Source organism: Eubalaena glacialis, chromosome 18 (assembly GCF_028564815.1).
Source record: "Eubalaena glacialis isolate mEubGla1 chromosome 18, mEubGla1.1.hap2.+ XY, whole genome shotgun sequence".
Lineage (NCBI taxonomy): Eukaryota > Metazoa > Chordata > Mammalia > Artiodactyla > Balaenidae > Eubalaena > Eubalaena glacialis.
The window spans coordinates 50,441,801-50,730,158 of record NC_083733.1 but is presented as its reverse complement, the minus strand read 5'-3'; the positions used below and the strand labels follow the sequence as shown (position 1 = coordinate 50,730,158).

Below are 288,358 nucleotides of genomic sequence, written 5' to 3'. Positions count from 1 at the left end.
TGGACCATTTGTATATTTTCTTCAATGAAGTGTCTGTTCAAGTCTCTGCACGTTTTTAAAAAGTGAGTTCTGAAAACCACCCAGATGTTCACCAACTGATGAATGGATAAGTAAAATGTGATATAGCCATACAATGGAATATTATCTGGTAACAAAAGGAACAAAGTACTAATACATGCTACAAAGTGGATGATGCTTGAAAACATGCTAAGTGAAAGAAGCCAGATGGAAAAGGCCACATATTGTATGATGCTATGTACATGAAATATCCAGAAAATGTAAATCTATAGGGATAGTAAGTAGATTAGTGGTTGCCTAGGCCTAGAGAGGGTGTGTGTCGGGGGGTGTAGGTGGTGGTGGGGTGGACAGCTAAGACGAGCAGTATTTCGTTTTGGAATAATAAACATGCTCGAGAATTGATTGTGAGGATGGATGCACAGCTTTGTGAATATACTAAAAGCCATTGAATTGTACATTTTAAATGGGTGAATTGTATGGCATGTGAACTGCATCTCAATGAAGCTGTTAGAAATGTGGGTTGTTTGTGTTTTTATTAGTGATTTGTGGAAGTTCTTTATACATTCTGGATACAAGTAATTTGTCAGTGTTTTTTTTTGAAGAGCAGACGCTTTTAATTTTGATAAAGTCCAATTTATTCATTTTTTCTTTTACATTTAGTGCTTTTAGTTTTGTGTCTAAGAAATCTTCTTTGCCCACTCCAGGTCAGAAAGATTTTTCCTATACTCTCTTCTAGGAATTTTATAGCTTCAGCTTTTACATTTAGATCTCAGATGTATTTCAAGTTAATTTTTACGTATAGTGTGAGGTAAGGATTGAGGTTCATTTTTCTCCATACAGATAATCCAGTTTTACCAGCGCCATTTGTTGAAAAGATTATCCTTTTGTCTTTAGAATTACCTTTGTGCCTTTGTAAAAACTCAGTTAACCATGTGTGTGTGGATCTAATTTGTGGACCTCTGTAAAGTTCCGTTAATCTATATACTCATCTTTTTCCAATAATGTAGCTTATAGTAAGTCTTAAAATCAGGATTGTGCATCCTCCAACTTTGTTCTTTTTTGAAATTATTTTGGCTATTCTAAATCCTTTGAATTTCCACATAAATTTTAGAATCAGCTTGTAAATTTCTACATAAAAGCCTGTTGGGATTTTGGCTTGGATTGCATTGAGTCTATAAATCAATTTGGGCAGAATGGCCATCTTAACAAGTATTGAGTCTTCCAATCCATTTACATTTCTCCATTTCTTTAGATCTTCTTAAATTTCTCTCAGGAAAGTTTTGTAGTTTTCAATATAGGTGTATAGCACAAATTTCATTAAACATATTCCCAAGTATTTCATGTTTACCTGATTTCTATCACTATAGATTATCATTGATGCTATTTAAACTGGTGTTTCAAAATTTTGTTTTCCATTTATTTGTTGCTACATTCTAGAATGAGACATTGGTGACCATAAGAAAACTGAGAGTCAGTTTCACCTTTGTGTATTTTCATTAAGCACAACATCTTAGTTTATGGCAATAATGTTTGTAAAACATCGTGTTAAATTCTGTTTGTGTGTGTGCATTCATGCATAAGACCTATTCCCTGATTTCAAGAAATTTGTTTGCTAAGACTGATTAAAAAGAGCTGACTTTCTAGAAAAATGGGTTCTCTCTTTTCTCATCCCCCTCTTCTCTGAAGGCAGGAAGTTCTTGGATGGAATCCAATTCTTTTGTCCCTTTATCTGTTTCTGAGCAAAATAAATGTAAGTGGAGTATTACAAAGAAAAACCAGAATATTCTCAGATGAACCAGGGCACTGAGAATATGCACAGGCTTTTCTTTCTTTATCCTATATTTTTCTGATAGGCTCAGAGTCTTATTCTAGAAACTCAGCCCAGTAGGAGAGCCAGCTCTCAGATGGCCTGAGGTCATTGGATGTCCAACCATTTGAACATGCTGTCTGATAAGGATCTTCTGGGAGAGATACTTCCCATATATCACCTGGAGCCCTTTCTGTCTGCCACAGTAGAAGCTCCAGAATGTACACACCCTTTGATACTGTTTCCAACATGCAGTAAGTTAGTGCCCAGGATGCTTGGCTGATGTTCTCAAAAAACCCATGTGGAAGATATTGGAGAGAGGCATCCCAGGATAAGAACTAGATTAAGGGATGGGATAGCCAGGTGGCTTCCCTGGACACCAGTCTAGAGGGAATGCTAAGATATCACTGAAACACATCAGAAATGTGGTGCCAGTTAACTCAGGTTTCTATACTCAACTCTTCACATAACTGGCAACATGTAAATTGCTCCTGTAGTGGTGGGAATTTACTTGATGCAATGGTAGCCTCTTATACTATCAGGAAGGCTACCCCAGAGGCGACAGAACCAAAAGGCTCACAGGCCAAATTAAGATGCTTGTTATATCCAGTTTATTGAGTCAATTTAAAACATACAGTGAGAAACAAGGGAAAACAGAAAAGGGGCCCAATATATGGAAGGTCCCTGGGGTCAACCCATACTTGCCCTATTGGAAGAAGGCAGTGGTGTGGCCATAGCTCTCCCTCACAGGTGACCTGCTGAGCAGCCATGACTTTTACCTGCATGTCCCAGGTAGGGGACTCATGGGACCAGAATGGGTGGCATCAGTGGCTGTCATCAGTCGGGCTGACAAAGCTCAATGAGCTGACATGAGCTGTGCATCCTGAATAAGTGAGATTCCCTTGGCCCTTCCATGCTTTGCTATCTAAAGATAACATTGATTTGTTCCATCCTTTCCTTCTATGCTCACCAGATATAGGTTCTGTTCTTCTCTCCCATATCTCACACGTTCCTAATCTACAGACACATTTTAGGAGTTTTCCTACTGCTCTACTCATTTGTGTCTTTCATTCTATACACCAGAACTGAGTATTCTTGGGAATTCCCTGGAAGACCAGTGGTTAGGACTCCACGCTGTCACTGCCGAGGGTGTGGGTTCAATCCCTGGCTGGGGAACTAAGGTCCCACAAGTCATGCAGCGTGGCCAAAAAAAAAAAGAAAAAAAAGATTAAAAAAAATAATAAAAAAATAAAATTAGTTAATAGAAAAAAACCCCTGAGTATTCTCAATAATATAGCAACATCCCTTACAATCCACTCCTACTTATTCAATTCTTTGACTCAAATGCATCTTCCAGTTAGTTCAGTTACAGCCCACAGCAGAAACCTGGCATCTTTAAATAATCCACCCGACTTCCCTGGTGGTGCAGTGGTTAAGAATCCTCCTGCCAATGCAGGGGACACGGGTTTGATCCCTGGCCCGGGAAGATCCCACATGCCGCAGAGCAACTAAGCCCGTGTACCACAACTACTGAGCCTGTGCTCTAGAGCCCTCGAGCCACAACTACTGAGCCCGTGTGCCACAACTACTGAAGCCCGTGCGCCTAGAGCCCATGCTCTGCAACAAAGGGAAGCCACTGCAATGAGAAGCCCGCACACTGCAACGAAGACCCTGCTTGCTGCTGCTAGAGAAAAGCCCATGCACATCAATGAAGACCCAATGTAGCCAAAAATAAATAAATTAAAAAAAAAAGTTTTAAACAATCCACCCACAAAACACAGGGTTCATTCAGTCCCAGAGTGAGACCTGGATCCAGACAATGTGGTTCCAGGCATTGTGGTTCTTTTCCATGCACTCGAATTGTCTTTTGAAGGGCAAAGTCCCTCTTTGGTGTCAGGCAACACGTGTTCAATTATCTTCTGTGCTTTGTGTTGCAAGCATCATCCTTCTTTATCCGTGACATTCATTCCAGCACCGCGAGTCCCCTGCCCAAGATGTGCAGGTAAAAGGCACGGTGCTCAGAGGGTTGTCGGCCAGCTATGTATGGTCTAGGCCAGGCGTCCTTGCCCCTGTAGCTCTTGATAGAGCAAGTGTGTGCACGCCCCAGGCACCTACCGTCTACCGGGTTGCTCATCCTCAACTCTGGTCCTCACAGTGGGGAAGGCTGATGCCACTGAGTGAAGCGGGACATGTAAGCATTGCCTAATCCAGGACTCAGGCAGCGAGGTCCTTCCAACCACCTCTGCACCCTATTCCAAGTGTGCTGAGCTGACCCATCTCATTCCCTTTGCTCCAAGCCCTCTGTTCTGTTGTTTCAACACACACGGTGTGATTCCAGCATCTTAATTTGGTCGTCACCTCTGGGATAGGCTGCCTGGAAGGGACCTGCAAGGCTGCCATTACATCAGGGCGAGTTACCCAAGAGAGTTGCTCCTGCCGAGGTGGACGGTAGCGGGGGTAGAAATGGAAAGCCCTCTTCTTGCCGACTGATCTAAGGGGTGTCTTTGACATTCAGTACAAGCAGCACAGACACCTACAGGTGCACAGCTGTAGGCGAGGCCAGCTTGCACTCAGCTGGGATTCTGGGCCTGCTTCACTGGAAACAAATGAGTTACTCTATTTTTTTTTTTTCTTTTTTCTTTTTTGGCTGTGCCAAACGGCTTATGGGATGTCAGTCCCCAGACCAGGGATTGAACTTGGGCCATGGTAGTGAAAGTGCCAAATCCTTATCACTAGACCACCAGGGAACTACTGAGTTACTGTGTTTATAACCTATATTTTAATGGGTATAATAAGCCTCCAAAGAAGTTGTATAGTTTGGAAATGTGTATAAACTTATTTCTATATATTTTTTTGAAAATCAAGGACTATCAGTTTGGAAGGGTGCCTACTTATAGACCATGCCCAGGTGCTCAAGAACCTGGTCTGACCCTGCAGTGGTGACCTCTGGTGCGGTTCCCCTTCCCCCTGCCCTTCTCTCCAGGGCCCCAAGGTGGGGAGGAGGTGGGCTAGGCAGCCAAGGCTTGGGAGGGGGTGGGGTGCGAGGGTTACAGCCTCCTGCACCCGCCGTCTTTCCCACTGCCTGCCTCTGCCTGGAGACCCCTCTCTGGTCTTCCCTTTTCCTCCCAGCCCCTTCGGGCAAGGAAGCAAGGGCAGGATGAGAGGAGAGATCTCAGATCCTTAGCGCTCCTGCCTTTCGGGCACTGGACAGAAGAGCCCAGAACGTGCCAGGCTACAGATCCCGCTGGGGGTCACCGTTCCCGTCTGTGGCGAGGGTCCCCGGCCGCGGCAGTCACATGGCAGCTGCGCTGGTCAGGCAAGGCCAGGGCCTGGTCTTGCCTGGACCCTGCCCAGCGCATTTGGGCAGTCTCCTTGCCACAGTCTAGGACCCTGGCAAGCTCTGGAAGAGGGGAGGGGCTGAGACCGCTGGCCAGGTGTCGGAGGCGGTGGGGATGGGCTGCAGCGCGGGGACTGGGAGTGAGAGGGCGCCCCCTCGTTGCGCGGTCACCGCACGCGCCGGCGCCACTTACCTGGGAAACGTGCCCTTTACCAGCCACTTACGGGATTAATTTTGCAACAGAGACGCTGGCGCAGTAGAAACCACATTGGGTTTTCGGCAACACCTTCCACTCTCCGGAGTGGTTAAACCAGAAGTGTTCAGTGGTTAACCGAGGCCGCGGAAAAGAGCCACAGCTAACGCCCTCTCTGTGGATGGAATCAAAACACTGCTGGTGGCGCGCTGTTTTCGACCATGGGTCCTCCCCCCACGCCGAGTGGGGAGTCAGGGGGTTCTGCCAATGTCCCTCCCCGCAGCGGCAGCCCCAGCTCACCAAGCTCGGGGGTCGGGCTCTGAGGGCGCCACCCCGATTCGGTCCTGGGTGCGTCAGCCACGGTTCTCCGCGGTGATGGGGAGGAGAGGCTGGGGACCGCTACGCACAGAAACGTCGAAGGGTCTCTCTGTAACATTGGAGTTAACCTTCCTCTGGCCAAACCCTTGTTTCTGGGTTGCCCTCAGAGGCAGGCCTCCCTCCGGTCTTCTCGAGGCTTCTCCTGCGGTGGTCGGGCAAGCAGAGACTGGGCGGGAGAGTCAGAGCAGAGCCGGCCCCCTCGAACCCTGGTCGCCCTACCCCAAGCAGGGAGCATCTGGCATCTTCTTGCTCTAGGAAGCTGCAGAGCTCTTGAAGGGTCCCCAGGCATCTGGGGTGCAGGCTTGTCTGTAAGGAGATCCCGGCAGGGAGAAAGCCTGGAGGGAGACAGTATTATTTGGCTGCTTGACAGCGACATAAACATACTTGCAAAAGAAAAATATTTCTTTGCTGCTTGCTCTAAATTCAGGGCACATACTCTTACCACCACGAGGGGGTGGGGGAAGATGGGTTAAACCAAAAAAAAAAAAAAAAAATCTGCTAAAATAAATAAAATCATTATTTTAGCAGGAATGATGACCCCCCCCAACCCCCCACTCCACACCTTTTGGCATAAGTCTTGTGTCCCAGTCCCCAGAGGGGGTGAAAGTCAGGGACAAGTTGAAGAGTGCCTCTTTGTTTCCTAGAAAACCAGCAATGTATTTTCCAGGTAATAATAACAATATAGATAATAATACTTGTTGAGTACTGAGCACATTTCATGTGCTAAGAACTCCACTCCCAACTCCAGGGGCACAGAGGGTTCAGGGTTGAGCAAATCAGCAGGTCTTAATCTCCTGGCCACAGGGACCCACCTGGAGCCAAGGAGGAAAGGTGAGACTTATGCCAAAGGAGAGGCTGGTTCTCTGTGATGAACTTTGGAAGGCTGGACCTGCTGCAGCCTTCTTGCCCCCAGGTAGAGCCAAGTGCCAGGGGAGTGTCCAGAAAAGTGCTGGGATTCACTGATTGGACCAACTTGGGTTACTGGCCAAAACAGCAGCAGTCCACTAGAATTGCTTCGTTTATTTATGATGAGTTCAAAATTCCATGATTTGTGATAAAAAAACAGTAAGTTATCATCTGCTAACTACTGCTGCATAACAAATCACCCTAAAATTTATGGCTCAAAATGTCAACACTTTATTGTATCTTATGATTTTTTTATGTTGTTTGGGTGGTTCCTCTGCTGATTTCACTTGGCATCAGTTATGGGGGCAGGTCAGCTGGGCTGGAAGGTCCAGGAGGCGCCACTTAGGTGTCTGGCAGTTAGTGCTGACCCCTTGGTTCTCCTGCACATGGTCTCTCATCCTCAGTGGGCTAGAAGTTTCCTTAAGTGGCAGTATGGAGGCAGCATTCCAAGAGAGAAAAAATTGAAATTGCCACGCTTAGGAATTCACACAAAATCACTCTCACACATTCTACTACCGGAAGTAAGTCAGAGGATAACCCAGGTCCAAGGGCTGTGTAAACAAACTCTACCTCGTAATGGAAGGAGGTATAAAATATTGTGGCTTTGTTTTTCAGTGTAGACAACAATTTTTTCTGAGTATAACTATGTCCCCATCTGATAAATTTTGACATATGTTGCTCTTACTGTCCTTTATTTATAAGATGGTGACTTTTGTTTATTTTCAATTTGACCAGGAGAATGACTTTCAGTTTACAAGTCATTAGATTTTATTTATTCATTTTTTGGTTTAAGCCATCTTTTTTTTTTTTTTTTTTTTTGGTGGTGGTAAGAGTATGTGCCCTGTTATTTGGGGGGATTGATTTAGGTTTTATTTGTAGCTTGGTATATAATTACTATTTTATATGTACCATGGACATTTGAAATGATAGTGTTTTTTTCTGTTTAAAAAAATACAGAAATTAATAGATTTATTGGTTTATATTTTTCAAATGTCCTATATCCACTCTATTGTTTTCTCTATTTGTCTAGTGTATCATGGCACTTTCCTACAGGATTCTTATGGCAGGCAGAGTCAGGGGGCATTCTGTTGGGTGGGTGAGGAGGAACTGAAATAAAGAAATGATGGTTTTCATTGTAACTATAGTTGACTTCAGGGGGGAAAAACCCTAGAGTTTTTTTTCCCTAGGTCCATGCAAAACCCAAACACAAGCTTTCTGTATTTCACACCCTTAACAATGATCACAACCACAGAAACAAGAGTGCTTATTTTCAGAGAATGCCATAGAGATATTGAAGACAGTATTATGTGCTTCTTTGTTGGTGACGGACTACATAATTGACTTGGGGAGACAAAAGTAATATAGCAAAAATATAAGGCAAAACACAGGAAGTGGCAAACAGTTGTGAACCAAAGAGAGTGCCAGACATAAAGAGAGCTGTGGGGAGGGGTTGGGGTAGGGGGAGCCTCTGGACTGGGGTGGGGGTCTGGGCTTACAGAGCTGACTTGAAGCCTGGGCATAGTTTCCTTTAACCTGAGGGAAGGGTTGCTCCTGAAATGCTTAAGGCACATAAGCAGTTTAAGTCGTAGTCACCGTTAGGCTTCCCAGTGAACCAGCAGTTTCCCATTTTTGGTGGAGACTTGCTTTGCGTTTTTGGTGGCTGCCCATATATCTTATGAATGTTGATATACAGCACAACAAAGGTGGACCTTGAAGAGAGGTGTTGGGGTGGCCAGTTGGTTTTCACAGGCCAGGGACCTCATGGCTTGTCCTTGGTCTTGTAGAATCATGTGGTGATTTCTGTGGTGTCCTCAGAGAACTCATGTTCTTCATGTATAAAAATATTTTTATTAAAACATTAGGGTACAGCTACAGTCATTGCAAACTGTAACTTACTTTTTTGTCTTCTGGAAATGTTTGCTAGTTGGTGGTTAAATTTGACCCTTTTACCTGCCAGGGTGATGCAAATCTTAGGCCACTTAAGAATTCAGGAACAGACTCCCTGTGGGATGTCTTTCTGTGGCCAAGGTAATGACCAGTTCAGCAAAGAGCCAAGCATAATCATGATATGGAATAAAATGCATTATGCAGGGTGGTTCAAACCCTGAGGAGGTCTTGAACTACGGTGCACATCTTGATTGCTAATTAGAAAAAGGTGTTTCAACCCAGAAACCACTGAAATACGTGAACTGAGAAGCATTGGTTATGGAAATGAAAATCAAAGGCATCAAGCTTTGCATTTTTGATTACATATTCAAATCACACAATTACAGTATATAAAATCAATTTTTACCGTAGTCATAAGTAGAAATTAGACATAGACTTTTAAAATTCAAATCATATTTGTATTAGATGAAACTCCTCCTAAAGATGAGTTCTTTACCCTCAAGCAGAAAAAGATCTGAATGGAAAACTGCTGCCTGCTTCCTTTCCTCATAGATAATCCTTAACATAGTTCAGTTATAACCTGTTTCAGCTTGAGGGGACACGCTGGGAAAGAAATGAAGATGTCGTGTCCCTTCAAATGTTGTACCATCTAGGTCCACATTTTCTAATCTTCAGAGCTTCCAACATTTTGCCAAGGATTTGATGCCAAAGAAGGGGGAAAAGAAAATGAGGGTGGGGTAGAGAAATGAATGAGAGCTGATTAAACAACAAAGACCAGCTCTTTACCAGAGTGAGTAGGTAAAAAAAGACCAGGAGCAGTGAAAACCCCTGGCATCCAGACTGTGGTCTCTAAATACCACTCCCTACTAAAAGGAAACAAAGCTTCTTGGAAAATAGTGAATTTCAGGTCTGGAGCAGAAAATGTGCAAACTGAGGCTGGAATATCTTGTTCCCAAATGCAAGGACATGCTCCAAAATTGATGGGAACGTGGCAAAAGGACACAGGAGCGAACTTGGAGGTATCAGCACTGGGCAAACCTGAGACAATTTGAGCATAGCGAATGATGACAGTAATGGATTATAACACATTTAATAAAAAATAGTTTGAGGCAAATAATACTGCCCCTCATACCCTACCCTGTAAAAAAGAGTGGCACTTAATAAATGTAGAAGAAATGGTAAAACTAGAAAATCACTTTTTGCAACAAACTTTATAATTGATTCAGATAAAACTTATCAATGGATGCTAAACCATTGAGTAATATGTTGTTGCAACAGGATAGTCACACAATCTCAAAGTATCACCCCTGAAGGCTTGTAATTAATATTACAAAGGGGAAAAAGGGTGATTACAACAGAGAAATCTGGTAGATGCCACCTTAACTAAGTGATCAAACTTTATCACCAATGATGGGACCAGCTGATACCATAAGTCTTCTGATGAAGGGCATAACATCACTTGTGATAATCGTTGCCAAAGATGTTTAACTGAGTCTAGTCGTGAGGAATCCAAATCCAAATTTAAAGACTTCCTGCAAAACAACAGGCCTGGATTCTTCAAAAATGTCGGTGTCAAGAAAGGCCAAGAGAGATTTGGAGAACTGTTCTGGATTAAAAGAGAGTAAAGAGACAAAACAACTACATGCAATGTGTGATCGTTGGCTGGATCTCGGATAAGAAAAAATGAGTATAAACGGCACAATTGGGACAATCTGGGAAATTTAAACATGGGCTATTTATTAGTTAATAGTAAATTTCTTGATGGCCATAACTTGTGTTTTTGTGTCTTTGTTCTAGGAGCTACATGTTGAAATACATAAGGATTAAAGTGTCATGATGTCTACAACTAACTCTCAGATAATTTAGCCAAAAAAAAAAAAAGTGTGAATTGCTTGTGTACATGTGTATAGAGAGACTGATAAAGCAAATGTGGCAAAATATTAACAAGTAGTGAATCTAGAAGAAGGCCATATGGCTGTTTAACATGCTATTATTTCAAATTTTCTGCAGTTTTGAAAATGGCTGAAATTAAAGTTTGAGGGACGAGAGCTGGCCAACTCAGTGTGGCTCTTTTTCTCCATAAGTTAAATGAATTTTAAGTAAAAAGAATAAATTTAGATGCAACTACATCTTTAAACTAATGTCATTATCATTGTAATAATACTTGCTTTTCTTAAAACAATGCATAATTAATTTTTGTGCATGTTGAATTTTTAAATAGTATGTTCACATGATTTTTTAAAAAAGTATATAAAGAAATTTCTTTCCCTCCTTACTCCCATCTGCTCTGTTTCTGCCTCAATACCCCTCTACCATTGGTTTCTTCTATACCCTTCTAGAGAATATTTATGCATACATAAAAATATAAAATATATATTTTATTTTTCTTCCTTGCTATATAAGAGACCATATTCTACCTATGGTTCTGTATCTTGCCCTTTTTACCTATCAATGTCTTAGATATCTTTCCATATAAATACACACAGAGTTTTGTCATTTTCATTCTTTATTACAGCTGCATAGTACTCTACTATATGAACTTACCATATCTTATTTAACTTTTGACAAACTTTAGATTGTTTCTTGTCCCTTGCTACTGCAATCAATGCTACAATGAACACCCTTGAAGAGATACATTTTCACATATGTACACTGGTGTGAATACCTGTAGAATAAAATGCCAAAGTGGGATCACCGTGTCATAAGGGGTATACTTTTGTAATTTTGGTGGCTATTGCTGATGGAGAAATAGAGGTCGCCAAGTTGAAAAAAATCTAACACACTCCACCTTTGTCATCCTGGCATCCATACTCACTTTGTTTACCCGTTCTTAAATTCCAGATAAAAACAGTAGCAGAATCATAATTTCACTTAACAGGATGCAACTATCCCTCATAGAATCAAAGCACATACTCCCTGGTCCTCAAAAACGGGTTCACAATCCTGTTTGTCACTTTATCCATCTTTAGGTGATGTTTATTCCTCTTCTACCTGAGTCACAATCCATCTTTGATACCCTGTAACTTAAAAACTGAGATACAGGGTTAACTACTGTTGTAGTCAGTTCGGGCTGCTATAACGGAATACCACAGACAGGGTGGCTTAAACAATGGACATTTATTTCTCACAATTGTGGAGGCCGGAAGTCCAAGATCAAGGTGCTGGCAGATTCAGTGTCTGGTGAGGACCCTCTTCCTTGTTTGCAGATGACTGCTTTCTTGCTGTGTCCTTACATAGTAGAGAGAGGGGGGTGGAGAGAGAGAGAGAGAGAGAGAGAGAGAGAAAATGAGTGAGGACACAAGTTCTCTCCTGTCTCTTCTTATAATCCCATTCATGAGGGCTCCACCCTCATGACCTAGTTACTCCCCCAAAGGCCCCACCTCCAAATACCATTACATTGGGGATCAGGCTTCAGCATATGAATTTTGGTGAGACACAAACATAGTTACCTATTGCTGTATAACAAACCACCCCAAAACATAGTGCCTTATAGCAACCACCCTTTTGTTTGTTCATGATTCTGTGGATCAGTCATTTGGGCTGGCCTCAGCTGGGTGGTTCTTCTGCTGGTCTCATCTGGGCTCACTCAAGTGGTTGTAGTTACCTGTGGTCCAATGGGGCTGAATGGTCTAAGATGACTTCACTCACACATCTGGTAGGTACTTACTGAATTCTTATTGGATTCTTATATTTTTTCAATTCATTCCCTTGAATTTTCCAATCACATCATCTCCAAATAATGATAGTATATCTCCTCCTTTCTAATTTTTATGCTTCTTTTTTAAAAAAAATTTTATTGGAGTATAGTTGATTTACAATGTTTTGTTAGTTTCAGGTGTACAGCAAAGTGAATCAGTTACACATATACATATATCTACTCTTTTTTAGATTCTTTTCCCATATAGGTCATTACAGAGTATTGAGTAGAGTTCCCTGTGCTATACAGTAGGTCCTTATTAGTTATCTATTTTATATATAGCAGTGTGTATATGTCAGTCACAATCTTCCAGTTTATCCTTCCCCCCCTTACCCCCTGGTAACCATAAGTTTGTTTTCTACATCTGTGACTCTATTTCTGTTTTATAAATAAGTTCATTTGTACCCTTTTTTTAAGATTCCACATATAAGCAGTATCATATGATATTCATCTTTCTCTGTCTGACTTACTTCACTCAGTATGACAATCTCTAGGTCTATCCATGTTGCTGCAAATGGCATTATCTTGTTCTTTTTTATGGCTGAGTAATATTCCATTGTATATATGTACCACATCTTTTTGTGTGTGTAAGTTTGTTTATTTTGTAGCTTTACTGGGGTATAATTGATATGCAAAAATTTACAGACATTTAAAGTATACCTCTTGGTGAGTTTGGACATATGTGTTCACCCGTGATGCCATCAAGGCAATAGACACATCCACTACCTTAAAAAATTTCCACTTTTTTTTTTTTAGTTTTTTGTTTATTTTGTTACATGAGCTCTATCCCCCTAATGTATTTTTTTCTTCCAGTTTTATTGAGAAATAATTGGCATGCAGCACTCTATAAGAGTAAGGTGTACAACCTGAAACTAACACAACATTGTAAATCAACTATACTCCAATAAAATTTAAAAAAGAAAAACATTAACCACACCACAGAATTTCCCTTCCAATCACTATTACTATTCCCTTCAGGGTTATACTGATTTGGAACATTGTAAATTAACTTAGCTTATTTTTGAACTTTAATCAAATGTATTGAATTATACTACTGTTTATACACACACACACACACACACACACACAAAGATTAAGGTGTACAGCATGTCTTGACATATGTATATATTGTAAAATTATTTTTTTCTTGATTCCCAAATTTTATTTCACTTATCTTCCCATTTTACCACAAACTCTTTACAGTGAGAGCATTGCAAGTTAATAGGATATATTGGGGTTAAAAGCTTATTGCCTTGGAAGAGTTTAGGAAATTTTAGAATGTTTCTTAAAAACTCTGTACCACATCTTCTTTATCCATTCCTCTGCTGACAGACATTTAGGTTGCTTCCATGTCTTGGCTACCGTAAATAGTGCTGCAATGAACATTGGGGTGCATGTATCTTTTCGAATTATATTTTTCCCTGGATATATGCCCAGGAGTGGGACTGATGGATCATACGGGGGCTCTATTTTTAGTTTAATTTTTATGCTTCTAATTTCTATCAACTAACTGCTTGGCTAGTGCTACCAAGACAATGGTATGTAATAGGGGTGATGGGGCACCCTTGTTTTCTTTTTTTTTTTTGGTTCACTTTTGTGATTTTTTTTTTAAATTTTATTTATTTATTTATTTATTTATGGCTGTGCTGGGTCTTCGTTTCTGTGCGAGGGCTTTCTCTAGTTGCGTCAAGTGGGGGCCAGTCTTCATTGCGGTGCGCGGGCCTCTCATTATCGCGGCCTCTTGTTGAGGAGCACAGGCTCCAGACGCGCAGGCTCAGTAGCTGTGGCTCACGGGCCTAGTTGCTCTGCGGCATGTGGGATCTTCCCAGACCAGGGCTCGAACCCGTGTCCCCTGCATTGGCAGGCAGATTCTCAACCACTGCGCCACCAGGGAAGCCCCCTTGTTTTCTTTATGACTCTAGTGGGAATGTCCCTAGTGTATCCCCACCATGCTGATGCTGGTTTATTTGTCATATTAGAAATAGATGGAAATTTCCTTATTTCAGTGTCTCCTTAGTTTCACGGATATGAAAACAAACAACATGGAAGTCTATTCACAGAATTCAAACCAATGTCCCATTTAATATTGGTGATAGACGTTCTTATAGAGAGCTAAGTCCAGGCTGGAAATGATAGCTGTCCAGGATCAGGGTCATGATGGTGGTAAAAGGAGAAGTAGATGAATCTGAGTTACATTTTGGGAGTAAAACCATTGATGAGTTCAATGTGGAGTGTACAGGATAAAGAGGAATTAAGGATAATTTCTAGGTTTGATCTGACACATGGCTCAGACAGAGCCAATAACTCTTGATTGCCAAATGCAATGGGATTTTTCTCACTTTACCCAACACCTGAGCTCTGAGAACCTGCTGACCACTCTCTTCACCTTCTGTTCTGCAGCACTAGGGCTACCTCCTTCACTGCCCTCACTGTTTCTTCTCAGTCTCTTGCTGGGTTCTTCTCCACCTGCTGGATGCCCAGGTTGAGACCCCCACGCCCAGCTCTGTCCTTAGCCATCTTCTCTCCCTGAGCATCTTTGGATTTTCTCATTTCTCCCCAGGGTTTCATGTACCACCTGTGATGCTGATAGCTCCAAAAACTGTGTCTCTATCCCCATCTTGCTCCTGAACTCCCAGGAGAAGATCCATTTGTCTATAGGATTTCTCTCTACATGGGTCTTCCGTAGGTGTCTCAAATCCTTCAAGTTTGAAACCAGACTCCTTATCTACTCCAATTCTGACACCAATTCCTATGTGTTTTTCACACAATTTCAAGCAATTCCCCAACACAAGGTGGGTGTCCTACAATTCAACTGAATTCTGACGCTATCTACTTGGAGACAGCAACAGATCCCACAGGTTAAGGACTCAGTCCTACAAGACTACCCCCCGCCCCCACCCTTCAGATGCCAACTGAAAGTTTGTCACTGGTGATTCTGACTGACTGGCTGTAGATGGGAGGTTCCAATGACCCCTTCCTTGGGTTTGATTAACTTGCTAGAGTGGTTCACAGAATGCAGAAAAATATTTTACTTTCTAGATTACTAGTTTATTATAAAAGGATATAACTCAGGAACAGCCAGATGGAAGAGATGTGGAGAGCAAGGTCTGGGAAAGGAAAGGGCTTGGAGTTTCCATGCTCTCTTAGGGTACCATTCTCCCCTTATCTCCACATGTTCACCAATCCAGAAGCTCTCCAAACCCCGTCTTTTTAGAGTCTTTACGGAGGCTTCATTACATAGGCTTGATTGATTCAATCATTGGCCATTGGTGATTGATTCAGCCTCCAGCCCCTCTCTCCTCCCCAGAGGTCAGGGGGGTGGGACTGAAACTTCCAACCCTTTAATCACTTGGTTGGTTCCCTTGGCAACCAGCCCCCATCTTTAGGTGCTTCCTCCAAGTCATCTCGTTAACATAACAAAAGACACTTTCTATCACTCTCATCACTTAGGAAATTCCAATGGTTTTAGGAACTCTGTGCCAGGAACTGGATGAAGACCAAATATACATTTCTTATTGTAAATGACAATATCACGTCTACCTTCTCCCAGACATGATGGGGGTGGGGCTTATCATAGGTTCCATTCTCTCTGTCACCCTTTTTCCCCCCGATCAATCAGTCACTAAGTCCTAAAGATTCTACCATCTCAAATCAGTTCCTTCCAGCCTCTTTCTTAGTCTTGGTCATCTCTATTGGGACTTACATGACCACATCCTCAATGCTGTCTCCACTTCCTTCCTGCATTGCTCCCTTGCATCCACCATTTCTGAACTTCTTTGTTTTCTTAGAGTGTTTTAAAAAAATCTATTGAGAAAAGTTTTGTGTTATAAGAGACACTTCCCTAAGAATGGATTTTTGCTGGAAAAACGATGAGCTCAAGGACAGAATGCTGTGTCCTTCCTGGCTCTTTATTCTGACCATGGGAAATTGGGATACCAAGATTCCTTAACCTTGTGACTGGTACTTTCTGGAACTTCTTGTATTTTCAAGAGTATTTAGTTGACCAGGTCCATTACAAATCGCGTGCAGACTTCTAGCTTGAATCTGTCTTGGGCATCTGAAGTACACTCTCTCATTGATGAGGCTGAAATGCCTTGCCATTCCATAAACTGCTTTCCTAATCCCATCACTTGACTTTCAAGGTTAACATTTAGGAATTTGTATGAGAAAATTTTATCCAGAAATAGTTTTTTTTGGCCGCACTGCACGGCTTGCAGAATCTTAGTTCCCCGACCAGGGATCGAATTCAGGCCCCCGGCGGTGGAAGCGCAGAGCCCTAACCACTGGACCGCCAGGGAAGTCCCCAGAAATAGTTTTAACTAATCACAGATACCAAGAACCACAGTCTTCTGCCACTGGCATTTTGAAAGGCAGAGGGAGAGGTGTGTGTCCTGAAGGCCCAGCTGTGGCAGTGGCTGCCAGCCTGTGGGGCTGCGTGGCTTCTAGAGCAGGATTTGGCAGCCTGGCCGGTGTAGGACTGGGGCAGGTGGGCTGTGAGACTGAGGCAGGGCATTGAGAATGCCAGAGGGAGACCAACCAACCCTGGGATTCAGTGTGAGAGTCAGATAGGGAAGAGAGCATGGCCAGGAAGTTTGGGAGGATCTAGGGAAGGACGGCGTGGAGGGGTGGGGGGAGAGAGAGGCTGATATTCTCAGGGAGGGGGGGAGGAACCTCAGTTTATGGGAGTTCCTGGAGAGAAAGGGAGAGGGAGAGACAGAGACCCAGATAGGCACAGATAGACACAGATAGATTCCATCAAGTGAGGGAAAAACAGCCAGAATCAACAAGAATGCTCACTAGGCAGAGAACATAATTGAAGTGTCCCTACCTGTGGAATCATTCTAAAGTGGTAAAAGAAAAAGAAAAGGAAAAAGAAAAAAACATATACTATATATCATATTATATATTATTATATATATTTATATATACTATCATAATATATATACTATTATTACATAATATATATTTTACCACTTGAGAATGACTCAATATGTAGTTTTTCTTTTTCTATATTCATAAAAAACAAATAATGTTTATTGAAGGCTCTGTGGGCCAGACACTGTGTTGTGTGCTTCAGGGCATTATCTCTTTTAATCCTACAGCAGTCCCACTTTACAGATGAGAAAGTGGAGTCCAGAGAGGTTAAGCAGCTGGTAATCAGAGGAGCTGGTGTTGCAGCCCTGGAGCCTGAACTGTTTTGTTTTTGTTTTTGTTTTTTTAAAATTTTTTCCCTTTCTTCCTTTCTTTCTTTCTTGCTTTCTTGCTTGCTTGCTTGCTTGCTTGCTGTGTTGGGTCTTCGTTTCTGTGCGAGGGCTTTCTCTAGTTGTGGCAAGCGGGGGCCACTCTTCATCGCGGTGCGCGGGCCTCTCACTATCGCGGCCTCTCTTGTTGCGGAGCACAGGCTCCAGACGCGCAGGCTCAGTAATTGTGGCTCACGGGCCCAGCTGCTCCGCGGCATGTGGGATCTTCCCAGACCAGGGCTCGAACCCGTGTCCCCTGCATTGGCAGACAGATTCTCAACCACTGCGCCACCAGGGAAGCCCCCGGGAAGCCCCCTGAACTGTTAACGGCTGCTCTGGACAAAGAGAGCCGTGACTAATGTTTCACCACTTGGGTAGGTTATTTGGAGGTACCTTGGACAGTTCTATTTCTGATGGTGATGAGTTTGAAAGAATAAATGACGAACTTAGGTGGCCAACTGATCCAGTTCTTGTTGCTGCCTTTGTCCGATTTGGGGCTGTGAAGGTGAGAACTGTTGAGCAGGTGTGAAGACAGTAAATAGGTTACGGGCATTTAAAAATAAGGTGCCAGGGACTTCCCTGGTGGCCCAGTGGTTAAGAGTCCGCCTGCCAACACAGGAGACACGGGTTCGAGCCCTGGTCCGGGAAGATCCCACATGCCGCGGAGAAACTAAGCCCGTGCGCCACAACTACTGAAGCCCGCACGCCACAACTACTGAAGCCCGTGCGCCTAGAGCCTGTGCTTTGCAGCAAGAGAAGCCACCGCAATGAGAAGCCTGCGCACTGCAACGAAGAGTAGCCCCCACTCACTGCAACTAGAGAAAGCCCCGCGCAGCAACGAATACCCAATGCAGCCAAAAAATAAATAAATAATAAATTTATAAAAATAAATAAATAAAAATAGGTGCCGAATTGGATATGAAACATGACATCCCCGCCCCCAAGAAGCTTCTTATTAAAGTCACTTGAGGAAGCAGCTCTTGATAGGAAGCCGATAGCCACATCTTTTTCTCTCTATTAGGGCACCCCAGTTAAGAAACTGGACTTAAAATCACTTGAGAACTTTATAAGATTTTAATGTCTAAGAATCCAAATTAACATGTCTCTGTCCAAAGGGTATGAAAAACTAATCTGAGTATAATTATCATATAATGTGATACCGGGGCAGGGACCTGGAGCCTGCTGCCTGTGGACCTAAGTTACTAATGAGGGGGTGGGCTGTAGACCACTAACAGCTCCATCAGGGTCCCACTCGGAGCAGCTCAGGAGAGCAGCTGGGATGGTGACCCCTGGAAGGTCCGAGAGGGGTCAGCTGTGGCTGAATATTGGCGGCCTTACAGCCAGGCCATGCAGAGGGATTGCTTGGAGCCCTGGAAGAAAAGCCACATTTAAAATTCAGGTTTGAGATGCTCTCAGGGGGAAAATGCTTGTTCAGTGAGAGGTGTGACCAGGACAGCAGGAGCGGAGGGGGTCTGCGAACTGTTGATTGAAAGCTCCCTGCCTCAACCCATCAGATCTGCCTTCAGGCCGCTCCAGGGAGCTGACCTGTGTCTTTTATTTGATTCTAAGGGATGGAGCCCATTTCTAATAGGGCATCAATAAAGCTTCAGGATAATTAAGTGCCTAATTGAGTGTCTAAATTCAGCTGAAGCAATTTACATGCAATCTTGCCATGTCTGGGATGTCTTTTTCACTTATGTCTAAGAAGTCATATTTTTGACTTTTTATTTTGTTTCTTAAGTTCCTTTGGTACGACTGTGGCTGCCTTTGCATATTTATGACATTGGATAGGTTGCTGTGGCCACACTATATGCAAATCAACCAATAAATGCAGTAGAAAAATAATATGGAAATCTAAAAAGGTAAATAAATGGGGGTTAGAAAAGAGTTTAGACAAGAATCGCAGAAACTCCCTTAGTGAGAATGACCCTCAATGGAGCACTGGAATATTTGGAATATTGGCACTTATCCCTGCCAGGGAGCTCTTGGCTTTTTGTTGGAGATTATGTACATTTTTATTATAGTCTTTATCAACAGACCTCTTCTCTTACCTCTGGGAAAAAGTTACTGCCTTTCTTCAGTATCTGTGCTTTGGTTCTCATCCATCCAGTCAAACATTTATTAAGTGCTTACTGTATGCACTGTTCCAGCTGACAGTCTGGTTCTCGCTCTCAAATCTTGCCCCACACTCTCTCCTCCTGCTTCATTCTCCCCCCCACCCAGCCCTCCCACCACCAATGAAAGTGGCATCCTGGCCAGGCACAGCAAACCAGCCCGACAAGTGAATCATGGGTTGGACTTGGTGAGGGGTGTGTGGGGCTCGGGGCTATTTCACAAGGGTCCTTGGAGCTTTGGGGAGCACAAGAATTGTTCCCTTTTGTGCATTGCTTGTCTCTGTTCTACACCACCCAAGAGCCGGAGATTGCCAGTGGAGTCCACACTTCAACTCTTCAGAAATTTATGTTCAAATCCCTTAGAAGGAGGAGAATCTGCCCCCATTAAGGCTTTATCTTAAAACTGAACATTACATTTTAAATAAAAAATATAAGATGTCAAAATGTGTGCTGTTGCCACTTAGTGTATACATCCCTATTCTGTGTCTGGCTTTAATATGGACAATTTCAAACATACATACAAGTTGGGAAAATCATATGACCCCCACATTTCAGTAATTATCAACTTATAGTCAGTTTGCTTTCATCAGTACCCTCTTCCCACTGGATGATTCTGAAGCAATCCCAGACGCCATATAATTTCATCTGTAAATATTTCAACATGTATTTCTAAAAAAAGAAAACATAAAAAAATCCACAATAACCCTTCTGCAATTCCTTAAAATCGAATACCTAATCAGCAAATGCTCAAATGATTCAACTGCTTTTTTAGTTTGTTCTAATGGGTTTTCAGAGAAGGTTTGTGATTGGCTGAGATGCCTGTTAAGTCTCAATCTGTATCACCTCCTTTCCCTTGTGTTGATCAAGGCTTTTTTAAAATGGTAAAACCACCTGTTGAATATTATCGAAGATGTGTTTTGATGTCACGAAATGATCATCAGTGAAAATTTAAAATTGTTTTTATCAATTTTCACATGGTGGAAAACATACAAGAGACTTGCTTACAATGGAAAGCGTTCCCCATCTCATCACCTTCCCCTCTGAGTCACTCCTCAATTTTCTATTTAGTTTCTCTAGTGTTTACATCCGAGACTGTAATTAACGTATGTGGATCTCTGTTCCATGGATGTTACACACTGGCTCCCGTTGTGAAAGATGGGGACTTGGTGCTCTTACCCTGCAAATACTGTTCACTGGAAGACCTCATTTGTAGTTAAGTGCATCCACATGTAACTTTCTCAGAATGAGTGCTTGGCAGGTCCATTTTCTAAATCTTTGCATATTTGAAAACACTTGATTGATAGTTGGCCTGGGTTAGGAGTTCTAGGGTCAAAATTGTTTTCCCTAAAAACTTTGAAGTCCTTTTTCCATTAAAAAAAGGTAATTTGCAAGGTTAATTTCCTTAGCTATTATTACTACGTGCTCACATTTGAGTACTTATGATTTGAACAGTGCCAGCCACTGTTCCAAGTGTTTTAATCAGTATCAAGTTTAAACCTTAGCCCTATGAAATTTGCAGTATTATTAGCCACATGTATAGATGAGGTAACCAAGGCATGTAGCTTGTCCAGGCAGGATTTAAACCCCAGAACCTGCATTCTGAACCTGGCAGCCTTCTTCTACCTAAGGCCATACCTCCTGTCGCGGACCCCCTCGCACAGCCCCAGTGCTCACAGGGTTCCTCTTCTGACCTCTTCAGGCCCGGGAGTAACAGCTTCCCAGGGTTGCTGGTCTCCATACCCCAGCCCACCCCTCTGAAGTCTGTTTGTTGCCAAAACTCGGCTTCTGTTCACCGGTGCCAAATAGAAACGTGGAGACAGGGTTTTGGGTAAAGTAGAATAGTTTTATTGCTTTGCCAGGCAAAGGGGGCCACAGAGGGCTTATGCCCTCAGAACTGTGTGTCCCACCCTGGAGGGGGTTGTGAGGAGTCTTATAGTGTTCAGGGAGCAGGGCGTGGTCAGCTAGTGGACATACTTCTGATTGGTTGGAGGTGAGGTAATCGGGAGTCAGCATCACCAACCTTCTGGTTCCAGCAGGTCTGGGGTCTACATGCTTGTGGGCAGCATACAGTTAACTTCTTCCACCTGGTAGGGGTTTCAGTATCTGCAAAACAGCTCAAAGGACCTGGCTCAGAATATCATTTATAGTCCTTGAGGAAGAACTAAAGGTTCTTGACTTTGTTTAATGGCTAGAGTATTATTTTGTCTTTCTTGACTGTTTTCCTTTCTTTCTGCATTTTTTCACTTCTCTAGTTAAATTTATTCTTTGACTACAGATTTTTACGACAAAAGGCAGGTGGAGGACATGGGTGGGGGTCTATTCTGGGAAGGTCTCAGAGGGTCCTGCTCAGTTACATGTTCATTAAACAGCTTTTCTTAAAACTTCTGAGCACCCAGCAGAGACCATGACCAATGCAGTCACATGTCTGGGAAGTACCAGGGCTCAGATTCAGCCTGGTTCTGTCCAGCTCTGGGTGCCTGTTACCCAGAAATAGGTTTAAGACTTAAGAAGACAATAGTTTAGAAGCTGTAGAAGATGAAAATGGAGAAAGTTTAGGTTAGTGTATTTTAATTTAGTATTGAAAATCCCCTTATTTTAAAAAAGCAAACCCATTCTAATATTATTATAATTATCACACTTTCATTTTGTCATTTTTATTTATTACTACTTCATATCTGTGTAGTAAAATAGTTGATCTAAGCAACTTCTCTTTTTACAAGTGTCATATAACTTCAAGTTCTTGTTTTACCATTTTTGAAGTGTTTTGAATACCAGTGAGGGTCTCCCTGTGGTACACCCCGGGACTGCCAGGTTCCCCCTCCCCAGTGGGTTTTTATTGTCATCACAGAGTGGAATGGCTATTCTCCAGAGTTTAGACAACTGGTCCACAGGGAAGACATTGTTTCTGAAAGAGTTACCATGACAACCTCCTTCTTCAAGGTAAGCATTTGAGTTTTAACAAAACAAAGGACTTGGCTTTGTATTAAATTGGTCCCCATGGCAGTGTTCATCACACCATGCATGCTGTATTAGCCACCTTCACTCCTGGTATGTTTTTTCCTGAGATTTAGAGGTCAGCTCATGACCGGGTGGCCACCTCCTTGCATCTTGGACTCAGACCAGAAGCCTGACCTCTTCTGTGAAAAAAGACCCATCTTCCTTAAATAAAGAAAGGCTATTGGCTGGATATGGCTCCTTATCATGTAGTTACTGTTTCCTCTTTGAATACAGGCTCTTAGATTTGGAAAGAAAATTTTTTGCACTGGAACAGATGCTGGCATCTCTCTCCTCTCCACCTTTCTCTGATAAAGTATTTCACTTCTCTTGGTAGATTGGTCCATTGATTAGTTAGTAAATATAGCCTTGGACAACTGGTTATCCATTTGGGAGAAGTTACTTCTCTGCTTTCATGTTATTCACAGAAACCTTGATGGATTAAAAATAAAAGAATTTCTAGAGTAGCAGAAGAAAATATAGGAGCCTATTTTCATAATCTGAGAGATGGAAAGAAAAGAAACCTAGAAGTAATAGAAGAAAAAAAGAGGGGACCCCTCACATTTAAAACTTATATACACAGCCACGTCATAAATAAAGTTAAACAATAAATAACAAAATTGAAAACATATTTGTGACATATGGCAAAGCATTAATATCCATAATATGTAAAGGGCTTCTAAAAATAGATAAGACATATGGTAAAAGGTACTCAAGTTTATGAATCAAAGAGATATAAATAAACTAGCAAAAAAACCCACAACACTGTTGGACCAACCTAAATGTAAAAATTCAGAAAAAAATTTAGTGTTTGTAGGGGTGTTGGGGAGAAGTATTCCTGCTCTGTTGATGGGAGTGTGAAATTGTTACCAAACCAGGTCAGGCTGCTCACTGCTCAAAAATCAATACGCAAGAGAGAGAGAAAAATGTTGGTAGAAAGGAAAGTTGCTTTTAATCAGAATGCTGGCATTCTGGGGAGATGGTGGACTCAGTGTCCTCCAAAAACCACCTCCAAAGTTTCTGCTTGGCCATGAAAGTTTTTAAAGGGAAAAAGGGAAGTAATCTCAGTTAATCATTGAAATGGGGGTCAGTCATCGCCATCCCCTACTGTGTGCAGGCTTGTGTGCAGGCTTGCTGACTTCTTGTGGTTTTTCTTTAGATGCTCTCTTGTTCACACAGTTTGTTCGAGAGATTACTGAAAGGGAAGCTAAGGAAGAGATCTGGTCATCTATTAATTACTTATTCTTCATTTCTACTTCTTTGATCTATGGAAAGAACCAACAGATTAGGCAAGGTATTGTGTGGTCAAAAGATTTGAAAGGTGTGCTAGGGCTGGAGATGAGTACAGCATGGGGGTGCCTTGTGTCAGGTTAGTGACAAGACAAGGGGGCCTCCTGCAGAGAGCTTTCTTCTGCAAAGAGCTCTTTCCTTCCAAAAGCTGCTTGCAAAATTACGCCCTCTTTGGAATGGGTAAATGTGACAGTTTTTGTCCATTTAAAATGCCCATGACTTTCAACCCCCAAATTCCCTTCCTAGAAATCTATTCTATAGGAATACTGATACAGATTCAAGATGAGAATGTGCAAGGATGTGTGTGAGAGTGTGTCTGTGTACGACAGCGTGTGAATGTGGGAGTGTGTGGGTATGTGCGAATGGGAGTCTAACATCCTTGGTAAATTTGCTCACCGTCTCTCTCCTTCACTAGAAGCTCCCTGAGGGCAGGGTTCTTGTTGGTTCCGTTCACCCCTTTGTCCCCAGCACCAGGGATGCAGCCCCCGCACACGGCTGATGATCAAATATTTGAAGGAATGAATGAACGAATGAGTGTCAGGCAGCTGCAAGAAAAAAAAAACTGGGGTTATATCATTAATATGTGATATGGATTTGGGTCAATGTATTAATGATACAGAGGGCATGATTCACAATGAAGATGTTCATATCACCCACACAGATGTAGTAAACTACTGAAGTTGAAATATACAAAGCAAAAAAAATAAAAAAAGAAAGAAAGAATAAACTGTCATTAAGGAAAATCAGAGTGAGACACTTGAACACACGGTTCTCAACCTCTGACAGGTCAAACAGGAAAAACAGAAGGGTTAGAGGCTTTGTATAATGTTGACTGACAGATCCATGGAATTTTGTGCCCTGTGCATAATCACCTTCTTGTCTCAGGGTGTTTGAAACTCTCCAGTTCCACACGGCAGGAGTACATTTTCTTTCTTTCTTTTTTAAAACTTATTTATTTAAATTTATTTATTTTTGGCTGCGTTGGGTCTTCGTTGCTGCCCACGGGCTTTCTCTAGTTGCTGCAAACGGGGGCTACTCTTTGCTGCGGTGCGCGGGCTTCTCATTGTCATGGCTTCTCTTGTTGCAGAGCACGGGCTCTAGGCGCGTGGGTTTCAGTAGTTGTGGCATGCGGGCTCAGTAGTTGTGGCTCCCGGGCTCTAGAGCGCAGGCTCAGTAGTTGTGGCGCACGGGCTTAGTTGCTCTGCAGCATGTGGGATCTTCCCAGACCAGGGATCGAACCTGTGTCCCCTGCATTGGCAGGTGGATTCTTAACCACTGCGTCACCAGGGAAGTCCCAGGAGTACATTTTCTGACAAAAATGTCATAAAACTAAAAACCGATTACAAAAAGTTTATTTTAAAAATTAAAGGCCTGGAAGTTAAGTAAATAAGTCTTTTCAGTAATCCTCTGTCGAGGGTTAACTTCTTCCAAAAAGCAATTGTTGACTGAAAAACGCACACAACGTAAAAGTTGAGAATTATGTTTTATTTGACCACCAAAACTGAGGACTTACGCCCAGGATGTAGCCTCTCATCTAGCTCTGAGGGACTGCTCTGAAGAGGTAAGTGTCCTCCAGGATATATATAGGAGTTTCTGGCAACAAAGACCAGCTAGTCAGAACATCAAAAGATTACTGCTAATTCAAGAAAATCAGACATCTCAAGTTAAGGAATTTAGTGCTTTTCTATGTATGGGAAATGCAAGAGTCTAGGCTCACTGAAACCATTCCTTTGATATGCACCTCAGCTCTCTGGGGTCAGCATTCTGTGCTTGCTCATCCTGAGTCTCCTCAGGGTGCATCGTAGGGAGTGGCTGCAGTGGCTGACTGCTTGAGGGCGGGCATCCTGTTTCTAACCTGAGTTTCCTCAGGGCTCACCATTGGGGCAGCTGTAATGTGATGGCTTGATGGCTACAGCATCCTTTGTTTACTGATATGGCAGGCAGCATTTTTTCATTGACACAATTTTGGACTCCTTAAAAGTTAGGACTGTGGAGAGCACCAGGCACCGAAGCTCATGAGAGATGCAGGCAAACGTTGCTCAGAGCAAGAGAAGTGTTTTCATTATTAGGCAAGAGAGGATGAAAATAAATGAACTAGGGATTCAATAAAAAGCTGGAAAACCAATAAAACAAAGCCAAGAAAAATAAAAATGGAACTACTGGAGACAAAATTAGAGAACAACAAATTAGAGAAAAGAACTAAAATAGGATTTTTAATATGAGGAATGGTTCTCTGGAAAAAGTTAAAAATGACTTAGATTTTAGCAATGCTAATCAAGAAAAAAAAAAGAAAACATTAGTAAATGGTAAAGGGCGTGTAAGCACAGAGATGGGAGGGGGAGATGGATGCCATTGTAACACGTTTCCCCCCACCCACCCCCTTCTCTCCACAGGCCCAGGCATCAGGAGGTAGTGAGGGCCCTCAGGGCAGCCACCACTAGTCCCTGAAGTAGTATATGGTATTTCAAATGCCGAAATGTCACAGCCTGTCCTTATCTTTCAGTGGTCAAGGGGCAGATGCTGGAGTCATACTGGTCGGTCCCTCTCCTGGAAATGTATTTAAGATCCGTGGACTCTGGTCAATGGGGCATTCCTCTAAATCAAGAACATGCAAACTTGAGAGCCATTTTCCCTAAGGGTGTGGAAAGAGCCATTCTGAGATGGGTGGGGACCTGGGACCCTTTGCTGCAGGACTTGCACCTGGACAAACATCTCCTCCAGCAACAGAGTACAACGAAACTATAAGGGACTAAAAATAACCACATGCATGCCCAGTTGGGGCAAATTATGAACAAATAGATAAAAAAGGCCAAAACCCACCGCCACTTCTTTTTTTTTTTAACGTCTTTATTGGAGTATAATTGCTTTACAATGTTGTGTTAGTTTCTGCTGTATAACAAAGTGAATCAGCTATACATATACACATACCCCCATATCCCCTCCCTCTTGCGTCTCCCTCCCACCCTCCCTATCCCACCCCTCTAGGTGGTCACAAAGCACCGAGCTGATCTCCCTGTGCTATGCGGCTGCTTCCCACTAGTTATCTATTTTACATTAGGTAGTGTATATATGTCCATGCCACTCTCTCACTTCTTCCCAACTTACCCTTCCCCCTCCCGGTGTCCTCAAGTCCATTCTCTACATCTGCGTCTTTATTCCTGTCCTGCCCCTAGGTTCTTCAGAACCAATTTTTTTTTTTTTTTTTTTTTAAGATTCCATATATACGTGTTAGCCTACGGTATTTGTTTTTCTCTTTCTGACCAACTGCCACTTCTAAGGTGCTGGGAGCAAAGACTGAGTACTGCGCATGATCCCTGCCCACAGCGCCACCAAGCGGTGGGCAGGCCACTTAAGCCACCCTTCTGGCCCGACACACTGGTCCTGCCCCTACCCTCGTCCCATTTAGGGGACCAGCCTGCCCTCCTCGGAGAGGAGAAAGAGCAAGGTCACCTGTTACTTGCTTTGCACACGAGGGGTGCTGCAGCCTGAGTCCCATGAAGCCTTGCCTGAATTCCTCCTCTGGCCTCTTATGAATTTCTAATAATTAAAGGGTCCGAGGACCTAAGTCAGTAACAACTCTGCCAAGAGGAGAGTGGGGACCAATGGAGGGAGAAAGAGAGAGAGAGAGAGAGAGAGACGCCAAGACCCTGTGGCCCAGAGCCACCCCAAGGCAGTGGCTGCTTCAGGACCTTGGGTTCTCTGATACCTTTTTTTTTTTGCCTTATGCAAAGTGTAATTTATAAAAGATTAAATAACAAGACTCAACAATAATATGAACAAGTGTCCAAGATTTTCTTTAACTCAATTAATGTGGGAACCAGGAAAATGTTGAAACTGGTTCAAAGTGCATTAGAGGAACTGGGTATTTTAGGCAACTTTAACAAAGGAGTGTTAGGGTAGGATTGCCGGTTTAGATAGAAAACTGGTTCATCTCCTACAGGACTATACCCGTAGCATCTGGGATTATTTTTTTTCACCGTTCAGAGATGATTTGCCTATCTAACTGAAGAAATCTAAATTCAGGTCTGCCGGTACAGAGCTGTAAAAATAGCCCAATCCATAGAAAAGCAATCACAGGTGCAAGCCCGGCACTGCAATGAATGCACACCCAGCAAATCTCATTGGTCTACTTTCAAGTTGTGGATAGCTTTTATGATACTGAAAAATAAATCCCTCCTTAACTTAGTCTGAGAGGAGTTTTGGTACTCAGAGCCTAAAGGTCTGGTGGGAAGGAAGGGAATAGAACAGTCAGGAGGAGACAGGTATTTCCTCAGCTGATTGGAGGACCAGCCCCGAGCACACGTACTCCCATACAAGCGTCCCTTCCCACACTTCTAAATTGAGCTCTGTAAAAGAGCAGCATTCGGACAAATATCAGTGGATTTTAGTTCATTATAAATTAACCAATCAAACTCAATCCACTTGTGTATTTGAGAGTCCACTATGTGACCACGATCAGGTCGGTGTCCGCGGGTTCCGCATCCATGGATTCAACAATTGATCAGATCCATGATTGGTTGAATCCATGGATGTGAAACCTGGGGATAAGGAGGGACCCACTATGCCTTTTCACATAAGGGACTTGAGCATCCACGGAGTTTGGTATCTGCGGGGGTCCTGGAAGCAATCCCCCGTGGATACTGAGGGATGACTGTATACAGATGCGGAAGTACTCTAAGACCACCCTGCAAGACTTCATCGTTGAGGGACTTCCCTGGTGGCACAGTAGTTAAGAATCCGCTTGCCCAATCTCCCAATTGGGATTGACATATATACACTAATATGTATAAAATGGATAACTAACAAGAACCTGCTGTATAAAAAAATAAATAAAATAAAATTCAAAACTTCAAAAAAAGAAAGTTAAAAAAAAAAGAAAGAAATATGTCTGGGAGGAGGGTATTCCCTCCAAACACATAGCTGTAAAAATGGACATAAGGTGCTACATTATGTGGTTAAGAGCGGAGGCTTTCAATTTCTTTTTACAAATGGCAAGAAAAAAAGAGAGGAGAAACCTAGAGATAAAAAAAGAGACTTAAGAGATGTGTTAACCAAATGCCAGTTTCTGACATAGACCTTGTTTGGATCATGATTCAAATAACGTACTGTGGGGAAAAAATTATGAGACAATTGGGGAAATATGAACATGGACAGGACATTTGATGATGCTAAGAAATGATTGTTATAAGTGTTGTTGTTTTTCTAAAGAGAGTCCATTTCTTTTGAAGATATATATTGAAATATTTACAAATGAAAAGATGAAATTCTGTGTGTGTGTTGGATAGGGGCTGGGTAGGGTATGGATGAAACAAGATTGGCTATGAGTTGGTAATTGTTGAGGCTGGGTGATGAACACATGGTGATTCATTACACTATATTATCTACTTTTTTATGTCTGAACATTTTTATTAGTAATAAAGGCTAGGGCTTCCCTGGTGGCACAGTGGTTAAGACTCCGCCTGCCAATGCAGCGGACACGGGTTTGAGCCCTGGTCCGGGAAGATCCCGCATGCCGTGGAGCAACTAAGCCCGTGTGCCACAACTACTGAGCCTGCCGTGTACAGCCCATGAGCCACAACTACTGAAGCCCGTGTGCCACAACTACTGAAGTCCACGCGCCTAGAGCCCGTGCTCTGCAACAAGAGAAGCCGCCGCAATAAGCCCGCGCACTGCAACAAAGAGTAGCCCCCGCTCACCGCAACTAGAGAAAACTCGCGTGCAGCAGCAAAGACCCAATGCAGCCAAAAATTAAATAAATGAATAAATAAATAAAAAATAATAAAGGCAAAAAAATCCCACAATAATTATTATTTCTCTCGATTCCATGTGTTGGCTGGGCTCAGCTGGGGGATCCTTCTGTTGGTCTCACCTGGCGTTTCTCACATGACTACAGTTATATGGCAGCTGGAGGGTCCAAGACAGTCTCCTCACAGGTCTGGGGCCTTGATGCTGGCTGTCAGTGGGACCTCTCCCTCCACTTGGCCCCGCATCACTTGGGAGTCTAGTGCAGACTTGCTCACATAGCATCTGGAACATTCCAAGAACTGGAAGAGGAAGCTGCAAGGTTTCTTCTTGCCTAACTGCACGTCTACTGTGGTCTATCAGCCAAACTTGCAAAGCCTAGATCCAAGTGCTGGGGAACCAGACCATACCTCCTGAAGGGAGGAGCTACAAAGTCACATGGAAAAAGGGTGTGGCCTCAGGGAGGCATGACAGATTTGGAGTCTTACTTATCTCTTCTACCACAAAACCATAAAGTAGCTGCTATTTACAATGTTCAGCATGAAACAGGCATTTGGCACCTATGATACCCGCTTAATTCAGACAGGGCCAGGCAAATAGGAGGATTTTAATAAACACTTACTGTATTGAACCAGACTGAATGAATTTAGACCCAGAATGTTTCCTCTCCTTGTTTTGTAACCTTTATAACCTTACTTGGTACAGTCAATGGACCAAAAGCCCTGATAAAGATAGTTAAAGGATTGAGTAAAACCCTCTTCCGAATTTTTCCTTCTACTTAATTTTAGCAAATAGTGTATATATCAGCTAATGAATATTTCAGTCTTTCATGTATGAACCAAAAATGTAATTATGGATTTGATTTTACCAACGTTTGCTGCTTGCAGTAGTCTGTGATCACAAATCGCATTAAATGAAAGGTGAACCCCATTATGGTATCTGGAAAATGGAACTTAATAAGTTATGTAATTATGGGGAAAATCTGTGCAAATTGCAATTTTTATTAGGCAATTTTCCATCTTCATCTAGGCTCTAATAGTCTATTAGGCTTGTGGCAGTTCAGTGCTTTTATTAAGGAAGTTCTTTAACTTCTTTTCTGTTTGGTTCCTTATAATGAAGAAATTGTATTTTGGGGTAAAATGATCACAGGCCTGCTTTAACTTACCTTTTTCAATCTTATTACAATAGGAAGCTGAATTCTAAGTTAATTATTCAGCTAAAACTCTATGATCCAATTTATGCTCATCTTATATAAAGACAGAGAGCTTAAGAGAATTTTATGCCAAGAAAAAAGAAATATTACAATCCAGTTCTTTTCTATTTACTGCACCATGTTGAAATGTTGGCCGAAAGAAAAGAATTTAATTTTAAAATCTTACCAGGTCAGTTTTTCATCCTAAAAATGTTGTTTCACCTGTTTGGTGATTACGAAGCTACAAATCATTATATAGGATAGGAATTCAAAGTTGACACATGAAATTACCCATCACACTATCTTTTTCTACTTTGTGGTTGTTTGTGGTAAGATTTTATGATATGTAAGATCCAGTAATGCTATGTTTAGCAAATTCTCAGGTTTTATTGTCATTTAAAAATTTTTGTAGTATGTTTTTATTTTATTTATTTATTTTTGGCTGCGTTGGGTCTTCGTTGCTGTGTGCGGGCTTTCTCTAGTTGCGTCGAGCAGGGGCTACTCTTCGTTGTAGTGCATGGGCTTCTCGTTGCGGTGGCTTCTCTTGTTGTGGAGCACGGGCTCTAGGCGCGCGGGCTTCAGTAGTTGTGGCGCGTGGGCTTAGTTGCTCTGCGGCATGTGGGATCCTCCCAGACTAGTGATCAAACCCGTGTCCCCTGCATTGGCAGGCGGATTCTTAACCACTGCGCCACCAGGGAATTCCTGTAATATGTTTTTAAATTATGATTTGATAAGAAGAAAATGACCCTGTGTCACTAAGTATTAGGAAAAAGCCTTGTGGAAGGCTTTTCCAGGTTGCACGGGTATTTCTATATGCAGTATTGGAGGTGGCTCAGGTAGCACAGGGCTGGATTCTGCTCCAAGCTCAGTTAGAGATTTAAAGCATGGGCTTGGCCTGGAAACAGAGGGCGTGACAAATAATGGTAGATGTGAATAACTCCCAGTGCAACAAAACTCGCCTGACTAGGCCCAGGGATTTGCACTCTTTTGGTTTAGCTTTGTTTTTTTTAAAATTAATTTTTATTGAAGTATGGTTGATTTGCTGTGTTGTGTTAGTTTCTGCTGCACGGCAAAGTGGTTTAGCTTTAAGAACGTTTTTTTCCAGGTGCTCATGTCTCCATAACAGTTTAGGTTTTCGAGGATGTGAAAAACACATCTGTCTCTTCCAACAAACTCCTTTACATCTTCTATATGTCACCCTTGCAGATGGTGCAAACAACCTCTCACTTGCTGGGGTGGGGCTTCCCAAGAAAATAATGATGGGTTTCCTTGGGAATCAATGATCCAACAGGTTATTAAATTCGATCAAGATTTTGACTTCCAGGTTGTAAGACCCTTGCTCCTTCCTCTCCTGTTAAGGTCATAGGTAACACTCATCTGATAACTGAGATTTAACTATACATGTATTAGTATCTTTCTTCACTAATCTGGGACATTTCATGGCTCCTCAGAGTCTGTGTTTGTCATCTGGCTCTTAATTTTGAAAGATAATCAGGCTGGGAATGGTATTCGAGGTGCAGAATAATTGTCCCTCAAAACCTTGAAGAAATTGCTCTGTTGTCCTATAATTAGAATTGTCATTGAGAAGTTTACTGATTCTTGTCCATTGTAGGAAATATTGATTTGGAAACTTCTAAGAGTTTCTCTTTCTCTCTCTCGCTGCTGTTCTGAATTTCACACACTGTGTCTTGGGTAGGTCTCCTTTCCACTGATGCTCAGAGGGCACTTTAATCTGCGGACTCCGGTGTCTTCAGCTACGGTTACTCTTCCTTCATTTTTTTTCTTCTCCTCCCTTTTCCTCCTGGATCTTCAGCTGAATTGCTGTTGAAATTCCTGGATCTCTCTCTGGCTCTCAGCCTTCAGGCTTTCCATCTTGGTCTCATGTGCATCCAGATCCACAAGGAGCTCTCTCACTGGCTCCTCAGCACCGTCCATTCTGTTGCTTGGCCCACCCCTTCATTTCCAAGATTATTACATGCTCTTTTTCATACAGCCCTTTCTTACTTTGTGGATTCCCAGGAACTCACTCTCTTTGCTCTTGCCCACTGTTTGGCATGGTCTGGGGAGAAGACTGGGTGGACCTGCCTGGGGGTTACTGCTGCAGTGTGACCAGCACCTGTTTGGACACCTCCTGGAATGTGCAGCCCCTTCCTTTCCCAGCACCCTGACTGCTCCCCCAGTCTGCAGAAGTCCACTCTTGTGCATGTTTTGGCCGGGCGAGTTCTCCTCCAATTCAGGCCCATCTGCCTTCTGAATGTCAGGGATTCTTCATAATTGCTGGTTTATTGAAGACATTTCTTCTTTTTTTGAGGACTCTGTCATAGATTAAAAAATACACGTATACGTGTGAGTATGCGTGCATGCCATTTTTAGGCATTTGCCATTAAAGGAAGCTGGATACACTATCTTCAGTCTCTCTGCGTTGTTCTGAAAATATTTTTCCATTAAATGATATATTTTTCAGTATCCTAAAATAGTCTTTGAGAACAAGATTCTTAGTGGTTGCATGACATTTTGTTGTATGTCTCTACCATTGTTTATTTAATTATTAGAATATGAATTTTGCTATCATATAAAGCTATATAAGTATCATATACATTGTAACTGAGAACTTCTCGCCTGTTATTACCTTTTCTTTTGTATCTTCTTGTGTTGTTATTCATATATCCCATCTCCTGTTTTTGGGGTTATTGCCTTTTTGTTTCTTTTGGAAATTATAAATCACATTTCTTTTTAACTGAAATACAGTTGATTTACAATGTTGTGTTAATTTCTGCTGTACAGAAAAGTAATTTGGTTGTACATATATATCCATTCTTTTTTATAAATCATATTTCTAATGAGTAATTTTCCGTATGTCTCTTGGGGCATATGTGCAGGATTTCCTTTAGTTGGGGAATTACTGGATCACAGACGACGTGTGTGTTCAACTTTATAAAGTTGCCGTGGTCTTTTCTAGAGTGGTTTGGCAGTTCACACTCTGATCAGCAGTGGGGCAAGTTCCTGCTGGCCCGTGTGCTCATCAAGCAACACGCGTCAGGCTTCTTTTTTGGCCAATCAGTTGGGTGGAAAATTGTATCTGTTATGGTCTGAACTGTGTTCCCCCCAAATTCACATGTTGAAGTCCTAACCAGCAGAACCTCAGAATGTGACCGCATCTGGAGGTAAGGTCTTTGAAGAGGTGATGAAGTTAGAATGAGGTCACTAGAGTGGGCCCTACTTCAGTACGCCCGGGGTCCTCATTGAAGAGGAATTAGGACACAGATAATGAGCAGAGAAAAAAATGATGTGAAGATGCAGGAAGAAGACAGCCATCTGCAAGCCAAGGAGAGAGACTTCAGGAGAAACCCAACCTGCTGACACCTTGATCTCAGCCTTCCAGCTCCCAGAACTTTAAGAAAATACATTTCTGTCGTTTAAGCCCTCCAGTTTGTGGTACTTTGTTATGGCAGCCTGAGCAAACTAAATATAATATCTAACTGTGGGGTTTTGGAAAACCTTTTATTATGGACATTTTCTAGTGTTTATAAGTAGAGAGAATAGTAGTATAACTGGCCTCATTTCCCCATCACCCAGCTGCATGTATTTACTGAAGTAGTTTAAGGCAGGTCACAGACATCGTATTCACTGTGGTCTTCAGTTGCATTTCCTGGATGTCTAATGAGGTTGAGTCAAGATTATGTTTATCGGTCATTCTTGTGTGAAATGACTGTTCCATGTTTTTGTTTTATTTTTGTTCTTAGTATTTTGTGTGTGTGTATGTACTTTTTTTCTATTGGGTTATTTGTATTTTCTTTTCTTATTGACTTGTAACAGTTCTTCACATAGTCAGGACATTAATCCTTTGGCTGCTTATACGTGTTGCAAGTATTTTATGGCTTGTCAATTCACTTTCTCTATACTTGATTTTAAACTTTTAATTTTGAGATAATTGAGACTAATAGAAAGGTTGCAACATAATACAGAAAGTTCTTGTTTACCCTTTATCTACCTTCCTTGCTGCTAACATCTTATACAACCTGCATAATATTTTTAGATGAACAAAAGTTCTTAATTTTAATGTTCACATTAATATTAATATAAGAATATAATTTATATAATGTATAAGATAAAATAAAAAATAAAACAAAATATACTTATATATAAACATATGTAGTATATAATCTATATTATTAAAATATATAAGTATACTAAAATAACTATAAATTAATATAAATGTTATATATAAATGTACAATATATTAATATTAATATTTTCTTTTACAATTGGTGCTTTCTGTATCTCATTTAAGGAATTCTTCTCTACTCAAGGTCATATGTTATCCTGTGCTAGCTCCTAGGCATTTTTAAAGTTTTGCCTTTCATACTTAAACCTTTATAACCCATGAAGAGTTTCACCCATCAGGTAAAAGGTAGGGCTTCTTTTCTATACGGATCATCCCGATACTATTATTGAATGTTCCATCCTATAATGCCACCTCTGTCACATAGGGTTTCCATATTTGCTAATGTGACAGGTGAGAAGGCATACCTAAGTGCAGGTTTAACGCACATGTCTCTTATGCATTTGGCGGTGTCTCTTAAATAATATTTTCCAGACATGGGGTGAGAAGTGGTGGGCAGGGGAGGAATTAACAACTGCTGAGAACCTGTGATGTGCTGGCCCTGTATGAGGCCCAGATGCATCGCTTCATTGAATTCTCATGATGGCCTGATGAGATGAAGACTCGTTACCTTCCCCATTCTCAGTGAGGATGTTATGCTCACAGAGCCAGCAAGTGGCTGAGTGATGGCTCTGGCCAAGCCTGTCTGGCTCCACAGTTCTGTCCCCTGCAACACCTTCAGGGATGGTGTATATGTCCCAGGACCGGTCTGGTGTCAGAGGTGGGGTGCTGCCTCTCTTATTGCTGAAATAACAGTGGTGGAGGGCTGGTTAGCCATATAGGACCTTGGTCAATGCGGAATGTCAGCTTTCTCCTTGCCTGACTCCTTTTCTACCTTCTCCCCATCATCAGGACACAAAGCTTTATTAAAAGAAATAATGTTGCTTTAAACACACAAAACTTTATGATCTTTCTAAAGAATTAAATCTATCGATCATGGAGATATTGTGATTTATAGGAAATATATATTTGGTCATTCAGATGACCCAAATGCATTTCTCGTATATATTTGGTCTTCATGCACAGTCCCTGGCTCACAGCTCCCAAAACCCTTGGAATTTCCTACATGTTGAGAATGATAAAAGTTTCTTTTATTATGTGAACGAGGTGACGTTTAGAAGCACCTAAGGAAGGTGGCTGGTTGCCTGGAGAACCAACCGTGTGATTAGAGGGTGGGAATTTTCAGTCCTACCCTCTGATTTCTCGGGAGGCGAGAGGGGCTGGGGGTTGAATAAATCATCATTGGCTCATGATTTAGTCAATCATGACTGCGTAATGAAGCCACCATAAAGACCCAGAAGGACAGCTTTTCGGCCCCTTTTCACATCAGGGAAACAGAATGCTTCTGAGTGCCACCTTGTCATGCCCCGGGCTCCACGAGGACAGAGCTTCTTTGTTTGGAACCTTGCCCTGTGTATCGCTTCATCTGGCTGTTGATTCATTTCCTTTAACATCCTCTTCTAATAAATTGGTAATCGAGTGAGTAAATGGGTTTTCCTGAGTTCTGTGAGTTGTTCCAGAAAATTAATCGAACCCAAGGAGGGGGTCATGGGAACCTCTGGCTTATAGTGGGTTGGTCGGAAGCACAGATAACAACCTGAGTTTGCTCCTGGTGTCTGAAGTAGAGGGCGGTCTTGTGGGACTGAGCCTTTTACCTGTGGCGTCTGATTCTGTCTCTGGGTTGATCGTGTCAGAACTGAGTTGAATTGTAGGACACCCTCCTGGCATCCGAGAATCGCCTATTGTTGGTGTGGGGAAGTCTCCACACAAACAAGTTGGAATTGGGTGCAGGAACCCTTTCCAATCACTGACGGTAGGAAGAAGTTGCAGAGACAATCTCTTGACTTAGGCAAAATATATTTTTTTAACTGATAGTTTTGTTTCAACAGAGTTAAACTTGAGTTTTTGTGACTTTAGGATAAAAAAGTTATGACTCTAAATTGTCCGGTGACATTTGGCAACAATTATTTACATGTATGTCTGTTTCAACAAATTGGATGTGACACTCATTTGATACCCTAGAGCTTTTGAGTAATGTGCTTTTGGCATGTAAATGGTCTAGAGCCTTAAGGGCCTATTTCTGTGTTGCCTACCCATTTCATCTTCATTTATGTGCAGGGAGACAGCCTAAGGAATCCCAATTGACAGAAGGGTCTTAGAGGGGTGCTTTAATCTCTTGCTTCTTGCCTCTGTAGACAGTGTGCATGAGCACATTTTTATCAATGACATGAATGATAAAAACAGTCTTGGGACTTCTGGTTTCAGCCCCAACATCTAAAGAACTTAGAAGAAATAGATAAATCCACTATTTGGAGATTTTAAACTCTTCTGTCAGTAACTGATAGCTCAAGCAGGCAGAAAATCAGTAAAGATATAAGTGACCTGAGCATTATCAATCAAATTCATCTAATTGACATTTATGGAATACTCCATCCAACCGCAGCAGATCACCAAGATAGACCATATTCTGGACCATAGAACACCCCTTAACAAATTTAAAAGCATATAAATCATACAAAGTATGTTCTCAGAACAAAATGTAATGAAAGTAGAAATCTGTAACAGAAAGCTGGAAAGTAACAGAATGCAATAAAGGTCGCTGGAAAATTCCCAAATACTTAGAAATGGAACAACATATTTCTAAACAACACATGGGTTGAAGAAGTCTCAAGACATACAGGTGGCCAACAGGTACAGGAAAAGATGCTCAACATCACTAATCATCAGGGAAATGAAAATCAAAACCACAATGTGATATCACCTCACACATGTTAGAACGGCTGGTATCAAAAAGACAAAAAGTAACCAGTGTTGGCGAGGGTGTGGAGAAAAGGGAACCCTTGTGCACTGTTGGTGGGAATGTAAATTGGTGCCGCTAGTGTGGAAAGCAGTAATTTCAAAAAGTTAAAAATAAAACTTCTAGAAGAAAACATAAAAGAAAGTCTTCTTGACTGAGAGTTGGTGATGAGTTTTTAGGTACGACACTAAAAGCACAACCCATGAATGAAAACACTGATAAGCTGGACTTTATTAAAATGAAAGCCTTCTTTGTGCAAGATACTCACTCTTAAGAGAATGAAAAGACAAACCATAGTATGGGAGAAATATTAACACATATTTGATAAAGGACTTGTTTCTAAAATATACAAAGAACTCTTAAAATTCAACAATAAGAAAGCAAACAACTCAATTTAAAAATGGGCAAAAGATCTGAACAGAAACTTTATCAAAGAAGATATAGAGATGCAAATAAACATATGAAAAGATACTCAACATCATTTGCATTAAGGAAATAGAAATGAAAACAATAAAATACCACTACAAATTTATTAGAATGGCTGAAATCCAAAAAACGGAATGCCAATTGTTGGCAAGGATGCAGAGCAAGAGGAACTCTTATTCACTGCTGGTGAGAATGCAAAATGGAACAACCACTTTGGAAGACTGGTGGTTTATTTTGAGCCTAAACCTAGTCTTACCATATGATCCAGCAATCATCTACCTAAGTATTTACCCAACTGATTTGAAAGCTTATGTCCACACAAACACTTGCACACTAATATTTATAGCAGTTGTAATCATGATCACTAAGAACTGAAAGCAGCCCAAAATGGAATATTTTCCATTCATCAAGACAAGAGGCATGTAATATCAAGGCACACAAAGATACGGATGAATCTTAAATACATATTGCTAAATGAAAGAAGCCAGTCTGAAAGGCTACTTACTGTATGATCCTGATTACATGACATTCTGGAAAAAGCAAAACTGTAAAAATGGTAAACGGATCAGTGGTTGCCAGGGGTTTGAATAGGTGAAGCACAGGGGATTTTTTTAGAGCAGTGAAGCTATTCTGTATGACACTGTAATGTTAATTGTGGATACACAACCCTATGCATTTATCAAAAACCACCAAGGGATTTCTGTGTGCTTTAAAGTTTGAGAAGCACAGGTTTACCATGACCCACATACTCAAGAGCTCTCCGCTCCTCTCTTGCAGCCCTAAGACAGAGGGAGAGTGGTTCTGTCCCAGCAGTCAGCTGTGGCATCCCTCCAATTTCTGCCATTTCAGTTCAGGTCACATGCATGCCAAAGCTCTCCAGTCGCTTCGTCTAAAACCTGACTTGCACAGGGGTAGCTGGTTGCCACGTAAGAAGTCCAACTACACTGACACCACCATCATGTGAGAATGCCCAAATTAGCTGGATGGAAAGGCCACTTGGAGGGAGAGATGCCCCACCAGCTCCTAGCTATTCTATCCATCCTGGCCCAGGTGCCAGACATGTTAGTGAAGAAAACCTCAGATGACTCCAGCCCTAGACCTCATCTGAATGAAACAGCATGAGACAAAAGAACCACCCAGCTGAGCCCACTCAACCCACAGAATTGTAAAGAGATAATAATAAATTGCTGTTCTTTACTGTTAAGTACTGGACTTGTTTGTAAGGCCACAGTAGATAACCAATCCAGAGCTGTAAGGCTTTACCTTGATCTGGGGACTCCTGCCATGTTGCCTTGCTTACCCCAAAGCGAGAAATGCCTGAAATATCAGAGGAAACAATGGAAAAGATTTGCAGGCAACATTCCCAAGTCAAGACACACAGTTACTCTAGCTCACTCCTCGCCCTTCTCACTCATTCTCCAGCAGCTGAAAGAATGAGCAGATTTAACGCACAGAGTACAGACATGTGGACACAGCCGGGGGGAAGGGGTGGGTGAGATGAGTTGAGAGGTTAGGTTTGACATAAATACACTATCGTGTGTAAAATAGATAGCTAGTGGGAACCTGCTGTATAGCACAGGGAGCTCAGCTCAGTGCTCTGTGATGGCCTAGATGGGGGGGATGGCGGGGGAGGAAGTCCAAGACGCAGGGGATATATGTATACATATAGCTGATGCACTTCATTGTACAGCAGAAACTAACACAATATTGTAAAGCAGTTATACTCCAATGAAAAAAAATAGTCAATAGTTAGGTCTTCACTTCTCTTTCTAAGGGAAGAATTAAAACAACGCTCAGGTTATCAGGAAAAAAAGAGTGATGGCATCATGCAGTTCTGAGGCAGGCTTAAAGAGCTACCCCCACTCAGTGATGACCAGAAAGGAACCAACGTGGGACTTAGGCATAGATGTTACAAAAATGGGGGTGGAGAGGGCAGATACACACTTTAACAAGAATTAGATCACACAACTAAAGAAACATCTTTTTGGGACTTCCCTCATGGTCCAGTGGTAAAGAATCCACCTTACAGTGCAGGGGATGCAGGTTTGATCCCTGGTCGGGGAACTAAGATCCCACATGACACGGGGCAGCTAAGCCCGCACGCCACAACTACTGAGCTCCCGCACCTCAACTAGAGAGCCCGCGAGCCACAAATACAGAGCCCACGCGCCCTGGAGCCTGTGCACCACAACTAGAGAAGAGAAAACACGCATGCCACAACTAGAGAGAAACCCGTGCACAACAACGAAAGATCCCGCATGCCTCAACAAAGATCCCACATGCCGCAACTAAGACCCGACGCAGCCAAAAATAAATAAAATAAATAAATAAAAACTAAATAAATCTTTTGAAAAAAGGAAACATCTTTTTTTTTTTTTTTCTCTTTTTGGCTGTGCCAAGCGGCTTACAAGATCTTAGTTCCCTGACCAGGGATTGAACCCGGGCCCTGGCAGTGAAATCGCCAAGTCCTAACCACTGGACTACCAGGGAATTCCCTGAAGAAATATTTATTTAAAACTTCTCCAAAGTCTCAAAGAAATTATCATTAATCTTAATCATAGGGCATGCCTATGAAGCAAGAGGTCAAGCAAAACATCAAAGACAAGAGCATCAAACAACAGAAAGAGAAGGAAAGTGGCTCTTGGAGACTGAGTGGAGGGGAAAGCTTTTTAAAATGAAAACCACCTCAGAAGCACCTTAGAATCAAATCTGTCCTGCTGTCATGGAGATGAGATCTGAGGGAAAACCCATCAAGTGCAAGGGGCAAAGGCAGAGGCGAAACATGATTAGATGCTGGGTATGAAAGCTGACAATAATGATGCAGCACACAGTGGGTTTTCCCGAAGAGAACAGAACAAGTGTAACAAAACCAAATTTGTAGATAAAACAGAAAGACCACTGTAATTTTTACACTAAAAGGATTCTCTTACTATGATAAGACAAATCAGTATAAAGCCATCAGGACCAATACAAATCCTATAGAACTGATGCCTATAGGCATCAGGGTAGGATAAAGTCATCTTATCATGGGAAATTTTAGGTTGGCTTCAGACTTTCCTCCAAAACTCAAGATGCCAAAAGATAATGGAACAATTGTTTGCAGAGTGTGGTGAGGGAAAGCCTTTGAGCTAAGAACTCACAAATGCTTCTTAAATTATATGCTTTAGTTGATGGAAGACATATTAAAAGAAGAATCAAAATAAAGAACTTATGAATATGAAGAATGAAGTCTGTGGTGAGCCTTGAATCTAAATAAACAAAATTATTAGGTTAAAATGACTGGCAATTGTGGCCATAAACCAGAGTTTACTCATTAAAATGTTATTATTTTTGCATTATGCTGCTTATTCAAGAAATGTAGGAGATGGTAGAAATCTCAGCTAGGGCCAGCAGAAGTAATGGAAGTAGAGAGAATTGGAAAGGATCTCTGTCTTCTTCATTTTTTCTACAAGGGGAATGTCTTAGTCTATTTGGGCTGCTATAACAAAATACCACAGACTGAGAAGCTTTTAAACAACAGATACTAATTTCTCACAGTTCTGGAGACTGAAATTCGTAGATTAAAGTGCCAGTGTTGTCAGGTGAAGGCTCTCTTCTGGGTTGCAGACTTCTTGTTATGTCCTCACATGGGGGAAGGAACTTGGGAGTAGGGTGGGAGAGCCTTCATCCCATTCATGAGGGTTCAACCCTCATGACCTAATCACCTCCCAAAGGTCTCATCTACTAATACCATCATCTTTGGGGTTTAGGATTTTAACATATGAACTTAGTGGGGGAGGGCGTGGAACACCTTCATTAACTTTTTATTTTTAAAGCTAATAAACATATTTTGACTTTTTCATACCACCCCCTAATTTTAGATAATCACAAACTTCAAGACATTCCTTCTAAATATACATGTGACATGTCTAAATCACTTCTCTATTGGCATACTCATTTATGTACTTGACCTGACTGGTTTTGAGAGTTTTATGTTGTCTCCTCCTGCTACTCTGCTTATCTCTCTCAACATGTATCTCCTATAGTTTTTCTTCATATATTCCAATGCTATGTTATTTGGTGCATAAAAGCATTAGCTCATCTCCATCATTGTAAAGTCATCCTCTGACTTATTTAAGGCTTTTTGCCCATGATTTATATATTTGATGATAGTATTGCTACCCATACTTTCTTTTGTTTACATTTGCCTCGTATATTTTTATACATCCTTTTGTTTTCAATTTTGTAGTGTTCTTTGTTTCAGGTATGTCTCATATAAACAACATAGAGTTGAACTTAGTTCTTAGACCCTATTTTAGAATCTATCTCATTTAATAGGTTATTTCATTAACACTTTCATTTATCATAAGAATCAATAAGACCAGAGGGACAAATGAATGGTATAGACCAGAGAGTTCATGATTATGCCCAAGTATATAGGGAATTAATTTTATGATAAAGGTAACTTTTCAGAGAAGTGTAGTGTTGAAAAGCCACTATATGTTTAAAAAATAGTTGGAATCCTCATCTTTTTCCTTACACCAAAATAAATCCCAGGTAGATAAAAAAAAAAAAGTAAAAGCAGTGATGAATGGTCAATGAAATACAAAAGGATGTTTCATCACACAAATTAAGTAAATTCAAATTAAATCAATGGGGGCTTCCCTGATGGCACAGCGGTTAAGAATCCACCCGCCAATGCAGGGGACATGGGTTCGAGCCCTGGCCTGGGAAGATCCCACATGCCGCGGAGCAACTAAGCCCATGTGCCACAACTACTGAACCTGCGCTCTAGAGCTTGTGTGTCACAACTACTGAGCCCGCGTGCCACAACTACTGAAGCCCGCGCTCTTAGAGCCTGTGCTCCACAACAAGAGAAGCCACTGCAATGAGAAGCCCGCACACCGCAACAAAGAGTAGCCCCTGCTCGCCGCAACCAGAGAAAGCCTGCGCACAGCAGCAAAGACCCAATGCAGCCAAAAATAAAATAAAGTAAAAAAAAAATTAAAAAATAAATGAAATCACTTATTTGCACCCAATGATTAAAAAATAAAAAGACTGATTATAGCAAGTACTGGTGAGGACGTGAGGAATTAGGTCCCTCATGTACTACTGGAGAGTCTGTGCATTGACACTGTGCTTTAGGACTAGCAATATCAATAAAACGTTTAAAGTATTGGTAAATTTAAAAGCATCGGTAATTTTTTAAAAGTAGAAAGCGGTTCTACTTTTAGGATCATCCTCTTGACACACTTAAAGAACAAGAAAAATTTTCAAGCATTTTTTGCATTAGCAAAAATATTAGAAAAATTCAAAGGCATCAGTAGGACACTGGTTAAATAAATTGTGGTATATCTACCATTTTGATTGCAAGAGATGTCATTCTAACTTGAACAAATTTTAGAAGGAAAGGGTCTACCACCCCGTGGGGGTCCTAGGAGGGACTGGAACCTGGGACCCGAATGTTGCTAGGATTCTCTCGGTCCACCACCACCCCTCTCTGCATGCTGGCTCACTCTTCCTGCCCTTGGAGGAGAACATGGGCTCAGGCAGCACTTGGGCTCATGCCTTCACAGCCAGCAATCAGGAGCTGCATATGAGGCAGTCTTCAAAAATACTTCCTGGTTTGGATCCAGAAGCTCCATTTCCATCGCCACTCACAGCAGCGTGGAAGTGTTCGCTGGCGTTTTCCTCTGCTGGCAGTACAACAAGGCAGCAGTGCTTTCTACGTGGAGGCTTTCTGACGGCAAAGAGGAGGAGGTGTTCCATCTGTGTTCCATCTTATAGGGAGACCCATCTGTGAGAGGTGTGAATGTCCCACCGACTCATCCTGGGTGAAGACAACAGCATGAGGGTGGAGTAGGCACTGGTGATTCCAGTAACAAATCTGTTCCCTCCAAGACTAAACTCTACTTCTCTTAATAAGCATTTTCCCACTTTTAGGTTGCAAGTTTAATTTAGAATTTTACTTGCAAATGAATCTCTAGAGATGGAGAGACCCTGAAAAGATAGCATAGTGTAATGGTTAGGAGCAGGCTCTGGAGCCAGGCTGCTGGGTCGGCTCCAGCACGTACTAGCTGTGGGACCTGGAACAAATGCATTGGTTGAATTTTCTCATCTGAAAATGGGGTTTGTGATCATACCTTTTTCATGGGGTTGTAGTGAGGATTAAGTCAATTGATGTGTGTATGGCGCCTAGAGGGATTCCTGGCAGAGAAACGATGCTATGGAAATGTGAAATGCAATAAATACAATAGAGAAAAGGAAAGAGAGTGAGTGTCTGAGTGCCTTTTATTCTTCCCCTTGCTGAAGGGTGTGTTGATTGCTGTTAGCCCACGAGTATTCTATCTTTGTTAAATTGGGACTGGGGCAACAGTTTTGGAGGTGGAATAGAGAACTTGGCATCTGGTTCTTAATTCTCTGGAGAGAGCGCCTCCCTCAACCCAATTTAGAAATTCCTGTGCAACACCCATAGGTCCTGGACTTTAAGCCTGATGCCATGATTGGATGGAACTTTTGGTTATCACCCTTGTGGGTGTAAGTATATATTGCTTGTAGGGAAGAAGGGTGGTCTAAATATTTAGTGACAAGAAACACAGGGTGCACTTTGGGGCCCGCTGGTGGTTGACTGAATCATGAGCAGAAGAGACATGAATCACTTCCAGGCCAGACTTCTTTTTTTTTTTTTAAACATCCTTATTGGGGTATAATTGCTTTACAATGTTGTGTTAGTTTCTGCTGTATAACAAAGTGAATCAGCTATACATAAACATATATCCCCATATCCCCTCCCTCTTGCATCTCCCTCCCACCCTCCCTATCCCACCCCTCTAGGTGGACACAAAGTACCAAGCTGATCTCCCTGTGCTATGCGCCTGCTTCCCACTAGCTATCTATTTTACATTTGGTAGTGTATATATGTCCATGCCACTCTCTCACTTCATCCCAGCTTACCCTTCCCCCTCCCCGTGTCCTCGAGTCCATTCTCTACATCTGCATCTTTACTCCTGTCCTGCCCCTAGGTTCTTCAGAACATTTTTTTAAAATTTTTTTTTAGATTTGATATATATGTGTTAGCATATGGTATTTGTTTTTCTCTTTCTGACTTACTTCACTCTGTATGACAGACTTTAGGTCCATCCACCTCACTACAAATAACTCAATTTCATTTCTTTTTATGGCGGAGTAATATTCCATTGTATATATGTGCCACATCTTCTTTATCCATTCTTCTGTCGATGGACACTTAGGTTGCTTCCATGTCCTGGCTATCGTAAATAGAGCTGCAATGAACATTGTGGTACATGACTCTTTTTGAATTATGGTTTTCTCAGGGTATATGCCCAGTAGTGGGATTGCTGGGTCATACGGTAGTTCTATTTTTAGTCTTTTAAGGAACCTCCATACTGTTCTCCATAGTGGCTGTATCAATTTACATTCCCACCAACAGTGCAAGAGGGTTCCCTTTTCTCCACACCCTCTCCAGCATTTATTGTTTGTAGATTTTTTCTGACTGGTGTGAGGTGATACCTCATTGTAGTTTTGATTTGCATTTCTCTAATGATTAGTGATGTTGAGCATCCTTTCATATGTTTGTTGGCAATCTGTATATCTTCTTTGGAGAAATGTCTATTTAGGTCTTCTGCCTATTTTTGGAATGGGTTGTTTGTTTTTTTGATACTGAGCTGCATGAGCTGCTTGTATATTTTGGAGATTAATCCTTTGTCAGTTGCTTCGTTTGCAAATATTTTCTCCCATTCTGAGGGTTGCCTTTTTGTCTTGTTTATGGTTTCCTTTGCTGTGCAAAACTTTTAAGTTTCATTAGGTCCCAGTTGTTTATTTTTGTTTTTATTTCCATTTCTCTAGGAGGCGGGTCAAAAAGGATCTTGCTGTGATTTATGTCATAGAGTGTTCTGCCTATGTTTTCCTCTAAGAGTTTTGTAGTGTCCAGTCCAGACCTTTTAACTCCTGGTGCAAGACCCCACAAAGCCATCTCTCCCTCTGCCATAGTGACCAGGCACATCCCAGACAGGGGCTACTTCATCAATCAGTCTAGGAGGGAGGACGGCATGATGGAAAGCCCCAGTCAACCTGCTGGATATGTAGCAACAGTGGGAAATAACACTTCATCTCTTTAAGTCGCTGAGATTTTAGGGCTCTTTGCAGCAGAATTGAGCCTATCCTGAAGACACAGAAATGTGAAGGGAACATTTCACTTGTATAAAATCACCTTGCTCTCCATCTCCCTGGTTTGGGGCCAAAACCCTTGTTAAGGCCAGAGAAGAAACAGCATAATGCTGATACATCGTGGCTGCCCAGAAGCTAGTTTATGATTGATTGGTGAATGTCATATTTTTCATGCTAGAAATTTGCTTCCATTGGACCTGTAAGGTCTCCACTAAGCTATTATTAGAACATAAATTGGAGCAGACTGCTTTGTAGTGACAGGAATATGAAAGTTGGTAACTTAGAGGCACTTCATTTCGAAACCATTTGGACAGCTCATATTCAGGTATTACAGCCGGAGAGTTATGAGGAAAGATGAGCGTGGGAAAAGCAGACAAGTTTAAAATGCTGCTGCCAGAAATGCTCTGAGGGGATTCCAGCCATCTCAGTATTTACTACATGATGAGTGTTGAAGGGGGGCAGATGCTCTTTAGCATATCAGTGTCCAGAGACTTTATTTTCTTATAGACCAGAGAAGGGGCTTAGTTAGGCTGCAGTGTATTAAAGTGTCGGGTGTCAAGCCGGCCGGGTTCCAAATCATTCATTTTTTTAAAGAAAGATTTGCAGTTTAATTTACTTTTTTATTGAAGTATAGTTGATTTGACAATGTTGTGTTAATTTCTGCTGTACAGCAAGGTGACTCAGCTATACACATATATAAGTTCTTCTTTATATTCTTTTCCATTATGGTTTATCCGAGGAGATTGGATATAGCTCCCTGTGCTATACAGTAGGACCTTGTTGTTTATCCATTCTACCTGGAATAGTTTGTATCTACTAACCCCAAGCTCCGAGTCCATCCTTTCCCCACCCCCCTTCCCCTTGGTAACCACAAGTCTGTTCTCTATGTCTGTGAGTCTGTTTCTGTTTCATAGATAGGTTCATTTGTGTCATATTTTAGATTCCACGTATAAGTGATATCAAGTGGTATTTGTCTTTCTCTTTCTGACTTACTTCACTTAGTATTATAATCTCTAGTTGCATCCATGTTGCTGCAAATGGCATGATTTCATTCTTTTTTATGGCTGAGTAGTATTCCATTGTATATAGGTACCACATCTTCTTTATCCATTCATCTGTCGATTGTTAGGCTGTTTAAGTTGTTTCCATGTCTTGGCTATTGTGAATAGTGCTGCTGTGAACATAAGGGTGTGTGCAAAATCATTCATTTTTGTAGTGACCCCTCTTAATTGCTTTACAAAACATTTCTTTGCCTGCTATGTATCACCTTTTTAAAGACTTCACAGTTTAAAGTTTATCCTCTTAATTCATTTTCATTTTAAATACGGACTATGTTATTGCTATTAGTTCATTTCATAAGAGCAGCGAAAAGGTGGGGGATGAAGTGGGCGGGGCAGCACGCTCAGACTTGCGTTTTGAAACACCTCCTCCGCAGTGTATGGAGAACAGATCTTTGGGCACAGGGCTAGGTGTGCACAGACAGACGGCTGCCACAGGACTCTAGAAGAGAGGTGATGCTAGTTTGGATTAGGTTGTGTAGAGAGGGGAAGTGACAGATACCAGACATGTAGAAGAAGTAGAATGACTTCTGGATGCTTTAGCTACAGAGCAAGGGAAAAGATAGCGCAAGGATAGTCAGGTTTCTGGCTTGAACAGCAGGATGGATGAAGGTACTGTTCACTGAGGTAGATGGAGTGGGTTGAATGGTGGTCTCAGATGTCAACGTCCCAGAACCTGTGAATGTGACCTTATTTGGATAAAAGGTCTTTGCAGAGGTATTTATAAGTTAGGATCTTGAGACGAAATCATCCTGGATTTTTCCAGGTCCTTCTAAGAGAAAGGCAGAGGGAGATTTGAGACGTACAAGGAGAAGAGAGGGTCACGTGAAGGTGAAGGCACAGACTAAAGTGATGCAGCCACAAGCCAAGGACACCTGGAGCCACCAGCAGCTGGAAGAAGTAAGGGAGGATTCTCCCTTAGGTCTAGCCTTCCGAGGGAGGTTTGATTTCAGACTCTTGGACTCCAGAACTGTGAGAGCATAAGTTTGTTGTTTTAAGCCACCAAGTTTGTGGTAATTTGTTATAACAGCCCCAGAAACAAATACACTAGAGAACACTGAAAAAGAACAGGTTTGGGGGAAGAAATAATGAGCTTGTTTGGACATGCTGAACTTGAACTGCCTTTGATAAAGCAAGGAAGAGATGTTGAATAAGCCAGTACGTACTTGTCTGGGCTGGAGAAGTCAGTTTGTGAGTCATATGCATTTAGGTGGTTCTGGAAGCAGGGACATGGTAAGTCACAAGGAGAGAAAATACAGGGGAGAAGGGAAGTCCTGGGTCCAAGCCCTGAGGGACTCTAACATCCAAAGGGATAAGTAGTAGAAGATACACCTGCACAAGAGATAGAGAAGGGGAGGCCAGGGAAATAAGAATGAATCAGGAGAGCACTGTCTTAGAAAATAAGGGAAGCGGGGGCTTCCCTGGTGGCGCAGTGGTTAAGAATCCGCCTGCCAATTCAGGAGACACGGGTTCGAGCCCTGGTCCTGGAAGATCCCACATGCCGCGGAACAACTAAGCCCGTGTGCCACGACTACTGAGCCTGCGCTCTAGGGCCCACGAGCCACAACTACTGAAGCCCGCGTGCCACAACTACTGAAGCCCGCGTGCCACAGCTACTGAAGCCCGCGTGCCTAGAGCCCGTGCTCCACAACAAGAGAAGCCACCGCAATGAGAAGCCTGTATACTATAACGAAGAGTAGCCCCTGCTCGTTGCAACCAGAGAAAAGCCTGCGTGCAGCAACAAACACCCAAAAGCAGCCAAAAAAATAAAAAATAAAAAATAAATAAAAATAAAAATTAAAAAAAAATTAAAAAAAAAAGAAAATAAGGGAAGCGGGTATTTCAGAAAGGATGGAGTGGTCACCAGTGTTTATTTTTATTTTTTATTGAGATATAATTGATTTACAATGCTGTGTTAGTTTCAGGTGTGCAGCAAAGTGATTCAGTTATATATATATGTATATATATACATATATGTATATATATCTCAGTTTGGATAAATTTGGATATATACATATTCTTTTTCAGATTCTTTTCCATTATAGGTTATTACAAGATATTAAATATAGTTTCCTGTGCTATACAGTAGGTCCTTGCTGGTTATCTGTTTTGTATATAGTAGTGTGTATATGTTCATCCCAAACTCCTAATTTATCCCTCCCCCACCCCCTTTCCCCTTTGGTAACCATAAGTTTGTTTTCTATGTCTGTGAGTCTATTTCTATTTGGTAAATAAGTTCATTTGTATAATTTTTTTAAGATTCCACATATAAGTGATATTATATGATATTTGTCTTTCTCCATCTGGCTTACTTCACTTAGTATGAGGTCCATCCATGTTGCCTCAAATGGCATTATTTCATTCTTTCCTATGGCTGAGTAATATTCCATGGTATATATATATATATACCACATCTTCTTTATCCATTCATCTGTCGATGGACATTCAGGTTGCTTCTATGTCTTGGCTATTGTAAACTGCCAGTGTTTAAAACTAAGAGAGGACAAGGACTAAAAAGGTTCACCAGATCTCATGGCATCATTGGTGAGACCAGCAAGAGCTCTGCTAGTCAAGTAATCCTGCCAAATCTACCTTGGAATGGGTTGAAAAGTGACTATATGCAGCTTTTGGGGGGGAAAGGAGAAGGGCATTTGGACTATTCAACAACGGAGAGAAATAGAGAGATACATGTTGGAAGGAGAGGATGTGAGGGTTTAGATTGATTTGGTTTGTGCTTTTATTGGTTTGTTTCTGTCAGAAGAGTCGTGAGTACACTGACAGGCTGATGAGAAAGACCCAGTTGCATTGAGAGGTTGACTGTGTAACAAAGGAGGGATAATCCATTCTGCAAGCATCTTGAGAAGGATCAAAATGGGAACAAAACCACAGGTGGTAGGGCAGCTTCTCCGTTGCGATAATAGGACCGTGCCGATGAAGAAGTAGGAGATGAGAACGTTCTTGTGCCATGGCTTCTATTTTCTCTGTAAAATTGGAGACGGCCCCCAGTGATGCCTCCTGGTGCTCATGCCCTTGTGTAATCCCTCCCTTGAGTGTGGGCTGGACTTACTGACTTGCTCCCACCGAATACAATATGGCAGGGTCATGGGAAGCCACTTCAGATATGAGATAACCTGAAAGGCGGTGGCTTCTGTCTTGAACGCTCTTGCATGCAAGTGCACTTGAGGAAAGCCAGCTGCCATGTTGTGAGCTGCCCCACGGAAAGGCTCAGCAGGGGGCCTTCTAACCAACAACCTGCAAGAAACCAAACACTGCCAACAACCATGGGAATGAGCTTGGAAGAGGATCCTGTCCCATTTGAGTCTTCAGGGGAGACGCAGACCCCGTCGACAACTTGGCTGAAGCCCAGTGAGAACCTGAGCCAGAGGCATCCAGCTAATCCACCCCTGGATTCCTGAACAACAGAAACCATGGATAACAAATGCTTTTTATGTTTTAAGCCACTAAGTTTTAGGGTAATTTTTTACACAGCAGTAGATAGCTAATACATGGTTTTATGTACTGAGAATGTAGGATGGGAAGGGGACTAGACGTTTAAAGAGGGGAGAAGATTTGAAATGGTTGTTGTGGAAAGTGAGAAAGAATGTACATCGACCAACAACACAATAGGATTTCTGGGCCAAGCTGAGGGCCCAAATGAGCTTAGCAACCATGGCTTTATGGTAGAACCAGTGTGCCTTCTGTCAGATATAATGAGGTTCTTCTTTTTTTTTGATTGGAAATTTTTATGATGCTTTGATGGACCATGGGAATCTAGCCCTCCTTTAGTCTTTCCATGACATCTTCAGGGACATGGACTCATTCAGCACATTTGCTGAGGATTTATTATGTGCCAGAGACTCTTTATCCATTAACAAATATTTACTGGGTGTCTTATTGGTGGCAGGTGTTCTAGACACTGTTCTAGTGGGGGGCATGGAAAATAAGTAAACAAAATGGTGATGCAAACTCTAAAGGAAAGGAAGGTGGAAGGGACGGGGTGAAGGGGGCTCTTATGTAGGGGCCAAGGCAGCTTAATTGCATGCAGGGGCTTCTGGAAGCAGAGGATAGAGCAGTGAACAAGATAAAAGTCTTTGCCCTCCTGAAACTTACATTCTCGTGGAGGAAATAGAAAATAGAACAAGCAGAAGTATAATTGTAGGCACTGATGGATGGTAGGAAGCAGCATTAGAGTGAGTAGGGCACGCCTCTTGTAGAAGGTAATATCCGAGCAGAGAGTTGAATGGAGGGAGGGAGGGAGTCTTGTAGAAATGGAAACAAGAGGGAAGAGAACCGCAGGCCTAGAGGATGGCACCTGGAAATGCTCTCATTATAGGACCATGCTTGGAATGGTCCAATCGTGGCCAGTGCTCTGGGAAGTTAGAGTTACTTTTTGCTGATGGCACGAAGTGTTTCAAAATGGTCATGGAGTTAAAAAAAAAAAAAGGGTGGAAGTGTCTATTAACAGATGATCTCGTCACACCAGGGGTAAACATTTTATTCCGTTGGGTAAGAAGAATAATTACACAAGCCAAACTCCCTTTTAAGAAGTGTCAAGATTGTGTTAATAACAGCAGTAAATATTTATTAGGTGCTTACTCCATGCTTGACACTGTTGGAGAGCTTTAAATTATTAACTAATTTAATCCTTTCAGGCCTCATGGGATGAGACTATTGATTTAATCTTTTTACAGTTCAGGAAACTGAGACACAGTTTCCTGTGTTTATGTGTTTCTTGTCCAAGGTCATGCTGCTATCAAGTGATGCTGCTGGGGCAGAACATTTAGCCCTTGTGCCACCTTCCTCCAAATCTCTTGGAAGGATATTAGAAAATATTAGCAAATAATATGAATTATAATTTAAGTTTAATGGAGTGGATTATATATGTGAAGGAAAATTAATTTCAAATATCTTAATGTAACAAGTACCATTAGATTTTGGTAGTCAGATAGAAAGCAGCTTAGATTTTACAGACGGCTCACTAGTTGTTTGGGTTAGAATTCTTAAAATATCACTCACTGAGTTTGTATATTATCATAAAATATCACAGAAATGTTAATGGGCTAATGATTTATGTTGAAATCTCAGCTGCTAATATGCCAAATCTTTTAATATTGTCATTCTGGAAAAACCCAAACTGATCATGGATAGTAGTCATTCTTCATGTTTTATAATCTTGCCATTACACAGCAGGCTCAAATAGTCTGCATTTTTTTTTTCTTTGTTAGTTTTGAGCTCGTGTTATGACTGATTTTCACTTAATTAACTTAAAAATAGATTTTATTTTTTGAGCAGTTTTAGGTTCACAGCAAAACTGAGCAGAGAGTACAGAGACCTCCCATATACTCCCTGCTCCCCCTGCCCCCAGACACCTTTCCCCACCATCAGCATCTCCCACCAGAGGAGTGCATTTGTTACAACTGATGAACCTACACCGACACATCCTAATCACCCAAAATCCGCAGTTTACATTAGGATTCACCCTTGGTGGTGTACATTGTAGGGATTTTGGCAAGTGTATAATGATAAGCATCCAACGTATATTTAGGGAGGATGCACTTCCCTAAAAATCCTCTGTACTCTGCCTATTCAGCCTTTCCTCTCCACCAACCCTTGGAAATCACTGACCTTTTACTGTCTCCATAGTTTTGATTTTTCCAGAATGCCATATGATTGGAATCATACAGCATGTAGCCTTTTCAGACTGGCTTCTTCCACTTAGTAATACACATTTAAGGATCTTCTATGTCTTCTCATGGCTTGATAGCTCATTTCTTCTCAGTGCTGAATCATATTCCATTGTCTGGATGTACTACAGTTTATCCATTCACCAACTGAAGGACACCTTGGTTGTTCCCAAGTGTTGGCAGTTATGAATAAAGCTATAAAAATGGATATAAATTTTCAACGCATTTAGGTAGTGTGATTGCTGGGTCATATGGACTTGGTGGCAGAGGGAGTAGCCCTCTTCTGAGTGACACCCTTGCTTTTGGAGGAGGACAGTGGGGGAGGGTGGTAGCTTTTGGTCTTCCCAACCTGCTCTTCCTGGCATTGACCCTCAGCCCTATGAATAGGGCCTGCTGTTTTCAGTGTGCCATCCCTGAGCTAGAGCCTCCACCCGTGGGGACCTAGGTGGAAGAATGGAGCCCCATGCCCTTGACCACACTTGCCTGTAATCTATTCGTTGCAACATGCAGCTGGGGTTGAGGGGTAAGAAATGCTGGTGACCTGTGCCTCCTGTAAAGATACTGCAGCCACCAGCGGGGAGCTCGGGGAGGGAGCCCTGTGTCCTCATCTGCACCTGCCTTCCTGTCATGCTTAGTTGGGAGGGGGAGCACGAGGGGACAGGCTGTGTTCAAATGCCACAGACTTGTACTGTTTTTACCAAGTTTTAACAAGTTTTCTTGAATAAATGTTTTTTGTTTGTTTGCCGTATGCCCTTAAGAAAATTTCCAGAGACTTTAAATGGTTGAATTTAAAAAATTATTTTCCAGTTTATGCTTATTTCACTGGGAAGCAGGACCACAGAATTCCTCATGCTACCAGTATGGAAGTGGAACTCCTTGGAAAGGTTTTTGATAAAGTCAATTTTATTAAGACATTAATTCTCCAAGTGTGGTCTAAATAGCTACAGATAAAGTATGGTAAAGAGAGAGAAAGCAAGGGGTGGGGGGAGACTGCTTTAAGGTTTACAATATGCACCTTCATTACAGAATACCTTCAAATAATACTATATCACTTCACGTAAAATATAAAAACCTTACAACAGGTGGAGAAGTAACAGTAAACAGAATATATTCTGACAAAGTGTAAAGAATTCAACTAAAAATTATGACTAAAATTTGGAGGAGAAGGGAAAAAGGGAAAAGTAGAATATGGTTATTGTTGAATAGATAACAGGTGAGAATAAACAAATAACTGAGACACCAGATAGTAAAAGTTAAATGAGTTTTTCTCATTTATGCCTAATGAAGAGCATTAAAGGTATAAATACAAAGGTAACCAGTGAAACAAAATATAAGCTTTCCTAAATATAAAAAATAATTTTAGAAAGAAGTTGACATAGCATATAAAGAAACACAGTAAATATAATATACACAATAATTAAAACAATATGAGGGCATTAAGACCAAACATTATCAATCATATCAATAAATGTTAATGGGCTTGGGATTTCCCTGGTGGCGCAGTGGATAAGACTCCGCGCTCCCAATGCAGGGGGCCCTGGTTCGATTCCTGGTCAGGGAACTAGAACCACATGCATGCCGCAACTAAGAGTTCGCATGCCACAACTAAGGAGCCCACAAGCCGCAACTAAGGAGCCCACCTGCTGCTACTAAGACCCGGTGCAACCAAAATAAATAAATACATATTTTAAAAAATGTTAATGGGCTTAACAGCTATTAAACAAATGAGTAAAATCTCTATGAAAAGATATGGAATGATTTCTAGGATATATTGTTAAGCAAAAATAGCAAAGTGCAAAAGAATATATTCATTTTGTGTAAGGAAAAACAGAAAATAAGAAAACATACACACATCTGCTTATTTTTGCAAAAAGAAACAAAGAAAGAATAAACACCAGAAACTAGTAAAATGGATTGTGTACGGGAGCAAAGTCGGGTGGGAAGATTAATGGGGAAAGTGACAGTTCTCTGAGAATATCTTTTTGATTTTTTTGACTTTTGTAATCATATTAATGTTCTAAATACTAAAACAAACAAACAAACAGAACAGCATGGATGAGGAGGGGGGAAACCTAAAACTAGATGCAAACATAAACCCCTGAATCCAACTGTGTTTCATAAGAATAACAACCACAATAAAGGGGGAAGTGATTAATTTGAGTAACATTTGAACGCAATACTTTGACTATATACCCTCAGTCTAAAAAACAAACAACCAAACAAAACCAACCAACCAAACAAAAAAACCTGCAAATAAATACTGAACTTTTCTGAGTTGGTTTGATTTTCATAGTGACTTACAGGCATAGCAATTCTGAAACTATTTTATGTGATTTTGGATTGATAATATTGGGAACCGGGGTTCTCACTGCAAAAGAAGAGACATAAATATTGATTTTTCTGTTTGTTTTTGTTTAACTTTAGAGAAAGCAAGGAAGAACACTGTGGGGTTGAACTGGAAATGGCTGTAATGGCACAAAGTAATGTGTATGTATATATTTATGCACACACATACATGTATTTAAATTTTCTTGTGCTTGCATATATGTGCATGTGTATGTGTGTGTGTGTGATTCTATATTTCTTCACATAGTCCACTGAAAAAGCCTAGAAGCCATAACGCTCAATAGCAATGAGCACACCTAGCATCTAGTGTTTGGTCTCTAAATATTTACCATTTCCTATCAAAAGGACCAGAGCCCCTTAGAGAAATGTTTGGTTATAGGGCTCAGGAAGGAATCACACACAATGAGCACTGAATGTCTTATTGTACCGGAAAGAGAGAAAAGGTTAAGATAAATAATAGGGTGTGTAAAAAAGACAGAAGATCTAGCTTGAAGGACTTCAACTGTTCAAATGTAGAAGAATGTGAACATTGAAATAATAAGATCAGGGATGGGTTGTAAATCTAGTGGGAGGAGTTGGAATTGATGAAGAATAGGGTTTTTGGTCTCAAAATATCTCCCCACACATCACTTACTCTTTATCATTTCATAATTAATAACTATACAATGGGTAATTGGACAACACCTTTAACTAAGTGATCAAAATTAATATCATTGAAAAAAGAAAAATGGTATCATGTGTCTTCAGATGTGATGCCCTGAGAAGGACACAAAATCACTTGTTTAGTATCAGTCTCTCAATGTATTTATCAGTGATTACACTAAAATCTAAACAGACTAAACACTCCTATTGAAAGGAAAACATTTTCAGAATGGAGGAAAAAACCCAACTATAAGTTTATAAGAGACACATCATAAATATAGGAATACAGAAAGTTTCCAAGAAGAAGGGTGGAAATATATATATATACCATGCAAAGAGAATTGCTGTGACTCTGCTAATATCAGACAAACTAAGCTAAGGTAATAAGCACCATTTAGAAATTAAGTGGGGCATTTCATAATGTTAAAGAAACTCATCCACCAGGAAGGCATAGCAATTCTAAATCTTAACGCTAGACATATAAAGGAAATTAACAGGAGTAAACAGAGAAATAGGCAAACGCAACAGCCACAGTGGGAGATTCTAACACCTTTCTCAACAACTGACAAGAAGAAACAAAGAAATAAGTAATTATATATATTGAATATCTGAATAACAAAATTAAATTTGGCCTAATAAATATTAGAGCACTGTATCCAATAATAACGTAATAGATATCCTTTAATGTATATATATTTTTTGTCACCTTTTTTTTTTTTAAATTTTATTTCTTTTTGGCTGCGTTGGGTCTTCGTTGCTGTGCGCGGGCTTTCTCTAGTTGTGGAGAGCGGGGGCTACTGTTCGTGGCGGAGCATGGGCTCTAGGCGCCCGGGCTTCAGTAGTTGCAGAATTTGGGCTCAGTAGTTGTGGCTTGAGGGCTCTAGGGTGCGCGGGCTTCAGTAGTTGTGGTGAGCGGGCTCAGTAGTTGTGGCTTGCAGGCTCTAGAGCACAGGCTCAGTAGTTGTGGCACACGGGCTTAGTTGCTCCACGGCATGTGGGATCTTCCTGGACCAGGGCTCGAACCCGTGTCCCCTGCATTGGCAGGCGGATTCTTAACCACTGTGCCACTAGGAAAGTCCCCTTTTTTTTTTTTTTTTTTTTGGGACTACTGAATGCCTGGTTATTTTTGAGTGGAGATTTCATTTTCATATATTCCTTTTGGAATGTAGGTGAATCAGTTTCTTTGATAGGTAGTAGGAAGGGAAAGTTAGCTTGCTAGGTGCCATGATTTCATTCCCTTCCTCTCCCTGGGAGGAACTGACTGACTATAGCTCACTGAGTATTGTTTGGCCATATGAACCTGATCGTAACTGCAGAATCCAATGCAATAAACCCTTACAATATGCTCACTCTGAGTGCCCATTGGGAATTTGAAGATGAGAAAGAAACAGTCCCTGCCCTCAGGAAATTCACAGCAGTGAGAAGCGTAGGAACTTACATGATTCAGGATGACAAGTACTGTGTTAACTGTACGGACATGGTCTTATGAAAGTAAAGAACATCAGAAAGGGATATCTGCCTTAAGAAAGCCAGACTCATGAGAACTCTTTGCCTTCAGAGAGTATCTTCATCAGGGGTCATTTGGTTATTAGAAACAGACACGCAAACTAGCTCAAGTCAAAGAACTAATTTATTGGAAAGGTAATGGGGGTACTTCATGGAACCCAAGAACAATGCATGAGGCCAGCCTCAGGGGGACTACAAGTAGGCACTTGTCATCCACAACCTAGTATTTCTCCCCCTGCTTCACTGGGTGGTCACACAGCCTCTTATGGCTACTTTTTGTGCCTGCTTCACTTTCTGGAGGCTGGCTTTGTCTGCTTTGGCATGCACATAGCTGCTCCAGCCCTAAGATTTCACAATTCAAATTGCCAGTGGAGGCCGAGTCGGGTCCTGAAGTCATGTTTCCAATTACACTTAGGGAAGGTAACCGACTTAGGGTAAGACAGCTGTGGTGAGGGATCATGAATGTGGTCTCCTGCCTGTTAAAGAGGCTGAGGGGGCAAACTCTCTGAGAAGCAGATGTGGCAATGCAGGTAACACAGCTGCTACAGATGGGCAGACCATAGGTTTTTCAGACATCTCTCTACATGGCCAATGATCATAGTTGTGGCACTGGAAACAAATGTTACTTATTGTTTTCATAGCTTCCATGGGGAAAAAAATGTCAAAAGAAATCTGTGGGTGGAAAAAAGTTACATACATGATATCTGCGACAATTTTAGCTGAGATTAATAGTGCTTATAATGGGTTCCATGAAGGATGGCATTACCGATAAGATGATACAAGCAAAGTACCTAGCAAGCACTGTGCCAGACCTACAATAGGAACTTGAAAATGTGTTCTTTTCTTGTACTGAACATGCATTCTCAGCATCTTCCTTCCCAATAATACTCTGGTTTTCCTAGCCATGTGATTTACATGCAATTTGTCTCACATTCAACTCCAGAGGGAGAAACTGATTATCCTAAATTGTCAACATAACCCATCCCCATGGTCTCAGCGATTGGTTCTAAGATGGACACATGAACCAGAAAAAATTCCATTCTTTGACCTTTGACCTATCTCGGAAGTATACTCTCTCCCCTCTGAACCTGAACCATGCCAGCATATAGATCTTGAGAGCAACTGACAGCTAGTCTAGAAGCAGGAAGAGGTCTATGAGGATGGAGATAATATGTTAATACTAATTGAAGGAGCGCAGCAAAGTGGACAGAGAGGCCCACTTCCTGGACACAGCATTGATTAAGCATCTCAAACTTAACATGGCCAATTCATAACTCTTTATTCTTGCTCCTGCAAAAGGGCTGTTCCTTCCCCAGTATGTCAGGTCAGGATAGGTGAAACTGAGGTGCAATAACAAACAACCCTAAATCAAGGTGACTTAAAAGAACAAACGTTTATTTCTTACCCTACATGTTGAATGCAAGCTGGTAGGCAGCTTTGTTCCACACCTTCCTTTCTCAGGACCCAGGCTGCGGGAGAAGCAGCCACCAACTGCGAGAGAGTTCTTGAGGCTTTTGCACTGGCAGGTAAATGCTCTGACACAGAAGTGACACATTTCATTGGCCAGAACTAGTCATAGGACTGCATCCAACCAAAAGGGAGGCAGGGGGAGGGGAGAACCAGAGATATTTGTTGAACACCAATAATGACTATCATGCCAATCTTTTCCATCTCAAGAAAAGGCACTACCATCCTATACCCAGTTACCCAAGTCAAAAAAAAAATCTAGGTGTTACCCTTGACTTTACCCTTATTCCCAGTGTATAATCCACCAGCAACTCCTATTAACCCCACTTCTCTTCCTTCTCCATTCTGTTCCCCAAACCATAACCTTTTAATTGGACTACTGAAATACCCTTATACTGGTCATCCTGCTTCCAATCTTACCCTCTGCCCACCCAAGTCTAATTTCCACATGGCATCTGTGGTAGGCTGAATAATGCCCCCTGCCCCCAATTTCCACTTACTAATCTCCAGAACCTGTGAATATGTCATGTTACTTGGCAAAACGGTCTTTGCAGATGTGTTGAAGGTTATAAACCTCGAGACAGGGAGATTATCCTATATTTTCCGGTGGGTCCAATCTAATGCCACTAGCCCTTAAAAGTGGAGAACTTTCCCACCTGAAATCAGAAAGATGCAGCAGACAGGAGGTAGAAGTGATGCAGCAGCGTGGGGCTCCGACACCTTGTTGCTGGTCCTGAGGTGTAGGGGGCTATAGCAAGGACCACAGAGAGAGCACTAGGGAGCTAAGGGTGGTCCCCAGCTGAGAGCCAGCGAAGGAACGAGAACCTTAGTTCTACACGTGCATGGAAGTGAATTCTGCCCACGATCAGAATGAGGCTGGAAATGGACTCATCCCTAGAACCCTCAGAAGGGAACCTCGATTTCAACCTTGTGAGACTTTGAGCAGAGGGAACAGCTGAACCATGCAGACTTCTGACTACAAAACTGAGAGAAAACATAACTAATGTTTTAACCATATCTTGGTAATTTGATATGGCAGCAACAGAAAATGAATATAGCATCCATGGCTACTTCTTTTTGAAACAAAACTTAGATAATGTCACTACTCTGCTCAATCCTCCAATGTTTTTCTACCACATTTGGAGTAAAATTCATCCTCTTTACTGTGGCATATGTGGTCTGATGTCTGCATACTTCTACCACTCTCTCCTTTCCCCATGTTCTCATTTCTGACCCTTAGTTGCACCAGTCTCCTCCCACCTACTTGCCTCCTTCTTGTCAGTCAAATCCTAAATGCCATCTCCTCAAAGAAGCCTTTCTGAGCACTTAAAACCAAGTAACCCCCTAATTACATTCTATCACAACATCTTATTTTAATTCTCTTCAAACAGTTGGCATTTTCTTATATTTTTTCTTATCAATTGTGTGTATCCTCCACTAAAATATAAGTTCAGTGAAACCATGGACCTTGTCTGTCTTGTACACTAATGTGTTCCCAGTGCTTATGGGTATCAATAAATATTAATTGAGTCCATTTAATCACTGGGACATTAGATTAAGTCATACCTAAAGGCCTAATGTGCCAATAAATTCCTTTTATGGTTTGAGCCAGAGTTAGGTTTTCTGTTAACTCTCAACATGAAACTTCCTAACTTTGTTTTCCCTTAGAGGAGTTTTTATAGCTCTGTCTAAAGCGTATCATCATAACCATTTTCACTCAGTACAATAGGATATTTTTATTCATGTTTATATCATAGGACCTTCCCTATCCTCAGGCCTCACCCTGTCATAGAGTAGGTGCTAAGTTCTCATGGAAGAAATCACTGAGCTGAATGATGGCATAGGGAAGGTTGTGTTCATAATGTTCATAACCCACCAAGCTCTTGAGATTCAGATTTTCTATTAAACAAACAAAAACGCTGCCCACAAAGACAGAGCAAAATAGCTGTACAGTAGGTCCCCTAACAATGGTTTTTGTCCATTTGTACTACACCGTTAATTAGCAACAATCCCCAAACACTTTCCTGGCCAGAGAGAGAATCTAGCATGAGAGCAGGCATTGTTAAAAAAAAAAAAAAAAAGCATTAACAGCAGTGAATTCTGAATGAGCACAAGTTATGTAAATAATCTTAATAGCAATGATAAGAGAGATAATTTTTCACAGGTGTCATTTCCTGGGGGGAGGGGGATCCACCTTTTCTTGCAAGAGAAAATGCTAATAGTTTCATTAAATTTATGAGCCTTAATTAGCACACTGCTGTTCTAATTACTGTGCTAATCCTGAAATCACGTTCCTTCACTCCCCTCCCTCTCTTAAGTAGATTCGTACACAATCAGACACTTCTGCTTTCTTTATGAATATGTGCTTTTTGGCAGGGCTTTGACATTTTTCAATAATGATGATGTTGCTTCCAAAAACATGCAGGCCATCAGTTTCTCAGTCTTTTTCTATGGCTCTTTTTTCCTCTCTTCTATACACATACACACCCAGAAACAAACACACCTGTCCTTGTGATGTAAATATGTAACTCAGAAATTACTAAGAAGTTGGTTTCCTTACAAGCTGTTCTTGTTAACCTCCTTCTGAGTCCCTAAAGGTTTTTTTTATTTTGTTTTGTTTTTTAAAGATATTTTCTATAGCAACATAAGAATAGCTCACATAGAATTACCAAGGGCTCTTTGACATCTGTCTTTATTATCTAATTTTGATGATGATGATGATGGTGATACCGTGTAGCTTCCACCTATTGTACTCACCATGTACAAAGTATTAGGTCTAGTGGTTTAAATGTCATGTCATTTAATCCAGTCAATGACCATATAGGTAATTATCAAACCTCTATTTACAAAAAAGGAAACTGAAGCTAATAGTACAGATAGCTTGTCCAAAGTCATATAGCCCCATTCTCTTTCTTCTCTTTGTGGGGCTTCAGTTACACTTACAGGATAAAGCGAAATGCTCTAATATATGTCTCATGCTCTTTCGTTGTTCATCCTTTTCTCCTTTATGTTTTAGCCTGAATATTTTCTTCTAGCCTATCATCTAGTTGATCAATTCTCTCTTCAGCTGTGTCTAATTTGCTATTTAACCCTTCACTGAGTACTTATTACATTTTTCAATTCTAGTATTTCCATTGTGTTCTTTTTTATAGTTTTCAGTTCACCTAAATTTTCCATCTTGTCATTTAATTTCTTGAATATAATAAGCAGTTATTTTAAAAGTCTATGCTTTAAACTTCAATATCTAAGTAGACTGTGGCTCTGTTTCTATTTCAGTTTCTGTTTCAGTCTTGCTTTTTTATTATTCCTAGTTATTTTTGATTGAGTGCTAGACATTGTATATAAGGAATTGTAGAGATAATTTGAGGCCATGGATAAGGTTATCATCCTTCATAGCAGACTTATATTTGCTTTTGACAGGCAGATAGGATAATAGCCTCTACTCCTAGGAAAAGGTATAGTTTTTCTTGGGTCTCAAATTATTGGGGGTTCACCATGGCCTCTTCATGCTGGCTGGACCCCAATTCCAACGTCTCCTCAGCACTATATAACCTCTGAAATCTCTGTTCAGCTCTGTTACTTATTAGATGTTCTCTGCTAAGCCATACATGTGCAGGTTATGAATTGGCCAAGGACCCAAAAGGACTTCTCAGATTTTCTCTTTTGCAATTCCCTCCTCTCTGGTACCCTGCCCTTCCAACTCCTACCAAATCTCAGCCATCGGAGCATCCATGAACTCCAATCTCTTTCTTTCAGTAAGACTGTCAGTCTCTGCTTGAGCTCCATTTTCCCTGTGCCATGGTTTGGGAAAGACTTAAGGGGAGAAAGCCAGGGTGAGACTGGGACTCACCTTGTGTGCTTCCCTTCTTTCAAAGATGGTAGTCCTGGATTTCCCTGGTGGCACAGTGGTTAAGAATCCGCCTGCCCTGCATAGCACAGGGAGATCAGCTTGGTGCTTTGTGTCCACTTAGAGGGGTGGGATAGGGAGGGTGGGAGGGAGATGCAAGAGAGAGGAGATATGGGGATATATGTATATGTATAGCTGATTCACTTTGTTATAAAGCAGAAACTAACACACCATTGTAAAGCAATTATACTCCAATAAATATGTTAAAAAAAAAAAAAAGAATCCGCCTGCCAATGCAGGGGACAAAGGTTCGAACCCTGGTCCGGGAAGATCCCACATGCACAGAGCAACTAAGCCTGTGCACCACAACTACTGAGCCTGTGCTCTAGAGCCCACAAGCCACAACTACTGAAGCCCGCATGCCTAGAGCCCATGCTCTGCAACAAGAGTAGCCACTGCAATGAGAAGTCTGCGCACCACAACAAAGAGTAGCCCCCACCCGCCGCCACTAGAGAAAGCCCACGCGCAGCAACGAAGACCCAACACAGCCAAAAATAAATAAATTAAAAAAAAAAAAGATGGTAGTCCTGTCAGTTGCTGCAAAATTCTCTGTATTGGCCAGGCTGTAGTTTTCCTTTTTAACCTATCTGTGGATTATGTCTTCTTTTGCTCTTTTTCTTAATCAGGTTTACCAGGTGTTTTTTTCATTAATCTTTTTAAAAGATGCAGCATTTTTTTGGTGGGGAGGAGTTGTTTATTCTACTCTTTCCCTAGAAAATTGATTTCAGTTCTTACCTTTAAAATTTTAATCTTCCTAGTTTCCTGATTTGTTAGTTTTAATTTTTTTTTTCTGTATGAAAAATCCCAAACTAGCTTATACTATATCAACTCATGGCCAACCTTGTTTCATCTACATGCCTCACAAAATTACTTTGATATGAACCCTATACATATATAATTCCACCTGTAAATATTTCAGTATATATTCTAAAAGATAAAGACCTAAGAAAATAACAATGTATAACAATGTCTGTATCACACCTAAAATTTTTAATTCTTTAATATCATCATTGTTCAAAGAGTTCTTCTACAGTAGAGTTGGGGGACAAGACAGAGCCAAGTTCAAACTGCCATCTTCCCAGAATCCTCCCTGCTATAAGGGCATGGCTTTCAAACTGAATATAAACTCACAGTAAGAAATACATTTGACATTGCACCCCAGAGCACAAATAACGACATGTATAACTGAAACAAATATTTCACAAAACAATACTTATATTTACTGTATTGGCTGTCCACTCTCTCCCTTCCCTTTCCCTCTCTCTCCCCACTCCTCCCTCTTTCCTCTCTCTCTCTCTCAACCACTAAATGTTGGTTGTGACCCACTAAATTGATTTCACATTACCTATGGTTCTGTTATCTGCACTTCGAAGAACAATCCTACAAAGCAAATGTCTAAATATCAAATTAACTGAAAGGGGGACTTCCCTGGAGGTCCAGTGGTTAAGACTCTGTGCTTCCACAGCAGGGGGCATGGGTTTGAACCCTGGTTGGGGAACTAAGATCCCATGTGCTGCATGGCGTGGCTAAATAAATAAATAAATAACTGAAAAGTTTTGAGATGAGGGGCAGAGAACTAGCATTTCATCTGCCACGTGCCTGTGTCACATGTCAAACCACTACACATTCAGTTCATTCATATCCCGAATCTCTCACTTATCTATATTGTTTGCAATTCTTAATTTGCCAGACCATTCTAGCAACATGTACTTAATAGCTTTGTACTTAATAGCTTTAGTGTAAGTACACTGAATTGTATACTTATAAAGAGTCAGTACCGAATATTTGAGATCCCACTGCCGTTTTCTTCTATTTGGAAGTATATCCGTCTCCCTGACCATTTCTGCTTGGAATTTCAATATCTGCTTTGAACAACCTAACAGTCAAGCATATTTGTTATCTATACACTCTTACCAAAAATGTGAGCCACCACCCATTTTCCTGAGTTACTAAAGATTGAGAGTTTAGTCAAGAAGTAGAAACAAATCCAAAGGTCAAAACAACAGCATTTATCTCTTTGAGGATAAATTCAGCTGACAGCAGCCTTCTCTTTAGAAGTCTTAACTATAACCTTGAGGTTCAAGTAAAGCAAATAAGCAGCTATCAAACCAAATTTTGTGAAAAAAAGAAACCCCTTCAACATTAGCAAGTACAATTAAGACCTTGTCACATCCATCTTTTAGTGATTATACTTTATTTAGCACATATTTAATACACTTCAATAAGCCAGTTCCTTGGTTTTTGACCTTCAAAGAAATGAAAGACACTCATCTTGTGTAACTTAAAAGAGCTTTATTTAGTACATAATCTTCATACAATCCAGTACAACAAATTATAAAAGCTCTTTGTAAGATTTTACCCATACGATACTAAGTACAGAAAATCAATTGCCACAAGAAAGTAAGCCACTCTCTCATTCTACAAGTTTTTTTCCATGAACAGACAAGCACTCTCTTCTATGCCAAAAGGTTGTCATATATAAAGCATTTCGGAAAATACTGGCGAAGATATATGATCTGAGAACATTTTGTCTTTCTATTAATTCCAACGTTTAAATGAAAATTTAAAAATGGACTATTTCTAGTTAATTCAGGTAAGTTTTGGCCAAAGATGAGCTAAAATTGTTACAAGGTTCATGTGGAATCAGAATAAACCTTTTTAGTTAATTGTAAAGATGCAGACCAGATGAAATACCTACATTATGTCCTTGCCAACACCAGCACCAACCCAACACATACATACACACACACACACACACACACACAATTTATTTAGTTGATCTCACAAAGGTCAAGAAAATCACCTTTAAGTGGACAACAATTGGCCTAGATAACACCTAATTATGCTCCTGGCTAATATATCTGAAATGAATTCCTATTTTTTAAGTCTGTAATAAAGTGACTGGAACCTTTCAACTCTAGAAGAAGTAGATTAGCCACTGGGATCAGTATCAGTAGTTGGTCATTTAATGAAGTTAAAGTTGGTTAAAGTAGGGAATCATAACTTCAAATGTATAATTGTACATTCATTTGCTCATCTTTTGATGTAAAGCAGAGGCCTTTCCTTTGCATAAGGGTCCAATGATTACAGTTTTATTTTTGCATAAATCATACCAATAATATGATTTGGGTACTTTTTAATACCTTCTGATCAGTCTAGATTTTTTTTAAGGTGAAATGAGTACTAAAATAAATAAATCTGTGAAGCAATCTAAGCTCAGAAATTTTCTTGAATTTTAAGTTCTCCCAATATTTTATAATTTTCCCAACCACAATTAATTTAAAAGTAATTTTTATTAGCAGCAACCTTTATCAAATCTTACCAAAGCATTCAAGCTAATTTTTGCAGAAATAACCCTTTCATTTTAGAGCAAAATTTCCTGGGTTTATGTTGAATCGTGTATTTACAGCGGGAAGTAGAGCATGCAGACAAGGTGGGCGCAGGCAGAGAACTCAAAGGAGAGAGCAGAGGCGTGAGAACGCCAGGGAGCAGCCCCCAGTGGTGCTGGGCCGAAGTCAGCTTACAAGAGGGATGGAGACTGTGAAGGGACCCGGTGAGTCACGTAAGTAAAGGTTAATTAAGAGCACTTACTGTACTTAGAGGTTCTTTTGAATGCTAACTCTGAAGCAAAATCAAGTGGTCTTTCTACCCATAAAATACAGCCGTAATTGAGGATATTACCAAACATTAGCACAGCCACTGAGATCGTGTGGCAGGGAGCTTAGAGAGCCAGGGTCAGCCGCTTTTCCTCTCTTTCCTCCCATGTACTCCAATGAGAAGGTCATAAAAGAGAATACTGAGGAGCACTAAAAATATTTAACATGATTCATTAAGAGATTTGGTCACCAGGAAATAAAAATGTCAACTATATATGGTCACAGTGTTTTGGAAAGAGTGTATGTATGGATTCTGTCTTGCAAGATTTTTTGGCACTTTATATTTTTCACTAAAGACTGAACACTAAGTGTTTTGGCAACAAATGGCACCTAAACTGTGAAAAAAGGATTACTGTATGCGATCAATGTGGTGATGATAAGCATAAAAATTTAAGTACATGTTTCTTGTATACTGAAACTCCAAATACCCAAATGCATAGATTAATAATACAGGAATATTTAAAATAAATTGAAATATTTCTGAGAAGGTAATAGAGGGTTTAAAAAACGTAACTAGATAGTCTAACACGTTGTACCTTACATGTGCTTGGTTTCAATTAGAGTAAGGCACTCACTGAAGGATGGACTGACCCATGCTGTCAGCTGCAATAGGCATGCATCATTACTGGCTTAATTAAAGTTTTAGTACTGATTAAAATGTTTTATTATTGTATTATCCTAAACTGCAGTGGTCTCCAACCTTATTAAGGGATACAAGAAAGATATAATTCAGGAGTTTCAGTTGCATAATTTAATAACCCAGCTACTGTCAATTTTTTATTTAAATAAGTTTTGATAAAAGCCAAGTATCCTTCCTTGAACCCAACATGATAGTGTAAAATTTCTTTTTGAATACTGCTTAATAAGTAGTAGCTGAATAGAAAATCATTTGAACATGTGATATATCCAGCTTCATGTCTACGGTGATTTACTTCAACGCAATTGCAAGGAGAAATATTTAAATCATTTCCAACTGGCATGAGAGGTGAAAGTTAATTTCATTAGCCATCTTGATTTAATTAAATACACAATACGCTTTTATCAGTAACTTTTACGTGTCCCTATCATTAGAAATTAATTACAAAAGCAATTATCAAAAATTTTTTGAGCAGGTACAAGGTACACATAATCCTCTTCGTTGTTTACAAATAAGCATGACTTAGAGGCACTTGGTTACCTTTGAGTAAGAAAAAGAACAACCTATCAAGGGCCCTCACAGTAAGATTGGAGACCACAAATCAAACTTGGTATGAAAATGCTCTCTGCCAAAAATATCATAGTAGTGAGTTAGTTGAGATACAACATTTTAAAAATAGTAAGACTTTGCAAGGTTCTAGGCTGTAAAAAAATACAAAGGCTAAAAACAAAGAGTTTACAAAATTTTGCAAACCCAGTAAATTTGAACGAGTAAGAAATGAAGAAGAATTTTCTTACTTGCAGGACAGATTAAATAGTATCAACAGGTTTTAAAATAGTAACACTATACAGTAACGAATTCTACTCAGCTACATAACATTTCTGCTGCCTTAAGGACTTACAATATGGAACTTGTAACACTTTTCTGTGTCCAGCATTAAAACATTCATGCACATGCGCGTGTACACACATACACACACTGACACATACTACTGAAGTGCTACACATTACATTTCAGATGGAGCACAACAAAAAATTTTAGATACATATGAAGACCTAACATGATTTTAAAAAAATATTAAAAGCATGACAAATGAAAAACATTATAAAATTTTTAGGTGAAACAGGACAATAGAGAGCTTTTTAAAAAGCCACCAGTTGGTCTTCACTAGTGAAAAAGTATTAAATAATTTAATTATGTATCCCCTCAATTCGATTCAACTATAGCTGTTGTAAGTCAATTAAAAATTAGAAGTATTTCAAATCTTGAAACAGGCTCTAGATTTCCAACATGATATGCAGCTGTTCAGGCTACCTATGGAACACTTAACTGTTCTCCCCAACGACAAAATTCTAGATCACTTTTAGAAAGTTGAAAACGTTTAGGCTAAAGAACATTAATGAAACAAGACAAAGACTGAAGCATGTATAAGATACTTTCAAAGATGGTAATGCTTGTGTAAACATTTGTAGACTTAATCATATCACAGCTTTAAGGTACCGGTTACCTAATTACATTTGAAACGTTATCTATTGAGTTTCATTATGATGGAGTTTCACATATCAAAAATAGAGATTAAATAGAAAGCTCTGTTACTTGTTTCTGGATAGCTTGTAAACGTGGAATGTTTTGTTCTGAAACACTCTAGTGAAGTATGCTGTGTAGGGGGGCAGGTTTCTTTTTATCTCTTCGCAAAAGCGAGGGTCGCCTGCAAGTTTCAAATCTGGATCATTCTCTCCCGGGCCATCCATCATCTAAAGCCAAAACAAAACCAATACAATTTGGAAAAAAATCGTATTTACAAAAGACAAACAGAAGTAGGAATAGGGATTGGGTTTCTTTAAGAATGACATGCTAGTGAACTTAAACTGAATGAATGTCAACGGCTGCTTGGAGATCATCTGGTCCATCCCTTTCCCCTTTGGAAGTGTGACCCTAGGCTGAAGAGCAGAGTTCGGTGTCAAACAATGTTCACCTTTAATGGCAAAGCTAGAAGCAGAGCTTGGATCTCCTTGTCCTGAGGAACATACTACACCATTCCCTCTCAAAAAATGAAACACAGACAAGAATTACTATGACCAGAGAAAGTTCTGCAACTCATTAGATGGCCTAGTTAGAAAAAGTTACACACAAAGCAAAATTTAAATGCATGTATTTTGTCTGTACCTCCTCTGAATTCAAGATAGTTATGGACAGTTATTTTCCTTGAACAAAAATCAAATCTCATATTCTTTTTTTGCCTCAGCTTTATTGAAGCATAATTAACATATAAAATTGTATATATTTAAGGTATACAATCTGATGATCTGATATACATATTCATGGTGAAATGATTACTACAATCAAGTTAATCAATACATTCATGTTGGTCAAAGGGTATAAACTTGCCGTTATGAAATGAGTAAGTCTCTGGTGACCTAATGTACAGCATGGTGACTAGGGTTAATAATACTGTACTCTGCACTTGAAATTTGCTAAGACAGTAGATCTGAAGTGTTCTGAATCTCAAATTCTGTACAGTCAAGGTTTTATTTATTTATTTTTTTCAGATGTAGGCTAGGTTTATCACTTTTTCCCCCCACTCATTATAGAAATATCTATCAGCTTTTATACCAATAATTACAGCACACACCACCTCTAAAGGGTGAAAATCTTCTGTTTTCTCTATCTGAGACCTGGCATAGCTCCGAAAACATTTTCCTCAGAAGGAAGAAAAGAGAAGTAGCTTGTTTTCCTGCTCAGGAGTGTAAGCTTGGCCATAGAAAGCCATCTTTGTGGAAGTGTGCCAGTGGACGAAAAGGGACACCCAACAAGAGAGCAGGGAGAGGAGTGAGATTCATTCTACCACACAGGCTGGGAGGTGGGTGGTGGGTTGGTGCACCGCCATCATGGCCACTCCTATAAGCCAAAATGACGCTTTGGAGCAGCAGTTTAAAAGGTTGACGTTTTCTTTTTCACTTTAGTAGCAAAACCTTAAAAAATAAATTCTATGCAGAGCCTCATGACACAGACCAGCTGAAGACAGAGTTGCTCTGTTTGGTGTGACAGTGGGGACAAGAGCTCCCCTCTCATCTCTCCCGCCCCTCCAGCCCCCGGGGCAAGTCACTAACGTGCCAAGGTAGGGGTTCTGCAGAACGCAACGGAGGTGAATGCTTGATCCGTCGTGCAATTCTACAAGGTATAAAGGTAGTTACACTCCTTAGGACTCACACTGGACCCTCTCCTCCCCAGGGGACGCCCCGCACATGGCAGATGGCACGCTTACGTGTCCGTTGGCGATGTCCAGCAGGTCTCGCAGCCGGCAGCCCCGGCGGTGCCTGCGCTCATAGCAGATGCTGTCTTCCAGGATCACGTAGTCGGTGCCAAAGGACCTTAGCAGGGCGTGCACTTCCTCTGGGGCCCTCTTTGCATATATCTGATAGACCTTCAAAACAAGATAAAAATGGAATAGGGCAAAATACCACTTAACTGCTGGGAAGTTTGTCAAGGACTATCTATTGCTGCAACCTCCCACAGGGGTTGAGCCTAATCGCAGACACCCAGCTCCCCCGCCTCTTCCTGTGCAGGTCGCTCAGTCACCTGTAGTCCTGGAGTGTGTGTGAGAAATTCCCCCCCCCCAAAAAAAGTTGTTGGGATGGGGGAGAGTGAGTCATGCTGAATACATTTGGATGTAGATGCCAAAGAGATTTGGATTTAGGATGTACTGAGTTATGAATATATTCATCAGTAGATGCCAATTCTAAGAATGCTTCACCAAGGTAAATAATGCGATTAAGTAAATAAGACACAGTCTCTGCCTTTACAAAGGGGACCTTTAGACTAAAAGGGTCCATTAGGGGTGGTGGTACAGTCTGGAGGCACAGATACTTGTAAGGAGACCCAGCTTCTGAGAGTGGCAGTTGGGGAACAGGACCCCCATAGGGTCCCTGGCCCCAGGCAGGGGCAGCACCCTTGCTCTACTGCTGTTCTGCTGCACTCAGCTTGACCAGGAGACCCTACACTTTCTCTCTCTCTCTCGTCCTTCCTGGAGGAAGAGCAACTTGCAGCGCCCAGTGGCAGTTCAACAGGAGGCACGCCTCCCCAGTCACCACCAGCTTCACACACCTTAAGTGAATACAGGCAGATGGTGAGTGGCCTATATCCTGGGACTTGGCGCTGGGAAAGGTAGAATGGTGTGTGTGTGTGTGTGTGTTGGGGGAGGGGTAATGAAGAGAGGTGCTGCTTCCTTTGTCGCCCACTGATTTCTAATGATATGCCTCTGACTTAAGAGACTGGGTTCTGAGAGCCTAGGTCAGCAGGTCTGAGCGGATATGCTGAAATGGTGGGGGGTTATCTGCTTCTACTGCTAACACTGCGAGGTCATCCTGCCTACAGTCCAGCACCAGCCTCAGACTAAGGCAGTCCAAGGATCTGAAGGTCATGACTGAAGAAGGGCACTAGGACCTTCAACATTATCAGTTTTTAGGGCATAAAACTCAGCACCTAGGCAGGGACTGGATCTTGGAGAGGACGGGACACAGGACTCCCTGTGCCTCTGACATGTCTCTATCTGCATCTCTCTCGAGTCAAAGTGGTGGCCACCTCCTAGCTGAACTTTGGGGTCTGGTGATCCAGGTACCCTCCCCTCTTCCTCTAGCTAACTCAGGGCCATCTGGAACACCTGGGCTAGTTGAAAAATTCCCATTTTAGCAGGAATCTATGTTAAGAAGATTCTCCTAAAAATGGAGTATTTAGTAAAAATCATTTACTTTTAGGCTAGTTAAATCTCACCCCCCAAACAAGACTTTTCAACAAATTTTCAGCCACCAAGATTAAGAAGTGACTGATATAAAACATTAAAAAGTTTGAAACCACTGCTGGCGAGGACTAAGACAGGTACACTTCTGTAGCACTGACTGGAGTGTAAACTGGCATAATTCATACAGACTTGGTAATTCTACCTCGATTACAAATGCCCACGCCCTGTGACCCAGCAACTTCACGTCTAAGAACCTCATGTGCGGACAGACACTTTGTGCCTGTGCAGAGCGATGCTTATACAGGCGTATCATTTGGGAAATTGCTGTATAATTGCAGAAGACAGGGAAACAACCTAAACGGTCAAATAAAATTTGCCACATCCACGTTAACAAAATATTATATGCAGCTTTAAAAATGGCAGGGAAGCTGTCGATATGCTGATATGATCTCCAAAATACATGAAGTGCCAAAAAAAGCAAGATGTAATTAGTTCTTTTGTAAAAAGGGGGGGAAAGAATATGAATTCATGTATATCTCCACACACACACATTTGTATATACATAAAATTACTGGTAATGTTATTTGCCTCCTGGGAGGGGAACCAGTAGCTGGAAGACAGGGGTGGGATGGAGACTTTTCACTATGTTCTCTTTTGCATGCTCTGAGCTTTTAACTGTGTGGCTGTGTTGCCTATTCTCTCTCCCTCTCTCTCTCTCTCTCTCTCTCTCACTCACACACACACACACACACACACACACACACGTGCGAGAAACAGCCCATTAAAAAATGTGACCAGTATGCCTTTCCCCCTTTCCTTCTCCCTGCAGTTCAAAGCTCTGAGGACTCTGTCCTCTAACACTCTGCCCTGTACATCTCAAGGTGTTCTCCTCCTCAGTTTACTCCTCTACCCGAGAGGAACAGAAGGCTGAAACAGCATGCCTTTAACAGACGGGGCAGGCCAAGGTCTAGACTCTGGAGATGCAAGTCCTGACGGGCACTTCAGCTCTGCCTTCCCCTCATAACCTGCAGGCAGCAGGAGCCCAGGCTTTACCAGACACGGGCCAGCCCGCTGCTGCCCCACAAAGAGCCGGGAGAGGCGCTCACCGCTTTGGTTCGCTCTCTCAGGCTGCTGTCCTCGTAGTGCGGGTGGTTGGTTAAGGTCCTTCCCGTGCACAGCTTGACGCCGGCCAGTAACTGCATGCTTCCAGCAAACACAGCCTTCCTTGGAGTGTTAGAGCTAAAAGAAAAAGGTCATGAAGAACCTAGGGGCAAGACAGGAATAGAGACGCAGACCTACCAGAGAATGGACTTGAGGACGTGGGGAGGGGGAAGGGTAAGCTGGGACGAAGTGAGAGAGTGGCATGGACACATATACACTACCAAACGTAAAATAGATAGCTAGTGGGAAGCAGCCGCATAGCACAGGGAGATGAGCTCGGTGCTTTGTGACCACCTAGAGGGGTGGGATAGGGAGGGTGGGAGGGAGGGAGACGCAAGAGGGAAGAGATATGGGAACATATGTATAACTGATTCACTTTGTTATAAAGCAGAAACTAACACAACATTGTAAAGCAATTATATTCCAATAAAAATGTAAAAAAAAAAAAAAGATTTTAGAGTCTAAATTAACCTCACTGCTAAGGCTTCCATGAAGATAATATCACACACTCAGGATCACCCAGCTATGTTAGGAAGGGCTACGAGTCGGGAAGAACACAGGAGGCTGCTCGAGATTCTGATTTGCACTCAAACTGTTCTATGAAATTTTTCGTATCTGTTTTTTTTTTTTTTTTTTTTTTTTTTTTTTTTTTTTTCCCTCTACTTGTGGCGAGCAGGGGCTACTTTGTTGCGGTGCGCGGGCTTCTCATTGCAGTGGCTTCTCTTGTTGAGCACGGGCTCTAGGTGCGCGGGCTTCAGCAGTTGTGGCTCACGGGCTCTAGAGTGCAGGCTCAGTAGTTGTGGCGCACGGGCTTAGTTGCTCTGCGGCATGTGGGATCTTCCCGGACCAGGGCTCGAACCCGTGTCCCCTGCATTGGCAGGCGGATCCTTAACCACTGAGCCACCAGGGAAGCCCTCGTATCTGTTTTTGACAAAGCTTCTAATTTACTGTTTTGATGGGTTTACTCTTATAATGAATTGTCTTAGGATGTGGGTATCTCCTCAGTCTTCTAGGCTAAAACCCACAACCCTCTCCTGCTCTTGTTCCAAAGAGGCAGATTCTAACACGAGGCCTTAGAAGACTGCCAGGGCTTTTTGTATTAAACTTAACTAAAAGGGCTGCCTGGAGTAAAACAAATTATAAAGCCAGAAACTGCAGTTGCCATGAGTCAATTCCAAGGGTTTTTGGTTAAAACAAGAAAAAAAAGATCACAGATATTACTATAAATTACTTTTTAGAAAAAAAAGAATTAGTAAAAACTAAAGAACACAGAAAGAAGATTCTGAATTAGCAGATACCTTATCATACTCAGTATGAAGATGTACAATATTTCTGATGCAGAAGCAGAAGTATTTTATGTATTCCTTTCCTTTAGTCCTGATTATGAAAGACTACATGCATCTTAAGGAACACAGGGTATTCTGATATTAAATTAAGATCTTACTTTCCAATTATCACCAAGCTGTGATTCTCTGCCTCCCCACGGGATGCGAGGGACAGTGATGGAGGGCCAAGGGAAAGACTTCCTGATTTCTGTGAAAGCATTTTTCCTTTCCCCCCGGAAAAAAAGAATCTTAGTAGTTCATTTAATTCCCTTCCATTTTTTTTAAAACCTGGGAGCCACCTGCAAATCAACGAGGTGTCATTTTATTGTGAAGAACATAACGGCTGTTCCATGGACTCTCCTCAATGCAGAATTTCTGATACAGGCCCAGTAGGAATACTGCAAGATATATTCACCCTTCCTGTGTTAAGAACAAGGAGTGTATGGCTGCTAGGGTGAGTTAAAATGATGGACGTAAGTTTTTTTGAGGAGTCTAATTGAAATCATTAAAGCTCAACATACTTTGCAGAAAAAGCCACAGCAGGCCGTTCTCCTCAATGTTTCTGGACATCAGGGCATGAAACTTGCTCTAGTGTTCAAGTTTCTAAGAGAAGCCTCATCATATTCACATATTCCATGAGGATGTTCTACTTACTCCATTTTAATGCTAAGACTACAGCACGAATGCCATCCAGAGAGGCCTCTAGATGTCTACAAGCAAGGCATCCTACAGCTCAAGCTGAAACAGTTACAAGTAATTTACTTTTGGAAAATGCAAGATTTTCTAACAATGACACTCTCGTTCACTCGAATTCCAATAAGCTTTCTTAAGTGATGGAAAAAAGTGGATAGAATTACAAGCAGCACACAGGGAATGACACAATCTGCACCCTCCCTTATTCCTGTCAGACCCCAGAATGGATTACAAGAGAAAAACTTTTATGTGAACTTGGCTGTGCTTCATAGGATGTCATCATTCTGACAACCAGACCCAGGAACACAGGCATAAACAGATGTCTGCTCTGTCCCCCTGAACCAGCAATTTATAAGGAGTTCTTGACATGTGTCCCATGTGGTCAGGGAAATAGGAGGGTTTAAATGAAAAGAGGTGCACTGAGTTCCTTAGTGAAAGGTTTATATAAAAATTCCATTTTATTCAATGAATACTTACTAAACGCTTAGTCTGTGCCATATATACCATGCTGCCCTCATTTACAGTGTACCGTAATTGCTAAAGACAATAAATATGGACAAATAAAATTAAAGAAAATGTCACCATTTTTCCAAACCAGTCTTCTTTCCTTCTGTATACTCTTAACTGGCACAAACCATTCTACTGCAATAAATTATACAATTAATGTCACAAAGTGGCTGCCTTTGGGTCCTCTGAACCAAAGAGATTTAGAATGCAGGGAGAAGATGAGTCTGGTCTCCATGTCTGGCAAAGCATGAGGTAGAGGTGAGAGCTAACAGAGAGAGAACCATCCTGGTCTGTACTGTCTTACTGCCTAAGAGTGCCAAACTTGTCTCTCTTCACAAACGACAAATCCAGCAGCTGAGCTGATAGTATCCATTCAAATCTTTAGGCTGTCCCAGCATCATCATTTTGAATATTTAACAGGATTCAGCATCAGGGAGATGCACAGAGCTGTTTCTAGTTGTGGCAGAGATAGATGACTGGCCTGTTATCTATTCATGGCTAATGACAGAGGTTTCACCTGCCCCTTCCTGGGCTATCATCACAATACTTTGATGAGTTATACAGTTCACAAAGGTTTAAAATGTCAAAAATCCTAAACTGCTTGCTGGGGAGTTATAAGGTTATTCTTTATTCAGCCAAAAGTTATTACTGAGGGCCTACTATGTGCAGGGCTGGTGATACCCTGTCTTCAAGAAGCTTACTGGCTAATAGACTCAGCTCTCATTACAAGCAAACACTTGAAAACAAGCCCATAGTTAGTCCACCACATCCTGACGACTGCTTTCTGAGGGCCTGCAGCTGTGCTGGAAACGGAACACATCAGACACAGTAAAGACGGCCTCTCCCCTCCGCAGGCTCTCGGAGCACTTGCTGCTCCCTGCTGCCCCAGTGGGTGTGGTCCCCAAGGCGACAGCAGCCATCACCAGGTGAGCAAGTCATGTCACATGACTGCTTAGAGGAGTTGAGGAAAAAATGGAACAAAGCTCATTCGATTGTGACAAGTTTTAATATTTGGCCTCATTAGTAAAGAGTCAGGAAGTTTAAAAGAAACGCAATCCGTCTCAACTGCTGGTGCTACAGTCCTCTGGATTTTTAACAGTCTTTCACTAAAGGTCCTTGGTTTTATTTTAAATAGCAAAATACAAGTACCTTAATGGATTAGATATAATATTTCTTTGACAACGACTCACTTCCAAGCATACTAGAGATGATGTTTATTCACTTGATTGTCTGATTTGGTTTTATATGCTAGCCCTATGGTAAATCTGGGATATTTAACTGCTCTCTTAAATATTTAAGTTTATCCATAAAGCAAATGCAAAAAGTAAAACAAGCGAAGTGAAACAAAATGAAAAAAAGAATCACATTTCCTAGACTTTAAAAACCTAGATTCACAGTATTTTACATTTTCTGTGGTAATCTCAGTAGGCAAAGGGAGAAGGGATTCTTTGTCTTTAACTTAAAATATGCAGTATGACAGATGTAATGATGGGTATTCTTCCTTCACAGATACTTTTGCTGACACAGTCTGTGGTCTGTGTCTAAAATAGCTAATGTGCTTTTAACCACTGAATGACACTTCTCTATTATAGAAAAACAAAGCAATTTTTACCAATGTTTGAACAAATGATGTATAAAATGAAAGAATAATTTGTTTTTATAGTTCTCTGCCAAGCTCCATAGCAGGCTGCCCAACCTGCAAACAATTTATTCTGTAAGAAATGTCACTAAATAATGACAAGGACTCACAGGTCAAATGGATTTACATTATATAATTTAAATGTCATTCCAGGAAGACCTGATGGCATTTTGAACAAATAATCTCATTTATTCTTGAAGCTCTAAGCTTCAACAAGTTAATTACTGTTGAACTAATGGGGAAACTAAGCATTATAATATAATGTGTGAACATTTGTTTTATCTACACTTCAAAAATTTATAGAATTATGCAAATGCCACAAAATGATTCATTAAGTATAAAAGAGGCTTACAGGCATTTAAGGTCTGAACTTAACCCACATCATGTTTAAAATATACAGTAATTCTCTCTGCTTTGATTAAATGTGAAGGAAGTTTGGTCCATTTCCTCAGGTCCATTGAGAAAATACTGCACATGCAGGCTTCATCACTGAAAAGAAACTATTTCTAGTGAAAATCTCCTAAAGCCAAGTAGGTAAAATGTCACACTTCAAAACAGTCAAATCTACAGTCTATCTTAATTGCACAATGTCAAAGAAATGTTTCAGGAGCCAAAAATGAAACACTCTAAGCAACGAGGTATGAACTACCAATTGCTGTGACACTTGGCCTTGATGAAGTAAACGTGCTTTCTAATCACACATAAAACCTATGAAAGTACTAACTGGGTTTTGCTGAAAGACATACCAGAAAGTAAGAAAACAGAAACAAAAAACCAGGTTTTAAATCTTCGTATTCAGGAAACATCATCAGTAAAAAGGGGTTAATGTGAACACGTGCATTTAAATCTGCTGGAAAACAGGGCGTGCAGCACCTCAGTATAACGTGGAAGGCAGGCAACCAGCCCGGTGAACACACAGGCCGGGGTTGTGGAAGGCATGCGGATGTCGCCCTACTTCTCATAGGGAAGACTCTGGGGGCCTGACTGCAACAAAAGATCCTTGCTGATCAAAGAGAATTTAATCCCGAAGCATCAAGCATGAAGCCCCAGCATCAAGTACACGAGGCAGACTGGGAGATGGCGGTAGCTTCTTCTCAACACTATATGCAAGAGTTGCCCTGTGCCGAAGTGGAGGGTCATTTGTGTCCCCTCGAGTTTCTGCAGGTCACTGTTCCTTGTTCTCACTCATCCCGGAGGGCAGACAGCCATCCTGTAAGGGAAGCTGCGCTCCCACCCCAACAGATGCTGTCACGACTGCCCTGACAAAGGACAGATGTGAGTGTGCCACTTTGGTTATCTGAGAACAGAAGCAGACAGGATGGGGAGGAGATGTCCCTCACTAACAGTGCTGGGTGGGGACCAGAGGTCTGGCTGCTGCCCTTAGACAATTTCAAACAGATTTTCAGATACACTCCATGTATCCTTAGCCCACAGCCTTTTCTCTAGCACAGCTCAGACCTACTAATATCACAAACACTGTGTGACTAATCAAGGTAGTGGAGTGAAAGCAGAAGGTCATATTTTATGTTTTAAAAACAGAAGAAATCAGGGCAGGTTAAAAGAATAATAAATGCATGCACTTGTGTTTGGAATCGAAGTCTACAGACCAGAGCTGATTTAAATGTTGATTTAAACAAATACACTTCGTGTCTAAACAGACCCTATTTTGGCATACATTCATCATCACTTAAGCTTATTTCACAAACATGCCTAGCAGCTATTTCGCAAAAACAATAATTTAGATTTGAAGACTTTGAAGGGAAAACAGGCAAGATTAGATCACAATAGAACCAATTTTTTGGAACAATACAAACCCTTCAGTTGCTGAGAATTTTTAAAAAGTGAAAAGAGTAAGTCTACATACAGGGAGAAGAACTGTTAGGGAAAGGAGAATGTAAGAACAAAGACCACCTCCCCAAATGCAGAGTAAAAGATTATCTTCTTTACACATGGAATAAGCTCTCATCCATAATTTTTCAGAACCAGAAATGTTATTTTAAATAATTTTCTGTGAGCAAAAGCATGAAAATAAAGGCGTTACAAGAAGTATATCCTGTCTGACACAGCCAAAGACAACTCTGCTAGGATAAAATTTTAATGACACTACAATTAATTCCTAAAAGGCTGGGGAGTACAGGTGAGATGTTTTAAAATGCCAATCCAAGTAGATCCAGGAGATCTGCCACCTTCAGGATTCTACCAGACTGGGTACCCTACACCATTCCTATCAATGGTGCAATTTGAAAAATAGAAAATATCAGCCTCACCTTCAGATGCACATGTCATAAATTTCCAGTTGACTATAGCTAATGCAAAAGTAATTAGCTTTTCTTTATATGAATAACCCTCTTTTCCCTTACACAATAAATACTGAAGGAATTACTTACTCTATAATTGTCTGCCATGATTTAAAGTTAAATAAATATATAAAGACAAAGCACTACTTCGTACTCTCAGCCCTGAAAATATATGAAAAATTATACTCATTGCATCTAGTCAACGCAGTCCAACATTGGGACCAAAGCCACATATGTATTTTAGATACAAATCTCTATAAAATCCATGTATTGTGCTCAAGAGACCTAAGCTAGCAAACATTTACCATCTCTTCATACACAAGCAGTGCTCAACTGTACTGGTTAGTAAACATTAGTCACCAGCAAGTGCCAACATGGCTACTAAAATTCTAAGTGATGGAGACAATACAGCCGATGCTTTCAGAATATGTCACATAAGATTTGCGACACCTGTTTAAGTGTGAATAATTACACTGCTGCTTTTTGGTTACAAAATAGGGAAATACAAGATTACAGGGCACAGGAGTGCTGCTCTGGGTAAAAAAGTTTGTTTTTGCTGGTGGGAGGCAGGTTTCATTAACAAAACTTTGAAAAACACAAGTCTCATTCTGATGCTGGATGCTGAGGCAAAGCAACCGTGCAGGCAAAAGTAAAAACCAATATAACATGAAAGCATTATAATGTTCAAGAAAGGAAAAGCTCTAGCTTTTGAATTTTAAATTTTCTCTAGGCCTAATCTTGGGCAATATGATTAGTTAAAATGAAATCTGCACTGAGCTAGTATGACTCTAATTAACTGTAGTTTACAGTATAATTTTTAAGTGATTAACAAGGAAAGAATATTTTATGTGTCAGTATTAATAGAAAACTTGATTGGTATTAAAATGAAAGAAATGATAAAGATAAAATTGGCAGAGAATATAAAACTTTATTTCCATTGCTGTCACTGGTTTGAAATGCATCCTCTGATTCTGTTTCCCTCTCCATACTGGTACTTTCCCTTCTTCACGGGATTGTGGTTAGAGAGAATATTTTTTGAATGGAAAGAAATTATTTGCAAATAATAGAGTTTTAAAGAAAAACTTGAGAGTGAATGTATCTTCATAATTAGATTCAGAAAAAAACCAAAAAACCAAAAACTAAATGAGGTCTACAGTGACTCTTCAAAGGCACTTTAAATTTAAAAGTTAAAAAAACAAAATCCTCTTACTTAATCCAGTTCATCAGCTCCACTGTATCTGGATCATAGAATTCTCTCAACTCGGAGAGTTCATCCATCATTCCTGGCCAGAACTGAAATTAAAAACAAAACTAAACAAAACCAAAATCCACCCCCAGACCCACAACTATCACTAAGATTAAAGTGAAAAAGGAGAAACTGCATATAACTTGTGAACTAAATAAACATGGTAACTGGAATATTAGAACTACTTCACTTCTGCAGTCAACCCTTCTAGTGGAAGTGAGATAAAGTCTGAGAAAAGTTTCCAAAATTATTGTGAGCTGGAGCTAATTAGAAGTAGAGGTGTTGCCAACTTTAAAAAATGAGCTTTTATTTTACACTAATAAAAATGCTGTTGTATGTGGTGTTAATATCTAGTAAAACATTAATTTGGATATGACAGGAATCGCAACCATGAGAAAGTTCACAGGATATGAGAAAAATGTGACTAACTAACTTCATGTAATTTATCTTTACATGCAGAATGTACCCTGTAGAAGACAGCACCATTTTAGAGCTGCAAAAATGCTTTGGAATACAGAATCTCATTTTATCCTCACAACTCCTCAGGGAGAAAGATGACGCAGAAGGCATCATCACCATGGCTATTTATTTTTCATTTTACTAGTCTGGAGACCTCGGCTCAGAGAGATAGATAACCTGAGTTGCTCAGATCAGAGTGGCAGAGTCACAACTGGAAACTTTTCATTGTGTGATATGGTGATTATATTGTTTAAACTAGAAATCTGGACAAATGGTTTGATGAATATTAACATAATTACAGGTACAGAGGGAGAGAAGAATATTTGAAAGTAGGACAGTCCAGGAAAATCTGGTACATCTGAGTATTGTATTTATGCCACTGGTGCCTCCTACGCAACTTGAGTAACTTAAGCTATGCAGATATAATGTAAAAATACACTCTGAATCCACTGCTTTTCTAATATAACTTGTCTGTTTAATTCAACAATTAATTAAATGTTCACTGTTTTATCAAATGGCAGTTGGCTAAAAAGACTTGATCATCTAAATACATGCTAAGGTGAACTGCAGAACTCATTTCCTATATTGGAATAGAAGCCCAGTGATAATGTATCTACACTTCATTAACGTTGCAAGTATAATCTTTTTATTTAAGAACCACTAACTAGAAGCAAAGTGGCACCTGACTGGTCTATGGCTGTTTTTTTTTTACCCCCATCACTTTCTTGTCTTCTCATCTTTGGCCATTTTTACTACTCATTCATATCTTGTCTCCTGGGTGGGTAAATCAGGAAAATTGCTGGTGCTGGTGACAGAAAATCAGGTGTCAGCACTATTAGTCCTAGGTTTCAGAAGAGATGTAATAAAAACTACTGATTAAATGATACCTCTGTAAGATTCCAATTACCCATTATCCCTATTAATTTTGATAATAATAGAATACCAACTTTTAAATGATATTTTAATTATTTTCGTATAAAACATATTTTGAAATCTGTGAATTCAATGGTTATTAGATATTTTTCTAGTTTGAAAGTTGCTGTTAATTCTGAAAATGTTAATATCTGGTAACACAGTCTTATGATAAACTTCTTAAACAATGTGAAAACAAATGTTGAATTAACTAAATGCTGTTCCTAAATGATCAGCAGTAGTTTATATGAGATTTTAGGTATCCAAATAAGTTAACTAACACGAGAGCAATAATTTTATTAAACTCTTGATTTTAGAGTGGAGACTAGCACATACTTTTCCCTTTTAAACAGGATTATCCTAAGCAGACATATAGCAAAATAGGTATTATGAACAAGAAAATTTGAAATCCTCATTATAAGTGCTATGTAAAACTTAAATCAGGCTTTGAAATATTAGTTCGTATTTCTTACAGATAAATCTGTTCAATAGTTGGAAAACATATTCAGTTTCAGGGTAACCCCTAATATACATACATAAGATCTTTATTTTCTTTGTGATTTTGTATTTTACAAAACACAAATACAGTTTTGAGAAGCTGAAATACGTAAACTATTTTATACACTGAAAGCTGGATGCGTTAGGATTTCTCCTGAAGTCCAATACTGAGAGAGGCGAGGCCACCTGTCTTCAGAAGGATTCTTCAGAATTACTACTAACTCTCTTACTCAGGGTACATCTACAAAGATTCCCTGAGGAAATGATGGCCTTTTCAGTGCTATCATTGGTTCTTCTATAGCAGTGGTTCTCAAGAGGGGTTGGGGAGGGATTGTGCCACACCCGCAAGGGGACATTTTGCAATGTCTAGAAACATTTTTGATTGTCACAACTGGAAGTTGGTGCTATTGGCATGTAGTGGGTAGAAGGTACGGATGCTGCTAAGTGTCCTATAATGCACAGGACAGCTCCTAAGACAAAGAATTATCTAGACAAAATGTCAACAGTGCCGCTGCTGAGAATCCCTGTTCTCTGCAGGGGGTTCTCAAGTTTGATGGTGCATTAGCACCACCTGGAGCGCTGGTTAAAACCTGGATCACTGGACCCCACTCCCAGAGCTCCTGATTCAGCAGGTCTGGAGTAGGACCCAAACATCTGTATCTCTAACAAGTTCCCAGGTGATGCTGATGCTGCTTGTTTATTTCTTCTATAATGTCCTTCCTCAATGTTATTAAGAATAAGAGACTTAAGTCCTCAAGTAGCTATTAAAAAATCAACAAATTTTCAAATAAATATTTGAGACATAAAGGAACTCAGCCTACACACAGAGACAGTGGGAAAAGATTGTTACGGTGTGTGTATGTCTTTAGTGGTGAGACAGGAATGATGACGAGCTGCATCTTTTCTGTGAGGAGGGTGCTTTATCCCTCAGGATCAATGTGTAATAAAGCTACCTCATTCATCATTAAACATATACTCTGCCTAATCCTTAATTGTTGCTTTCCAGATGTTTGTAAGAAGTTTCATTTATTTACTGTAGAGCAATAAAATTCCCAGAGGCATGGTGGCAGAAATGACCTATTTCTGTTTCCTAGTATCTGGGAGTTGGCACAGTGGTCCACCCATAACAGCAAATGTTTTGATAGATACGAACACGATAGAACATAATTTTTTGAAATATTTACAATAGAATTGTCTAACAGTGACTATCAAACATTTCTTTTAGCCTAAAACCTTTGCTTCAAATAAAATCTTACATGAAAATATAAGCAAATAAACCCAGAAGCTGAGCTGCCATAGCTGATCCTTTCTGTAGGAGAGTCCCACCCGCCTCCCCACTCCCTTCAGCTGCCCTCTCAAATCGGGAACTATACACAGTAGAGTTTGAAATCCATTGTTCTACCTTAAAATAAAGTTTGAAGAAAAAAATCTAAACGTAAAAAATATGTAAGATTTTTTTTAAAAAAGAGAGCATAAGAGCTCAATTGGATAAAACAATCCAAGCTACCTGCCCAGGTAACAATTCAAGCCTCTAAATCTCAAAGATGTGATGAAAGACTCACTGTCTCGTATGGAGGAGTCTCAGAATTGAAACACAGTTAATGCTGTTTCAGAAATCAGTCAACTGAGAATACGAAGAATTTCTTTATTTCCTACTGAAACTGAAGGACATAACAAGGCTAAACTTAGACTGTATTTATATGTGCCCAGCCCTCTTACAAAGATGATTTTAAGCATCTAATAAAATATGTAGGTTAAAGTAAGATGCATTTTAGGATCTTACTCTATAAAAAGCAGGTAACAGGGAAAACTAATTTTTCTCCTTTATTCACCTCAAAATAGGTCTGAAAACATCTTTATTTTCAGAATTTACATCAGCTGACTAGTAAGTCAAAACCAAAATTAATTAGAATAATTAAATTGTAGTTTTTTTTGTTATAATGTTTTTACCTGTTAAATCCCATTTTGGGAAGTACATCACTCTTCCTATCAATGTCAACTGCCATAAGAAGAAGCTAAGTAGGTATTTGTAAGTTCTGCAAACCACTCTACTTGCCAATGACACACAAAGTACACTGAGTCAAAGCAATTATTCTGCTAAATAGATTAAAGACAGGAATGAGGACAATCAGCCTTACCTTATAGCACAGATACAGCAGTATTAATATCGGTATTGAATATCGCATTATACATATCTATATAAGAAAGACATTATTTAGATTACAAGTGTTGGGAATATTTTTGCTTTTACATTTTTGCTTTGTAAATACATTTTTTTTTAAACAACAAAAATATAATTTAACAGCATGAGTCTCCGATATGCAAGACAACTGAGTCAATCATTCATAAGCTATTTGTAGCTCCTACCATATTGCCACCTAGTGAATTTATAGGGCAGAACAACCCAGAACTGCACTTATGGGCCATTAATCATTACTGTACACTTAGTAGTAATTATGTTTATATTATAATAATTAACAATAATAATAATAGCGGTAACTCTGGATAATGGGATTACTGGTGATTTTTAATTTTCCTTTTTGTGCTTTTCAGTATTTCCAAATGCTGTATAATGAACATATCTAACTTATGGTCTGGAAAAAAAATGATTTAGAAAATAAAGCTAAAATTAAAGATAAAATTATTTTAAAATAATTCCTTATAAAATCATAATGTATCAATTATTTTTAGCTTTAAATTTTAGTATCCATTTTATCAAACTGATCTATGGACAACTGAAAAAAAAAACAAAACCAACAGAATTGATAATGAAAGAAATACTAGAAGTCATAAAAATGAAATGGAAAAAGAGATAGCACTGACCCTCTTTGGGTTATAAAGATGGATCAACTTCAGAAGTAACTCCCATATTTCAGGGCTGCATAAGCCAAATGATGCAAACACACACATATGTGATGTCCAGAGGTACTTCATTCTGTAAGAAGAGAAGCAGGCAAAGGTCAACAGTGCTAGCTGTGTAGAAACCTGGAGTCTGAGACAGCTGTAAAGACAGCTGTATTATTTGTGATAGTAAAATCTTACTAAAACTATGCAGAAACCATTGCCAAGGAGTTACTTATTAATTCCATTGCCTTTTGAGAACCATCATGTAAGTAAAAGTAGAGGAATATTGGTAATTAGGAAAAAAACTGGTTATAAATAATATTTTATACTGGGAGAAGATAGTAAACAAGGACATTTTTATAGGAACCATAATCATTAATCAAGATGATCATCAGTTTGCAAATTATATTGCTAAACTATGTCAGGTACAGAGTGGTCAAATAAAAATATAAACAGATAAGACAAAAATACCTCATTGTACTCAATGCCAAGAATCCGAACAGAATCGTATGTATTAAATTGTAGGCAGTTTCTGGTTTCAGGCCGATTGTGTACTCTCCCATTTTATACATGGATTGCTGATTTGTAGAATAACTGCATAAAATAGTACATATACAAAAATTAAAGCTGGGTAACTAACTTTAATTTAGTTAAATCTTTCTTAAAGAAGAAGATACAAGGACTTCCCTGGTGGCGCAGGGGTTAAGAATCCGCCTGCCAATGCAGGGGACACACGTTCCAGCCCTGGTCTGGGAAGATCCCACATGCCGCGGAGCAACTAAGCCCGTGCGCCACAACTACTGAGCCTGCGCTCTAGAGCCTGCGTGCCACAGCTACTGAGCCCACGCCCCGCAACTACTGAAGCCTGTGCGCTCTAGGGCCTGCGTGCTACAACTACTGAGCCCACGTGCAGCAACTACTGAAGCCCACGTGCCTAGAGCCCATTCTCCGCAGAGAAGCCACAGCAATGAGAAGCCCACACACCGCAAGGAAGAGTAGACCCCGCTTGCCGCAACTACAGAAAGCCTGCGCACAGCAACGAAGACCCAACGCAGCCAAAAATAATAACTAACTGAAAAAAAAGGAAGATACAAGAAACCTATGCCTTCATATATTTAGAAATGTTTTATTTCCCTAAGATAAAGTGAATCAGCTCTGATCAATTTTGAATTTGTTTATGAGGCTAAAAGTGTCATAATATAAATGCATTAATAATTAGAGTAACTAAAATTGAACAAATTTCATTTTAATTTAAGCAAAACCTTAAAGTCCTTTAATCCTTTAAATTATAAGAGATAGCAAAAAAAATATTATTTTGGAATCACTGAAACTACAAGAGATCTTTAGAGATGTCATAGTAGGTACTCATATTTTTCTAGTTTTTACAAATAAGAAGTAAAAATGTATCCATAAACTTGGAATTCAGTTCCTTTACGAACCAATGATCACATTTTTAACCTACCACAATACCTCATTACATATGTCTAACATGATTTTTTAAAAATTAATTTAATTTTGGCTGTGTTGGATCTTTGTTGCTGCGCGTGGGCTTTCTCTAGTTGCGGTGAGCGGGGGCTACTACTCTTCGTTGCGGTGTGCGGGCTTCTCATTGCGGTGGCTTCTCTTGTTGCGGAGCACAGGCTATAGGCACACAGGCTTCAGTAGTTGTGGCATGCGGGCTCAGTAATTGTGGCTTGCGGGCTCTAGAGCGCAGGCGCAGTAGTTGTGGCGCACGGGCTTAGTTGCTCCGCGGCATGTGGGTTCTTCCCAGATCAGGGCTCGAACTGTGTCCCCTGCATCGGCAAGCAGATTCTTAACCACTGCGTCACCAGGGAAGTACCCTAACGTGATTTTTTAAAATCAAATATGGCTACATTAAGAGGACTGCAATAAAATTAACAATAACCCTTCAACATCATCTAACACCCAGTTCACGTTCTATTTTCTATTTATTGCAATAGCTTTTTTCAGGTGGTTTCTTTGAATGAGGATCCAAAGCTTTCATACTGCATTTCATCAATGTCTCTTTAAATTATCTTTCAATCAATAAAAGTACTCCCCCCTCCCCACTTTTAAGGGCATTTACTCGTTGAAGAAAATGCATCATTTGTCCTATAACTGTTCCTACCTCCTGGATTTGGCCGATTGTCTCCTCGTGGTGCCATTTAATATATTTCTCTACTCCCATGTTTCTTATAAACTTGTAATTAGATCTAGAGGTTAATTATTAGAGTCAAGTTCATTTATTTTGGCAAGTACACTTCATGGGGATATGATGTATTCCATACTGCATCACATTGGGAAGCACGTACTGTCTGTTTGTCCCCACTTGAATGATGTTGAGATGGATGAGTGGGTTCAGATTTGCACAATTTGTTGTCAAGGGGAAAAGGAAACAACAGTAAGGGCTGCCAGTTTAGGATAAAAATAATACTTCTATAAAGGCCCCACTTATCCTTCATACAAATCCAATAGACTTGGATATGTACAATGCTTCCATGTAACTATAGACCTATTATTTCCTGGAAATCCTCTTTTACACCACCCTAGATACATAAGAAAATTAAAATGATACTCTGTGGTAATTTTCACCACTGGTGATAATCTTTACTTAAACGTTATGTATCACAACCCAAACTCTGGCTTCCACTGATACTAAAAGATTACTCCAGACAAGAACATACCCTCTCATCCTCCCTTGATACCTGGGAGAGTTCTGCAACACCTCTCCCAGTGCCCACAACTGAGCTGGAAAGCTCTATTAATCCCATGAGTACAGAACAGGGTATCCTTTTCAGTTATATACTGCACACTAATGTAGATGTGGTGTATAAACGTAACGGTACCATCCTTCCTAGTACTAGAAGGTAGAAATACTTTAAATACTTGGCATTGATAATATATCCTTCAAATTACTTAGACGTTAATTCACATTGAGACCTGTAATTCTTAAATGACTTTAATTAATGTAGTGCTTTCCTCTAATAATGTCCTAATATCCCTACCTGGTAAAATCTTTATCTATAATCATATACCAAATAAGCTTCCAAGGACGGCCCATAGATTCACGCTGAGCATGGCAGACATTTTCACACAACACTGCAGGCCAACTGAACTTCCTGCTTTGCATGCTGTCTAGAGTCCTGTTGACACCTGGTGTGTCTGGAATAATATTAAGTTACACTGTCTAGAATAACTTCCATCTATTTTCATGGGGCTAAATTTTTATCTTGGACTCGGTATAAAAAGAACACTTCTGAAAGATACTAAAATAGTTTATAGTCAATGAAATAGCTTCATGGTTCAATGTTGCTTCATTCTTAATAATCATAAAACACCTCAACTGATCTGGGCTCACTGTAATGACTTTCTCCCAGCACAGCTCTCCGGTGGCTGCGAATCACAGCTCACCAGCACCTTAATTGGCAAGGTAACTACACAGGAAAAGGGTTTCCTTCTGGGCTTCATTACTTTTCCACAAATGACAGTAGCTTCAACTTCTTACACTTAATTTTCTTTCAATTTAACATGGATAGTAAATGCAAAAACCTCCATCAGCTTGATAGGTAGGTATTCTTCATACTCCCTGACTTTCTCTTTTAAGTAGATTAGCAGACATGCTAAGTTTTAAAAAACTGTCAACTAATACTTAAGACTTTTAGTAGATGCTAATAATTATGGTCCATTCCAACTTTATAAGCCCTTAAACACGATGCAACAAAACAAATAAACAATGGTTAACTCTTGACAGTTCATGAGAAATAAAAAAGGCAGCTGGAGGAAGAAAGGTAGAAAAACACAGGAAATTAATAATGGGAACAAAACAGAGAGACTACAAGTCAATAATAATAACACTTGCTAATGATAGCTAAAATCTACACAATATACTCTATGCATGAGGCACTGCTTTAAGTACTTTATGTAATTTTCACTTATTTATTTCTCACAAAACCCTGTAGAGTGAGTACTCTTAGTGCTCTTATTCTACAGAAATGGAAATGGAAATAATGAAGGGTTATGTAACTGGCTCAAAGATCACATTGTTCCCAAGTATGCGAGCCAGGACTCCAACCCGGACCTGTGTGCATGGCATCTACTACTTTTTATTGTCTCTTAACTACTCCACCCTTACCAACTGAGAATACAGTCCACGCTAACCTGGGTACGTTCCCCTTTAAGATGATTCTGTATCTGATGTTTTGATTTTCTATTTAGCAATTTTTCTGCAACACAGAACAAGTTCATTAAAGCATAGAATTAGATTTCTGAAATATGCCATACCTGAGATTACGGAAGGCAACAGCTAATGCTGCAATCACGGTGATGGACAGAACAAATATATAAGCATAAAAAAGCAGAGTATCTGAAAGCCTTTCAAATGTATTAAAAGGCAGAAGGCCAAATGCTTCTTCACACAGATACAGGTTTGCATCAAAATCTCTAGGAAACAAAGGGAAAGCAAAGTATTAAATTCAGTACAAGATAAGTAAACCTCCAACTTTTCCCCAAAATAAGCCTGAACTTAAGAACTGATAACTTACATTTTAAAGACCCTGCTGATTTAATATAAAAAGCAAACACAGACTTTAAATTCAGTCATACCTTGTCGCTCCAAATCCAAATTTTGCCTTCAGAAATTTAAATATGTGTTCGTCTGACTTGAGGTTAAGAATTTTCTATCGGGGAGGGAGAAAATAAAAATTGCTATCAGTTCCTTATGCATGGTTTTCTGATAATTTCCCATTGAATACACATCTTCAGTGCTCCATTTCATAGGACTGTATGTGTGTGTATGTATAAAATTAGTAAATGTTTACAATAGGTCTTAGAACTGAGAAATCCTAAGGCAGGGATTTTTTCACTTAAAAAAATTCTTTTATTGAAGTATAGTTGATTTACAATGTTGTGTTAGTTTCTGGTGTAAAGTGATTCAGTTATACATATATATTTTTTCTATTATGGTTTATATTGAATACAGTACACTGTACTTTACAGTAGGACATTGTTGTTTATCTATTTTATATATAGTGGTATGTATCTGCTAATCCCAAACTCCTAGTTCATCCCTCCTCCAACCCCGTTCCCATTTGGTAATCCTAAATTTGTTTTCTATGTCCGTGTCTGTTTCTGTTTTGTTAATAAGTTCATTTGCATTATATTTTAGATTCCATATATAAGTGATATATATGGTGTTTGTCTTCCTTGTTCTGACTTACTTCACTTAGTATGATAATCTCTAGATCCATCTATGTTGCTGCAAATGGCATTATTTCATTCAAAAGCAGGGATTTTCAAACACCCTCTATTCCTATTTTTTTTTTTTAGCAGAATCGTTTTTGCAAACAAAGTCTAGGCATAAGTTCAACACGCAAAATAGATAAAAGATGAGGTTCTTTGGTTTCAGGGAGAGGGAGACGGCTGAAGCCCAGTGAGTACAACTTTTTAAATCAGAAAACTGATAATATCATGATCTGAAACCTCAAATAGGAACATAGCCCACAAAGCCTATTTTGCTTTGGGTTTTTCTGTCTGCAGATACAACTGATATAAGACTCATTCTTGCAAAGACAATTCAAGACACAGCAATAACCCTCAAGGGGTGAAGAGACAAATGCCAGTGTTTATCATTAGTGAGTATAATTTTAATTCACATTATTTTATTTTTAATTTATGGCTTACAAAAATTCATATAACATAAATGGGTGAAGAAATTGTATCAAAAGAAAAATGACAATAGAAAAGAAAATAAGATTAATCCAGAACTGAGGTTAGTACACAAAATATATTCAGTAGAGATGAGCCACAAATCTGGGCTCATGCATTCTAGTAGCAAATACAAAGAGGGAAATAAAAGCATTTATGCTACTCACAGGGTCATAAGATTAAAACAAACCAGTTGCTCAGAAGACATCCTTATAATCCTAAAACTGAGACTCAAGAGAAATTTTCCCCATGGGTACAGTAAAAACAGAGAACAGTCTCAAAGACTATTTTTTAAAATTCTTCTCATTGTAGGTAGCTGGCAGAACATCAAGTGCAATTCAATAGGCATTATTCTTTGGGGAGTCAAAAAACAGTGGTCCAGACAAGTAGCCCTCTCCTGGCTTAATCCAGGCACGGATAACTGAACATGTAGAGCGGTGAAACGGATGGACTGCATATCTTTCAGCCAGTCTTTCAGAAATGCTGATTGTTCTGCTCAAATAAGTTTTTTTTTTTTTTTTTTAATAAATTTTATTTATTTATTTATGGCTGCGTTGGGTCTTTGTTGCTGCACGTGGGCTTTCTCTAGTTGCAGCGAGCGGGGGCTACTCTTCGTTGTGGTGCGCGGGCTTCTCATTGCGGTGGCTTCCCTTGTTGCGGAGCACAGGATCTAAGCATGTGGACTTCAGTAGTTGCAGCACGCGGGCTCAGTAGTTGTGCCTCTCTGGCTCAGTAGTTGTGGCTCGTAGGCTCTAGAGCACAAGCTCAGTTGTTGTGGCGCACGAGCTTAGTTGCTCCGCGGCATGTGGGATCTTCCCGGATCAGGGCTCGAACCCACGTCCCCTGCATTGGCAGGTGGATTCTTAACCACTGCGCCACCAGGGAAGTCCCTCAAATAAGTTTTTGATAAGTAGTGAACTATATGGAGTTTAAGAAAATAGTGACAAGGACCTAGAGTGGAGGTGTTTAATGTGGCTGACTGAGTGAAGGGTCTGTTTTTTCTTTGACAGTCAACAGACAGGGAGAGAGACTGACATTCTCTTACAGAAGAGGAGTCTTTCATGTACATGCAGCTGTCTTCTGTCCTGAGACCAGCCTTCCCAGAGGGGCGAAATCATCTCAATTAATCAATGTGGTTCCGATAGTAAAGCCAGTTTATTTATGAACTTAACCCAATAAAAATTGACATTTTTTTTTTTAGTACAGAAAACTCTCTAAAAAGTAGAATTTTTAAATTTAGAGAAATACTTGTTTAATGCTTTTAAAGCTGAGTTTTTAAAAAGTTTAATAACTCAAAAGGTGGGTTCAAAGTAGAACATGTTAAAGAGCAAATAGAAATCAAGGACTAAATTCAAGAAAATAATCCTGTTACTGAAACAAAGGTAAAACTGAGTCTGTTTAAAGTAAAACTGGTAACTCTTTAGTAATGCTAAATTAAATATGTCATTTTATTAACCTACCTTAATAATGTTGTTGAGAAAAAGTGTCAAACATAAAACCACAAATAAATGTAACAATAGTTTCCCAAGCCTATTAAGGAAGCTTCCAGTTTTCAGGTTTTTCTGGAAATTAAAAGAGTTGAGTTTCAATTTTTAAATTTTAATATAACTTCATAAACATTTAAGATGAGCTTACTTAAGAATTTAAAACATTGGGTCACACAACATATAGGGAAAATATAACCTAATTTTCATGAGGTTACATTGTCTTAATATTTGTCTTTTTCGCATAGTAAATGAATCACTTAATAATAAGCTCCATATGATGAGGAAATGTGTCCTAGTCCTTTTTTTTTTTTTAAAAGACCTCTTCAACCAGAGTATGGAGTCGGCCACTTAGAAGGTACTCAGCATATACTGACTGAACTTGATCCACTGATTCATCTTTTTATCCACTGATTCATATATCACAGACTATAACCCATTAAATAAAAGACCTATATAAAAAAAGTAAATTGTGCTCTTTGATATATAATAGTTTTCTTATAATCCTCAAATAACTTTATGGATTATCAAATATAATAATATCTAAACAGTTCAAATATGAGTGTTTATTTATAATTAAGGTTAAAAGGATAAATGAGAAGTACACTTTTTAAAAGTCAACTAAAAGCCTGTTTTTTAAAATTTTGTGAAGATTTGTCCATAGCAGCTCTCACTCAAAAGACTAATAACAAAACGTATTTATTCTTCCCAAAATGGAAAACAAAACAGCTTCTTTATATAAAAGTGCTTATGAGAAATGTTTCTCATATGCTTATGAGACAGAAAACAGGCTTTGCAACATTATTAAGGAAAAACAACTAACTCTTAAATTTTATGTAAATTTAAGAGATTTTAATTATATAATAAAGTCAAAAGATGAGGCCAATGTCAAACATGTTATTCTAGGAAATGTCCCATTTTTTTCTAAAGGTATTTATTTGGAATCTCAAAATTATCAAAACAGAGTTAATTTTAACTCACTTAAAAATCAATAATATGATATGGAAGGATGGGGGAAAGCGTGGTGTTACTACTTCAAATAACAACAAGGTGTCCACCAACTTGAAAGACTGTGACAAACACATTTCCACAAGCAATATGTTCTTCTCACTCTTGAGTTCACAAATGAAAAAAGTCAACATTTTTTTCTCTTTTATTCCAACTTTAAACCAATGGCAGTCAAACAAGTATCTCTGGCTAATCCTGAGTTTAATTAAGATTCCAATTTTCTAAGAAATAATAAACGTCAAAACAAAGGAATGGCAGATCAGAAAGCTTGAAAACAAATGCTATACCATGCACTTCAAAAAAAGCAAATAATGGCCCTACTGCTTTTTAGTGGGAATTTGGTCATAAATTTTCCTTTGTATACTATATGAAAACAAGGTCTAAACAACCACACAATTAAAAAAAAAAGTTTACTTTGATTAAGGACAAAAAAAAGTCCTACCTGAAGTTTTCTTGCAATTAACACCGAAAGGTTAAAACTGATAAGCAATGATCCAAGAATCATGGAATTAAAAAACTGAAGAATGCAGACCAGGAGTAAACCTGTTAGCTGTATACCATACAGCCATGTCACCTGCAACAACCAAGGATTAGATGGTTAAACAGATTTTATCAAGAGACTCCCACATGCTGACAGGTTGGTCCCTAGTTGGATACATCTCAAGTTATAAATAATGCAGAAAACACACCTAGCTTCAAGTAACACAATCTAAGAAAGGAAAATAGTAACTCTTTATTTACCTTTTAATTACAGAACATTTTAAACTTTATAACATTAAGAAGAACAGGGATATATGAAGTAGAGGAAGCAAACAATGGTATAAATATATTCTAGAAACAGGCAAATGCCGTTTGTAGTCTTTAATTTTCTTCTAAATTCCTTTACAGTTATAGCCTATAGTATTTTTTTGTATTCCAACAATCAGTATTTTTATCGTACTCCATTATTTCCCAATCTTCCCTAATGACTAATGATGTTGAGCATCTTCTCAGGTCCTTATTGAACATTTATATATCTTCTTTGGAGAAATATCTATCTAATCTTTTGCCCATATTTTAACGTTGAAAGAGTTGTAAGAATTCTTTATATATTCTGGAAATCCTTATTCAGATATATGATTTGCAAATATTGTCTCATATTTTGCGAGTTGTCTTTTCACTTTCTTGATGGTATCCTTCCAGGTACAAAAGTTTTTAATTTTGATGAAGTCCAATTCATCTATTTTTTTTTTTAAATTAATTATTTATTTATTTATTTTTGGCTGTGTTGGGTCTTCGTTTCTGTGCAAGGGCTTTCTCTAGTTGCGGCAAGCAGGGGCCACCCCTCATCGCGGTGTGCGGGCCTCTCACTATCACGGCCTCTCTTGTTGCGGAGCACAGGCTCCAGACGCACAGGCTCAATAATTGTGGGCCACGGGCCCAGTTGCTCCGCAGCATGTGGGCTCCTCCCAGACCAGGGCTCGAACCCGTGTCCCCTGCAATGGCAGGCGGACTCTCAACCACTGCGCCACCAGGGAAGCCCCATCTATTTTTTTCTTTAGTCACTTGTGCTTTTGGTGTTATATCAAAGAAGGCTTGGGCTACTCCAAGGTCATAAATATTTATTCCTATCTTTTCCTCTAAACATTTCATAGTTTTAGCTCTTAAAATCAGGTCTATGATCTAGTTTGAGCTAATTATTGTGTATGGTAAGAAGAAGGGGTCCAACTTCGTTCTTTTGCATATAGATATCCAGTTATCACAGCACCATTTTTTTTAATGGGGTTTTCCAATTAAAAAAATTTTTTAAATTTAATTCTATTTTTATTTATTTATTTTTGGTCGCATTGGGTCTTCGCTGCTGAGCGCGGGCTTTCTCTAGTTGCGGCGAGTGGGGGCTACTCTTTGTTGTGGTGCATGGGTTTCTCATTGCGGTGGCTTCTCTTGTTGCAGAGCACGGGCTCTAGGCGCGCGGGCTTCAGTAGTTATGGCACGTGGGCTCAGTAGTTGTGGCTCGTGGGCACTAGAGCGTAGGCTCAGTAGTTGTGGCGCACGGGCTTAGCTGCTCCACGGTATGTGGGATCTTCTGGAAGCAGGGCTTGAAACCGTGTCCCCTGCATTGGCAGGCGGATTCTTAATCACTGTGCCACCAGGGAAGTCCCATCACAGCACCATTTATTGAAAAGATGACTCTTTCTCCATGATTATCTTGGCATCCTTGCTGAAAATCAGTTGACTGTTTATTTCTGGTCTCTCAATTCTATTCCATTGATTTATGTCTGTTCTTCTGCTTGTATCACACTGTCTTGATTACTGTAGCTTGGAAGTTAAGTTGTGAAATTGAAAAGTGTGAGTCTTCCAACTTTGTTCTTTTTCATGATCTTTTTCGCTATTCTGGGTCCCTTGAGTTGCCATATGAATTTTAGGATCAGCTTGTCGATTTCTGCAACTGGGATTCTGAGAGGAACCATGTTGAATTTGTAGATCCATTTGGGAAGTATTGCCATCTTAACAATAGAAAGTCTTCCAATCCATGAACGTGGGAAATCTTTCCAATTTATGCAGGTCTTTAAAACTTTCAACAATGTTCTGTAGTTTTCAGGGTATAAGTCTGCACTTCTTTTGTTCAATTTATACCTACATGTTTTATTCTTTTTGATGCTTTTCCTTCTACGAAGTATTTGTATCTTTTGCTCCCTTTTCCACAGGGGTGTAAATATTTTCCTCATTAAATCTGTAGGAACTCTTTAAGCATAATGACTCATTCAGGAATACTTTTTTTAAAATAAAACTTTTTTTGTCTTTATTTGGATTATGATGTTTTTTGATACTGGCAGTCTTTTTTTACACCAAGTAGGAATATTTAGAGAAAAAGAGCAGTTTGTGTTACAAGATTGCACAGTTTCATAAATGTACAGTCATCCCTTGGTATCTGTGGGGGACTGGTTTCAGGACCCACAGTGGATTAACAAAATCCTTGGATGTTCAAGTCCCATGGTCAGCCTTCTGCATCCATGAATTCAACCAACTGCAGAGGACTGTATATATTTATTGAAAAAATCTGCATGTAAGTGGACCCACGCAGTGATACTCATGTTGTTTAAGGGTCAATTGTAATGATATCCTAGGTTCAAGAGAAACACTGCAGGTGATGAGCCAGAAATGTAATATTGAGCAGTACTGTATACTAGAAAGTTGTGGATTATCAGTGGTACTTTTGATGTTCCTTCTCAGGTTCTATTAGTTCAGAGTTCAGAAACAAGGCAGCAATAATACATTCTTCCTATGCAGAATAATCAAAATTTTCTTCAATGGATCATGCTCATGCTCTTCATTATCATTCATAATTAAACATGGTTAACATTTTTTAACATTCATAAAATATCGGGGAGTACAATAAATGACTCACTTATATCAACTCATTCAAATCGAGGCAGTTGGTTCTAGAGTCTATGTTCTTAACTGGCTAGAACATAAGTACTGCCACAGAGAATCAGAACTTTGGTATCAAAGTGTGCTAACATTGAGGGCTTCCCTGGTGGTGCAGTGGTTGAGAGTCTGCCTGCCAATGCAGGGGACATGGGTTCGAGCCCTGGTCTGGGAAGATCCCACATGCCGCGGAGCAACTAGGCCCATGAGCCACAACTACTGAGCCTGCGCGTCTGGAGCTTGTGCCCTGCAACAAGAGAGGCCGCGATGGTGAGAGGCCTGCGCACTGCGATGAAGAGTGGCCCCCGCTCGCTACAACTAGAGAAAGCCCTCGCACAGAAACGAAGACCCAACACAGCCAAAAATAAATAAATAAATAAAATTAAAAAAAAAAAAAGAGAAAAAAAAATAAGTGTGCTAACATTGAATGTTAATGCTCCAAGGGAATTATGAAGGTCTGTAGTTTTACTGTTCTTTTGAAAGAACTAGCTTTTTCACTAATTTTCTCTATTGTTTTTATGTTTTCAATTTCATTGATTTTTGTTCTTTTCTTTATTGTTTTCTTCCTTCTGCTTGAGTTGGGGTTATTGTGCTCTTCCTTTCCTAGTTTCATAAGGTGGGAGCTTGGTTATGGTTTAGATTTTTCCTCTTTTATAATGTGTGTAGTGGTACACATTTCCCTCTTAGTGCTGCTTTAGCTGCACCACACAAGGTTTGATATGTTGCATTTTTGTTGTCACTGAGTTCAGTGTTTCCTCAAGGCTTCCTCTTTGACCCATAGATTATTTAGAAGTGTGCTGCTTAGTTTCCAAATATTGGAAATTTTCTTATCTTTTTGTTGATTTCTAGTTTGAATCCATTGGGTATTCTGCTGTTGTTGGGTGGAATGTTCTATAAATGTTGGTTAGATCCTGTTAGTTGATGGTGTTGTTGAGTTCTATATCCTTAACGATTTCTGTCTGGTTCTCAATTGTTGAGAGAGAGGGGTGCTGATGTCCTCAACTCTTTTTGGGTTTGTCTGTTTCTCCTTTCCGTTCCGTCAGTTTTTGCTTCACATATACTGTGGCACTGTTGGTTAGTACATGTACATTTAGGATTGCTATGTCTTCTTGGTGGATGAATACTTTTATTAGTATATACTATTCTGGAAATTTTCTTTGCTCTCATGCCTACATTATCTGATATTAATATAGCCACTCCTACTTTCTTTTGATTAATATTTGCATGGTGTATCTTTTCCTACCCTTTCACTTTCAATCTACCTATACTGTTTGTTTGAAGTGAGTTCCTTGTAGAAAACAATTGGGTTGTGCTTTTTTAATCTATTCTAACCCATCTCTGTCTTTAAATAGTTGTATTTAGATCATTTACCTTTAATGTAATTTTTTAAACATCTTTATTGGAGTATAATTGCTTTACAGCATTGTGTTAGTTTCTGCTGTATAACAAAGTGAATCAGCTATGTGCATATATATATCCACATATCCCCTCCCTCTTTCTTGCATCTCCCTCCCACCCTCCTTATCCCATCCCTCTAGGTGGTCACAAAGCACTGAGTTGATCTCCTTGTGCCATGCAGCTGCTTCCCACTAGCTATCTATTTTACATTTGGTAGTGTATATATGTCAATGCTACTCTCTTACTTCGTCCCAGCTTACCCTTCCCCCTCCCCGTGTCCTCAAGTCCATTCTCTACGTCTGTGTCTTTATTCCTGTCCTGCCCCTAGGTTCTTGAGAACCATTTTTTTTTTTTTTTTAGATTCCATATATATGTGTTAGCATATAGTATTTGTTTTTCTCTTTCTGACTTACTTCACTCTGTATGACAGACTTTAGGTCCATCTACCTCATTACAAATAACTCAATTTCGTTTCTTTTTATGGCTGAGTAATATTCTATTGTATACATGTGTTATTGTTGATACGACAGGTCTTAAATCTGCCATTTTATCATTTGCTGTTTGTTCACTCTGTTTTCCATTTCTGTTTTCTTTTCTGCCTTCCTGTGGGTAACTTGAATATTCTTAGAATTCCATTTTTACTTATTTATAGTATTTTTGAATGTATCTCTATGTACAGATTTTTAGTGGTTGTTCTGGGTTATTACATTATACATTCATAACTTATTACAGTCTACTAGTGTGGACATTTTACCAGTTTGAATCAAGTGTAGAAATTTTACCTCAATTTAAGTCCCTTTACTCTTACCATTTACAACTGTCGTAAATATTTCCTCTACATACATTGAGAACCATAAGACCATATTTTTGTTTTTGCTTTGGCTATCAAACATAATTTAGAACACTCAAGATGAGAGAGGAAGTTTATTATATTTATTCATATTTTTACTTTTAATTGCCTTTTCTTTCTGATGTCCCAACATTTTTTCTTTTATCATTTCCTTCTATTTCAAGAACTTCATTTAGCCTTTTTTTTTTAACAGTAGGTCCATAGGTAACAAATTCTGTTAGTTTTCCTTCATCTGAGAATGTTTTGCTTTCCCTTTCTTTCCTGAAAGATATTTTTGCTGGGTATAGAATTCTGGGTTGACCATTCTATTCTTTCAGCACCATGGTTTCTGATGAGAAACCCACTGTCGTTCAAACTGGTTTTCCCCATAGGTATCATTTTTCTCTGACTGCTTTCAAGATTTTTTTCTTTATCTTTATTCTCCAGAAGTTTGATTATGATGTATCTTGGCATTGGTTTATTTGGGTTTACCCTATTTGACATTAGCTCAGCTTCTTGATTCTGTAGGTTTGGCCAAATTTGGGAAGTTTTTGACATTCCTTCAAAAAGTATGTTTTTCAAATACTTTTTCCAGCCTCACTCTCTTTCTCTCCTTTTGGGGTTCTGATTACATGAATTAGACTTCTCGTTACGGTCCCATAGGTCTCTGAAGCTCTGTTCATTTTTTCCAGTCTATTTCCTTGTTCAAATTAGTTCATTTCTAAATTGTCCTGTCTTCAAGTTCACCGATTCTTTCCTCTGACCATTCCAGTCTACTGTTGAGTCCATCTACTGAGTTTTTGTTTTTTTAAAAATTTATTTATTTTATTTTATTTATTTATTTTTTGGCTGCATTAGGTCTTCGTTGCTGTGTGCGGGCTTTCTCTAGTTGAGGTGAGTGGGGGCTACTCTTCACTGCAGTCTGCGGGCTTCTCACTAAAATGGCTTTTCTTGTTGTGGAGCACGGGCTCTAGGCATGCGGGCTTCAGTAGTTGTGGCTTACAGGCTCTAGAGCGCAGGCTCGGTAGTTGTGGCGCACGGGCTTAGTTGCTCCGCAGCATGTGGGATCTTCCTGGACCAGGGATCGAGCCCATGTCCCCTGCATTGGCAGGCGGATTCTTAACCACTGCACCGCCAGGGAAGCCCACCTATTGAGGTTATTTTCATTATTGGAATTTTTCAGTTCTAAAATTTCCATTTGCTTCTTCTTTTTATCTTCTGAATCTCTGTTAAGAGTCCCTATTTTTCATTTGTTTCAAATGTGTTTGTAATTGCTCAATGAGAATTTTTTTATGATAGCTGCTTTAAATTCCTTGTCAGGTAATTCAACTTTTGTGTGCCTTGGTTTTGGCACGTGTTGATGGTCTCTGTTCATTCAAAAGATTTTCCTGGGGGTCTGGGCAAGATGGCGGAAGAGTAAGACGCGGAGATCACCTTCCTTCCCACAGATGCATTAGAAATACATCTACACGTGGAACTGCTCCTACAGAACACCCACTGAACGCTGGAAGAAGACGTCAGACCTCCCAAAAGGCAAGAAACTCCCCACGTACTTGGGTAGGGCAAAAGAAAAAAGAAATAACAGAGACAAAAGAATAGGGACGGGACCTGCACCAGTGGGAGGGAGCTGTGAAGGAGGAAAGGTTTCCACACACTAGGAAGCCCCTTCACGGGCAGAGACTGCGGGTGGCAGAGGGGGGAAGCTTCGGAGCCACGGAGGAGAGCGCAGCCACAGGGGTGCGGAAGGCAAAGCAGAGAGATTCCCGCACAGAGGATCGGTGCCGAGCAGCACTCACCAGCCCGAGAGGCTTGTCTGCTCAGCCGGCGGGGCGGGCGGGGGCTGGGAGCTGAGGCTCAGGCTTCAGTCGGGATCTCAGGGAGAGGACTGGGGTTGGCTGCGTGAACACAGTCTGAAGGGGTTAGCGCACCACAGCTAGCCGGGAGGGAGTCCGGGAAAAGGTCTGCAGCTGCCGAAGAGGCAAGAGACTTTTTCTTGCCTCTTTGTTTCGCGGTGCACAAGGAGAGGGGATTCAGAGCGCCGCCTAAACGAGCTCCAGAGACAGGCGCGAGCCGCGGCTATCAGCGCGGACACCAGAGACGGACATGAGACGCTAAGGCTGCTGCTGCCGCCACCAAGAAGCCTGTGTGCGAGCACAGGTCACTATCCACACCACCCCTCCCGGGAGCCTGTGCAGCCTGCCACAGCCAGGCTCCCGTGACCCAGGGACAACTTCCCCTGGAGAACGCACGGTGCGCCTCAGGCTGCTGCAACGTCACGCCGGCCTCTGCCGCTGCAGGCTCGCCCCGCGTCCTTACCCCTCCTGTCCCCTGGCCTGAGTGAGCCAGAGCCCCCGAAGCAGCTGCTCCTTTAACCCCGTCCTGTGTGAGTGAAGAACAGACGCCCTCAGGCGACCTACACGCAGAGGCGGGTCGAAATCCAAAGCTGAACCCCGGGAGCTGTGCGAACAAAGAAGGGAAAGGGAAATCTCTCCCAGCAGCCTCAGAAGCAGCGGACTAAAGCGCCACGAACAACTTGATGTGCCTGCATCTGTTGAATACCTGAATAGACAACGAATCATCCCAAATTCAGGAGGTGGACTTTGGGAGCAGGATATATTAATTTTTCCCCTTTTCCTTTTTCTGTGAGTGTATATGTGTGTGCTTCTGGGGGAGATTTTGTCCGTACAGCTTTGCTTTCACCATTTGTCCGAGGGTTCGGTCCGACCGTTTTTAGTTTTTGTTTTTTTTAACATCTTTATTGGAGTATAATTGCTTTACAATGGTGTGTTAGTTTCTGCTTTATAACAAAGTGAATCAGTTATATATATACATATGTTCCCATATCTCTTCCCTCTTGCGTCTCCCTCCCTCCCACCCTCCCTATCCCACCCCTCTAGGTGGTCACAAAGCACTGAGTTGATCTCCCTGTGCTATGCGACTGCTTCCCACTAGCTATCTATTTTACATTTAGTAGTGTATATATGTCCATGCCACTCTCTCACCCTGTCACATCTTACCCTTCCCCCTCCCCATATCCCCAAGTCCATTCTCTAGTAGGTCTGTGTCTTTATTCCCGTCTTGCCACTAGGTTCTTCATGACCCCTTTTTTTTTTTTTTTTTTTTTTTTTACTTAAAAACTTTTTTTCTTAATTTTTTATTTTAAAAAATTAAAAAAAAATTTTTTAATTTTTTCTTAATTTTTTTATTTTAAAAAATTAAAAATTCTTTTTTCTTAATAAATTTTTTCTTAATAATTTTTTATTTTTGATTATAAAAAATTAATAAATTTATTTTTAAAAATTAAAAAAATTTTTTTCATAAATTTTTTCTTAATAATTTTTTCTTATTTTTTATTATAATAGCTTTATTTTATTTTATTTTATTTTATTTTATTTTATATTATTTTATCCTCTTTCTTTCTTTCTATTTTTCTCCCTTTTATTCTGAGCCGTGTGGATGAAAGGCTCTTGGTGCTCCAGCCAGGCATCAGGGCTGTGCCTCTGAGGTGGGAGAGCCAACTTAAGGACACTGGTCCACAAGAGACCTCCCAGCTCCACGTAATACCAAACGGCAAAAATCCCTCAGAGATCTCCATCTCAACATCAAGACCCAGCTTCACTCAACGACCAGCAAGCTACAGTGCTGGACACCCTATGCCAAACAACTAGCAAGACAGAAACACAGCCCCATCCATTAGCAGAGAGGCTGCCTAAAATCATAATAAGGCCACAGACACCCCAAAACACACCACCAGACGTGGACGTGCCCACCAGAAAGACAACATCCAGCCTCATCCACCAGAACACAGGCACTAGTCCCCTCCACCAGGAAGCCTACACAACCCACTGAACCAACCTTAGCCACTGGGGACAGATACCAAAAACAACGGGAACTACGAACCTGCAGTCTGTGAAAAGGAGACCCCAAACACAGTAAGATAAGCAAAATGAGAAGACAAAAACACACAGCAGATGAAGGAGCAGGGTCAAAACACACCAGACCTAACAAATGAAGAGGAAATAGGCAGTCTACCTGAAAAAGAATTCAGAATAATGATAGTAAAGATGATCCAAAATCTTGGAAATAGAATAGACAAAATGCAAGAAACATTTAACAAGGACGTAGAAGAACTAAAGAGGAACTAAGCAACGATGAAAAACACAATAAATGAAATTAAAAATACTTTAGAGGGGATCAATAGCAGAATAACTGAGGCAGAAGAACGGATAAGTGACCTGGAAGATAAAATAGTGGAAATAACTACTGCAGAGCAGAATAAAGAAAAAAGAATGAAAAGAATTGAGGACAGTCTCAGAGACCTCTGGGACAACATTAAATGCACCAACATTCGAATTATAGGGGTCCCAGAAGAAGAGAAAAAGAAAGGGACTGAGAAAATATTTGAAGAGATTACAGTTGAAAACTTCCCTAATATGGGAAAGGAAATAGTTAATCAAGTCCTGGAAGCACAGAGAGTCCCATACAGGATAAATCCAAGGAGAAACACGCCAAGACACATATTAATCAAACTATCAAAAATTAAATATAAAGAAAACATATTAAAAGCAGCAAGGGAAAAACAACAAATAACACACAAGGGAATCCCCATAAGGTTAACAGCTGATCTTTCAGCAGAAACTCTGCAAGCCAGAAGGGAGTGGCAGGATATACTTAAAGTGACGAAGTTCTCCTTCAACCAAGATTACTCTACCCAGCAAGGATCTCATTCAGATTTGATGGAGAAATTAAAACCTTTACAGACAAGCAAAAGCTGAGAGAGTTCAGCACCACCAAACCAGCTTTACAACAAATGCTAAAGGAACTTCTCTAGGCAAGAAACACAAGAGAAGGAAAACACCTACAATAACAAACCCAAAACATTTAAGAAAATGGGAATAGGAACATACATATCGATAATTACCTTAAATGTAAATGGATTAAATGCTCCCACCAAAAGACACAGACTGGCTGAATGGATACAAAAACAAGACCCGTATATATGCTGTCTACAAGAGACCCACTTCAGACCTAGGGACACATACAGACTGAAAGTGAGGGGATGGAAAAAGGTATTCCATACAAATGGAAATCAAAAGAAAGCTGGAGTAGCAATTCTCATATCAGACAAAATAGACTTTAAAATAAACACTATTACAAGAGACAAAGAAGGACACTATATAATGATCAAGGGATCGATCCAAGAAGAAGGTATACAATTGTAAATATTTATGCACCCAACATAGGAGCACCTCAATACATAAGGCAAATATTAATCCATAAAAGGGGAAATCAACAGTAACACAATCATAGTAGGGTACTTTAACACCCCACTTTCAAAAATGGACAGATCATCCAAAATGAAAATAAATAAGGAAACACAAGCTTTAAATGATACATTAAACAAGATGGACTTAATTGATACTTATAGGACATTCCACCCAAAAACAACAGAATACACATTTTTCTCAAGTGCTCATAGAACATTCTCCAGGATAGATCATATCTTGGGTCACACATCAAGCCTTGGTAAATTTAAGAAAATTGAAATCGTATCAAGTATCTTTTCCGACCACAATGCTATGAGACTAGATATCAATTACAGGAAAAGATCTGTAAAAAATACAAACACATGGAGGCTACACAATACACTACTTAATAACGAAGTGATCACTGAAGAAATCAAAGGGGAAATCAAAAAATACTAGAAACAAATGACAATGGAGACACGACGACCCAAAACCTATGGGATGCAGCAAAAGCAGTTCTAAGAGGGAAGTTTATAGCAATACAAGCCTACATCAAGAAACAGGAAACATCTTGAATAAACAACCTAACCTTGCACCTAAAGCAATTAGAGAAAGAAGAACACAAAAACCCCAAAGCTAGCAGAAGGAAAGAAATCATAAAGATCAGATCAGAAATAAATGAAAAAGAAATGAAGGAGACAATAGCAAAGACCAATAAAACTAAAAGCTGGTTCTTTGAGAAGATAAACAAAATTGATAAACCATGAGCCAGACTCATCAAGAGAAAAAGGGAGAAGACTCAAATCAATAGAATTAGAAATGAAAAAGGAGAAGTAACAACTGACACTGCAGAAATACGAACGATCATGAGAGATTACTACAAGCAACTCTATGCCAATAAAATGGACAACCTGGAAGAAATGGACAGCTTCTTAGAAATGCACAACCTGCCGAGAGTGAACCAGGAAGAAATAGAAAATATGAACAGACCGATCACAAGCACTGAAATTGAAACTGTGATTAAAAATCTTCCAACAAACCAAAGCCCAGGACCAGATGGCTTCACAGGCGAATTCTATCAAACATTTAGAGAAGAGCTAACACCTATCCTTCTCAAACTCTTCCAAAATATTGCAGAGGGAGGAACACTCCCCAACTCATTCTACGAGGCCACCATCACCCTGATACCAAAACCAGACAAAGATGTCACAAAGAAAGAAAACTACAGGCCAATATCACTGATAAACATAGATGCAAAAATCCTCAACAAAATACTAGCAAACAGAATCCAACAGCACATTAAAAGGATCATACACCATGATCAAGTGGGGTTTATCCCAGGGATGCAAGGATTCTTCAATATACGCAAATCAATCAACGAGATATACCATATTAACAAATTGAAGGAGAAAAACCATATGATCATCTCAATAGATGCAGAGAAAGCTTTTGACAAAATTCAACACCCATTTATGATAAAAGCCCTCCAGAAAGTAGGCATAGAGGGAACTTTCTTCAACATAATAAAGGCCATATATGACAAACCCACAGCCAACATTGTCCTCAATGGTGAAAACCTGAAACCATTTCCACTAAGATCAGGAACAAGACAAGGTTGCCCACTCTCACCACTATTATTCAACATAGTTTTGGAAGTGTTAGCCACAGCAATCAGAGAAGAAAAAGAAATAAAAGGAATCCAAATCGGAAAAGAAGTAGTAAAGCTGTCACTGTTTGCAGATGACATGATACTATACATACAGAATCCTAAAGACGCTACCAGAAAACTACTAGAGCTAATCAATGAATTTGGTAAAGTAGCAGGATACAAAATTAATGCACAGAAATCTCTTGCATTCCTATACACTAATGATGAAAAATCTGAAAGTGAAATTAAGGAAACACTCCTGTTTACCATTGCAACAAAAAGAATAAAATATCTAGGAATAAACCTACATAAGGAGACAAAAGACCTGTATGCAGAAAATTATAAGACACTGATGAAAGAAATTAAAGATGACACAAATAGATGGAGAGATATACCATGTTCTTGGATTGGAAGAATCAACATTGTGAAAATGACTCTACTACCCAAAGCAATCTACAGATTCAATGCAATCCCTATCAAACTACCACTGGCATTTTTTACGGAACTAGAACAAAAAATTTCACAATATGTATGGAAACGCAAAAGACCCCGAATAGCCAAAGCAATCTTGAGAACGAAAAATGGAGCTGGAGGAATCAGGCTTCCTGACTTCAGACTATATTACAAAGCTACAGTAATCAAGACAGTTTGGTACTGGCACCAAAACAGAAATATAGATCAATGGAACAGGATAGAAAGCCCAGAGATAAACCCACGCACATATGGTCACCTTATCTTTGATAAAGGAGGCAAGCATATACAGTGGAGAAAAGACAGCCTCTTCAATAAGTGGTGCTGGGAAAACTGGACAGGTACATGTAAAAGTATGAAATTAGAACACTCCCTGACACCATACACAAAAATAAACTCAAAATGGATTAAAGACCTAAGTGTAAGGCCAGACACTATCAAACTCTTAGAGGAAAACAAAGGCAGAACACTCTATGACATAAATCACAGCAAGATCCTTTTTGACCCAACTCCTAGAGAAATGGAAATAAAAACACAAACAAACAAATGGGACCTAATGAAACTTAAAAGCTTTTGCACAGCAAAGGAAACCATAAACAAGACCAAAAGACAACCCTCAGAATGGGAGAAAATATTTGCAAATGAAGCAACTGACAAAGGATTAATCTCCAAGATTTACAAGCAGCTCATGCAGCTCAATAACAAAAAAACAAACAACCCAATCCAAAAATGGGCAGAAGACCTAAATAGACATTTCTCCAAAGAAGATATACAGATTGCCAACAGACACATGAAAGAATGCTCAACATCATTAATCATTAGAGAAATGCAAATCAAAACTACAATGAGGTATCATCTCACACCGTTCAGAATGGCCATCATCAAAAAATCTAGAAACAATAAATGCTGGAGAGGGTGTGGAGAAAAGGGAACCCTCTTGCACTGTTGGTGGGAATGTAAATTGATACAGCCACTATGGAGAACAGTATGGAGGTTCCTTAAAAAACTAAAAATAGAACTACCATACGACACAGCAATCCCACTACTGGGCATATACTCTGAGAAAACCATAATTCAAAAAGAGTCATGTACCACAATGTTCATTGCAGCTCTATTTACAATAGCCAGGACATGGAAGCAACCTAAGTGTCCATCATCGGATGAATGGATAAAGAAGATGTGGCACATATATACAATGGAATATTACTCAGCCATAAAAAGAAACGAAATGGAGGTATTTGTAGTGAGGTGGATGGAGTTAGAGTCTGTCATACAGAGTGAAGTAAGTCAGAAAGAGAAAAACAAATACAGTATGCTAACACATATATATGGAATCTAAGGAAAAAAAAAAAAAGGTCATGAAGAACCTAGTGGCAAGACGGGAATAAAGACACAGACCTACTAGAGAATGGACTTGAGGATATGGGGAGGGGGAAGGGTAAGATGTGACAGGGTGAGAGAGTGGCATGGACATATATACACTACCAAATGTAAAATAGATAGCTAGTGGGAAGCAGCCGCATAGCACAGGGAGATCAGCTCGGTGCTTTGTGACCACCTAGAGGGGTGGGATAGGGAGGGTGGGAGGGAGGGAGACGCAAGAGGGAAGAGATATGGGATCATATGTATATGTATAACTGATTCACGTTGTTATAAAGCAGAAACTAACACACCATTGTAAAGCAATTATACTCCAATAAAGATGTTAAAAAAAAAAAAAAGAGATTTTCCTGGTTCTTAGTTTAACAAATGATCTTCAATTGTATTGTATTATGTTATGGAACTCTGAATCTTATGTAAATCTTCTGCGTCAGCAGACCTCCTCTGACACCATGCCAGCGTCATGCCACTGAGGAAAGAAGGACACTGCCTCATTATTTCCAGATGGGTTTGGATGTCCAGGGTGACCTGGACATTTGACCTCCACTGACTTTTGTGGGGCAGGAGAAAGGGGTGTCTCATTACTGCTGGGTGAAGATGAAAGTTTAGGCTCTCTGCTGACACCATACCGGTAGGGATGGGGAGGGTTGTCTCATTACCAATAGGTTGAAGTTGAAGGTTCTCCACATGGCATTCATGCTTCACCCTTTCTGGTTCTTTTGGCTTTTCTTGGGGCTTTTTTGGTTTGAGTCCATTGGTTTCTCCTGATTGCTGACTTTTTCAGTACCTCGTCTGAGATATATGCAGCAAAAAGAAAACCCAGTGAACTCACTGCCATGTTCTTCCTCTGGTCTCGAGGTCTCTAGGTGTAGTCTACTTTCTTTTCTCCACCTCTCAAAATCTTCTTATATTTGTTTTTTACATATTGTCTAGGGCTTTTAATTGTACTTAGTGGGAAGAATAAGGAGAAGTGCGTTTACTTCATTTTGTCTGTAACCATACGGAGTACTTTAAAATTGCCTCTTAGGCATTGATCACTAATGTGTCTTGTTTTCACAATGGGTAGTCTCCACATTCTTAGTCTTTAATGGAACAGAATTATATGCTTAGTAATAACATTTGCTGTTCTGTTTTATATTTTAAAACCCTGTACACATTTCTCACTGAAAACTTGATCTTTTGATGGTAAGAGATTTTCCATCATCCATGAAAAGAAGATGACGTGTACTGAAAAAGATATTGCTTCTTGGCACCACATCAGGCTCTGAATTTGTATTACTTTTTTCTATATCAATTATTCTGACTCTTTCCCATTCAATATGATTAGAGATCAGTGATTCCAATTAATGAAGATACTAAGGCTCCAAGAAGTTATATCACTTGGACAAAGTTTAAAGAGCTAGTTATTTTCAGAGTTGGTAGTAGCAACTTGGTATTATAACCCAGGATCCTTTCATTATAATACTGTTCCTCCTTTAATTCTGATAGTTATAACTACTTCTAACGCCAACAGAGTTTCAAATATAAAAGTTCAACGAAGCTTAGAACTGAATATGAAATAAATTAGCTGTATTATTCTTTAGTTTTGTGTGTGTGCCAAAATAGTACCTTTTATTCTGTTTTCCAATTTTTAAAAAAAGAAAAAGAAATAGATGTTCATTACAGAAACATTCAAGAGATCTAAAGAACAAAAAGAAAATAAGAGCATCAATCACATAGCTGACTGCTAATGCTTTAATGCATATATTTCTGGAAACTTTCCTCTCTCTATACATATGTTTTATTTTTAAAAAAGGGAGAAGGAAAACTAATGGTTATATATAACTAACACTGTGTTACATAGTTAAGATGTGTTTATTTAACAATACCCTATTGCTATTGACTTAGGTCATTTCCAGACTTTTCTTATTACAGTCCAGCTAAAATGAACATGTTTGATTATTTCCTTAGGATAAATTTCAAGAGGTCAAAATTTGGTGAAAAGACAAACATGTTTTCTTAGGCTTTTGATACCTACTGTGAAAATACACTACAGAAAAATTATACACTACGGAAAAAATTTATATATATATTTCCAAAATGGCTCAATATTACTTATTTATTTTTATTTATTTCTTCTTCCATTTATTAATTAATTAATTTTTTTATGTTAAAATGTACAATGTTCTTTTGAACACACTTGTTAGAAAGGGGGGAAAAGTGATATCACATATGAAGAGACCAACTGGCCTAAGAGTGTATGACAAGAAGAAATACAAAGGTATCTAGGCACCTCTTCCCCTTAGCTTGCAAGTCTCCATGAACAAAGCATAAAGAGTTTACAAAACAGGAAAGCAAATATAAACAGACAGCAACAGACTCAGCTTCATTTGTACATGCAGCTTTTAGAGGCATGTGGGCTCTATTATCATTATCTAATACCATATATATATACACACACATACATATATTATACACCCACACACATATATACACATTTTAACTTTGGCTTATCCACCTGTTTTCTTTTTTTGATTAAAAATATTTTTAATTTTTTAATTTTTATTTTATATTGGAGTATAGTTGATTAATGATGTGTTAGTTACAGGTGTACAGAAAAGTGAGTCAGTTATACCCATAGAAGTATCCATTCTTTTTCACATTCTTTTCCCATTTATCCACCTGCTTTCTTTACTGTATTTTACCTTCATATCTTCCCCTCTCCCACTCCATCCAAATTCTAGTCTCCTCATTTTTGGTCCCCCTCTAGCATCTCATTTCTGTGAAACCTTTCTAGCCGAGAAAGAAGTCTCCTCTTCTAGACTTCTGGCACTTACTGTTACTACAAATTGACATCTATGGATATACAGACATCCCTCTAATTGTATAGACATCTTTATTTCCCAAGCTAGATGGAAAACTCCCTGTGGATGGGACAACGTCTTATACAGGTTAGAATTTTCTGTAGTGCCTATCCTATTATAATGACTCAGTAGATAGATAATATATATGTGTTGGTTGCCTTTAATGTTTCCTAATTCAGATTCAGCCAGTTTCCAAAGATTGTTGCATCTCTTTTGACATGGAATATGTGAGTACAACTCTTCTCTATTAGATTATATTGCTGCCTTAGATCTGGAGATAATATTTTATTATACTTGGAAAATATTTAAGTTACTGTTACTTTGGAATAGTAACTATGAGCAACTTAAAAACATATATAACCCATTAAAACATATTTCTGCACATGACAAAAACCATGCAGTTAAATGACAGCAGCACACACTGGGAGACAAACAATGGTTTCCTTTATAATTTCCTTATTTCATATGTGACCTCTGACCAATCAATAGGGATTCACATCCCGTATTGGTAAATGTTACTATGAAAATTTTATAAAGTACCACAGAAAAGTTGTTATACACCCATTGATTTCCTTGGGGAAAAAAAGGTGGGACGATACACAGTAATACATTTTAAAATAGCTATCTTGTATTTTAAAATTTAAGTCAACTCTATAAAGGACAACTGATTTAGACATTTGTGCTCCAAATAAATCCGTCCTTTTTTTAAGGCCACACCACATGTGGGATCTTTGTTCCCCGACCAGGGATCGAACCTGTGTCCCCTGCAGTGCAAGTGCGGAGTCTTAACCACTGGCCTGCCAGGGAAGTCCCGAAATAAATCCATCTTTTAATGTAAAATAAGCAGAATAAAAATAAAGATTGTCAAACTAGGCTGCATAAATTACTCAGCTTCAACTGACTACAGCATATTTACATTATAGCTAAGAAGCAGCTTCAACTTTATCATTAAGCATGTGCATATTTTGAGCTCATTCTATCATGTAATACATTAAACAACAACCATCTCAACTGAGAAAAGAGAGCAAACCTTACCTTCACTGCTGGCAGCATGTCCAAGGAGTCCAGTATGAACAGCACTAATGCTTGCATCAGCATCATAAATTGATTAAATTGCCATGTTAGACTAAAGAGAAAAGTTGATACGAAAATGGCAAGAAGTGTCAGCCTCTGTAAAAAGAAAATCTTTGTATAATTTACATGTCTCTAGTAATAAAAAGCCTCTCAGACAAGTGTTCTCAAGAGCAGCCAATATCTCTATAAACCAAACAGAAAAACTATGAACTGTTGCTCTGAAAACTCTTGCATTTGTTATTTAAGTTCTAAATATCCTAAAGTGACACTTTGCATATAAATATTCACATATGGTATGTGTACTCCATATTATCATGGAGGCAATAGTGCACCAAATCACATCTCAAGAGCAATGGCTTAAAAATTCTGACAGTTTTGCAGAAATTTTGTGTGGGTTTGCCACAACTGTTTAAGGGCAGATAATGCAGAGTACATTTTTAACATCAAAAATGAAAACATTTTCTTTGCAAAGGAGGAACAGGTTTAGAAAAAGAAAACTTAATTTAACTCAAGTTAAAAAATTGGTCATGGAATAAGAACTATTAACATGCACCTGGACACTATGAACATCACATTTTCTGAAGCTTCTAAGATAAAACTGGAGAACTAAAAATATATACAAAGTATCATAAAAACTTACTTGAGAAAGGGGCTGTAAGTTTGGTCTCAGGAAATATGTAATTGCTGCTATCTGAATTGCAAAGAATGGCAGCGCCCAATTCTCTCTCAGTGGGATGGTAAACTCAACCCTTGTGGTATCTATTCTGCACAAGGAAAACACAAAGGGCCAAAGTAGTAATTTTTACTATCATTACCTCAAAGATTTCCTAAAGTGAAAGACATATTACGTTAAGTATATTTAGATTTTGGTTCTTGGTTCTCAATAATTTGCCCTTATCATCATCATCATCATCCCTGCAACATAAAACTGGCATTGAGAAAATTTAACTAACCTGTCCACAGGTATGCAGTGGTAGAACTGGGGTAGAATTGGTAGTGCTTTATACTTGAGTCTTAATTTTGTCATTGATTAATAACTTTTAAAAGCTCCTGGACTCCCCTAGAATGTGAACCCCCAGAGGGCAAGTGTAGTTTTCAACTTTGTACACCTAGTACCAAGAACGATCCCTACACATACTAGGAATCCAATAAATGTCTTTATTTACTTTTAATAGAAACAATAAATTTGACTTTATTCTTTTTTTAAAATTTATTTTTTGTTGAAGTATAGTTGAATTACAGACTTTCATTTACTCTTAGCAGAAATAATATGTTAGATTAAAGTGTTAAGAGGCAGCATAACACAGTGGTCTCACACTCTGCATTTGAATTCTGACCAAGACTTAGCTCCACGTGTGCACGTGTGTGTGGGTGTGTGTATGCCTTTATCTATATATAGATATATATGCCTATATAAATATTCTCATATATATATATATATACACACATGCACACATAACTTAACCTTTTTATATATTTATACATATAATGTATATGTACAAAACTTAACCTTTTAAGCTTCAATTACCTCACTTCTAAAATAGTAATAATAATAGTACCCACTCTACAGGGTTGTTAAAATAATACATATAAAGTATGATGTAAAGTGCTTGGCATATAGTAAGCACAGAATAAGGTTATAATAAAAAGTAATTTGTTGAGGATTACAACATAAAATCAACATCAGAATTCATGTTCAAGTTTTAAGACCGCTACTGAATATTGGTGTTGCTTTTAATAGGTCAGGCAATAATTTGATATATCTCGAATATGTTTTTTAAAAATGCTATTTCATAATGCTCCAGGATTTGGAAATTAATAGATATTAATTAAATAATGTAAGAACTTCCTTACATTTGTACAGTGCTTTATACTTTGCTAATTATGAGCTGCATACAATCTTATTGAGGTTGATAATAAAGATATTAATAAACCTTTTAAGAGATGAGATTTGTGGCTGGAGAAATACTGATCACACAGCAAGCTGGTAACTGAATTGGGATTATTATAGATGATTCTCTTGACTTACAATTCAATGTTTTGTTCCTCAGCTGTAGATATACATAAGTAGGACTTCCTACCTTACTAAATAAGAAAAACTCCACTAGGTAACCCAAAGAGAAAATACTCCACACAAAATGTGGCAGAACAACCTTCTTTAAACTGGAAATGAAGTAACTTCATTTTACCTTATACCTTAGAAAGGGAGAAGGGAATACTGATTTCAACTCACCTATTTGTGACATACCAGAAAGCTGCTAAGAGTCCTGATAGCCACGTACCACTCAGGAGCCAGCTGGTTATGTAAAGAGCTGTGACATAAATTGCTTGGAGTCCAAATAAGGTGTAAATATAAAAATAAACTGGCTCTATATATTTCTGTAAGGGAATGATAAAAAAAGTCTGTTAAAGAAGCCCTACTCCTTCTCATTGCCATTTACAAAATATGACAGTGGAAATTTAATATTCAGAAGCTTGGTATTAATTCCAAGAAATAAGCGTACATCACTCCTTCCTGTGCTAGCAGCCTTTCTTCTCAATACAAAAGCAGAAAAGGAAGTCCCTGAGGATTCTGTCTTCATTCTTTTTTTTTTTTAAGTATTTATTTATTTATTTGGCTGCACTGGGTCTTAGTTGCGGCACATGGGCTCTTTAGCTGTGGCAAGCAGGATTTTTAGCTGCGGTATGCAGGCTCTTAGTTGCGGCATGTGGGATCTAGTACCCTGACCAGGGATCAAACCCAGGCCCCCTGCATTGGGAGCACAGAGTCTTCACCACTGGACCACCAGGGAAGTCCCTAGTTTCATTCTTTAGACGAGTTTTACACCTAACTTCATCCAGTATTACCTTATTCACATGAGAAGTGGTCACTGTGATTTGCTAACTTTCCAGGTTGTTGTTTTTTTATTTCAAAGATAAATGAGGAGTGATCACATGTTTCCAAATGAAAATATTTATCAGCTTCTAGACTGCATACTTATAAGCCTGGAAGCATCAATATGTAAAAATATCTTATAAAATATAAATAAAAAGCAAAATTCACAATAGGTATAGAGAAAATTAGGATACTACTGTTTTTATACCAAGCCAGTTGAAGATCAGAAAAACATATGAGAAACATTCAACCTAAAATGTCAGACTTTGACTTTCATCTAATATTAAATTCAATGTCACAGAACACAACATACCTGTATGGGTAGAACTCTATATAAAATACTGAGAAAAACCTCTTGGTAAATATTCATTCGTTGAAGGAGGTTAATTGTCCTCATAGATTCGGTTTTGTTATCATATATTAAGCCACGAAAACCTAAGATTGATATTTGAAAATTCAGTAAAAGATAATTATAATTAAATTATTCATTCAAAACTATTCATAGATTCTTTAGTATATGCCAGAGAATGTGCTAGGTGTTGGGGATATAATAGTCCTATCCATGAAAAGCATACCATATATTAGATGGACATTATTTAAATGTTTACACAAACATAGGTAAATTATAACTTCTGTGATGTAATAGAAGAACCGTACGATTCTTCTACAGAAATCTGGGCAAGAGGATTTTATATTTCCCTGCTCTGCCTTCCTGCCATGAGACCTGTAGTACCTCCTTTGGGAGAGTATATGAAGCCTCCCTCCCACCCCCAGGGATGGGTTTGGCCATTTGACTTGCTCTGACCAATGGCAGGTGAGTGGATGTGACACAGGTCACATCTGAGCAGAATCTTTAAGAGACAATGCATGCTTCCACCAGCAATCTTGCTCTTTCCCTCTGCAGTGATAACAGTATGTTCCACATAGGGGCTGGATAATGAGAGTGAGAAATAAATCTGTTGTTATAGAATTCCACTGTTATATCGAGGTCATTTGCTACCGTAACCAAGCCAACTAATTAACAGAAGGTATGAACAGTTCACAGAAGAAAACATGCACACAGTCCTTACACATCGGAAAAGATGCTCAACCTCACTCCTACTAGAATTGCAAATTAAAACTACACTAAGATATCATTTCTCACCTAGCAGCTTGGAAAAAATCAAGAAGTTTGACAATATACTCTGTTAGTGAGGCTGTAAGCCTCTTTCATACACTGTAGTTGGGAATGCAAAATGGTATAATCCCTATGGAAGAGAATTTGGCAACACCTAGCAAAATTACATGTGCATTTACTCTTTGATCCAGGAAGCCCGCGTCTAGGAATAGATTCCAAAGACAGACTGGCAAAAAGACAAAATGACATAGGTACAAGGTTATTCCTGCAGTGCCATCTGTAAAAGCAAAAGATCAGAAACAATGCCAAAGTCCATCAACAGGAGGTGTTTTGGACTGAAATGTGTCCCCCCAGATTCCTATGTTGAAGCCCTAACCCCAGTGTTTCTGTATTTGGATAGGGTCTACAAGGAGGTAAAAAGGTTAAGTGAGGTCATAGGGTGGGGCCTTAATCTGATAAGACTGGTGTCCTTATAAGAAGAGGAACCAACAAGAGAGGGCTCTCTCCCTCCCTCTATGCACACACATAGCGGAAAGGCCTTGTAAGGACATGGCAAGAAGGTGGCCATCTACAAGCCAGAAAGAGGCTTCACCAGAAACCAACCCCGACAGTACCTTGATCGTAGACTTCTGGCCTCCAGAACTGAAAGAAAATAAATTTGTACTGTTTAAGCCACCCAGTCTGTGTTATTTTGTTATGGCAGTCCTACTAGACTAATACAGGAGTGTTATGGACTGAGACTTTATATGCCCCCCTATGTTGAAGCCCTAAGGCCCCCCCCCCCCCCGCAATGTGATGGTGTTGAAGATGAGCCTTTGGGAGGTAATTAGGTAGGGACAAAGGTTATAAGAGGGGGACCCTCATAATGGGATTAGTGCTCTTATCAGAAGAGACACTGGAGAGCTTGCTCTCTGTCTCTGTCTTCCATGTGAGGATGCAAAGAGAGGTGGCCAGCAACAAGCCAAGAGAGTCCTCACCAGAACCCAACTGTGCTGGTACTCTGATCTTAGACTTCCAGCCTTCGGAACTGTGAGAAAATAAATTTCTGCTTTTTTAAGCCACCCAGTCAATGTTAGTTTGTTATGGCAGCCCGAGCAGACAAAGACAAGAAGGCTACTTGAATAAAGTTATGGTTACCCACACCAAGGAGTACTATGCAACTGCAAGAAAATAAGTAAGTAAATAAACAAGGAATATCATGATACTCTACTATAGAGTGATCAAGATTTCAGTCAAGTGAAAAAAGCAAAATAGAGGACAGTGTATACAGTAAGCAGGGGTTTTTCTGTAACAAAAGGGAAAATATGAATATATAAAGTATTTGCTTATATTGAAAATACTAACTGTAGAAGAATAAACCAAAACCTAATACAAATAGTTACCTAAAGAGTGAGGAAAGAAACAGGGTAGAGGTGACAGGGATGGAGATGGACTTCCCTGAATGCTCCCTGTTTTATAGTTTTGACTTTGGAACCATGTAAACATTTTTTTAATAAGTATAAAAAATATATAAAATTTTTTAACAAAGCAATCACTGAAAACCAAAAGCAAGATAAAACAAAGAAACCTACTGAGTTGGTAGCTTGGTCACATAAAAAGAACTCTTTCCAGTGTTCTTGGGAATAGAGGAATGTGACTGTAAATTCCTAGTAGGCTACATCCTAAGGACAAAAAGAATTACAAAGACAGCTTGAACTGTTTTCAGGCAATCATACTGTTAGTAGCAATATTATCACTGCCACACTGAAAGTATTATACATAGCAGCATAAAACAAATAAGTGATAACGTCATAGAAGCCAAATTTTTCAACTTAAAGAAAAAAAGATACAAATATAAAGTCAAAAAAGTAAAAACCTTGTTATCCTAATTTTGAACTAAAAATAGCTATATTCATATTTTCTTTTAGGAAAAAAAATCACATTTCCTACTTTGCTCACTAAAGGTCTGGAAACAAGGACCAAACTAGTAGCAATAAGTGCCTCTAGTACCCAGATTGTGGTCTCTCAATAGCCACTAAAGAGAACTGGGGCTCCTTGGAGAAACAGCTGATTCTAGGTCACGGGTAGGAAATGTACAAAATGGGCTTGAAACATCTTGTCATGCCAAAGGAGTTTTCAAAGCCTACTGGAGTCATGTCAAAAAGACAGCAGTTGGTGGTTAAGAATCCACCTGCGAAGGCAGAGGACAAGGGTTCAAGCCCTGGTCCGGGAAGATCCCACATGCCGCAGAGCAACTAAGCCCATGTGCCACAACTACTGAGCCTGCGCTCTAGAGCCCACGAGCCACAACTACTGAGCCTGTGTGCCACAACTACTGAAGCCTGCATGCCTAGAACCTGTGTTCCGCAACGAGACAAGCCACCGCAATGAGAAGCCTGTGCACCACAATGAAGAGTAGCCCCGGCTCGCCGCAACTAGAGAAAGCCCGCACAGCAACGAAAACCCAATGCAGCCAAAAATAAAAATTAAAAAAAAAAAGACAGCAGCTGATTTGAAGGGCATCCCACTGGCCAAAGACTGGACAACTTGTTATAAGAAGAATAATGCAAAAGATTGAAACACATGAAATATGTTAGAAATCCATGTGTTTATGATAATATTTAAAAAGCAAACCTTTAGGGGATGCTAGAGAGGTAACTCATTCTAAAACGAAGGGAAAGGATCAATACTTATCCCACCTTTCCTTTAGGAACTGACATTCTGGGTTGCCAAATAGTTGATGAGAAAACGTTTTTATTTAGAGAGGAAGTCCATCTAATAATGATGGAAGGAATTACAGAATCAGAATATCACCATGCTATAGTCCTTATGCAATGAACAGATTTAAGTAATGATCATCAATGGTGATAAACCTAGGTGAAAGGCTAACTAAGAACTTAATAATGGATGGCCCAGTCTAAACTCCAAAAGAATGAGCTGCACATTATGTACCCCCTGATGTGGAAGTGTACAACACCATCTAGGAAGTATTCTTGCCAAAAAGCAGAACCTAAATCTGAGCAAGCCTCTAGATCTAACTGCCAATTAAGAGGAAATTCAGACAACAGAAAAACACTGAATGGCACCATTGGGGCTCCACCAAAATCCAGAAAGTAGAAAACTCTCAGACAAAGCAATCAGTGTTTTCAGAAAAAAAGATGGTGAGAAATCTATAGCTTAAAAGAAACAAAGACATAGCGAAAGACTGCAATGTATGAGCTTTATATGGATTTCAAAAACTACATTAAAAATCTGTAAGACAAGAGGAAAATGAGAAAATTGAGTAGATATTTGATATTAAGTAATTTTTTGAATTGTGATAATGACAACTTGGTTATGTTTATAAAAGGGAGTTGCCATTCTTTAGAAAAATATACTGATATATTTACAGATGAAGCAATATGATGTCTTGGAGTTACTCCAAAATTATCCAGGTTGAGGATGGGGGTAGAGACGAAACAAGATTGGTCATAAACTGGTAACCACTGTAGTTGAGTGATACTTGAGTGCAAATCCATTAGAGGATTCTCTCTACCTTTTTATATGTTTGAAAGTTTCTAAAAGAATAATCTTAACAAATAACTTAAATGAATTGAAACAGGTCAACCACTGAGTTCATAGTGATACTTAGAAAGAAAATACTCATTATTCACCTTTAGAGCAGTTTTTCAACTTCAACACTACCAGTATTTTGACATTTTGGCCCCGATAATTCTTTGTTGGGGGGACTGTCCTGAGCACTGCAGGATGTTTAGCAGCATCTCTGCCCTCTACTCACTAAATTCCAGTAGCACACTCACCCTCTCCCCGCTAAAGTGTAACAATCAAAACCATCTCTGGACATTCCAGATGTCCCCCAGGGACACAACTGCCCTTCAATAAGAACCCCTGCTTTGGGGAATGCTAGAGAAGCAACTCATAATTTTGAGAACTTGTAAGTACAGCTGATTCTCATTACTCACCGCAGTTATGTTCTATAAAATTGCAATGAAAACTGTATTAGCAATACTGAATGAGTAGGAAATACAGGGTTACTTTCCTACAAGCTTCTGGTCATGCATTTTCATCAACTGATCAACACATGACCTTGATTTTTATGTGTTTTTGTCTAAAGACACCTTTAGTATATATTGTTGATTCATTAACATTTAACTCATGGCCGACAGCACTCTAACGCACACCTGAACAAAGCTTATCAAACACGGTATTTTCTCTGCATGCCTTCACCACAGCCTTCTCGCACTTAGGAAAACTAGACAGCACTGCAGCACTATGCTTGGGGGCCACTTTAAACAGGAAAATCACCAACGAAAACCACAAAAATGCAAAAAAAACATGGCACTAAACAGACTGTGAAAAGGACTCTGTAGTCTGAGAGCTGAAACACGAAAGCACTGCATCACCTTATTTGACCTCAGCTGGGAACGCACACATCAAGCAACTAAAAATTTTCACTGCTGTGCACATGCCTGTGAATGACTGTGAAAGCACCAGGACTATTGATTCTGGGGTTACAAATAAGTTTCAGAGAGTAGGTGAATTTGCAAATATAGAATCCATGAATAATGAGGATCAACTGTATGGGGGAAAAATCAACACTTATCCTGCCTTTTTTGATAAACTGTAGCTCAGGGTAATCAAATAGCTGATGAGAAAAAGGTTTTCTATCTAACAGAGTTCCAGCTAATAAATGCAGGAGGAATGAGAGTCACTTCTGTAACTCTATTGAAATAATGGACAGAGGCAATAGTCATCAATGGCTACTAAAACCATTAAGTGCAAGGCTGGTGGGTAATTCACCTTATTATGTGTGAATGCAACTATCCACACAGGAATCAACTGATTAACTTCTATGGCACTAAAAGAAAGGATACCAAAATTTCACGTCTCCTATCGTGATAAAATTAGAAGTACAAAACATCGCCCATGAAGAATTCTTGCCAAAAATATATCTGATTCCAAACAAAGCCTAGAAAAAGGCAATTCTCTGTTATGTGCACCCATATTAAGCATATAAAGCATATATTAAGTAGGAGAGACCCTTTTGGAGGGTTCCATTAAATGGAGTAAAGGTAAAGAGTATGTGCTCTAAACCACTTAGAAACACAGAAAATGTGGGAAAATGGTAACTGCAAAATAAAGGAATGAATGGGGGCACTGGGGACAAAAAAGACAACTGTAATTCTCATTTGTACTACCAAAACGCCTCCTGTTTTCAGACAATACTCCTTTCACATACAAAGGCCTTTTCCAAAATGACCATGAAAACAGTTAACAGCAAAACCAAGAAATTGTGAACAGATAATTTGGGATGGAGTAGAGCTGAGAAGCAAGGAGAGGAGAACTACATAAAATATTACATAACTTCTTCCAAAGCAAAACATTTTCATGGATTGATTATGTTAACAAGGAAAAAAACTATACAAGTTCAAAGAAAAACTACACAAGATCTATAAAGCATTTAGAATGCATTAGTGCAAAAGTATATTTTAGCAGAAATATTGAAAAGAATGCAGTAGACCCCAAATAAAACTATTAGTTGTGATTACCTTGCATGAGGGTTGGAGCCTGCAGCATCTGCTTGTAGTAGGAGTAATACAGTCCACATTCTGTTCTGAATGAGATTTCTCGCTCCACTTCCTGAAATAAAGTTAGGTCTACTGGGTTTACATGACCTAGTTTTGTTTAAATATCTATTGTCACTGTAGAAACAGGATATAGAACTACAACTTAAAAAGAAAAACACAAAAACAAAAACCTCTGACAATAGTCTTAAGAAATCTTGGCAAATAAAAACAATAAAAGGCTGATAATTATTGAAGCTGGGTGTATATTACAGGGGTTTACTTTACTGTTCTCTTTATTTTTGTGGATGTTTAAAATTTCCTATAACAAGCCATTTTTAACAATGGAGAAAACTAGTTCCATTTAAGTTAATGTTTCAGAGTTAACGTTTTTCTTTAATTTCATACAAATTAAAACCTTAAAAAAGTACCACCATTCTTATGTAATATTAGTGAGAAACAAAATAGGGACAGTAGAAAAAAGTCTCTCAAATAAAAAGAACTATAACTGCGTTAGACACCTGCCTAAAAGCTAACAATATTACATAAGATTAATAATTTTCTTTTTATTCTAAGAATACAAGGTATTCTTAGTAAAATGGGGCAGATCTTTTACATGTGAATTTTACTTTGACAAGTGTAACCTTGGTGGAAAGATGTTCATGTAGGAAAATGGATACAAGAAATATTAAACTGCTTGTATATAAATATTCAATTTTAGAAGAACTGAAAATTTAAAGTAGTAGCTATTAGTCAATTTGGTTTTAAGGTGCTTTTATGAAATTTAAGATTTAAATCAGTAATATAAAATATGGAGGCAACTGGTAACAAGAATGGGGAAGACTTTCTGGAATAATCCTATTAATACTCTTAGATCCTATGTTTCATATATACGTAACAGTATAAATGAACAAAAAATTATAACCTATGTCATTATAGATTCTTTTACACCAGTGTTCAAAAAACCAGGTTCTGCAACACATTGTCTAAAATGTAATACCATCTATGTTTTTTCCTATACAGCGGATCCATATTCCACAAACCCAACTTTACTGGGGGAGGATGATAAACACTGAATATCTTACTTTCCAGTGGATAAACTTCTTTTAGCACATCTTTGTTTTCCCCTACCTCCAATTATTTTTCAAATAGTAATAAACATTTCATTAAAAGAACCTGTCATGCTATTTATCTTCTGATCTGGAGATTATTTAATGTACCTCCTTCTGCCCTTAAGATATTTAAAGAGGGATTTCCCTGGCGGTCCAGTGGTTAAGAATCCACCTTCCAATGCAGGGGATGCAGGTTCGATCCCTGGTGGGGGAACTAAGATCCCACATGCCGCGGGCCAAAGAAGAGCCCACGCGCCCGCAACTAAGATCTGACACAGCCAAAAATAAATAAATAAATTTTAAAAAAAAGATATTTAAAGAAATATTTCTCCTACCCTTTAAAAAAGTATTATAATTAATTCATGAATAGAGCATTGAAGAAATACTCAACTATCAAAGAGTATAAACATCCACTTACTGATATTAAAACAATTGTTTCATCATTATTAACTTTTTTTTAAAAAAGCAGAAGGCACAGGGTAGGAAACCTTCTTATATAATGAGCTTCCTTTCACAGAAAACAAATTTATCCTTGGGAAATCAAACATGAGAAAAAAAGGCTCATCAGGTTTTGAAATTTAATTTCATTAGCATACTTGCTTTACAAAAAGGACAACAGAAAATGATGTAGCTCTTTTAGCTTTTACATTTGCTACTGATTTGTGTTGTATCTTTCATACCTGTAAAGTTTTATCTTCTTAGCAGTCACATTAATCCATTCACCTTTAATCTTTGGGAAAAACTGCTCCACTGCTTTTGATAACATAAAACTAAATTGGTATTGTTTCCAGAATGTTCAACCTCCTCCTTGGTCAGGTAACCATAGAAATTATGAATTGATATTAACTAAGCAAATATTAGCTTTTGTCCATGCAAATAAGAAAAAAAACCACATTAAGTATATTACATTCCTTTCCTTCTCTCCAGCTGCCTTAAGGTGTTCAAAGTGTGGCTGCCTTCAATGGAATATTCTAACATCAAACACTCATGCCCAAACCAAACTGGAGAACTAAATCAGTCATTCACATGTAGGGGGCTCCCTATCGGACATGGTTCTAAAAGGAGACTGACTTCATGAAGATGCAGAAAGAGAAAAAAAACTGCTCAAAGTACTAAAAGTAGAAAGCCACTTTTGTGCCCCATCTCTCTCTTTAACATACCCAGAATGTGTAAAGAAAAGAGGGGATCCTGATTAGTAAAAATGCCTTTCAACATGATTAATTGGTAATCCTGGCACCAGCTGTATAGAACCAAATGCTATACTTTATTAGACAGACACTTGCAAGTTTTACATCTGCTTCATGCTAAGAGAACATCTGCTCTATTCAAACACTCTCCCAGTTTTTATACACCAACTTATACTTTGCCTGGTGGATAGTGCCAATGAAAAGGTACACCAATAGAAGTTACCCTCTGAAGAACACAAAACGAACAAATACTTCATATTTTTAATTGCACAAGTTCCACAGGGGAAGCACTGTTGAGAGAATAAAAAACATCGTCTCTGAAGATGACAGAAAAAAGCAGAAAGACAAAATAATTGTATTTTTAAGAAATTGTACTGCTAAAGCCATTTAAGTAGTAGTTAATATAGTAATTTAACAGAAGTACTAAAAGGAAATAAGCATGAAGAAATAAAAATGACTAATGTTGCCAGGGCATGCAACTAATGATTTGCATGCCCTGGCAACACACAAAAGGTAACAAGCCCTTTTAGACAAATGACACCAAATTTGCAAAGGAACCATATCATTAGTTGTAAAAAATCTCATGTAAATAACTTTTGTTTTTAAAAATTGCCCCCCCCCACAAACAACTAGGCAACTTGGTAGTGGGGAAGCCATTGAAAGATTAACATTAAAGATAACATTAACATTAAAGATTACATTAAAGACAAATGTAATCTTTCAGAATTAGGTTAACAAATCATCTCACCAAGCAACAGTAGCTCATGATAAGACAGCTGTTCTTAAAGTTCTGTACAGGGAATCATGCCCTCAGCAAACATATTTATGGCACATACATGGTTTATTGTCTGGTTAAATTCATGTCCATCTGTTAGAATGGAATGATTCTTGCCCTAGAGTTGATTAAAAGCCATGACATGTGACAGCTGCCAAGCAGTGTTTGTGACTAGGTTAGACTATTGTTGAAGTGACAGTATTTCCACGGGGCTCGGCTGAAGCAATTATTAGTTGTGGTTCTACCATAGTTACCACTGTGCGGATTAACCCTATTTGGTCTAAAGACTCCTTCCTTTGCAGGAGTATTCAATGGGAAGATGTGCAAATTCTATAAAATCAAATAAATAAGAAAAAATGTTAGCATAAGGAAAAAATACTTTAAAAAATTGAGTGACTTGAGTACTTTTGCCCAAATGAGAATTACCTTTCCTTATAACTGAACGTTTATTTGCTGAGGAAACAAAAAGGTATAAGAATTCAGTCCTTGATCCCAAGGAGTTTAAGTTTCAATGAGAAAGAACAATGCATTTTTTAAAAAGGAAAATGACTGTTCAAGGAAAGACAGCTATCAATTAGAAGGAATGACAATTCTTTGCCTATTAAACTAGCCTCCCCACTGGATTCTGTGCTTCTAATTGGTATCTTCTTCCTCCAGTCGATCTTCGTCATTCACTCATTCATTCATCCATCCATCCATTCATTTATTCATTCAACAAATACCTACTGACCACCAACAATTGACAAGCATTCTTTTGCTGGGAGATTTAGCAGGGAAGAAAAGAGACACAAATCTCTGCCTTCGTGGAATTTATAATCTAGAGCAGAAGGAGAAGGGAACAAATAAACAAGTAAAATATAAAAAGGAAAGCAGTGCAGTGGTATAGGGAGGGAAGGGGGTGGTGCCGTGATCCTGGAGGTGGGCAGGGAAGGCCTCACTGATGAAGTGACACTGACCAGAGACCGGAAGAGGTGAGGTAGTGAGCCATGTGGATATCTGAGGGGAGAGCCCATCAGTCAGACAAAACAGCCCACATGCACCCTGGAGATCAGCTAGGAAGACAGTGTGGCTGGAGCGGAGGGAACAAGGAAGGGGCAGTAATAAGGTCGGGGGGCTGTAGGGGCAGAAGTAGAATCTGAGATGTAATGTGGGGTTAGAGGCTGGACCACTGAGTCTGGGAGACACAAGGGCTCTCGGCTCGTACTCTGAGCTAGAAGGTGTGTGTGAAGGACGTGGGGAGGTCAGGAGTTTGGTTTTAGACATGCTGAGTTTGAATGTGAAGGGTTTTGAGCAGAGACATACACCGCTATATGTTTAAAAGAATCGCACTGGCTGCTGTGTTCAGAATAGATTCTACGGGGCAAGGGCAAAGCCGGGAAACCAGGAAGGGGGCTGCTGAAGTAATCCTGCTAGAGACAAAGGTGGAGGTTGTGAGAGGCGATCGGATTCTAGATACTGTCAAAAGAAAACTGATTGGGATTTCCTGAAGGATTTAATGTGGGTCACATGTGCCTACTTAATTTAATTACAATGAAAAATTCAGGGGCTTCCCTGGTGGCGCAGTGTTAAGAATCCACCTGCCAATGCAGGGAACATGGGTTCAAGCCCCGGTCTGGGAAGATCCCACATGTCGCGGAGCAACTAAGCCCGTGCGCCACAACTACTGAGCCTGCACTCTAGAGCCCGCGAGCCACAACTACTGAGCCCATGTGCCACAACTACTGAAACCCGCACGCCTAGAGCCTGTGCTCCGCAACAAGAGAAGCCACCACGAGAAGCCCGCGCACTGCAACAAAGACCCAATGTAGCAAATTAATACATACATAGATAAATAAATTTATTTAAAAAAACAATTAAAAGTTCATTTTCTCAGTTCCTGAGCATATTTGGATAATGGCTACAGTATTCCCACAGCACAGATAAAGAACTCTTCAGCCAACAGAAATTTCTTTTGAATACCATTGTTCTAGTGTTTCCCTAATCAGTAAGGTCTTAACATTTGGTCTTAGATGTATGCATGCTATATTTAAACAAAAAGTATGCATCTAGTCTTTTAAGTTTCACTGAGATAGAATTCACATACCATACAATTTACCCTTTTAAAGTGTACAAGTCAGTGGCTTTTACTATATTCATAGAGTTATGAATCCATCAGTACAATCAATTTTGGAACATTTTCATTACCCACACTCCTGGGTTGTCACCCTGCAAATTCCACACGCCCTCTAACCCTAAGCAATCACCAATCTACTTTCTGTCTCTTTAGATTGGCCTCTCCTGGAATTATTGAATATGTGTCCTTTGCGCCTGGCTTCTTTCAATTAGCATGTTTTCAAGGTTCGTCTATGCTGTAGCATGTATCAGTAATTCATTTCAAAACTGCTGAATAATATTCCATCGTATGGATATACCACCTTTTCTTTACCCATTCATCCACTGATGACATTAGAGTTGTTTCCTCTTTTTGGCTATTATGAAAGATGCTGTTATGTACATTTGTTTACAATTTTTTTGTGGATATGTTTTCATTTTTCTTGGGTACACCCTTAGGAGTAGAATTGCTAAGATCATGCGATAACTCTGTCTGATTGAGGACCTGCTGGACTTTTTTCAAAGTGGTTGCATCATCTTACATTCCCACCAGCAGCGTAGATGGGTTCCAACTGCTCCACATCCTTGTCAACAGTTGTTATTATGTCTTTTTATAATTACCCTGCTAGTAGGTGTGAAGTGTTATCTCACTGTGGTTTTGATTTTAATTTCCCTGGTAGTTAATGGGGCTGAGCATTTTTTCACGTGCTTGCTGGCCATATGTAAATCATCTTTGGAGAAACGTCTATTAAGTCCTTTGCTCATTTTAAAAATTAGGTTGTCTTTTTATCATTAAGTTGTAATAGTTATTTATATTTTCTAGATACAAATCCCTTACCAGACGTGATTTGTAAATATCTTCCCCCACTCTGAGTGTTGTCTTCACTTTCTTGATGGTGTACTTTGGAGCACAAAAGTTTCTAACTTTGATGAAGTCCAATTTAACTATTTTTCCTTTAGTCACTTGTGCTTTTGGTGTTGTATCTAAGAAAGCTTGGCCAACCCAAGGCCATGAAAATTTATTCATGTTTTCTTCTAAAAGTTTCATAGTTTTAGCCCTTACATTTGGGTCTATGATCCATTTTGTGTTAATTTTTGCATGTAGTATGAGAAAAGGGCCCAAATTCATTCTTTTGCGTGTAAATACCCAGTTGTCTCCAGACCATTTGTTAAAAAGACTATTCTTTCTCCATTTAATTGTCTTGGTACCTCTGTTGAAAATCAATTGACCATAAACATAAGGTATATATTTCTGGACTCTCAATTCCATTCCATTGATCTATATGTCCATTCTTAGCCAGCACTACACTCTCTTGATTATTGTAGCCTTGATACTGCAGGTTTTGAAATCAGGAAGTGTGAGTCTCCCAACTTTGTTCTTTTTCAAAATTGTTTTGCCTATTCTGGGTCTCTTATTCCACATAAATTTTAGGATCAGTTTGTCAATTTCTGCAAAAAATCCACCTGGGATTCTGAGAGGGATCATGTTGAACTTGGGGAGTATTGCCATCTTAACAATAGTCTTCAATGCATGGACATGGTTTAAGTTTTATACTTTTTGGTTAAATTTATTCCTAAGTATTTTACTTTTTGTTGATGTGTAAGTGGAATTGCTTTCTTTTTTTTTTTTTTTAAATAAATTTATTTTATTTTTGGCTGTGCTGGGTCTTCGTTGCCGCACACGGGCTTTCTCTAGTTGTGGCGAGCAGGGGCTACTCTTCGTTGTGGTGTGTAGGCTTCTCATTGCAGTGGCTTCTCTTGTTGCGGAGCACAGGCTCTAGGCGTGCGGGCTTCAGTAGTTGTGGCGCACGGGCTTAGTTGCTCCGCGGCATGTGGGATCTTCCTGGACCAGGGATCGAACCTGTGTCCCCTGCATTGGCAGGCGGATTCTTATCCACTGTGCCACCAGGGAAGCCCTGGAATTGTTTTCTTAATTTCATTTTTGGATTGCTCATTGCTACTGTATAGGAATACAATTAATTTCTGCATATTGATCTTGTATCCTGCAACCCGGATAAACTCATGTATTAGTTCTAATAGTTTTTTTTAGTGGATTCTATATACGTGTCATCTACAAATAGAGACAGTTTTACTTCATGCCTTTCATTTCATTTTCTTGCCATTATTTCCCTGACAAACTGTCTAGTACAATGTTGAATACAAGTGGCTACAGCAGAAATCCTTGTCTTTTTCCTGATCTTAGGGAGAAAGCTCTCAGTCTTTCATCATTAAGTATGCTCTTAACTGTGGGTTTTTGACAAATGCCCTTTATGAGGCTAAAGTTCTCTTCTATTTCTAGATAGTTGAGCATTTTTATCATAAAGCTTGTCAAACTTTGTTAAATGCTTTTCCTGTGTTTTTTGAGATAATCACATGGTTTTTATTTGTGTATTCTACTGATGTGATGGGCTCACCTAGTCTATTCCTATTTTGAGTTATGTACGTTACAAAGAATTGACGTTGAATTTTTTTCAAATACCTTTTTTAACATCTCTTGAGGTACTAATATGGTAAAAAAAAAAAAAAAAAAAGTATATATTTCCCAACAATCTCCTTTGCATTCCTGGCAGAAAAATGACTTTTTCATGGTGTGGCATGCTTTAATGTGCTACTGGACTCTCTTTACTAGCATTAATTAGGATTTTGGGTCCAATATTTATAGTGGGATTAGTCTCTGAGTTTTGTTTTTTTAATATTATCTGGATTATATGCAGTTGCTCCTCATTATTCATGGATTTCCTATTTGCAAATTTGCCTACTAGCTAAAATTTATTTGTAACAACAAAAATGACAAAAATCAATACTTGCTGTATTTTGCAGTCATTTGTAGACATGTGAGTTGCCTGATGTGCATGGTTCCCAGCTGTGGTCTGCATCTTGCTCCAGCTCTCATACAGAGATGATCAGAGGATAAAGACAGTAAGGGGCAGTGCAGCACAGCGCGAGAAGCCCCAACTCTGGGGCCAGTCACAGAAGGTTTGAATCCCAGCTCAGGCACCAGTTAGTGGATGGCCTCAGGCAACTCACTTAACACTTCTGAAACTCACTTTCTCTTTTGTGAAAAAAAAAGAAAATAGAATCTACCAGGAGGAGTTTTTAGGATTTAAGATTGTAACCTATGTGTGATATGAGTGTGTCTATACATATGTACATATTTCCCCAGGAGCCACGGTTCAGTATTCGCTAATTCACTATTCTCAATGACGTTATAGAACATAACTGGTGGGAATAAGAACTGACTGTAGTTATATTCTGATCCTCAGTTTTGGTGTGTAATACCTGATCTATAGCAATAATTTGGAAGTTTTCTTCCTCTTTAGTGTTCTAGAATGGCTCAAATAGCATTGGAATATTTTGGTTCTTTAAGAGTTTGGTAGAATTCCTCCATAAAATCAACAGGGTCTGGTATTTTGGGGGTGGGGGATAGGTAGGTACAATATTTCTCAAGTGTTCTCTATCACATCTACAGAAATAACTGTGTTTACTGGGGCCATTTTGGTAATTAATGTTCTTCTAGGGACTTCCCTGGTGGTCCAGTGGGTAAGACTCTGCACTCCCAACGCAGGGGGCCCGGGTTTGATCTCTGGTCAGGGAACTAGATCCCGCATGCATGCCACAACTAAGAGTTCGCATGCTGCAACTAAGAAGTCCGCACACCACAACTAAAGATCCTGAATGCCACAATGAAGATCCCGTGCGTGCCACCACTAAGACCCAGCACAACCAACAAATAATAAGAATAAATAAATAAAATAAATATTTAAAAAATATATTCTTCTAGGAAATCACCCATTTCATCTATTCATCTAATTTGCATAAAATCAAACAAAATAGTCTCATGTGGCTCTTTCTTATTTCATGGTCTCTATGGTTATTTCTCTGTTACCATATTTCATGATCTCTGTAATTATTTCTTCTTTTTTTGGCCGTGCCACACGGCATGTGGGATCTTAGTTTCCCTACCAGGGATCGAACCTGTGCCCCCTGCAGTGGAAGCACGGAGTCTTAACCAATGGACCGCCAGGGAAGTTCCATCTCCGTAATTATTTGTGTTATTTCTTATTTTGGGTATTTTCATTTCCTACCCCATCTTTATCTTTCTTTCGTTTCTTTAGTTTTCACCCCCCCAAATAACCACTGATTTATGAACTGTTTTCCTACTTTCTAGGTGATCAATTTCTTTTACCTTTATCCCTCCTTCTGTTGTGAGATTTCATAAGTGGAATAATTCACTTATTTCATAATATATTATTTCATAATATAGTATTTACAGCTACAAATTTTCTTCTGAGTACTCTTTTAGGTATATTCCATAATCCTGAAATATGGTTTTCATCATTTTCTAGATTTCATTTATAATTTCTATAAATTCAGTTTTAATTACCTGTGGCCCAAAAGTTACTTTTTAAATATTTTAAAATTTCCAGATAGTAAGCAATTTTTCTTTTTAATTAGTTATCTGCAATTTTTATTTAAGTGAATGAATAAATTAACAAAATAGGATACTGTGACCTTTATGCCCAAAGTCAGGAACAAGCCAAGACTATGTGCTATCACACTGTGATTAGAGAATATTGTCCATATAATTTCTGTATTTTTGGATCTGAGATTTTTCCTTACAGCTTAATTTATCAATGTTTTAGTGAATGTTCTGTGGATACTGGAGATGAATGTATATTCTCTCTTTAGATATTTACAGATTAGATCTATCATATTCAATATTTTCACTTCTATATCCTTACTTTTGTCCACTTGCTTTTATATGAACTGGGAAAGAATTAAAACTCCTCAATACTAATGTATTTCTATACCCTTCTTGCATTTCCTGTGGTTTCTGCTTTGTAAATATTGTGATTATCTGATGCATGGATAGTCATACTTGTGGTTTGTATCTTTATCACTGAAATACTGCCCTTCTTTGCCTCATTTAATACTGTCAGATACTTTCTTTCCCCTTTCTACATTTATTAAGTCCTTATCCACACCTTTGGCCTAATCTAAGGAGGATTCTTACTGTTCTGGGAGGATCTTATGCATATACGATGTGATTTGGATTTTGCTTTGTGATCCAGAGTTTTTATTAGGTGAGTAAAACCCATTGATATTTAGTCAAAAATAATTAGACATACTTGTGTTAATACATATTGTATCATGCTTTTTACTGCTCTTTAGAACAAATCCTTCACTACATGATCTGTGTCAGCTTGTTTCAATATGTGTGTGTGTGTACATGTCTTTAATTTGGAAGGTTGATGTTTTTGTTCTAGGGGTTACCTTTCTTTATAACTTCAGAGGATAACTTAATTCTTTGTTTCTATGGCTAGTATCTACTGACTTCCTATAACAAGTTATGACAATCTCATGAAATTTATACTTCTCCCCTGCCCAATTTTACTTGATATTATTTTTCTTGGAATTTTCTTTATATATACTGTGTGTCTGTTTCTTGACATCACTTTTAGTTGAAACTTTTTGACTTTTAGCTATAAAAGATACATCAGGATACTTCCACCATCTTTTCCCTTTTCTTTCCCTTCCTCTTCTAACTTGTGTTATGTAATTATTACACTGCTATTGTGTTACTATTACATAACATTATTATATGTTATTACATTATTCATAACATATATATTTTGCTCTGTAACTATTTAGTCTTAGTCCTAGAGTTAAATAAATTTCACAGTCTTTCTAACATCGTTTTGCCTTTTATCTCTTGATTGGTTAAAGTTTTTCCTCTACCAATTTCTCCAGGTGTTCTTAAAAATACATATTTCTCAGAGTAAAAAACATTTGAATGGTGCTTTATATACGATGGAATAACTGGGTTAAAATACATAAATCACTTTCTTTTATGTGAGTCCTTTGTAGACATCATTCAAGGTCTTTGAGTAACTATATGTTACTTGGAAAACTTGGAAGCCAGATTGACCTTTGTTTCCTCATATAGGTAACTTGATCTTTTGTCTGGATGTCCAAAGGTTTCTTACTATTTAGGTACAGCAATTTTGTAGCTATATCCTGTATAATGATTTTTCTAGGCCAAATGTTCCTGGGACCCATCGTGCCCGTTCAGTTTGTAGATTCAAGTCTTCCTTTATTTTTGGAAAGTTTTCTTGAATTACAGATTTAAACATTTTTTCCCCCCTGTTTCATGGTTTTGCTTCCTTTGGGACACAAATTATGCAATCTTGCTGTTGTCTTCCTTAGCTGTCACTTCTCTCTAATATTTTAACTTTACTAATTCTATTTCATTTTGTTTACTTTCATCAGTCCTGTCCAACTTTTCTCTTCTGTGCTTTTTGCAGATTCTGGTCTCCTGTGTGTCACTTCCTACATAGTCATGATTTCTATTATGGTTATATCTTTAAATATTCTATTTCTTGACTAAGTTCTGCCAGCTCATGTTTCATTTTCTTTTATCGTCCTACAAATCTCTTTGAAGATGGTATATACATTCTTACATTCCTGCTTTGAATGCACCTTCTACAGTGGCAAATGCTTTATTATGTTTGTTTTTTAATGTGACATGTTTGGCCACAATCTTCACACCTCTGCTATAAAAGTTTTCTGGTTCTTCATGTATCATTTGTTCTTGTTTTTCTCTTCCCTTTCTCTTGCAGTATCATTGTACAGATCCTGTGCTAGTTCCTTTCTGATTACTAGTCATTTCTAAATGTGGCAAGTTCTTACCAAATCAGCTAACATGTAGGGGAGAGGCCTGGGACATAACTCAGGCCAGCAAGAATTTTTCTGGTGATACAGAGTGGATTACAAGAGTGAGCTCTTTAGTCTTTTCCTCATTTTAGTCTTCAGAGATCGGCAGCTTCAGGGCTGTTGAAAATGCAAGTTTTCTCTCTTTATCCTGGTCTGCTTAAACTCTACTTTTACAAAAATGGTTTGTCTCTGTGATTACTCCTTTCAGCCTGTCTACCTTGTTTCTCTTTCACACCAAAGTGTATACAGGAAAGCTTCTGTCATTACTCCTCACATCTAGTCCCATGGTCTCACACAGGGGACCACTGGTTTATCCCTCAGGATATGCCAGTGACTTTGGGGGACTAAACTTCGGCGGCTTTATCTAAAATCTGCAGCTTTGAGAGTTCTCTCTCAGCATCTTTCTACACTCCTTGGAGTTTCACTGGATTTGGCAGCCCTTCCTCCATATATTGTGGTTCCAGATTACAGCCCTCTCTTAGTTTCATCAAAGAAGGAATCTGACTGTTTTTCATTTTCTTTCATTGCTCTGAGGTAATTCTAAAAAAAAGAAGGAACTGACATCTTTATCCTGCCGCTTTAAAATGAGAAGGTAAGTAAGCAATTTTAGGGGTCTAACCACACAATTAGAAACAATCTACCCCAAGTTGGGAGCATGGAAATAGTGAAATGACCAAGGGTATAAAAATGTCAAAAATATTAAAGTATATAGCTATTCATTTATATAATAATTGTGAGTGTTTGTGAAAATATATAATTGTATATGGAAAAAGCATATGATGATTGTAAAAACTATCTATATTGGGGTCATAAATAAGTAAAATATATACACGTACAGGATGAAGAATGGAAGGGAAAAATGAAAATTGTTTTTTGTTAAGGGTAATGAATACTAAGTAATGTTTTTCATTAAAAAAAATTTTTGTTGTTGTCACAGTATGGTGTGTGCGATAAAAAACACAATGTTCCAAAAAGAAAAACAATCGAGACCATACAGAGATTCACTCCAGCACCTACGAAACACAAATCATTAAAAATGCAATGACTGGCTCCCCACTTGCCAGTACTAACTATGTCCTATCCTTGGAGGCAAGCTCCAAAGGTGCATCCTTTTGCTCCAATTCCAACCCAGGTTCTTTACAGCAGCCAGGTGTCTCCCTGCCTCCCCTGCCTACACCACTCCCTCACCCCTAGAGGTTAACTCTACTCCAACAGACCACTGTCGGCTCAGCCCTGATGATGTGTCAGGCACTGTAAGGGGAGCACAGCAAGTAACAGTATGGGCTTTAAACCCTTTAGTTTGTTTTGTTTATAATAAAGAGCAGCAAAAAAAAAAGCAGATTGCATTTAAAGGACAAGTTAGAGTTAAAATGTTTGGGCTTTGGAAACAGCCAGATTAAATAAAATAAATGTAAAATGCACCTATAACAGTGCCAAGGACATAGCAGACATTCAATCAAGGATATTTAAAAAAATCTCTTATACTTTAAATTTCGCAGCAAGGGCAATATAACACAATGGTTAAGACAACAGGAAACTAACTTTTTAATTGAAAAAATATGCTAGGAAAGGATACTACATACACATTTTCTGTGACCATTTAAACCAACATCTTCTTTTCAGCTTTCAAGTTTCTCTGTCCCAGGGTTCCCACATATGAAATACAAACACTGCTATGAACATTTAAAAAAAATTACTTTGAATGCATAAACTGAATGTATGATTAGTCTATTTTATTAGCAATATTTGTACTCTCTGAATAATTACAACTAATTCAAAGTATTCAAAAGATCAAAGTATTTATATAAAAAACTAGCCTGGCAATTTTGATAAGTTATAACTCAAATAAAAAAGGGAAATAGATTTACACTTCTCAAATATTCCCATCATCCCCCAAGATGAAAATGATGTAAGGGAGTAAATTTAGGAAGGCGTATAAACTCTGAAAATGAGCTTTCCCTTTGGCTAAGTAATACCGTTGATCAGTAATGGCTGATTTCACTGGTTTAGTCACAGAAAATGTATAAGCACTTTAAAATTAAAGTTCAATTTAAATAAAATTTAAAATTTAGTTCCTCTGTTGCACTAGCCACATTTCCAGTGTTCAATCACTACATCTGGCTGGCAGCTACTGTACTGGACAGTGTAGATTTAGATCATTTCCTTCAGTACAGAGAGTTCTGTTGGAGACCACCAGGTCTAGATAATTCTAAGATGAAAAATAAGCCAGCCTATCATCTGGTTTGAGAAATGATTACAACATCTGAGGATTCCTCTTGTGACACAGGGGTGAAAAAAAACCAGAGAGAGCTTGAATAGAGAGGGAGAAACGCACCAAGACTCTGAGCTCAACTTTAAGTGTAAGGGGTGGGGGTGGTGCGGGGAGGCCTGTGAGAGGGTGCGCCTGTCTCCCAGCTTCTCCCGGCCTGTTTCTGAGGCAGAGACAGAATCTGGCCTCCGGTCTCTTTCTTCTCACGCTACATACTCCTCAAACAATCCTGCCCACACAGCTACAAGCTGGTAACATGAAAAGGTCCGTTTCCAACACACACGGAACTCCTGCCTTCAGATCCATAAATCCAGCTCCCCTTACTCCGTATCTTTACTTGGAGTGTTTTGAAAGTGACTCACAATGTATCCAAACCTGAACTCATCATTTCTTGCCTCGCTGCCTCCTGCATAAAAAAGAATGTGGTTGGCCTTTGTCCCCAGTTCCTGAGAGGTAGCGAATAAACCCTTGAATTTCCCTGGGACAAGAGTATCTTTGTTATTCATGGTGGGCTCCTTGGCCCATATCTGACAGCTTGTACTAACAGGTGGCTCAGGGTGGGCCCCTAGATGGTTTTTGCTAAGGAGATGACTCAGGATGGGAGCTGGCCAAGCCAGAAAGACCAACTGTATGCTTAGAGGGTTGGCGCTCTGAGCCAACAGATATCAGCCCGACCTCTGGCAAGTGGAGAGCAGCTGGATATTGAGCTCAACCTTGTGGCCCATGATTTAATTAATCATGCATACATAATGAAACCCCAGTAAAAACTCTCAACACCAGAGCTCAGGTAAGCTTCCCTGGCTGGCAATACTCTACACATTGTCGCACACTGATGTGCCAGGAGGGTAATGCATCCTGACTCTATAGGAGAAGGACAATGGAAACTTGGAGTCTGGGACTCTCCCAGACTTTGCCCAATGTGCCTCTCCCTTTGGCTGGTTCTGATTTGTATCCTATTTCTATAATAAAATTGTAATTATAAGTATAGAGCTTTCCTGAGTTCTGTGTCATTTTAGTGAATGGATAGCCAGTTGGTCAGAAGTGAGAGTAGCCTGGGGACCCCCAAAGTTGTGACTGGCTTCTGAAGTAAGGGTCAGTTTTGGGGAGGACTGTGCCCTCAACCTATAAAGCGTGGCTTAACTCCAGGTAGCTGGTCAGAAGTCATTGTACCCTTCAGATTTGCTCCTCCCACAGGGTTCATGATCATAGCGAATGAAGATCTACCCATCTATCCTTCTGCTAACAGGAGAAAGAAGGTCATCACTGATAATTCTTCCTCCTCAGCTGCACTCCACACAAACGATGTATCAGTACATCCTTCCAACTCCTGCCCAGTCTACAAAGCCCTACATGACCTGGCCTTTTCTTCAGGTTTCTTTATGATTGGGTATATCTATTTAAGGGTGCTAGTAGGGCCACGTATAAGCTTTAAATTAAAGAGCTAAACTTACAGTTTAAAATTATGTGATCTCTTTCACCATGTCTCCTTGCTATACAGTTACTAGCATTTAATTTTGATTTTATGCCTACACAGGGGAAATTCCAAGCTTTATTCAAAATACTTGTATTAATAAATAAGTTTTAAATTTCTTAATTCCAGGGAATCTGTTTACAGGTACTCCATTTTAAAGAGACAGGTGAGTAAAATTCTTCTTGACAAGAAAAACTACCAACTGTCACTGAAGGGTAAGAATTATTATTTTTTGGTACCATGATTATTTGTATAAAGATATATCCATGCTGTACCTATAAAGTAATATGACAGGTTTTAAAAATAAACATACTAGAAATTACTCATAAAAATAAAATTTGTCATTCAAAGCAGTCTCCTTTGGAGACTCATTCCAATAATGGAACCAAAGCTCAAAATATTTTGGAAAATTCTCTTTGGGAACTGTCTTTACATTCTACATAGATACTTTTGAATATTCTCATAGATGATAAATCTTTGCCCTGTGAAAGTCAATTTTACCTTCGTAAGCAACTAATCATTAAAAGCCATGGTGGGGGGCTTCCCTGGTGGCGCAGTGGTTGAGAATCTGCCTGCTAATTCAGGGGACACGGGTTCGAGCCCTGGTCTGGGAAGATCCCACATGCCGCGGAGCAACTAGGCCCGTGAGCCACAACTACTGAGCCTGCGCGTCTGGAGCTTGTGCTCCGCAACAAGAGAGGCCGCGATAGTGAGAGGCCCACGCACCGCGATGAAGAGTGGCCCCCGCTTGCCGCAACTAGAGAAAGCCCTCGCACAGAAACGAAGACCCAACATAGCAATCAATCAATCAATCAATCAATCTTTAAAAAAAAAAAGATATCCCCACCCCTTAGGTCTCCTTCCATGGAATCCTAGAATTCCAGTTCTAGAAGACACTCAGCAATCACATCATTAACTCTTCTCCTTTAAAAAAAAAAAAAAAAAAAAAAAAGGCCACGGTGGGAAATAAGGTAAAAGATCATGACATTTTTGATGGAAAAAAAGGTATATTTGGATGAAAAACACTGGCAATGTGCAGTGTTTTGGATGAAAAGCACTGGCATTGTGTAAGTTTTAAGTGATATACTTGCTCTGAACCAAAGCCAAATTAAAGGATGTCAGGGGGGGGGAGAGAGAGGGAGGGAGGGAGGAGAAAGACAACAAGGAAACTGGTATTTAAAGAGTCACACACTCTCTTGAAAAATCTGATGACAGTTATGGCTTCCTCTCCATCTTTTGCATATACTATTAGAAAGGTACACCACATCAAGGTCATCTAAGGAGCCAGATTAAAACTCCCTGGTTTAGAACAGTAGCTTTGGCTTTCTTTTTCTTTCTTTCTTTCTTTTTTTTTTTTTTTACTGTACCCAACAGGAAAAAAAAAATTTATACTGTGACCCAGTTTGTACATACATACATATAATTAAAAGTTTCACAAATAATTATCAACCTTACTATGTGATAGTATTCTCTTGTATTTGACTTCATTACGAAAAATGCTACTTATGATCTACTACACCAATTTCACAATCTACAGCTTGAAAAATACTGGTTTAGAGTAACTGATGCATAATATGAATAAACTAACGAAAATGGGAAAACTCACTTGATTATAAAAATTCTGATGTTATTTTAAACTAACAAAGAAAAAGTCATTTTACTCTATAGCCAAATCTTTCAAGAGACTGGATTCTTTATGGCAAAACAGAACTGTCTTGATCATTCATCTAAATGGCTAACTAACTACTGGAGACACTGATGGGTAAATCATAAAATGTTCATACCTTAATATTAGAAAACCACAAATCATTCTCATGTAAAGTGGCCAGGTAGACAGATGTAAGAAGTCCAATGCAAAGGGCAACAGTTCCACCAACTGTAAATGACAGAATCGTCCATAATCTTCTATTGGTACAACCTTTTAGAAAAATGAACAGATGAAAAACCATGTCAGTAAAGGATTTAGCAGTTAATAGTTCTATTTCAGACTGTCAAACGTGCCAAGTTCCAGCTGCCTGTGAGTGGTGAAGCTTTCCATGTCTCCAGCAGACAGTTAGGGGTTCCGTTTTGTGATTTCACAGACCTTTTTATATTTTTCATACTTTTATTATAGTTTTTTTCCCCCACTGTATCTATCTGTTCATTTGTCCATTTTGCCAACTAGAATGTAAGCGTCTTGAGGACAAGCATACTATCTTATTCATCTTAACACCTAGGACCTGTGCTTGACCTAGTTTAACTACTAAGTTTCTTAAATAGAGGAATAAATGGGTTACAGATCTAAAATATAAAGTCTTTTAGATCATCTACTTACAATGTGTGGTTTATACATAAAAGCTACTCCCAAACTTGATTACTTAAAATTTTAAACCCCATCACACAAGTTAAAGGAATATAAACTAAGAAACATATTTATAGTACATATAAGAAAGGTTAAATATCCTTAATATAGGATAAATACTTTCAGGATAATAAAAAAAATGAATATTTCAGTAGGAAACTGATTAAGGACATGAATAGGCAATGCACAGAAGAAAAAATGGCCAATAAACTTAATAGAAAAAAAAAAGTTAGTATTAATGAAATGCAAATCAAAACAAAGAGCTATAACTTTTACAATACTGGCCAATTTGATAGCTTAAAAATGCTTAGTACTCTGTTTTGGTAAGGATACAAAAAATAGGCTTTTTTTTTTTTCTTAAATAGACATTTTTTAAACACTGCTGGTGTTAGAATAAATTGATACCTCTCTGGAATGCGACATGGCAATAGGAAGTAAAAGCCACCAAAATGAGCACCCTATTTGACCAATAATTGTAAATCTAGGCATGCAACCCAAAGAAATAAAGTTTTAAACAAACATGTGGCCACAAGGATATTTATCACAGTTCAGTTTGTATAGGTAAAAGGTTAAAAATCATCTAAATATTCAATAAGAAATTAAATAAATTATGCTACAGTCACACAGTGACTACACACTGACAGAATTTTAAAAATACATTGACTGACATATGTTCATAACACAACAAGAGAAAGATAGCAAGTTACACAACAGCGTGTAGGATCTCAATTTTGGAAAAAAACACATCTGAATGCTTGTAGGTGTACACGTACAGAGAACAACATTTAGACAGCAAGATAATCAAAGTGTCATAGGTGGTAATCTCAGGATGAGTGGTTTTGCGGGAGTATTTTTTCCTTCATTTTTTCTTTTCTTTAGTTTTCATTTTTTTTCCTGACATGAATAAATACTGCTTTGGTAAAATGAACAGTCCTCAAAGTTATGTTTTAATTTAAAAGGACAAACTTGAACCTGTATTTGTTTTTATATAAGATTTTCAGAAAGTACTCTGTATTGTCCCAAATTGCTAATAGCTGAGTTAGGTGGCATGACTGCTCAATACAGATTACTTTTATTTTATAAAACTGTTACCCTCCCACCAAAAAAATAAATAAATAAAAAATAAAACTGTTACCCCAAATTACTTTACTAGCTCTAGCTGCAGCTGATGTAAACTCTGTCAGATATCCAAAATGGCTGATGGACATGGAATTTTTCATGCTTACTTTTAAAAATCCTGACCATGCTTAGCCTAAGAAAGCAACTCAGGAAGCAAGAAGTTGGTAATTAATGCCATTTGATGTATGGCTTAGCAAGACTCTTCACCATTATTTAAACAATTTACCAAATTCTGACCACTTTTCCCACCAAAAAAAAAAAAAAAAAAAGCAAATTAGAAAATTTCAGGAATTTAACTGAAAATAAAGAATAAAAGAAAGTAGGATTCATCTTTCAACACTTTAATGAAATGGGAAACTCACCCAAGGTAAGGTTGTCTAGTTGTGAACAGCATACACAAATCAGAAAAATTAGAAGTAGACTAAAACCTGAACAGTGGGAAAAAGTATTACTCTGAAAGTGAAAGGATCAGATTGGCATAACTATACTGAACAGGCAGCTGAGAAGCAAAGGGCTCTAATTAGAGGTCTTTTATCTAATCATAACTGTAAAACAAATATCACATTGCGATCAAATCATCTGTAAAACTAAAATATCAGGGTAATAGAATAAGTTTCTTCACCTATTAGGTCTCTCCAAATTTTTATCCTATTGGAGAGTGATTATTTCAATATGCAGACAAAAAAGCAATCCAAAATGCTGTTTTAATTTAAATCACCTACTAGATGGCAATTTATTTTCCAACTTCACATTTTCTTCTTGTGCCACGTAATCCTCTGAAACTTCTGTAGTTTGTATTCCTTTTCTTTGCCTGATGGATATCATGGTGTCAAAGACTCACATGCATTGTTCTTCCAACCACTCCTACAAACAACACAGAAGTAAACCACCATCCATATGTCAGTACCCTCTCTGCCAAATACAGCCTGTGCTCATCTGTGTTTTGGAGACTTTACCTGAGCCATTTTCCCTCTCTTAGCATGCCCTCCCATTTTCCCATCCAAACCTTAACCAGCTATCAAAGCTACTCTCAAGACACAACACAACTATTTCTTTAACACAACCACATTTATGAAGCGCCTGTCCTGTGGCAGGCACTGCCAAGAGTTAGGAGCACAGGTGAGCATCACAGACAAGCCCCTGCCCTTCCAGGAAGCCTTCTTTCTTGGGATGAACCAACCCCTACTGATCTCTCCCCTTCCCGAGTCATAGCAGTTACCACGTATTTTGTCACATAATTAGCTAGTTTTATATTATTTTCTATAGTACCAACCATGGAAAAGGCATTAAGTAGTAAATTTGTTGATCGTTGATAGTCTGATTTTGAAGAACGGAAACACTGTTTTGTCTCCGGTATCTGGGTTTTGATACTGGTGTTCCTTCAAACAATTCACACTGGAAGCTTTAGGAATATGCCTCAGTGGTGATGGCGGGGGTGTGCCAATCAGGGCAGCTGCTACACCAGGCAGCAACAGTGGGAGTGACGGCAGGGAGCAGGAGCCTGGTTTGGAAGCAGCAAGTGGGAGGCAGGGGAGTGGTGGCAGTGAGTAAGCTGGCTACAGTCCCCCGGAACATCCTGCGTCACTCCTCCGACGAATGAACAGCGTTTAACTAACTATTTATTAACTATGACCGGTTGCCGGACACGACTGTCGGGGCAGTTTATTAATTCCTAAAGGTAAACAAGTTGCTCTACTGAAAAGAACACACCAATCAACGTTATACTATTCATCCATTCATTCATTCATACAAAAAAAATCTCAGAAGCAAAAAGGTGCAAGCACTGGAGAATCTGGAGCAACGAGGGAGAAAAGGAGTGTGGGCAAAGTCTGTACCTCTAGAGGTGAGCTTACCCCCAAATTACCTCATCCTAGAATCATGCCCTTTCTAAGGGCCCCAAGCGGAGTTGTAAAAATCCCACAACTGATACAATGTAACACGTTAGGACAGAAGGGCAACAAATGTTTAAGTGCCAACTACGTGTGATAATTGCATGAGCCCAAGAAACAAAAGTTTCCCCATCAAATTACAAGGAATGCCATCTTAAATGTTTGAAAAGGGAAATGAGAGCGGGTGCTTTTTTTCTCCATTGCTTAGAAGAACCAGCACGTACTGGGCATCCCGGGGCGCTGCAGGGCACATTATTCAGCTCACCTCCGCACCCCAATCTACACCACCGGAGTCCCCGCCAGACGCTGAGGGGCCGGATAAGTTCAGTAACTCGCTCCGGCTCACCTAGGAAGTGGCGTGGCCGCCGAGGCCGGAGACCACCCAGCCCCTCCCTCCGCCCGCGTAGCCAAAACAAGAAGTCGCCCGAGAAGGCGCCCCGCCCTCGGCAAACTTGCTCTCTCCCAAGCTGCCGCCCCCAGCCCCGCACGTCGGGAGGACAAGGGGGCGCCCAGTCCCACACCGGGTCTCCTAAGACGCCGCGAGGGCCGGAGCCGCGCCCCCACCCTGAGCGACGCAGCGGGGTGGCCCGCGGGCTTTCGGTCTTCGCGGCAGATTCAGCCGAACGCCGCCACGCAAGGGCGGAGCGCCACCCGCCCGCCGGACAGTCCGGGGCCGCCGACGGAGCCTCGCGCCCGCGCGTCCCCTCGCGCTGCCCGCGGCCCGACACGCAGCCACAGACCTGCGGCCTCAGCCGTCCTCGCGCGCGGCTCCGGACCAGGAAGGAGGGCGGCCGGCCGGCCGGCCGGGGGCGCAGAGGGCCGCGGGGGCGGGGCCGCACTACGGCCAGCAACGCGCCGCGGGGACAGCCAGAACCCAGCAGCCGCGGAGCTTTGTGCTGCACCTTGGAAATGGGGGACTGGGGAGAGTCACCGCCCCGGGGAGGGGGCGTGCCGGGGAGGCTGGGCCGCTGAGGCCGCGCCTATAGGTCCCGGGAGCCGTCCGTCAGCGCGGGCCACCTCCCCCTCCCGGGGCGGCCCGCCCCGTCTCGTGCGGCGCCGGCCGGAAGGAAGCGGCGCACTTCCGGCTGTCAGGCTGTGCTGTCGGCTGAGTTCCGCTGCGTCCCGCCGCTCCCGGCACCCCTCGAAGAGCACTGGACCCCCGCCGCCGACCGAGGAGCCCTAGGCCACCTTCGCCCACGCAGACTCCCGCCACCCCCAGGCCAGAGCGAGCGGCGCTGCTCGGGGGAAGAGGGCCGGGATGCGAGTAAGGGTGGCCTCAGGTCGGACCGCGGGGTGGCGGCACCACTTCGGCCCTCGGATGGGGAGGGTGAGATGGGCCGGGGGCCGCGAAAAACTCTTTCTTGCGCCGGTGCCCTCCTGTCTCTTGTGCTGGTGGATGTGGAGGGGTCAGTAAGGGCCCGATTGACGGAAGCAGTCCGACCACTCGGACATCTCCCAGCTTCCCGCGTTGCCAAGGCCTGGCGCGCCCCCTTCTCGGGTCTTGGCAACACCCCCAGGCCCCAACTGCCGGTGATCTGTGTTTGGAAGTCTTTTACCGACTGCCAGTGAGAGTACCTACAGAGGTACTTTCGCATCTCCAAAGACGCGCCTCTTTTTGGCGAGGGGGGCAGGGCGCGCTGTCTTCTTCCCAATTTTGTGTAGAATACGTTCCTCTGTCTTCTTAGTCTCCTGTGTTACTCCGTCTCCAAACTAGAGTGTAAGCCTTTTCTGAGGGCAGTTGCTGTGTTGTATATGTGGATATCTTTCTTAATCGCACTGCGATGAACAGTAGGTAAAGCCTTTTGTCAGCAGATTCTCAGAGCACATGTTGATTGATTTTTATTAAGGAATGGTCCTCTGGGTCTTCCACCTGTGAAGAGGACTGCCCATCTGTCTAATTCCAGGAATTACTTCAGCCAGGTGCCTTTCCTTGTTACCCCTCTTTGATATTTTCCTCCTCCTTTGTGTGTCTGTTGCTGTTAATAACAAACACACATTCTGTGCCAATGGGTTGAGGTATCTGCTGGTGGTTTTAATAAAAATAAATGTCAGCTGTTTTTTCAGATGGCATTTGTCATGTTTAACATGATTGTTGGTGTCTTTTTTTCATGTTATGGACTTGAGAACAGGGACTGTATGTTTATAATCTTTCTCTTTCACCTTAAGATGCCTTACATAAAATACATTTGTGTGTTTAATAAATACATATGTGAATTGATTCCTCAAGTAGAATTCCCCCTCTCCTCCCCACCTTATTATATAGGGTTTTTTCTTAAATTGTCTCGCTCACTGGGGAAAAAAATGAGTCTGTTGTGAAACATGCATCCCTTGAGAAAAGGAAATAGTACTTGTTAGCAGCTGCTTGTTTTCATATGAAATGGCTTTACTAAGCAAAATAAAGCTTTGCGAGAAATAGACATCCACTGCTGAGGGTAAGTCTTGGTAATAAATAAGTTAATTAAGAATGAATTCCTTCTGATACAGCAACCATGGGGGAGATGGGTAATGAGCGGTAGACCTTTGCCCCCATTGAGCTCTGGTCATGGGCTGTGACTGCAGAGGTCTACAGGAATACTTGTTTGCATTGTGTTTTGAAACCCAATGGGATCTGGCTTTTCCTCTGTTGGGGCCAGCAATAGTTACGTTGTGCTGGAACAGTTCAGCTCAAAAGTATGGCCTGGAAACCTGTGGCATCACTATCAACATCATCAGGGAGCTTGTTGGAAATTATCAGGTTCTACTCACACCTACCGAATCATAATCTGTAGGGGTCAGGGACCAATAATTTGTTTTAAGAAGTTCTCCATGTGAGTCTGTGTTCAGCAAAGTTTGAGAGCCATAGCAGGACCTTGCTACTCAAAATATTGTCTGTGGACCAGCAGTGTTGGCATCACCTAGGACCTTAGAAATGCTGGCTCTCCGGCTCTCCCCAAGGCCTACTGAATCAGAATCTGCATTTTAATATAATCTCCAGGTTATTTGTATGTACGTCACACTTTGAGAAGCACTGCACTAGAAGTCATTCATGTCTTCTTATGGGGAGTCACATCCTTCCCATAAAAGCATCTTGCGTTGGACCAAGGGAGAGAGCTCTCCTTCTGCATTGGCTTTTTCCTGTCTGATGTACGATGTTTGTTCAGTTCTAAATAGTTTGGCTTAGTAGTGTGAACACTCTGGATAACTCCTGCCTTCTGTGGTAATAGACTCTCCCAGTATTCCTCCTCTGTCTACCTTTCTGGCATTCCTTTTCAGTCTCATGTAAACTCCTCTTCCTCTCTGGCTCATGGCTCCAATTTCCAGTGATATTCTGATGACTCATAAGTTTTTATGTCCAGGCATAGCTCCTGACAGCCAGGTTCCATATGTCTAGTGCCTATTGGAAATTTCCATGTGTGCAGAGCACTCAAACTCAACTTGTTAAAAATTAAACTTTTTCTAATCCCCAAACCTACTTTTCATCCCATGTGCCCCCTTTTCCTAATTGCTGTCAATAACTTAGGAGCCAAACTTGATTCCTCCCTATTGTGTAACCCATATATCCAGTCAAACATTGAGTCCCATTGGGTTTCTTCCTAAATATCTCAGAACTTGCCCAACTTTTCCCCATCTCCATTGCCACTACTGTAATCCAAGGCACCATTTTTTTGTCTGGATCATTTCAATAGTCTGTTAACCGATTGCCTTACCTCCATTCCTGCCCTCTGGCCTTGTCTACTCAGTCCACCCTCCATATAAAAAACATACTGATCTTACTAAGATACAAGTCTTTTGGGGGCTTACTGGCTTTATATAAAAATCTCCTTAACAAGCTTGAAAGTACTGCTGAGTCAGGCTCCATTCACCTCTCCAGCCTCATCCCTACTTCCTATTCATAAATTTCAAAGTTTTTATAAGTGCCTGACTTAACTACTATTCAGCCTTTAAATTTCAGCTTAAATGATCCTTGCTGCTTGATATTTATACACTCCCCTCTCACTGAGTCATAGCTGTTCTGTGTGATGCATAGAATACAGTGGAAGTGACCTTGTGGGACTTCTGAGGCCAGGTCATAAAGACATCCTAGTTTTAGCCTTATCCTCTCTTGGATTGCGCACTTATGGGGGATGCCAGCCACCATGTTGTGAGGACACTCAAACATCGTGTAGAGAAGGCCACGTGGGCGGCACCTGGCCTCTGGCCAGCAACCAGCCTGCCATGTGAGTGAGCCACCTAGGAGGAAGATCTGCCAGCTCCATGTCATCCATGCCACTCCCAAATATCTCATGCACAGATATGATAAGAATAATAAGTGTTTATGTTTGTTTTAAAGCCACTAAGTTTACGGGTAATTCTGTTACACAATGATGGGTATTCAATATAGTAGTCATCCTCTGTATGAATGTATCATAATTTATTTAATATTCTCCTCTAATTGGACATTTAGATTGTTTCTAGCTTTACCCTATTACAAGCAATGCATAGAGAATATCCTTATATTTATGTAATTCTTTAGGATATATTTCTAGAAATAGAATTGCTAGAATTTAAATTAGGATAAACATTGGCAAACTACATTACAAAAGGTTAAAAATTGTATTACTTTACACCTCCACCAATGTACATTACGGGGCTTATTTCAGTGTCCTTGCCAACAATGGATATTTTTAATCTTTGCCAATCTTGGGCGACAAATGATATATCATTTTAAATGTATTAGTGAGGTGGAGATATATCAGGACATTATTGGCTGTTTGTATTTCTTTTTCTGTGATTTATGTTTTCATGTTCTTTGGCCAGTCATCGATTTAATCTTTATATAAAGGGATTAGTTATAGATTATGGATTTCAACATTTTTTTTTTGGCCGCACCGCGTGGCATGTGGGATCTTAGTTCCCTGACCAGTGATCGAACCGGCGCTCCTTGCAATGGAAGCGCGGAGTCCTAACCATTGGACCGCCACGGAAGTCCTTGGATATTAACGTTCTGTTGTATACCTTGCAGGTATTTTCTCAGTGTTGTGTACTTCATATGGTGTGTTTTGCTTTGCATTGGTTTTTCATTTTATGTTATCAAATCTATCATCTTCCCTTTATAGCTTCTGGGTTTTTCCAACATACTTAGGAAAACCTTTACCATCCCAAGATTGTAAAGTTTTAAAAATACTTTTTCCTAGTTTTAAAAGATATTGCATCTTTTTAATATGAAGAGAGAGATCTGACAATTTTTTTTTCTAATTGGAGAATCAGTTGTTTCACCATCATTCTTACCTTACTGATTTGAATTATCTGTATCACATACTAATTCCAGTACGTATATGTCCTATTTGTAAACTCATTATTGTGTTTAAATGATTTTTAAAAAGAACTAGTTTGCAACAGTTCTACATACTGTATTTCTTTTAAACACATGTTCTGGCAAGTTTTGCATATTTTCTTGCTCATATAAACTTTATAATCTTTTACCAGTTTCCAAAAAAGAATCCATGGAGATTGTTTTACTGGAATTGTATAAAAGGTAAAGAAGTCTTTGAGAGAAATGAGATCTTTACAATACTGAGTATTCTTTTACAGAAACACATATTCAGTTGAAGACAGTTTGGCCCACTTACACATATTTTCGAAACAATAGTTTCATGCAATTCTTATTTTGCCACCTTGTCCACAGGGTTGGTTTTTCAAGTGTCTTAATAAAAGTCAGAGCAGTGGTCTCCAAACTTTTTGATCTCACAACTTCATCAATCAAAAATTTTTGTCCTCTCCGTGTGTGAACGTGTGCACGTATATGTGTGTGTATACATACATATATATACACATTATGTATTGCAATATATGGAAATCCTAGTATGTTCTTCCTACATCCCATGGGTTGTTTTATACACTCCTTGTGTATGACCCATGTCAGAGACCTCAGAGATCAGCTGTGTCTACGGCATTCTTTCTAGCCTAGTTTGGCACTCTTAGTCTTAGGCGACCCATGCTGAGTCCTGGAGATCAGCTTTCTCGGTGCTCACAGATCATTCCAGAGTTGCACAGGAATCAACATTACACCTGAGTCCCTCCCCGTCCCCTCCACCGCCCCGCCTTTAAAATACTTGCCTCCTTCCCTGGGAGATTCTTAAGAAAAGGTATTATGTAATATTGTTAGTTACTTTTTCTCTCTTCCTTTGATCAACTTTGTATTAACTAGATTTGTAATGGTTTAGAAGAATGAAATTTATAGGCCGATTAGCATAGGTGCATAATTATCCAAGGACTCTATTAAATAAAGTTAACAAAATATTTAAACATTGTCAATGTTGGTTCATTTTCTTCAACACCTGCTACTCTTCTTCCCTCTACTTGTCTGCTGTTTCCACCTACGCCTTTCTTTTCCATTTCCATGGTTAGAATAACTATTGTACTTGTATGTTTTTGAATAAGGACACGAATAGTCAGGTTATCCAATTAAAGCAGATGATGGTGCTTTATCACATAATAAGCTTTTGGCGAAGTGTGATGATTCCTAGATGTTGGCTCTTCTAGTCACAAACCAGTGGCCTTGGCTGGTCTTTCCAGTTTGTTCCCTTGGACTGCTCTAATGTCATTCCCTGCAAAACAGGTGTATATACAACAGGTGTCTAAAAACCCTAGAAATAGACATTTCCTACTAACAGATGCCAAGGTGTACTGTCTGGCTTGGGATTTTTTTTTTTTTTTTTTTTTTGTAGGACGAAGTAGGACTTTCAGCCAGAAATGTATGTGTTTCTAATACCCTCAAATTCAGATATTTTATCATGCCTTAAATTATGGCTAATCTAGCACTGGGTTGGATTTTCACTAACACTTACCACGTGCTGTCCCCAAATCTTCCTGAGTCCACCCATGGATGTTGATAAACTAGCCTGTAGGACTTATGCTTAGGAATTCACAGGCTTGATTGCATCTCACCAGACCTGAAAGCTGCTAGGACTCAAACGACCCCAATAGTTGTGTGGAGATTGGAGTAAGTAGGCTCTGTCCTTTTGTGCTCCCCACATGATGGAGGAACGAATACAGCTACCTCTGAGAGGTTTTTAATCACAGTCTCTTGATGGCTTTAAATTTTTTTCAGTCAAGATACCAGGAAACAAAGTGTGTTTCCTCTCACAACTGTCACCAACCAGTTCATTTATATGAGCATACGTTCTCTGTGGTGATATTACCCCCCCCCCGCCCCCAATAGGGAGAAAATTGGCTCTTGGGGGTTGAAAAAAAACCTTATTCTTTTAATGTATAAAGTGCAGATATACAGTATCTCTAAGGTATTCAAATTTCATGGAGGGGGGTGATCAGGAAAAAAAAGTCTAAAAAAAAGTTCCTTAGGGACGTGATAATGAAAAAAAGGTTGAAACACTGATACAGATTAAGTTTTGGTGGTTGGAACACTGGCCAAATTATAGAGGTTAACTTTTCTCTTGTATTTTCACTATGCATAAGTGTATGTGTGTGTGTGTTGGGGTCGTGGGGGGAGACTGGAAATAATGTTAAGTTACATCAGTGGATAGTGGTTAAACGCAAATGCTGGTTTGGATTTTATCTTTGCCCCTTCTGCCGTTTTCCTACCTGGTCATAAGTCTCCTCGGTGAAACTAGGAGAGCTACATCCCAGGCCCACAGGACAGCACCCCATATGAAGAGGCTGGCTTTAGGTCTGGACTGCAGGTATGCTTCAGAATTAGGATTGCTCTGCACCTGAGTCCTGCAGGTGAAACAGTCCTTGTGAGATGGTTAGAAGACTGAGTTCCGTTTGAGAGCTTTGCATGGTCTGAGGCAGGCCATTTCTCACCGTTTCCGAGAACTGTTACCTTTCCCTAATGGTCCAGTGCATGGCACTCAATCCTGTATAGTTAGCGGCTGATTATACTGAGCGTATACAATTTGAAATACCATTCTCTTTCCTTGGGCCTAAGTTTTGCCAATGCTGCCCGCTCATCAGCTGATTTAGGGAAAGGGCCATTTTCACATAGTCCTTAATGGCGGTTTATAGGTGTGAGAGAATGATTATATGAACTTAATGTGATGGTAACAGGGTAATGTTCTGACACTTTCTCCCAGGCTGTTGTCTTTTAAGATGTGACATGAATTGTATACAATATTCTAGGTACCAGGTTTGTCTTTTTTGGGTATATTTTAAGAGATACGGTATTTTGTTGTGAGTATCCTTCCTCAAAACACAAAGCAGTATGGCTCTTAGAGTCCTTTCCAAGGCTGTTAACAGGTAGCTTTGATACCATGATTTATAAGGGCGTTTAATGCGTCCCTGCCCCCAGCACACACAGTGAGTGCTCAAACCATGATAGGAACCACTGTTTGAGCTCACAGATGGCCAGGCCCTTTATACACATGGTTGCTGATCTTCACAACGACCCTACAAGGTTTAAGTATTACCATCTGTTTTACTGATGAAGAAACTGAGGCTCAAAAAAAGGTTGAATGCCTTACTCAAGGTCACATGGCTTCGAACCAACACCATCCAGAAGTGTCAGAACTCAACTAGGTATCTTATAGACGATCTTCTCATTTAGTCCACATAACTCTCTGAGGTTGGTATTATAAAATCAATTTCACATTTCAGAAAATAGAAGACATAACTGAACTTACAAGAGGTTCAAAAAGGTAAAGCCAAACTATATTCCAAACCAGCTGAGGTAGCAAAATACCCACTCAGTGTGCAGCTGGCAGGCCGTCCACCACCCATGTCCTCCCCTTGCTTCAGATGGGACACAGTGACCGCTTTCCCATTAGGAAGATCCACACTTACTTTTTTCCTGTGATTACAAAGTGAGTTTTAACAAGTGTCACATAGTACACTGGAGCCTCTTTATCAGCATTTGCACACAGCACAAGGGTGCTCCAGCTGGGCACAGATTCTGAAGAGCCTCATTTTAGAGTTTTTTAACCTACAGGGTGATACCCTGCATGGATTCCAATCTCAGCATTATGGAAAGGCACGACCTCACCAATTGTATTCTCATGCTTCATATGGAGAAGGGCTTGGAAAATGAAGATAACTTGGAAACTGCTGGTTTCCTACAATTATTTAATTATTTCAGCATAACTATTTTTTGTAGAATGTGAGCTGTAGAGGATCAGAAATACAGCTTATGGTCTGAACCGTATCCTGCTGTACTTTTTCTCATTAGCCTGAAATAGAATTTTCTAACACCTTTTGTGGTTGGAAATACTAAATTTACATGGGATTGCAGATATAAACAAAAAAGAACAAGATGTAGATTCATGTGTCTATTTCAGTAAAATGCAGCCACATTATTGCTGAAGTATGGATACTAAAATTAATAAAATGACAAGTAGAAAAAACCCAGAAATCTGGAGATGTGCACTAAGCCTTTAAATAACATTAGGTACTAATAAAAGACCTGAAAAATGAATAACTTGTTTTATTTTGTTGAGGGTCTCTTCAGGTCATAATTTGCTATTGTGTACATATTTAAGATGACATACTTTATTAATAACTCAAAAAACATTTTACAATTACTGACACCAGTGGCAATGACATGGATAATTATTCTTAATTTTTCCTTTTAACAGAGGATAAAGCTGAGAAATCAGAAAGATAAAATAGCTGGGCCTATTTTATCAGCTCATGGTCAAGGATTCATTATTTTCTGATTTGTGTAAATAAAACTCCATCCACCTAACACATCATGTCCTTTTCAAACAAAGGCCCCATCTACCTCAGCGTTGTCATGGAAGTATCTTGTCTTACATTCAGTTTTGCAAACTGTTCCCGAATGGTGCCTTTACTCTCTGGATTAAGTGACACAACTGGTGTAAACGTGGTTGAGTTAGGAAACAAAACACCACCAATATCTTATGATTTTGTTCTATAATGGTAAGAATTTATATTAGATGCCTAAAATTAAACTTTTAATTAAAAGGAAGATCTACTAGAATCAACTTTCGTAAGGCAAACAATTTAAACAGGAATTACTCATACTGGGAAAAAAAATCAATAGATAAAAACCAAGTATGTCATAATCTTACAAACACTTTATGGTCTAAATGAGAAAACTGGATGCAGTATATTAATGTACCACCAGAAAAATGAGGTCTACAGTCCCCCAACACAACACACAAACTAGATTTTGCTGCACATCTAAGACTCTGGAAATGGTTTAAGCATCTTACAGTCATTTGGATTCTAAGATATAAACCAAAACATACTATCTATTGTATGGCACCAATTAAAAACAGAAACTCCTCTGAGAATTTATAGGGCCAAAAATGTTCATTTTACATCTTTGCTGCTTGATTCGGAAGAATCTATGTAGGCGAATACTGTGACTTTTTCTTAATCTGCCAATTTAGTCAACAGTTCTACATCAAAGCCAACTACAACCGCCACCCAACCCCAGAATCTGGTTTTAGAGTCAGACAAGTTATTCATTATAAAGAGGTGTGTCTAAGACTCTTCTTTATATCCTGGATTATGCAAGTCAATGGTCACCGCAGTTGAGTGGATTAGCTGCCACGGTTACCTCCCACTGCAGTTAGATATGCCGGTGGCATGACCACATCACAGAAAGGGTGAAGCAGAGAGGGTACCATCAGCACCATAAGGTTGTCAGGAGGAAAACAATACTTTTTAAAAGCGGCATTATTTATTATTTAATTATGTTGTTATTTTCAACAAATTGTGTTTGGCTTTAAGTAGTGGAGATGATGAAATAGTTAGGTTGAAGTCATAAATTATGGGTAGGGCTGTAGAAGAACAGGAGATGAAATAATATATTTATAAAATAATGCTATATAAAGCTTTCTTTATAAGCTTTTTTTTCCTGGGAGCTTTAAAGCACAGATCATACCATTGTTCTAGGTCACAGGTCAGCAAACTCGATCAAACGATTTACTATTAGGCAGATAGTAAATAATTTGGGCTTTGTGGTGCATACAGTCTTTGTAACAACTACTCAGTGCTGCTGTTGCTCAAAAATAGCCATATACAGTATGTAAATGACTGGGTGTGGCTGTGTTCCAATAAAACTATTTACAAAAATGGATGGCAGGCCAGATTTGAAACAAGGGCTGTCAGTTTACTAATCCTTCTATACCACCACTGTCCAACAGAAATACGATGTGAGCCACATATGCAATTTAAAATTTTATAGTAGCTACATAGAAAAACAGGTGAAATTAATTTTAATATTATTTAACCCAAAATATCCCAAATATCATTTCAACAAGTAATCAATATAAAAAACTATTAATGCGATACTTTTTAAAAAAACGATGTCTTCAGAACTGTTGTATATTATACACTTAGCATCCTAGTCATATTACAAGTGCTCAATAGCCACGTGTGGCTGGTGGCTACCAAACTGCACATGTTCTGGATCTTTCTACAACTATCCGGAGGTTAGTGACAGTGTTGGGATTTGGCTCTTAAAAGATAGGACATAATTATGTTGCCCCTGGGGAGATAGGACAAGGGATTAAAGCTTTTGGGGAGAAATATTTGGCCTCAGACACTTGCAGCCGAGGTAGCCCAGGATTCTAGGGCACAAATGTGTAACTAGACCAATGATACAGTCAGATGATGTTGGCTTCACTTGCCAATACAACGGATCGATGCAAGTGCAAAATGCTAACTGCCGTTAAGAGAGCTACTTTAGCACTTTGACTACATCAGAATTTAAAGCGTATAAGGATGTGATTTGGAAGATAAAGTGAAGAACTGTGTAGCAAGGAAAAAACCTACAAAATTAGATTGAATTAAAAAAAATTTTTTTTAATTTATTTATTTTTGACTGCATTGGGCCTTCATTGCTGTGCGTGGGCTTTCTCCAGTTGCAGTGAGCGGGGGCTACACTTCGTTGTGGTTTGTGGGCTTCTCATGGCAGTGGCTTCTCTTGCTGTGGAGCACGGGCTCTAGGCACGAGCTCAGTAGTTGTGGCTCGCTGGCTCTAGAGCGCAGGTTCAGTAGTTGTGGCACATGGGCTTAGTTGCTCTGAGGCATGTGGGATCTTCCCGGACCAGGGGTTGAACCCGTGTCCCCTGCATTGGCAGGTGGATTCGTAACCACTGTGCCACCAGGGGAGTTCCTAGATTGAATTTTTAAAAAGATTAAAACAATCTAAATCCTTTTTCAGTTACCTTTGTGTAACACAGTTTAATGCTAGTCATCAATAGTTTAACATGTTACCAAAGGGTAATCATAAGCCTTAGTTTAAGCCTGGGGAAGTTCTTCATTATTTAAATCCAGATTTCTAAGTGATTAAATCAACATTTCCAAAATAAGAATGGATATAACTTTTTGTTAATAAAACTTAGAGGCAAGTGTTTTTAACAAAAAATTTATTACCAAAATACAATATTAAAGTCAATACATGACAAACTTCTGTAAAGCAAAATAAATTATTCTAACATTGTACAGTATTTCCAAAGGTAGTTAAAGAAGCGCTAAGACCTTGCTTCACTGTTTGCTGAACAGATAAACTGTTCTACCATGAAAACAATCCTAGAGTTTTAGGCGTTAAGGCATGCAGCTTGATGTGCAGGATAATTTTACAAAATGCAAATCATCCTATTTTAATAAGATACAGTGTCAGAATTAACTGTAGTCTTTACATGTCAGTGTTCCAGAAATTTTTAGACTTTGGCTATAGAAGCAATGCCATAGTGTTACACAATACTTATTTCTTAAAAAAATACATGTATTCATGTCCATGAATATCAAACTCAAATCTCTATTAAATATATTTTATAGAATATTACTTAGAGCACCTTGCTGTACAATAAAAAAAGATTAAATAAGTGTCTATGAAAACTAAAAATATAATAAGTCTCAAAAGAGAAGCCTGCTTGTCTTTGTCAAGCCAAGTACACTGCAGGAAGATACAATGTAAACATAGGTGCCCACCATTTGCTTTGTGAGAAAAGACAAAGAAAATAATAACAAAGCCACTGATAGCTACCTCAAATAGATGAAAGGTCTAGAATAAAGGCTTCCGTCAGTGTCACTACACTGCACTGGCTGGACACAGAACTTGAAGTCTACAGGTCACCTGGAATATAGGCATGGTACTGTTAGAACACTGGGGATACCGACCACATTCTGGATTATTAGAGAAAGAGAGGAAATGATAGAGCCCTGAAAAAGTATTATTTATAATGATCAGAATGCATCATCTTCCCCCTCCCCACCTGTGCCTTATCCAGTAAGTGTTTTAGAAACTATTTTCACTGTCAAATCTTAGAATTGTAAGTGTTCAGAGTGGAAAACAAATACTGAGCTTTACATGGCAAAAGATCTAGTACCAGTAAATGTTATTCCTATGAAGGGAATTCCTGCTGATTTTTTAAATATATATTCTATAATTAAAATTGCATATTTAGTCTTCATCATATTCAATTGTTCTTAGTGGGGAGGGTTAACTTAAGGCTTGCCACAAAACCATAATGGGAAGGTACACAACATCCTTGGTATATGGTTCCTCCTATAGGCCAAGAGAAAGCTTTTGAAGATATTTTAGGCTGGAAGCAGATGAATATTTAAAGACTTTTGAACTTCTGGGATAATTTTTTCCCATGAGCTAGGGAAATTTTAAATTCATGATTCCAAATGGAAAATTTAAGTAACAATCAATGGAAGTAGTTTAAGGAAATGAAGAAAGTTAATTTAAAAATACACTGTTGAAATTTTGGGAATGTTTTTTGGTTATTAGTATTTTCCAAATGATTATATAAAATTAAAGCCAAGGAAAATTTATAAAACAAAAACTCTTCTAAGGTTGTTAATTTTCAGAATAATAGATTTTTATAAAGAAACATTGAGTCAGAGCTACCAGTAATGAAAAAACTAAGTGGGAACAATATAGTAATAATGGAACCATTTAAAATATTTTAGTTTATTTTTGAATTTGAAATGAAATACAACTGTGTTTTAATTCTGAAAACAGGAGAAAATGAGAAAACCCACTGCATGTGGATTTGGGGAATATAGTTTAGTATATATGAATCCATTTTCTCTTTTAAAAACCAGATATCAGAAATGGATTAACTTTCACAAATAAACTAAAGCTACGTAAATTAAAGAGTTGCAAAGTTACAATCAACTGTTTGTTCAAATATCATCATCAAATTAGATTTTAAAAAGCAAAAAAAAAAAAAAAACCACAAAAAACCCCACGCAAATCAGACAGTATTTCAGGTTACCTGGCCCCGCTTAAATAGTTCCTAATGCTATCTGAAAAATGTTAATTCATTCGATTCATACCTGGACTTTGGGAAGAGAATTCTTTCCTAAAATGTGTCTACAGAGTATCCTATTCAAGAAATTCTGTTTTCAATGTTTTCTAAGCTTTATGAGAGTCACAGCCTCAGCTCTAGAAGATGTTAGAGTCAAGTTCAGAAAGAGCACCGTGAAGACTTTTGACTTGTAGGCAGAACTGACATTAACAGAACAATGCATACGTAAATGATCACAACTACAAAAGCAAAACCAAAAAACCCCGTTCTCTTCACTCTTTGAAATACACTGTAATACAAATATGTAATTAATGAGAAGATTACATCTATTTGATGGCGAGTTTTAGTTGGCTTCCCATGTGTCCTATTGCACACCAACAAAATACAATTTCCTGGATAGGAGAAACCCAAATAGTTTTTGTTTGTTATTAAACATTTTATAAACAACCTGAATTTTTACTATATTTTAGCCACATTTGGTTGTATCTCTTATGCTAAGAATAACTAAATAAAAAGCTCCAGGAAGTAAAATCTCAATAGTAGTACTCATTTTAAGGGGCTTTTGAATTTCATTCCTCTTCCCACAAATGATTTTTATTTAACAGTTCAAACTACTTCCGAGGTCTGATGAGCAAATGCAATTTTTCCTACTTTGTTGTTTTTAGACAACAAGCTTGGTCTAGTTTAGAAGGCCTATGTAACTATTGAGAAGCTGGGGTATTCCATCAACACTCTGAAAAGAACCTCTGAGAAGTGCACTGTGCTCAACCAGTCACCATTTTTATGAACCTTGAGATTTGGTTTGAGGCTGGTGGGAATTCACCTCTTTCCTCCTTTGCCCACAAGACATTCACTGTAAATTTAAGACAATAATTTACTTTGTAAACGCCTATTTACAATCTAGATTTGGATTTAGAGGTCTCTTTTCTTTTTTTTCTTTCTAAAGAGTAAAGTAATATATCTCCGATTGAGTATATGATTTGTTCCTATCAATCTGGCTAAAGATTTAGGTTGATCATCTCAAAGCCCTGTAATGATCTTTTCTTTCCTTGTTGATACCAAAAAACCCTCAGACACGTGCCTCCCATTTCTCACAAGAGGGTTGTCATTCATGTCAAAATTGAGAATGAAAAAAATTAAGCTCTGCTTAAGATTGTGACACTTTCATAACAGTAAGTTTTAGAATAGTTCCTGAAAAGCCCTTTCTTAACTCTTTTGCTTGCATTTCTACACTATAACAAGCTTTTAATAATAAATACACTCAAACTAAGAGGTAACAGAGGGTTATTATAAGAGTACATCTTTGCTGCCTCCTCAACCCACTTCTCCTCACTCAAAATGCTTAAATATTATTACCCCTTATCCATTTGGAATTCCTTTTATTACATTACAAATTTTGTTCCAAAGTCACATCTGTCATTTCTTCAAAAATCACACCAACTATTTCTTCTGTGCCTAGTAAGTTACTGGACAGCACAAAGGGCAAACTGTGGTTTAAAGGATTCCTCTTCTGCTGTTTTCCTCTTCAGATAACTATTCCACCTAATTTGTGTTTAGAGTTGTGTTGTGGTCCTTATTTAGGATGATGTTTACAATTTCACCCTCATGCTCCTTCATATGATCCAAAAGATTTTCTTTGCTGGTAGACTCGAAACCACAAATACAACAACAGAAGAGTAAAACGCAATACTCCACACCAGGAGGGGCCAGACTGGAGTTTTTTTCTAAACTATATGAGGTATTACTTGTAGGGTTTAGTTTCTCATTCTCATTGGTACCTACGACTTCACTGGGAGCCTGGGAAATCAGCTCTGAGGATGACACCAAATTTTCTGAACTTCCAGTGAGAGAATCGGCTCTTTCTTCACTGCTGTTTAATACAGTCTTTCCAGAGGATTTCCCCTGAACTCTTAAAAACAAAAGAAAACACATCAAACCTCGAGTTGGTTATAATGTAGACTAGCAGATTTAATCCTAACTTTATATATAATGCATATATAATTATAAATAATAACCTATTTATATATAACAGTAAGATCAAATACCTGCCACTTTGTGAAATTGCATCATTAATAGCCTTGTTTACTTGTTCATAGTTATAATTTTGGTCACTGGCATGCTTCCACATATGAGACTTCAAAGAAGGAGGATGGCTGCATACATACCCACACAAAGAGCATCTGAAAGATATGAAGTAAATCAGACGATCCCATATCATTTTTAGTAATTACAATGATTCTGTAACAATTATTAAATTTATTCTCCTGAAGACTTATTAGACATCACATTTCACTGAATCTAAGATGCCACTGATTATAAGAGATATTGATTTCAGAGGCTAAAATGTCCTAGGGTGGATATCTCAGAATCAATGAAACAAAGTATTTTACATTATAAAGAATTCATAAGAATCAGGACAAACATCCCAAATTACTTTAGCTATTACAGTATTTGGAAAGATTTCTAATATAGTAATAAGAAAAATCTTTGCTCTATATTATTTAACCACACCCACATACACAAATACACAAAATCAATACTCTATACCACTCTATTTCTTAAGAAAGCAGAAAAGAATTAAATAATTTTCAACATGAACTCTGTGCTAACTTACAGATTCACAGAAAATGTAAGTAGTCCTGAAATGCTTCAACAATTTAGATTTCATAAGTAAAACAGATAATTAATAATCTTAAAGTTTCTATTCAAAATAATTGTTTCACATAATTGGGTATACTTTGTAAAATCTGAACTGAATGAAGTAGTTAAAAAAAATTAACAGACTGTTTTTTAGAGCACGTTTAAGGTTTACCCACTCTCTCCCCTGCATACAGTTCCTCCTATTATTAACATCTTGCATCAGTGTGGAATATGTTACATCTGATGAAACAATATTGATACATTAATATTAACTAGAGTCTACAGTTTACGTTAGGGCTCACTGTGTTGTATAGTTCTATGTATTTTAATAAATGCATTATGCCATGAATCTATCATTATAATATCATGCTGAATAATTTCCCAACCCTAAATATCCTCTGTGCTCCACCTATTCATCTCTCCCTTCCCCCAATCCCTGGGAATCACTGATTCTTTTACTGTCTCCATAGTTTTGCCTTTTCTAGAAAGTCACATAATAGTTGGAATCATACAGTATATAGCCTTTTCAGACTGGTTTCTTTCCCTTTTCCATTTGCATTTAAAGTTCCTCCATGTCTTTTCATGGCTTGAGAGCTCTTTTTTCCCCCTCCTATCACTAAATAATATTCCACTGTATGAATGTACCAGTTTGTTTATCCATTTCTCTACCGAAGGACATCTAGTTGCTTCTAAGTTTTGGCAATTATGAATAAAGCTTCTATTAAACATTTATGTGTGGTTTTCGTGTGAATATAAGTTTTCATCATTTGGGTAAATACCTAAGAGCAGAATTATGTTTATCTTTTTAGGAAACTGAAAACATACTTTTAAAAAGACATTTTTATTAAATACTTAATTACAAACTTTACAAAAATCAGGTAAGTTACCTGAACTCTTCTTCACAACAAGACAGTCAGCAGATGGGTAAAAGAACCACTTTGGGATATGCCAGAGCATTCTGTTCTTTTGTTTGTTTGTTTGTTTTGGTGGGGGCGGGGGGCACACCACGCAGCATGTGGGATCTTAGTTCCCCCACCAGGGATCGAACCTGTGCCCCCTGCAGTGGAAGCACGGAGTCTTAACTGCTGGACGTCACGGAAGTCCCAGAACATTCTGTTCTTAGCAAGGTCTATTCTCAGGAGAAATTACTTAACCAGAGCCTAACCTACTGGAGTTTTATCAGAGCATATCTGACCGGAGGGAAGGAAATACCCAACTCCAGCCCACTCCAGCTATCTTGTCCACCAAGGGTTGGGGAGGGAGGGGACGGCAAAGTACAGTTCACAGCCCAGAGACACAGGCTTACTAAAAAACTGAGACCTAGTTATGGACTACAGAACATTTCCCCTCCCCCCACTTTTAACGACCACATTTCTAAAGGTCTATCTACAGCAGTGCCTTTTACCCAGTACATCATGCCTGACTATCAAGAAAAAATTACAAGACATACTAAAAGGCAAAAACCAAAGTTGAAGAGACAGAGCAAGCAAAGAAACAAGAGTCAGATATAGCAGGATGATGGAATCATCAGACTGGTGATTTAAAACAATTACGATTAATATCCTAAGAGCTCCAATGAATAAAATACACAGCCTGGGAAAACAGATGAGCAATGAAAGCAGAGAGATGGAAATTCCAAGAAAGAACCAAAAAGAAATCAAAGAGATCAGAACCAAAAAGAGATAAAAAATACATAAGAGAAATGAAGAGTGCCTATGATGGGGCCTATTAGTGGACTGGATACATCTAAGGAAAGAATCTCTAAGCTTGAGGATATCTCAATAGATAGAAACCTCCAAAACTAGAAAGCAAACCAAAAAAAAGGACTGGAAAAAACAGAACAGAATATACAACCACAAAAGGGACAATTACAAAAGGTGTAATCTATGTGTAATGGGAATACTAGAAGAAGAGAGAAAGGAACAGAAGAAATACTTTAAACAATAATGACTAGATTCCACATGCAGGACACAATTAAGAGTCCGCATGCTGCAACTAAGTAGCCCACGTGCTGCAACTAACACCCGGTGTAACCAAATAAATAAATAAATAAATAAAAATTAAAAAAAAAAGTGAGCAGAAATAAAGACCTTCTCAGACAAACAAAAATTGAAGAAATTTGTTGCTAGTAGATCTGTCTTGTAAGAAATGTTAAAGAAGTTCTTTAGAAAGAAGGTAAATGTTATAGATCAAGAAACTTGGGGACTTCCTTGGTGGCGCAGTGGTTAAGAATCCGCCTGCCAATGCAGGGGACACGGGTTTGATCTCTGGTTCAGGAAGATCCCACATGTCACAGAGCAACTAAGCCCGTGAGCCACAACTACTGAAGCCCGCACACCTCCAGCCCATGCTCGGCAACAGAGAAGCCACTGCAATGAGAAGCCCACATACTGCAACGAAGAGCGGCCCCCGCTCGCAAAACTAGAGAAGGTCCACACGCAGCAATGAAGACCCAACACAGCCAAAAATAAATAAATAAACAAATTAATTAATTAATTAAAAAAAATAAACTTGGATCCACACAAAGAAAGGAAAAACATCAGATAAGGTATAAGAAGGATAAAATAAAAGCTTTTATTTATATTTATTTATTAAGTTTTTATTTTTTTAACATCTTTATTGGAGTATAACTGCTTTACAATCATGTGTTAGTTTCTGCTTTATAACAAAGTGAATCAGCTATACATATACATATATTCCCATATCTCTTCCCTCTTGCATCTCCATCCCTCCCACCCTCCCTATCCCGCCCCTCCAGGTGGTCACAAAGCACCAAGCTGATCTCCCTGTGCTATGTGGCTGCTTCCCACTAGCTATCTGTTTTACATTTGGTAGTGTATATATGTCCATGCCACTCTCTCACTTTGTCCCAGCTTACCCTTCCCCCTCCCCATGTCCTCAAGTCCATTCTCTAGTAGGTCTGCATCTTTACTGCCGTCCTGCCCCTAGGTTCTTCATGACCATTATTTATTTATTTTTTTAAGATTCCATGTATATGTGTTAGCATATGGTATTTGTTTTTCTCTTTCTGACTTACTTCACTTTGTATGACAGACTCTAGGTCCATCCACCTCACTACAAATAACGCAATTTCGTTTCTTTTTATGACTGAGTAATATTCCACTGTATATATGTGCCACATCTTCTTTATCCATTCATCTGTCGATGGACACTTAGGTTGCTTCCATGTCCTGGCTATTGTAAATACTGCTGCAATGAACATTGTGGTACATGACTCTTTCTGAATTATGGTTTTCTCAGGGTATATGTCCAGTAGTGGGATTGCTGGGTCATATGGTAGTTCTATTTTTAGTTTTTGAAGGAACCTCCATACTGTTCTCCATAGTGGCTGTATCAATTTACATTCCCACCAACAGTGCAAGAGGGTTCCTTTTTCTCCACACCCTCTCCAGCATTTATAGTTTGTAGATTTTTTGATGATGGCCATTCTGACTGGTGTGAGGTGATACCTCACTGTAGTTTTGATTTGCATTTCTCTGATGATTAGTGATGTTGAGCATTCTTTCATGTGTTTGCTGGCAATGTGTATATCTTCTTTGGAGAAATGTCTATTTAGGTCTTCTGCCCATTTTTTGATTGGGTTGTTTGTTTTTTTGATGTTGAGCTGCATGAGCTGCTTGTAAATCTTGGAGATTAATCCTTTGTCAGTTGCTTCATTTGCAAATATTTTCTCCCATTCTGAGGGCTGTCTTTTTGTTTTGCTTATAGTTTCCTTTGCTGTGCAAAAGCTTTTAAGTTTCATTAGGTCCCATTTGTTTATACTTCCATTTCTCTAGGAGGGGGGTCAAAAAGGATCTTGCTGTGATTTATGTCATAGAGTGTTCCGCCTATGTTTTCCTCTAAGAGTCTGATAGTGTCTGGCCTTACATTTAGGTCTTTAATCCATTTTGAGTTTATTTTTGTGTATGGTGTTAGGGAGTGTTCTAATTTCATTCTTTTACATGTAGCTGTCCATTTTTCCCAGCACAACTTATTGAAGAGGCTCTCTTTTCTCCATTGTATATTCTTGCCTCCTTTATCAAAGATAAGGTGACCATATGTGCGTGGGTTTATCTCTGGGCTTTCTATCCTGTTCCATTGACCTATATTTCTGTTTTGGTGCCAGTACCATACTGTCTTGATTACTGTAGCTTTGTAGTATAGTCTGAAGTCCAGGAGCCTGATTCCTCCAGCTCCGTTTTTCTTTCTCAAGATTGCTTTGGCTATTCAGGGTCTTTTGTGTTTCCATATAAATTGTGAATTTTTTTGCTCTAGTTCTGTGAATAATGCCAGTGGTAGTTTGATAGGGACTGCATTGAATCTGTAGATTAATTTGGGTAGTAGAGTCATTTTCACAATGTTGATTCTTCCAATCCAAGATCATGGTATACCTCTCCACCTATCTGTATCATCTTTAATTTCTTTCATCAGTGTCTTATAGTTTTCTGCATACAAGTCTTTTGTCTCCTTAGGTAGGTTTATTCCTAGGTATTTCATTCTTTTTGTTGCAATGGTAAATGGGAGTGTTTTCTTAATTTCACTTTCAGATTTTTCATCATTGGTGTATGGGAATGCAAGAGATTTCTGTGCATTAATTTTGTATCCTGCTACTTTACCAAATTCACTGATTAGCTCTAGTAGTTTTCTGGTAGCATTTTTAGGATTCTCTATGTATAGTTATCATGTCATCTGCAAACAGTGACTGCTTTACTTCTTTTCTGATTTGGATTCCTTTTATTTCTTTTTCTTCTCTGACTGCTGTGGCTAAAACTTGCAAAACAATGCTGAATAATAGTGGTGAGAGTGGGCAACCTTGTCTTGTTCCTTATCTTAGTGGAAATGGTTTCAGTTTTTCACCATTGAGGACGATGTTGGCTGTGGGTTTGTCATATAAGGCCTTTATTATGCTGAGGTAAGTTCCCTCTATGCCTACTTTCTGAAGAGTTTTTATCATAAATGGGTGTTGAATTTTGTCGAAAGCTTTTTCTGCATCTATTGAGATGATCATATGGTTTTTATTCTTCAATTTGTTAATATGGTGTATCACATTGATTGATTTGTGTATATTGAAGAATTCTTGCATTCCTGGGATAAACCCCACTTGATCATGGTGTATGATCCTTTTAATGTGCTGTTGGATTCTCTTTGCTAGTATTTTGTTGAGGAGTTTTGCATCTATGTTCATCAGTGATATTGGCCTGTAGTTTTCTTTCTTTGTGACATCTTTGTCTGGTTTTGGTATCAGGGTGATGGTGGCCTCGTAGAATGAGTTTGGGAGTGTTCCTCCCACTGCTGTATTTTGGAAGAGTTTGAGAAGGATAGGTGTCAGCTCTTCTCTAAATGTTTGATAGAATTCGCCTGTGAAGCCATCTGGTCCTGGGCTTTGGTTTGTTGGAAGATTTTTAATCACAGTTTCAATTACAGTGCTCGTGATTGGTCTGTTTATATTTTCTAGTTCTTCCTGGTTCAGTCTTGGAAGGTTGTGCTTTTCTAAGAATTTGTCCATTTCTTCTAGGTTGTCCATTTTATTGGCATATAGTTGGTTGTAGTTCTCTCTCATGATCCTTTGTATTTCTGCAGTGTCAGTTGTTACTTCTCCTTTTTCATTTCTAATTCTATTGATTCGAGTCTTCTCCCTTTTTTTCTTGCTGAGTCTGGCTAATCGTTTATCAATTTTGTTTACCTTCTCAAAGAACCAGCTTTTAGTTTTATTGATCTTTGCTATTGTTTCCTTCATTTCTTTTTCATTTATTTCTGATCTGATCTTTATGATTTCTTTCCTTCTGCTAACTTTGGGTATTTTTTGTTCTTCTTTCTCTAATTGCTTTAGGTGTAAGGTTAGGTTGTTTATTTGAGATGTTTCTTGTTTCTTAAGGTAGGATTGTATTGCTATAAACTTCCCTCTTAGGACTGCTTTTGTTGCATCCCATAGGTTTTGGGTCGCCGTGTTTTCATTGTCATTTGTTTCTAGGTAGTTTTTGATTTCCTCTTTGATCTCTTCAGTGATCTCTTGGTTATTACGTAGTGTATTGTTTAGCCTCCATGTGTTTGTATTGTTTACAGATTTTTTCCTGTAATTGATATCTAGTCTCTTAGTTGTGGCCAGAAAAGATACTTGATACGATTTCAATTTTCTTAAATTTACCAAGGCTTGATGTGTGACCCAAGATATGATCTATCTTGGAGAATGTTCCATGAGCACTTGAGAAGAAAGTGTATTGTTGTTTTTGGGTGGAATGTCCTATAAATATCAATTAAGTCCATCTTGTTTAATGTATCATTTAAAGCTTGTGTTTCCTTATTTATTTTCATTTTGGATGATCTGTCCATTGGTGAAAGTGGGCTGTTAAAGTCCCCTACTATGATTGTGTTACTGTCGATTTCCCCTTTTATGGCTGTTAGCATTTGCCTTATGTATTGAGGTGCTCCTATGTTGGGTGCATAAATGTTTACAATTGTTATATCTTCTTCTTGGATTGATCCCTTGATCATTATGTAGTGTCCTTCTTTGTCTCTTAATAGTCTTTGTTTTAAAGTCTATTTTGTCTGATAGGAGAAGTGCTACTCCAGCTTTCTTTTGATTTCCATTTGCATTGAGTATCTTTTTCCATCCCCTCACTTTCAGTCTGCATGTGTCCCTAGGTCTGAAGTGAGTCTCTTGTAGACAGCATATATACGGGTCTTGTTTTTGTATCCATTCAGCCAGTCTATGTCTTTTGGTTGGAGCATTTAATCCATGTACATTTAAGGTAATTATCAATATGTATGTTCCTATTACCATTTTCTTAATTGTTTTGGGTTTGTTATTGTAGGTCTTTTCCTTCTCTTGTGTTTCCTGCCTAGAGAAGTTCCTTTAGTATTTGCTGTAAAGCTGGTTTGGTGGTGCTGAATTCTCTTAGCTTTGGTTGTCTGTAAAGGTTTTCATTTCTCTGTCAAATCTGAATGAGATCCTTGCTGGGTAGAGTACTCTTGGTTGTAGGTTTCTTCCCTTTCATCACTTTAAATATGTCCTGCCACTCCCTTCTGGCTTGCAGAGTTCTTGCTGAAAGATCAGCTGTTAACCTTATGGGGATTCCCTTGTATGTTATTTGTTGTTTTTCCCTTGCTGCTTTTAATATTTTTTTCCTTGTGTTTAATTTTTGATAGTTTGACTAATATGTGTCTTGGCGTGTTTCTCCTTGGATTTATCCTGTATGGGACTCTGTGCTTCCTGGACTTGATTAACTATTTCCTTTCCCATATTAGGGAAGTTTTCAACTGTAATCTCTTCAAATATTTTCTCAGTCCCTTTCTTCTCTTCTTCTTCTGGGACCCCTATAATTCGAATGTTGGTGCATTTAATGTTGTCCCAGAGGTCTCTGAGACTGTCCTCAGTTTTCATTCTTTTTTCTTTATTCTGCTTTGCAGTAGTTATTTCCACTATTTTATCTTCCAGGTCACTTATCTATTCTTCTGCCTCAGTTATTCTACTATTGATCCCTTCTAGAGAATTTTTAATTTCATTTATTGTGCTGTTCATCATTGTTTGTTTGCTCTTTAGTTCTTCTAGGTCCTTGTTAAAAGTTTCTTGTATTTTCTCCATTCTATTTCCAAGATTTTGGATCATCTTTACTATCATTATTCTGAATTCTTTTTCAGGTAGACTATTTCCTCTTCATTTGTTAGGTCTGGTGGGTTTTTACCTTGCTCCTTCATCTGCTGTGTGTTTCTCTGTCTTCTCATTTTGCTTATCTTACTGTGTTTGGGGTCTCCTTTTCGCAGGCTGCAGGTTCGTAGTTCCCATTGTTTTTCGAGTCTGCCCCCAGTGGCTAAGGTTGGTTCAGTGGGTTGTGTAGGCTTCCTGGTGGAAGGGACTAGTGCCTGTGTTCTGGTGGATGAGGCTGGAACTTGTCTTTCTGGTAGGCAGGTTTGCGTCTGGTGGTGTGTTTTGGGGTGTCTGTGACCTTATTATGATTTTAGGCAGCCTCTCTGCTAATGGGTGGGGTTGTGTTCCTGTCTTGCTAGTTGTTTGGCATAGGATGTCCAGCACTGTAGCTTGCTGGTCGCTGAGTGGAGCTGGGTCTTGGCGTTGAGACGGAGATCTCTGGGAGATTTTCGCCGGTTGATATCATGTGGAGTTGGGAGGTCTCTGGTGGACCAATGTCCTGAACTTGGCTCTCCTGCCTCAGAGGCACAGCCCTGACACCTGGCCAGAGCACCAAGACCCTGTCATCCACACGGCTCAGAATAAAAGGGAGAAAAAAAAGGAAGAAAGAAAAAAAAATAATAAAATAAAGTTATTAAAATAAAAAATAAAAAATTATTAAAAATTTAAAAATTAAAAAAAAATGAAAGATAGAAAGAGGGGAGCAACCAAACCAAAAAATAAATTCACCAATGATAACAAGCACTAAAAACTATAAAACAAACAAACAAAAAAACTGGACAGACAGAACCCTAGGACAAATGGTAAAAGCAAAGCTATACGGACAAAATCACACACAGAAGCATACACATACACACTCACAAAAAGAGAAAAAGGGAAAAAATATATATATATTGTTGCTCCCAAAGTCCACTGCCTCAATTTGGGATGACTCGTTGTCTATTCAGTTATTCCACAGATGCAGGGTATATCAAGTTGATTGTGGAGATTTAATCCGCTGCTCCTGAGGCTGCTGGGAGAGATTTCCCTTTCTCTTCTTTGTTCGCACAGCTCCTGGGGTTCAGCTTTGGATTTGGCCTCGTCTCTGTGTGTAGGTCGCCTGAGGGCATCTGTTCCCGCTCAGAGAGGACAGGGTTAAAGGAGCAGCTGATTTGGGGGCTCTGGCTCACTCAGGCCGGGGGGAGGGAGGGGTACGGAATATGGGGCGAGCTTGAGGTGGCAGAGGCCAGCCTGACGTTGCAACAGCCTGAGGCGCCATGTGTTCTCCTGGGGAAGTTGTCCCTGGATCACGGGACCCTGGCAGCGGCAGGCTGCACAGGCTCCCGGGAGGGGAGGTGTGGATAGTGACCTGTGCTTGCACACAGGCTTCTTGGTGGCTGCAGTGGCAGCTTTAGTGTCTCATGCCCGTCTCGGGGGTCTGCGCTGATAGCCACGGCTCGCGCCCGTCTCTGGAGCTCGTTTAAGCGGCGCTCTTAATCCCCTCTCCTCGCGCACCAGGAAACCAAGAGGCAAGAAAAAGTCTCTTGCCTCTTCGGCAGCTCCAGACCTTTTCCCGGACTCCCTCCCGGCTAGCTGTGGCGCACTAGCCCCCTTCAGGCTGTGTTCACGCAGCCAACCCCAGTCCTCTCCCTGAGATCCGACCTCTGAAGCCAGAGCCTCAGCTCCCAGCCCCGACCCGTCCCGGCGGATGAGCAGACAAGCCTCTCGGGCTGGTGAGAGCTGGCCGGCACCGATCCTCTGTGTGGGAATCTCTCTGCTTTGCCCTCCGCACCCCTGTTGCTGCGCTCTTCTCCGTGGCTCCGAAGCTTCCCCCCTCCGCCACCCGCAGTCTCTGCCTGCGAAGGAGATTCCTAGTGTGTGGAAACCTTTCCTCCTTCAAAGCTCCCTCCCACTGGTGCAGGTCCCATCCCTATTCTTTTGTCTCTGTTTTTTCTTTTTTCTTTTGCCCTACCCAGGTACGTGGGGAGTTTCTTGCCTTTTGGGAGGTCTGACGTCTTCTGCCAGTGTGTAGTAGGTGTTCTGTAGGGGTTGTTCCACATGTAGATGTATTTCTGATGTATCTGTGGGGAGGAAAGTGATCTCCCATCTTACTCTTCCGTCATCTTGAAGCTCCTCTCTCCCATTTCTTTCAGATTTTTTTTTTTTTTAATGTGGCCCATTTTTAAAGTCTTTATTGAACTTGTTACAATATTGCTTCTGTTTTATGTTTTGGTTTTTTGGCCAGGAGGCATGTGGGATCTTAGCTCGCCGACCAGGGATCGAACCCGCACCCCCTGCATTGGAAGGCGAAGTCTTAACCACTGGACCACCAGGGAAGTCCCTATTGTTAATTGATCTGAGAGATAACAGTTTGTTCAAAATAATAATGGCAACAATGTATCCGATTATGTATGCTTATGTATGATTATGTATGTGCGCACGCACACACACATGCTTATGTATAAGTGAAATGAATGAAAGAAGTGATGCAAGGGATGGAAGAGAAGAATTAGGTTATTTTATTATAATGTACCTGGACTACCCATGAAGCCAGTATATTGTTACTTGAAGGTGGATTTTGATTAGCTTTAAATGTATACGCCAAATGCTAGGGAAACCATTAATAAAAAGTAAAAAATGAAGTATACCTGATATGCTAAGAACGGAGAGAAAATGGAATCATATAACATGCTCAGTGAAAACCACAAAAGGCAGAAAAGGAGTAGAAAAAAAATAGAACAAAGAACAATAGAAAACAAATAGAAAACAGTAATAAATATGGTAGCTATAAATTCAACTATATCAATCATCATTTTAAATGTCAATGGTCTAAATACACCAATTAAAAGATGGAGATTGTCAGAGTGAATAAAGAACAAGACCCAAGTATATGTTGTCTATAAGAAACCCACGTTATAAAGACACATATCAATGAAAAGTAAATGGATTGACATAGATATACCACATTAACACTCTTCAAACGAGAGCAGGAATAGCTATATTCATTTCAGACAGAGCAGACTTGAGAGTAAGGGAAGTTATCAGGGGAAAAAAGGTGCATTACATAATGACAAAGGGGTCATTTCTCCAAGAAGGCATAATGATCCTTAGCATGAATGTGTCTAACAATAGAGTGTAAAAATATGTAAGGCAAAAAACTGGCAGAGCTGCAAGGAGAAATAAATGAACTACTATTGTATTTAGAGTATTAAACACCCCTCTATCAGGAATGGACAGATCCAGCAGGCAGAAAAATCAGTAAGGACATATCTGAACTCACCCCCATCAATCAACTGGATATAATAGACATCTACAGACTACTTCATTCAACAACAGCAGAATACACATTCTTCTCAAACACACATGAAATATTCACCAAGATAGACCACATTCTGGGCCACAAAACACACCTTAACAGATTTAAAAGAATAGAAATCATGCAGTGTCTGCTCTCAGACCAAAATGAAACTAGAAATCCATAACAGAAGGGTAATTGGAAAATCTCAAAATACTTGGAGATTAAACAACACACTTATACATAACACATGGGTCAAGGAAGAAATCACACAAAAAAATTTACAATATTTTGAACTAATAAAAATACAACTTATCAAAATGTGTGGGATGTACCAAAAGCAGTGCTTGGAGAGAAATTTAGAGCATTAAATGCATGTATTAGAAAAGAAGAAAGATCTAAAATCAATCATCTAAGTCTCCACCTTAGTAAACTAGAAAAAAAGAGCAAATTAAATCCAAAGTCAGTAGAAGAAAAGAAATAATAAAAATTAGAGCAGAAGTCAATGAAATTGAAATCAGGAAATCAACAGAGAATATCAACAAAATCAAAATCTGGTTCTTTGAAAAGAACAATAAAATCAATAAGCCAGCAAGTAAACAGGATACTTAAGAAAAAAGAGGGACAAAAATTACTAGTACCAGAAATGAAAGAGGGGACATCACTATAAACCCCACAGACACTAAAAGGATAATCAAGGAATAATATGAACAAGTCTGTGCCCACAAATTTGATAACCTACATGAAATGGACCAATTCCTTGGAAGACACAATCTGCCAAAACTCACACAAGAAGAAACAGACAATCTGAAGAGGGCTGTATCTATTAAAGAAATTGAATCAGGTCCAAAACAGGAAGTTCCAGGTCCAGATGGGTTCACTGGTGGATTCTACCAGACATTTAGGAAGAAATTATACCAATTCTCTACAATTTCTTTCAGAATATAGGAGCAGAGGGAATACTTCCTAACTCATTCTATGAGGCCAGCATTACTCTAATACCAAAACTACACAAAGACATTACAAGAAAAAAAAGAAAAACCTATAGCCCAATAGCTTTCATGAACACAGATGCAAAATCCTTAATGAAATATCAGTAAATTGAATCCAACAATTCATAAAAAGAATTATATACCATAACCAAGTGTAATTTATCCCAGGTATGCTGGTTCAACATTTGAAAATCAATCAACATAATCATCACATTAACAGGTAAAGAAAAAACATACTAAACACGTCAACAGAAGCAGAAAAAGCATTTGACAAAATCCAACACTCGTTCATGACAGAAACTCTCAGCAAACTAGGAACAGAGGGGAATTTCCTCAAATGGACAAAGAATATCTACAGTAGATCTATAGGTAACATCATACTTGATAAGAAACTAGAAGCTTTCCTGGTAAGTTTAGGAACGAAGCACAGATGTCCTCCCTCACCATTCCTTTTCAACATCATAACTGAAGTCTTAGCTAAATATATATATACTTTTTTGTTCACAGATGATATGATTGTCTATGCAGAAAATCTGAAAGAATACACCAAAACACTCCTGGAACTAATAAGCGATTATAGCAAGGTTGCAGGACACAAGGTTAATATACAGAAGTCAATTGCTTTCCTATATTCCAGCCATGAACAAGTGGTATTTGAAATTAAAACATAATACCATTTACATTAGCAGTCCTGAAAATGAAGTACTTGGGTATAAAACTAATAAAATATGTACGACGTCTATATGAGGAAAACTACAAAACCCTGATAAATCAAAGAAGAACTATAAATGTGGAGAGATTCTATATTCATGGATAGGAAGACTCAATATTGTCAAGATGTCAGTTCTTCCCAACTTGATCTATAGATGCAATATGATTCCAATAAAAATCCCAGCAAGTTATTTTGTGGATACTGACAAGCCGTTTCTAAAGTTTATATGGATAGGCAAAAGATTCAGAATAGCCAACACAATATTGAAGGAGAAGGACAAAGTTGAAGGTGTGACACTACACATCCATGGAATCAGTAAAAGATCAGTGATCACCAGGGTTTGGGCCACTGAAGGGGAATGAATAGGTGGGATTCAGGGGATTTTTAGGGCAGTGAAACTACTCTGTATGATACTATAATACTGTAATGGTGGATACATGTCATTATAAATTTGTTCAAATGCATATAGTATACAGCACCAAGAGTGAACCCTAATATAAACTACAGACTTAGGATGATAATGATGTGTCAATATTGGCTCATCGATTCTAACAAATGGCCTACTCTGGTGGGGAATGCTGATAATGGGGGAGGCTATGGATGTGTGGGGCAGAGAGTATATAGGAAATCTTTGTACTTCTGCTCAATACTGCAATGAACCTAAATTGCCTCTAAAAAACAGCCTATTAAAAAGAGTTGACAGTTGGGACTTCCCTGGCGGTCCAGTGGTTAAGACTCTGCGCTTCCACTGCAGGGTTTGATCTCTGGTCAGGGAACTAAGATCCTGCATGCCGCGTGGTGTGGCCAAAAAAAAAAAAAAAAAAAAGTCATTGAGAACACAGCCCATAAAGCTGTGATGTTTGCACCAGTGTATGTTCATTCTTTTAGGAAACAGAGAAAGAAGAAAAAGAAATGAGATACCAATTTTTTTTTCTAAAGGCCTACCATTCCAGTGGCTGAAGTCAATAGAGTAGCCAGCTTCTTTGTATTTAAATTAGCTTGAACCTTTAAAAGTTCCAGAGAGTTAAAAAAGGCTTTCAAAGTCTTTTTATGAAGTTAGAATAACACTGATACTAAAATTTGGCAAGGGCAGCAGAAAAAAGAAAACTACACACCAATCTCACTTATGACTATCAATGCAGATATACTGAATAAAATGCTGGCAAACAGAATCTTCCAGTACATTAAAACAATAATAATACCATGAAGAAGGGACACTTATTTTAGGAATACAGAGAATTTAATATTAGGAAAAGTATTATTATAATTCACTATTTGAAAGGATCAGAAGAGAAAAGTCATATTTTCACTGTTGTCACTGAAAGTTAATCTAAAGAAATTCAGTATCCATCTTAACAAAACGTTTTATTATGGAAATCTTTAAGCAAAAAACTAAAGTAGGAAAGAATAATGAATCTCCACCACCCTGCTCCAATAATTATCGACATTCTGCCAGTCTTGTTTCATGTATTCCAACTTAAATTTCCCTGATTTTTGCAGAAATGTCTTATTTGAATGAGGCTCCAAACAAGATCTATACAGCTGTCCCTGGGTATCTGCAGGGAACTGGTTCCAAGACCTCCCACAGATACCAGAATCTGAGATGCTCAAGTCCCTCATATAAAATGGTGTAGTACTATATTGCATTTGGTTGGCATATATCTTAAGTCTCTTTTAATCTGTAATAATTCTTCTTCCTTTCCCCCATCCCCCTCATGCCATTCATATGTTGAAGAAACCAGGTCATCTGCCTTCTAGAATTTCTCATATTATGAACAGCACTGATTACTTTCTGTTAGTGTTATGTTCCTGTATTCCCCACATTTTTTGTAAACTGGTAGTGAGATCTAGAAAAGGGTTCTAAACCTTAGCACTTGACATTGGGCTAGATAATTCTTTATTGTGGGGGCTGCTCTGGGCATTGTAGGATGTTTTTAGCAGCATCACTGGCTACTAGCACCTTCTCTCCCTGTTTCGACAACCAATAATGTCTCCAGACACTGCCAAATGTCTCACCTGGTGAGAACTACTGATGTAGAGGTTTCATTAGATTCAGGGTTAGTTTTTTTCATTTCTATTTTTTTTTTGCAAATATACTTCATGGGTACAGCTGTGTTCCCTACCACATTTTAGGAGGCACTTGGATCAGGCTGACAACACTTAAACCCAGTTAACACTCAATAAAATTTCGCACCAAAATACAGTAGGTGAGTAATTCTACAAATATCTATCTATCTATCTATCTTCAAAAATATATCTCTTTCAACCCCAAAACTAGTATAAAGCTTAATGAGGAAACACCAGAATCATTCCCATTAAGCCCAAGAACAAAATAAGGATGGTCACTATCCCCACTATTACTTAGTGTTGTGGAGCTACTAGTCAGTACAATTAGGTAATAAAAGAAAAGGTACAAATATCATAAAGGAAAGGTTGAGAAAATTATTTGCAGATAATACAATTATATACCTGGCAATCCAACAGGAATTAAAAACTTTTACAAGTAATAAGATAATTCAATAAGTGTGTAAAGCTAACATCCTGTATAGATCAACAGCTTTCCCACGTAACAATACTGAAAGCTAGGAAAGGAAGAAAAAGATCCAAGTTATAAGAGCAATGGAAAAAAAAAAATACATAGGAATAAGCCTAGCAGTAAGTATGCATGTTATGTGTGTGCTTGTGTGTATGTAGGCAGTCCTTGCTGTGTATGGTTCTGATATGCATGGATTTTGGTTGCTATGGCCTAGTTAAATGAGTCTCCTAACAACACTGTTCAAATTTCAGAGTACATTAACTGTGAGTAACTGTAGAGTACAAACTTCACCGGGAACTCTTTGGTCCTCTATGAAAACAAAGGTGCTTTATGATCAGTGACTAATTATGTCGTTTCTTTCAAAGTCTGTCAGTGATCAGTCACTCACTTCTATTAATTCACTCACTGACAGCAAAGTATGTAGTTACGTTGCCTCCTTATATCCCAGTGATAAACCCATGTAACATTTTACAAAAATGGATAATCCAAAAGAGAGAACTGGCCAAACAAAATGGAAGTACACAGAGCAAGAAACAGAAAAGTGGTAACACTGGAAGTAAAATTAGACTCAAATGTAAATGGAGTTAGAGAACAAATAGCTGACCACAGGAATGCTGACACTGCCACCACTGAAGAAACTCGGGATATGCAGCCAGAGGATCTCCATGAAGATGAACTTAATGACATAAATAAGGAAAGTTGTTCAGGGAGGTTATGCCAGTGAAAAATTTCATATTACAGAAACTCTCGGAGATGTTTCATGATATTTAAAGAGCAAAGGATAAAATGTCTTTGAAAGTTGACCCATACTTAGAAAGGAGTATGACAACTGGCCAACGCACAGAAAAGCTGCTCACCCCGTGCTGTAAGGCCTACAATGAGAAGGCAAGCACTGCGCAAACTACTCTTGAGAAGTTTCTTACAAGAAATAAAACACTTTAATTCTCAATGTTTCTAAGTTTGAAGTTACAGTGTACTAGGTTAATATTACTTTTAGTATTTTTCATTTCCCTATATAACTGACAGAAAAGAGTTTTTAATGTTTTAAGAAAAATGTTTAAAGGTAATCAAACAATTGTAATTTTCACCATTAATTAAGATGGCTTTGCATGGTTCCAGCTTGCACAGTCATTTTTAAAGTCCCATGCTATTGCACAAACCGAGGACTATCTGTGTACTTAATACATACATATATGTGTGTGTGGATATACACACAGGCAAAACAAGAAATGTACACAATAATATAGATGGAAAAAACTTTAAAGGGACAGAACAGATGACCTGAAAAAATGGAAAAGCCCATACCTTGTTTGTATCAAGTTGTTAATTCTTTCTAAATTAATCTAGAAGCTTAACATGATCCCAATACAAACAGCAACAGAATTATTTTAAGAGGAAACTATGACAAGCTGATTCTAAAGTTCATCTGTGCACGTATGTATTACCCAATCAAAACCTCAAACAAGAAACTGAACTACCCACAAAATCCACATACTTAACTTCATTTCCTTATCAGCATTTCTCCCACAGAATTTGTAATACTTTACATATATGATTGAAAAAAATGATTTTTGGTGAAACATGTAAAAGAGTGGTATAACGTGTATATGCAATTTAAAAAAATGATAAACACTGGGTTCATAATGCTTGCTTAAGGGAGAACATTACCTCTATCTTAAGAGCTCTTTGTGGGTTCCTCCAAGATCTCATACCTGTTCCTCCTCAAAAGAGGCATCACTTCTCTGAATTTTGTATTATATGATTTGTTTACTTTTTCTTAGTTTTACCTATATGTATCCCTAACATATTGTTTATTCACATATTTTTGAGCATATAAATAGAATCACACTTTATGTATTCTTGTGTGACTTGTTTCTTTGTCTTAGCTCAATGTTTCTGAGATTCATTCATGTTACTAGATATAGCTCATTTACCTCACAGCCTACCTGCTTTACTTTGATTTTTACCTCTGCAGTTTCTCAGTTTCCCTGATAGATGAACTATACATATAAACATTGTTTTAAATATTTACCTAGCATTTTAGTTATCGTCATTGGGAGAGTTGTTCACTTTATCTAGTTTGGTATATTGTCTAAAATGGGAGCCCCTGCTTTTGGATGTTTAGTTAAAATTGCTAAGCCAATTTCTGTCCTAACTCAACTGGTCAGCAAATGCGGTCTTTATTTAAACATTTCCCTGATTATATAATCTATATCCCTTATACAAAAATGCAATATACAGGCAAGTTAAGTACAGATTCTAAAGAATCACTTGCATAATTTCCCAGTCTTTTTAAGGTACATACATAGATCTGAAGCAAAAGGGGAAGCATACTACAGATTTTTAATCCTACTTTTGATAATGTTACATAGTACTTTCTCAAGTTAAAAGTTATACATTTTCAATGGGGTTTAATGTTCCACCCTATCAAAGTGTCATCACTTAATCATTCTACTATTAGTACAGAGAATGTTTTTGATCTTTTAAACATTATAAACAATCCTGTAACAAATATGTTCTATATCTATATGTATTGCTGATTATTCTGTAGGATGAAGTCCATTCCCCCCACCCCCATAATCTTTAAGAATAATAAAGAAAAAATGAACACTCATAGTTAAGATATAGAATATTACCAGTATACCTTTGAAACTCCCTGTGTGCCCCATATTGATTGCCCCCTCTTACTTTCCGAGAGGTAAGAATGTTTCTGAACTGTGGGACATTGCCATTTTTAAGGCTTTTGACCAGTCAGCATTTACTACATTAGGGAGACACCAGGTATGATGAAATAAGCACATTTAAATTAATAATGGAGGGAATTCCCTGGTGGTCCAGTGGTTAGGACTCCACACTTTCCACTGCAGGGGGCACGGGTTCAATCCTGGCTGGGGAACTAAGATCCCGCAAGCTGTGTGGCATGGCCAAAAATAAAAATTAAAATAAATAAATAAATAATGGATATTTATAGAAGTAGTGAATCACATATTCCAGAAGTAAACACTCAAATTATTTTTAGAATAGTGTGTGGAGGACAAGTGCACCTTAGAGTTTTTGAGAAAAGCTAAAATTTACGGTGAAACATTATGCATGGTCAGAAATGCTCTTTTCTAACAATTCAATGTAATCTATGAGCTAACCTAGAATCTACCACTTTCATTAGCTTTCCTAAGTAAACAATGCATATAGATGAAGCTTTTTACTTTCCAAATTTCTCTCTCTCATTCTATTGGACAAAGACTTATTTCTGTAAAATTTGCTGTTAATCAATATCCCTTAATATGAAGTCTTTAAAAATTTTTTTTAAGGAGAGGAGAGGAGAGATAAAGCAAGAACAGTGTGCTGAACAACTAAGTCCTAATTCTATGAGTACCTACCTTAGCCTGGTACAAAGGTTATTCTGAAGGGACACTTACAATGGCGAATATTCATTAAAACATCTAAGTATGAAAAAAAAAAAGTCGGAACAATCTGATAAGGGTAAGCATTTACTAAAATGATTTTTAACTGATTAGAGAAGGGATACTATAAGAGAACCTCAACTTCGAAGTTATGGAAAGGTGGCTTAAAATATATTTTTACTCCCTTTTTAAGAATATATTTCTGTTAGCTAAAATATTATTTTCTCATTTTCATTCCTTCTCCACTTTTCCTATACAATTCCATGGAGCAAACCAAATTCTCTTACTTAAAAAAAAATTAGAACAAACCACTATTATACTACTATCTTGTTTTAGTCACTTTGCTGCACTTATTTTCTGAAATTATAGTTTACTTTTTTATTATCTATATTCTTTCATGAAGGTGTAAATTCCATGACCATGTGTTTTGTTGAGTCAGAAAAAGAACAGGAAGTCAATGTAGAAACCTGTGATATTGTGATTTATAATAATATATATTTGGTCTTAGTCCCAGTTCTTGGCACAGGGCTCCTATAACCCTTGGAATTGCCTAAGTGATGAGAGCAGTAAAGTCTTTTGTTATGTTAATGAGGTGACTTTTGGAAAGCTTCTAGGTAAACTAAGGATTGGGGCTGACTGCCAGAGGAAGCAACCATGTGATTAGAGGGTAGGAACTTTCAGTCCAGATGAGAGACTGGAGATTGAGTTCAACCATCAAGGCCGATGATTTAATCAATGGTGCTTATGTAATGAAGTCTCCATAAAAACCTAAAGGATGGTTCAGAGAGCTTCCGGGCTGGTGAACACATGGAAGGGCTGGCAGAGTGGCATGTCCAGAGAGGGCATGGAAGTTCCACCTCTCCAGAGTTTGCCCTCTGTACGTCTTCATCCGGCTGTACATCTGTATCCTTTATAATATGCTCTCTAACAAATTAATCAAACCTGAGGAGGGAGTCACGAGAACCTCACTTACAGTGGATTTAAAACCTGATTTACAGTCAGCCAGTCAGAAGCACAGGTAACAACCTAGACTTGTGATTGGCATCTGAAGTAACGGCAGTCTTGTGGGACTGAACCCTTAACTGGTGGGATCTGATACTATCTCCAGGTAGAAAAGTATCAGAACTGAATTAAATTTGCAGAACACTCAGCTAATATCTGCTGAGAATTGAGTTGCTTGGTGGTGTGGAAAACATCTGACATCGGAAAACCCAAGGTTTCTCAATCTGGCTAAAAAACGGACTGAATTTTTCTACAGGCTTTCTCCCATCGATAAAGGGTCAGTTACTTTAATCCCAGAACCCCACAGAGATAAGGATGTGGTTAAACTACCCTATTTCCCTGGCCTGGGGCCTTACTTGGACATTACTGCAGGTCTGATTCAATTAGGAACAACTGTTTTGAGAGGTTAGGCAGAGGAAAGCAGAACGTGGATGTCCTGCAATATTCGAGGTGTGACTTGAACATACGTGAAAAGACTGCAGTAGAAATTTTGCAATAGGGTTTGTCTTACCACATTCAATTAGTTTTCTATGCTTTTAAAGGAATAAATAACTAAGGCCCAGAGAAGTAGCCACTTCAAATTTTGTGATGAACCCAAGAACTCTTTATGCCACTGAGAAAAACAAACTCCTTTAGTTCATTCCTTCCAAACAAAACATATTTTTTCCCTCCAAATTAAACTATCAGCTAAACTGTTTTCCTTAAAACAAATTGAAGTTTTTCAAAGACTTGAGATTTTCCCCAAGCCAACACAATTGACTAACGATTCAACATGCCTTCCGATTAAAAGAGATTTAAGAAGTCTGCAAGTATGGTGGAAGTGATGGTATGTGACTTCCAAGGGTAGGTCATAAAAGGTAATACAGCTTTTGCCTACTTCTTACCTAAGCATTCACTTTTGGAACTAGCACAAGTCCACGTGGAGAAATCATGTACGTGTTCCAGCTGAGGCCCCAGCCGACAGCCAGCATCAACCCCCAGACTGGTGAGGGAGCCTTCAGATGCCTGCAACCCCAGCCGTCTCAGTCACCTCCAGCCTTCAAGCCTTCCCTCCCGAGCCCCAGACCTCACGGAGCAGACACAAGCCACCCCTATAGTGCCCTTTCTGCATTCCTGACCCACAGAATCCCTGAGCAAAATAAAAGAGCTGTTGTTTCACACCACTAAGTTGGAGGTGGTTTGGCATGCAGCAGCAGTACGGCCCACAAAGAGTTCTCCCTGGCCAAGCAGGTACAGGCAGAACAGCATAGCTGACAGGAGCAAGGGTTTAAGCCCTGGCTCTGCCACTTCTGAGACCATGGAAAATTGTTCAGTCCTTCCAGCCTCTGTTTCCATATCTACAACACTGGGGTAGTAATATTCCTAAGTACTGGGCTGTCATGAGGATTAAGTGAGCTGACACATATTGAGTACTTAGCACATTGCCTGGTCCATGAAAAATGTTCTAAAAAAATGTTAGCTATTATTATTACTGTTTGTAATATATTTATATTTATATAAAGACCAGACTTTTTACAATGACTGACCACACACAGGAGGCAACACTGTCATTCCAAATGTCATTTCCATTGCTTAAAACCTTTGTGGATTTTTTTTTTTTTTTGATGTGGACCATTTTTTAAAGTCTTTATTGAATTTGTTACAATATTGCTTCTGTTTTATGTTTTGGTTTTTTGGCTGCGAGGCATGTGGGATCTTAGTTCCCCGACCAGGGCTTGAACCCGCACCCCCTGCACTGGAAGGCAAAGTCTTAACCACTGGACCACCAGGGAAGTCCCTGGATTTTTTTTTTTTCTTTTACTTTTTGTGTCATATTAGAAAATCAGGGTCACTAACACATAAGCACACAGGTTTTTTGACCCAGTTGATGTGAATCCCTTAAAATCAGGGTCATTATTTTATAAGCACACATTTTTACCCCTCCCTTCATCATCTACCTTACTCACAAGGCTATTCAGAAAAATCAGCATCAACTTCAGAGTATAAAGACATAGAAGCCCTAACTACAAAGAAAAAGATTAATAAATTTGATTACATTAAAACTAGAAATCTCTGTTCTTCAAAAGACACCACTGAGAGTAGAAAGGCAAGCCACAGTTTAGAAGATATGTGCAATACACATAATAAACAAAAAAACTTGTATTCAGAACACATAAAGAACTGCTGCAAATCGGTCAGTAAAAGGCAGACCACCCAATAAAGAAATGTGCAATTAACAAATGAAAAGATGCTCAACCTCATAAATCATCAGGAAATGCAAATGAGAACCACAACATACACACCTACCCGAATGATCAAAATTCAAGACTGATAGTACAAAGTGTTGATGCGGGTATGAACTGGTACAACCACTGTAAATTGGTTTAACCATTTTGGATAACTGTTGACAATATCCACCAAACCTGAACATAGCACACCCTATTACCCACGTATTACACTCCTAGGTATAAACCAATGGAAAAGGAACCATTTCATATATGCACCAAAACATATGTAAAAGAATATTCAAAATGGTGTTATTCACAATGGGGGAACATCTGGCAATAATCCAAATATCCATCAGTAGTACAATAAAAAAATAAATTGTGGTATAATCTTACAATGGAATACTACACAGTAATACAAAGGAATGCATTAGTTCTACACTGAATTACACACAATGATGTTGAGTGAAAGAAGCTAGAAATAGGGACTTCCCTGGTGGAGCAGTGGTTAAGAATCCGCCTGCCAATGCAGGGGACCCAGGTTCGATCCCTGGTCCGGGAAGATCCCACATGTCACGGAGCAACTAAGCCCATGAGCTACAACTACTGAGCCCACATGCTGCAACTACTGAAGCCCGCGAGCCGCAACTACTGAAGCCCGCGAGCCACAACTACTGAGCCCACGTGCCACAACTACTGAAGCCCACTCGCCTAGAGCCTGTGCTCCGCCACAAGAGAAGCCACCGCAATGAGAAGCCCGTGCACTGCAATGAAGAGTAGCCCCCGCTCACCACAACTAGAGAAGGTCTGCATGCATCAACGAAGACCCAACATAGCCAAAAATAAAATAAATTCATAAAAAAAAAAGAAGGTAGACATAAAAGAATATGTACTGTATGGTTTCACTTATATTAAGTTCACAAACAGGCAAAACTAATTTATGATGTTAGAAGTCAAGATGGTGATTACCTGGTGGGGAATAGGGGCAAGTTAGTGAGTGGAAGGGCCAAGAAGAGGGTGCGGCTGAGGAATTGGCAATGGTTTATTTCTTGGTCTGAGGAGTTATAAGGATGGGTTTACTTTGTGACCATTCATCAAGCTGTATGCTTTTAATTTATGCATCAAATTGTATGTTTTTAACTTACGCAATTTTCACGATATATACTGCTGTAAGTTATAGAGTCTATTTCAAAATTTTAAAGAGAGACAGAGACTTATCAATCAAATGCAATGTTTAGACCTCCTAATATAAACAAAATAACCCTAAAAGGATACTTTTGAAACATTTAAGGAACTATTGGGTATTTTTGAACTGGGTATTAAAATAGGATTTGTATTAAAAAATCAACATACATATCTGGGTAGCTCTTCTACTTAAGGAAGAATATTACTACATATTTATTTTCAAAATATAATAAACTTATAGAACCAGAGCCATTTTATAGATTAAAAAAACTGAGGTATACAGATAATTACTAGTCATTTACTGAGTACCTATTATGTGCCAGGTAGTGTGCTGAGTACTTCAGTCCAAAGACCATGTACTTCCCTCTGTCATGTTGTCCCTCCTACCCTCCGCCTCGCCAAGTAGTTTTGGAACCTAAGTACCAATACAATGATGTTTCTAAGGGAAAATGGGTTCAATGCCACATAATCAGGAGGAAACTTGGGCCTGAGGAAAACGTTTTGTTGTCCCATCTTCCATCTCTAGCCAGTCATTCACAAAGGTGGTATTGGGGGAAGGAAAGCAGGGGGAACTCTAGTACTGCAATATTAAACTAAACTGAAGACAATCCAATACTTGAAAATTCTGAATGGACCTTTTAGTAACTTTTGGGGTCAGTGTTATAAATATCAAGTATAACAGTAACTGGTATGTGGTTTACTCAGAATGTTCCATAATAAAGCACTGAAAAACAAAGTCTGCTGCATTTGGTAGGACTGGGATGGGATGATGCCTTTTTCATCTTTCCCTGTCCTAACATGGGAATGAAAAACAGCTCTCTTCCTTCTGCAATGAGGACAGGGTTTCTGAGATGACCTCATGACTTCATGAGCAGAAGAAAGGAACCAGGCCCTTCAATGCTCCAAGTAACATTCTCGGTGCTTAATACATATAATCTCATTCAATCCTCCCCCAAATTTATGAGCTGGGCAGTATTCTCACCAGGTTCATATGGGAAAGGAGGGTTAGCTTAGAATAACATCCCCAGGGTCACCCGGTTGGGCAGAGGTGGTGTATGGTCCAGGCCTGAGACTAGAGCACGAGTGCTCCCCAAGACGCTGAGTCGCCTTCCAAGGCAGTCAACACAGCATGGGGACCTCAGCTGTGACAGTATTTCTGCCTGGGTACAGCATCTCTCTTGTTAAAAAAAACAAAAAAAACTAATAAGCTTCCTGTCCAGGAACAGAATTACTCTGTTTCCCAAATGATGAGAGGCCAACGTTTTTTGTGTGTATGGTTAGACAATGAATCGGTGAGAAGGGATAAGGATAAAAACTGGGCCCAATGACTATTAGACAGTTACCATTTATGGGGTGCTTATTATGTGCCAGGATCTTACATATGGTGTTTAATTTAGTCCTTACAACAGTCCTGTAAAGCAGGTGTCTTAATTATCCTCATTTTAGAAATGACAAGGCCAAGCATAGAGAAGTGAGACAGTTTGCCCAAGGGGACAAATGCCATAAGTCAGAGAGCTCAGATTCAGTCCCAGGACTATGTGCTCCCAGGGCTCTGATACATGAAGCTATACTGCCCAGATCACACGAATGGGCTCAGTGAAGGACCAGAATGGCAACATAAAAGCAAAGGCAAGAGGAAAGAATAGTTATCAATACTGCAGAAAGTCTATAACATAACAGGCACGTTAAACACACACAATCAACCTGTTCTGCCCTCATGCAAAGACTACACGTGGTGTAGCGAAGCACTCTCACTCTATAAGAAATTTATCACTGCTACTTGTGAGCACGTTTCTTTACAAAAAGTAGGGAATCAGAAATGCACAGGGTAGGCACCCTGAGAAAACAAGTCTCAGCTCTGACCATAAGTGTACTAGGCAGCAGAACTGAGTGAAGCACAAATGAAATAAGCCAGAAAAACTACTGTGATTAAATTAGATATCAAGAAGGCTGTGCTTCCTAACTAACTAAGCTTAAGGCAAACAGTATGTGACAATGAAGAGAAAGTCCCAGAAACATACTGGAATAGAACATGTTAATCCATAATGCTGTGTAGACTGCAAATCCCACGAAGACAAAGAAGTATAAGTATTTAAAGTATTTAAAGAAGGTTAAAAGAAGAGTCACAAGATTCAAAGGTTGGAAAATAAGTCTTACATGAAAGGTAATAATTACATGGAGGGGTTGGTATGACAACATTTTTTCTAAGGCACTCAGGCCAAACCCAGTGAGACAGTGTGAACAAATCTGGAAAATAACATACTGAGACTTCTCTGATGTAACAGGAAGAAGATTCTCACAGGATGTTGCCCACTGGAAGGAAGCCCCTAGGACAACTTGCAACCAATCCTATGAGTGTGAATATTTTAAGAACATGAGAAAACATAATCCCTAAAATAGCAAAAGCTATCAAAATGAGTCTTTTAGCTTAAGACTAATCTATTCAGGTAGATGTGAAACTCTCTTCTACAGAACCAGAATCAATCATTAACCTCTTTCATTAATTTATCATAATTGTATATTTGAGAGTTTACTTGTTCATTGTCTAAAGCTTCAAGATGGCAGGGATGATACCTTTTTTCTTTTTTCTTTTTGTCCTCTGTGAAATCTGGGCCACCGTCAGGATGGGATGATACCTTTTTATTGGGACTACAGTCTAAGAGTCTAACACAGCCCCTGGAACATAATATTTGCTCAATAAATATTTCTCAGTGAATTTCAACGAACAATCTAGTTCTAGACCCAGAGAATGTTATCTTATTCTTGCCTGGATTACATGGTATGTCATTAAATTTAAGAACAGACACCTGAAATATAAAGATAAGGCTTTCTCCTCATATCAGATGAACTAGTGTCCTCCATTTCCATCATGCTCTCCTAAATATTTCTTAGTGTAAATGATAAATGATACATGTTAAATACTACCTAGCACTCTTCATCTACAATGTATGGCACGGAGCTATTGTTAATAATGGTTAATGGCCTTAATTATACTCAGGGGAAAAAATCTTTCTTAGCAATCCCAGTTTTAAAAATATTTGAAATAAAAATAGAGACAATGACACAACATCAAACACCTTCCATGGAGCTACAAAACTTTTTGCAAAGAGATACACTGCCTGCAAAGTGATTATAAATAAGTTTGCTGGTTAGCGAATTAAGTGTGTATTAAATATTTAAAACCATATACATATATATATAGAGAGAGCCACACTATGGGATCAAACAATGGCATTTTAAGGCATAGTCTGTCAGGTTTTCATTTAGATATTAATACAGTAACTTTCCCACAGTGACCTGTGTCATACCTATAAAACCTGGGGAGAGTGTTAAAACACGAATCAAGTTTTGTTAAGGGGTTAAAAGAGCTCATGCCACTGCCTAGCACTCACTATTGGTCATGGTGACTGGCTTAACTCTGAGTGGAAGCTTGATGTTCCCTCACAGCTGCAAGTAGAACAAATTGCTCTGTGACAGCTGGACAAACTATGCAAAAATATCTGCATCTTTACTATACTTAAACAACAAGCAGTTTATTCTCAAGGGGCAAAGTTTATTTAAGAAGTAGTTATTTCTATTTATCAGTCTATCTTGATCAACTGAGAATGCCTATATTTTCTGAATACATATTAGAATTGGCTTTTGTAAAAAATCAAGTAACAAAATTAAATTAAATGACCTTACTCTACATGATAGATTTATTTTCAAAAACAGAATCTTTCATAGGAAATTTTATTGCTTTTAAGTTTTAAGAATCTTTTGCTGGAATATTGAGTACTTAACTGCCAAATTATTGAAATGTACTCTAAGCACTGAAAATTACTATGGTAGTTTATACCCACATGAAACTGACGGATATAGACATCTTCTTATATTGCAACTAGACAAAATCTAGTCAAAAATAAGCCTATCATCCTAAGACTCAAGCTTAAAATTCACATTCTTTAACAAAGTAAGCAATACTCATGAAACCAGGAAGTGAAAGTTTCTTCGTGCTTAACCTATGTTTAAACAACTGCTATGAATTTTTAATTACTTCTACTTTTTTCTTTACTATAGAGTATTGTAACACAAGTATTAAAACTCTAGGATCATCACACTTACCTATAAGGCTTATCAGAGTTATGGATTCGTCTGTGGTTTCTGACACCAACGTACGTTGTACTTGTATAATCACATACATCACATCTATACTGTTTCTGGACCGAAGACTTATTCCCTGGACAAAGTATTTCACAGTTTTAGTGACGTGCTTTGATTAGATTAAAATGACAGCATTTATATTCCATTGTAAATGAGTATTTATACCACACAGTACTAACATTTCAATGAAGGCTTTCTCACTGTTTAATAAAGTTAACAAGTTTGAATGTAGCTTTACAGGTTCTCCTACATCTGCACTATCAGTGGATATAAAGTGAATATCATCTGATCTGTAAACATAGATACATTGGGTTAGCTTCTACATAACCTTGTACAAAATTCTAAAATATAATGAACCTGATGCCAGCTGCCCTGCTGATTGTGTAGCAGGTGAATTAACCAGAGATACACTGTTAATTTGAAAGGTGTTAGTCTAATCAATATTGGATATATTGTCTTAAGGAAACACTGATTTGCCAACAAGCTGTAATTTAATACTACAATACAACATTATAAAGTATGGCTACAAAGCATATCTAACAAACTCAATATAAAAAGCCCAAAGCTTTTTCACTCTGTAGGTTTCCTTTGTTTATAACTATCAAAGCTATCAAAGCAACAACAGAAGGGAAAGCAATGGCAAAGTATTAAGTGCTATATAATGTAGTATAATTATACCTAGTAAACTGACAGGTTACAAGGACTAACATGAATATGCAGCTCTCCGAAATCCAGGAAACATGGATCCATGGGAACAGGCCTTGTCACTAAACTCACTCTGCAACAACAGGGCTGTGGAATTCAAATCAGGGTAAGCTTGAGGCAATACAAGCAGAATAAGTTGATCATAGGAAACTGTTCCTGAAGATACTCAGTGATTTATTTACGCTTCTGTCAGCACAAAGTCCACAGCCTATTCATAGCCTGACTGCTTTATATTCAGAAACAAAGCAAGCATAGAAGCTGAAGAACAAGGCACGACAGGAAGAAAGCTTAGGTAGAACACTAGCACACACTGCATAAAAGTAAAATTGGTGATACAAAAGAAAACCCACATGGAAATTTTAACAAAACAAAGAAAATCCTTAGGTTAAATTTAAGCTTTCTAAAATTGAAAATTTATTTTGCTAATAACTACTTTTGCCAGGCAGAACAAAATGTCCTGATTTCCTGGTATAAATCTGTAACATTAATACACACACTAATCAATTATAATCTAAGTATCGCTCTTAATTGGTAGGTTAAAAACTTGGACTTGATTATAAGCGGCACTGCTCCAGATACAGTTTAAAAAAAAAAAAAAAACTCTGAAAAAATGAAGTGTGAAATATTGGATAATGGTTTTGTGTGAGGAATATTACAGATCAATGACAACTAATAAAAATGACAGATGGAAAAACTTAATATAGCACAGAATGAGAGCCTGTGCTACTTCAAGCAACTGTTTCCAATGGAAAGAATATTGGATTTAAATTTCAAAAACTTGGGCTTAGTCTCTGCTCTGCCACTTAGTACCAATGTGATCATGGGCAAATTATTTCACCTCTTGAGGACTCAGTATATTCACCTACAAAATGGAAATACTGGAACCTCCCAGCATGGTTTGGTAAGCCCAGGAGCATGCTGTACTCCTCCTTCACCGCAGTCTGTATGTTACCTGCCTGTCTGTGTCAAGTCCGACCCATCACTAGCTGGAGACTCCCTGAGGGTAGGGATCTGCCTGTTTTGCTTACACAGAATCCCCAGGGCTTGGTGAATTATAGATTTACAATAAAGAACAATTTAATTAAATTTCATGAAGAAGCATCATATGAAAGTGCTTTGCCCAGAGCTCTCAGAGCACCTGTGGTGTTTGCTGACATACCTGTCAGTACGGTTTTGTGTTCCTCACTGGGCTGGGTACCTCGAAGGCAGTGACACGTCCACTGCACTCCAAGCACCTAGCACAGTATCCAGCTCAAGATGGGCACTCCACGCCTTCTGGCAGAACAAATGTCTGAGGAACCATTACATTGGATCTCTGAGTCAAAAACGTGCCACAAGTTATCTGTGCTATTGTGATGGACGCAGACTGGGAGCCACAGAAGCATGCATCTCCCCTCTTGTTTAATTAGTTTATTAAAGGGTTAAAAAAGTTTTGATAAACATGAATTATTTTTATCTTCTTTGTGAGCTAAAAACTTGTTCTTCGGCCTGAAAACAAGATTTTGAAAGATCTAATACCAAATCAATGAAGTATCAGTATAGATGTAAGTACACAGGAGGTTATCAGCTGTCTGAGTTGTTACACTACCACGATAGCGAACAGCAAATAGAGCCAAGTGGGGGTGTGAGGGTGGGGAGGAGAGGCATGTCAAGCAATTTAAAATCCATACGCGTAGTCCTAAGAAACAGAGCATGAGCCACAAAGAAAGGAGGCTGCAAAACGGAACGTGGTGGATAGACGCTAATGCCACGAAGCTCAAATTGGTTATTTTAATTTTGAGCTGACATTTCAATCTTTTTAATTCAAATTGTGCGTTTTAATTTGTTAACCCATTTGGCCAGTTTTAAATTATTGTTTTTAGAGATGGTGCTAGAAAAGACATATTCTACCGCTGGTAGTAACCACAGGTGGTGCCACTGAGTGAGTAGTACTTACTTTATTCCTTCATTAGAGATTTATGGCCCAAAGATATCAAATGTTTTAATGTCTCCTTTAAAGGGGACATGGAAACATAATGAATTAAAATAAAAGGAGGCATTTAGGGCTATTTTGTAAAAAGGAAACAAAACAGTTTTAGCTCAGCCATCTATGGCAGGAACAGATGCTATGTCATAAACTCCTTTTGCTTTGGATAGTTTTACAGGGATGACATCTGTTTGACAAGGGAATTTTGGTGCTACCGTGGTATCAAAATCAGTTCTTTCAGAAACATTCTAGAATCAGTTTTGCTTTCTGGGGTATAATTTAATGAAACATTATGGTAAAACATTTTACTCTGCAGTTGTTCCTAACTTTAATTCTTAGGAAATCTAAAAACGAAAGTCACCCCAGTATGTATTACTTCCCATAAACACTATGTACTACACTTGAGACATTTAAAGTATATCAGTTTAAGTGAGCTGATGCAAGGAAGCACAGCTTATTACACTTTAATTCTCCGGATGTGGCATCCGCCTTTTCATGGAACTCTAATTAAATCTTCTGATTCTAATATTCCTATTAGCAGAAACTCGGCCGACTGGTACCTAACCAGTACATAAAAACAGCCTGTGTTGTGTTTTTAAATAATGCAGATGAAATCTGGCAGTTACACTTGGATAAGAATAAGATCACAGCAGGAAGCCTCAGTTAAAGATTGAGGTGGGGGCCTACCATCTGCAAAAGCTACGTTCTCAGTGGGTCAACTGGTACTGAGAGAGGAAAGGAGGCTTTCTTTCTGTGCTGCAGCCTCCCTGGCTTGCTGGCATGTCATCTCAGGGTTTCTGCTGTACTTTGGCTCTTATAGGACAGCACACATTGCAGAGTATATCTACCTATACAGTTGAGGCTGAGTACTTACTAATATAGTACTTCATTTAGTACTCAGAGATAAGATTCACTCACACAGTTTAAAAATAGAGGCGAATGGATGGAGCTTTAGTCCTGAAAATAACCCACATGACAACGAAGGGCATTTTTTACTTCATATTCTAGTCAATATCATCTATACAAAAAAATGCAGATACCTTCCTGAACACATTTTCCATCAGTTTTATCACTGGAAATTCTTGACTCATTAGAAGTTGCTATTGACAAGGTATCTGGAAGACTGTGTTGCTCTCTCTCATGGTTCCTCAGCTGACTCTAAAAAATTGAGAGAAATTAATATGTAATTTTCAATAAACATACTTACACAGTTACTAGGAGGCTGTAGAAGGAGTTAACTGCTTTCGTGGCCTAGTACCTAGAACACACTACTACCAATATTTAAAAATCAAAGGTGTTAAAAGATTACTTGAAACATTTGACAGATTATGGAAAGAAATACACTAGGGAAAACACAATCTTATCAAAAAGGCAGTTCCTCTTTTCACATTCTCTGCAAGGAAGCCACCACTGTCCGAGGGAGTGGTCATGCATGCCATGTGTGTGCTTCCTGAGACACTGGCGAGCCCAGAGGGAAGGGCAGAGTGTTCAGGATAACTCAGCACTTGCACAAAAATAAATCCAATCAGTTAACTTCTGTGCTTCAGCTGATTTCTGCCTTTAAATATCCACTAAATTTGTAAAAGAGACTTAGTTGGAACTGCGACTCCAAGGACATCTTCCTCCTTACGCCCATACCCATGAATCAAGAGTGCAGCAGCAAAAGAAGCTCCTGGAACTTGCCTTTGCAGCCCATTTGGATGGCTACTTGTCCAGTGGCCAGAGGCCATTTCAGAATTTCATGAGAGCAATCCAAGAGGCAGTGAATCTCAGACTAAAAGGCTTTTTAATTCCTGCTTACCTGTTTACTACCAGCTGGACCCCAACTCTGGCTAATCTGAGAAAAAAGTCGACATCCCAGTTAGCCCTTTATAATACACTTTCCCCCCCGCCCCCAAACAGTCAACTGGCATACTGAAGAAAAGTTCTAAACCAATGATTCAATGAACACAAGTTGCCTTTACAAAAACAGTATTTGCATACTGGTTGTTGGTTTTAGGTAGCACTTAAAATGAAAATCACGGTCAAAGTAATCCTTGAAAGTACTGTAAACTTCCCATAAAATATAACATACATGGCTCTATTTCCACTGCGCTGTCTTTCATTAAGTCCCATAGTCCATTTTTGCTTGTGCAAGGATATAAATCACTGTTGGTTGGTTGTGTAGCAGCTGAAGTGAATGACTTGCATTTTGGGGCCACGTAAGATGAAAAATAGGTATTTTTTTGCATCGATGACATAGGGTTAAATTTGTGTAAGTCAAATGTGTGTACAATGTCCCTCCACTGTACATCCCCTTGTAATTCCCTTGCACTTTAAAATCAACACACTTTAAAAAAAGATATACACATGGAAACACTAAACCAATAAACACAGGGCCTGTTAAGGACGTGGCAGGCAGGGGGAAAAAGTCCTACACCAGACGACCCAGATTTCAGTCCCAACTTTAATACTAATTAGTTGGGATCCCATGGGCAGATTACCAAACTTTTCTGGGGCTCAGTTTCCTTACCTATAAAATGAGGTGGGTGGACTGTATCTACAAAGCTCCCTCCATGCTCTAAAATTCTAAGGTTCTCCGAATGATTTCATGAACCAATGCTTACCTTATAATGGAAGGATTCTTCACACTGCTTGCACTGGTATATTCTTGTTTTACAGTGGTTGATCATGTGGCTCTCCAGGTCTTTGCTGTTGTCAGCTATGTGCTCACAGATAGGACACTGATAGGGCTGTCTCTGTCGATGGACTCGCAAGTGCTGCTTGATGTAGCCCTTGTTTCCGCTGGTGTAGTGACACAGGCGGCAGCGGTAGGGCCGGTCAGCGTTTGGGATGTACTCCACGACGTTGCTTCCTGACAAACTTGTATCACTGTTGGGTTGGCACTGGGCATTATCCTGCAATTCTTTCAAAATGTCATCATCGGAAGCGTTTTGGTCTGTCCTTTCCCTTAATTTTTCAATCACGGTGAGTAAGGACATGCTGATGCCTGTCTTAACTTGCCCGTCTGACAATTCCTGCCTACCCTCTGGGAGTGCTACTAAGGTAGAGTTGCTTTGGTTGAAACTAGTCAATCCCTCTGAAGAGTTTTTAAGTGGTGACATCATTTTAGAATATGCTGCCAACGTACCATCTACTTGCCTTTGTCCAGTGTCTGGATCTAAAAGCTTTATATTCCCGTAGTGCCCAAGGTTGGCTCGTGTTAGCTCTGCAGCTCTTATAGGCATGGTGACCAGGGCTTCTGCAGCTAATGAGTGTAGTCTGAGAGACTCAGAATTTGTCCTTCTTCGGCCTGGTGGGGCATTCTCATCAGTAGCCAGTCCTTTATTTATTAACTCGCTGTCTTTCTTCTCTGTATTGCTCCAGCCTATGATCAGCCCCCCAATATCGACAGTGCATTTATCAGCATGATAGACTTCATCTCTTCCTTCACATCCAATCTTGGCTTCTGTCTGGCTCAGGTTTTTCCCCTCTTCAATTTCAGCATTCATGAGGAAATGTTTCTGCGAAAGAGTCTCTTCAGCACTTGGCAGACGCTCCACTATCACATTAACATGACCTTTTTTATTTGGGCTACTGCTAATGATTTTCTGTGCTGATGAAAGTAGGCTATCAGCAACCACGTTCTCCTCTGCATCCGAAATCACCTCCAGCATTTCTTCCTCATTAGGGTCGAGGGTAACTGACTGACTTAGATGAACGCCCCCTTCCACACTCTGTTCTAAAGGAGACGAAGATGATAATGGTTCTGAGCTGCAAATCTGCACTTGTACTGATGGCCCGTTATGGATACTCAGTTCATTGTCTCCAATTGCAATGACTACTGCGTGGACCCCACCAGGTGCAGCGGCCACTGAAGAATCCAGCAAGCCTAGGGGTTCATTTTCATTTTCAAAGATTGGATAGGAGCAATCAACCTCCCCAGCATGTTTCCAAGCATGTGTTTTCAACATTCTCTGCTGGCCACAAGTGTAACTACAAAACAAGCATCGATACATGCCATACTGTTCATAGGCATACCACTTCCTCCTACCCATTTCTGCCACAGACGCCGTTTGGATGGTATGAGTCTGTGGGCTGTCCACACTTACTGGGATGTCAGGAATGGTTTCATTATTTCTTCCTGAGGTTCCCTGACACAAAGAGTTGGTGGGGCTTACGCATTGTTGGGCTTTGGATTGAGTGTGACTGTTGGCATCGTTTTCGTGGTCATTTACCACATGAGCTTCAAGTTCCTCTTGGCTTTTAGATGTAATATGGCACTCTGCGCACATTAATATCACTTCATTCTGCTGACCGTGTTGCTTGATATGATCTTTTAACACAGAAAAAGATGATGACAGAAACTTACAAAGGCTACACTGGTAAGACATAGCCTTCCCATCGTTCTGGGCAAGAGAGTCAGGGGTAAAATGTATTTGTGACATCTCAGCCCTTCTATTATCAGCAGCAGGTGACTGGGTTACTTTAGCTGGAATCTCACAAGATTCTTGACTTTCAAGAGAGTGTGTTGCAGCATTTGAACGTGACCGTTTTTTGCCAATTAAAAGACATTTTTGTGACTTTTCATGTTCCACTATCTTGCTTAACTTCTGAATAACATGGATTAATGGATCTGTTTTAGTTTTTCTTTTTTCATCAATTTCCAGTGATGAACTGATGACAGTTTTGGCAGTCAACATAGCTTCCTGTTTCCCGATGTCTGGCACCAACATGGCGACACTGCTGCTTTCTTCCATATCTAATAAGGAGAATATATGACAGAAAGAATCACCAGGTTACAGGATCATTACAGGCATATAATTCAGGAAATCTAAACTACTCTTAGATTTAAGCTAATCTAAGTATTTTCTAACCTGGGAGTTCCGTATCAATATACCTGGCTATCCTCAACAGAGACTTAAATTGCTTAGAAGTTTTCTTTGGAATGCTGTCCCCTATCAAGACTGATGACTGAGATGTTTCCACCCTTCATTTCTTTCTTTGGAAATGACTTTAACAATCGACATCTCCTGTTTTCTTCACTTTCTTTCCCCTAGACATCTAGCTGGACCTGATCAGTACTCCTTCTCTTTTGCACAATGCCAGAAAAAAAAAAAAAAGACTGCTATTCCATTATTAAAGGAATACAGCCATTCCCAGGGCATGTGGAACCACCTCAAGTTATTATGAAATACTATTCTGTAAAGCCAACACATGATTGATACAATTCTTGGGGGACAACTTTTTACACCAAATATAATTGTGGTTTTATTACTAAAAGCATGTTTTTGTTTTTATTTTTTCTCCCTAGATCTTTGGAATTGTGAAAATATGGGCATGTAACCTATTATAAAGGGCACAGAGTATTTTGAGAAGTATTATGCAAATGAAACTAAATAAAAGCAATGATCCAGTTCCTTCTTTTACTTCCTTTGATTTATTTTCCTGAAGATAAACCACAAACTATGCTGTGGTTTTTTCTAGAGGTCATATTAGTGGTCAACTATTACTCATACACACATACATTTTTTTTTCTGAAAGGGAAAGGGGCATCGGAGAAGGAAAAAATTGATATTCTAGTCGTGTTTTAGGTCTAAAAAAAGCACAGAGGCCTTAAAAAAGTCATTCCCTACAGGTTATCTGTAGGTTCTAGTAATGTGTTATGGCCGAGGAAGTCATTAACATAAAACGCTTATCTTTCAGCCTAAATCTTGAATACTCTATTTCCTGGCAGTACTTTCATTTCAAACATTTCCTTTGGCTTAAAGTGAGATTAATTTGTTGACTTGGATCACATTTTTAAGTTTAGGCTTTTTTCCAGCAACAAGTTTTGTTCTTCCACATTTTAGGTGCATTCTGGAATCTTACTCACAACATTCAATAAATGCCAGCAAAATTTCTAGTGGCACTAACTATCGACCAAAGATCATACTATTCTTAAACCTCAGTCACAGGCTCTGAATTCTTTTCAGGAGGTGAATCATGGCTCCTCTTCCCTCGAATGGCTGAATCAACATATAGGGGCCCTTTAGCCACTGCCAAGATCATACCTAAACTCCCACAAGACCTCAGCAGTGCTCTGACCAGCTGCAGGCCCAGTTCTCCCACATCAACTGACAGCAGTTATGGCTTTTCCTCTCTTATTTTCTACTCTTCGTGGCACACTAACTTTCTGTACCCAGATCCATGTCATGCAAAAAGGTAAACGTTTTACTCTCAGCTTCTTCAGTACTACTTCTTCCCTCTGTCCTGATACTCTGCTCTGTGGGATCAGCTTTTTTCTCTTCCACTTCTAGCTACACTCCCAGCAGGGAATGCATTCCACAGCCATTACAACAATGACAGCTATGCCAGCTCCCCAAGGCCAGTGGCCCTTTAGCCACTGTCTCCCCTAAACCACCTGAGGGCATTACCTCTCAAAAGACTAGCTCCTTTACATCTTTCTCAAGTAGGAAGAACAGAAATGTTTTTAAATCTCTACACTCAACCTTAAGTCACTAAAGAAGGGACCGGTGGGGGAAACAATTTGTTTCTTTAGAAAAACCCTTTGTGACTTCATAAGTCACCTTATTGCCCGAGAATTCCACATTTTTAGGCCAAGGGAAGCTTTGGCTCTTCATGTGATTACTGATTTCCCTCTAGGGTCATTCGCTTAAGGCTTTATTTCTTTCAATTCAATTGTTAAATGCAAACGTCTTAAATAATAGCTAATAGGAATCCCCGAACATTTAATTTCTTACATAAGATTTGGTGCACTACTATAGATGGAAGGTCTCCTTCCCGTGAAATGTGACATCCACGTAGGCTGACTGATAATCTGGAGGTTAACCAGTGAATATTTGCTCAACAGACTTTGCACACCCACAGGGTCACAAAGGTGACTCATTATCCTTCTTTTATTTAATGACATAATAGGAGGGAGACAGAGCAGTGCAAACTTGCTCCCTGTGGATATTTCAGTGTGTACCTTAAAAAGAAAGCAAAATGAAGAAGAGGAGGAGTTCATCTTATCTCAAGAAAAAGACTAATACAAAAGAATCTGACAAAACATTCAGATTTTAAAGCTGTGTCTGCTCAGGCATTAAGAGCTAGTGGAAATTTGCAGCAGATGCTCCAATTTTCCCTGAACATTTATGTAAGTATCTCATTTTAGAGGCTGTATATATTTGGGGATAAGTACAGAAATGGCACCTATAAAACAGATATGACAACATAAAATACATCAAGAAACACCTGAAAAACCATTTGGGGTCCACATGGCAAAGTCGATGCACAAGTCTCATTAAAACAAAAGGCTTTGTCAAAAAAGGTTAGCTAAACAGCTCATAATAAAGTATACACAGAGAGGAAGTTAAGTTGAATATTGGCCAACTCAAAATTTTCACCAAAATTTCACTTAGGCCACCAATGTGCGTGTGCGTGTGTGTGTGTGTGTGTGTTGAATACATATGGGATTACATGTTGTGAAGTAAAATTTGAATAATAAAAGAGATAAAAATAAGGAGTACAGATTCAATCCTAGTGGCTCAAGATTGCCGACAACCTGGATTATGATAATCCGCATACTATCCATGACCTCCAAGAAGAGATCAAGCTGAATGAAACCTAAAAAAAAAAAAAAATACCAACGGGGAGTGGGGGCGAGTGAAGAGGTTGAGGGTATAAAGTAAGAACGGCAAATTTTCTAGCTGGAATCATGAGTATCTAGGAGTTCATTATATTATTCTTTCTACTTGTGTAAATGTTTAAAATTTTTAAAAATAAAGTGTTAAAGGACTTCCCTGGTGGCACAGTGGTTAAGAATCTGCCTGCTAATGCAGGGGACACGGGTTCGATCCCTGGTCCGGGAAGATCCCACATGCTGCGGAGCAACTAAGCCCGTGCACCACAGCTACTGAGCCTGCGAGCCACAACTGCTGAGTCTGCGTGCCACAACTACTGAAGCCTGCGTGTCTAGAGCCCGTGCTCCGCAACAAGAGAAGCCACCGCAATGAGAAGTCTGTGCACCACAATGAAGAGTAGCCCCCGCTCGCAGCAACTAGAGAATGCCCCCGTGCATCAACGAAGAACCAATGCAGCCAAAAATAAACAAACAAATAAATAAATTTATTAAAAAAAAAAAAACAACATTATGTACAAGACACCAAGACAAGTACCAAGAAGAATGGAGAAAATTTTAAATTTATAGTACTCACAGAGTTTAAAACTGAGTTAAGTGGATAAGACTAACATATTTAGAAGTTAAAAAGAATTAACAGCTTTAAAATAACCCAGCAGTACACAAGATGAAATAGTCAGAAGGCAACACCCAATGACCAAATCCTAACAGAGACTGAAGAGCTCATTTTGGTCTAGGAAGGGAAGAAAAGGCTTCTTGAAGAGGTAAGATGCACACCGTATTCCAAAAGAAGAGCATGCTGGACGTTACCCATTTGCCCCTCTGGGCTGTCTCCTCTTTTCCACTCTGCTCTCTATCCCAGGAGGGATTACATCATTAGGCTCCCACGCCCTCTGGTTGAGTTATGCCAATGGGGAGCCATGACAGGAGATCAGAAGAAGGCAGCAAAGGGAGATCAAGACATTCATTTCCCTGGTTCCCTCCCTCTAGGTCACCTTGAAGTGGCTGTGTTCCTCAACAAAAGGCCATTCTCTCCAGGCAGGCTATTCTACAGGACTCTCCCTTCTCCTGATGCTGCTAGCTCCGGATGACAGAATTATTCCTGTGGTTTGCCTATACAACTCCTACAACTTTATAAGTATCTTTGTAAATACATCCTCCCTGAATTATCCTAATTTGAGTGTGCCATTTTGCTTTCTTGGAAATTTGTTGACAAGAAAGCAGCCATAACATTAGATTTTCAGAAGCGAGAACAAGCATGCTATCTAGGGATTAGTGAAAAGATCAATATGGCTGAACAATAAGGTTTACTAGGATGAGGAAAGACTATAGACATCAACAAAACACGGGTTTTCTCATTTGGAATCTTTAGACATAACATTCGACCAAATATATCAAATTGTTCTAAATAAATAAATAAATAAATAAATAAAAGTTGTATCCCAAGCCAGAAAAGTTCTACAACTTTCTCCACTGAGTCTCAAGTCTTCCCTAAACAATGGAATCCCATAGGCAAAAGCTAATAATTAATGTCTTTCCCAAAAATAAAGCCAAATTATTTCAGTTGTCTTTATTTCCTTACAATTTGCTATTTGGTTTATTTGTACATCTAATTAGTTCCTTTCAGTTATGGCCGTATGGTTATCATACGTAAAATCAAGTTGAACAATTCATGGGGGCTTGGGTGGAGCTAGAGAAAGGCTGTAATTTTCTGTGAACGTTCAAAGACATTTCAGTTTGTTATATAAAGAATCTTTTCTTTCAGACTAAGAATTTGTTCTTTCCAATTAGAAAAAAATTGTGTTATAGAAGTAATGGCCAATTCCTCGTTCTTCCACATTATCGTAATTGTAAAATATAAAATATCCATTTTGCTCCAGCCAAAAGAAGGCAGGGGACATAGCTCATGGGTCCCTCTCCTAGAGGAACCTCAGCTGTGTGACCTTAGGCAAGTCACTGTTTCTGAGCGTTTTACATTCTGCAGATGTAAAACAAGAGTTGTGCTGGATGAACTTTCATGTTACTGTCCTATAAACTGTCTATAAAAAGTTACCTTGAAACTGCTTACACGTTATTTATAGATTTACCTTACTAACATCAGCTATAATTTACTTGAATTAAAATCTCCTTAGCTTAATTATTAATTGCCCACAAAGAAAAAACCAAGTGTAAATATCAAAGTATATGAATTTCATAGTATAAAATTTCTTAGCTGGCATCGAGCCTGAGAGAATATTTGAATTTGGCAGCTGCAATTAAGACATAAGGTCTAACTAACGTTAACCAATATTCAGATTTAACATTTACTGAGCACCTATAATGTGCCAAGCAATGTGCGGGAGACTACCAAAATAAGTAAGAGGGAACCCTTGCCCTTGAGGTGCTCACAGACCAGAGAGTAGTGCCAGTGTAGATTCTGTGTATTACTCATGAAATTCCTGGCAATACTGGCCTCTTTATTTGCAGATAAGGAATCTGAGGTTCACAGATGCAAAGTAATAGCTAGTTTAAGAATTGGAATCCAGGCCTATCTGATTCTAAGGCCATCCTTTCTCAATACACCAATTTTCCTCTTAATTCTCAGTGTGAACAAAAAAATGTATTAAGTATAAATACTGAAAAGAGCAACAGCCCCTTACAGCTAGGCAGTATCAAACATGTATGTTTGAGCTTCATTAAGTCTTTGGGACAGGCTAGGTGGGTGTTACACAATTCTACAAATAAGGAAACACTCAGTGCAGTTTAAGTGACTTACCCAAGGTTACATGGCTGTTAAGTGGCAGAGCCTGTGTCTTTCAAATCAATTCCTGAAATTAATACAGTCCTCTGGATCGATCTTCAAAATCCAGCTGTGGCCAAGAACGAAAGTACATAGTATCAAACATTTCTCTTTCTTGGTGAAACAAAGTAATGATTTTTTTTTCCGGCAGTGAAAAATTGCCCAATATTTCATGTCAAAAAGAAATTCAGAGGAATGTTCACGCAACTCATTACGTGACGCAAATTTACACAATTTACCTAACAAGCAGATTCCAGGATTTTGCACCAGTTAGAAAAAATAGCTCTGGAAACTTCTCCAATAATTGTGTATTTTATGTTTTAGCTCAGAATTTATCTAATTAACTCAAAATACTATTGGTTTTACTGATAACACTTTCTAATAAATAAGAAACAATAAATTGTATATTGCCATTTTAATCTTAACCAAAACTACAATCTAAAGGGTGACTGCAAACTTCCAGCAGTTCTACAACTGAACGGCATCATGAAAGATAAAACGCAGGGGACTGACCTATATATCTTCTAAGGCACTTTCCTGCGCTGGTCCTACATTTCTTTGCTACTGTTTCTTATACTACCTAGAATGAATCTAAAAGATCAAAGAATGGTATTCATTTCACCTAGAACGCAACTTTATCGATTATGGTTAAGTAAATAGTTTACTGCCAGGGCAGAGAGCACGTATTTGGCTTTCCCCTGAAATTAATTTTAAACGAGTTAGTGAAGTAAAGAAATGAAGGGCCAGGCTTTCTCTTTTAATCAGTAATGCAACCCATACACTGAATCAGAGCAGAGTACTGAAGAAAGTACAAACTCAAAGAACACATTCAATTACTGATAAATCCAGTAATTGCCGGATAGGGGAGATGCACACTGACAGCAAATTACAGCCCACTGCAGTACTAAAAAGATCGCCTACGGGCTGGGATGGTGGCCTCTGCCTAATTAATCATCCAGGCATTCCACACACAAACCATTCACTACGGATGCCCCCAGGTCTTAACACGGTGGGAGCTTTTCCCAATGATCTCAGCGATCTCTGGGGAGACCACTTCATGGAGGAGGCTCGAAATAGGTGCAGAACACCAGAACGGCGTCTATGTACTAGCTTTTCCTCCACCAAGCTGTGGCTTGGGAGATGCGGGTTGAGAAAAGTAATCAACAGACGCGGTGAGGACACCGTTGTTCGCTCCATCCCGACAGGCCTAAGCGGTTTCACACGTGCAAAGGGGAGGGAAGCGACACCCGGCGGGCCTGCCTGCGGGCCAGGCTGGTGAGGGTACGCGGGCAGCGGCAGGTTCCCCCCCACCCCCAGGTGCAGGGCAAGCCCGGGGTCTCCACAGGCCTTGCTGTGGGTGGCACAGAGGACTGAAAAGGGACACGGAACTTGGGGCATGTGGCCAGCATCGGGCGGGTGTCTGCCGGCTGAGGAAGCCGGCGCCGGTAGAGGCCTGAGGGGAGGACGCACATGGCCGGCGGCGGCGCTAACAGCGGGCGGAGGGGCGGCCCCGGGGCGCGGTACCTGCGGTCGGGCGGCGGCTGCTGCTTCCGCGAGCCTCCTTTGGCCGGCCAGGAGCCCGGCCGTGCCCTCGCCCTCGTCCTCGCCCACCTCTCTCCCTGCTCTTTTCCCTCTGTTCCCCCGCTTTTCCCCTCCTCATCCAGAGCTCCAAAATGGCGGCGCTGGGGACGGATCACGTGAGCCGCGGGCAGATCAGGTGACCCGAGTGGCGGGCGGAGGGGGCGGGGCGATGCTCAGGCCCCGCCCATGGGCATCCCGGGGCGCCGGGCTGGGCGGGCGCAAAGAGGTTACCCTGCCGGCTCACTGCAATCCCCGGCTCCTGGGTGGGGTTAAGGCGCGGGTTGTCGGGCTCCCACGGCCCAAGCGTGGCCTTCTCAGTGGTCGTTGGGTCTAGAAGTCAGTGAGTGCTCACTTTGGAGTCTCCCCACGTCGCCCAAACCTGCTGTGGGCTAGGTTTCCTTTCCCTCACTGGCTCTCAGCAGTGGGCGTTGACATTCTTTACAGCCCTAGGCTTCTGAATTTGTTACAGCTTTTGGTTGGGCTATACTTTTTTGTGGTGTTCTTGGCTAAAATGTAGAGGTGCTACCTAGGTTCATGGCTGGACTTCAAGTGTGCCTGGTGAGGGGCAGAGCTGGCCCTGGGAAATCTATTTGCTGGAGAGATTGAGGATTTTGAGGGAAAGAACTCATCCTGAGAGTTGTAGGACCAGACTTGGTAGCTTGCTTCACCTGGTAGCACAACCTCAGTCCTCTGAGGGCACCATGGTGTTGGTCATTTGGATCTGTTTTATGACATACATGCCAGCTTTATAAGCAGTCCTGTTTCCATCCCCCTGCTGACAGAGTAAAATGCAATGTTAGTTAAGCGTTCCACCCAGCTTCAGGAATGCTGGACAGGTTTGGTGTATCGGGAACTACACAGCAGGGTGCTTGGATCCAGACTGAGCGGGTGGGCTGTGAACAGTAGGAAGGGAGTAAAACTGAAGATTCCAGTCATAGTAATGAACTTGTTCATTGAGATACGGGCATACCTGGGAGAGATTGTGGATTTGGTTCTCTGACCACTGCCATAAAGCGAGTCACATGAATTTGACCTCAATTGGTTGCCCAGTGCATATAAAAGTTTTGTTTACACCCTACTGTAATCTCTTAAGTGTGTAATAGCATTATGTCTAAAAAACAGCATACATGCCTTAATTAAAAAATACTTCATTGCTAAAACATGCTAACCATCATCTGAGCCTTCACATTCATAATCTTTTTGCAATAATAACATCAAAGGTCATAGGTCACTATAACAAACGTAATAATAATGAAAAGGTTTGAAGTATTTTGAGAACTACCAAAATGGGATGCAGAGACATGAAATGAGCAAATGCTATTGAAAAAAATGGCACTGATAGACTGGCTTGATGCAGGGTTGTCACAAACCTTCAATTTGCAAAAGATGCAGTATCTGCAAAGCTCATTAAAAAGAAAAAATGAAGCACAATAAAATGAGTTATGCCTGTATCTCTTGGGGACTTCCAGATGTACTTAGAGACCTTTGCAGCAGGCTGGACTCTCAATTATCAAGTGGGAGAAAGATCCAACAAAACCTTGTCATTGTTCAGAGAGGTCAGTAATTCCTGAGATACAGTAAATATCTCAGGATACAAATTCACCTGAATTTGGGGGGTTGGGAAACCAGCAAATTTAGAATTCTGCTATTCCACAGAATTCTTTGCCAATTGGACCAAATAGCTAAGAAGAAGGAAAAATAAAGGGTTGAGTAATTTTTTTCAATAAAAGAGACTGAGCAGGAGACTAGCATGGAAGGGTGGAAGGAAAAAAATTTGAGGAAAACCAGAAATACATAAAAGGAAGAATGTGAGAACAAACAATTAATGTGCAAATTTCTTTTTTCTTCTTGAGCTACTGACACAAACAATCCTTGTTTATAACTATCTGAAGAGAGGCTTTTCTTTAGTACTGTCTTAACTGTAATGTCCATGAATATGAAAGTTGATGGAACAGGAATCAGATAATTATTTTACCAGAGCAGAGTGCAAAAACAAAGTGGAGAAACTATAATCTAGGGAAAATAAGGGAATTCTAAAACAAGTGAGAGGTTAAGTATATCTCTGTCTGAACTTCCTGTGGTTGTCTTTTCTAATATTCACCAGCTATTTTGCAATGTACCTCTTCCAGCACAAGGTTAGACAAAACTTCTTGGCCCTCTTCCTGGCTCAGAGGTGTGGCCTCTGACTGGTGTTGGCTAATGAATTGTGTGCAGAAGTGAGGGCTGCCGCTTCCATCCTGGAACGTTTAGTTGCCAGGGCAGTTCCCTCCAGAGTGCCCTTTCCCTGCTGGCTTGATGACCAGCAATGTTTGAAATGGTGGCCACCCTGTCAGCCCACATTTTAGAGTGGAGGTGATGAGCTGAGCCCCTAGCTGACCCACAATGAATATAGAGAATGGAGAAGTCACTGAGGTTTTGGAGCTGTTTGTTACCACACCACGACATAACCACTGCTGACTGACACTCCTCCTCCCTACACTGAAGTAACTGGAAGAGACAGAATCAATAAGAAGAAACCATTACAGGCAGATAGGAATGTTAATAAAGGAATTAGGACCTTCATTCCTGAAGACAGAGAAGGTATAAGACACAGAATCCAATACAAAAACCTGAAGACAGAGAAGGTATAAGACACAGAATCCAATAGAAAAACCTAGGCAACTTCAAAACGCCAGTGGAGCAAAACTTCAGTATTTCTCTTTCCTACACAGAAGCTCTCCAGAAAATTACGGTAAACGTTTTTAGGTCAGGGGTATACAAAGATATTCAGGTATAGTTCCACTGAACTTGTGGACATCTCACCGAATCTCTTTTAAGCACCTTCCACTTGCCACGGAATGTCATTTGTCATGATTTAATTAACCAATCATATTAAGATTTAGTGTTATAGATAGGAAACTTGCTTACTCAGTTATCTAGTACCTACTCAGTGGAATCTGATTTTCTCTCCAGATGAGAGATGACCCAGATAACTGAATCCTTATCTCCACACATCTCATTATTCTACTTTGGGATCACTAATTAGCTGATGAGCTTAAAGGTTTCACTGCTACAAGTGTCACGGGTCTGTATCTTCTAAAGTGACCAGGTTGCCTGATAATACATGGTGTGTGCTTGACAACTTAAACCAGAGCACTGTTTAAATTTGGGGAACATTCAGTACAGTGCAGTGAATAAGTTGCCAAGGCAATGACTGGTTATAAACTGAATGAGACATTAACCAGTTGAAACTTGTGGAGAAGACCAACTTGTTCCCGGACATGATACTCATGAAGGACACCTCGTCTTTGGTGTAATAGGATTAGGTTAGATTTCTTTTGAAGGGATTAATCATGTACGTTTTTGGCACAGCACAGAGAATTGGAGGAGACATGTTAGCCTGCATTTCTTTTAGTTGTAATTTTTATCGTGACCTTTAAAAAATATTCTTTGGATATACTGCCTCAAAAAAGGAAAGATTAATATACCCACAGACATAGAAAACAAACTTATAGTTCCCAAAGAAGAAGGTGGGGGGGGGGAGGGATAAATCAGGAGGATGGGATTAACATATACTCACTACAATATATAAAGTAGATAACCATCAAGGACCTACTGTATAGCACAGCAAACTATACTCAATATTTTGTAATAACTTATAAGGGAAAAGAATCTGAAAAAGAATATGTGTATGTATATATGTATAACTGAGTCACTGTGCTGTACACCTGAGACTAACATGACGTTGTAACTCAACTATACTTCAATTAAAAAAAAAACACACACAAAAGGAAAGATTGTGGAAGGGTCAGAGAAGGCAGGGGACTAAAAGGGGAAAAGAAAGGGATGTGAGTGGAGAAGATAAACACAAAAATTTTTCCTGACTTTCTATTTAGCTCCTGTGGGGCTGTGAGCAGGTAGGCTGCATCTTTCTGATGTTTTCATCCTGCCTGTAAGACAAGAAGTTCAATTTATCCTCTTTTTTTAGCTTCAAATGTCTGGTACATGGAAGTACAGAGTTTAATTATAGGAGTCCTCTGGGTTCAAAATGGGACTTCATCATTAAGAATAATGGCAAGGCTTGATTTTATTAATGAATGAAAAGATTGCTTGATGTAAGTTAGAAGGAATGTAAGATTAAAAGACATGATATATTATTATATATACTGCTGTCAGTAATAAATTAATATTAGCGCTAGGTTCCTTACACTTTGCATCTGAATGTACACCTAGAAATACTTCATAATTATAGTTCAGGTCTCAAGAATCATCATAAATTATCCATCTGTCATTCATTCTCTGCTAAAAGCCACAGATCTACATCATTTCAGCAGCACATTGACATCTAAAATCTCTGGTGCTACGAGGCACACATATTAATTTGTTTCTTATTGAGGGCCAGAATAAACTAGAAGGATACACCACTGATAATGACCAGGAAGAATTGGAAAAAGAACAGGGGGCATCTATTCTCAGAGTTGGGGTTTGCTTAACTTTCAGCTCAGCTGTTTTGGGTCTGAGCCGCTAACGGGTTTAGGAGAGGCCCACGAGGAGCTCAGACTGTCAGAGGACCTAAAGCAGCCCTGCAGTCCTGGCGGTGATGGAATTCTGTAGAGTTCCCTTGGTCCCTGGACTCTGTCTTATACCAGCACCTGGGAGTAAGGACAAGAATCAATGGTGGTGACATCTAGTGGCCTACCTGGGATGTGCAGTCAAGCCACAGAACACTCCAGTGGGAAGCAGGACATTTGCCTTCTCCAGCTAACCCAGGCCTGACCCCTGGTTCCCTGAATCAGTCTAAGAGTTTGCTTTCTGGCAGAGCTGTCCTGAATTCATGTTGATTTATGGTTGGGGTCCAGGAAAGGCACCAGCAGGCTGGGTGTGGAGGTGGAGCGGGGCTGCTCGTGAGGGTGTCAGGAGGCTCCCTCCAGTCTGGTCTGCATGTGCCACAGACTCAGGGTTGGGCAGAGCTGCACGGAGGAGCAGGGAGCTGGCCTCCGCCAGACTGTCTCTCTGCTTCAACGCAGACTGGTTATTGGAGCGCTCAAGCAATTTTCAGTCGTCTTTGTCAATAAAGTCAGTCTCTTTTCTACCAGGGGAATGAAAATGAGATTTTGAGGCCGCCAGAGGGCTGTCTCCTTGGGCCACTTTATCTGCCCAGGAGTCTCAGCTGAGTTGGGTGGCAGCTATTTGCTATGTCCAAAATCCTGTTGACAGGTAATACCACCTGCTTCTGAATAAGACAGTGTGATTCTAATAGGGTACCGTTAAATTCTTCTCACAGAAACGGTTTCCTTAACGCAGTGACCTTTATTGATGAGAGGGGCAGAGGAAGAAAATGAAAAGAAGAAGGAGAAGATGAAGAAAGACACTAAGAGGAAAAGTAACTGCTAATCAAACCAAGAGGGCCTGGCTAAAGGGTAATCCTGTGACCTCCAAATGTGTCGTTTGTTATTTCGACAGCTCCTCTTGAGGTGATAGACTAGGAGAAGCTGCTGGCATCATCATCAGCCGGCTGGGAGTTCCACCTCTTGCTTCCTTAAGACATCAGTAAATGGATAACCACAGACAGTAAGTAGACTACCTTCTAAGGTCCTCCAGTCTGAGCTCTTCATATACTATGGAAGACCAGGCATGAGGAACATTGTTTGATCTTCTGGGGTGTTTCTTTCATTGAGAAAGAGACATGAGTGAGAAAGGGAAGGGAAAATGCATATGGCACCCAGAGATGGTCCGTACTGTAATTGTCATGCCTTTTCTGGCCATGAGGCCGAAACTAGTCTTCACTGGCTCCAGCAAGACATAAGATTGGGAGGATCCAGCTGAGGTCTATTGTGAGATGGAAGTGGTATATCCAGAATCAGGCATGTGTGGGGCTGCTGCAGGGCACATGTGAGCTTCATGAACAGGTGGCCAGGCTCCCATATCATCTACCCCTCTTGCACTAGCACCTCTCCCTCAGCTCACACCTCTGGGTCCCATGGAGGGAGAGCCCTGTGCCCAGCTGATGGGAGGGGAGAAGCCTGAGCTAAGGTCTTGAATAAATCAGCTTGGTATGTGGAAGAATATGGACCAACATGAATGGAAGTGTGCGGTAAGAGTGAACACAAGGCATTTGTCTGGACTGTGAAGATGCTTCTGCCTGGCATGGAGGGCTTGGAGTGGGGAGTAGGGAGAGCTTTGCCCTGAAAGGCACACTGGGGCTGAGGGTGGCCTAGCAGAGACAGGCAGCAAGCGTCTACTGGGGGCCTTCGTGGTGTAGGGCCCTGTGTTAGGGGCTCTGCTTATCTTGTTTCACACATCTTTGTGGACTCGGCTCTGCAGTCATTAATTACATGTGTAATCCCTGCCTCAGCAACTGTCTACCCTGGCAGAGAATGAGCTCCAAGAACCCAGGGAGCTTGCCAGTTTTGTGCATCAATATTCCCCCTGGCCTAGAATAGGACCCCGAATGCAGTTACACTCAGTAAACACTCGTTGACTGAATGAAGAAGTGATTTCATTCAGCAGACATGCTCCCAGATCTGGGCTTTATTTGAGGAGCTACTTGAAAGCCGTTTTGGGGAAGCGCAGCAATTTGATTGAGACCTGGGGGCTTGGGAGAGAGAATAAAGATGGTGTCCGGTTAGGGACCTGGGAGTTGACTCCAGAGAGGCTCTAAGAATCCAGGCTGTGGACTGGCTCTCACCTGAGCTTCAAAACCTATTAACACTCACTGGCTATGTGATCTGGGGCAAGGTACTTAACCTCGCTGTGCCTCTGCTACTTCATCTGTAAAATGGGGATAGTGATACCTATCTTGCAGGGCTACTGAAAAATTTAAAGGACATAATGTATAGGAAGCACTGATATGCCCGATCGATAAACAACAAGTATTATTATTGCAAAGGTTCAGACTGGAATGATATGAAATGGAAGGAAGAGATGGAGGTGAGACTGCGATCGGAGAACAAGTAGCATTTGAGGCTAATTGGAACTAGGGTGTACAGTGGAGGGCCAAGGAGCACCTCTGTTCTTTCAGCGTGCCCTGGGTGGGAAGGACAGACAGCTCTGGGCTCCAACACCAATGGCAGAGGCAAGCACCGAAGTCAGAAGACACACGGAAAAGAAGAGGCCAGGATCACCCAGCTACATTACAATAAGCTCATCAGTCGTGGAACTTGATGTGAGCCCAGTTAGTCATGTTACATACGACTATGTGCGTTTCCAGCCTATTTTTCCTAAACGTGGATTTTTTTTGGCAACAGAATGCGTGCTAACACCCTAAGATTTAGTTACATTTTGGTTAAGAAGTCCAGAAGACTTTGGACTTGGCTTTGAAAAATTGAAAGTGAATTGAATTTGCATTATTTAAGTGGCTTATTCAGATTAACACTGCTATCTCTTCAGATTTAGAATTTCAAAGACTCAAGATTTGATATTTTAGCAGCAACAATGACATCTAGGGGTTGGTTTGTACAGGTTTAATCTTAGACATATGTCCTCTACATTTTGAAAAATAGGGGTGCTAACACATTGATTCCATTTAAAATGTCTGGACCGTGTGAACTTGGTTGGTGGCCAGGGCAACACTGATGGATCAAAGTAAGGAAAAAGCTGGAAGTAACTTCTGCTGTCATCTAAGAAAGCGACTTTCTTTCTAAAATTGCAACACTTCTCAGTTTGCTGAATATACTCATTTCCCCCCTGACTTTTTTTTTTTTTAATTAATTAATTTTTGGCTGTGTTGGGTCCTCGTTTCTGCGCGAGGGCTTTCTCTAGTTGCGGCGAGCGGGGGCCACTCTTCACTGCGGTGCACGGGCCTCTCACTATCGCGGCCTCTCTTGTTGCGGAGCACAGGCTCCAGACGCGCAGGCTCAGTAGTTGTGGCTCACGGGCCCAGTTGCTCCGCGGCATGTGGGATCCTCCCAGACCAGGGCTCGAACCCGTGTCCCCTGCATTGGCAGGTGGATTCTCAACCACTGCGCCACCAGGGAAGCACCCCCCTGGCTTTTTAACCAGCGATATGGCATCCTTCTCAGCTCTCCTGTTTGAGCCTCGACCACTCTTCCTATGGGTGACGGAACTGTCTTCCCTGCATGGAGAAGGGCTGGGACCACAGGTTCTAGCTCCTTCCAGGTTTTTCCATTCTTTGATGAGCCAGTGGAGGGAGTCTGACTGTTCACCTCTTCTCTACCCTATGATTTTACCAGATTCTTTTAAATGGGCCATTCTCTTGACTTTGCGGCTTTGACTGTCAGACTCAGAGGGAGGTTTTGGTCTGTTGTCAGATAGTCAACTAACAGTGGTGATTGAGCATCTTCTGGGTACAGTCTTATCCATGTGCATGTGCGCATTTGTGTGTGTGTGTGTGTGTGTGTGTGTGTGTGTGTGTGTGTGTGTGTGTCCCATGGGGTTCAGGTGGGATGGATACGGGCCCCAAAGGCAATACACCTGGGTTAAGTCCATGAAAAACATAGTTTATTTAGAGGACACCAAACATACATGTTAATAGGAAATAAATTATACATGAAAACATCTATGAACATACTGGAAAAATTCACAAATATTCAGATTATGTTTAAGGTTCCTCACAGCATGAAAATTCTCTGATTTTTGTGCAGATTAAAATTAGTAGCCTGTTATACTGATGCATAATGATGTTGGTAGCAGCACAAGAATTACAGATTTTTTTTTTTTTTTATGTTCTAGTGAGAGCAATGCAAACTAGGACTCATCGCCGTTGGTGAGCATGAGTGGACCCTCAGCGTTATCAAGCTGTGAGGCTCGTTTCTGGTTTGCAGAACTGTACAGAATGAGCTGAGTGCTGGGAGGCCTGGCCCACGTGTACCACTCTGCAAATGCACACCCTGATCGTTTAACTTTTTGATTATCTTAAGATGGGCCGGGAAATCCTTTTGTTCCAACCCTTGCTGTTGACCTTTCCTTTTCTCTCTTTGTCCAGTTTTCTGCCATAGCAAGCTGAGTGTATAGAACTGATGCATCACCAGGCTGTCAGTTTCACCTTCCAAATAATCCTCAAATCTTTCTCTTTCTGGTGGTGCCTAAAAATCTCCAACGCTTCTAATAAAGATCCAGACCTTTATCCAGCCTTCGATGTCTGGCCTGATGTCCCTGGCCACTGACCCAGTGTCGGCCCCATCACAACCGCCCATCCTTAGGTGTGTTTTTTTTGTTTCCCAGCTGCACAGAGCCTGGTGTCCTCCTACCTCCTCCCACTCCTTTTCACGTGATTATCTCTTACTCTTCCTTAGGTCTCAGCAAAGTGCTGTCTTCTCAGGGAAGCCTTCCCTGACTTTCACGATCAGGTTAAATCCCTTTACCCTTTCTTAGAGCCTTGTGCCCTTTGGTCACAGCTCTTGCCATCGCTGTAGTTTGTCTGTATGGTTATTGCATCCATGTCAACCGCCCTTCATAAACGGCGGATTTTGTGATGTCAGCCAACATGCTGTGTTAGTGTAGTGCCTGGCACTAGTAGATGCTGATGAAGAAACAAACATTGAATGAATGAATGATAAATATGGTGGAGTTTGTCTTAAGTGACTGAGATTCTTGTGGTGCTTCAGTTTCATCAGTCCAATATCAAATCACTCTGATTTAGTCCATCCGGGCTATTATCACAGAAAACCATAGACTGGGGACTTATAAACAATAGAAATTGATTTCTCACAGTTCTAGACGCTGGGAGGTCAAAGATCAAGGTGCCAGCAGATTCGGTATCTGGTGAGCACCCACTTCCTGGTTCATAGACAGCCATCTTCTTGCTGTGTCCTCACACTGCAGAAGGGTTGAGGGAGCTCTCTGGGGTCTCTTTTATAAGAGCATTAATTCCATTCACGAGGGTTCCACCCAGATAATCTAAGTACCTCCCAAGAATCCCACCTCCAAATACCATCACACTGGGGATAGGTTTCAACATATGAATGTTGGGGGAACATAATATTCAGTCTATAGCACTCCATTTGGTTGTGCAAAATAGAGAACTAGATGATAGACAATATGGGTTAAATTTATGTGAGTTCTAAGACCCACTGAGGAAAATTTGATTTAAATGAATACTTCACATCATGGGGTCTCAATGTTGAGTATAGAAAATTCCAATTACTTGAGTAGCCTCACTGATCAAAGGTCCTCCTGCTTATTAACACTGAGATGCTGTAGAATAAAGAGGCACCTGGTATGGCCAGTTTTGCATTGATGAAGTTCATCTATGTTAGCTGAGAATTCCTGTGATCCAAACCCAGGCAGAGTCCGAGAATGGGAGTTGCATTCTCACAGCTCTAGGGAAGAACTATAATACATTCCACTCTCTCTTGGAAAGAATTTTCTAAAAATCCTTTGCCTCACTAACCTCAGGTAGGTATAGTCTTGATGTTTTATTTATAAGGGAAAGATGATCAGGCAACATCTTAATTTGGAGCAGAGATTTGTTGCTTATAATCTACTTTGAAAAAAATAGGAGTAAACTCAAGGGGACGTAGTGTTAGCGCCCAAAGGCTTTTCTTGGGGCATTTTCTAATTGTTTTTGTATTTATCCTAGATTTCTAAGTCAAGAAAAATGGCAAGCATAGAGGTTAAGGGCACAGATTCTGGACCATGCCTGGGTTTATTTCCTGGCTCCATCACTCACTAGCTGTATAATCTTGGGCACATCACTTTGCTTCATTGTATCCTAATCCCTTGCCTTTAACATGCAGAGAATAACATTCCAGATCTCGCAGTCAGTCGTATCATGTGGGTTTTATGACTGAATACTCTAGAAAGTGCTTCGAGCATGCCCCTGTAGAAAGCATATTTCAGCCTTAGCTATTATTCTTCCGTGAGAAGTGGAGGGAGATGTGCTTTTGCCTATTCCAATGCACAGATAGAATTTGTGGTTTGCAATCTCTCTCATCCACTTGCTTTGTTTTAAAGCACCTAAGGTATGTGCGGTGCTAAATAAGATGCTATAGGGAGCATCCCCGCTTTCAGGAAAGTTATGACCTAGTTGGAGAGAGAAGGGCCCTTTAAGCACAATTGCAGAATGTACTGAATCCATTTATTCAGTCAACAAATATTTCTTGAGCACCTACTGTATGCCAGGTGTTATTCTAGGCACGAGGAATACTGCGGTGGAAAGAACAGACCAAATCTCTGCTCTCGTGGACCTTAGAATCTAGTGAGAGAAGACAGAAATAAACAGGTAAACAGGCAGACCAATAAATAGCATGACTGCAATCTATGAAGAAACAAGAGCAAATGAGAGGTTAGAAAGTACAGGAGGAGGTGAGAGTCAGTCACTGTTGTAGAGAAATGGAGTGTTCAGGAGAGGCTGCCTGGAGGTAGACCAGAAGGATGAAATCTGGGAATTGATTGTTTCAGGCTTGGGGGACCACAAGATGGACAGAGCCTGGGCTGAGCTACACCAAGCACAGGAAGGCCAAGAGGCAACCCAGAGAGTCTTGAAGAAAATGATGGGCATGGACCAGGGGAGTGAAGGAGGAAGGCATTTCTCTATTCTGTTGGTGGGACCCAGAGAAGGGACACCAGAAGGAGCAGTGCTGCTTATTCCCCCCTCACTGTTGTGAAGGGTGTTGGGACTCTGTGAGGTTCCTATAGCTTGTGCCCCATAGCCCAGCACTTGCCATTTTCTGCGGCTGGTGCCAGGTCAAGCTAAACCCCTTCTCCTCTCCCTCCCAGTACTGGGAAGCTGAGGCAGGTGCAGTGACGCCAGCCGGGAGCTCAAGAGCAAATGGGATTTTAAAGTTGTTAGGGCATTTTGGCATCTAGTTCCCCGAGATGAACAAAGTGTCTTGTCTGGTAATTGCAATTAATGGCTCTGCTATTCAAGCATATCCGTCAATAAATCTCCTCTAATAACCGATTGGGCACAGTTGTTGCCATAGTTATGTCTCTAAATTGAGCCCGGGGTAGTTGGCCACGACACTGACCTTACAGGGGTCAGGGCTGCTTCCTGACTGTATGACTCCTATCCCAGGAATTAAAGTTACCCTCTGAATGATTGGCTTCAAGCCAGCTGAGAGACAAGCTCAGCCCCTTGCCTTAACTGCTTGGAGGTTTCCTGTAAATCTTTTAAATGCGAAATAAAAATCTTTGAAACTCTATAACGTCAACAGTTGTAGTAATTAATCCTGCCCAACCCACTTTTGTACAATGCTGGGATGTAGTTAGCAGGAGACCACCCATCAGATCTGTGATCATGGGTATTATTCACGGCAGGCCTCACCTCAGCATCCCTGCTGATGAGGTCAGAACCTCACCATGCAGTCCTTGTCTTCAGTGCCTCTCTTCTAGAGAATTCCTTCCCCCAGCCCGAAGTTCTGTCTTTAGGGTCCTTTCCTTTCTCCTGTGGGCCATTATTCTGCAGCCACCATGTTGGCTTGTTTGGTTAAGGGCTTGGGTTTCTGAGGCTCCAGCCACTACTTCAGAGACCCGATCTGGCCCTTTTCCCCCTCAACTCACGGCAGGCCTAGTGTTTCAGGAGATCTTGGATTTCTAGGGTGCCATATCAAAACCAAGTTGGGAACACCTAATGAGGTGGGGGTATTTTTAAATGTGTCTATTTATATGTTTGAGATGATTGCAGGTAATTACACAGAAGGTAGAAGAAGGGATCTGAGGGCAGAAGTACTTGGTAAAATAGTCTATCTTAATTTATATCTGTGTAAAACCCTGGGTGGCGGGAGGAAAGACAATGGAAGCTTATTTCCTGACTCTGGCTAAGTGCAAGGCTTGATTTAAGTTTTCCAAACTCCATTTTCGTTGCTCCCCATTTTTGCCTTCTTTCTCTTCCTTCACTGTTTATCTCAGAATGAATGTCATAGGATTTTAAGGCTGGAAGGATCTTAGGGAATGGGAAGAGCAGTGACATTGTGTGACCGAGGGGCCTGGAGAGCAGAGGCGGGGACTCAGCAGTCCTGCCATGGGCCCAGTTTCTGCACCACCCTCCTTTCTGGAGGGTCCCCCTCACATGGTGAGGCAGGGCTTAGCACGTTACCTTCCCTTGGTGCCTTTCTATGAGAAAAAGGGAGAGGAGTTTACATACGCCAGAAATCTACAAAGGTATCCCTCTAAGACTAAGTAGTCCCGGTTTATTGTTTTGCCTCTGACTTTTTCAGTGACCTCCAAATATAGTAAAAATGATGGTGTCTGTTTTCCAAATGGACAAAGTTTGTAAAATTCCCTGGGTCAGTGCAGGAACACTCAATCTTTTCAACTGTAACATTTCAAATTAATAACCAAGAGGAAACTAACCAGCCCAAGTGTGGGTTCAGTGGGAAATGCATGTGCTTTTATTTCCCATTAAAAATTTTTTTTATTAAAATTTTTTTATTGAATGAAAGATTCTTTAAATTCTATAGTGCTTTACAGTTTTCAAAAGTTTCAAAATGCATGTGCTTTTAAAATGCTGCCTATCCGTGGCTTAGTATTTTGGTGGATGTTTGATGGAATTTGAATTATTAAGCAATGTCAAACAGAATTTTGGCTTCACTGTTAATGATGTGGCATTGAAGGAGCTATAAAAATAGCAAGAGATTTGTTTTAATAAAAGGGAAAACGGAAAGTCAAATGAAATCCAGTAAACCAATGAAGATGAGCAGCTGGAAGCACCCATGTCCTTTCTTCACCTCCCTTTTCTGTCTGCTGGGTGCTCCTCACCACCCCTACTGAGGTATTCCACACAGACAGCCAATGAGTGCCCGGTGACCCTGGTCCATTTCTGAGAAATGGTGGGAGGACTCCTCACCCATCGCCTTCTCCCAAACTGCGAATAGCTCCAGGTTTCTAGATTCTGTTCCAAATGCATTTCTTCTGCATCCTGGCTAGTGCTGTTCAGTGGGCAGATCTAGTGGTCATCCTTGTGGTATCTAGGCTTAGAGAAGAAGCGAAATGCACACAATCTCTGCTGAACTTTGAGTTCCAGTTGAGGGCAGACGGCCGATGGCCGATGGGGCTGTCCACCGCCATGCTGTGTATGTCCAGAGTGCACTCAGCGTGTCCCTGGCTAGCCTGGCCACATGCTGGCACCAGGAACAGGAGGGCTGGCTCTCGTCCTCCCCACGTTGGGGACTATCGGGAGTGAGGATCCCTAGAGAGAGAGACAGAACACAAGGAGTTGCAGAGGAATTGAAATGAGAACTGACAGCTAGGGAAAGAGTCAGAGGAGAATGAAAGGAATGTGGAGACCAGAAAAGAAATACAAGTTCAGGCTGGATCAGAGCAGAGGAAGCATCCAGGGGGAGGTGTGCCTCCAGCACCTTCCCTTGACTACCCTTCCTCCTCTGTCCCTCCTCCCTTCCCCCCTCAGGAACTTCTTTATCTCTTCTTCATAATTTTGGCTTTCCCCTTGAATTACAGTCTAATGTTTTATTTTTATTTACACATTTCAAGTAGTTAACACATACATACAGTGTAAAATTCAAGACAAAAGTGGGTGTACAGGGAAAACTGTCTCCCCCACCTAGATTACTACTCCCCCAGTTCTTCTACAAAGGAACCATTGTTAACGGTTTACTGTATTTTTTGCAAAGAGATTCTATGCAAATACATACATACAAAGCATACTGTATACACTGTTTTGCACATTGCTTTTTTTCCCCTGCTTCCCCACATGATCTTGGAGATTGTGCCATATTGGTTCGTAGAAATCTGCCTTGTTGATTTCAAAGGCTGCACAGTATTCCATTTTATGCACTTACTGTAATTTACAAGTCTTCTGTTGATGGACATTTAGTTTGTTTCCAATCTTTGGCTGTAATAAATTTCCTTGTACAGACATTTGGTGCACTTGTATGTATATATCTGAAAAACAAATCTTTAGATATGAGATTGCTGGTCAGAGGGTATATGCATTTTAAAATTTGAAAAATATCACCACATTTCCCTCTTTTCTAATTTACAGTACCACCTTGCCAAACCAGTGGGATCAAAAGTTGATCTTTGACAATCTGTTAGGCAAAACATGTATCTCTTTGAGTGAGTCGGCTCCTTGGCATTTCCTTCTCTGTAAACTGTTCGTTCGTGTTAAGGGTAGTTTCGATAAATCCATTTGGAAGAGAGTCAGGTTCAGAGAGGTCACCAACTGGGAAGGATTTAAGAAGGAGAGGAAAAGAGCCAAGTGAGCTTTATGAAAGAAAAATAAACTCAGGGACTATTTCTTTTTCTAAAGAAACCACTGTATCTGGATTATGCCCTGTCAATATGCCAGTTATGCACAGATGGCTCTTTAGTTTGATGGATTGACATTTCTTCCCCTGGACTGTGATATAAGAGCCTTTCTTCTCACAGACCTGGTACTCACCATGCCGTCCTAGCATTACTGGAGTATGTTTTCATTGCAAATTGCATATAAAACCCATTGTTTCATTGCAAATAAAAGTTTAGATTTACTGTGACGTGACCACAATGTGATATTTTCATCCATAAAGCCCTCAGTTACTTACGTGCTTTAGTGCATTAGACCGAAGTGAGCCGTCTCATTTTCAGTGAGTGACCTTGAGGTGGCAGCAACATTACATTCAATTCTGTGAGGCACCAAGTCCATTACAAAGTGAAAGTAAAAATTGCAATAAATCAGAATAACACTGATTGTTATAATTTTATTATCAGAGCATTAAGTCAATAAAACTTATACGAAATGTCATTTGCATTGTATACAATTTTTACTAGTTATCCAGTATGTCCTAAAAGCATGTTTAAAACAACAAAATGAAGAAATCGGTGATAAATTGTACAAAAGCTGGGATTTGTCTTGCGCTGTAGTAAAACTAAATTCTCTTTTGATTCTTTACATTGTAAAATATTCTTTTTGCAGACTTTTAACTATACCATAATGCCTTATATCTGCCCAACTGCATTTAGTGTCCTATTGTCTGATCACTTATTTTCCTGAAGGTTGTCTGGTCCTTTTTCATTTATGATTTTATATAGGAGGGTCATCTAATATATCGTATCCTTTCAGGAAAGGAGAATGTGGGTTTTTTAAATATAATGAGGCATAATGAAACTTATTTATGAAGGAAGTCTGAAGAATTTATCGAAGAATCTCTATAAGAGAAACACGCAAATTAAAAAAACCCTGCTTAATAGCATATTCATTACCAGGGAGCTTCCAAGTAATGAAATAGTTGTGTAAAAGGCAGGGTATTAGGTGATGTAATATTGCTTATATCAGGTACAATACATGACTACTATGCATTTTTGTCTTGTCAATTGCTATTAGATTATCATTGTATTGCTGTGTAATTACTTAAGATGCAAGACACTAAAAATGTTTAGGCCTATATTTTTGCGACTTTTTTTTTGCATTTTATGTGATGGATTGCTGACATGTAAGTTATAGGAAGTTGGAAAAATGGATTCTGAACGTGTCCCTAGTTTGATAATATTAATGATGTTCTGGTTATCACTTTGGCCTTGGTCTTGATTAAACGTTTTTCAGAAAATGCAAAGTTAAGGCACTCTGCTGTAATGTGAAGACATTGGACGGGAAGTCAAGAAGCTTGGATCCCCCTTCCAGCTCTGCCACCATCAAGTTCTGTGGTCTCAGGTAGTGGCTTGGCATCTCTGAGCTTCAGTTCTTTTGTCTGTTCGGTGAGCTGGCCTTGGAGTAAGTGCTTATACACAATTGTTCACTCACTCAGCAGACATCCACGAGTGCCAGCTATGGGCTGGGAACTGTGTTGACGGTTGGAGATCCTAAGATGAATGAACACAACTCAGGCCCCGAGGGACTCACAGTGCAGTGGAGAAGGAAGGTGTATAAACAAAGCCTCAGAGCATGCGCCATGTAGGGTGTAGTGGTAGGGGTCATGGCAGGTGATCATGGCTCACATAACAAAACTGAACACTTACTCTATACCAGGCGTGTGGTGAGTGCTTTACATGAGCTGTTTCGTATAACCCTCTCCCTAACCTCATGTTGCAGAGGAATTATGACCATCCCTGTATTACAGATGAAAAAACAGAGGTGCAGAGAATTGACCCTTATCAGGACACTTATCAGTTAATAGATGATGAGCTGGGATTTTTACACAGGCACTCCTCATCCACATGCCATACATATCCACGTGTTCCTTTCCTTCCCTTTTATCTCACTCAAAAAATGCCTTTTGTCTGAAGAATGTAATGGACTGCTACTCCATCTCTTGGATGATACTCCTAGGGGAGGGGCAAACATCTTAGACAGAAGGAAACTGAAGCACAGAGAACAGTAAACAGAAGTGACTTGGACCTTATTCAGAGCCTGGGTAATCTGTTAGTTGCATGGCATCTGCATGGCCCTCTGATTCTTTGCTAACTCAGAGTGTAAAGGAGTCTTGGGCATCTCCTTTTGGAATGATTCATACCACTAAGAAGTGGAGTCATGCAGTGGTTAGGAGCAGACCTCTCAAGCCAGACTGCCTGGGTCAATCCCAGGAATAAGACATTTAATGTCTCAGCCTCGGTTCATCAGCCCTAAAATGGAAATATCAATCACGGCTCCCTTGTAGATTTGCCCGAAGATTAAAGTAGACAATCTCGGTGATGGCTCGAGCCCAGAGTCTGCATGGTAGAAGTGCTCAATAAGTATTTTCCATAACTGTTATTATTACTGATGGTCTTTTCCTCCTGGGCAATTGGCATAAATAGATATGTCAAAGGAAATCCAAAACAAAATTAAATTAGAAGCTCACATTTTATCTCAATGCAACTGATACAAAGGTCAAAGTAATGTATAGTTAAATGTAAATAATAGAGAAATGCCTTTTGGTAATGGCAACCAGCATTGTGAATCTCAGATAAGTTGATTATTAGATAAGATACTATTCCTCTCTCACAAGAAGTATTGATTGAATTTTGGTGACAGTGTCAATTTGAGGGGGCTGATTGAATATGTTGGAAAATGTTTGTGTAAAATGGTCTAACAAGACAAGTTCTGTGAATTGCACTAACAGCTGCATGTCTTTATATAGTTCAGAATGGACCTGCCTTCTGCCTGCTCCTTTGTGTGCTGATATGTGTTTCACCCTCTTGGAGCTGAGAGTTTGGCCATAACCCAATCCTCTGTCTGTATTGGATTCTAGAGCAACTCTTGTCTGTCAGTTGTCACAAAGCCACATATTGCCTTGATAAAGCTTATTTACTTGTTATGGAAGCACCTCACAAACACATCACCAAACAAAAGTCCCACATGGCTTTCTCACACTGGGTTCTTTGAGAGAGGCACAGGAGAAATACCCTCTTTTGGAAAGTGACTGTATTTGCTTGAAATATTAGACCACAAAGTTTAGATCACAAAACACGTAAAAGCAATTCATGGCTCTCCAGGGCACAACCTTTCAATGTGCCCATGTTGGTGTAAAACCAATGAGCCCTGCAACTTCTGGCCTTGGCCTACAGGGCCACAGGGCCAGGAGCAGAAGTTCCACTGTGATCAGTTGCCAATGTGCATTGAATCAGATGCTCAGGGTGGCCTGGTGTACACTTCCCAAGCCTCCTGACAATATTTGTCTGCTTACGGTCATCCTTCTGTTTTTGATAGTTGAGAGGGACCATACAGCTTGTCAGAAAACCAACAGAGGGCTTCCCTGGTGGTGCAGTGGTTAAGAATCCTCCTGTCAATGCAGGGGTCATGGGTTCCAGCCCTGGTCCAGGAAGATCCCACATGCCGCAGAGCAACTAAGCCCGTGAGCCACAACGGCTGGATCTGCGCTCTAGAGCATGTGAGCCACAACTACTGAAGCCCATGCTCCTAGTGCCCCGCAACAAGAGAAGCCACCGCAATGAGAAGCTCGCGCATCGCAACCAGAGAAAGCCCGTGTGCAGCAACAAAGACCCAACACAGTCAAAAATAAATAAATAAAATAAATAAATTTATTAAAAAAAAAAAAGAAAATCGGTGGACAGTTTGGCTTCTGGTACTTTGAGGAAGTGTCTCTTGCACCCACACACATACTCAGACACACACACTCATGTACACTTATGCACATAACACTCACAAACACATGTGCATATGTGTGCACTCACGTTCTTTCCTGACTTCTCCTCTAAGCTAAGAAAGCCTTTCATTCTCATCATGAGTCAAAACCATGTTATTGCCACCCAAACCTTTTTTTTTTAACATCTTTATTAGAGTATAATTGTTTTACAATGTTGTGTTAGTTTCTGCTGTATAACAAAGTGAATCAGCTATGTGCATACATATATCCACATATTCCCTCCCTCTTTCTTGCGTCTCCCCCCCACCCTCCCTACCCCACCCCTCTAGGTGGTCACAAAGCACAGAGCTGATCTCCCTGTGCTATGCGGTTGCTTTCCACTAGCTATCTATTTTACGTTTGGTAGTGTATATATGTCCATGCCACTCTCTCACTTTGTCACAGCTTACCCTTCCCCCTCCCCATATCCTCAAGTCCGTTCTCTAGTAGGTCTGTGTCTTTATTCCCGTCTTGCCACTAGGTTCTTCATGACCTTTTTTTTTTTTTCCTTAGATTCCATATATATGTGTTAGCATATGGTATTTGTTTTTCTCCTTCTGACTTACTTCACTCTGTATGACAGAGTCTAGGTCCATCCACCTCACTACAAATAACTGAATTTCGTTTCCTTTTATGGCTGAGTAATATTCCATTGTATATATGTGCCACATCTTCTTTATCCATTCATCTGTCGATGGACACTTAGGTTGCTTCCATGTCCTGGCTATTGTAAATAGAGCTGCAATGAACATTGTGGTACATGACTCTTTTTGAATTATGGCTTTCTCAGGGTATATGCCCAGTAGTGGGATTGCTGGGTCGTATGGTAGTTCTATTTTTAGTTTTTTAAGGATCCTCCATACTGTTCTCCATAGTGGCTGTATCAACTTACAATCCTACCAACAGTGCAGGAGGGTCCCCCTTTCTCCACACCCTCTCCAGCATTTATAGTTTGTAGATTTTTTGATGATGGCCATTCTGACTGGTGTGAGGTGATACCTCATTGTAGTTTTGATTTGCATTTCTCTAATGATTAGTGATGTTGAGCATCCTTTCATGTGTTTGTTGGCAATCTGTATATCTTCTTTGGAGAAATGTCTATTTAGGTCTTCTGCCCATTTTTGGATTGGGTTTTTTGTTTTTTTGTTATTGAGCTACATGAGCTGCTTATATATTTTGGAGATTAATCCTTTGTCAATTGCTTTGTTTGCAAATATTTTCTCCCATTCTGAGGGTTGTCTTCATCTTGTTTATAGTTTCCTTTGCTGTGCAGAAGTTTTAAGTTTCATTAGGTCCCATTTGTTTATTTTTGTTTTTATTTCCATTTCTCTAAGAGGTGGGTCAAAAAGGATCTTGCTGTGATTTATGTCATAGAGTGTTCTGCCTATGTTTTCCTCTAAGAGTTTGATAGTGTCTGGCCTTACATTTAGGTCCTTAATCCATTTTGAGTTTATTTTTGTGTGTGGTGTTAGGAAGTGTTCTAATTTCATTCTTTTACATGTAGCTGTCCAGTTTTCCCAGCACCACTTATTGAAGAGGCTCTCTTTTCTCCATTGTATATTCTTGTCTCCTTTATCAAAAATAAGCTGACCATATGTGCGTGGGTTTATCTCTGGGCTTTCTATCCTGTTCCATTGATCTATATCTCTGTTTTTGTGCCAGTATCATACTGTCTTGATTACTGTAGCTTTGTAGTATAGTCTGAAGTCCAGGAGCCTGATTCCTCCAGCTCCATTTTTCTTTCTCAAGATTGCTTTGGCTATTCAGGGTCTTTTGTGTTTCCATACAAATTGTGAAATTTTTGGTTCTAGTTCTGTGAAAAATGCCCTTGGTAGTTTGATTGGGATTGCATTGAATCTGTAGATTGCTTTGGGTAGTATAGTCATTTTCACAATGTTGATTCTTCCAATCCAAGAACATGGTATATCTCTCCATCTGTTTGTATTATCTTTAATTAAACTTTTTAAAAATTGTCATTTAATTTCATACATTGATGGAAGGTAGCTTTCATCATCTCCTGTCAGCAGCCAGATGTTCTGATTAGCTCTGTGCAGTTTTCATTGAGGTAGCAGTTGCAGTTGAACCTCAGCAAACCAAGGTTCACCCTCCATTGAGACTGTGACCACCAGAGTTGTCTTGCCCTGACCTTGTGGGAAGGAAGTTTGGAAGTGAGCTATTCTACCCATCAAATGTCCCCTTGTAAAGGGAGCAGGGACATGCATTTCTGAAAACTTCCCGGTATCAAAGCTGGCACACCCTTTTCCCTTCTGTTCTGAAAAGAAGAGGAGGAACATGGAGAGGGTAACCACAGACTTTTCAAGGTAAGTGGCAAACTCTAATGCAGCTCAGTGAGCATGCTCAGAGATCAGACTTGGCTCAGCCCAAGGTTTTAAGTTCATTTGAGTCAATAAGAGAGAGCCCATGCACAGACTCCTGCTGGGGATGGTTATTTTTCAGTCCCCTAAAGAAGAAAATACCTACTTTCCTGGTGTTGTCACACACAGGAGGACTTTTCCATTTACAGTTGAGATGAATGAAGTCTGATGCCTTTGGTCCTAAATTCTTACTCCTCAGGTTCAGTCTGCCCTAGGCCAAACTCCCAAAGTGTACTGCTTCTTTCAGGACTCTAAATTATCTTGAGCCTGAAAGGAAAGAAATAGACAGGCCTAGTTTTCCCAACAAGAGCAGAGGGCAGAGAAAGGTTGAAAAATGGATTGAGCTCTTCCCTGGAATGATCCAGAAAGGGTTAAAAAAAGGCCCATTATCTGGGTCATTTTAGCTAGTTGAATTAAAGATTTCAAGATGGTAACCTGATTGAACTCATTTTCTTTATCATCATCATCATCATCATCATGATCACCGTGACAATCTTCTTTTTCTTTTAAGAGAAAAGTGTTTAAGTGCTGTGAGGGATTCTGGCAGCCCACCTAGAACTGTAACTCACCAGGTTAACAGGCTGCAGTGTTTCATGCAAAACAAATCACTGAGCTGGCACTGAGCAATGTGAAATCTAACTGGCTAGAAACCGTGTCTCATTAGAGGCCATCCACACAGCAAGCTAATGTACTTGAAAATAGTCACGTGATTCCTTCACAGGAATCACAGAAGTGATATTTGCTACTGGGCAGCCAATCGATTCCCTCGAATCTGTTGGCAGTTTCTCTTCTTAGATATTTTGCCTCTTCTAAAATCTCATTCCTCCTCTGAGCCCTCAGTTTATTTTTGCTCACTCACTTCCACCAAATACACTAGAGTCCTCAACAAAGACACTCTGTGAAGTTGGCTTTAAGATGCACTGGCATAAGTATAACGTCTGGATCCCCCTCCAAACAGTTGAGTTAAGGCCTCTCCTGCCCTTTGCACATTAGAAACAAACACATATCTGACAGAGAAAGGACCTGCCTTTGGTTGAGTCTCCACAGAGTGGATGTTTACATTTATGCCAAGATTTGTTCCTAACCTCTGCTCAGCATTTGTTTTTCTGAAAAAGTAGGGGAAAAATCATCATATGCAAACAAAAGCTAAAACATTTGCAGAGTTGAGTGCTACTGGCGCTTATATTTCTTATGAGTTGGCTCCTAAACTCCAAAAACAACAAAAACAAACAAACAAACAAACAAAAACCCCTTGCCTCTCTCCAAAGAATGATGGGACAGGGTTTATCATTACTCCTGATGCACTGATAACTCATTTCCATCAAAGAGTTGTTTAAGCCAAAAAACTCCAGAAGTCACCCTGAATTTCTTTGTTTCTATGCCTCCCACTTAACCCATTAACAAGTCTTGTTGGCTCAATCTTAAAAAAAATCCCAAGTCCAGCTACTTCTTTCCACCTCTACTGCCATCATTCCAGGTCACCATCATCACTTACCTAGCATCTGTGAGAACTTCCTCTTGAGTCTCCCAGCTGCCACACCTGCCCCCTGAAATCCACTTTCCGGACAGTGGCCAGAGTCATCTTTAAAAAGCAAAAGTCAGTTCCTATCACTGCTCTGCTTAAAATACCTCAGGGTTTCCTGATGCCCTTAGAATAAAACCCATATTTCCTGTCAAGGCTCCTTCCTCTTACCAATTTTGTCTGGTACCCTTCTCCCCCTGTGCTTTAGCCATGCAGACCTCCTTTCTGCCCCGAAGTCACTGATGGACCTTTTCACAGGCTGTTACGGATGCTCAGAATATTCTTTTTCTGATCTTTGCATGGCTAGCTTGATCTCAGCCTGCAGGTCTCTATTAAATGTCACCTCTGCAGAGAGACCTTCGCTAACCACTCAGGCTATACTAAAGGCCTTTCGACTTGTCAGGTCTCTCAATCACTCCATCCTGTTTTGTTTTCTTCACAGCATTTACAATTTTCTGAGTCATCTTGTCTATGATATATTTACAACTTAATTGTTGGTCTTCCTTTACTAGAATGTAAGTGCCAGGAGAGCAGGGACCTTGTTGATGTTCTTGGCTGTGTAGAAATTCAGCACCTAGGACAGTGCCTGAGCCTTTGTACACCCAATGAATGAATTAGTCATCTCAAGTCCCCAAGGCCAACACATTAAGGCCTTGAGTTCTCTTTCTTTGTGGTCTTTTTCTCCACAATGGCCTCTTGATTTATATCCCACTCTCCTGTAAGTTTTTAGCTGAGCCAGTCCTTCCAGTTTTACTTTGTGCCCCCCGGCTGTGTTGGGTCTTCGTTGCTGTGTGCAGACTTTCTCTAGTTGTGGCAAGTGGGGGCTACTCTTCGTTGTGGTGTGCTGGCTTCTCATTGTGGTGGCTTCTCTTGTTGCGTAGCACGGGCTCTAGGTGCATGAGCTTCAGTAGTTACAGCATGCGGGCTCTAGGGCGCATGGGCTTCAGTAGTTGCAGCGCGTGGGCTCAGTAGTTGTGGCTCATGGGCTCTAGAGCACGGGCTCAGTAGTTGTGGTGCCTGGGCTTAGTTGCTCCGTGACATCTTCCCAGACCAGGGACTGAACCTGTGTCCCCTGCATTGGCAGGCGGATTCTTAACCACTGCGCCACCAGGGAAGTCCCCAGTTTTACTTTTTATTCTTTACAAAAAATAGCCTTGGAGTTGTGCATCTTGTTGCTCTGTCATTGAAGTCATTTCATGCAAAGCCATCTGTGACTGTTCCTCAATATCAGAGCAGTGTCCAATGTTAATATCCCAGTGTTTGTATGCAGAACTAATCTGTCCTAGGATGACAATGAATCAGAGGGGAAATTCTGAAAAACACACTTGAGGGATCTTAGTCCCTTGGACGGCCTTTGCAAAGTCAGGAGAGGCCCCCTTTTGCTGGAAAACCAGCTTGCTTGCCCTTCTGGGGTACTGGTACTGCCTAGAAGCTGCACAGCCCAGTCACTGCAAGGCAACAAGGTGAAAAGGGTGGGAAAGTGGGCACTGGAAGGGCTTCCATGGAGAAGGGCTGCTCAGCACTCCCAGGTGGACAGCCACGGTAGGGGCAAAAAAGCACTTGTACTTTAGCAGGATAATTTTTCATAATATAAGTTGCTTTTTTAAAAAAATTTTATAAGAAGAGTAGATATGTATACATGACTGGCCCTTCACATTGCCACTGAAGGATACCTACTGCTCTAGCCAGAGAAATTCCTGCTGGCCCTAGGAGGTCAGAAACCATCATCCCTCTGGAAGGATAAACATTCTATCCAAAGCAGCCTATTTCCTCAGACTCCCAAGTTCTGAGGTTTTATGAACTGATTATTAGAAAGAGGAGGCAGAGATTTTTCTGCTGGGTAAAATCAAATTGGAAGATGGTTGCAGGGAACTCAGGGATGGAGAAAACAAAAATAATGAAAATCAATAGTGCATCTGAAGTGATCTTACAGTTCAATCTGAGCAGTTCTTTGCACATGTAATTTGTGAGAAAATTCATTATGTCATGGTGGCAGCAAACACATTCCATATAACTGCACAAATGCTCTGCTAATAGCCACCACCATCCCCCGGTGTGTTGTGGAGAGGGTTGAACTAAAATCTAAGTCATAGAATGTTAGGGCTGGAAGGCCATGAGCCCATTTTAGGGTTGAGTAAATAAAGCCCAGAGGGGGAAGGAGCTTTTCTAGGGTCTCAAAAATCATTAGCTACAGAGCTGTACCTGCACACAAGCCTCTGTCTCCTACCCTGTGTTCTCTCTGCAGCCCTGATGCCAGCTCTACCTCATCCCTGGGCTTGTGTTTTGCTCGCATGTCGACTTAGACATGGCCCTTGCACTCCACAAGTCCTTACCCCCAAAGGCACTCATGAGCACTGGGATGGCAGAGAGAGTCATAGCACGATGACCTTCTAGCATCCTCAATAGAAAGTTCTGGTTACCAATGACCACTGTCGGTCATTCCCAATTGTCCTATGTGCAGTGCCCAGCACCTGGCTCTTCATCATATCAGGATCCAAAATTTTTCTCCTCTTTATGCCAGACTGCTCAGATCTTTCCTCAGTCCTACCCTCAAACTCACAAACCCAAATCCAATGCAACAAAGCATTCTCCAGTTGACAGGATACGCTTTAGAGGGCAGTGTGCTTGCCATCTTTATTACCTGAGCATGCTCCTGGAGTTTTACCCCCAAACCACAGGCAGCTTATCAAAGTATTTCCTCTAAACAGATCAAGTTTTTCTCCAGGAGAAAATCTGAAATGAAACATTTCCCTCTTGTCCTATATTCCTATCACATTGTGGAGACTCTTAAGCTGGCTTCCCAGGGGCCTCTTTCAATCTCTCTTTTCTGCTCAGGGAAGCTTATTGGCAACTTCCCTGTTGTGTATCTGACCTCCTGGACCAGAATGATGATAATGATGGGCCACATTCTCCTCTGCCTTTGTGACAAGGTGTGACTGCCCCCCGTTGGTATGCCAAAGTCCTCTCTCTTCATACCCACGCGTGGGTGGGGCTCCTCCCCATGACCCTGCTAAGTGCCCAAGGGTCTCCTTTGGTTTTACAGTAGTCTTAGAAGATACTGCAGGGAGTTGTTCTTTAGGGGGAGCTGGCTGGTGACTTGCTGGTCCCCACCCTCTTGGTGACTGTGTGTGTGTGGGGGGGTGGAGGTGTCTACTACTGAAGACACATCATTTGGGCATGAAGATCATGGGGTGGGGACCTGCTGGTGAGGACTCTGCCTGGTGAGGCTCCTAGGTGTCTCCATAGCATCCCTCCGGTGTCACCCAGCAATTCCTCTCTCTTCTATCAGGGGTGTGGGAGGGCCCGCTTAGCACAAGGTTTTCCTCTCTTTTTCCTTAAGCCAGGCCTCTGCTTCCTGCCCACATACCACTCTGTCACCCATTCCCACTCCAAGCATCCTCGACTCTTCTTTCCTGTGGTCAATCCCAAAGCTATGCTCCTTTATATAGAAGCACAATGATCTGATCTCTGTTTCCTGGAGGGTCTGGGGAAGTTTACCCTGCAGCAGAGGAAAGACTACATGTAGATTGAGTTTTCCTACGCAGGGGGTGACCATGACCCCCGCCTCCCCCTCTCCATGCCACACTCTTATTGGGTGCAAAGTGTTTTATATATCTTATCTTTAATCCTCCACAATGAACCCCAGGGTGTGGATGTTATCATCCCCATTTTAAAGATTAAGAAAGCAAAGGTCTGAGGGGTTCTGTTACTGGCTGGAGGTCACCCAGCCATTGATGGCGGAGCCAGAGACTGAACCCAAGCCTGCCTGCTGCTAAGGACCCACATGGCTCATAGTGAGAGCCCCCAGGAAAGAAAGCTCTTCCTCTTCTTTTAAAAACAGACAGACACAGGCAATTTGGAACCGAGTTGTTCAGAGCTGCCATCTGTTAAGAGGTCGTACCATGGCACTTGCTGGAAGATGAGTCGTGGAAGAAAATGTGGGTCCCCCAGGAGGAGCAGTGCCTGCTCTGGGGTCCACACCTCAAGGTGCTGCCCCTCTGGACACCACTTCCGTGCTTTCTGGTACATAGTCTATCATTCAGACCCTGGATGCATGTCCCCTCACAGGTGATTCAGGCTTGAAGAAGGCACAAATGTCCCTGCATGGTTGCCAGGTCCCCAGACCACAGTCCCTGAAGCCTTGGTAGACCTTGATTGGACCTTGGACCCCTTGAGAGCCAGTGGACATCAGTCTTTAGCCAGGCCCGGGTTGCCACTCCTGAATGGTGAGTTGCATCATTTAAAGATGTTGAGTTGACCATGAAGATCAACACGTGACAGAAGTGTGCATTGACATGTGTCTTTATGGACTTAACATGTATACAATGTGTGGCTGCACGTGTGTTAACAGCGTTGAAAAGAGGGAAGTTCTGAAGCCACAGCTATCGACTCACTGTGGGTGGAGGAGGAAGTGGCCACTGCAGGGCTGCCAGCCAGCTCTGCTGTCCCAGGTTCACACTCCCCGACAGCCTGTGAAGGCAGCGCTTATGGTCGGGATCACGCGTCTCTGCGCTCAGGCTCAGACTGCGAGGAATCCGAGGCCTCAACCAGCCACTGGAGTCCTCCTGGCAGTCTCTGAGGCCTGGGCTGCTGCCAGATCACCGCTCCCAGACGAATGTGTGAGTGAGTGCTCTAACTCAACCCAAAAGAGCTTTTTAAAAAATCAAAGGCAAATCTTTAGAAAGTAAGGGGAAGATGCTTTTGTGAATTATTTTTTTCAGCTCCTGGGAGTGATCTGAAATTTCCAGTTGAATTGAACCCGCTAGGATTTCCTGCCCTGAGTTCTGCCCCTTCCTGAGGTCCTGGGCCTGTTTGGGCCAAGCTGCTGCCGGTGACAGAGAAGTGGCAGGTTCTGGATGTTTCTGCCCTGGGTGCCTGTTTGTGGCCATGGACAGATAAGGGCCTCGGGACACCATTACTTTATTTTGCCCCAAATCCACCCAGAACACAATTCCACTGAGATTAATAGCCAGAAAGGCCTAGTCTAATATTTATAGCTAAAAATAAACAGTGCAAAAATCTCAGCATCTTGTGATCTATAAGTGAAACTAAGGGAGATAATTTAGAACTCTTAATTGAATATATGAAGACACTTATGGAACCTAACGTGGGGCTGCATGAGACTACTGGATGGGGTTTCCTAGAAATCTCCACAATCCATGGGAAGCTTATTAAACACAGGAACCACATAGCATTTCTCCTCATTGTGGCTATTTGATTACCAGGTTTTCACTTTCCTACACTTTACCCATGCTATTTTCTTACAGCGCTACGCCATGCCGAGATTCTGACGGAATCCCACGGGGAGAGGCACAATTAAGACTGTTATGCAATAACACATTCCTTTGTCTTTATGATCAGCATACGTATGGACATCCACAGTGGGGAAAATAGTGCTGAAGTCGGTTTTCTGAGTTTGGCTTTTTATTTTCGCGGAACCATATTTGCGGATTTTAGCTATCCTATCATAAGCCAGGGTATTCTATACCTCAGCACTAGGGAAACACTAAGACACTGACTTCTAGGATAATGACTATTGCTTCTGCAGCAATCTGCTCAGGTTTTTGACCTCTGAGGCTATATCTACGTAATTCCAAAACATATTGTCATTTCAGGATAAAGCTTGAAAAAAAAAAAGAAGAAAAAGCAATTAACCAGTTGCCTAGCGTTGTATAGATAAAAAGATCTAGATAATCAACCTAATCTTTGATTTGGCTTATTGATTAATTAATTAATTAAACATTTATTGAGCCAGGCCTGAGCTAGGTGCTGTCATGCTGTGTCTGATAGTCAGGGGCCTGGAAGGTAATTTGCAAATGTTGATCCTGTCTGGGGAGTAGCGGGGAGAAGAGAGGATGCACCGAACACCCTTGTCAGCTGATGTGAGGAGGGCCTCTTCCTCATCTACTTCTGCACCGAAACGTGTGCCTTTGGGAAGTCAGAATGTCCCGTGCTTGGCCATGGCCATGGCTGTGCTGTAGCAGCGGGTCTCTGTATGGGGGGGATATTGAGTATACAGATGTGCACGTGCACGTGTATTTGTGCACACACATGCGCACCCAGATGCGGCCATGAGGATCAAGAGGGGCAGAGTGGTTCCACTGTCAGTGTTGGTGGGAGTGTTAATTCGTACCTACTCCATGGAGTACAAGACAGTGACATCCACCCAATTATAAGATGCACATACCCTTTGACACAGTTACTCATCTTCTAGGAATTTATCTTAAAGATATACTCACACATGTGCCAATGATGACTATTCAAAATATTTATTTATTATTATTCATTTATTCATTCTCCACATATTTAATGAGCTCTTGCTGCATTCCAGGTCCTGTTCTAGGCAGTGGAGAAACAGCAGTGAACAAAACAGACTAGCTTTTACCCTCCAGGAGCTTATATTCTAGGCAGATGATAAACAAAACACGCAAGTAACGCACATGTAGTAAGTCAGGTAGGAAGACCATGCATCCCAGTTGCCTGGGATGGTCACATTTACGTCCTCATTATAACTGTCAATAGCACCCGCTTCTGCTCTCGGAAGTGTCCCGGTCTGCATGATGAATGATATAGTCACCCTGAGGGGATGCTGACATGTGCTATGAAAAAAAATAATAAGGTTAGAAAAAGAGGGAAGGAGTGACTGCAGTGGGTGCTATTTTATGTATTGTTCACTGCAGATGGTTTGTATTAGCAAAAAATTAGAAACAACCTGGATGTCCCATCAATTGGAGACATTAATAAATTGTTATATTCATGCAATAGAATACTACGTCGCTGTCAAAAACAATGAGACAGAATTATGTTTACTGCTATGGAACAATCTCTAAGATATACTAGGTGAAAAGAGCAAGGTGCAGTACAGTATGTGTAGTTTGACACCACTGTGTATATAAAGAAGAAGGGTGCATATACACGGGCGTGCTTGGCCAGGCACAGAAAAGCTCTGAAAGGACATAAAAATCTGGTAGCAGTGGTTACATTTGGAGGGGGAAATTGGGATACTGAAGATTAGGGATGGAGGAAGACTTGGTCTTCACTGTATAACTAGTTTGTATTTGTTGATTTTTAAAAAGCTGTGTAAATATATTACCTGTTAAAAAAATAACAATAGGGAAGAGAAAGAAAATATCTCAAGGTCAGCTGGATATGAAGTGCAGGAATCTTCTAGGGCAGCGGTTCTCACTCAGGCCACATTAGAATCCCTTGAATAAATTTAAAAAATACAAGTAGCTGGGCCCGACCCTCAGAGATTCTGATTCACTTGCTTGTAGATGGACCTGGGTGCAGGCGTGGAACCCTACATCCACCAACAGATGGAAATCTGTTGCAATATGTTGCAATGCAACATTGCAACAATGTCTGTTGCAATGCAATAGTATTCTGTTGCATTGGTATTTAAAAACGAAACTTGCCCAGGTGATTCTAATATGCAGCCGGTGATGGGAATAGCCACTTCTCAAACTTTAATGTGCACACGGATCACCTGGGATCTTGCTAAAGTACAGTGTCTGGTTCAGTAGATCTGGGGTAGGTGTTTCTAACAAGGTTCTGCATTCCTAACCACTCCCAGGTGATGCTGATGCAGCTGGTCCATGGACCACACTGGTAGTAGCGCAAGGCTAGAATATCTCTGGCTTAGAACAGATAGTCCCTGCGCCTCTGCTTACACATTTTTGGATGTTGCTCACTCCTTTTTGAATGTTGCTGTTTCACGCAAGAGTGGGTGCAGATCATTAGCTTTCCTTAGTTGGAAGATCTGAATGCTACTAAAGTGGTACAGGATCCTGGGCTTAAATCTTGTATGTCTATTATTCTTCTAGGTCTTCTGTTCTGAGAGGGCAGGTTGAGGTATAGTGTAATGATTCATTCATTCATTCACTCATTCATTTATTTGGGGAGCCGAGTTTCATGCTACTTCATGGGTGATCTTGGGGGAAGCCCCTCTGCCTTTGGAAGTTCAGAGAAGGGCACTGATGGAAGGAGTAGGTGGCTTTGAGAGGCACCCCTGGGAGGCACAGAAGACTTTTTAGCCAGGAGAGGAAGTGGCTAGGAGGTAGAAGGATTTCCATCTGTTGGTGGATGTAGGGTTCCACGCCTGCACCAGGCAGTGACTTGGTGTTCCAGAAGATCCTTGACAGAGGATCTGTCAACTTCCTGAAAGCGGAGGTGGCCTTGGCTGGGCACCAGCAAAACTGTGGCTTTCACCAGGCAGGTAAAATATGAGCAAGTGTCCATTGGCAGGTGGTGGCATCTGTCCCTGGACAGCCTCAGTATGAGCCTCTCATGGGCTCCCGATGGTGTCCCAGGCCCCCTCCAGCCTAAGGGTTCATTGTTAGGGTTGAGTGAAGAATCTTAAGAAAATGGGAATTGGTACTTTTCTTTGCCAGTTTCACAGACTTCAACCTGTAGCCACTCAGACTGACTTTGCCCAATTGTAGGACTTTCCCTTTTCTACGTGGGCAGGCAAAGCATCTCTGTTTGGACATTTTGGACCCTTCAGTGAGGAGCAGAAGCAAAATATCTGGGGGTGGTTTGTTGCTGCAAGGAAATGAGAAGAAAAATCACCTCTTTCTGTGCAGAGGGACTGCCTCAGAATAGAGCTGGACCATGGGGTTGCAAGAGGGGGTGGGAAAGCACGGGAGACACAAGGAGATCATTTCCCTACAGGCTGGCTCTGAGGGGAAACTGTCTCTGCTTTCACTACTGTCAGAAGATGCCTGACGGGCTGGGAGGCATCCTGCGCATGCCCCATGCATTCCTGTCCTTGCCCACAGGCTTCCCTTGCCCCATGATGCTTTTCTCCCCTGTTGCCGCTAAATCCTCCCTCTTGGGAGGGGCCCTCTTCCAAAATGCCTCCTGACCTCCTACCTGCTTTCTCCACTCCCCACACGAAGAAGCAGGCCGAGTCCATCTCTCCCACTCTGTACGTTCAGGGCTTCTTGTGCACTTGACACTGCTGTGTACCCAGGCATCTCCCCAGGGTCTGGGCTTCCAGTCAGAGCCCCAGGCAGCCTGTCTCCTTTGTCAGGCTCATGTCTCAGGCTCTTGCATCCCTGATCCCCCAGCACCCAGCCCAGAGCCTGTGTGTAACAGCATTGCTGGATTTAATTGTCAAGGTGGCAAAACCAAAAGCAAATCAGAGGAGATCAAAGTAATGATTCTACTCACCGATATAAATACCAGCCGGTGGCTCCTGGCCCAGGGAAAGACCCTGGATGGGATGAGTTCTTTATTTTGCAGTTAATGGAAGAGAACTGAGCTGGAGAAATGATGCTCTTGGGTCGGCCATAGGGGTTCAGGGTGCCCTATCTACCCGCGACCCAGATGGAGGCCAGGCTCAGGGCAGAGGCCTGCAGTGTGAGGCCAAGGGTTGGTGTACAGGATCCAGTAGGCCAAACACGGAATCAGAAACAAATTTGGACCCAGAAACTCAGAGGTAAGGTCCAGACTCAATAGAGGTAGTTGTGGACCAGCAGTAAGAATAGTCCCCAAGGCCCATGGTTGAATCAAGAGAACTTTCCTTCTTCAGTCTTTTTCCTAGACAAACCAATGACCAGGTGAGTCAGGCAGTTTAGAATATCCTGTGTTGTACTCCTCCACTCCCCTCGATTCTGGGCATTGTGGATTCCTGGGTTTTCTGTGGTTTTCATGTCTCAGTGGCTGTCAGCCCCTCGAGTGGAGACCGAGTCTTATTCCTAGTATCTCGCATGCAACACATAGTAGATGTTCAATGACTATTTTTCTGAATGACTCGGTGAATTTATACTATTTTACATCAACTCCAAGTGCCCTGATTTCCTTTGCTTGATTTTGGGGGTTGATGTTTCTGACCCCGGACTGTCTTCTGGCTTTGCTGAAACCACCAAAACAATTTCGTAGGAAAGGCCTAAGCCTGTCCCCCGACACTTACCATATAGCCCAGCACGAGGCATATAGTAGGCCCTCAATAAATGCCAGTACACTCAACCTGCAAGAAAACATCATCTGTGTTTTATTTGGAATAAGTCAGTATCACCTTAACCGGGGTTGCTGGCTTGCTGTTAAGGAAATTGCTTTTCTACCCAGTTGGAGCCTAAATCAGTCAGTCCCCACTGACCCTCAGGCCAGAATCGACTAAGTTGCCTTGTATGGGTCCAACTTTTGAAAGATTCAATTTTCCTAATTTCCCTCCAGGTCCTGAGCTGAGTCAGTGACTGATTAGCTCTAGAAGAGTCATGTGCTGGTTGTATTTATAGCACTAATTAATTAATACAGGTAAAGAGCGAGGAAGATAAAGTACTAGCAGAGTGCAGTGTCTTCAAATGACTATTAGCGCCCAGGCTGGAGACCTTTGAATGTGAATGTATGGGCAAAAAAGTGCCATCACAGGTGGAGCCTTTTAAAAAGCATCAGCTTGATTACGGAAGACATAAATTAACTGGAGGAAGTAGTGCTGTCAGTGACAGACTGTCGTCAGAATCCTCTGCCGTTAGGTTTCCATTTAAATCGACACATATGGCGAGGGATTGTTGGAGGGTTTCAAGCATATACGTGCACTCACTCTCCCGCGGGAATAGGATGCCTTGGTTCCAGTGAACTTGGTGGGTGGTATGGTCTCCCGGCCCCCATGTTTTTTTCTGAACAACAGGAAAAGAAGCGGTAAACTCTACAAGGGTTAGGGGGCTGAGAGGGGGGCTTGCTTCATTTTATTGCATTCATCAGAGTACCTGAAACCCTTCAGAAATGTCGTGTTGGCACAGATGCCTGGGAAGAGCTGGTAGCATCAAGGCCTGGCCTGGGGAACACGTGATTTGAGGAGAGCTTGGAGCAGCCTTCTGGGTTCTTCACGTCGTGGGAGAAGGCATGGAGAGAGATTTGTGCCTTGCTGGGGTCCCAATGTCCAGGAGCCCCACGAGAGCAGCTGTCACTTCTTGTTTTCTCTCTGCACCCAGCTCAGAGTCATACAAAATGGAAAGGAGGCCTGGGGATGGGTTGAGCGATGTAAGGCCAAGTTCTAGGCAGCTTCAGAAGCTCTGCTGAGTCCTGAGTCTGTTCTGTTCTGGCCTGGCCTCCACTTGAGTGGAAATGCCCATCAATCCTAACTGAAATTCTTCTCCTCTGAAGTGCTCCAGGCAGCCCAGAAAACAGCCCTGGGGACTACCTGAGAGGAGGTTAGGGCCTTTGGGGTTTTGGGGAAAGAGCCTGCCCCACTAGACCCACTTGGGCCCAGAAGCATCTCAGCGGAGTCATCACCAGCCTATGTATAAGTTAAAAAAGGCCTCCTGCAGGTGAGCACAGCATCACTGGACACGGCTTGGTGCACAGAGCTCAGCTGCATAAGTGCCCTTAGCAGGGCACCTTTGTGCACTGAACAACCAGCGCAACTGTATGAAGTGGTCGGTGTCCCAGGTGGGGCTTCCTTGTAACCACCCTTGCTGGGCAGATATGGAGAGGAGGCACCACATCTAGAGGGGCCCCGGGAGATGGGCCCCTAGACTCTTGCTTCCAGAATCGGTTGACTGCATCGGTTGTAGTCTAATCAGTAAACCCCTCCTGCGCACGGCTGCGGTTGCAAACGAGCGGCTTGATGAGGAAGCCAGGCCTGTACTTTCTGGGTCTCTGCCGCCGCCACTTTTACTGCCTTGGCTGGTGTCCACTTCCCTGCTGGCCCTCCTCCACTACTGGGGCTGCTACTTCTGCTGGAGGAGCCTCCAAAGCTGGGGCAATGGCTCCTCCCTCCCTCATGCCTGCTGCTTTTCTTCTAGAGCTTCCTGATCGCAGAGCCTAGTCCGAAGTGGGCCAGCCAGCACAGGAGTGTGGAAAGTGCGATTTGCAGGCCTCCAGCTCCAGCGCTAGGGAGGTGTGCCAGGAGGGTGACTTTTACCGAGAGACAGTATTCACTGTGCTACCCATTCACTTATGCCCGTCTTGTTTTTCTTTGTGGCTTAAAAGTTGAAGATTAGAGAATTAAAAAAAAAAAATTTCTATACACCTACTAAGCGTCAGGCACTATGCTAGGTCGTGGAGATGCAGTGATGAGGATTCCTGCTCAGATGAAGCTCATGGGCTGGGGAGAAATAGTCAACACTGTGAGGGCGTTCCTATGGTCAGGGACTGAGCCCAGGATCTACATGGATTATCCCATTTAGTTCTGACAACAACTCGATGAGTTTTCTTTTTTTTTAAATAAATTTATTTATTTAATTTATTTATTATTTTTGGCTGCGTTGGGTCTTCGTTGCTGTGCGCGGCCTTTCTCTAGTTGCGGCGAGCTGGGGCTACTCTTCGTTGCGGTGTGCGGGCTTCTCATTGCGGTGGCTTCTCTTGCTGCGGAGCACGGGCTCTAGGCGCGCGGGCTTCAGTAGTTGTGGCTTGCGGGCTCTAGAGCGTAGGCTCAGTAGTTGTGGCGCACAGGCTTAGCTGCTCCGCGGCATGTGGGATATTCCCGGACCAGGGCTCGAACCCGTGTCCTCTGCATTGGCAGGTGGATTCTTAACCACTGTGCCACCAGAGAAGCCCTTGATGAGTTTTCAACTGAAGTAACAGGGGCTCAGGAAGCTTATCCTGTAATAAGTAACTTACCCAACATCACGTGCACTGAGAGGTTCACTGCCATCCCTTGAGAATTCGCGTGAAGTCCTTGCTGTGTGAGTGTGGGACAGGGCTTTTATTTGCCATCCCAAGGGAGGAGCCTTTGAAAGACCTGTCTTGGACTTTTCTGTTTTTTTTTTTTTTGGCTGTGCTGCGTGGCTTGTGGGATATTAGATTCCCAACCAGGGATTGAACCTGGGGCCCTGGCAGTGAGAGCGCTGAGTCTTAAAGACTGGACCACCAGGGAATTTCCTTGGGCGTTTTTTAATGAGGTACCAACAGGTTCTGACCACAAGATGGGTAGGCCCAGCCATGGTGGTCCCTGATGCTGTTCCGTGTGCGAGTACCCTTGATGGCCCATTCCCAGTGCCCCACCAACCCTCACTGGCCTTTCCCTCCTGGGCCTCCTGGAAGAGTTATTGGCACTCCTGTCTGCACCTCGTGGGAGTGACATAGTTGTTATTCCTGGTATTTCTGTCCTGGAGCCTCTTGTCTTCCTGGTGGGTGTTGGAGAAGGCCCTCAGCTTATCCATCTTTGTGTCTCTTGAATCTGGCACAGCATCCTGCACCTAGCAAGCGCTCAGAAAGACATTATTCATGTAAATCACCTGTATAAAAAGACAAGGCCATGCAACCCACATTTGGCAGTCTTCAAAAGTAAATTCAGCCAAAAGATTTGAAAGCAGGGACTTGAACAGATATTTGTACACCTGTGTTCATGGCAGCATTATTCGCAATAGCCAAAAGGTGGAAGCAACCCAAGTGTCCATCAGTGGATGAATGGATAAACAAAATGTGGTATAGATTTACAATGGAATATTATTCAGCCTTAAGAGGCAAGGAAATTCTGACACAAGCTACAACATGGTTGAACCTATGCTAAGAGAAATAAGCCAGTCACAAAAAGACAAGTACTGTATGATTCCATTTATATGAGATACCTAGAGTTGTCAAATTTATAGAGATGGAAAGTCGAATGGTGGTTTCCAGAAGCTGGGGGAGAGGGAGATGGGGAGTTACTCTTTAGTGGGTACAGAGTTTTAGTGTGGGAAGATGAAAATATTCTGGAGGTGGGTGGTGGTGATGGTTGAACAACAATGAATGTATTTAATGCCCCTGACCTGGGCCCTTAAAAATGGTTAAAATGGTACATGTTGCACTATGTACATTTTACCCTCATAAAAAAAGTAAACTCAGGATTCTACATTGTGGCATCCTGGTGTGTGATGGCTCCTGACCCTTACAACCTAAGAATCCTGCTTAGGAAAGGGTGCTGGAGAGAGTGAGTCTAGCCCTGTCTCCATGAAGACTATGAATTCCAAGGCTTACTTCTGATTGTTGAACTAATGAACTCATAACCACTGGGGCCTTCATTTGAACCCCTAGAGAGGCACACTGGTCCTGCGAAGGTAGGGTCTCTGAAGGCAAAGTGAATGTTTGCACAGAGATGTAAGGTGCACTTTTTTGGTTAGGCTTAGTAGCATGCCCTGGGACAATACCCATCTGTACCCATCAGGATTCCTTGCTAACAGGCACGTGAAACTAACTCTAGTGATTATCAGCACATCAGGAATTTACTGGAAGCCTCCCAGACAGCTCTAGAGAGGATGGGAAAGCTGGAAAACAAGGCTCAGAAAAGGAGCGGAGTCAGGTGGCCCAAGACGTCGGCATCGTGTAGCAGCTTCTGCAAATCCGGGCACCAGAGTTGGAGCTAAGGGCTCCCTGCCTGCATCACTTCCCTCAAGACTCAGGGGCTGGGTTAAGCAGCCTGATTGGTGAACCTGGACAATGGGTCACCTCTTGGCTGGGAGATGGCAGGACACTCGAGGGAAAGAAAAGTCTCGAAGAAAACTGGGGACCTGAGAGGAAGGGCACTGGAGGCTCAGAAGCCACAGTGGCAAACGTGCCCTTGAACCCCTTGAACCGCCCCTTCCTGCTGAGCAACCCAGGGCCACTGGGGCACTCCTCCATCACACCCCTGCTGTGAGCTCCAGAAGGGCCTGGGGAGCAGGAGGAGAAGAAGGGGCCTCTCTTTTGTCCTCCCCTGGGCCCAGGTCAGGGGTGAAGGCCCAGTCTGGTCCTGGACATGTCTGCCCCAGCTCCTGGGTCCCCATCCTCAGGCCGTGGGAGGACGTGGGCAGGCACTGTTGTCTTGGCTGGTGGGGCCACGATGCCATCTTCCAGCTGTTGCCTCCTGGTCTGTCTTGGGTAGAATGTTTACTATTGCATTTAATTAAAACCCTATAAAGCTCTAGGAGTAACAGAGCAGCAGTGCTTGGGGCCTTCTTGAATCTTTACAGACCTGGTGAGAGGGAAAACCAGCTGCAAACCAGTGCACGACCTCGTTCGCCCTAGAAAAATATGAATCTTGGCTAACTTTTCCCTTCTTCCCAAACATGCAGTAAAATGTTTACTTCCACATAGACTTTTAAATGCACCACTGATACACTCACTCCCCAAGTATATCAGCAGATTTAAAAGGTTCATAAAAATTCCCTTCATATGGCTACAGTAAACTTTTGTGCAATTGTTCTTCTGTGAGATTAGTGGTTCACAGACCATCTTTTTAAGTTTGATCACTGATTTGTCTGAGAGCTAATTATCAGCAGACCGGGGAATGATGAAGTTTATTTATCGCCAAAGCTGGTGAATCAACATACCCATTAAGCCTCCGGGGTCTGATATCTCGAGGACCTTAGTCCTCTGTGGAGCATGAAATGCCATTCTCTCTCCCCCTCCTCGTGCTCTTGTCTCCAGCACGTAGCTCATCAACAAGCAGCTCAATCTGGGGCCAGCTCAACGTTCCCAGGGTGTCTCGTGGGGCTTGTGGTCTACGACGTCATCTGCAGACACATGTGTTACCCAGAAGAAAGCCCTTCACAAGGTGCTTATGCCCAAAAACCTGACTGGTAGGGGCTTAAACACGCAGGCAGTAAACTGAGTCCTGCTCGCAAGGAACAAAGTTTGAAGACATTATTGGTCACGTGCAACGTCACCCATGGGCATGAGGTCTGGGGGAGGCTATGATTCAACCACGCCAAGTACCCTCTCCCACCAGGGCTGTTGCCTCTGTGTTGCCCCCTGCCAGGTCTGCTCCTCCCCCAGGTGTCCACCTGGCTAACTTCCTCACCAATTTCCAGTGCCTGCTCAAACCTTGCCTAGTTTTTTGTGATTCTTTTTTATTTTGGTAAAATACACATAACATAAAATGTATCATCATAACCGGTTTTAAGTCTGCTGTTCAGCGGCATTAAGTACATTCACACTGTTGTGCAACCATCACCACCATCCATCTCCAGAGCTCTTTTCATCTTGCAAAACTGAAACTCTGTGCCCATCAAACAGCAATTCCCCATTCCCTCCCCTGGCCCCTGATGACTTCCATTCTACCTTCTGTCTCTATGAATTTGACTACTGTAGGTATCCCATATAAGTGGAATCATACATGTGGAATTGCTGGATCATACGGCAATTTAATTTTTAAATTAAACCTCTGTACTGGACGTTTGTACACTTTTCCATAGTAGCTGCACCAGTTTTCATTCCCACCAGCAGTGCACAAGATTCCTTTTCTCTACATGCTCCAATACTTGTTACTTTCTGTTTTTTTTTTTCCATAGTAGCCCTCCTCCTGGGTGTGAAGTGGTATTTTACTGTGGTTTTGATTTGCATTTTGTTAATTATTAGTGATATTGAGCATCTTTTCATGTTCTTATTGATCATTTGTATATCTTCTTTGAAAGGAAGGTCTATTTGAGTCCTTTGCTTATTTTTTAAATTGGATTTGTTTCTTTGTTGTTGAGTTGTAGGAGGTCTTTGTTTATTCTAGGTATTAACCCCTTATCAGATATATGATTTTCAAATATTTTCCCCCATTCCATGGGTTGCCTTTTCATTCTGTTGATTGTATCCATAGATGAACTGAAGTTTTTAAATCTGATGCTGTACAATTTATCTACTTTTTCTTTGGTTACCTAGAGTTTTGGTGTCATATCCAAGAAATCATTGCCAAATCAAATGTCATAAAATTTTTCCTATGTTTTCTTCTAAGATTTTTTTTTAGTTTTAGGTCTTATGATTATGTATTTGGTCCATTTGGAGTTAATTCTTGTATGTGGTGTAAAGTAAGGGCCCAATGTCATTCTTTTGCATGTGGATATCCAGTTTTCCCAGCACCATTTGTTGAAAAAACCACCCTTTTCCTATTGAATGTTTTGGCACCCTTGTTGAAAATCATTTGACCATATATATGAGGGTTTATTTCTGGGCTCTCTTTTCTATTCCATTGGCCTATATGTCTGTCTTTATGCCAGTACCACACTCTTTTGATTAGTGTAGCTTTGTAGTAAGTTTTGAAATCAGGGAGTGAGAGACCTCCGACTTTCTTCCTCTTTTTCAAGGTTGTTTTGGCTAATACCTCACCTTCTCAAAGAGGGCTATACTCAGAGCCTGAACAAGGGTGAGTAAAGAGGTGCCTAGGGCACGAAATATAAGGAGGTGCTCACTCTCAGATGCCGACCCTGCACTTGCATGTCCCAGAGAGTGAGACCTCCTTAGATGATGTATCCTGGGCACCTCCTTGCTTTCCTCGCCTTAGTCCCTGCCCTGCCCTACTGTTATCTTTTTAAATTCTGCAGCCCATTCTCTCCCCCACCTGGCAATCCTGCTCCCCTTCCTCAGCTCTGTGTTTTCCAAAGCACTCAGCACCTTTTAGAAGACTATATAATATTTATTATATTTATTGCTCTTGTCTGGCTCCCTTCACTGGAAAGTCAACACCACTATGGCAGCGATCTTTCTTGGTTTGATCCTCTGATGTCTGCAGTGCCTAGGGCAGGGCTCAACACATGGTAAGTACTCAATGTTTGTTGAATGAATGAATGAATGAATAACACTGCCATGCTCTGGCCCTTGTAGCCTTGTCAGGCAGGCAGGATAGACAGCCCATCCACAGGGGGTTTCTCCTGCTAGTGACAGGGCTAAAGAGTAAAGATCTGAAGAACACAGGGCCTCCTGCCTCCGTCATTGAGCTGGGAGCAATTGGGGGAAGTGGAGGGAGAGTGTGAGCTGGTGGCAGCAGCTGGCTTTATGACTTCATGCTGCATTTTGATTCTGTGATGGATAGTCTGGTCCTCTCTGCCTCATGAGATGACACCAACGAAGGTCCCTCTCCTGCCCTGCCCTGTGCAGACCGCAGAGCAGCTGCCCACAAGCCAGCCTTGGCAATGTCTTTGCTTGGACCACTCAGGCAACTCCGGGGCCAACGTCCTCCAGCTGTATTTCTTACTGTGAGGGAAGTTGAGCCAAGAAATTGCCCTCAATTTAAGACTGCTTGACCCCAATTTTATCATCCACCTTTCTTTCAACATTATCTTTGAAGTTATTTTATGTTGCCATGTTGAAGATTCTGCCCTTGTTGACTAAGCTAAAACCAATCTTTGTATATATGTATATAGTTTCCCCCTCAGCTGAATTAAAAATGTTGCACGAGTGGTGTACTTAAAGAAACGTGCATGAGTTTTGGCTTCTTCAACTAATTTTCTCCCCCTAGGTAATGTCCTCCTTCTGAAGTCCATGAGGACAATTTTATATAATTGTTTATAACTGGTTTAACATTTCAGTAGTACTTACTTTGGTCCAGGCACTGTTCTAAGCCTTTCCCATGTAGGTCCTGTTATTAACCCTATTTTTCAAAGAGAAAAATGAGGCACAGAGAGGTCACCTGTCCAAGTAATGTCAAGGTAACTTGCCCAAGGTCACCTAGCTATTAAGTGGAAACCCAACTATTGATGATAATTCCAGAACCCAAAGCAAGTTTCTAACTCTGAGTCTAGTTCAAATCATTTGCTTTGGGGGACTTCCCTGGTGGTCCAGGGGTTAAGACTCCACGTTCCCACTGCAGGGGGCACGGGTTCGATCTCTGGTCTGGGAACTAAGATCCCGCACGCCCGCGGCACAGCCAAAAGAAAAAAAAATTAATAAATCATTTGCTTTGGTTCCGGCGCTGCAATTATCTTAAGTGGATTGAGAATGAAAACAGCAAGAACAGCCCAACTACCTACCAACTGGTTATTGTAATTGGACGCTGGTTGTCCGAGGTTGAGCTGAAGAAGTCCGGGCAGCTTGGAGTGAGGGGCTTCCCTGGAGAAGAATCACTGAGAGGGGAGGGCGTGCAGCTCTGCCTGCCTGTCTGACTTGGGGAACTAAGTGCAGGTGGTAGGTTGGGAGTGGGGTCTGAGAGGACCCTGGTTCCCCACACTGCCGATGAGGTGAGGACTTAGAGAAGTGGGGAGGAGACTCAGTGTGGGTGTGTCTATTTACGCCTCCTAGCAGCTTGCATCTGTGACACCAAGGCAGAGATTTGTCCTGGAGGTGGTTCTAAGCACTGAGTTTAACTGAGATGCACCGACTTCAGACTGGGCCCCCTCTTACTGAGATTACTGCGAGAGTAAATGATTTATTTACATATATATATATTTTATATATTTACTTTTTTACTTATTTATTTATTTATAAAATTATTACTTTCTGATCCCTCTAACTGGACCTAGGGGCAGGGGAGAGAGAGGATTACAGAGAGTCTTAGCAGTGTGCCATCAGTCTGGGAGCCAGGGGCTCCTAGGGAAGGGATTTGGCTGAGGGAATTAAGAGATTCCAGGGTTAATTTTTTTTTTTCTTCCTTCCATTTCTTCCTGTTATCTCCAGTCTATAGAAAGTTTGTTAAACACTAAGTTCCGGTGAGTAGAGCTTTGAGAATGAGGCGAGGGCTGGAGTCCACACCTGGGGCAAAGTGGGCTGGGAATGAAGGGACTCCAGCCCTTCCTTCATTTCCCGAGGCCCTACCGACCTGGACTTAGTGTTTAAGAAACTAGTAAAAACTGGGGATAATAGGAGGGAATATAAGAGTTCCTTAGGCAAGAACAGAGAAGCTCATGGCAATGGCCAGTGGAAAAGGCAACAAACACCAGATAAGAACATGTCAGCTCTCCCTGGATGGCCACAGCCTAACATGGGAGGAGGGAAGGATCCAGGATTGCCTGACTTCTCATGAGATGGGGGCAGGGCATGGATATCATAACAAAGGGAGACCTTGGAAGGCTGAGAACAAGGTCACATGAGCTCTTGTAGTCTCTGGAGGGAGATGTGCTCCCAAGGACAGTAGGTTATCTCCTGCTCAGATTTGGTCCTGGTCCAGCTCCCATACGTTGTAGGGAGGAAGGTGGATCTAAGCAAGACCTGAAAGAACAGTTTTTCAGGAAAACAACACTAACAATGGCGAAAGCTGTAAAAGAGCAAAATCATTGGGGCCTAAACAACAAAGAAACCTCAGAGGACATTGTGGTAGCACTCCCCAGGCAGCACTGTTCTGGAGCCTTCTACTGATGAGTTACCAGATAGGGGTCATCACCACAGATAAACACACAGTTTTCACAGCTCGAGGGGCCAGGCAGTGTGTAGGGATCCAACACACAGTGGGAGACCGCAGTGGGAGGGAGGGAAAGAGAGCAAACCCAGGACAGGCGGGGATGCTTGGGGAGCCCCAGAGCCTGCAAAACCACAATAATGGTTAACAGGTGCTGCATGGGAGCCAAACAGACTTGTTGATGAGCACACATGTACTCTGTGGGAACTTCAGAAAAAGTTGGGGAGACTTAGGAAGGTTCTGGAGTACTACATTAGCAAGATTCAGTGAAAATGGTATCTCTATTTACATCAAAAAAATTGGGGTAAGACTTGCATTCAGTGAAATGCACATGTCTTCAGTGTACCATTCTGTAAGTTTTGACAAAAATATACACCTGGAACCAACACCACAGTCAAGATATGGAACATTTCCATTACCCCAGAAAGTTCCCTTGTGTCCCATTGCAGTGAATCTTCACCATTCATAGCCAAATATTGCTCGGATTTCTATCATTGTAGATTAATTTGATCTTACACTTCAAAAAAAAATCATATAGAATGTACACTTTTGTGTCTGGCATCTTTCATTCAACATGTTTTTGAGATTCATTCACTTTATTGTATGTGTTGGTGAGCTAGTATTCCATTGTATAACATTGTGTAAACAGTTCGTTTATCCATTCTTCTGTTGATGAATATTTGGGGTTGCACTTAGCTTTTAGCTGTTATGAATAAAGACGCTATGAACATTTGTGAACAAGTTTGGTGTGGACATAAATTTCATTTCTCTTGGGTAAAAATCTGTACGTGGAGTTGTTGGGTCATATAGAAAGTGTACGTTTACATTCCTATGAAACCGCTAGTTTTCAGAAGTGATTGTACCTTTTTAACCCCCACAAGCAATGCATGTTGTTTTACATCCTCACCAGCATTTGGTGGTGTTAGTTTTCTAAATTGTAGCCACTCTATTGGTTGTGAAGTGGTATCTCATTGTGATTTTAATTTGTGTTTCCTGATGGTTCATGGTTTTGAGTACCTCACATGTGTTTTTTTTGGCCAGTCTTTAGTGAAAAGTCTATTCAAGTCTTTTGTTCATTCTAAAAATGGAATTATTTAACTTTTCATTGTTGATTTATATGAGTTCTTTATGTAATTTGTATACAAGTACTCTGTCAGACATATGAATTGTGAATATTTTCTTCCAGTGTGTAGCTTGTCTTTTCATTTTCTTAACAGTGACTTTTGATGAGTGGGAATTTTTAACTTTGATGAAGCCCAATTTATCAATCATTTTTCTTTCAGAGGGAGTGCCTTTTGTATCTTCTCTCAGAGACCTTTACCTACCAGAGGTCATGAAGATATTCTTCTATGTTTTCTTCTGGAAGTTTTATAGTGTTAGCTTTTATAGTTAGGTCTATGATCTATGTCAACTTAATTTTTTGTATAGCTTGAGATAGGAATTGAGGTTCATTTCCCCCCATATGTTTATTCAGTTCTTCCAGCACTATTTGTTGGAAAGGCTTTTATTTCCCCAATTGAATTACATTGGTGCCTTTACTGAAAATCAATATGTGTGGGTCTATTTTTGGACTCTATTTCGTCTCATTGGTCTAATTGTCGATTATGATCCTAATTAATATCAAATTAGGTCTTGATTACTCTAGCTTAACCATTAGTTAGGTAACATGAGTCTTCCAACATTGTTCTTCTTTTTTAATATTGTTTTGGCTTTTTATAGGTTCTTTTCATTCCCATAAAATTTTTAGAATTTATAAAGTCCTACAGAAAGTGTGGATTTTGAATGAGACTGTATTGAATCTATGGATCAATACCTAGTCTTCAATATTGAGTCTTCTAGTATTAGAAATCAATCAGTATTGAATCTTTCAACCCACGAACATGGTATACCTTTCCATTTACTTAGGTCTTTAATTTCTGTTGTAGAGGTTTTCAGAGAAAGGATCTTGCATGTGCTTTGTTAATGTATTTCTAAGTGTTTTATATTTTTGATGCTGTTTATATTTTAAATAGCATTTAAAATTTTTTATTTCCAATTTTTTGCTGCTGCCAGTATACAGAAATACCATTTATTTTTGTATACTGACTTATACTGCAACCTTGCTAAATTTACTTATGTTCTAGCAATTTCTCTGTAGATTCCTTAGGATTTATAATATAAACCACCCTACTATCTCTAAACGCATCCAATTTTATTCCTTCTTTTTTGATCTCTGCTTTTTTCATCTTATTATATTGGCTAGGATATCCAGGATGCTGAATAGATATGCTGAGAGAGGACTTCCTTGCCTTGTTTCCAATATTAGGGGGAAGCATTAAATATTTTACCAGTAAGTATGATGTTAGCTGTAGATTTTTCATAGAGGCCTTTTACCAGATTGATGAAGTTCCTTTTTATTCCTGGTTTAAAATTTTTTCTTGTAAAAATGGGTGTAGAATCTTCATAAATTTTTTTTGCATATGTACTTAGATGATAGTTTCAGTTCCCTTTTTCTGTTAATATAGTGCATTATACTGATTTATTTATGACTATTGAACCAAACAGCATTCTGTGAAAAGCTCTACTTGGTCATGATGTATTATTTTTAAATATATTACTGGATTTTATTTGCTAATATTTTGTGAACAATTTTTGTATTAGTTCATGAAGGATATTGATTGGTAATTTTCCTTCTTTTCTCTTTCAGATTTAGAATCAGTGTTTTTCTGTCTTTATAAAACTAGTTATGAGATATTCTCTTATCCTCTATTTTCTGAGAGAGTTTATGTAAGGTTGATTATTGTCCTTGTCTTAAATATTGGATAGAATTCACAGTGAAACCATTTGGGCCTCAAGTTTGTTTTTCATTATGAATTCTACTTCTTTAATGGAAGTAAGACTTTCCAGATTTTCTATTTCTTCTAATATCAGTTTTGGTAAGTAGAAGCTTTCAAGGAATTTGTCCATTTCATATAAGCTGTCAAATTTTCTTGCAGTAAAATTGTTCATAATACTGCCTTGTTATCATTTTAGTGTCTGTAGAAACCGTAGTGATGTCCCCCTTTTCACTTCTGATATTGATAACTTGTGTTTACTCTGTTTTTTCTTTCTTAGTCTTTCTAACATCAACTTTGTTAATCTTCTTAAAATATAAATTTTGGTTTTGTTAGTTTCCCAATTATTTGTCTGTTTTTTATTTCATTAATGTCTCGTCTTTATTACTGCCTTCCTTATAATTACGTTAGGTTAGATTTGATTTAATTTTTCTAGCCTCTTATGATGAAAACTTTAATCATTGATTTAAAATCTTTTTTCCTTCTAACATACCCATTAAAAGCTAAAAATCCTCTCAAAGTACTGCTCTAGCTGCATCCCACAAATTCTGATACATTGTGTTTTTATTATCATTTAGTTTAAAATAGCTTGCAATTTGTGTTTTAATTTTTTCTTTGACCCAAGGATTATTTAGATGTGTGTTGTGAATTTCCAAATATTTGCAGCTTTTCCATTGTGGTCAGAAAATATACTGTTTAAAATTTCAATATTTTGAAATGTATTGACACTTGAATTTGACCTAACATATGATTTATCTTGGTGAACATTCCAGGTACACTTGAAAACGATGTGCATTCTACAGTTGTTGGGCACCATGTTCTAAAAATGTCAATTAGGTTAAGTTTGTTGATAATTGTTTTTCACATATTCTATATATTTATTGATTTTTTTTGTCTAGTTGTTTTATCAATTACCAAAAAATGGATGTTAAAATCTCCAGTAATGATTATGGATTTCTCTACTCTTCTTTTAGTTTAGTTGAGTTTTGCTTCATGTATTTTGAAGCCCTGGTATTTATTACACTCAGTTTTTTTTTTTTTTTTTTTCCTTTGGCCATGCCATGCAGCTTGTGGGATCTTAGTTCCCCAACCAGGGATTGAACTCAGGCCATGGCAGTGAAAGTGCCAAGTCCTAACCACTGGACCGTGAGGGAATTCCCTCATACTTTGGATAGTTATGTTTTTCTGATAAATTGTTTCTTTATCACTGTGAAAGATCCTTATCTGTGGTTATATTCTTTATTTTGAGGTCTATTTGACTGATATTAATATAGTCAAATTACCTTTCCAGTTGATTTATTGTCATTTTCCCGTCCTTTCACATTTAACCTAGCTATTTCTTTTCATTGACAATGTCTCTTATAGATAGTATATAGCTGTATCTTGATTTTTGAATCCCATCTGTTCTTTTTGATTAGAGAGTTTAGTCCATTATATTTAATTTAATGATCAATAGTCTGCAAGTCTGCCATCTTGCAATTTGTTTCTAGTTGTTCCATCTAATTTGTATTTATTTGTTCTTTCTTTCCTGGATACCTTTGCATTATTGTACTATTTTTTAGCATTCCATTTTAATTCTTCTTTTTATACATTTTAATACAAAGAAACCTATCTCTTTGTTTGTTTTGTTTTGTTTTAATTGACCAAGCTAGCGATTACACTGTGCATTCTTAACTCACCACAGTCTATTTTGAGTTAATCTTGTACCTCTTCATGTGAAGTGTAAGACTTTAATAACAGTAAAGTCCACTTACTCCACCATCCTTTGTGCTATTAATATCATTTTTTTATATATATGTTTTTTAGCTGTGCCACAGTATGTGGGATCTTAGTTCCCAGACCAGGGATCGAACCTACGCCCCCTGCTGTGGAAGCGTGGAGTCTTAACCACTGAACCGACAGGGAAATCCTAGTGTCATATTTTTAATAATACTTAATAAACCCCCAACCTTGTGTTACTATTTTTTTTTTGCTTAGAGAGTTGTCTTACAAATAAATTAAAAGAGGAACAAAAAGTCTTTTATACTTACCCACATATTTACCATTCTGATGTTGTTCATTCTTTCTTGTAGATCTGAATTCCAATCTAATGAGAAGTCAGCTGTCATTCATATATATCATTGCTCCTCTGTATGCCGTGAGCCTTTATGAATTGGCTGCTTTAAGACTGACTCTTTATCTTTAGTTTCTAGCAGTTTGACTTTGATCTGATCTAGGTGTAGTTCTCCTTATATTTATGCCATTTGGGATTCACTGAGCTTCTTGGCTCTATAAGCTCACACTTGCCACAAAATTTGTGAAAAATTTGGTTGTTATTCTTTCATACAGTTTTCTATCCCCTGCCTTTCCACCTTGGACTCTGATTACATATATGTTGGACTACTTGACATTTTTGCCACAAGTCCTCGAAGCTTCATTCATTTTCCCCCCAATATTTTTCTCTCTGTTCTCAGATTGAATACTTTCTATTGATCTGTCTTCAAGTTTACTAACTTGTCTGCAACTTCCAATTTTCTGTTAAGCCTATACCAACAGAGCTTTCATTTCAGTCATTGTATTTTTCATTTCCAGAATTTTCATTTGGCTTGTTTTGGTACACACACACACACAAACACAAACACACGTATAATTTTGGGGGGATATATCTGCTATTCACTCATTATGATTATCTTTTCTTTTAAGTTCCTGAACACATATTTATAAAGTTTCTTGAAAGACTTTTTCCTGTTAATTTTAACCTGTGTGTCATCCTTGGGTCAGTTTCTATTGAATTATTATTAGTAGTATTATTTTTAAATTATGGATCACATTTTGCTGCTTCTTTCCATGTCTAGTAATTTTTGAGTGAATAGTGGACATTGTGAATGGTGCACTGTTGGGATTCCAGGTTATGTCATCTTTTGTTAAAGAGTTTTAGCTTTTTCTGTCAGGTAGTAACACTGCAAGTGGATCCTTTCTGCCCATTAGAGTTGGTTTAACTTGTTGTTAGGTTCTATTTTAATTTTGAACTTGCCTTCACTTTGGATTGTGTTCCTTAATTGAAAGACATGAGTTTTGAAAGATCTCAGCTGGAGGCTTGGAGTATTCAGTGAAGTTTCTCTACCTTGGCTTGGCTGAAACTTTAATATCCTACAGCAGTGCACAACTTCTAGTATCACCATACCACTCTCAGCTCCATAACAGGAGACATCTGCTAGGCTTCCTGGAATGTCACCCTGTGCAAGCACATTACAGCCCTTAGCCAAGGTCCCATGGTGAACCCTCCACTAGATTTACAGGACCTCTCTTTGTGAAGCACCCTCTTTTCTATTATTCTGCTCTACACTATTCAGCCACTTCAACAGCCTAGAACTCTGATCTCTACCTCCTTAGGTTAGTGCAACTACTGTTCCATTTGTACCACTCATCCTTGTGCCATGGCAGAAAGGTACTCCCAGGCAAAAAGCCAGAGAAATAATGGGATTCACCTCATGTGTATGCCTTTTCTCAAAATTACAGTCCTGCACTGTCTGTTGTACAATGTCTGAAAACAGTTGCCTCATATATTTGTCTAGTTTTATAGTTGTTTTTTGGCAGGAGGGCATGTCTCATATCAGTTATTCTGTCATGGTTAGAAGCAGAAGTTCTCCAATTTTTTAAAAAGAGAAGATGTTATTTAAAATATAAATGCTGCTGGTTTTTGTCTATGTCAGTGCTTTAAATTTTAGCAGGGCCTGTTTAATTTATGAATAGATTAGATGTGATTTAACTCTTTCTCTGATACTTGAAAGGCCTTTAATAAAGAACCAACTCTTTTATTTACCACTGGAGATACAGATTAACATTTATACTAAGCTATTAAAGAGTGAGCCCTGGGTGGGTTGTCGGGAAAGCTGAGCCTTTTCCCTGGCTTTGCCACTATCCAGAGGTGTTACCTTGGATTTCTGGCCTCAGCGCCACTATCTGTAAAATGAATTGAGTGAGTTGTATGCCTTCAGGTCCCTTCTAGCTCTGATATCTTGGGACTGTCATATAGAATTCCGAAATTTCACTCTTTCCTGATAGCAAGCTTTTCTTAGTGGGATGGATGGCAGAGATCCTGGGTATACTGAGCCCCCGAATGGTTGGGACAGGCAAAAAACAAAAAAAGCGGCTCTTGAAGTAGAAAAGCCAAATTTTATCAATTGACAATTTTGCATAAACCAACCTTCATTATGAAAGATAAGAGCATCAATAAAAAGGATTCATGGAACCAGATGTCTACCATATTTTCTAAACCTTTAATGAATGATGGTTGTCATTTTTTGAGCGCCTGTTGTGTTCCAGGAGCTGGAATCAATACTTAGATTCTCTCTTTCTTTCAATCTTGCTCTCACTCTCGCTTTTTTGGGGATACTTTATGTCCTTTTTTCCCTCATAACAACTACCAGGGAAGTCTTACTGTTCTTATTTCATAGATGAAAAACCCGAGGATCAGGGGGATTTAGCAACTCCTTGAAGGTCATGTGGTAAGTGCTGTGGACAGGATTTTAACCCAGGTTTTTCTAACTTGCTATCCACTGCTCTCCTAATACTACTGGGGGATTTCTGTTTTGACACCAGTTGACTATAATATTGGCTGAAAGAACCCACAGCTCTTTATAATCCCTAACATAGGTATATAGTTTTACAGTTGGCAAAGCACTTTTGTGTATAAAATGCAACTTGATTTTTACAAGAACATTACGATTACGGTCCCTTCACAGATCAGGAATCTGAGGCTAAGTGAAATTCTCCAAAGAAACACTCATTGTTCAGTAAGTGGTGAAGCCAGGATTTAAATTGAGCTCTGGCTGCCTCCCAAGCTCTACACATGATCTCCTTTAGTTGGGTCATGGTTAGGAACAGAGCTAAACTGATCAAAGCAGTAATAACGACTAGTCGAAGGTGTTCAGGAGGTATTACTGCTGCTGGGAGAGTAAATTGGTACATCCACTTTTGAAGACTGTTTGCCTTTATCTACTAAAGATGAACATGTAACCTAACAGTTCCTCTCCTAGAAATAAACCCAACAAAAATGTCTGTATATGCATAAGAACGTGCGCAACAGTAACCAAAATGACCACCATGAATAGATTGAATACATAGCATATTAGTTTGAACTGCTGTAACAAATTACCATAGACTGGATGGCTCATAAACGACAAAAATTTATCTCTCACAGTTCTGGAGGCTGAAAGTCTGAGATCAGGGTGTGAGCATGGTCAGGTTCTGGTGAAAGCCCTTTTCCAGGTTGCAGACTGCCAACTTCCAGTTATGTTTTTACATGGTGAAAGAGGGCAGGAAAACTCTCTGGAGTCCCTTTTATAAAGGCAATGATCCCATTCATGAGGGTTCCGCCTCATGACTTAATTACCTCCGAAAGTCTCCACTTCTTAATACCATCGCTTTGGGTGTTAGGATTTCAACATAGGAGTTTTGGGGGGGACATAAACATTTAGTCCATTGCACATAGACTGCAGAATATTCATATAATGGGTTATTAAAAAGGAAGAAAAGTGAATGAACTACTATTACTTGTAACACCTTGGGTGACTTTTTTTTAATTAAAAATTTTTTATTTTATTATTTTATTTTATGTTTAAAAAATCCTATAGTGCTTTACAATTTTCAGAAGTAAAGCATGATTTCATATAATCCCATAGTAACCCCTTTGTAAATCCCCACCCCTATATTGCCCTATCCCGCTTCCCTCTCCCCACTGGTAACCACTAGTTTGTTCTATCTGTGAGTCTGCTTCTTTATTGTTTTATTCACTAGTTTGTTGTATTTTTTAGGTTCCACATATAAGTGATATCATACAGTATTTATCTTTCTCTGGGTGACTCTCTTTTGAAAGAAAGAATCCAGGCACAAAAGAGTACACACTGTATGACTCCATTTATATAAAGTTCAAGAAATAGGCAAATATTATCTATGTTGTTAGAGATCAGACAGTAGTTACCTTTTGGTTGAAAGGTGAGGTACTGACTGGTAAGGGGCCCAAATGGGGCTTCTGGGGCTTTCTTGACCTCAGTAGTAGTTGCTTGAATGTAAGTTTACTTTGGGATAATGAATTGAGGTGTACACTGATGACTTGTGCATTTGTCCTTATGTATTTTTTTAAAAAAATTATTTTATTTATTTATTTTGGCTGTATTGGGTCTTTGTTGCTGCATGCGGGCTTTCTCTAGTTGCGGTGAGCAGGGGCTACTCTTCGTTGTGGTGCGCGGGCTTCTCATTGCAGTGGCTTCTCTTGTTGCGGAGCACGGGCTCTAGGTGCGTGGGTTTCAGTAGTTGTGGCACGTGGGCTCAGTAGTTGTGGCTCATGGGCTTAGTTGCTCCATGGCACGTGGGATCTTTCCGGACCAGGACTCAAACCTGTGTCCCCCACATTGGCAGGCGGATTCTTAACCACTGCACCACCAGGGAAGTCCCATATGTATGTTGTATTTCAACAAAGGAAGTTTAATGAACACAAAAAAAGAAGATATCAAAGTTGAAACTAAATGGTTTCTTTAAAAAAATTTTGGTGTAGATGTCTTTCTGGGTTTATCTATCTTATAGAAAGCAATTACTTAATCTGACTTGTAATCTTAATTAAAATTTTAGAAAATATGTAAAGCACAAGTGACTTGGTCCTGCAGTTCACCTCATTGCTCTAGTTCTTAACTAGGGGGTTTTTATCATCTGGTGTAAGCTTTATAACTTGAGAGTGGCAGTTATTAAAATTCTGGACACTGGTGTATGAAAAACTCACCTCTAGGAATCATTTTTGTGAACCTATCAGGTTCTGGAGATGCAGTGGCCATATGTAGTCTGGATGCTGAAAGAAACAAGGCATTTGACATAGGTAAGTGGCTACACTCTCTACTCAAGCTGTTAGTGAACTCTGGGCATAGTGTCTTGGTCATTGGAATTGGAGATTTTTGGTCCAACCAAAGATTGAATTTCATGATGCTTTGAATTGGACATTTGCTGCATTTTACCTCCCAACATCCACTTCCCCTGGTTTTACTGCGTGGGGCTCCCACTTCACTTCTCTGAGTGCACATGCTTTGGTGAAGCTTTTGCCAAGGGAGAGCCATGTGACCCTGTCTAAGCCAATCAGTGTGCTCCATCTCTCTGGCTGCAGTGATTGGTTCAGGCATGTGCACAGGACCAAAGTCAATCTGGGCCAATCAGTTTCAGTTCTGAGCTTTGGTTTGGACTCATCTGTAGGCCATTGTGTTATGTAGACCTGAGCCTTAGGCTGCCAGGGTACTCCACTGAGCTGGGGAAGAAGGTTATCCCAGGAAGCAGAGGTGGAAGTTGGGAGTGGTAGGTCTCTGATTCATTCCTGCCCAAAGCCAACTCACCCTTTGGACTTTTCACTTACGTGAGCAAATGCATTCTCTTTTGTTTCAAGTCAATTTGGGTTGGATTTTCTGTCACTGGTCACCAAAGGTGTCCTAATTGCTATGCCCACCTTATTCTCTCTGGATGGGTTTTGTCACAAGAATGATAGCAGTAGTTCTCCTGATCACCCACTCATGGCTGTTGAGAACAATCCTAAGCTCAAGTGCTTGGAAAATTTCTTTGGCCTGAAGACAACAACGACAATGGTGATAACAATACTGGAAAAACCCCAGGCTTTTCCAAACTTCTCGGCAGTCACATGGCAAGTTTACACCATCTTCTGTTGGCAAGATGTGGCAAATATTGCAGCTCGGCGGTAAGAGTGAGAAACCCATGTCCCAACCAGTTGGGTGGCTCTTCTTAGCAGGCTTAGCTCTATTTAAGCCTCCCAAACTTTGCTCTGTGTGTGTGTGTGTGTGTGTGTGTGTGTGTGTGTGTACATGCACGTGTAGGAGGGTTTGGACTCTCTTCCTCTTTTGTTATGAGGAAAAACAGGGAGCAGATTGGAACAGGTTGTAACACTTCCGCACGCCCGTGTCCCGGTGCTTATATCATAGTGCCGTCTGCAAATTGGCGTCTGGATCCCATGCCTTTTTGATTTATATATTTATTGTAAAGCAGCCAAATTTCAGAGAGAGGAGAGAAGATTCTAATTTAATAGTAAGAGCAAGGTGTAATTTCTTATAAAGGGAGGGAAATGCACTCGCATGCTTATTTGATGTCAGAATATTAGACTGTTGAAGATTTTTGCCACCCTTTTAAAAATTAAGACATAAGATATCATTTCACCAAATGATTATCTCAGTGTTTTATAAGAGATGATCATTTTATTTCTGAGTGGGAGTTTAAATTAGGTAGGTATTACATTAGGAAAGAAAGATAACCAGAATAAAAAACCCAACCTTTCAAACAAACAACCAAGCAAACAAATCCCTTAAATCTTATCACCAATCACTTTTTCCCCTTTTAAATTGGTTAAAAATATTACCTAAAGGCCAAGAGTTTGCATGCCAGAGTTAGAGGCCGTTGCACAGTATTAGGGCTGAGATGATGAGCACCTGTGATGGAGCCGCTGGGAGGCTTGGATGCGTCTGTGGAATAATTCGAAAGTGAAGGGTGAAAGTGGCTACAGAGGTAAACAACCCCCAGAACTTCCCCGGCACCGGGCTAGGTGGGCCTTACTTGCCTGACTTGCATCCAAAGCTCCCCGGGGGAAACGGCCCCCATCGTCTTTGCAGGCATGTTTTCCACCTTGGGGACCACCCTCCCCGGCTTCTCTAGACATAAGGTAAATTTATTCTATCAGGTTAAGTGATGCTGTTCAGCAAAAAATCAGTGTGTGGTGGCTGTGGGGGCAGCAGGGGCCACAAGCAAGGCCTGGGTCAGCAGTGGCCTTGTTCCTACCACCCCCCGGGGCCTGGCACAGAGTAGGGGCTCAATCACTGTGTGCTGTAGCCCTGGGATTCCACTTGTCTGGTTTTGAAATTTGAAATTCTGTTCATCTTTACCCTGCCCCACCTCCACGGCTCCCACTTCTATCGGCATCTGCTCTCTTTGGGTACTAGAGTTCTCGAACCCTCCCCATCACTTCTGGATGTGGTGTGCTGGGAGCCCTGGGTGCCCTGGGTGTGCTGTGACTTCACAAGGGTGGGCTGGGAGTTCAGACCCTGATTCTAGCCCTGAGTGAGTGATATGGAGTCTATCTCAAACTCACACCATGCCTCAGTTCCCCCTTCTTTCAAAAGGGATATAATTATATTTATCTTTTTACCTCTTATAGATATTATAAAATGGAAATGATAGATGTGAAAGGAATCAGGAAAAAGGCTCTATGCAAATTCACCACTGTAACTAGCATTCTCACTATTCCTATTAATATTAGGTCCCTAAATGATCACACCCTTCTGTTCAAGACATGATCTGGGAACAGAAAGAGAAGATAAAACCTGCATCTACCTGCAACTTTGGAGTAGAAAAATCTCCTTATTCTCTTTCCTCTTTCAGAAGAGAACTTGATGTGATCGGGTCATTGCATGTAAAATGCTTTAAGAATGTGATCTGTACTTCATCATTTTAAAATTCAAACATTCCTGAGCCTTTTTTTCCCTCACCCCATTCATATTTATCTTCTTGGTCTTGCCTTCATTGGGCACCACATTTGTATTGATAAATTGTGGGTGGTAGGAGATGTATTGATGGGATGGAGACAGTTCAAAATGTAGAGTGCTGTGGCTTTGCATATCATTACACCTAGCTAGCTTCTTGCCTCCTGAAAGCTGTCGATTTGTGCATTATTGCTATTCAGGCTGATAAATGACAGTAATTGTTCTTAAGTTGAAGAGCTGGTTTAATATGCTGTCTGGCCTGGGAATTTCCTGGGCACCAGGGTTAAACTTGTGCTCCACTCGAGCTAGCAAAATGGCCCTTTTTTCATCTCAGACTATAGAGTTAATTGAATTACTCGCTATTCATGCAGCGTGTAGCCTTGATTCTAAAGATACCATGAATGGTAGGGGGAGGGGGAGACTTTCTAGGGGGCTCCGGGTAACCGTGGGCCCTGCTTCAAGGATATGACCCCTTCCCCGAGTGGAGGGCAGTTCACGTTTTGTCGTGCAGTTTGCTCTCCTGCCCCTCTATTTGTTGTTGGTCATTTTGGAGTAGTCTTCTGAGGTTACCCAAGCCCAGAGGGCAGCAGGATTCCCAAAGATGCAAAGATGATTTCTCAGAGGCTTTTTTGGCATATTTTCTAAAATTTGGAAATCAGAGCATGGAGTTGCTTGCATTTTATTTTGTTCACTTTTTAAACTTCTGGGTTTAAACTTGTGCTATGATTTGGGTGAAGTCTGAAGTTGCCCCTTAGCTGTGGGGCAGCCCCAGGCATACCTCATTCTGTTTTCCTTCCAGGTGACTCCGCCTCTAATTCAACCATTGAATCCAAAGGGCTCACCCAAGCCATTCAGAGTCAGAGGACCCTTCCTTGGACCAAAGGTGGGGGAGGAATTAACTGCAGGAAACTGGGGAAGAGAATCTGCCCCTCAAGGAATGTCTCATCTGAATCTGGCGTGTGGACAGAAGTTTCTAGAAAAGTTCACTCAGCAACCTCATCTTCATCCCATCTTCACGGTATCTCTGGGCTGGTTGTCCAGGTCTCCCCTGGATGGAATGAATGCAAAGGCAAATGCAAAGCAAGCGAGAGACCCAGCTTGCCTCATTTACCCTCTAGCACTGAGATGACTCAAAGCACCAACAAGATTCAAAATTCCCCATTTGCTTCTGTTTGGGAATCAGTGTCCACTTTCCCCACTCACATATCCATGTCCTGGCAGGTTAAAACCATGTTATTTCTTTTATAAATGTTCAAGCTTGTGTAACAGTTTTTGACATTACTAGTGGATACCCCCCTCTCCTTTTCTCTCTCTTTCCTTCTCTCTGAATGGAAGAGAATATTTGGTACCAAATGGTGTTCAATACCCTACCTGGAAACATTTACCTTGTTTAGATCCAACTTAAGGAAAGTTTGGGATGCAGCTTCTGCATGCCCTTTCTTTGATCTCAGTTCTCAGATGGGCCCACTGAAGCAGGACTGAGGGATGCGATCCCACACCAGAACAGCCGGAGTAGGGAAAGACTCCCATTTAGGGGCATTCATCATTTCTCATCATAGAAGCTCATAAAAATCCATCTTTTGCTATCTGACAAGGTATGAGATAATGAAGGAAGATTGCTTAAAATGTAAATCATTTAGATCTGTTGGTAACACTGTTTAGAATTAAACTCATGTGTAATAGAACTTCTGATCAGAAATGAACAGTTTCCCTGACAAAGCCATCATGAGTTCCATAATTTCATATGGTTGCTTCCAACACTAATAAAGCTGGTGCAGTTCACTTGATAATGCTCTGGGCAGAAAAAAGATCATTTTTCCTAGCTCTGTAACCAACAAACATGACTACAGATCATTCACTCCAGTTCTTCCTGTCTGGCGTCCCAGAAGAGTACATCTCGTAGATTTACTGGGCTGGAGAGAGGCGCTCCTGCTTCCCCTACCCACGACTCCTCCCTGGGTGGGAGAAGACCCTCCCTGAGGTCTAAGAGTGGCCTGCTGAGCCCCCCAGGGCCTGACGAAGGACAGGGTCCCTCATTAGTCTCTGGGTCTGCACTGCTCTCCTTCCTCTGACCCACATCTGGGGAGGGCTGACTTGGAGTCCAAAGGGCTAACAGAGCTGGGTTGCTCCAGGGCTTCGTTTGGGCTCATCCATGAAACCCAGTGCCCTCCAGAGTGGGATGGGGACCGCTAGTGGTATGTGACATATTTTGGTTGCTACAGAGACATGGCAATAACTGATGTTGAACCAAATATCATTCCTCTTTCAACCCATTTTCAAGGTTTCTGATTATGTCAAAGAGAAAGGCTTATTTGGTGTGAAAATGTCTTTAATACCTGACTCTCTTATATCTGCTAACCTCCTTTTACGAAAAAAAGGAGAACAGGTCTTGGACTCAGAAGATTCTTCATGGGACAGTATCCAGCTGCAGCTAAAAAATGCCACTTTGAAAAAAATGTTATTTATTTTATAGTTATGTTCTATGCGTGACAAAAGATACTGATTTCCCTTTGTGGTAATGATAAAATTTCCTTCTAAATATGTTTCTTTAAATAACAAGAGTTTATTTAAGAATTATATTAAGTATATACGAATCCAAGTGATGCTGCTTTATGGGGAATATCCTGAAGGTGTCATGTGAATGGTAGTAGTCTGGGAAACTGCCATATTACTGTGAGGTGCTGGTGGCAAAAGGGCGAGGTACCGCCCCCCTGGAACTCTATCATTACACCAGAATTCACTGTAACTCAGTGCAGATTCAAAACTACTTTAAAAATACCACTGTCTTATTTTCTGTTTGAAAAAGGAATCAATATTCTTTGTAGAAAATTTGGAATATATAGAAAACACACACACAAAATACAAAGGAAATAAAAGAAGGGAAAGTAAGGAAAGGAAAAATCCCCTAAGAGCCCATTTGCCAGAGATAACCATTGCTAATGTCTTGCTTTATTTTCCTTTTGTCTTTAGGCATGCAAACATACATAAATTTCTTTTCCTTTAAACAAAACTATGGTTACAATGTATGTATAGTCTGTCAATCTGTTTCTCTTTTTTCACTTACATTTTCCTATGTCACAATTTTCTGTGGTGCCAGGTGTTTCACCGTTGAGTTCAAGTCAGTCTGATACTATTTATTGAAGCTCATTCTATGCATTTGAGATATGCTGGTGCTCAGACACCCCAGCCTGGAGGAGTTTACATTCTGATACGTTTGGAAGAAGCACAATCATTCAACTAATCCTTTGTGGTTGGAGATTTACAGGGTTCAAATTTTTTGTTATTGTAAGTAAATAATGCTGCAACCAGCATTCTGGATCCTGACATCCTTTGCACATTTCTATTTCCTTTGGAGAAATCCCTAGAAGTAGACTCTCTGGACATAAGGAAAGGGGCCCTTCAAAGCCTGTTGACACATCCACTTTACTTTTCATGTGATTATTTGCCATTTGTATGTTCTTGTCAGTGAAGTGTCTGCTAATGTTTTTTGTCTGTTTGTTTGTTTTTTGCCCATTTTCAGATTGGATTGTATTCTTTTAACTGTTGGGTTTTGAGGATTCTTTATATATTCTAGATCCTAGTCCTTTGTTGGGTATGTGGTTGGCAACTATTTTTCTCCTAATGTGTAGCTTCTCTTTTTAATCCTCTTTCACATGGCTTTTGCAGACTCCAAAATTTTTAATTTTGATGAGGTCCAATTTGTCAATTTCAAGTACTTTTCTTTTAAGCCTAACTGTATGCGTGACTTAATAATGAGAATCAATGCTTCATTAAAATATATATATTTCCTGAGGACCTACTAAGCCCCAAACACTTGTTTAGGGTGGGAGATACTGTGGTGAGAAAAATGTACTGTTCTTGCTTGTATGCAGTTAGATATATAGTAAAAATATAATTTCACAAGTACTTATATAATTGTACTGGGGAAAAATGCTCTCAAAAAAAAAAAAAGAGTAGGGATTCAGAGAGGATGAAACAGAGTCTGAAAAGACCTGCTTCTCTGATAAAAGCATCATTTACATAGAATGAGAAGAATGAGGAAGAGTTGGCCAGACAGAGAAAGAGGCGTGGGCACGGGGACCAGCCTTGGAGTGGAAGGCGCTTGGCGTGTTTGAGGCATGGGACAGCAGACATGGCTGGTGGGAGGCATGGACCAAGCAGGCAGGCTTTGTGGGTCTTGGTGGCAGTTGGGACTTTATCCTGAGACCGGCAGGAGCCAGTGAAAGGTTTCATAGGATGAAGGACCTTGTGAACCACTTACTGAACTTTGCAAGGAACAGCATCACATTCTTTGTTTTACAGAAATCTCAACTCTGCATTCATGTGAAGAGGAAGTTGGATACTTAGATTAGCTGTTGACTTATTTACAGATCCTGAGGTCTAGAATACTCCGTACTTAAAAAAATCACTCTAGAAATTTCACTTTCTAGAGGTTAATAATTTCATGTTATGCAAAATGGTCTAAGTTATGAGGGAGATACAGATGCCTGGAGGAAAATGAAAAAGCAGCTCTGGCAGCCTCCTATAAGTTAGATGATGTCAAGGATGGCCGAGGCCTGAGGTTTCGTGGGCAGAGGAATCAGGGGTTGGACTGCTTCTGTTGGTTGCTGTCTAATGCTAGGACCTGCTGTGCACATGGGGGAGGGTTAAGGATGAGGTGGGAGGTGGAGTGTGGGGGGGGTCTGGCTGTGGACAGCAGGTTGGCACAGATGAGGTTTGGAAGTGCACATGGTTACTGGGTCTTTGTGGGGTCGCCTTCTCAAATTTGCTTCTGTGTTTGGGGACCATTTCTTAGCACCTTGAACTAAGCAAAATTTTGCAAACGCCCACCTCCTGGGACTCGCTCCCCCCACCTGTCTCGGGTAGCCTGGCTAATAGCAGTCTTAGGGCTGTGTCGAGACAAAAGGACAAGAGTAACGAATATAAAGGGCTCTCAAGGCATACCGTGTGCCCCAAATTCTTACCTGTAACAGGCGGGGGACATACACCATTATGCTTTAGTGGCACAGATACTTAGCCTGGGCCTGTGGCCTGACCTATGAGGTGCTGGAAGGCCTCAGTTGTTGTAGAGCGTGTTTTGAACCCTGACAGTGTCCCAAAGCTGTGTTGGAAAGTGGGGGTAATGTTTTAGGGGTGCATCCCGTGCCGCCCCAGGATGCACCCAGGGCTGTGCGAGGTTGTTGGCATCTTGGCTCCCCAGCACCCTCCCCCCTCCCCGAGAGAGAAGGTGGGTACTGGGACGTGCGTGAGCTCCTCCGAGGCTGCACACCCACTGACTTGGCTCTTATGGGGGTGGAAAGGAATAGGCCAGTTGTAACACCAGCTGTCAGCACCCAAACTGCTTAATTTCAGAATCATGCCACAGACAGAATTAAAAACACGACACTTGAGTTAAAGTGAGCTAAAGGAACAAAGAGAAGCATTTTCGACACAGAACAGAGTGACAATATGTAGGATGCTCTGTGGGACCTGGGATCCCTGGAACAGGGTCTCTCTCAGTGATGCCCGGGAGGCCTACTGGGTCTATTAAACAAACAGATAACCCTTAACCACTTGCCCATCCCCATCTTAGAGTAACCAATATCTTCGGGTATATTTTCCTCATCTTTTCCCTTGCTGGTCTGTCATGTGAAATTTGGCCAATTGTTGACTCGGGGATGCTGCAAATCCACATTTATTTTAACTGTGTAGAAGATGTGAGAGGCCAGGGAGGGGAATGCTGATGCCTGTTCTGCCTGCCTTCCTTGAGGACGGAGGTGCTCCGGTTTCCCCTTCATCTCTAGGACTCAGCCCCTCCCACTTGTTAAGATGTTCAGCACGAAGTTCCAAGTGGAGTGGACCGGGAAGCATTTAGATATTCCACTTGACTCTTACATATATATTTAAAAGTAGACACAGCTTCAAATGAAATGCAAAACAGCAGCTCAGGGTAGCGGCAGCCTCTTTTCCCTGTCCCAGTACTTGGAACGTGTCTGAAATACCTAATGGAAAGAGAGGCCTTAGTCACCAGTGGACTTGGAGGGTGTTATCAGCCTGTGGGATGCTACCTCCTTGTCTGGAATGAATCTCCCTCACTCTGGGCTCCTTTGGACACTTGATGCTTCTCCTAGGGCGGGTCCCTGCCACTCTGCCGTCTCCACGTTCATCCCACGGGCACTTGCAAGTGCCTGTGCACAGTTCCTGGGGAGACCAGAAGTGAGACCAGAAGTGCTGTTTATTTCCATGCCTCTCTGTCACCCTCCCCTAGATGGGCTGTGAGCATCTTGAGGGCAGAGGTAATGTCTTATTTACCTGGTTATCCCCTGGGCATAATTTAGTGCCTGGCACTATCTGTGGGCACCTGCAGCACATAGAGTTGGAAGTGATGTTGGGAATGCTGACCTCTTTTCTTTCCTCTTTCCCTCTTTGCTTTGCTGCCGTCTTGGACTCAGCATCTACTCCTCAGCCAGCGCATTTCTGGGCTGCCTCTCTGTGCCCAGCCCGTTGCCAGATGCTGAGGCTGGGTGATGCAGTCAACCTGGGTGTGTGTGTTGGGGTGTCCTGGGGCTGCCCTCACCATGGGTAGAATTTCTGGCTGTGTCTCTGTGGCTGTGGGCTGCTAAGACCCCCAGATAGGGTAGGAAAGGTAGTGGGGAGGGATATTTAGGACCCCTGCCTCTCCCCAAAGGAGACAGTCGGCTTACACATTTTGGAGCACTTAGGGAATTCAGTGCACATCCAGATTTACTAGTCAGGAAAACCTGTAATGGGTGAGCCAAAGGCTCAGATTTTTAACAGATAGAGTTTAGTTTAGGAAGGGGATTTGCGGGTGGACACAAGGTCCAAACAAGAGATCGGAGTTCTCATACCATGGTTGACACAAACTTCTGGCATAGTTCAGCCAGAGTTGGGTCTCTGCAGTGTCCATCCAGGGACCAGTGCAGACCACTAAGCTCACCCATGATCTCCCCTTTCGCTTGACCTTATCCCCTGGAAGGATGGAAAGTTGTAGGAATAGGACACAGGGGTATGGGGATGGGGGAGGCGAGCACATCATGTTCTAGGGTTTATAGGGCTTTGTACCTTCCTCAAGGGAGTTTCTGGAATCACCCCAAGGCAATGCTCCAGCTTTGGCACCGGTCTTGCTCCTGGCCAGAGCAGGTGTTTACCTCCTCCCCGCCCCCCCCGCCCCCCGCCCCCGAGGTGTCTCTCTCTCCAGCCCTCCCAGCCACGTGGGCACTGGCTCAGCCTAAGCCTCCCCCTTCTCTCCTCAGTGAGCTGCTTCCAGGAATTCTCACCTTCCCCAAACCACTAGGGGAAGCCCCTCCTCGCCTCATTTGACTCGATTACATTGCTTCTTCCTCTTTGAAACTCAAAACAGAGAAGTACACTGTGGAGGAAAACTTATTTTTTCTCTCTTCACTCTGGAAGCCAGCCTTGATCCGAATGTTCCTATAGCAACATTAATTCTCCAAGTTGCACCTACTGTATAATAAGTTATATATATAGAAGACCTACTGGGATCCAAATACCCCATATGTGCAAGCGAATGAGTTAATGCTGCCGTGAGAATTAGCAATGTTCTGTTTCCTGATTTTCATACTTTTAAAGTTACAACCTGCGTTTGCTGGGTGCTTTGGACGTAGGGTTTGGGGAGCAGTGGATGTGGGTGCAGTTCTGGCAGAGACCTGCCTTCACGGCAGATCCAAGGGTGTCTGGAGAATCTTTGAGTCTCGAGATGGAAATAGACTTGGGGACGCCAGTGTCCTTCCTAGTCACCCTTGAACTTTTCCTTGAGCTCAGCTCTGGCTGTCTTGGCCTCCATTGTTATCTGACGGTGAAGCTGGGCAGCAGGTGTTCGGAGTGAGAGAAGGAACAGGTAAGACTCACAGAGAAACAGGGGCCAGTGTCTGATGCTGCTTGAGTCCTGGGGCTGGGGGATATGTAGGTGATCCTAGGCCAAAGTTTCTGCCCCCCCCCCCCTTCTCCACGAGTTGGTGGAAAATATAGAGTGTTGCGTCTGGGGAAGGTCTGGGTCCCTTGTGGGTCTCCGGGCTGTTGTTTATATTGGCTAGGCTATGTAGTGTTAGTAAGAAGGTAATGGCCATGATCTTGGTAAAGATGAGTATGGTTTACATTGAGAGCCATGTTCTGGGCCAGGCTGGTGCTCAGCATTTCTGTGAAGTGTGTCCTTTACTCTTGGAACAAGTTCTGTGAATCTCCCATTGTACAGATGGGGAAGCTGAGGCTTAGATTCAGTTAGCCAGCAGTGTTGGAGCTGGCGTAAGACCTCTCAAGCCCGTGTTACCAACAGCATGCTCTATTCCTTGCTCTAGCAGGTGTGATGGGGGCCCGGCAGACCTGGTGACTCCTTGGCCTGCCCTTGCCTCTTTAAGCCTTTCCTTGCTTCCTTCACCTGGGGCCTTGGAGCCCACAGTTTGTCTCTAACACACAGGCTAACCCTGCAGTGCTGAGATTCCCGACGGCAGGATGGGATGTTCTGAGGTGGGTCATGAGATGCAGGGAGACCTGAGGACTCTTTGGGCACATCGTGTAGCTGGCTGCCCCTCTGCTCCAGGGCCCAGTGGATGTGGGTACCTGGACACTCCCTGTCTGGCGGGTCAGCTGTCCCTCATGATCCCTGGCCCTGGTCGCCCTCAGGAGGCTTCCATGCTGAGCTAGCCCTTGACCATGGCCCCACTGGACCTCAGGCTAGGACTCAGAATGCAACCAACCACCAGAGGGCGCTACCCTTCAGTCCGCGGGCTGCTCTCAGAGGCGAGCTCAGGTGTGAACGCGGGGTTTTAAAAGAATTACCTTAAAACCAGAGAGCGAAGAGTCCAACTCGTTTCTGACTGTTCCTTCCTTCCTGCACTTAATGAAAGGCCTTTTCCTTCTCTGCCCACAGCCAACGGATAACCTGAAGGGGTGTAAAACTCAATAGACACTCACGGAGATAAAAAAAGAAAACCTGTGAAAGTTCTTGGTTCGAAATCTTCTTTTATGGCCCTGGATGGAAGTGTTCCTGGAAAGCTATTTTGAGAAATGAAACAGTCCATTTGTCCCCTTGTAAAGCTGAGTTGAGTCCTGGGAGCCCTCTGTGGTCCTGCCTGTGCCTCTGGCCCTCCCGCCCTGCAGGGTGCCCCTAGGATGGATGGGGAGCAGTGAGAAGTATGCCAGGCTGCTCCCGGGGCTCCAGAGCCTGGGGGCGGCCACCCTGTATGAACTTGCATCCACCCAGGGGCCATCCCCCAGCACTGCTCCCTGCCACTCTCCACTCCCCACCCTGCCGCCAGGAGGCACAGGGGCAGTGAGATGCATGCCAAGAAGTGTCCAATTTGGTGCAGATGGTGGGGGACCACAGGCTCCTTCCTGCTGACACTGGCCCTGAGGGGAGACCCCGGTGGACAAGACATAGCTCGGCTCAGGGTCTCATGGCCTGGCAGGCAAGCCTAGTGTGGGGAGGGGATGGCGTCTGGGGTGTGGACTCAAGCTCTCATATTCATCGTTTTCCCCACCTTCTTCACACTGACTGGACAGGATTCTTCTTGTGGAAGTGATGGTCCAGCAGAACACAGGGAAATGTAAGTCTGTTCCTGACTTTCAACGTTCAAATGTCTATTAGTTCGCTTAGGCTGCCATAACAAAATATCACTGACTAGGGGGCTTAAACAACAGAAATTTATTTCCTCACAATTCTGGAGGCTGGAAGTCCAACATCAAGGGGTTGGTTTCTTCTGAGGCCTCTCTCCTTGGCTTGTAGATGGTCATCCTCTCCCTGTGTCCTCACATGGTCTTCCCTCCGTGTGTATCTGAGTCCTAATCTCTTCCTATAAGGATTCCAGTCATATTGGATTAGGGTCCACCCTAATGAGCTCATTTTAACTTAATTACCTCTTTAAAGGCCCTTTCTCTAAATAGTCACATTCTGAGGTACTGGGGGTCAGGACTTCAACATATGAATTTTGAGAGGTACAAAAAGCTTGATTGATGTAGCTTATTAAGAAAAAAATATTGGAAACCCTTAATAGTAACTTGATTTATTTTTGCTGTAATATTTATTACTATAAAATAACAAAATTTATTAACACTTATGTGGAGAAAAGGGAACCCTTGTACACTGTTGGTGGGAATGTAAATTCGTGCAGCCACTGTGGGAAACAGTATGGAGGTTTCTTAAAAAAGTAAAAATAGAACTACCATGTGATCCAGCAATTCCACTGCTGGGTATATATCTGAAAAAACCAAAAACAGTAATTTGAAAAGATACATGCACTCCCATGTTCATAGCAGCATTATTTACAATTGCTAAGATATGGAAGCAACCTAAGTGTCCATCAACAGATGAATGATAAAGAAGATGTGGTCTATATATACACAATGGAATAGTACTCAGCCATAAAAAAGAATGACATTTTGCTATTTGCAGCAGCATGGATGGATCTGGAGGGCATTATGCTTACCGAAATAAGTCAGACAAAGGAAGAAAAATATTGTATGATATCACTTACATGTGGAATCTAAAAAATACAAAATCTAGTGAACATAACAAAAAAGAAGCAGACTCACAGATATAGAGAACAAACTAGTGGTTACCAGTGGGGAGTGGGGAGGGGCAATATAGGGGTAGGGTAGTAAGAGGTACAAACTATTAGGGATAAAATAAGCTACAAGGATATATTGTACAACACAGGGAACAAAGCAAATGTTTTATAGTAACTATAAATGGAGTATAACCTTTAAAAATTGTGAATCACTATACTGTACACCTGTAATTTACATAATACAGTATTATACATCAACGATACTTCAATTAAAAAATTTAATAACACTAACTGAGTTCTTCCCATATGCCAGGCACTGCGGTAACCATGTTCCCTGCATGATTTCTTTTATCCTTATAACCGCTCAAGGAGAAAGATAGTAATATTCTTGACTAAAGATCTTACAAAAGTAGATTTAAACTCCTCGTCCTTATAGCTTTTAGACAACTCTAAAACCAGGTCTCATTTACAAATTAAATACAAACAAAATTATAAAACCAATAAATTTTAAAATAGAAATATTCTTTAATGGAAAGGATAATGTTGTTTTGCTGAAATGAAATCACAGCTTATAACATGATTATGGAATTGAAAATGTGACCCAGATTTTTTCCAGATTGTTAAGATTACATATATTGAGGGTGGGGTGGGGTGGGGACATTGCTGATTCAGTTTTTCTACCACTTGTGTTCTGCTTGAAGCATCACTGGTGACTGGTCAGGGGGTTCTTCTTTCCTTGCTCCCTTCTTCCTCGACCTCCCTCATTCCTTGCTAAAGAACCAGTGAAGACAAGATAATTTCACAACAACACATGACAGTTAAGCTTGAGGAACTGTCGAGCTTAACAAGAAAATGTCATTGATACAGTCAAGAACCTGAGATATCTAAAATTTCACGGCAATACGGAATCTGAAGATGTGACCCCGCTCCTCCAGCATGGGATGTGGATCCAGAGGGAAGAGATAGGGATGGAAAGAGACCAAGAAAGTAAGAGAGAAGAGAGAAGAACAGAAGGTGAAGACTCCAGGTGTCCACCTGGGTGGACGCCATATGGACTGAGGGGTGACTCAGTGGAGAAAAGAGTGGACGTGTAATATGCTATCTTCTCTACTCTTCTGATGGGTCCCAGGTCAGTCTTTCAGAGCACACGGCCCCCTCCCCACTCCGTGTTTGGAGTAACACAAGGCTGACACTTCCATGAACAGAATCCTATAATTCTTTTTGGCCTTCCCTCAGCCCCAGGACCCATTCACTCTGCCCCCACTTTTTAGTCTTTGCTGATTTGAAGAGTGTGCTTTTCTACACCCACAATGGAAAACACAAACTTGGGGTGGAAATCATACGATAGTTGGTTCACCAGATGATCCAGAATATGTATTCATTGTGTCTTTTTTTGTTTAATTGAAATATGGTTGATTTACAGTGTTATGTTAATTACTGCTGTACAGCAAAATGATTCAGTTATACATCTATATACATTCTTGGGAATTCCCTGGCGGTCCAGTGGTCAAGCTGCCACACTTCCACTGCAGGGGGCACGGGTTCCATCCCTGGTCGGAGAACTAAGTCCCACATGCCACGTGGTGTGGCCAAAAAAAAGGAAAAAATGTTTACAGTCTCCAGACAATAACAATGTTAACAAAACTAATAATTATTTCTGTGATAAATAGTATAAAATAAAAGTGTTAAAAAATAAAATATTCTTTTCCATTATGGTTTATCATAGGATATTTTCATTGTGTCTTTTAGATGGATTTGCACTGATGTGAAAATACTAATAAATAAATAAATAAATAAATAAAAATTACCAAAAAGAGTTATGGACCCTTGAGACTATATCCACGGACCTCAGTTTGGGAGTCTCAGAGTTTGCCTAAAGGGGGGTCGTTACCATGCGGGAACACTAGCCTCAAAGATAGAGGGAGTGGATTTTAATTTCGTGGGACCGTTCACTGGCTGGGTGACTTCAGGATTGAAACTTCAATCCTCTGGTTCTCAGTTTTCTGAAAAATAGTGGTACGCACAAAATGGCGGGGCGGGGGCAAATGTGACCCCAAGGACAAATTAGAGTGATCTTTGTCAGCCAGGGTGGGCTACACCAGTGGACGGTGTGGTACGGGGCACTGTGGAGGGGACCACAGGTGTGCAGTGTCGGGGGCTGGTCCTCCCGTCCCAGGGTCTGGCAAGGGGGACAGCTGGAGGGGGGAGGGGGTCTGACTCCTGTTGGGGCGCCTTCTTCTGTGATGAGGGGGAGGTGAATGGAATGTATCCCAACTATGATGTTTGACTTTAAGGGCGAAGACACTGAGTGATGGCTCCTGCAGAGGGCCATGCCGGGTGGGCACAGGAAGCCTGCGTGGTGCTCAGGGACCCCAGAGCCCAGCCTTCCTGGAGGGGGCGTTCCTTGCTAGGATAACCTGGGACAGAATTCCCCAACTAAACAAGGGTTGAGGCCTGTCTTTAGGGCAGAAGCAAGGCTCTGGGGGCTCAGCTACGCATCTCTCTCTGGAGGCCACCTTTGGAGGCCCCATGACATGCAAGGGAAAGCAGTCTCCTCCAGGACCTGGACACGGGTGAGAGCTGTGAGTTCACAGCTGCGTGGGTTGGGAGGGGCCCTTGGAGTTAAGTCAGGTGCCTGGAGTGGGGAGCGAACAAGGCAAGATGAGGCTGCAGAGATGAGTGAAGGCCAGAGCCAGGTAGGCTAAGGTGGGGGTCTTGCCCTCACAGTGGGAGGTGGCCCCCTTGCGTTCCACTCTTCCCAGGGTGGATAGGAGGGATGCAGGTCCTGGACTCCTGTGACCGGCACTTCTTCCCCCTCCTCCGTCTTCTGGAACTCTGGTGGGCTCTGCCTGCAGCTCCAACAAGGACCTGAAGGGGGTGTCCCGCCTCTCGCTGTCACCCGCCAGTTCTCCAGCCTCTGAGGCTTTGCTGTCCGCAGCTGTCCGCGTGGCCAAGTGCTGTGAGCATGTCACGTGAATGTGCAGTGGGCGGGAGGGGGATGATGGAGGGTTGGAAAGACAGGAAATTGGAGCTGGGACCAAGCCCAGAGGAAAGGCTTGGACACATATGCTCACATCAGGTGTGATGGGAGGTACCTGGGGACCAGTCTGCTGCAGGCACCGTGGAGTTGGTTCCCATTCCCCCAAAGGAGCTTGGCCACCCTCTCCCCTTCCTGCAGGAAGTCTGCTTCTCCCATGGCTGGGGCAGTTTCTTCCAGAGCACAGTTGCTGTCTGTCTGTCTGTCCATTAAGTCAGAGGCTGCAGAATGGACTCTTCTAGCCACCTGCTGCCCTCTTAATGTGGGGTGCATGTGAGACCCAGCTCAGAACAGTTTCCACCTCAAGCTGGCAGGGACCCAGGTTAACTAGGTGACTCTGGGCCAGTACAACAAATTTACTGTTATTCCTGCTTGGTAATTAACACTCTTGCTGCCTGCTCCAGCAGCCGACGTGAGAGAGATTTAAGGGAATATTTTAATCTGAAATCTAGCGGCAGAGAGATAAGAGTGGCGTGGTGAGGCTGGGCTGCAATCGACATATTTATCGTCCGAGGCTGACCATCCAAAGAGTGAGCTCTGCTTGTCACTTCAGATGGACAGCTAATCACTCTCTGTGTTTATGATTTCAATTCCTGTCCTTCGTGGGGTTGTGGTGAATTAGCTTGGTGCCATTTTCTAAAATATCAAGCATTTTTATACATTAGGTATAGTGAACGGCAAATACTTGATGTAAAGTCTGCAGTTTTACTCCATAACCAGATTGTAAAATATGAACTGAATTAATCATAACTGCGAAGACTAATGGTACGTTTTCTCTTATTTTATCTTTAGTGCCTTTCAGATCATGTTTTAAAACCTTCCCCGTCTGGCGTTGGGAACGCAGCCGCGGCTTGGTGGTGGATAGCAAGAGGCAAAGGTCAGACCGGAGGCTGCACAAATATTGTGTGCTGGATTTATTGTTTTAATTAAGAGCGTGGCAGTTCATCATAAACTGTTTATGGCGTTTCTGCACAGTGCAGCATTTTGAAATCAGCTGTTTTAATGAAAACATAATGTCATATCTGTCAAAGTTCTAAATATTTTGAAAGTGAAATATGGAAACAAGAACTTTGATTCTAGGCTTACCGAGATTAGCTCATTGAATTGCTTTTAAATCCCTTAAGAGGGTCACATCATGGGTACCGTACGGTTTCATGTAGGTGACTGGGGAAAAAAAATTCTAGGAGGTTCTCAAGCTGGTTATTTAATAGTGAAAATACGAGTTGAAGGTTAATGTATCGAAAAACAAAACCATTACGGTTGGCGTTGGGGTTTTAGATTAAAGATGCAATAATGGGTGTGCAGGGGCCTTGATGCCGAGTTGTCCGGGGAGGCCTAATTGTGCCGAGAGGGAGCCGGGAGCCTCGCAGGGTAGGAGAGAAATGGAGGCGCCCCAGTCCTTTTCCAGCGGTGAAGCTTCGACGTTGCCGGGTTTGCAACTAATTATTTACAATGACCTCAAAGATGATGAGGTTTCATGGACTTTTCAGGCTGAGCCGTTTGCAATCCTAGTAATTCCTTCTCATGGTCGCCGGGCATCTGTGTAGACATGTCAGCCATCCTTGGTTACATTTGTTAGGGAGTCGGATAAAATATTTGTCTAATCTGGAAATTGTATTTTTAGCTGTACTCTCACTGGAAACAGAAATTAAGCTTGTCATTAGATGCTGGGCCACAGGAGTTGACTGAACAGGGTAATGTATGCTATATTCTGTGCTATACTTGGTCAAGTTTCATATATATCGTATTCCACATTATTTTATTAACTTTAATATCTGCACTTCCTATTACCAGACATGCCCCTCATTCAAAGCACAGAGGCACAGTTCTCTAATCAGAAGTGACAGGCTATATACTTTCTCTCAGCCATTACTTGGTAGCCTAGAGCAAAGAACTCTTGTTTCCTTGAAAATGTTTTGAATTGGGTTATTTTTATTGAAGTATTAAAGTAATTCTTCAGATTTTAGGCTATTATTTAAGTACTTTTGGGAGAATACAATAACCTCTGGATTCTATAGGCTTTGTTACTTTAACAATCCGAGCTGCTAAATGCATCTTTTTAATGCTGGTTATATAAGTGTCTCAGAACTCATCTGACCAGCGGAAGCTAAGAGCGTTCAGGTAATTACAGAAAATTAGTAGGCTAAATTAGTTTAGGAAAGCACAAAAGTATATAATATTAAAACTGCTTGCACCATCTAGGCCCTGCTGGCCAGATTTTCAGCAACGAATTAGCATTTCTGATTATTTTATCTTTGTGTTTTGGTAATCTGGTTGAAATAGCCAATAGATTGGTTAAGAAAGCTGAACTGGGCATGGGTTGGTACAGTCTGAGAACGGACAGATAATTTCAACGCGAATTCCCATCCATGATGTTGGAGGCGGCGGCAATGGCAAAGGTTAGACTCTGCCCTGTGAGTTTGAGTAGGAAAATCCATGGGTGGATGGCCCCATTATTGGGGGCTTCTAGGGGGTCCCAGTTCAAGCCACAAGGAGGGTCTCACAGGCTACTTTCTGGAAGTGGCTCCATTTTACCAACAGAGTTATAGAGAGGAGACTATTCCCATGCACTCCCTGAACCAGTGTGCTCATGACACCTACGTGGCCAGAGTGTTACTGCACTTTGGATGCCCAGCGATGACGGTGTCACCAGAGGTTTGAGGGAAAGGACTAGACTTCACTGAGCACTCAGCACTCCCCGAGCCACAGTCCTGGGCATGTTGTCTTATTGAATCCACCTTGTATTTTCCCTCCTCTCCTGCCAGCAGAGGCCAAAGAGAGGATCCCATCTGCTCAAGGCCAAGTTAACAAATGGCAAAGTTGAGATTGGAACCCAAGTTCAGGGTCAAGATTCTTCCACTTTACTATGCCATGCCATCTCCGCTGAGCCCAGTGAGAAAGATTCCACCTCATCTGTTCCCTCTTGTCAAGTCTCAAGGTGGTTTTGTCTGCAGCTGGTCATTTCATATGTGACTCAGAGATAAAAAGGTGTCAAGAAGCTTTTAGGAAGAATAGTTTGCAATATATATCTAACCAAAAACCAAGAAAATCAGTATGAGACCATTGGAAAAATACCTGGGTCCACGACCCCCCTCATATACCCATTAGAATTAGATTTCCAGTGTGGGAAAACTGACAAGATGAAGCATGTACTAAGTGCAAATCCAGGAACCTGCTAGATATCCTGGGACATATTTGGAATTCATTTAAAAAAACAAAATTCTAGCCAGTAATCTAGGCATTCTGCTGTGGGATCAAGTACATGGAACCGTGAACTTCTGACACTTGATAGGAATGTGTATACAAAAAATATGGAAGTGTATATTCTTGGCAGAGGTGTTAAAGCAAATATGACAATGAAAGGCATGGAAAGCGGAAGGCTAAACATCACATGGAACCAGATGGGTATCACCATTTGGCGACCACTCTGGATGCCACGGTTCTAGCCATTGAACCAGAGCCTGTTCCAACATGCTGAAATGCTGGCCAAATGGCTATAGTTGTTACTTCTACTAACCCACATGTGTACACTAACAGAGTGAGCTTTACAAATGCATGAAGTCTTATATCTTTATAATAACCTGCTAGACTGGCATTGGTACCCGCATTTTACAGATGAGGAAATCACATTTCTTTGATCTCTTAGCCCAAGAGATCCAGTTAAACAAAGCACAGTTTAGTTAGAGACAAAGGGAGAAAACAGTTTTTTTAGCAAAAGTGCTTGGAACGTCCTTTATTATGTGTCCTGCTTGGGAACTGACTTCCTTCTGCCATGATTGACTCTCTGTGGAATGGTTTGTCACCAGTGGCAGAGATAGGGGTGTTCACCAAACATTCCCCTCTGTTCTGCCAAATTTCCCAGCTCCCTTGCAAATACAGAGGGTGTGCCTTATTCTGGTCAAAGGGCGTCTTCCAGGTGAAAGCATCGAAGTGCCTGTTTGGCTACCCATGGCTCACTTCCTCTGCTCACATAGGCCTCTGTTAAGAGGTGGGAGCCACAGGATCAACACAGCCTGGATCCCTGAGTCACGTGGAATGTAGACAGCTGTCCTGTGAGCCTCCCAGAAGCTCAGCGGGTTTTGTGAGAGCAAGAAAGTACCATTGTTGTGTTAAGCTACTGAGCTTTGTGGGTTGTTTGTTACAGCAGCACAAGCCTATCCTATCCTGGCTTACAGAGCTCTCTAGGCACTGGCTTTGGCAACCCCTCCCCTCTGCTCAGGGTGCAGAAGTGGAGGCTCCCCTTCCTCCTGCTTCCACCTGGTTGGCTTCCCAACCTCCTCGCTTTCGCTCAGGGATGACTGACTTTCCACGAAGCAATTTGTGATCTTTGTATTAGGGACGCGGTATGAAAATGAACTGTATTGCTTGTGTAGATGTCACCATTGGCTCCTCCTTGCTGAAATTGACTGTAGCAAGTGGTTGGAGTTCCCACCAGAGGGTAATTTATATTTATGTGAACTGCCACCAACTCCTTATTTCGTTTGCATAAACTACCCAGGACAGAAGAGGAATCTCCCTGGACCCTGTTTATCTTGTGAAAGTGGAGCTTGCTCCAGAGGGTGGATCACTCCTCACATGGGCCTCCCTCCATCCCTTTCAGCGATGAACAATCAGTCATCAGGAGAGGGGATTAAAAAATAGATTCATTGCTATTTCTAAAAGTCAGAACTAGAGGATGAGTAAACACAACAGATATATAAGAACGTAAGTAGAAACACTATTTTACAATAACATGTCCTGAAACACATTTATGTACTGGAAACTATGAAAAATAGCTCTCTTTAAATGATTTAACATTTGCTCTTCCTTATATACAGTTGAGCTTCCAGTGGGAGAACAAAGACGCTCACAGCTCTCTTAGCCTTTGTGAGACGCTTCCTGAAAACCTTCTGGAATGCTCCATGAAACCAGTGTATGGTTTAGCAGGACTAGGGGCTGTCCTTGGCACACATGTGTTTGCATGTTGTCCTATCTTCCAATCTCCCCCCACACAAGTGGGATCACTACTGGGGTGCAGGGGATCCCATGGCCAGAGTCAGACAAGAAGGTCATCTGGAACAAAGTCTGTTAATGAAGTTTCCTTCTGGAGAAAAAGGAGAGAGAGTCTTCTCACCAGGAGCCTGCACTGTGTCTGTGATTGAGCTCCTGTGAGAACTCCATGCTCAAGGCCACTCTGGGTTACTCATTTCTGCTGATGGTGGGGATGCAAAGCATTGGGTGGAGGAAAGCTAATTTCATAGCTTTGGCCCTTTTCGGAGGCCTCATCAGGTGGGCTGTGTGGTTGGCTGGATTGATCATATGGAAAAGGATTCTAATAAAGGATCTTAGACATATTTCATAGTCCTTGGAAGCAGGTAATGTTTGTAGTTTCTTAAATGGTGGATTGTTTGGAAGGGTTTTGCCTTGGGGTTTTTGAGGACCTTAAGGACTAAGGGGGTGTGAAGCTGGCAGGGTGAACCTCTGCAGTGATGTGGCCCAGGGTTGGTGACAGGTACACAGTGTCACAACAGCACAGAAATGAGAAGCCCACTGACACAGGGGATGAGGACTTCCTAGAATTGACTTCTTCTTAAAGGCACCAGCTGCTTGTTTTGGTGTCTGGGTGACTGTGTAGGTTTTTAAAATTTGGTCCAGGGAGTTCCCTGGCAGTCCAGTGGCTAGGACTCAGGGTTTTCATTGCCGTGGCCCCGGGTTCAATCCCTGGTTGGGGAACTAAGATCCCGAAAGACGTGGGCGCGGCCGAAAAAAAACCCCCAGTGATTGGGGAATGGTAAGAGAACAGCATGTTTGGAACGGAGGATGGAGTTGAGGGCCCAGATCTCAGATACCTTTGATACAAATCTCTTCTGGGCATAGCTTGGATACTGGAAGTATGGTTTTTACAACTCCTTCCCTTACCCTTGTGCAACTAATCAGACTTTCTTGCCTTAAGAAAGTGATCTGAATGAAATTTACAAGTGATCACAAAATTCCCCTCAGAAAAATAAGGACAGAATTTGCAATATTTAGAAATGAGATTTAGACTGTGTGACTTATCATCTTTGTTTTGTGTACACCAAATCACAAACACGTGTGTGTGTGTGTGTGTGTGTTTGTATGTGTGTATGCATGAGTGTGATGCCTCTGTGTAATTGGCAGATTTGGAAATTTGTGACAGAAAAATAGGATCACATAGGTGTGTGCCTGTTCCGCATACGTTGAATCTCTGGTTCCAGAATTATCGAACTGGCTTCTTTTTCTCTCCCGCAGTGGCACTGAGCAACCTCCATACTAATGCAATATTAAGGACCGCATAATTAGCCACCTTAATAAATTTTTCCAAGATGGATAGGCGATGTTTGGCTTTCTTCAGAAGAAAACCTTCCTCTAATAGTATTCTGTGGGAATCTACGGCGAGAACAATGAACAGAAATATCTGGAAATATATTAAGATATATGTGCATATATTGGACATTAGCACCATACACTAAGCATATTGGGAATATGCTTCAAAATATTTCAAACATTGTTGACCTTTGTTATATAATCCCGGGCTCGGGGAAACATATTTGCATAGACTTAGCAATATATTGTAAATAACTACATAGGACAGTGTGTATTTTTCCTTAAGATGTAGTATTATAAGCAAGACATTAAATTATGCCTATCAGACAAAGCAGCCGGATCTCTACATTTTTTTATAGCACATTCTATTGGGAAGACATCCCTGCTTCTCAAAAGCACATGCATTAACTGCCTGATTCATGTGGTGACATGTGGCATATCCAAATGCGTTATGGATCTCTCAGGAATAAAAACAACATAGCAAAACCATCACCTTGGGATGTTCATTGAGTGAATATTTTACAGACACACTCTTTTTATATTTATATAATAATTTAGTGTTATGACAATTTTTTTAGCAGAGTTGGCAGTTTTTCTTTTTTATAATGGTATTATATTTGTGAGCCTATTAAGTGCATATGGGATAAACTACAGAAAAAAGTATTTTTCATAATTCCTCAGGGTGCTTGTAGCAAAAAAAAAAAAAAGCACATTGGTTTAGAAAAATGTTAATAAAAGGTCAAGCAGAACTTTCCAGTGCTTAGCATGACAGCAGTGGCAGTTCTGAGGCCTTTTTTGCATTGTATATTGAGGAGACGTGGGGATTTATGGGGCTTCCAGGAGGAAAACGGCACCTAATGTCCTTTCTGAAAGCGAGACTGACCCTTCGCCAGGGCTTGTGAGTTTTTAACAAAGAATCAAAACAGTGTGTTGCTTTTCCCTCTTCATCCATGTCTCCTCAACAATGAGCCCAGGCTGGTCTCTGGCTTGGCCTGGGTCCCCAGGAGCTGGCATTGGGGGCTGTGCACGGGCACCTCTCCAGCTGGGCATCGTTTGAGGAACTTGGGAGCGAATGATAAAAATTGGGGTTCTTCTCCCCTTTTCTATCCTCAGCACAGTCGCCCCTCCAAACCAGAGGGACAAGGCAGGTGCATCCGGAGGGCTGAGGCAGTGCCCACCCGCAGAGCAGGAGTGCCGGCCCATGTGGGACTTCCCCTGCTCTCTCCCCACCCCCCCCCCACTTCCTATTTTTCCTGCAACTGGGACATCAGGTAAGAAAATGGAAAAATGCTGCATTTCTTAATATCTTTCTCTTTTTCCTTTCAAAGAATTTATAAAAGCACAAAAATAGAGCATGGTTATTTGGGGATTTTTATTTAGCAGTCGCCTGCATTTTAGCATGTTTCAGGCAAACCTATCCACTGTGATTCCGGCCGGCCTCAAATTACACTTCTTCAAAATAGAAATGTTCTCTGTGAAGAAGAGGACAGGGAGCAACTGCCTTGGAATGGAGCCAACCTGGGTCCCCAGCAGCGGAAGCCCAGGTACCCAAGCGCCTGGACCGGCATTTCGTGGTGGCCCTCGGGAGAAAAGTGGAAAAAAGTCACGGGATCCGTAGGAAATGAATAGGTGATCCATTTTCTCAGGATCTGCCTGATTGTTTTGCGAGTCTTACCGGCTTTTGCATCCCATCGGCTCTGCCCTTAACGTGTCATTTCACAAATGACAGCAAAGGGGTTGTCAGAGCCCAGCCCTGGCTCCTTCCTGCGGGAAGATAGGGGCTTGTTGGGTGGCAGTGACTGGTCCAGCGGGCGAGTCTCCCAGGGCTGGGGGACGAAGCCTCTAGCGGGTCGTGGCATCTGAGCAGATGCCACACAGCTGTCAGGGCTATCTTCCACCTGTGATGTTCACTCTGGGATTCCCAGGTACGTCTTTACTATGTGCCAAGCTCTCAGCTGGGTGCCCGGGACACCAGGGTTGGTGAAGCACGCTGCCCTTGCCCTTGTGGGATCAGAGATGAATCCAGCTGTCACCCTGTGAATACTGATTTATGGCCGTGGTGAGAGCAATGAGGACAGAGCACTGGGCATTGTGACATGTGAAACGGCAGGGCTGGGGCCAGGGGGAGGCCGCTGAGGCGGGGTCATCTTTATTTTAAAATTTGAGATTGTGCTCATATGGATTTTTTCGCATTAATTTTGATTTTTCAAAATATTGTACTTACCCTAATTGTTGCGTGTTTTGGTGCCCCCTTAAACTTTGAGGTGAGTGCCTTACTCTCCTCACCCTATCCCTGTCCCTGTGAATCGGGGCGACTAGACCAGGCCTGGGGGTGGGTGGAGAAGGTGCCCCCGAGGAAGGGGGGTTGACCTGCAACCAGACGCATGGCTATCACGTGACCAAGGAGAACATTCCAGAGAGAGGGGACACATGCACTCAGTTGTAGATGGAAGCGGGCTTGGCGTGCTCAATGTGAGGTGGAAGCAAAGGCAGAACGGGGGGCTGGGTGAGCCCCCAGACTTTCAGGGTAGTTACCTCCCAGCAAAATGCCCTGTGCCCTCCGTCCGTGGCTTCCTGTGAGTGACACACTGCCCCTCGCCCCTCACCGATGCCTGGTCTTTGGAGGTATGAGTAGGACGTGCTGGGCAGCAGGTGTGGCCTTGCACAAAACAAGATCTGCTCTGTGGTCCCCAGAGGAGAGACACGGAGCGGCCCAGCCAGCTCCTCTGGGCCACCAGGCACGTCCAGGCCAGGGAGTCCAATTAAGCACGTTCCTCCAAGGCCACTTTTGACCTGACACTGCTTGGTAGAGGCCCTGACTGCCCAGCCTGGGCGGGCCTCTGCTGCCCGCTCAGCTCCGCTGGTCTGCGTGGAGCCACACAGCGCAGGGCGGTGCCCCGCTTGCTGCATCCTCCGGTGTTCCCTCCTAGCTCGGGTCTTCTTCCCCAGGCGCACTGTGAACTCCCCGGGCCGGAACTGCCTCTTTTCCTTTTCTGGTGACCTCCTCAGGCCTGAGGAGGATAAGGGTGCTGCAGGCTGTCTGGATACACCTGCCAATCTCCAGCTTCCCGGTTTTGTCCTTGGGTCCTTTAGTGGAACAGCTTGAAGGGGGGCGTTCTGGATTAAAACGTGTGTGTCTCTTCGGTGAGCCCGAGTGTGGTGAAGGTCACTGCAGGGGCACCCTCATGGCAGCGGATGCAGGAGGGGCACTGCCTTTGTCGTGTTTTGACAGGCTTAGTGTTGGTGCAGGCCTCATCCTTGTGTTTCCAGCTTGGGGGCTCGTCCCTGGTCATGGAAGCAGCAGGACGCAGACCCTTCCCAGAGCACGTGGCCTGGTGGGAACATCCTACACTAATCCTGGGGAGTGGGCGTGGCTGTGTGGGCTTAGGCATCTCACGCCGGGGTAAAAAAAAATATGAGTCTATCATCTCAATGTATATTAAATGTGCTTATCTACTTCCTAATCTGTGTCACCTCTCATCCCTTAGCCATTTTGAGACAGAGAGAGTTGAGGAGTCCCTGCTGGACATTCTTTTTTTTTTTTTTAATTTAATTTTATTTTTTAATTGAAATATAGTTGATTTACAATGGTGTGCCAATCTCTGCTGTACAGCAAAGTGACTCAGTTATACACATATAGACATTCTTTTTTTAATATTCTTTTCCATTATGGTTTATCCTAGGATATTGAATATAGTTCCCGGTGCTATACAGTAGGTCCCTGTTGCTTATCCATCCTACCTGCTGGACATTCTATTGCCACGTCCGGTGATGGTGGAGCCGCCTGAGTGCTGTGTGGGGACCCGTGGGCTCCCTGCGAGGACCCTGGGATGAGCCAGTGGAGAGGCCTTTTGAACTGGGGGCAGCCTTGTACCTACCCTGTGCTCCCACCCCCGCCTCCTTGCACAAGGGAAAAGAGGTACTTGGAGCACAGACCCTTAAATGGGGGACTGCCTTCCCTTGCCCCCCAACCGTGAGCCCTCCCTATCCTCCAGGGCAGAGCCACGTACACCTGAGCATTCAGCAGGGACTCAGCCATCAGGCAGTTCTGGTCCCCAAGAGGAGGGGCAGGAGCCCCAGGGCTAAAATTCTGGGCTCAGTGTGTTGCAGATAGGGGTACTCACCCCTTTGTCCCCCTTCCTGCTCTGGCCAGTGGCAAACAGGGCTTCTCTCAAACAGGGCACAGCGATGTCTTTAGCCCTGGTTAATGAGGGGCTTTTGTGCTCATTACGTCATTAGAGTCTTGGGACAAGCCTGGGTAATTAACACCATCTCACAGATGGGGAAGCAGAGACCCAGCTTTGGCCAAGTTTCCCTGCTGCCAGGTGAGTAGCATGTGCTCAACTTCCCGCCCACCTGCCTCTGGGCTGCAGCCGTCCCCGAGGGCAGTTCTGACTCTGTCATGTTTTTCCCCAGCAGCACTTGGGGAGTGTCTTTCGCAAGGTGATTTGTCATAGAGGTACGAGCCACCCAGACTGTGGACACGGTCTTCTCTCCCACAGCAGACGCTCGGTATGAAATTGATGACGGCACTTGAATTCGACCCGGAAGTGCAGTGTTGCCTTTGGATACGAAACTGGGAGAGAAACAAGCCATTGGATTGTGTTTGCACCTCCTTTCCACTCTCCCCTGTGCCTTCCTATATTTAGTAAACACTTGTTCAGCGTCTACCATGTGCCAGGCATTGCACCGAGCGCCAGGGCCGAGCAGTGGATTGAGATGCTCACAGATGAAACGTGTATTCTTTTTTTTTTTTTTTTTTTAAAGATTTATTTATTGATTGATTGCTATGTTGGGTGTTCGTTTCTGCGCTAGGGCTTTCTGTAGTTGCGGCAAGCGGGGGCCACTCTTCATCGCGGTGCGCAGGCCTCTCACTATTGTGGCCTCTCTTTTTGCAGAGCACAGGCTCCAGACGCGCAGGCTCAGTAGTTGTGGCTCACGGGCTTAGTTGCTCCGCGGCATGTGGGATCTTCCCAGACGAGGACGCGAACCCGTGTCCCCTGCACTAGCAGGCAGATTCTCAACCACTGCGCCACCAGGGAAGCCCGAAACATGTATTCTTAAGATGTCTTTTAGGTGGGCTCCTTTGCTGATGCAGCCAGAGTGGAAAGGAAAGGCCTTCTGACTTCATGCCGTGGCTGCCTGGGTGTGGTGATGTCGTCCAGGCTGGGCTGTGGCTTTTGGTCAATTGTGATACCTTGGGACATGTCAGAGACTGCTGGTCCTAAGATGTCCGTGGTGGGCTCTGTGTGTCACTTCCTAGGGGACCTTTCCATGCCAATGCAGTGGGTTCTCATAGCACTGTGCCCAGGGGACTCTTTGGGGGATGCCCTTCTCTTAGCACATACCTTACTTGGGACAGATGGATTACAGTTAAGTGGTTGAGGGGACCCCAAACTAGAGTCCCAGTATCTGTATCCACACAGGCATCTCCTTCTCTGGTGCCTTTGCATCTACTCAACCAGGTGATGCCTCTGGGCATTAGGGCGCTGATTGAACTCCTGATTTGCCTTGCACAAAAGAACCCCCCTGCCCCTATCCCAAGCACATGGTCCTCTAGATACACACAGAGCAGGCAGATCCAACTTTGAGTGAGGATGATGGAGATCACAAATTCTTCTCTGACCTTTCTAGAAACCCCTAAAAACTGTTTTTCTCATTAACGATCGATAAGAAATCGTTAAATGGAGAAAATTAGCAAATACCAATCAGCAAAAAAATTAAAAATTACTTATATATGAAATTAACTATTAACTACATTCGCCTCGTAAATTACTGTATAAAATGTGTTGACAATGCACTGACTTTAGAAAGACTCTAACGTACATGAACAGAGTGTAAATAAAATAGTGTTGAAGTACTGAAACATGAACTGTATAAGAAAGTATTGGTTTGCATCTGCTAATGCCAAACTCCCAAACTAGCAGATGCAAACTAGTATGTATAGGATGGATAAACAACAAGGTCCTCCTGTATAGCAAAGGGAACTATATTCAATATCCTGTGATAAACCATAATGGAAAAGAATATGAAAAAGAATATATATATGTATAACTGAATCACTTTGCTGTACAGCAGACATTAACACAACATTGTAAATGAACTATACTTCAATAAAACAAAAAAAAGTATTGGTAACTGTATATGAGGTATACCTGTTTATCTGTATTGATTATCCACACAAATTCAGTACTATGGATGCAAAAAAGAATTACTTGTAGTCTCACCTGCCATTATTTTTTGGAGGTACACCCCTATAGTTGTTTTCCTATGTGTGTAGAAAACATAGTTACATTGTTTGTAACTTGCTTTTTATTACTTAACATTATGTTATGAACATCCCTAAATGTTATTAGGTACATTTGTATAACATTATTTTTAAGGACTCTATTGTATGGAGAATATATATAATTCTCTACTCGTCCATCGTTGGGCGTTGGATTTGTTTCCAATAGCAATGAACAACTTACAGCTAAATCTTTATACACATCCATAATTGACTCCTTTGGAAGTAGAATCTTTGGGTCATGCATTTTTAAGGATTTTGATAGTATTACCAAATTACCCTTCGTAAAGGTTACCCAATTAACCCTATCATCAGTGGTGTTGAAACGATTCATTTCTCCCCTCCTTGAAAACACCATATATTATCAATTGTTTTTATCTTTACCAATATAGGAGCAAAAATGATCTCTCATTTTTGTTTCAATTTGCAATGTCTTTGATTACTAATAAGGCTGAATATCTTTTATGTGTTTGTCATTTGTATTTATTCTTTTGTGAATTGCTGCTCATGTCCTCCATACATTTTTTTCCTGTTGAAATATTTGTCTTTGTTATTCATTTGTGAGAAAGCTTTCTACATTAGGGGCATCATTAACCTTCTCTCTGTTATATATGTTGAAAATATTTTTTTCCTGGTTTTGGTTTACCTTTCAATTTCAAAGTTGCATTTTTCACATATGGATATTTTAAATGCACAATTCAAATCTAGCTATCTTTTATCTTCCTAGTTTCTGCCTTTGGAATTGGTCTTAGAAAGAGCTTCCCCATTACAATTTATATAAATGGTACTTCTGTAGTTTCACTTAAAAATTAAAATCTTTAATTCCTATAGGATTTGTTTTGATATGTGGTGTGAAGCAGGGCACTGATTTAGTTTGTTTTTTGAATGAGTGGTAGAATGTACTTAACAGCTTCATCAATTAGCCATCCTTTTCTCACTGATATAAATGCCTTTATAGATTGACATGTTAACAGTACAGAGCCTTTCTGTCCAGGAGCTAGGGTATCACCTTTCATTATTCACTTGGGCACTGTTTTATGCTCACCCATCATTTCCTGAAATATTCTTCATACAGGTATTATTACACATCTAGAAATAATGTCATTAAGAGCCTTAAAAATTAATTCCCTTAATAATTCCACCTTTAGTGATCAGTTTTAACAATGTGAACAAAAGTCTATGCATAAAGATTTCAGTCACAGCATTATCTACAAAGATTTAAAATCAGAAACATTTAAAATGAGCAATAATTGGGGGATGGTTAAATAACTTTTCATATAGCCACAAGTTGAAATAGTATGCAGCCCCTAAAAAGATATTCATGATATATTTATGGAAATTGTTCTAGTTGAAACGTTACATAGAAAATCAGGATTGAACATTATATGGACACTTTTAAATGTTGTATGTACAGCTTCTACATGCATTGTAGGATGGTCACAGAATAAGAGAAAAATGTACTAAAATGTTAATAGGAGCGGTTAGATTTAGGAGAAGGGTTATGGATGATGTCTATTTTTAATTTAGGGTTTTCTGTACTTTCTCACTTTTCTGCACTTCGTATGTATTGATGCCCTAACTGGAGCAAAGTGAACGTTTATGGGAAGCGAGCCTGCAGACCGCGCTTGCGGCTCTGGCGGGCAGGCGGGCGAGTCGGGCGGCGCCGACAAGTGCAGTCCCGCACGCGGCCGGAGGGTGGCAGTGTCTGCCCGCAGACCCACCTCGCGGCCCGCTGACCTTTGTCAGCCTCGGCGGCCTCTCGTTTATCACTGATCACAAGAGTGGAATGAACATATTTACTTGTGTTTTGCTTTCCACTTATAATATCTAGTGGCATGGGAGGGAAATGAAAACAATTGTTCATAGGGGAAATTTATGAGCTTCATCTGGCTGCGAGATTTCCGCAGTTGCCCTGCGCCGCCCAGGGACTCGGATTGCTTTTCGCATCTTCAGGCGAGGAGGCAGGCGCGTTTCCATCTGCCGAAACGAGCTTTAGTGTTCGTCATCTTGGGTTTTAGAGGCAGTTGCCTCTGAACAGCAGACTTTTCCTGACTCCTTTTCCTTCCCCTTGAGTTTGAGAGGAGCCCAAGGTTCCCCCCTTTGGGGCTCTCACATCATCTTCTGGGGTATCAGAGTGGTCTCCACTTCAAGCCGGGCCCTCCACCGGAAGTCCAGATTAGTCAGGATTTCCCGAATATCCAGGGATGTTCTAAAATTCCTTCCCCTCAATGAGCTGGGGTGCGGCTCTGCCGACCCCTCACGAACCTTAGGAGGCCTCTCCAAAGTCATGATATGGGGGGATGGGGTGGGAGTGGGCCAGTCCCTGCCCCCGTAGTGCTAGCTGCATCCTGAGACCTGTTATCTCATATCCAGGGTGGAGGCTGGGGAGCCTGGGGTAGTGACACCTGAGAACTGAGGACTGTGCCTGGGTGGAGGTGGGACGGTTGGGGGTGGGGTGGGCTTCCTCCCTGTCCAGCAGAGAGCAGGGCGGCGGGATGGAAGCTGCTGGCTGTGACCAAGGAGAGGACAAGTCAGTGAGTCTGTGATGTCTTCAGATCCCTTGAGCCTCAGGCTCATGGAACTTGCTCCTAGGAACCTGGAACCAACTCTGCCTGAAGCCCCACCCGAGGCAGGAACGTCCAGAGACTGAGCTGATCTGTGGCCCTGATGAACAGCCTCCACCCAGCCCGTGGGCCACACCCAGCCTGGCCAGAGGCTGCCAGGGGCTTGCCCTCCAGGTGAGGCCGGGAGGGCTGTCCAAGGAGCTGGGTGTAAAAAAAGAAGCCAGGCTGGCTGTACCAGGGACGCGTAGTAACAGAAGCGTAGAAAAAGGAGGTGTTAAAGCCACAGGAACTACTGACATGAGCACATTACTAGTGAGCTTTGATGTGGAGACTTTTGCATCACTTGATGCACGTGAGTGCGTGTGCATGTATGTGTGTGTGTGTGTGTCTTTGTGGGGTTGCTAATATTGTCTACAGTTGGAAAAGTTGTTCATGGTTATAAGGGATCTGGGATTCTGTTTCTTTCTTTTTCTCCGTTTCCTCCCTCCCTCCCTTCTTTCCTCCCTTCCTCCCTCCCTTCCCTCCTCCCTTCCTCCTTTCCTTTCTTGGCTGGGGGAGGTTTTCCTAAAGTGACTGTGCCCTTGGGATCCCATGAGGGCAGAGCTCGCAGGGTCTTAGCACCCGGCCAGTACAGCCTCCTCGTGGCTGGGACCCCTCCGGCTCTGTGCCTGCAGGGGTGTGACAGTGTGTGGGTGCTGCAGTGAGAAGCATCAGACCAACAGGTGAGCTTTTGACACCAACTGGCCAGCACAAGGGCCTTGTGGGGCCTTGGCCAAGGCACACCTCTGCAGCTGCACCCCCAGCACCCATAAGTAGGACCTGAGCATCCCTGGGGCTATCTCTGCATCATCACTGAGGGATCAAGTCTTCATTCAGCCAGAGCTGGTTGCCTCCAAAAGGGAAGAAAGGGAAACTGATTCACTCTCTGTCTTTGAGTGAATATGCAAAGACCCCATATTGTCATCGGCGAGGACCCTGATTTTACATTCGCTGGTAGACAGTGGTCTGGTTCTGTCTTGATGTCTCTCACCCACAGGACCCTCCCTCAGCTCATTACGATCCACCTCATTTTCCCAGCAGTCTTACAATCAAATTACTCAAAATTGCACAGCTTTATGGCACATTGCTAAACTCCAAGATAAGCAAATACCCAGATAATGAACAATTATTTATGACAAATTATTACCTTTACATATAAGATGAACTGTTTCTATTAAGTTCGGTAAAGGTGACAACCCCTCCCTGAAAATGCGTGTGTGGTTTTCACGTGGAATTGGACAAGTGCTGGTGGAAGGTTGGGTCTGGAGGGTGCTGCATCTGTGCACGCTCTGCGGGCTATTCCAGAAGCTGTATTTACAGGCTGCGGGGAGCCTCTGGCTGCTGGGGCGGGCAGTTCACTCTTTTCACCAAAGGCAGCCGTACTTCCATCCCAGCTTGGAACTGGGCAGTTTCCATGAGGCTTACCACTTTCTCCATCTTCCTTGAATATGTAAGGATGAAAGCACAAAAGAATGTGACATGTTTCACTAATTGCATTTGCATTTAAGTGTTCAAAATAATATATTATTTGAAACTGAACTTTTCTTAAATTATTTATGGACTCACTAACGTATGTTTTGGTTACTTCACCCCATTTCCACTGTTCTTCTTGTGAATAGAATTGTCTCCCAGCTAATTATAACATACAGTATTTCCCCAGCAGTCTTACAATCAAATTATTCAAAATTGCATTTCTTTATTGCATCTTGCTAAAACCCAAGACAAGCAAACATCAAGATAATAAACAATTATTTATTGCAAATTATTACCTAATATATAAGATTAACAGCTTGTAACTATTAAGATTAATACATGTGGTAAACCGTATTTATTATACTTATTTTGTAGCAAATATCTTTGTATAAAACATATGTTTACGTATTGCAATTAATGAGAAAAAGTGTAAGATTAACAATTTATGTTGGGTTTTGTTTTTAGATTTATGCACACTGTAAAACTTATTTATTGCACTTATTAAAAGTATTTAATGATGGACTTTTAGATGCTATATTTTTAATGTGCAAATATAAACTAAAGGAGTATTAAATTACAAAATGGAAAATTATAACCGAAGTCAAAGAATCTAACTATTTTCTGCTATAAATCTGCTTTAAAAAGATCATCACTGGAATTACTGAATCTTTAAATAGTGGCCTTTATGGTACCTAATGAGTTCCAATGAGTTATCCTTTGAAAGGTATTTTCCTTATTAAACTAAACTCAACATTTTGCTCTTAGAGATAAATGTAGCTAACAGCACAAACAGTGGAATCATTTCGTTTTATGACGAGAAGTTGAAGTAACATTGGAGGGAAGAGGTGCATGGCCGGACGGGTCTCCTGAAGGTGAGGGAGGAGGATAGGCTGGCAGCAAAGGCAGAGGCTGGAGCGGGGACAGCCGGGCTGAGAGGCGATGAGCATACTGGGCGCGGAGGGGGAGAGCCTCATCTTTGCCACCCTGGCTCGCCTCCCGGGGTGGAGACAGGGGCAGGTGTAGCTGGAGCCGTTTCTTTGCCACAGAATTAGACAGTGACCCACCCAAAGGTGGTGGTGCTCAGACTATGGAAATAGCAATGAGGCACTGGCTGAGCCTTTCTTGCTTTCCCAGGGTGCAGAGGCCCCACTGCTTTGCTAGGAGGGGGAGGTGTATTCCAGAAGGCAGAGCAGAGGAGCAAAAGAAACCCCTTGGGAAAACCTGCCCAAGTTTTGGGCCACTCATTTTCAAGAACTTGGAGGAACAAGCAATAAAAATGAGTAATTCCTGGGTTTTCTATGGAGAGCATCTGCTCTAGCCAAGGGCTGCTGAAAACATGAAGCAGTGTGTGCCCTGCCGGCCCGTGGCCATTGGCCTATCCCTCATTCTCGAGTCTGGGGTCTCACCCCACCCCAGGTGCCTGTGGGTCCCTGAAGAAGCTGGGGTCAGGGTTTGAACACAGACAGCAGAGACCCCAGACCTCAGTGCCTGTGAGCTGCCCTGGGACCCCAGACATGTCCTTGTTCCTCTGGCCTCTGGGTGGGGATTGGCAAGGGGTGCAGGCCTGCCTCTTGCACGCTGCATGGAGGGGATGGGGAGCCCTAGGGGAAGTTGAGCGGCTTTATTCTCACCTGTGCTAATCCTTCTTAGGAAGACAAAGAAGGAAAAGGTGGAGGTGGGGGTAGGCAGGAGAGAAGGGAGAGAGGAGTTTCCAGCTCCCAAGCTGCTCAGATCTCTTTTCCCTGGTGGAAATTTGGAAAATCCATTCTGCTTACTCAGAAGGCAAGTGTTCATTTTCTCAGCAGCTTGTGTTATTTTATTTCAGATGTTGAAAGT

At 40.8% G+C, this 288,358-nt stretch overlaps 2 protein-coding genes across 4 annotated transcripts; both read right to left on the bottom strand.

The window, feature by feature from the left end:
- Positions 1-68,341: 68,341 nt before the first annotated feature.
- Positions 68,342-143,460, bottom strand: DPY19L3 (dpy-19 like C-mannosyltransferase 3). Of its 2 annotated transcripts, XM_061173041.1 has the most exons (19): positions 143,304-143,460; positions 141,397-141,538; positions 138,999-139,132; positions 121,581-121,671; positions 115,249-115,370; positions 114,294-114,439; positions 112,701-112,824; positions 112,022-112,156; positions 94,206-94,337; positions 92,732-92,833; positions 90,171-90,244; positions 89,850-90,008; positions 86,040-86,162; positions 85,548-85,659; positions 84,863-84,919; positions 80,820-80,902; positions 73,094-73,226; positions 70,515-70,673; positions 68,342-69,003 (listed from the first exon to the last, which is right to left on the bottom strand). In XM_061173041.1, exons 2-19 carry the CDS (start codon positions 141,497-141,499, stop codon positions 68,842-68,844), a joined length of 2,151 nt encoding a protein of 716 aa, XP_061029024.1. In that variant the 5' UTR covers positions 141,500-141,538; positions 143,304-143,460; the 3' UTR covers positions 68,342-68,841. The 2 variants fall into 2 exon arrangements, with proteins under 2 accessions (XP_061029024.1, XP_061029025.1); XM_061173042.1 differs by lacking the exons at positions 115,249-115,370; positions 121,581-121,671.
- Positions 143,461-157,376: 13,916 nt separating this feature from the next.
- Positions 157,377-201,242, bottom strand: ZNF507 (zinc finger protein 507). Of its 2 annotated transcripts, XM_061172901.1 has the most exons (7): positions 201,076-201,149; positions 199,528-199,621; positions 191,779-193,913; positions 190,213-190,330; positions 186,463-186,577; positions 158,813-158,947; positions 157,377-158,676 (listed from the first exon to the last, which is right to left on the bottom strand). In XM_061172901.1, the coding sequence occupies exons 3-7, from the start codon at positions 193,909-193,911 to the stop codon at positions 158,310-158,312; spliced, it is 2,868 nt and encodes a 955-aa protein (XP_061028884.1). In that variant the 5' UTR covers positions 193,912-193,913; positions 199,528-199,621; positions 201,076-201,149; the 3' UTR covers positions 157,377-158,309. The 2 variants fall into 2 exon arrangements, with proteins under 2 accessions (XP_061028884.1, XP_061028883.1); XM_061172900.1 differs by lacking the exon at positions 199,528-199,621 and having other exon boundaries at positions 201,076-201,242.
- Positions 201,243-288,358: the final 87,116 nt, after the last annotated feature.

What these genes read in the sequence shown, in the direction of transcription:
- DPY19L3 (XM_061173041.1), bottom strand. Translation starts at nt 141,499, where the DNA reads ATGATATCCATCAGGCAAAGAAAAGGAATACAAACTACAGAAGTTTCA. An exon ending in ACTTACAGCCCCTTTCTCAA is followed by an intron (nt 112,157 to 112,700) that starts GTAAGTTTTTAT and finishes TTCTTTTTACAG; the next exon opens with AGGCTGACACTTCTTGCCAT. An exon ending in TGCTGTATCTGTGCTATAAG is followed by an intron (nt 80,903 to 84,862) that starts GTAAGGCTGATT and finishes TTTTAATTTCAG; the next exon opens with TTCTGGCCAGGAATGATGGA.
- ZNF507 (XM_061172900.1), bottom strand. Translation starts at nt 201,211, where the DNA reads ATGAGGAGGGGAAAAGCGGGGGAACAGAGGGAAAAGAGCAGGGAGAGA. An exon ending in CAGCCGCCGCCCGACCGCAG is followed by an intron (nt 193,914 to 201,075) that starts GTACCGCGCCCC and finishes TCTCCTTATTAG; the next exon opens with ATATGGAAGAAAGCAGCAGT. An exon ending in AAGAATCCTTCCATTATAAG is followed by an intron (nt 190,331 to 191,778) that starts GTAAGCATTGGT and finishes TCAATTTTTTAG; the next exon opens with AGTCAGCTGAGGAACCATGA.